Source organism: Brienomyrus brachyistius, chromosome 13, assembly GCF_023856365.1.
Source record: "Brienomyrus brachyistius isolate T26 chromosome 13, BBRACH_0.4, whole genome shotgun sequence".
In the NCBI taxonomy this organism is placed as follows: Eukaryota; Metazoa; Chordata; class Actinopteri; order Osteoglossiformes; family Mormyridae; genus Brienomyrus; species Brienomyrus brachyistius.
The window spans coordinates 23,197,070-23,426,748 of record NC_064545.1 but is presented as its reverse complement, the minus strand read 5'-3'; the positions used below and the strand labels follow the sequence as shown (position 1 = coordinate 23,426,748).

The following is a 229,679-nucleotide window of genomic DNA, read 5'->3' as shown; positions in this document are numbered from 1 at the left end:
AGAGAGACAATCACAGACAGAGCTGTACTACAGCCACCCCCCATTACTGACAGCATTATCTTCCTTGTCACCTTGTGTAAAAAGAGTATGATTCAAAGCCCATCACAAATGCATGACTCCAGAGCTTAACAAAGGTACTCTGCTGAGTCTGGGGGGATTTAGACCGATCCTGAAAGAAGGGGGGTGGTCGACAATATCGGAACGGGAACACGCACCTAGCCACGCCTTGCTAACAGAGCATGCCGGAAACCGTTCTGACGGTTCCCCGCGTGAAGCCGAAGCGTGACGCCACGCAGCCAGTCACCGGCGGTGCGGTTGCTAGGCACCCGGTGGTCAAATAAACTCACGGGTATCGGAGCGGCGGCCTCAGCAGCACTCTGAAGCGGCACATAAGAAACGCGGAAGACAACCACCGACCCAAATGGACTCGTCAGTCACAGGAAAAGCATTTCGGAAGGTGAGGGCCGGCTGAAAGGCATCACCCAAAAAGCCTAGGGCCCGGCGGTTTTGGGGACAGATAACAGATTGTGTCCCACCTCTTACTGATAATGCATGAGGGACTGCCTTCTGAAGAAAAAAAAAATCAATGACTGTAGCTATTAAATCACACAGAACACTATCACTACCACTACTGGTATTGCTGCTGTTATTATCATTATTATCATTATTAATCATCATCACTGTGAGATGGCGGGGTGGGAGGGGCATAGCCTACATGGGAGCTACAGCGTCCTGGTGAGATTTCCAGCCCTCACACTAATAAATGATCTCCCAACCCCCTGCCTTCCAAACACAATGGCCTCTTGTGGTGTGTCAAGGGGCTCTTTTCAGTTCCACTCACTCCTGCACTTCTGTTCTGACTATTTGTGGCTATTTCTGTTATGACCGTTATCACTAAACTCATCTGAAGGGGGGTTATTTACTTTAAAAAAACATTTATCTGCTGGTCCTCTTAAAAAAAAAAGAAAAAAAACATTCATTTGCAAGGGCAGGAACAATTTCCATTCCTCTGGATCAACCCCCATGCCAGTGAGACAGGATGACCGACGGAACCAAAAGTAACTGGTGGACTACTGCCCTCTGCTGGCCACCTTAAAGTGACGTTACTGATGCTTCGTCTTTGCACATAGAACACGTAAGAACGTAAGAACACATAGATAAACACTAATTTGTTTGACAAATTGTTCTATTTAATTTATGTTCACTTGGCATACTATGCATTTTCCAAACCCCATTTAAGGTCCTTCTCAAGACAGAGAAATCTGAGATGTTATTCTGAGCATATGCAGGTCTTAGGATACTGAATCACCACACTGTGAGCACCAGTGAGCAAAAGCAGAAGTGAAATATATGATTTTGATTGCTCTGCCATGGGCCTTATTTCCAAATGAAAAAGGGCAATTTACTACAGTGGCTGGTCACACACAGGCAGGAGTCATGGCTAAAGGAGACTGAAGCCGAACAGCTCATGCATCTGCATTTTTCTGTCGTGTGCTACGCCCAGTGCCCACGGCAGCTCAGGAAATGAACAAGGCGGGAACAGCGCGCAGCCATGTCTTGAGGGGAGACAGTTTCTGGGGAGATGTGCGCAGATAAAAGTGCTAATTCAGCCACCCACCAACCACCTCCATGCCTAGGACTGCAGGCAGGTGACAGGTGACCTCCATGCTTCACAACATGGGACTAACAAAGGGATCTATGAGCAGCTGAGAGAGCCAAGTGTTTGCAGATTTTAAATAACTACAGGGCTCAAGGGGCCGCTAGTAACATCACTCCGTCAATCATCGGATTTGAACCTTCTAATCACAGAGTCACGGTGCCCTTGAATCACAACAATCAGGTTGGAAAGTTCCTGGGCTGGTGTATTCAATAAATATTTACTTTAACTACACAGCCTACGAGGAAATGGTTAGCACTGAACTTTGAACAGTATCATCATTTCTGATAGGAAGTTCTTGATATTCATCGCAGTGAACATCAAACAACTTTTCACATGTAACCACGCATGACTAAAAAATGAGATAACCTCCTGAGATTATTTTTTGTCCTCTGTAGAGAACAACATGTTTTTGCTCACACCTCTCATGCTATACATGCCACTTTTTTAAGTCCTGTTGCTTTTTAACGAGGATAGTTAGTGCTCACATATGTGAGTGTGCTTTTTTTTTACCATTCTTACACTTAATTTATATAACAAGAAATCTAAATGAAGAACTTTCCCTGGATCTCAGGAGGATAAACATCAAAATAAATGTTAACCGCTTATCCTGGAAAGGGGGCCTGGAACCTACCCCAGGCAACATACAAGGCTTGCAGGGCAATAATAAAAATGTAAGAAGTGGAAAAAAGTAAAAAGTGAGATCTCTATTATGTGGTATAGATGTTGTTATTTATATGATTGTATACGTGATGTTATGAAACGGGGATACAAATCCTATTTGCCTTTGAGCAAAAATACTGTAATGACCTCCTCTGTCACTGGTTTGATTTCGAGAGTGATGTCGCTCACATAGCCCAGCTGCTCTCCTGCAACATGGTTCGTCAGCTTTGCTGCTGCTGTGCGCATTTGTTAATTTGATGCCTAGCATGTTGTATGGGTGGAGTCCCTGGGAGAGCAATATTGGGAAACTTTGTATTTGGTCTGGGAGTCGAGGGATTGAGGGCCAGCGGCGTGGGCTCTGACCGCTAACTGAGACCCGTGTTAGGTTGTCATGGTGCTCAAGTTAATGCTGGACCAAGTGACAATAAAGTGCTATGTGGGACATCACCCAAGTCTTGGTCATCATTCTGATAGGAACGTTAAAATACTTTACAGTCACTAAAAATAAGAGTGAAATTAAAGTCAGATTATTATGGAAAATACCAGAAAAATAATTTTAAAAAAGTAAAAAAAAAAAATGAACGGGAAATAACATACATTTTGGGTCAAGCTTACAAAGGGAGCATAAATCGGACTATTCCTCCACACAATCACTGGATCGTGGGACTAGATTTGTGTCTAGCTCATTTAATCGGTGGTCAGTGAAGCAGGTCGTACCGTTACTGGCCGACATAACTTCTCTGTCGCTACTTACTACCTCTGACGCCTGAACCCCAGTAAGTTTAACATGTAATATACAATTATATATGTATATAATCAGAGGCGGAGATTTCAGGTCCATAAAGTAAATATTCAAACCAGGATTTTGTTTCAACCAACCAGTTGAGTACTCTGTCACCGTGACTCAACACCGTGAACCGTGAAACAAAACCCTGGTGTGGAGTTTTACTTTATGGACCTGCAATGTCCGCCTCTGTATGTAATATGTATAACATATATAATGTTTGTGATGATAAAATAAATGTGTGTAGTCAATTTAAGTAACATAAAATAGAAATATAATATATACACTTAATAAAATAAAATCTTAATTAAACATAAAAGAGACTCCACCCACCTACCCCCAGGAGGAAATTTTTTTACAGGTCTACGTGTGAGAATTAAATGTCTTCAAGACAACGAAGGCATATAGCAGAATAAAGATTACCATCTCTACTCACGACGCGGTATGCAGCCGGATATGACGCGGCCGTTTGCCCGCCTCGTCCCGTGAATTTCTCACACATCCTATTAAACGCTTCCGTTGATCTCCGCTTGCCATGTATAAAGCATCACTTCCAACGTAAAAATTAAGTTTACCCATATGAAATAGCCACACTTGCCATTATATGTGATATGTTGTCTGGGTAATTACAGACACTCCCCTTATTCCCTGGAGTGTCATCCCGTCCTGAACGCCCGCTTAGTCGCGCGGCCAGCTTCCGCGCGCCGGCTATATTCACCAACGACAGTTGCGCATCGGTTGCGGTCGCCTGGCCGACGGGAGGGTGTGCTTTGCGCTGTCGGCGTAGCAACACTTCGGAAATCCGAATACGCCGCAAAACCACGCAGTCTTCGTGGCAAGGAGCCCCTCGGAAGCCGACGCAGTAGGAGGTGGCCGTGCGCCCCGCTCTCGGTGCACTTTTACGGAAACCGACCCGCTTCTAGGCGAGCTCGAACCCGGCCGAGGCCCCAGATAAGGTTCCCAGGACGTCTCTCCTTTGGTAAGTACTCAAAGCTTTTCCCCGGTCCCCAATGTCCGGGTACCTGCTTACCGGCGCCGTTTATTTTAACTACCTGGTTGGCGTCGGTCCGTGTTAGCCAAATAGCTGGCTGTCGTTATGCGGAAACTCTGCTGTGTAATACTTGGGTAAATCCAGTTAATGAAGCTGTTTAGCTGAACCGAGCATCCCTGGTTTGCGGTTATTAAATATTAAATGATTTATCGGGATAGGTAACATTTATTCAATGAAAGTAGAGTTTCTATAGAGGTAACTAACCCCCAAAATGGAAATAACTGTATATGGTAGATGGACACGTCTACTGTACAGTTTGCAGGTTACATTGCCAAACTGGTGAATGGTGTGTGTAACAGGTCATATGTAACTGTGCCGTGCATCTCCATGCTATATATCGGAGTGGTTCCTCTTTTTCTTTAAAAACGCCACTTATAGGAGGAAACGGTGCATTTCAGCATTTGTGCACTCAGGTCTCCACATGTGCCTCCCCTGTTCTGACAAGCGGCAAGGAAGTCATAGAGTACTTGACCCACTTAGTCTGAATGGCTGTGGGTGGGGCTGGCCGTCTCCCTGTCTGGGTGTGACTCTACATATGTGTCTAGGTTTCCCAGAAGCCCACGGGGCGGCAGGCATGTGGAAGAAGGCTCTGGTGGCCGCCTTGCTGGCACTGGTAGTGGGATTCGTGTACCACACTGACCCCACGCTGCCAGAGCGCCTGCTGGAGGTACTGTCCCACTCCCTGGCTACCCTGCAGGAGGCCCCCTCTGTGGAGGAGACCATCGCCGAGGCCTGGGAGGCCCTGATCACTGCCCCAGGACAGCAGTGGAGCCGAGTAGCTGTGGGGTGCGTGTGCTGCACGGGGAACATTGTGCCTTTAACACCTAATTGTGTATCAATACAAACAAGGTGGTTCTCCCCCCCCCCCAGGGTCAATGCCTGTGTGGATGTGGTCGTCTCTGGCGTGGGTCTGCTCCAGGCATTGGCGACTGATCCACGGCCCGGCCAGGACCACGATGTGCTTCACTCCAAGGAGGACCTGAATGAGGCCTTCACGTACTTCCTAGGGCGGGGCGCGGCCGCTGAGCGCTTCTACGCGAACCATGAGGGCTTTCAAAGGATCGCGCAGGCTGCTGCTGAATACCCCGGGGCACAGGTACCTAGCACCCTGACACACATCTCTGTCTCACTGCGCCACGCTGGTAATTATACTGTGGGCTTTCACAATAGGAGCATTGCTAAATTAACGCAGTGTCTGCTGAGAGCACAGTTTCTGTGTCAGATGTAATTCCACTTGTCTGACAGTAATTATGCACACCGGCCCCGGGCCCAGATCTGATCAGCTAATCCAAGATCTCCTGAGGAAATCCTCAATGGCTGTGTGCCATTCAAACCAGACACACTGGACTACAAGGCCTAAAGGCTGGTTCATACTTCTCCGCACGCGTACTAGCGGGACGAGTCCATTTGAACGTTTATGACGCATTTGGCGTCATGTACCTCTGTGGACGAACGCCGGCTGCACTCCAAATTTGTTTCCATGCAGCGGTGTACGAGCAGCTCTGGGTACACTGCGCCTGATCGATTCACTAGCTTCCACTTTAAACACCAACATGGATGCCTTTGATGAGTGTTGGGGTCGTTTGCAAACCCTGCAGACTATTTAAAAGGTAATAAAACTGTTGCATACATGTAAATGCTTGTGCATGTGTGCAGACTTGTCTCGAATTGAAAATCTCGCACTAGCCAGCTGACCAAAGTTGGCAACCCTGTGAGCTGGCTCTCTGAATTTGTAAAGCACAGAGACACAAACCTCAGTGCTGTGGTACGTGTGCAGGGAGTATCAGAATAATAATGTATTATTAATATACAGCACATTGTGTGCATGTGCAAAGTACGTGGCTTGACGGGACAACTATGAAAGTTTCAGTGTACGCATACGCAGAGTGGATACACTAGTGTTGCACTTGTGCAGAGAAGTATGAACGAGCCTTAAGGATTTACACTCGGGGTGTAAAGATTTTTACCTGTGCTAGAGTGTCTTTTGTAAAGGTGTTTTCCCTGCATGTAGCCTGTCATTAACTATGTGGATTTTTTACTAACTACAGTCTTTCTCTCTCCAGTTTTATGTCGGTGGGAACGCTGCTCTGATTGGTCAGAAATTGGCTACTTACCCTCAACTAACGGTACGTTGGGATCCTTCACCAATTAGTGGAAGTTCCTATTGAACGTTCACTGTTTGGACAGAAATATTGGGACACCTGGCCATTACACCTGCAGGAACGTTTATGACATACCATTTGAAATTCATAGGCACCAGTATGGAGTTGGTTCCCACCATTGCAGCTATAACAGCTACCATTCTTCTTTGAAGGCTTTCCACAAAATTTTTCACTGTGTTTGGGGGAATTTTTAGCCTACCCATCCAGAAGAGCATTTGTGAGGTCAGGCAGTGATGGTGGACATGAAGGTCTGGCCTACAGTCTTCGTTCTAGTTCATCTCAAAGGTGTTTATGGGGTTGAAGTCAGGGCTTTGTGGAAGCCAGTCAACGTCTTCCACACCAAGCTCACCAAATCGTGTCTTTAGGTGCTTTCACACCACAGGAACCTTAGACTTTTTATGTCCTGCATTCGTCAATGACGATTCGTCAGTTTTTCACTTAAAAGTGAACATTATTTTCGTTTTACATTTCCATCATCACAAAATCAGTCGGGTGAATTGTTCAAAACATTGCTGTCTCTTTTCATATAAAATTTTATTTTGCATTTCGATAATCACATTATGATCTATAATAGTGACAACAAAACAATGTTGTTGCAGTTTGCAACTAAAGAACGTTTATATACAGTACATATGAGAACATAATGCAGTGTCAGTTCTGTTCTTTTCTCTCAAATAAAACGCACCGATAAGAATATTGTTAAAGTACCGGATCGATAAGCAGTATCGTAAGAGCAGTAGTACTGTTAGTCTTAAGGATATCCATCCCTAACGCTGATCTTAGGCCTTTGGCTCACCACATGCATTCAGAGAGAACATTTTAAACTCACCTATTCTGCTGGCATGGAGCCGTCAGCTTGGCCAGTGCAGGTGGCTTTTATGAGTGACCCCTGTCCCCGTGTGGCCCAGGTGCTGCTGTGTGGCCCCATCGGGCCAAAGCTCCATGAGCTCCTGGACGAGCAGATCGTGGTCCCGCCCGCCTCCCTGCAGGAGACAGACGAGTACCACCTCATCCTGGAGTACAAGGCAGGTAGGAGCCCATGGGGACGCCATCATGGGACAATCATGTGAGGAGGGGGACTCTACCTGAGGGGGGGGGGATGCTGTTGAGGTCTGGGCTGGGTGAGCAGGCTCCCGTCTTCGCACCCTGCAGGTGAGCAATGGGGGCCGGCGCAAGCTCCCCAGGCCAACCGCTTCATCTTCTCCCACGACGTGGCCAACAGCGAGATGAGCCTGCTGGAGACCTTCGTGGCCAGCCTGGACGAGTTCCAGCCCGACCTGGTGGTGCTGTCCGGCCTGCACATGATGGAGGGCCAGGGCCGCGAGCTGTGGGAGGAACGGCTGAAGGAGGTGGGCGGCTCCCACCCGTGTGTCCGCTAGTGACGCTAGCATTAGCATCGCGTCAGTGCGAGCAAACCTGGGCCCTGATACTAGAACATACCTCACTGACCCGGGAGAGGTTACAGTATACAGCGCCGCCCTCTAGAAACAGGGTTGAAATGCCTGACCGTTAGCCCCCACTGTGTCTTGCAGGCCGTGGTGGCGATTTCTAACATCCGTAACGAGGTCCCCATCCACCTGGAGCTGGCTAGCATGACGGACCGGGAGTACATGAATAGTATCATGCAGGAGGTAAATGTGTATGTTTACCAGAAGGAGTGCCTGTGGCTGACAGAGGGAAACCCCGATTCTTGCTTCATATGGGAAAGCTTGTGTTCCGGTTCCTCTAACCCTGATCTGTTGTAGGGCAGCCTGTACTGTGTGGTGTTTTCATTCGCAAATTCATGTGTTGATGGTGGGGTGGATGATTAAGTTAAACCCTTAGAACCCGACAAACACAAAAATGCGTTGATTTTCGCAGCCATTAATCCTAGGCTCATAACTTTGGATGGGTGTAACGCACCTGAATCGCATATCCTTGTAACAAAGAGAACTTACTCGATCTGCTCGTCCAAGTTGCAATGTTGTGCGCTAAGAGAAATCCTGTGTGCAATGACGCATATGTTTTAAACATTTTCCACCAAAATGCACCCCCAATAATCCATAAAACATCGATCTTATTCACATTGGACAGAAAACAAGACACATATTCACTTGTGCAAGGAAATAAATTGCAGCATTCTATTAGGAAGACAATCACTTCATATTTTCCTAATGTTTATTCACAATACTTTGTATTTGTACGTCTGATGTCAAGCTTCATCAATACCGTTGAAATATAACACACCCATCGTGTAATTGTAACAGCACCTACATGTAAACACAATGACATGCTACATAGTTGGTCTGTTATTTGAGGCTAAAATGCCGACTTATCGTTTCATTCTCAAATTTCACTTTACCAAGCGTAGCATATGCAGACAGAACAATAGCGATAAACATTTAGCATTAGTCTCAAACTCTGTGTTTTTATGCATTGAATCATAAGCTAGCCAATGCTTTTCTATTTCAATTTCTTTCAGATGTTATAAAGTAATATGTATAATATTTGTGTGTGTATATATATATATACATATATATATATATATATAATATATAACACACACACACATTATATATTATTATTATTATTACTTTATAACATACCATGCAGTAAGCCTAAAATCAAAGGTATAGAAAACGCTCAAAAATCGATTGGGTTGAAAGGGTTAAGTGGGGCTCATGTACCTGAGGAATTTTCTAATGTAATGGTATTTGTGGGACCGCCTGTAAGACTAACCGACTACCTGAACCAATATAGACTTAAGTTCTCTCTCACTTGTAATTTGTACTGTAAGGTCCTGAGTTCTAATGGTAGATTAGTCTTTCTTTAATAATCACTCCTGGATGGATGGTGTCTTAAGCACTGTTTGGCACTGAGACATCTGACAGTAGGGGGACATCTTTCTGTAATGAGCACTGTACAGTGCTGTATTCTGACGGATGGGGGGGTGTCCTTTTGTAATGACCACTGAACGGTGCTGTGTTCTGTTAGCAGGTCATGCCCATCGTGAACTCCATCGGACTGAACGAGCAGGAGCTCCTCTTCCTTTCTCAGGCGGGTTCCGGGCCCCATTCCCAGGTGGCATCCTGGGACAGCGTTCCCAACGTGGGCCAGGTCAGCGACATCCTGCTTTGGCTCCTGGAGACACACGGACGCACGGATCCCGAGTCGGAGGCCGACCTCACCCGGGTGCACTTCCACACGCTGGCCTACCACATCCTGGCCACGGTGGACGGCCACTGGAGCAATCAGGAGGCGGCGGTGGCAGCGGGGGCTCGCGTGGCCAGTGCGCAGGCCTGCGGGGTGCAGCAAGTCGACGCCTCCCGGGTGCGGCTGCGAGCGCCGCTGCGCTTCCATGGCTCCCACGCTGAGCCAGGTGAGAGCCTGGCACTGGACCCCCGGCGGCCAGTCACTGTGTGGCACCGGCGGAACGTCACCTTCCACCTCAGCCCCGTGCTGGTATGTCAGCAGCCACTGCGGACCGTGGGCCTGGGCGATGCTATCTCTGCGGAGGGGCTCCTGTACTCTGTCATGCTCCAGCGGCAGTAGTGGCCTGGGAACCCCCGCCCCCCACCTTCTTCAGGACTGTCGTCTGGGAGACACAGTTCTGTTAGGCATAGGGCTTATAGGCCAGACCCCCCCCCCCCCAAAAAAAAAAAAACTCGATGCAGTAGGTTTGTTTACTTCTAACGACTGATCCTGTTGACCTCGTTTGAAGAGTACTTGAGAAGTGTCGTAATAACCTGCAGGAATTCACCACTCCAGCTGCTACTGAGGTCTCGCGTCCAACGGCCATGAGCGTGCCGTTTAAACCTGCAGGCACAGACCATCCATCTGATGGTCTTGTTATCAATTGGCCGCACCTGCCAGGCATTAGGGAGAGCCCTGACCCAGCCAGCGCTCACATTAGCGTCCGATGGTAAAGGGTGGCTGCAGAAAGTCCGCGTGAGGAATACAGCGCTAGTGGCCCGTTAGCGAGATGGGCGTGAGCATGCTCCTGATGTAACCGGACACAGCCGGCCAGAGCGGCAGTGCGTGACACTGAGACCCAGGTCTTAAATTACAGTGAACCTGCAGTAACAAAACACAACTGTGCATCCCGTACTTGAAAAGAATGTGCCCCCACCCAAGTCTTATGCTTGCTGTCATTTAATATGATCGGCAGGTAATTCGTTTCCTTAAGCTTGTGACATTTTTATCCCCAATTTATTTCATTATTCAGGGACTTTTGATTTTGATTGTTGCTTTTCTGTGTGTTTGTTACTGAATGTGTGATTTAGTTTCCATACCTTTTTCTTTTTACAAGATATGCTAAAATAGGTTTACATGCATTGGTCTAATCACAACCAGTTTTTGAAATGTAGAGTTACTTTTATGATATTAAGTATGGCAGTTACTACAGTCCTCCACTGGTAGAGGGCAGCACCTAGATTGCTGGTGTGAAATGGCAGGTTTGCTGAGCAGTGGAGCCTGAGCCAGTGGGAGGAAACCTTCACACTCCATAGCTTCTGATAGGCTACAGAGAATCATGATATATTTTTTTTTTTTGTAAATATCAATATTTACAAAAATTTAGGTGTTGAATAGCTTCAGACATATACTTTTAGAACTCAGATTGAAGTTATTTTCATCATTTAACATTTTGACTTCAAAGTACATGTCTTAATTTTTGGGAAACATCAGCAAAGTGCTTTCCTATTTGAATGAGACGTTGAATGAGTTGCTAAGATAGAAAGTGATTCCACCGTTATTTTATCTTTCTTTTTGGATACTCATTTCTGTACATAGCAGCACAGTTGTGGGATATGTGGGGTTAGGGTTATAACTACACAGCCACTTTTAAGAATTAACTGATAATCAACACAAATAGCTGCAGGAAGATCCATATTAAACTGCAGAGCTGAAAGAGATTATGTGATAACCATACGGCCGTTTTTAAAAGAATTAACGAATCAATGCAAATAGCTGCAGATCCAGATTAAAACTTTTGATATAGCATCTTATAGAATGACACACAAATCCACTGAAAGTAAGGGACAGCTCATGTAATCGATGAATATGATTATAAGAAGGCATAAGGGACAACTGGTTTTGAGATTAGAAGACAAGTTCTTAAAGGAATGTGTCATCACTTACTAACACATAGCGCTGGCTGCCACAGCGACAGGATAAATATGGCCAGTCTTGTATTCCTCTCAGTCCTTGTTAACTCGATTTATCCAGTTACTTCTGTGAAGGCTGTTATCCATAGATGCCTAGATGAGATCGGCACATGAAGATGTGTTCCGCTCTAATCAGTAACTAGGGTCAACACGTTGTTCTGCAAGTAGTTATTTTATTGTGAGCAGAGTTAACAGCATCAGCAGGATGTTAATAAACAAGAGCCAAGTCTAGATTCACAGACCAATGTTTCACAGTATGCAGCACGTCTCAAAACAGACGCGTATCATGATGCTAGACTGAGTGATAAGAGTCAGGAATCTTCTATGTCAACTGCCTTAGTCTGCTGTCTTTTTATATGAATAACCAAGCTTATGTTTCTCAATAAACCAGCTTCGTTTTCAATTTAAAGCTGTTCTCTTGCCTGATGTTATTGTGTCACGTTGCGCGACATCTGCATCCACACAGCTGTGTTTGCGTCACATGATCGTATGCAGTTAAGGTTTAGCACTATGGAACACATCATAACCTGCTGTACTGCCTACACAACAAACATTTCGTAATGTGTAAAATATCTCGATTTTAAAGGGTTTACTCTGAAAGCGATAATTTAATGTATTTACCTTATAAGGGAAATAGTTTACGCTTATGTACAAAAGCGATAAATCTATATTTCTGTCTCTGATTAGCATGTATCAAAACACTTTACATTCCTGAATTCAAATTGCTTGGAGGAGTAAAGCTGCACATTCAGACTTCACGACAGTTAATCGTAGTTATCTGAATGTTAATTAAGTTCTCTGTTCAGGACCTCATGGTCCTGCTCGTGAGACTGGATTTAGCAAATTAGCATTCTCACTCTAAGCTTTTGCTCCTAAAATGCGATTTAAATAACCGAAGCAAAACAAGCTGAGCAGTTTGGCTGGAACTACAATAACTCATTAATCAGTGTCACAAACACTCACACTGACGCCAGCTTACAGCTTTTCACGCTGAACACGACTGAATACCAAACAGCACAAGCATGATAAAGCTGTAGTTATACACAAGCAGCACTCAATCCAGGCCAGGGTCTGCCTCACGCTATCTACACAAGTCTCCTGTCCTGTCTGCATGTGGGTACGTAACTACGGGCCCCTAAAGTGCTGTGTGCCATGCCCAGCCCAGCCAGGGGTGGGTGGGCCTGAGCCAGAACCTACAGGATGCTGTTTTCCAGTAAGACTCCAACACGGATTCCCAAAAGCTCGACATAATACAGCTCATAACACAGTGCTTAAGCATGGTCGATGTATGAAATAGGTTACCTGGCCTCTGTGGGCACCCTGTGTAAATAAGTTGCTACTGACAGTGAAAACACATCTGTAGTGTCGAGCACATGCTGCCAGTAGGGGGCAGTGGTGGTGAGGATGGGGGGTTACTCGGCCACCGCCTTGGGCTTGCTCACCGGCTTCTTCTCCTTCAGCTTGGGGTCCTCAGGGGAGCCAGGGGGCTCCGAGGGTGGAGGCGGGGCGCCCTCTATGTCTGGCTCCCGGTCCTCAGGCTCACTTGGGGAGGCGCCTGAGAGGGAATGGAGGTACCATGTGGTCACCCAGCCCCCGCGCTCTATCGCCATGACCCAGATGTCTCACACCCCCATACCCCCACGCCGCCACCAAATTGTACCTACCTGCAGAGAGCTGCATGCTCTTGCTGTAACTGGCGGCTGAGGACATGGCCTGACCCAGGGCTTGGTTGGTGCCCAGAGGCTGCTGGGATGTCCCCGCCTTGGCAGAGACTGCAGGCCGCTGTCTGGGCTTTCTGTCCTTGGACGGCCTTGTCCATGAGACCCCTTCGCCTACCTGCAGTGCTGCCCCCATCCTCTGGGCCATGTCCACCAGCTGGCAGAAAATAGGGTGGCGATGGGCATTGGGGAACATGCTAGCACACCCACAGGAAGGGACACAGGTGATCCTACCTCCGGGTCAAACTCCGGGTTGGCGCTACTCTCCTGCAAGCTGTTGACCTTCCTCTCCATCTCCTGGTACTGCTGAAGAGCACCTGCTTTGTCTCCCTGGTTGTACAGCAGGATGGCAAAGTTCAGATTCACCAGGGGGTTGGACCTGCAGGCAAGGAAAATAATACATGGTGCAAAATTAACGGATGGAAAGGTCCAGAAGACCCACCCTGAGCTTTCCCTCGCCAGACACCTACTTATCCAAGGCCACGGCCTGCTCGTATGATCGCTTGGCGTTCTCCACGTCATCGAGATTGGTCAGTGCCACTGTTTCACGGGCAAAAATACGCACGGTCAGGATTTCATGCTAGATGCACATGGTTTCTTCAAATCAAACCCATATATTTCAGGAAGAAAAGCAACTGCTGTATCAGGTAGCGGCAGCAAAGCCTTCCGACATTGGTACAATGGAGAGTGTGAGAGTGTATGAAGTACAGCAGAGTGTATAATAATAACAATCCATACTTGGGCCGTGGGGAAATTGTCTTTACGCATCCCTCAACTTGCTCTTTTTTTTTTGTAGAGTAAATTGTCTATGAAGGGCAGCCACCCGTAGCGGTGCCCAGGGAACTGGGGGTTAAGGGCCTTACTCAAAGACCGGCAGACATGCTGAGGCTGGGTTTGAACCGACGACCTTCTGATTACAGGCACACAGCCGCACGCTGCCCCCTATAAACATTTAGCGGAACATGTTACCGGCCAGCAGCATGTAGAGCTCGCCCATGCGGGGCTGCAGGCTCACAGCGCCGCTCAGGAACTGGAACGCTGAGGCGTACTGCTGCATGGTCAGGTGCACCAGGCCCAGGTTGTACAGGATCTTCCAATCAAACGGCGCCAGGTAGTTAGCCCTCTTCAGGCAGCTGATGGCCTGTGTGGGGAAAACAGGGGTTTTTTGGTTCTTCACCTCCATGGGGTGTGGACAGCGCCCTCCCCAGGCCGGGCAGCACTTACCGCCACATATTTCTTCTTGCCAAAGAAGCACATGCCAATGTTGTTCCAGAGTGGCGGGCTCTCGCGCATGGCGCAGGCTGCCACGCGATACTTATTTAAGGCCACGTCAAAGTCACCGTGTGTCTGCATCATGCTTCCAGCGGCCAGGATGGCCTGGGAAGGAATGGGAACATCACCATTAGCCCCCGTCACCCCAAGGGACAGGAACACACTGGCATCCGCTCACCTTGTAGTTGTTGGGGTCGTAGGTCAGGGCGTTCCCCAAGTGCTCAAAAGCCTTCTGGTAGGTTCCATTCTGCAGAAAAAAGGAGTGGCATTAGCTTACTCGATCACCATCCACGTCTATGTTATTATGCCAAATTAGAAAACAGCATGAAGAATAATGCTTCCCCCAGGGCTACATCCTAGAATGTCAGGTGACAGATCCAGGTCTTTAGTTACTGCGCCACCTGCTGGAATTCAGCTGTTCTGCCTGGACCTGGCAGACTTGCCTGCATATAGAGCAGTCCAAGAGTTGTCAGAAGCTCCGTATTCTCCGGGGAAAACCTACACAGGGGTGACACGGGTGGGATTCAGCTTCCAAGTCTCATTCACGCATATGCAGCGTAACAACAAACTGCCTGACAGCACAAATTTACAAACGGGATAATAAAGTAGTTTAGCTTTTAATTATTCTGATATTAGTAATTAATGATAACTCAAGGGGGATGATCAACCTAAAAATTTCTGTTACCGAAGTGTGAGATGGCAGTGTTTAAACACAGCAGGGTGTCTCATTAAAAAACCCATCACTGCTGGGCAACCTTATTAATTTATCTTCACCATGGGAGGCCGGTGGTAATGAGGGCTTCAAGATAGGCATTAAACAGCTTCTCCTATACAAAACCCTCTTATGAAGGCCTAAAATGAGCCTTTTCAAGGCCCCTGTAAGTAACCTTTTGCTGCGTTAAACAGGAAGAGAAAAGAAGGCGAGGATATTGCAACCTATATTTAGGACCATGAAAAACTGCTTTGCAGTCAGAAAATATTTCCTCATTGGCCATCTAAAAATGACTGACAGATGCTCCATCCAATGGCACACCATCCTGACTGAGCTGTGTGGAGAGTCCTAAAGACACACTTACTCTACAGCCTTTCTGTACACCTCAATGGCCTTCTCCATCTCTCCCTGCTGGAGGAATATCTTCCCCAGCATAATGAAGGTCAGGTCATGCTTGTTTAAGTCCAAGGCAATATTCAGCTGCTTCTCAGCCTGGTTAGATAGCCAATGAATGGAGATATCATTCAGATATCAAGAATGAAGTCAAGTGGCATGAAGAGTCCCACAGCACACTGTACTAGATACAACATGCGCACTTACACTTCTGAAGTCTTTGGTATACATGTAGCACACTGCCAGATTGTGGCTGATCTCCTGCAAGGAGAGGAACATCAGGAAGGACATATGGATGGATCTCAGCACAGGAAAACCAACATGGAAGGATTGGCAAAACTCAGATTAACCCCCCTCCCTGACTAAGTCAGCACTGTCCACTGTCACTAAGGCAACAGGTGCGCACACAGAGAGTCAACTCTAAATCGAAACCCTGAACACAAAACACTGCCTCCAGTGTGTTGACAGCACCCGAGGTCTTACCCAGTCCTTCTGGTTGAGTCGGGCTGCTTCGTTGTACACCTCAATGGAGGCCTTGTGCTTCCCCAGCAAGAAGCTGCCAGAAAATAACAGGGCAGGGTGGGGCAGGGCAGGATGCAGTCAGGCGTTTTTGAGGCGGGAGAGACATACGTGTCCATCTCGCGTCCACACTGACCTCATTTCCCAGACTCACACATGCAGGCTGATCTACATGCATAGAGCGGGGGCCAACCGTGTCCTGACCACGGGGCCGGGGCTACTCACAGCGAGCGAGCGACCTGTTTCAGGTTGTCGGCGCTGTGGGGGTTCAGCACGGCGCAGCTCTGAAACAGCTCCAGGGATTGCTGGATCTTCCCCTCCAGGCGCAGGATGAGAGCTGTGCCAGCATAAGGAAGGAGGGGAAACTGAACACCCCCTTTACACCTGGGGGGGGGGGGAGGGTCTCACAGGCTGCGGAACTCAAAGAACCAGCAGCTGACTCACATAACTGTATGAATTATGTTGCTTTGAAGGTAGAATTTAGAATTAGAATTTAGAGATCAGTGGTCATTGTTGACACACCGCAGCACACAGTGCACAACAATGACGTGTGTCCTCTGCATTTAACCCATATGTGACAATGTGACATAGCAGGGGGCAGCTAATTCAGCTCCCGCAGCAATGCTAGGGGGGGGCGGTACCTTGCTCAGGGTACCTCAGTGGTGCTTTGCTGGTCGGGGATTCGAACCAGCAACCTTTCAATTACAAGTGTGCTTCCCTAACCATTAAGCCGCCACTGCCCACCAGCTGCACTGCTCTGAGAGCCCAGCCTCCAGAGGTGGGGGGCACTGGTCCCCCTCAGAACACACGGAAGGCACATACCTTGAACATAAATAGCATATTCACACATTCCCTGCGTCTCCTGCAGCTGCTCTTTGATGATCGTCTGTGTGGAGGGGAGAACATCTTGTGAGGTGGAGGGGTTGGCTGTGGCACCTTGGAGGTGCTCTCCTACACGGTCGGGGGGGGGGGGGGGGGGGGTGGCCGCTGCCAGGAGCTCACCTTGCAGGTCTCGTAGTCTTTGCGGATGTAATGCAGGTGGATGAGCCAGTTCCTGCGTTCCAGGATGGGCAGCTCTGGAGCTGGGGTGAGGTCAAAGGGCAAAGGTCACATCAAACCAAAGACAGCAAGTCAGCATCTGGGGGCTTATCAGGTGAAGGTGGGTCGAGCTAAATGTCCATACCAGCCCCCCCCCCAGCCAACAGGGCCATTCTTCTACTGAGTACCCATATTTAGATTTAATTTTTCTGCAACACAATTTTATCCAAAGCGATATAAATTTTTGATAAAGTGGGGTTAGACAGCCCTTGGAGCAACTGGGGGTTAAGGCCCTATAAGGGTGAAATCACTGGCCATGGGATTTAAACCAGCAAGTTATCGATCATACTAACTTGCTGACCCACATACGGCCCATATACCATCTGAACTGAGAGTGACGACTAAATAATCCTGAAAATCAGCAGCAGGGAGCCAGTCACAGCCCACTGGCTGGAGGGGGAGAGGGATCAAGCTTTGATGATAACATTTATTAACATGGGCAACAACAGCCAGTCTGGGTAAGATGTTCTTCTGGTTGTCAAGGCAACCAGAAGGGTTCAACGCAGAGTGTTTGTAAGAGCAACTGCAGACGGGCTGGATGACAGATCAAGGAAATGCACACATGACAGCATCATCGCTAGCAGCACAGCGCAGAAACGAGATCAGCAAAGTCTTCCTCCCCATGAAAAGGGGAGTCTGGCCTCCACTCCCCCAAACAAATCGGCTTTTGCACCCTCGCATGGCACGGTTGGCAAGTCGCAGATCCGCTTTCTCACAGCAGGGGGCGAGGCAGAGTTGCCTTTCATCCCCGACCAAAGCTGTCTCAGCGACAGATCTTACGGCTTCTTTTGTGTTCTTCGGATCAGACTTAAAGCTGCTCTATTTCTGGCAGGGTTCCATACACACCCTCTCGCCTTGCCTGCTTCGATCTCCGCCCTCAAAAGAAAATGGCAGAACCATAAATCCCACACAAGACCCCATCCTTCATAAAACAGTACTCCCATCAACCACCAGGTATGTGCACCCGAGCGCAGCCGGGCAGGACGTATCAGTCACATGCTGTGAACATCTAATTCAGTGTGCACTCAAAACCAAAAAGGAGAGATCACACAAACTCTGGCACAGCACACTGATCCAGCACACAATCCAGTCTCAACAAAGTTTAATAATAAATAAAAGGGATAATGCAATAAAGATGTGAAGCCAAAGCTTCATAAGGATTCAGGCTCATTATTTTTTTGCAAAATCAGAGACTAAGGGCGCCACCTTCAGGAAGATGTCATATTTCTGATAATCCCACAAATTTCTATTCTGCAATTGTACACTGAAAAATAATTATTAGAAAATAACTAAATAAATAAATGGAGTCTCAGGTACTGCAGACTGCATACTGGAAGACGTATTTTAAGTGTAAAAATCTGATACAGGTGAAATTTATAGCACAATCCCATCTCAAATTACCTTTAGTTTGAATTCAATAAAAAATACAGTGGATCTTAAGTTCTAAAATACACAGTCGCGCTGTCAGAACACAGTGATGCAGAGAGCCCTTCCTGCAGATGCTCACCACATGCTTGGGGCACACTCACCTTTCTTTGGGCGGGTCTTCTTGCTGTCCATAGCCAGAGAGGATACACAATCCTGGAAAAGATCAGCAGATGCGTTTGAAACCTTAAAGTTTATAAAGTCCATTAGTGTACCACAGGTTGGTTCCATTCAGGTAAATCACTGTGAATAACGCGGGACCACGTTAACTGTATTACTGCATTGAAGTGTGTGTGCTGTGTTTGAGCTGACAAAAATGTGCCTGGACTAGACAATGTCCTAATACACATAAACACGTCCGGAGCCTGTGCTCGAGTGCAGTAGGTTATACGGTGGAGAAGACACTGTACCTATATTTCAATACTGAGACTAAAGTCTTTCATTCAAACAGACACAAATAGACGGAGCGTAGATTAGTACAATCCTGTTAACCTGGAAAGCCAGAACGTAATCTTTTTTTTTTTTTTTAAGAGACAAGGAGAATCATTTTTCTGGACGCCATATAGAACCAACGTGGGAATCAGTAATTAAATTTTGTAAATATCATTAATTAAAGTGTCCAAATTGTCAGCTTTTTACTGAAAGATCGATCACACTGTATGGTGCTTATTTTGATGGGGGAAAAAACAGCTAAAGACACAATAAAGCTGAAAAATCAGTGCACCTAAAACACGCAGTCTAGGAAGGCAGCAGCCTTCATATTCCGACCTGGCTGAACATGTGCAACTTACTAACCTAAAAACAATACAATTTCATCTGTTTTAAGGTACACGTTCAAACAGCCCTGAAGAAGCTAATACTAGGTATATAAAAGCTTACTAGCTTTAGCCTGTGGGCTTAATAAAATATAAAGTACATATGAGTGAGTGTGTATCGGGGGCACCTTGAGACTGGCGGGCAAGCTACGCATGAAAACGCTAAATATTTATTTATGCAGGATTTTACAGCCGCATACTGGACGCGGCGCTTTTCCGAGTCTTACCGTTCGAGGTTTCTCCTCCGCCATTTTCCAGATGAAAACAGGAAGTTGTCAGCGCGTTCCCAAGGCAACCTGCACTACGGCCCGCGAGTTCCGGTAAAGGTTGTCCCAATGTGTACTTGGCGAAGGGCTCGAACGTAATCGTACTATACAAGTTGAGTCTTGCGTTTTCTAACTCTGAAATACGGATTCCAGTTAAAGTAACTGCGTTATACATTTGGTGGCATATCCATCTAGGAACTGTGATAATCATTCCTCCAAAAAAATATATATTAATAGGGCACTTAAGCATTTTAGTATAGGCAATCACATTATAAAATACACAACTTTCACAATTCCACTAAAATGTGCTATTTTAAACTATTTAGACATATTATATAGTATATTTAACATTCCTTTAATGAAACCACATAAAAACACCAACAGCAAATGAAGCCCATTATGAAGATTACTCCAAAAACAATTGGTTTACATGGTTATAGTTTCACAGGATGGGAACATAATTAGGTACCAAAATGCTAACCTTACCTTAAAACTAAACATAATGAAACACAAACTAATCTGTGTTAATTGGTCTGTTGCTTAAGCGAGAATATTTAAAATGACCATTTGTTAACCATAACAAGGAAAACCAAACCAGAAACATGTATCCCATTCAATTGGATTAGTCAAATTAAGTTATACATCACATTCATGTGGCCATGAAAACGTTTTTGTAGATTTCCTCAGCAGACAAGAACAAGGATAAGTTTTTCCCATTTATTAAAGGATAACTTTTTACCAATACATACCATTTTAGTTGGTACTCGCCAACTAAAATATGCAAAAAGCATAAATACCTTTTCACAACACTATTTCAATTACCGGATGCTTTTGTCCAAACTCACATACAAGTGAGGCAAATGGCATATCAGGTACATGACACAGCTCTCATAAGAGACAAAGAAATGTTTGTAAAGCCATCAAGGTTCTCAAGCAAGTGGTCTTCCACACAATAAACACACATCCCATGAAGACAGTTTTATATTTTCTTTATTAAGACAAACGTCACAGTCTTACACCCCTCGTGGTGTCTTGAAGTTCATTCCGACTGTGGGTTGGGTGACCTGCAGGTTGGACAGACTGCCAAAGTCCTGAAGAAACCAAATGGAAAATGAGTGACGCCACAGCCACATAGCCAGCACCTTCAGACTGTCTGCACTAGTCAGCTAGACGAACATCAAGTATCAGATTCACACAAGGGTGTAATCAACTTTAGTTGGGACCGACATTTAGACTGCTATTCCATAAATAGCAAAAAAGACCAGATATGTAGAATTTCTTAAAAGGAAGGCCTAGACCAGTTAATATATACATGTCTGAAAGATACAGGGTTTGAAAGGAACACAGCTCCCAAACAAACACGGGAAAGACTTTCAATACACTCTTCCTGCATTATCAATGACCTGGCAACAGTCATACCACAGTCACTTTCGATACAGGATTTTAAGGTGGTAAATGTCACGTACATCCATTCCGCGACCATAAAAATCATTTACGGATTCATTCAAGAAACTCACCAGCAGCTTCAGCATTTCCTTAGTGTCAGGATCCACCTCGATGAGCTCCTGGTCCAAGGCAGAGACCTACAACCATTGACAATAAAGATTAAACGTCCTGAAAAGTAGTAGATGGCAACACCAAGGGATAATATAAAATTCTAAGGGATAGATGAGCCACAAAGAAAAATGTTTGACAGATACAGGGTTTGACAGGGATGTAGCTCCCAACAAACACGGGAAAGACTTTCAATTCACTCTTCCTGCATTATCAATGACCTGGCAACAATCATACCACAGTCACTTTCGATACAGGAACAAGGCACTTTGCGTAACAGTAAGAAAACTTTTCAATGAAAAACAATGGGTGGATTTTATTGGAAAAATTCACTACACCCATAGCATCATACAAGCAAAATATATACTTATGCCAACGAAAGCACTTATGGTTTAGAACAAAGATGGTGGAGTATCAGAGAGGAAAGCAGATAAAAACAGCCCCCAGTTAAATGGTGTGCAGGCGTGAGGGAGCTGAGTGTGACCCGACAGGACACTAACCTCTGGGACATAATTGTCCCTCCTCTCCCTCTCTTCCTCCTGCAGCTTAATGGAGATGCCTCTCACAGGACCCCTCTGGATCCGCTTCATCAGATGAGTGACATACCTGGGCCGGGTGAGATCATGTTACCTTCCCACGTCGACACAGCACATTCTGCCTAACCCCCAGGTCTCGTCCTCCATTACCCCACGGTGGTCCACCCTCCCCCTCATCCAGCAGCCCAGAACTAGCTGAACTCACCCAGCGATCTTGTTGCGTAGCTTCTTGCTGGGGATGATGGCGATCTCCTCGCACACCCGCTTGTTGGTGTGAAAGTCATTGCCCAGGCGGGTGTAGTACTTCTCAATGATGACCCGGCTGGCCTTTTTCACCGTCTTGGTCCTGACTCGTCCCTGCAGAGAAAGCGACACAAGGTTCGGTCAGGCCAAAAATACGACCGCACGTGTGAAAGACATACGGTTTGACAGAGACGGGACTCCAGTCAAGCACGAGAAAGGCTTTCATCTCGCTCTTCCTACATTAGCAATGACATGGCAACCATAACACCAGTCACGTTCGATACAGAATATTTGCTTTGGTCAATTTTTTAGCACAGCATCCCCTTACAGATAACTAACGGCAATCACCATCTCAACCAGGACCCCAAAAACTTAATTCAGGGTGCCAGCTGTGTGATTAATGTATAACATATATACTAAAGAGGACTGTAAAAAACAATAAAAAAATCCACCATCACACCAACTACTCGTAAAAATAATAGGAGACGCTACTTTAGACAAATAACACATGCAAAAAACAAACGAAAAGTAATCGCCAAAGCCTTAACATTTTCTACCAAACTTTAGTCAATTCGAAGTTAAAAACCAACGTATATTAAAAAATCTAAATTAAGTCCCAATAAGACGCGTCCGTCATCGACAAAAATATCAGCAAATCATCATTACAAACGGAATTTACTAAATCAAGTCACAGCGCGACATAACAACGTTATAACTTGCTTAAACTGCTATTTAAACATATATCGGGCAAATATAAGCCAAGGATTACGACGGATTTAGATCGGGACACCGTTCTGGGGATACCCACCATGTTGGATCAGGTTAGTAGAAGAGGCCGGAAAAGCGCCGACGCGGAAGTTTAACGAGCAGCCCGGAAGCGAATGCTGGAAAAAAATATATGCATATTAATTTATCCTGCCACCCTCGCGGCAGGGCTGACTCATGAATCCCTAGGTCAAGTAATGCGCTTTATGTCTTTACCAAGAGACACAAATTGACCCTAGACAGTCGGCATTTTTGTTCCCTCCAAGAGGTGGGTAATTCAGGTATAGAGAGTAAAAGTCCGCACCAAGATTTTGCTTCAACCAACTAGCTGAGTATAAACAGTCACAGAGTACTCAATTGGTTGGTTGAAATTTACTCTTAGTCTGGACTTTTGCCCTCTGGACCTGATCTATCTAACTCTGATTAAAAGCAGTACTATGTCTCACAGTGCACAACTCTACCTTGACTGCAAAATGGATATCTATCTGGGTTCCGTGTGCGGGGAACCCAGAATTTTCCTTACTTGTATGTAATTCCATCATATATCAGGAAGAGGCACTGCGAATTCTCTATATCGAAGATGGTACAAACACGTTTCCTACTATACACACACAATATAGTTTAAGGAAAATTATAAATCATACTGCTATTGCCTATTGAAAAGCATATAGAATATGTGCATTGTTAATGCCTATCTCAGTCAGCATGAAGTCAGGGCTGCCAGCTTTGCTCAGCTGGCTGGAGTGGGATTTTCAACTCGAGACTATAGTCCGTAGACACATTAACATTCAGGTAAGAGGTTTATTACCTTGTAAATAGTCTGTAGGGGTTGCACACTGCCATAACGGTTTTGATGTAGCTAATTTTAGGTTTATAATGGAATTATACAGATTTGCCGTTAGATTTCTTGCGAGAGTCAGAAAAAGTGATTGGCACGTCAGATGCGTGAAAGTTGGCAACCCTGATGAAGTACAAAGTAAGGCTGTCTGTTTCATGGATTCGTAGAAGTGCCATAAAAAACAATAAACCTGTAAAAGAATAAGAAACTAAATGCTTTTCTATACTGCCTTTTCCCTATTACTTTTGTTTTCTTCCCCGAAAAACCGAGCTGTCAATCAGTTGGCTCTGGTTACGCCCACTGAGTGGCAAAAGGCTGCAGTAGCATTAACTTTCAGCTTGAGTGCCGCGAAAACTCTTCTAAAATGGGAAAGAGCTGTGGAGATAACGATTCATTGCATAAAGCAATTTAAACAAAAAATCGGAGCTTCTTTTTACAGACTGCTGAAAAAAAGTAGCTAGTGGATCGCTGTAATACGCAGCTACAACTGGAAACCAAGTTCCGAAACGTGGATTTGTGATTGTCATTGTTCTGTTGGATTTTCGGGTCACATCATATATTATATACTGACTACTCATCAGTGAAATATCTACCATCATTCCTTTACGAAGTGGTTGGATATTGTTGGCTAACCTTCCGCCCCAGGTCCCAGTGTTCCATGTTAAAAACTCAGTCAAGCTACTTTTCGGTGCATGTAGAAAAATATTTTGTTTGACGATAGAGGTCGCTATATACTAAATAATCAATATAACTCACGGTGGTAAATCTCCAAGCCGTTATTTTCACACATCAACATAAAACGTCCCACATCCTCTGCTGCGATTCAATGGTTGCATTTACTTTTTGCTTCACAAACAGAACTTTGAAATGTTAAAGTATCCTGACGGAAAGAAATACAATCACCTGGCTGGACAAACGAGTTTTTTTTTTGTAAAAAGATATTGAAACAGAGATATATTAAACATTTGCTCTGAATGCCATGTCCAGTCTGGTAATTCTATATCTGTGGCTGGGCTTGTGTTTCTGGCTAAGTGCACATGACCCAGGTGAAAGCCAGACAGATACCCGATATCACATTGTGGTTCAGTGCGCAAGATCAGCCACGGGAGACGGGAGAATTATTGCGGCAGTATGAAAATCGTTTCACTTAAATGCTTCGTTACAGAGAGGCTGTGAACAGCCATTTAATAAAATCTGGAAACAAATCAAGGATCTGCTTAGTAGCTTGTAGACAAAAGACACATTATGGTGTGGTTCAATGAAAGTCCATTTGTGTGGTTTGCAGTAGAGGCAAATGAGTGTGTATCTCATTGGACCTGATCCTCTTAGACTGGCGAGACTATCTGTCCTGGTCTGAACCTCAACTCTGTCGTGTGTTTTTTTTAAAGAGGGAGGGGGAATAGTGCTATTGAAACAATACATCCAATCATCTGTGTCACCCCCCCCCCCCCCCCCCCCTTTATGAATTACATATATGCATAGGGGCAGAGGACAAAAAAGCAGCCCAGAAATTTGTCAAACTAATTTGATATGGGTGGTGGTGGTGGTGGTGGTGGTGGGGGGGGGTTCCCCCTTGGTACATTTTGCCGCAGACTGGGGAGTCTCTGGTTTGTTTCTCCCAGGGGAGGAGGGCGAGGATAGGCAGCGTGATTTCACCACTACCCCCCCATCAGCAAATTTTACCTACAGCATTCCTGCCCCCCACCCTGATCAATAGGTTTCACCACATGTATCACACACTTTAATTAGTATATTATTGAGGTTCCATTGATTTTAATTAATCTTCTTTCTGTCTGCTCCTAAAGTATCTCCTATGGTCCACTAGGGGCAGGGACGGATTACGGACCGGGCCAGCGGGGCCGCTGCCCAGGGGCCCTTGGGGTGCAGGGGGCCCGTGGGGCCCCTAGCCCAAAACAATTTTCAACGCTTCTCAGAAATGTATTTTTGTTTGTCTATTTAGAAGGCCTACCTTCTTTGATACTCTGCCTGGTGGTGGTGGGGGGGGGGCCCTCGCGAACGTTTTGCCCTGGGGCCCACACAACCCATAATCCGTCCCTGACTAGGGGGCCTCCTACCCATATCAGCCTAGGGCCACCAGAGAAGTTAATGCACCCCTGGATTCCCAGGCCACCGGCCCTCATTAGACCAACTCAACCTGAAATATCTAGAACTTCAACCTGGCCAAGTCAGTGTCTCTATATGCATATGCAATTATTTTTCATATGCTTTGTGATGGACTGATATTCCATTCGGGGGGGTCTCTCTGCTTCCTGCTTAGGTTCCTGGCTGTGCTAGGTAAGTGGTTGTGGGAGATACATGGAAGATGAGTAGATGGATTTTTTTTTTTCAAGTTTATTGTCGTTAATCTTATAGCTAGAAATTATGGGTATCCAGGCAAAATGTCACTTTGGGCCCCCCAGGTACAATGTTAAATTTCACACCTGTGTGTCTACTATGATGCCACGTCTCCACAAAGACCATCATCACTTTGCCCAAGGCACGTTTACCGTAACAAATGTGTACACAAGCAACGTACGTCATTACCAGGCATCATGAAAGACCGCTATACCACAGGGCTAGGAAACACTTCCCGTCCCACCAGGACAAAAACCCCTTATTGGCTGGCTTTGTTTTTTCACCATTCGGGGCCACAGTAATCCCGTACTTTTGAGGTCCGATAAATTGCGCCTCATATTGTCGGTAGGGGGCGCACTCCTTCACTCCTCCTCACTTTTGCGCGGAGGATGAGCAGATCAGCGAAGTTCTCGCAAACCCCCAAAGTCCTTCGCTTCGTACGGATCTCCTCCCCGTTCAGGTGAACTGAACCCCAATGCTACGAGTTTCTGTCGAGCATGAACATACAAGTTTATGTATATGCGTGACATGTTTCGCATCACCTTCACGCAATCCACTACATTTTTATCCTAATAAAAACACATTAAGATAAAAACATTTAAAATATTTTCTATCGCCTGCACGTTCGGGTGAGATTAAAGTATTAACCTGACATTCCTTTCCGTGGTGGGTGGCTTCATAGCTAAAATCTGACTTTATACCAAAAGTGCAGTTAAGTACCTTATGATTCGGGACGTTGAAAGCATCTTCGTGAATTATAGATTAAAATAATAATAATAATAATAATTATTATTATTATTATTATTGTTGTTATTATAAATCAGTGAAAAATAAATACATTAACGCATCAGGAAAATGCTGATCTTTACCGACTGACCCAAACATCAATTTTAATTTATTATACTTTACCAAGCAATGATGCTTCAAAAGCTTCCCGTATTTTTTATGCTTATGATTATCCTACATGGAGGATAAAGTAGGGTGGAGAACACGTGATGACGTAAAGTTAGGTCTCAGTGAGGAGACGGCAGTGCTGTGCCGGTTCAGCACTGTCATGTGATCGTTAGGATCGGGGCGGACGTAGCCTGACAGCCTCGGGTAGTGATCAGGGCTGTGATCTCAAAGCGGAGGTGGACAGGGGATTTTGCCCCCACACCCCCTCGTAATGTCTGCTTTGTGGACGGCTGCCGAAAACTTTACGGTGAAGACGGATCGCGCTTGGGATGTGCGGAGACCGTAAATACTTCAGCCGGGCAGCCTGCCTCCTAATGAAAGACTGACAGAAAACTTTACCGCACCGGCGGTGGAGAGAAAGTAAAAAAAGTACGGCGCTCAGTGGCTGTAGGTCTCCGGTTAATGCCGGGAGATGGAGGAATGCAAAATATCCGTGTGGGTCTGCAGAGAGGAGAAGTTGATATCCGGGCTGACCCGGCGAACTACCTGCGCCGATGTTGTCAAAGTGCTGCTGGACGATCAGAGCTTGAAACGGGGCGCTGCTGCGTCCATGCTCTCCGGCTCAGCCCTCTCCTACTGCATCGTGGAAAAGTGGAGAGGCTTCGAGAGGATTCTGCCCAACAAGACAAAAATCCTACGCCTGTGGACCGCATGGGGAGACGAGCAGGAGAACGTGAGGTTTGTCCTGGTGAAGAATGAGGCGTCCCTTGCCAGCAGCGGACCCCGGAGCGCCGAGGCGCGGGTGGTCCCCAGCAAGGAGAGCCAATGCGTCTGCAAGGGAGAGGCTAAATGCACGGCGACTTCCATCCAGGAGAAACAGCGTCGGATCGTCAGGAAGGCGTTCAGAAAGCTGGACAAGATTAATAAAAAGAAAGAAGAAACACTTTCAAAGGATGCTTCTTCTGTAGAGAAAATGGAAACTTTGGTGCATCTCGTTATATCACAGGATCACACTATCCGACAGCAGATCCAGAGGATCAAAGACCTGGATAAGGAGATCGACAGATACGAGGGGAAAGTTCACTTGGATAGGATGAAGAGGCACGGCATCAACTACGTGCAGGACACGTACTTGGTCGAGCCAAGGCCTGGAGTGACCCGAGCCGGAGACGGGCGGGAGCCGTGCTCCGCTGAGGCTCTCTCGCGGTTTGAGGAGTATGCCAGCAGGTGCGAGCAAGTAGTAGAGCTTCAGGAGGTGCTGGCAGAGCATGAGGCGCTGATGGAGAGCATTACAGCGGAGATCCAGGAGGAGCTCAACAAAAGGTGGATGAAACGACGGAAAGAGGAGATGTCCGGTAAGGACCAGGACAGCCGCGGGGAAGAGGCTACCATGAAGGTGACAAGCGTCTCCTCCGAGACAGAGGACCAGGAAACCCCCCAAGGGATAGAGACAGAAAACGAGTTGCTGTTGGACGAAGACAGGATCAAAACTCAGCTGGACACCTGCTTGTACATCGGACTGCGACTGAACGCGGACTTGGAGGCTATCAGGAGTGATCTGGACATGAGCCAGGAGTTGTGGGAAGCGAAAGAGAAAGAATTCACGAATCTGCTAGAGAGAGTGCGCTCCATGGATGCTGGGGGTGGCAAGGAGGTTGGCGACTCCGGCGAGAGAGCCTCGGTCGGAGCGCAGAACCAACTGCCGCCTTCGCTGAAGCCGAGCGGATGGACTGAGGAGGCGACCTGCGGAGGGGATGGCGAGGACTCGGACACGGGGCTGAGCTCCCTGCACAGCCAGGACTCAGACAGCGCGGCTGTGTGCGAGTCCCTGGTATAAACCCGAGACTCCGCGAAACAAGACGAAGGATCCCGGTCATAAGGGGTTCGGAGGTATAATAACAACAGTTTGTCTAAAACATTCGCCAGTGCAATCACACGACATTGCACGGCGACTTGTTATTCATGCACAAGTCGGGGAATGGAATGTAATTTCGTTATTCTGCAAATGCGAACCACAGGTGTTATTTATGACAAACGTGCAGAGTTATGGGGTAATAAACGACTGCATTGTATCTGCAGGAAATCGAAGTTTTACAATCTGGAGCAACCTGTTCTTAAACAGAAAAAAAGGTTGTTCTGGGATTAAGGGGACTGGCAGTACGCTTCTCAGCATTTTGTGGCAGCATTATAAACGTCTTTATAAACACAGTTTCAGATCGCAGCGTCTGTGTCCTGGGCCGTCATAACTTAATTGAAGCATATCTTATCTGAAAAATAAAGGTAATCCGCAATGCAAACAGGTAAATCTTGCAGTAAAGAGTGTTTCCTTAAAGTTAACTGACGTTTGTGTCAGTGTAATGGAGGATGGGATCTGCCATGCTGCATCTTTTCCTGATTAATCAAACCCCAAAATCCTGGTGCCAGATGTCATACTCTTTAGACAGCTGGACCTGTGGTGTTCGTGTCGGTGTCCATTACTCAACTGCTTGCTATAGAGTTTAGCTTTCTGTTCAAATGGAAAATATCACCACTACACACTCTAACACTCTCAAAAACACTTACACCCAGCCTACATTTACTGAAAGAAAAATGGACTAAGTCTTATTCTGTCCCATTTATTCTTTGTGGGAATTTGTTGTACAAGAAGTAGACCCATTCATCTTCGCGAGCCTGGAGCCTATTCTTGGATGCGTAGGAAATGATGCAGGGGGCACCGACTATAAAAGCTTCCCGGCTTGGGGCTACATCAGCATTTTATGTATTTGTGTCTGAACCACAATGTACTTTAGCATCTTGGGCTGAGTCACCTCTGGTCACTGTTCTGTTACTTTGGTTTAACTTTTAGTGTCATGGGCTGAGTCACCTCCAGTCACCATCCTGTGATTTTGGCTTAGCGCCACCCGTAGGTAAAGCCTGCCCCAGGGCGCTGGCTAATTGCTTTTGGTCACTTCGATCCCTCCGGGCCCTTGGTGGCTGAAGCCTCCTCTTGCTGACCAGCAGCTAGTTGAGGGTTTTACACTGTTTGTTGTTTTTTGGTTTGTCCTCAGCAGAAGTTTAAAAAGTCCCTGCCGGCCCTGGACTGGCACGGATAGGGGAGAAGCCAGAAAGGCTGACATACCTGCGGGGGGAAAAAGACTGAAAAACAAATGAAAGATGAATAAATAAGGATTAGGGAGGAGATGAAAGAAGGGGGACAAGCAGGTGATGTGATGAGAAGGAGCTGACTGGGCGAACAGTGCCGGGGAGGTATGGGAGGAAGGGAAGAACGTGCAGACACAACGCTGTGTAACGCAGAGGCAAGCAGACGCGCAGACACAACGCTGTGTAACGCAGAGGCAAGTAGATGCGCAGACAACTCTGTGTAACGCAGAGGCAAGCAGACGCGCAGACAGAACGCTGTGTAACGCAGAGGCATGTAGGTATGCAGTCACAAAGTTGTGTTATGCCGAGGCAAGTAGATGCGCAGACACAACACTGTGTAACGCAGAGGCATGTAGGTATGCAGTCACAAAGTTGTGTTATGCAGAGGCAAGTAGATGCGCAGACAACGCTGTGTAACGCAGAGGCATGTAGACGCGCAGACACAACACTGTGTAACGCAGAGGCAAGTAGGTATGCAGACACAACGCTGTGTAACGCAGAGGCATGCAGACGCACAGATACACAGCTGTGTAACGCAGAGGCATGCAGACGCACAGATACACAGCTGTGTAACGCAGAGGCACATTGACATGCAGACACAGAGACACACGCAAAGCTGTGGAAAACGGGCACAGCTTCCATAATGCAGTATAATTATCTTACAGGGAAGACAGAGAGCGACTGGGGGGTAAAATATCTAGCTTACGGGGGGCAGGGGTGCAGTTTCAGCTGGTAACCAAGCTCATTATCAGGCACTAAAACAGTCTAGACCCCTTTTAAAAGCATCATGACTTATTTTAAAGTGCTGCGGAAAGCTTCTTTGTGGGGACCCCAGAGGTGTGAGGCCACAGCGCCACCTACCTGCCATGCTTTATATGTAAATACAAAGCAGCGTGGTGAGTCGTGGGAATGTGGAGCGATCATCTGGGAGCTGCTACGTGGACCTGCGGGGGCAGGAAAGCTTAATCAGGCCCAGACTCACCACTGACAGATGTGCAGGGAATCAGCCTGGGGGGATCATCACGAGCGCAGTTAAAGCACCTGACAGCTGGAGGAATTTATTAGAAAGTGGATGTGTGTGTGTTTCTGGGGGGGGGGGGGGGGGGGGGTTAAATGAGGTAGAGCTGTCCAGTTCCCCTCAGGCTGTCCTGGTTTGTGGTCCAAAGTTTACTGGAGATGAGAAGAATTACCAGGTAAACATCTCACACAGCTTGGAAATTCAAATATTTTTCTCTTTTCACTCAGTGGGACCAACTAATGGGTTTGGAGTTAAAATATCACTTCCTACTCTTATGGGCCATGGTCTGATGACCACAGCATGGGTGATGTGTTTTCAGGTTCAAGTGCCGGTTCTATCCAGATGATGGAGTGTCGTAAACAGGCAGACAGAGCGGCCCCACCTTGTCGTGTTTGCTCTGGGCCTAAACATCAGTCAGCCAGACACCTTTCAGGAGCCAAATGTTTGCCGATGCAGTGAGTTACGGGTCAGCGACTCCAAAAGCTGACTGAGGAGTGCGTGGGGGGCAGGAATGGCCGTGCCGTGAGAGAGCGGGGGTGAGAGAGCGGGGGTGAGAGAGCGAGGGTGAGAGAGCGGGGGTGAGAGAGCGAGGGTGAGAGAGCGGGGGTGAGAGAGCGAGGGTGAGAGAGCGGGGGTGAGAGAGCGGGGGTGAGAGAGCGAGGGTGAGAGAGCGGGGGTGAGAGAGCGAGGGTGAGAGAGCGGGGGTGAGAGAGCGGGGGTGAGAGAGCGAGGGTGAGAGAGCGGGGGTGAGAGAGCGGGGGTGAGAGAGCGAGGGTGAGAGAGCGGGGGTGAGAGAGCGAGGGTGAGAGAGCGGGGGTGAGAGAGCGAGGGTGAGAGAGCGGGGGTGAGAGAGCGGGGGTGAGAGAGCGGGGGTGAGAGAGCGGGGGTGAGAGAGCGAGGGTGAGAGAGCGGGGGTGAGAGAGCGGGGGTGAGAGAGCGGGGGTGAGAGAGCGGGGGTGAGAGAGCGAGGGTGAGAGAGCGGGGGTGAGAGAGCGAGGGTGAGAGAGCTACCATACATGTGCTGCAGGAAATGGGAGGGAAATCCTGTGTGAGACGGGACAGCAATGTGTCCTAATCCAGCCGCTGTACTCATGAGTCAGAGACAGTGACAGTAAAAGCCCATTAGACTGATATACTTATTAATTACGCCAATGCAGACTCATTACACACTGATGCTTGTTGTACTGCTGGACCTATTACACAACATTTCCATGGCAACCAGACACTTGAGCACAATGGCGTTCCTATACTTCAGACAAAATCCACGGGATCGAAGTAGCTTTGGCAATACGATCACTGTAGCGATCACCGTTTCAGCGTAGCACTTGTGCAGCTTCCCCCAGCTTAACTTCTTCATTCGTTCTGATCCCACCCACTGTCCACGATTGGCTGACATAATGTGGCGCTCAGCGGTTGGTCAGCAGGACTAATTTTGCAGCTGCCCACATGCTTTGCACCGCGCTGCACTTTAAATAGCGTAAATTAATGTGTGCATTCCGGAATTTATGTTGCAAATAATAAATACCTTAATCGTGTAATGTTTGCCATCGAATGTGTGTGTTTCGTTAGCATGTAGCCGTCAGTGTCGTTTAAATTGTTGGCTTTCTCTCTTTATGTCACTGCTAGTATTAAACAAATACTGGCTGTCAATAAAGAGAGCAACTTCCATTTTAAAACAGCTATCATCTCCTTTAATAAAAAGACTCACGCACTCGCCACAATATGTATATTTGCCTTCTGTATTTGGGTCTGCTGCATGAAAAACATTCTGCGTCCTCTCGGGTTGTAGCATGACAAGGTGACAGCATTGTTTTAAGTGTGAAATAGATTATTCCCAACTGCGTCTTCGATTTTGTTTTGTCTGGATGTTGTTCGAAGTATACGGCCACCTTTAGGATCCCACTGGAAGCTCTCAGTTCAAACAACTCCTAGATCTGGACATTAATGGGGGGAGGGTGTTTGGGGGTGATCCAACCTAGCAGGTACATACCAGAGAGGTTAAACATTCACCCTGGTAAATGTGTCTCCAGCTCCCTTCAAAGCCAAACCACTGTTCCGGTACATTCCATGACTTCTTTCAACCTAATAGCACACACATACGCACGCTCACCCTTAAACGGGTTCCTTAAAATGAATATTTAGTAGACAGTCAGAACAACAGCTGGATGTGTGTGGACAACTGGAGCTCAATGTCTGCTTTCTGGTACTGGAGTGTGGCTCAGAGGTTCGGAATGCCATGCTGAGGATCAGAAGGTTGTTGGGTCAAATCTCAGGGGTCAGCATAGCGATTTTACTGTTGAGCAAACTCTATAACTCCTGTTTGCTCCAATAACTGGCTGACCCTGCCTTCTCAAATGCATCTCGCTTTAGATACAGTGTCTACTGGATTAATAAAAAAAGGAATATATATATATATTTTATATATATATATATATATAAAATAATGGACACACCTAGCTGGCTTCATCCTACAACCATGGGTTCAATCAGTGGCTGCAAGTCCTGCTGGAGAGCAGAAGAATACATGACACAGGCTACAGTTTCCAAAATATTTGCAGGAGAACTAGATGCAGGTTGCAGGTCACAGGAAACATTCAACATATCCTTAACAGCTCTGCCGAGATCCTCTGGGTTTGGTCACAGCACTGTAGCCATAGACGCTGTTTGTCTTTGTAAGCTTTCAGGTCATAGCTCTCAGGAGGACTGAATGGCATTGAAGATTTCTGTGTTCTGTGTACTTTCTGTGTTCCAGGATAATGTGTAACAGTAATAGTTTGTCTATAATCTTGAAAAGCAGGGAATGTCTGATCTCAGAAGTATTTGGAAGGCCAGCTTTATGTAACATCAACAGGGTGCCCAGTGCTACTGTTAAGTGTTTGGCTCTGAGACAGGCTAAATGTCACACTAACAGGCCATCCTGAGTGTATGGGATGTGAGTTAGCGGTAGCATTAGCAGGCTTACTGCTGCGCTAACGGTGCGGCCTCACTGTGTGGGAGGGAGGGCAAGGGCAACCAAGCGACCTCCTGGGATCTCATACAGATAAGGGGGTGCAGATGCAACAGGCGCCCAACACCGGGGGAGTGACCATGCTAGGGCAATAAATAATGGAGGTCATTCTCCAGAGGCTTGCAAACACGGAGAGGCAAAACCCAAACAAGGAAAAGAGACAGAGTTATGCTAGAGACAGTCCTGTACGCCGCACTCAACGTCAACACTGGCCTTGACTTGAATTACACACTGTCTGTTATTTTACCTCAAATTCTTACCCACGGGCCAATTTAAATGACCTTGTTTTACAGGCTTTTCCTTGGCTTTCCAACACAGAGGCCCAGCAAAAACTTCACGCAAATTTTCCCTCCATTAAACATCGCTCATGTTAGTAGGATATCAGAGTGAGTACCCAACTCAAAACAACACTGGGATGCTTTTGTAGCAGATCCCAATCAGCACTTAGTGTCTCCAACCTTGAGTGTCTTTGAAATATGACATTTTAAGTTCGTTAAGACGTTCCTTGGAGCTTGCTATTGAATCAGTACGACTTGAGAAGGTGAGATGCCTTCCGTGTTGGGGGGGTCGTCCTGGTTGTGGACATGCCTGCACTTGTCCGTGTTTGTTTCAGGAGAACCAGGATAATGGTGGGGTGTGGTAGCAGTTCTCCTTGCCTGCCGCTTGTAGGGAAATGAGGGTTTGGAGATAGGAACATGACATTGGGGAAAGTCTACCTGCTTCTTCCCCATAGGGATATCGTGTTGCCAGGAAGGTGGAGCGTAAAGATATGACACCAACCTTCAAAGGTTGTGGAACGTTACGTAGGATCCAGAGCACAATCCGGGATGGAAGAATGTCAGGAAGCTGGTGTTGAGTCTCCCCATCCAGCAAATCTTTCTTTCAGGATCAAGCGAGGAGAGTGAGGAGCAGACATATCATTTCTAGAGCATTCTGTATCAGGAACATCATGTCCCAGGAAGGGTTAGTGGGCTGGGAAATACCACAAGAGAAGCTTTGAGGATTAAACATATACTGCCGCTGCCCACAGGAATCTAGCCCACACTATGGATTCGTCTGACGGCATGATAACACTGGACAAGGTCACTGATTCAGTGCTGGGCCGGTTACTCTTGGAGCAGACCACTGTGAGCTGACAATGGGCATGCAGTGTCTCCAAATTTGTCCATTTCGACACCAAAAACATAACCGGGACCTGCTCATTTCCAAAGGCCAGGTGAGAGAGGAGCAGAGGGGAGGTGAGGGAGTTTACCTGCTGTCCCGAATTCCAGAACACTCCGGAAGTGGCCCCTGCACAATTACAGTTTAAACCAAGCTGGAAGTCAGAGTTAATGTTCAAGCCATCTACCCAGATTCCCCCAGAGTGGCTATTTGCTTTTAAAGTGTGTGGAGTGAAAATCACTTCTGGACTCCTTTCACCTTTCGGTTCTCTGGGAAACTCTTAGAGAGTCCAGGCTTAAACCAGTTTACCTGAACTTCATAAATTCTCCCAGATCATTTCCACACGAGCACGTCAGTTTTCTTCCCTTTATTGCTTCCTGGAGATCCAGACCAAACTTCACAGGCTCCGCGGGAAACAGGAAGTCCTGGCCACTTCTGTCATGTGACCCGCGGAGTCCATCATCTGTAAACAGCACATCTACGTTCCTCCAAATGAGAATACAGAGTGACAAATACACCTTAATTCACCACTCAAATCTCTGTGGTCAGTCCCTCGATTCTTCCAGTGTGGATGAGTATAGATCTCTCAGAGGTTCACTCCTCAACTGAAAGTCACGGGCTCCCACTGTTATGATGAAATTTTGAAATACGCTCCTATTTTAGCATGGAGAAGCACGCTGCAGATGACCCTGACAACCTGACGATTCAAAGTCTTCAAGTGTCTGGAGGTTCTGAGAACGGGAAACACAAGGCAGTGTTGTTTCCACGGCTACCGGATTTTGCCCAGAAGACAGGTAACGGTACCAACCTTCATAAAGTCTTATTGGAAGGAAGAAATGCGGACATGTCATCTGAAAGCAAGTCGGCTAAATGTGAAAATTAATGACGAAGCGCTTTTAGCAGGTGGATTTAGCTAAGCTGATAACCTTTACCAGTGGCGGTTCTCATTCGCCGATGTTTTGCAATTCGTCTCAGTGTGTACACAGGCTTTAATCTGGCTCTAACACTCATTTCCTAACACCATTACACGTGTGGTTTTAGGAAGCGACTGGAAGCCGAGGAGCAGAAGACTCCACATCTCCATCTCCTACCTCATTCGTTTCCCTTCCTTGTCATAAAAACAATATTCTATCTGGGGCAGCCAGTTACTCGAAGCACCGTGGGGTCTTTCCCACGGCCTTGAGGCAGGGTCCAGGGTCGGCCGTCTCTGTTTGTTCTGAAAAACCCTCCCATTAGAGGTCAATGGTGTAGCGAGTTGAGAAAAATCATTCAGGGGTTATGCAGCAATATCCAGTTTAAAGAAAAACCTGAACTGTACTTTTGTGCAGAAGGTGGCGACATGAAAAGCATAGAAATATGTCACTGTAGAAGCCAAGGATTGAGCACTAGCAGTATCTCCTGCCAACGGTGTACAGTAACCCAGTGACATGGTTATTTTCAACACGAACACGGATTTTACTAACGGATATAATGACTGATTAACATATTAGGATCATGGGCACCAGACACAATGGTGTTACTGTGTCTGAAAAGCCCATCCTGGATGATCAACAAATCTACATGCTCTGGCAGCAAACGCCATTTCGATAAAGGATGAATGATTGATGAGTAACAACTGATTAGATTATATTAGATTGGGAAATAAATATTTAATTTCAGACCTTTTAGACATACAGTAAAACACAGGCTCATGATTACTGAATACAGACATTAACGATCCTGGGAAGTCTGAAGATGTATGTGCACCTCAATGCACTAAAGTTCCCTGTAGGATCTAGTGGAAAGGTGCATGTACTGTATTTGAGAGTGGAGAAGAGGAGCAATTGGTGTGTTTTCCTTCTGCAGAAACCCTCAGGGTCGATTGCGTAACAATTGCAGATAAAATTGTAAAACCACCAAAGAAGCACCAGAGAACTTAAGCTGAAGCATTTTCCACAAAACACTTATGGTTCACAAATCTTGCTGCACCACGACGAGCCTTTCGGATCCAGCCAACCGCTGGCACCTGTGCAAGAATGATGGTTCCAAGCGGTGTCACACAAGCACAGAAAACATGATGGCTGAGGCCCCGTCAAACCAAACCTGCCCTCTGGGTTTTGGATCAGGGAGAGCTCATCAAAAGCTGGCAGTAACCAGGTCTGGAAGGTGGTTTGTGTTCAGGCGTCTGTGCCAAGCTCAGATTCTCTGCAACTCCGAAACTGACACAGTATGTGACGTTTGGGACAACGACCCCCTTCAAAGAAATGAATGGAGAGAGAAACGAGGGTTAAAAGCCAAAAGAAGATAAGAACATAAGAAATTTACAAATGAAACAACTTGTGTTGCCATGCTTTGGGACGGACCATTCAGAAGTGGGGGAGGGGTTCGACCCAGGCTCCATAATCAGAGTGAAACACACATAGATGCATTATTTTGGGAGGAATAAACCCCTTTAAAATATTTAGCTATGCAGGTTGTGTTTTCAATGTGAGTAAAACAGTACATAAGCCAGCATAGCAACATTTACCTTTAGTGACTCCTTATCTGCGACCCGTGACAGTCTGTTAATGGACAAGGCCGCAGCACCACAAACAAAGCAGTGAGATCGAAGCTGTGGCAGCATTTGTAGCTCGGGGGGTATCTCCTGTGAAATGCTGGATACCAAGAGTCCTTAACACACTCCACTGTCAGAAAGAGAAGCACCAATTTGTACATTTGAAGGTACAATTACTTGTCACTAGAACTGTACCCTTAAGGGTCTGCTAGTTGTACCCTTAGCTGCAGGTAAAGGAACCTTTAAGATGCAGAAATGGACTCTGAGAAACATTTTTGTACCATTAGGGTTACATTACTGTTGTATGTACCTTGGGGAACAAACCTGTACCAGGGCTTTACCCTTCGTTCTGGCAGTATTTAAGAAGCTTTAATCAACTTTAGTTACTCCAGCACTGCACTGCTGTAGGCCTGCAAAACAGGAAATTTAAATGAATACCAAAGCTGCAGTGAAAAAAACAGGCCAGAGGAACACCTGTGTGAGATCTTTGGAGTGTGGAGCCTGTGGGGCTCTGATCTAGCAAGTAATACTCAAGGAGGAGGCTCATCATTCTCCATCACCAAGACCAAGGTCAGCTTCACTCTGTCACCAGGCACAACCATTACTGACCCCTGATATGGATCTAAAGCATCTTAAACTGAATGGGATGGAGTTTGGAGGGAGCAAACCATGGACTGTCAGGGGAACACCGAGGAGCGAATTGGGAAACACTGATCTAAAGCCTCACTTAAGGGTGCACACAAAGCTCACAGCCCCTCCTAGGGGTCCTGGAACTCTTTTACGGCTCCACTCCTTCTCAGTCTCCCACTTGCGGCGAAAGGTCTAGTGTGGCTGATAAGATGGGATTTAGGGTATGTCAAGTTGTCTGCACAGACAGAACCAGTGTGAAAGACAGCTAGGATACCAGGCATAGATCAAATAAAGTTAATGGTACTTTATTAACTTTCGCGCACATACACATACACCCCTCTGCTGGAGGAGATGCTACAATTCTCCAGGGTTAGCAGCTCTCCTGACCAAGGTGGCCACACACACACACCTGGATTCTGCAGGTGGTAGAAGCAGAACTGATGTGGGACTGTGATGACACGTTAAGTAGCCCCTACTCCAGTTTAGGGTGATGCAATCCTCTGTAGCCAAGATGAGACACGCACAGCACACATTTTACTGGATGCTCAAACAGGCTTTGAACCACAACATACATAAGATAATATAAGATTTACTTCATTAATCCCAGAGGGACATTTTTGAACTAGAGGGAAGCAGAACAACTGCCATGCAAAGTGTGGTCTGTCAGAACAGAGATACTGCTTATCTGAAATCTACTGATATGTACTTTGATATTGTGCCCAGTCGCCTTAGCAATAGACCCCCCAGCTTCACCAAGATATGGATACACATAACTCAGGAAGGCTCCCACCCCTGCTTGACTGAGAGGGGAACCCCATCAGTAACCCAGGGGGAAGGTGGGGTTTTGTGTGCAACAACTCCTGCTCCAATAAACCATCCCCCAACTGCTGCGTGGCTCAAGGTCACGGTTTGCAGCCAGGGGTTTCACAGAGCTTTCAGGTGGGGCCAGAAACTATTAGCAAAACATGACAAAATGTGGGGGACCACACTACCCAGAATTCACTGAGGGAGACCATACTACCCAGAATTCACTGAGGGAGACCATACCCAAAATGCACTGCGGGAGACCATACTACCCAAAATGTTCTTTACCAAACGTTACAATTAAGGTATGGAACCATTCAAAGTGTCCAATTTTCCTGATGCTCCCAGAATATTTTCCCACTACTACAACAACTACTACATCTAAGAATAATAACATCACTCCAACTAAAGGGCCTGGCTGTGCAGCAGGTAACACTGTTGCTTTACATCTCTGAGGTCATGGGTTCCAGACTTGATGGTGTATTTGTGGTGAACACATTTCATATTTTTATAATGTGGCCCTGATGAGCCACACCTGTTGCTTGTTGCCCCTTGTTAGTCTTTGAATTTAAGTGCCTGTTTGTCTCATCAGCCCCTGTCCGGTCATTGATGTCGCCCCTCCTGCCTGCCCATGTCCTTCCCTGCATCTGCTTTCTTGTTATGATCCCTTGCGGCCTCGTTTGTTTCCCTGCTCCTGTTCAGTTAATAAAACCCCTTTTTGCCTAACGCCTGCCTTCAAGTCCTTCGTCCTGCATGTTGTGAGAGACGAAACCTTTGTTAAAATGTAAAATGTGGAAATAATGTTACAAAAGTTGCCGACTTTAAATAAGACCTTTGTTAGCTAAACTTCTGGGAACATTCCCTGTTACCTGGGAGACTCATAGCTAACCGATATCAGCTCGGGGTGAGTAGGAACCTGCACACACACACACACACCCACACAGGGAAACGAGCCATTAGCAAACCATGTAAGAAAACCAGAAATGCAGCGTGTTTGTGTTGAGGGACATATAAGTCTGAGAGCAGCCGTGTGCACAGTACCCCATAATTACGGCAGCGCTGAGAGGGGCACTCCTGCCGGCCGGGACAAGCGCGTCCCATCTCACAGGAGGTAACGAGGGACTGTGGGTGGTAGGGGCTCTCGTGACACCACCGACTCCCCAAACCCCGGCCCCAGTAAATAGGCAAACAAGTAAATACATACTAGCGAACTGTGAGTACCAGCTCGACCGGTTTTGGCCCCGTATAGCCGGTTGTGGGCGGAGCCTTGGCCCCGATCGCGGACATGGTGTGAATCCTTAACACATAATCACACGTTTCACATGAACTGACTCTGACAGAACATCCCATAATACCTGTCACGCACAGATACGCTTGCAAACAACTTTAATAGGTTATAAAATTACAGGTCTTTTTTTATTGTCCCCAACTGGTTTTCTCCTCAGTTGAGTTGGATGACATGTGTCACTCCCCATGGCTGGGACACAACCATAATCCCAACCCCCCCACCCCACCACCCCACCAGCAGCATGCTGCTAACGTTTATCCCCCCCGTGGCCTGCTGTTAATGTGTGCACCTCTAACAACTTGCTGCTAACGTGTGTCCCCCCCCCCCACCGTGGCCTGCCGATAACGTTTGTTCCCCCACATCCTGCTGCTGACATGTGTTCCCCCCCACGGCCTACTTCTAATGTGTGTGCCCCCCCCAGCGGCCTGCTGCTAACATGTGTTCCTCCTAGCAGCCTGCTGCTAATGTGTGGCCCCCCAGCGGCCTGCTGTTAATATGTCTCCCCCCCACACCAGCGGCCTGCTGCTAACGTGTCCCCCAAATGGCCTGCTGATAATGTGTGCCCCCCTCCCCACAGGAGGTTAGTGACAACCAGTGAAACAGTAAACGCCCCCCACCCTTGGCCATGTCACAGCTTTCTTATGCACTGGGCTGCAGTTCCCACAATACCGCTGAGGTTAATCACACACACCACATGGTCCTGATTCCACTCAAAAAGGGGGGCAGGTGGGTTCCTGGGGGTGGGGGCTGGGTTCAGCATTGATCTGAATCCCAGGTAGGAAACTCATCACAGCCTGATGAAATATCCACCTGTACCCCCCCCCCCCCCCACCCGCATCACCAGCTCAATCTTTCATTAAGCAAAGTAAACTAATTAAAAGAAAGAGAAACACCCACACAGTCTTTTCCAAACCATTAAATTACCCCTGAATCTTCATCAGACCCCCCCCCCATCAGACCCCTCCCTTACCATCATGGAGAAGTGGTACAGAGAATCACATCATCATAAATCTGTACAGCAAGTTCAGGCTGCTGCCCGATTGGTCAATTTGACACTGCAGCCCGACTGGTCATGTTGATGCTGCAACTTGATTGGTTGGCTGTAGTTCCTTTCTGGTTCGGTCCTGACATTTGAGGCAGGATCATGGCTGAACGAGGATCTTTCATCTCCAATTAGCATGAAGATAAATCTTTCATTAAGCGCGATTAGAAGCCAAATGGCTGAATGACAGGCAAATCCGATCTCAGCAACTTATTAAAATAAAAGAAACCGAAGCAGCATACAGCCCCCATGTAAACAAACTCCATCATGCCCCAGATCCTTAAGGCTTCACGCAAATATGTTACTACAGGCGACTGAGCTGAGCTGCTCACCCCCGTGCAAATTTAAAGGGAGGTCTGAAGTATAGGGGGGGGGGGGGGGGGTGGGCAAGGGGGCAGTGTCTGAGAGGCAAGAAAACCAGCAGGATCACCGGGCATGGGGTTGGGGAGCAGTGATGGCCTGTCGAGGACCTAGTGTAGCGTGACAGTATGGGGGGGGGGGGAATCGGTGTGGAGCATGTTCATGCTGGCCAGGACCAGATTCAAAACAGGGAGTGAAGGCAAACCAGATGACAAGCAGCCATGTAATTAATTAATTGTAGAACTACTGATGTATGCAGACGTGAGCGTACACCCAGAGTGACACGTCGCAAGGCTGGGCAAAATCCTTCTTTCAAAGGTCATCTTCAGCTTGGGTGTCACTGGCTCTTCTTCAGCCCCATTGCCTAGCTGCCCTTAGATGCCCCCTGCTGGTGGGGGTAACAGGGGCCCCTAAGACCAGGGCTTAGCTGCAAACTCCCATCAAAGGTGTCAGCTACATTAATGATTTCTCCCAGAAATGATTTGCCACCAAAATTATTTATCATTAAAATGATTTGTGGGTGCGTGTGTGTGTGTTGATCACAAGGTGTCACTTAATTTTTTCGTTATTATGATGATTTAAGCTTTAATTATTATGACTCAATAATGAAAAACCACTGTTTCATATTCTTGGAACTTGGGAACTTTGTCTCCTGCGGGGGGGTTATTAATGACAGCCAGCTGATTTATCGCAGAACTTTGTTCAAACTCCCAGCCTGTGATGGCAGGAACAGGGAGTGGCCTTGCCTGGAGAGATCACAAGCCAGTGGATTTCGCCTTATAGACATACATTCACACACACTCTTTGGGCCAATTAGCCAGACTGGCCACACACACAGAGCAGAGGTAGATTTGTACTATCAAACTAAAGATTAAACTATGCTACTCAGTGCTACTGTGAGAGAACACTGAGACTATGCAGGAGAGGCAGGATGCAGGAGAGCCACTGAAATTACGCAGGAGAGGCAGGATGCAGGAGAGGCACTGAGACTACGCAGAAGAGGCAGGATGCAAGACAGGCACTGAGACTACGCAGGAGAGGCAGGATGCAGCAGAGGCACTGAGACTACGCAGAAGAGGCAGGATGCAGGAGAGGCACTGAGACTACGCAGGAGAGGCAGGATGCAGGAGAGGCACTGAGACTATGCAGGAGAGGCAGGATGCAGGAGAGGCACTGAGACTATGCAGGAGAGGCAGGATGCAGCAGAGGCACTGAGACTATGCAGGAGAGGCAGGATGCAGGAGAGGCACTGAGACTATGCAGGAGAGGCAGGATGCAGGAGAGGCACTGCGACTACGCAGGAGAGGCAGAATGCAGGAGAGGCACTGAGACTATGCAAGAGAGGCAGGATGCAGGAGAGGTACTGAGACTACGCAGGAGAGGCAGGATGCAGGAGAGGCACTGAGACTATGCAGGAGAGGCAGGATGCAGCAGAGGCACTGAGACTACGCAGGAGAGGCAGGATGCAGGAGAGGCACTGAGACTATGCAGGAGAGGCAGGATGCAGGAGAAGCACTGAGACTATGCAGGAGAGGCAGGATGCAGGAGAGGCACTGAGACTATGCAGGAGAGGCAGGATGCAGCAGATGCACTGAGACTATGCAAGAGAGGCAGGATGCAGGAGAGGCACTGAGACTACGCAGGAGAGGCAGGATGCAGGAGAGGCACTGAGACTACGCAGGAGAGGCAGGATGCAGCAGAGGCACTGAGACTATGCAGGAGAGGCAGGATGCAGGAGAGGCACTAAGACTACGCAGGAGAGGTAGGATGCAGGAGAGGCACTGAGACTATGCAAGAGAGGCAGGATGCAGCAGATGCACTGAGACTATGCAGGAGAGGCAGGATGCAGGATAGGCACTTATGTAGGAGAGAGCATTGGTCTGCAGTTGAACACACAAACAGAGCACATGAGATTTACTGTAATCCATTCCAATCAATGACACCTAATTTCACATTTGCTTCTGCGTTCCACAGCTGCCCATCTTCAGTGTTCCTGGCCTGTCACCACTCCTCCTTCCACGCTGTGACGGCTGATTACTCAATCTTCCTCGTTTAGCTGCGGATGATTGCGCTAATTCCGCTGAAATGGCATTAAAGGAAAGCAGAACGCAGAGGGCTCCCCGGGTGTGTTCAACCATAAGGAATTTTAATCAGTCGGGAGGCACCACCATGCAGAACTGTGTCATTTTACAACCTTGCATTTCCTGTACGTCCTCCTGCTTAATACAAACAACGAGCATCACTCACACACACACACACACACACACACACACACACACACACACACACACACACAGATAAAGTATCTATATCTATATGGGGATTCTCCATTCATTTCTATGGACATAACCCTAACCTTAACTGTGACAACCTTAATTGCTACCAGGCCCTAACCTTAACCATAATGAACCAATACATAATGAACCAATTTCAATACAAGGCTCTTGGCATTTTTAGTTTTTTGATTGCAGTCGCTGATTTTTGAGTTTCCCCTTGTGGATGCTGCCAAAATGTCCCCACAAGGTCGAAATATCAGGTTTTTATCACATTGTGGGGACACTTGGTCCTCACAATGTAATACATACAGGACCACACACACACACACACACAAACATACACACACAAACATGCACACCCCATAACGGCTGGTACATTTTTATTACCTCACAGCAGCTTCCCAGGGTGCAAGGAAGCAGGTTTGATGAGATATCAGTTACTGAGATCAGCCCAGTCCTCGGGAACAAAGGAGGGACCCAATAAATCATAACTAATAACTTTAAAAACAATAACTGCATGTGCTTTAATTTACAACTCTGTTTCTGTCTTTTAGCCAATAGGGAGGCTGCCTTTAGGGTTTCTGGGTTGAGGTGTGAGCCACTTCTGAAGCTCCACCCTGGGTTCATAGCACTGCAGTAAGCTAGGGCAGGCAGAGGTGGCCCTTCTTATAGCTTGCAGTCAGAATGGGGAACCAATCAGCACGCAACACCTGACAGTTTGCATTTCCCCACTGTGTATCTGAGCAGAAGGTGAAACTGTCTGGGTCTGTGAGTGACGATGGCCCCAGCAGCACATACAGCCCCAGCAAGGGGTAAAGCTGATGGCAAACGAAGGTGAACAGAGATCCCCCCCCCCCATGACTTGCTAATACAGATCACAGTACCACCACTCAAACCACACATCTGTGAGGGGCCCCCTGAGGTTTGGGTTTGGCCCCCTATTGGTCACTAGCACTAACTACACTAAGTATTAAATAAACGCATTCTATATTTAGGAGATGCTGAAGCAGCGTGTTCTGCTAACCAGCTAGCTAGCTGTGATATTATGACTCTACTCACTAGCTATTTAGTTAGCTATTGAGTAACTCAGGAGTACATCTGAGAGGCTATCACCATGTTTGCCTTCAGACTCACTTGCTACATTGTGCTAGCCTCTAATTGGTGGGGGGAGGGGCTGGGGTTTTGGGCCATGTTTGTGGAGAGTGGGGGGGAGTTATAGGACAGCTAACCACTGAACTGAATCCTGCGTCATATCAGGGTCTCCCCAGTGGGTGGAGATGGGTGGAGCAGAGGGTGGCGGTGGTGGTACCTGAAGAAACCCCAGGATTTTAGCACGCAGGGAGAACATCTGGCTCTGATGTCAGAAGGTCGCAGCTAACCAGAGGTAACTGCTGCTACCCAGCGCCCCCCCACCCCCCCCCCTGACGGCAGTGCCGGCCCTCCCCTGACAGATTCCCACCATGCCAGTATGCTCTGCCCCAGGCCATTCTCAGCGCATGCAGGACAGTGCCACCTGGCTGCTACACCGGGGGTGGGAACATTAGGCAGTTCGTTGACTGAACACAGGCATTACTGTGTGCAGTGGAACAAAATGTTAAGCTAAAACAGGGGAATATCTGCCTACTATGTGATCTCCCCACTGTTATTTACATGGCAGAATAGGGGCTGTGTGCTTTAAGGTGGGTGGGACTAGTGCGCGGAACCAGAGTCCGATTGTTAGTCACTAACAACACCCCCCCCCAATCGATTGCCAGCCAAAGAGAACGTTAGGTCTTCCTCCTCATACCCCATTTTAAAGGTGGAGGGGGCTTCTTATAATTAAAAGGCTCTGCGCACACAATAATCTTCACCGACATAGAAGTGGCCCATCAGACGGCGCCGCCCCTGTGGCCTGCTGCAGATCTGCACACTCCCGCCCTTCCATCCTCCTCAGCTTTCTCCCCACCTCTTCCGCTCAGCATACACATAGCTGGCTCCACTGCCTTTGGAACTGGAAATAGCACATTTTGCACGTTATTTACCCCTACAAGAACTGACAACCTTAAGGTGGTCAACTTCATCAAAGTGCACTGAAGGGCTGGGTTTGATGACCACATGACTGCTACTGTAACACTGCAAAAATTTCACATTCTGGTTTGGTGGCTCATACTTGGGTGGGGGGGGCTGATAAATTGATTAGCAGAGCAGATTTAATAAGTCACACAGATCCCCTAGTGTTCTGTGGCCCAGTGGAATATTGGTCACAGACCAGCAATGGGGGGTTGGGAACTTCAAATCTCCGCTTGGGAAGGACCCAGAACCAACAATGGGCTGGTGCTGGAGCAGACAGATGTCCTGGTATAGCAGAATCCAGACTTTTCATGTCGGAGCTCCGATCTGACATCCAGAACCCCCCCCCCCCTCCCCCGCTTAGCACCTCCCTTGACGCTGCCATTCCTACCCACATACATAAACAGGGTTCCCGCTTTACTGATGTTCTGTTCCTTATGGCACTGTGAATTTAGATTGGTGACCAAAGAACAGCTCGTGGCATAAACCCTGCATAACCCGTGCGTGGGACCACCAGGGGTGGACTGAAGATCTGAAGAGCCCTGGCAGATACAAGCCCCTGAAAGCACCAGCAGTGCATCTGCACTCTGGACGGACTTGGAGCTCAGACAGTCTGCTTTGGGTTTTTCCTGCAGACAGGTTTGGGCTTTGTGAGGGGATGTGCTTTTGTAGTTCATGTAATTAGCTCCAGAGATCTACGGTAATGGGGCGGAACACTGCAGACAAACCTGCAGCTGCCACTGATCGTCACAAGTCCAGCCAACTCAGATGGATGTTTACACTGGCGTCCAAACAGATCTGAGGTCAGTGTAGGAGATTTGCGTGGGACAAAGAAAAAAATACCTGCCACTGCCTCCCCAACACAATGGAAGCTATTACAAGGTTAGCATGCTGTCTAGACTGAGGGCGGAAGACCACCCGTGTTTAACAGATCACAGGCATATCAAAAGGCAGATAAGATAAGATAAGATAAGATAAGATAAGATAAGATAAGATAAGATAAGATAGGATAAGATAAGATAAGATAAGATAAGATAAGATGAGATAAGGGGTGAATCTCAGTGCCAAGAACGCAAAGACCATACTTGTGGTCTTGGCAAGACTGGTCTTGCTAACTTGCCTTCCAAGAATGAACTTGGGGTGCAATGAATCATGGGATTGATCTCATTCAGGGAGGATGCAACAAATGTATCCTTTGTACTTGTGTTCTTGAGTATTGGAACTGGTGTTCAACAATGGAAGATGACATAAAACGGGTACATAAGAAAACACGTACGGTCAAGTACGCATACTGAGATTCCCCCAAGGTAAGATAAGACAAGAAAAACTTTATTGATCCTGTCAATGCCATGGTGATGTTGCCAAGATCAGAATGCAATTGAGAAACCTTTGGTGAAACTTCCTGTGCAGCTACAACCCAGATTATCAGGGACCAACAACCCTCCTTTTCCTCTCAACTTCCAAGACAGTCGTGGGAAAACCAGCAGAGCTTGCAAGCTCTCCAGACGTCTGTCTTCAGCGGCGAATCGCAACTTTACCGGCAAGGCTTCCGTTCTCCATCACGACGGGGCAGGAAAACAGGCTCTGAATTCGGTATCACGAGTCAGCATGGAGCCAAGTGCCTCCAGGACTGTGAGGCAAGACCAGGCAGGTCCTTCAAAGGGGAGCAGCGAAACGGGTCAGGAGGTGAACGCCCGACATCATTGGCTGACAACGGTCTGGGTCTGGCCAATGAAACGAAGCTCAGCCCTGAGGGGTTGGGGGACAGAAGCAGGAGGTTTTGAGGTGTCTAGGCCTAATCCACAGAGTCTGGGGTCCAGGGTTCAGCTTGACGGGGAGCCTTGAGGGCGTTCCCCACTAATTAGGGAGTGAACGTCTTCAGTGCCAGCTGGCTGGTCCACAGACGGAAGACAGCAACTCGCTACTAATCTCTGGAAAACCTCGTACTGCACCAATGGGATGAAACTGCATGTGAAAGGGGAATTCCTCCCAAAAACTTCCCTCCAGCTGAAATGTGTAGGAACCGTTTTTTTCTTTTCTCGTGGATTATGGGAAGGGCAGCCGAATATAATTCATCATCATGGGACCGTGGCAAAGGAAGTGGGAGGACTAAGCAGAGAGGCGGGGGGACGTTGGGTTAGGGTTAGACCTTCTTGATATTAGGATTTAAAGAGCAGGGGTACAGAAGTATCTCCAACAACTGGTACAAACCTTCTGGTGACATCAGAAGCTGAAAAAAATGCATTTATCAAAGTCTGCTTTGGAGGGGACACATTTCTGGAGCAGAATTTTAGGCAAAATGAATCTTTAATGAAACAGACAAAGCTTTCAGGATGAAGCACTGGATGAAGTTACCTCCAAGCCTGTGGAGGAGTTTGGTCAAGGCGTAAAGGAGTCAACCGGTTACATCCCAGGACAGAAGTGCTTTGTGTTACGAGAAGTAAACATCTCCAAATGAGCTTTTTTGTTTTACTGAGGCATTCAACCAACACCTGGAGGGGGGCAACGATTCAGGAACTGACACATGACCTTTTTTCATTTGCAATGTTAACAGGCTGGTAGAACATTCCAAAGAACACCGTGTGAACGTTGTCAGCTGGCTGGAAGTTCACCAGGAGGTCAGGAGAGTCTGAAACGGGGCCAGGCCCAGCGAGGCCGAGGCCCCGTGAGTCAGCTCTGTGAATTTAACACATGACACCGTGCAGACGCACCTCGTCCTCAGAGAAAACCGCACGGAAACACCCGGAAAAGCTAAATGGGTCGCAGGCATCTGAACCTTCTTGACATCTTGCGAGTAAGACATGCAAGTCATTAAAAAAAAACCCTGAAAACACAATTAAGAACTTTCAGCCATAGCCGGCAAAGACACTGATGTTGCTCGTCTTCACTGAGGAAAAGCTGCTGTTGGGCTGGAGGAAAGATGGAGACGCCTGCATGTGAATCGGAAGGTGAAGAGAGGCGGCTGTCACGTCAGCACCTGACCCATGGGGGTAGGGACTCCCCTTCGCACCTGTCCAAATGGCAAATAAAGTTTAATTTAATCTTTCTGAGCAGCAGCAGAGTCGCCCCGTGTCCATCCCAGAAAGCAGAGGAACACGCAGGTCCCTCACAGCGGTCGGGTTTAACCACACAGCCCAGTGATTCAGAGATGCTGATTCACTTAACCACATGTTTTATGATTATAGGCGGAAACCAACTCAAACAGAGAGAGAGAGAAAACACACACACACACACACACACACACACAGGTTTGTAATTATATCTTTGTGGGGACTCTCCATTCATTTCTATGGAGAAAACACTAATCCCAACATGATGACCTTAACCCCTACCCAGCCCTAACCTTAACCATAAGCAACCAAACAAAATACAAGACTTCTGGCATTTTCAGTTTTTTGATTGTATCATACACACACTCATGAGGATGAACAAGCACCCAGGGCTGGATTTGTTGTTTCTCAAAAAGTGTCTTCAGGACCCCCAGCCCCCTAGACTACTGACCATTTGTGGCCAATAGGGAGCCCCCTGACCTGTGGGGGCCCCATGCAAATGCTAGCTTTAAGTGATGGTAAACACTGCCTCTGCACGCACCTCCCACTCGAACAACGTCGAGCAGAACGAGGCGTCAGTCAGCACGCCTCCGCCTGGCCGCTCAGGAAAGAAAAACGCTTTCGACAGAACAACAAAGCGCTCTCTCTGCACCGCCGTGCCAACGATGCATTCTGAGCCCAGAATTCCCCCTGGTGCTGAGGCGCCGGCAAGGACGGATGGAACCGGGTTGTGACCCAAAACCATGCAGCTGCATCGAACTCATGACTCTGAGACTGAAAGGCGAGCAGCTGTGCTGAAATGCGCCCCCCGGAGGCCGGTTGCCGCAATATAAGACAGCCTGCCATTCCCAGGGGACGCAAAACCAGGTAGGGGGCGCTACTATAGAGCCACATGCCGGACCGGGTCGCTGCTTCATCCGGACCGGACTCTGACCGACCGCACGACGCCCTATTGCTCCCTGTGTATGCTAACTGGCTGTTCTCTACAGGCAGGAAAAAGAATGAGTGAAATAACCCCCCACCCCATCATTTTCATTTTAAAGCGTTATTGAAACTGTCAGCTGCGCTGGGGCACTAAGCAGCCCCTCGCTGCTAAGAAACAAAAGCCTGCCCTGCCTGTGCCCCCCCCCCCTGTAACCACTGGTGCCAACGATGTAAACTCATCCAGAGGGTAGAGTGGGGGCCTTGTGTGAGGACTTACCCCAGGGGTCAAGTACCCTCCCCCCAACATCTACTTTGCATGGCAACTTCTGGAGCCAGAGTCTTTGGCAGAGTCAGAGACATGTGCATTTTGAGCAACAGAGAGTGCTTTGAAATACAAGGGCCCTGCAGAGTACTGGCTACCCATTATCCACAGAATAGATCTCCAGTGGGCTCTAGAGCAAGATCCTTATCCCCCGAAAAGGGCTCCAGGGGCACTGGGTGGACCCTGCGCTCAGACCCCAAGCTTCACTCTCACCCATGTATATGTGTGTGTGTCTTAAAAAGCAGAGCATGATGGGATACATGAAAACTAACACATACCAGTGTACCTGTACTCATACTTGTACAATTGGCAGATGAAGTATCATTTCATTTCCATTTCAAATCAGTGGAAGATCACTCTTCACCCGGCTCTGTCAGGACCAAGGATGAGTCACAGCGGTCTCTGTTTCAGTGTCGTTTGGCTTTAAGAGGTGGGTTTCTGACAGAGGTGGTAACTGGGATGGAGCAGATTCCACTCTTTTGAGGACATCCCGAACGACATCATCATCAAGGGGCGAGACCGTCCAATCATGACGAAGATGACATCATAAGATGAAAGGGCAGGAGAGATCTTGTTCTGGAAGTGGGCCATGATTATGCCTCCATAGTGGTTTGTGATGTCAGAGAATCGTACTTGGGGATGAGACGCAGATCCAGCTTCACGCTCGTGTCAGGAGCACGCTCAGACAGGCTCGTGCCGTCATCCTCAGGCAAACAGGTGGATGCTGGGAGTGCGTGAAGGTTCTGCATAGATATGAGCGCATACTCCGGCACCAGCGCTTGGCTTTACGCTTTGTCTGAGGCTGAACCCTCCCCGAGGCCCGTTCAGGGCTCACAAACAAAACAGGGCTACTCGTCTACCCTGGAATCTGGATCAGGACTCCGGCGTTCCCCCTGCCGACTGGGAGAAGAATGGACGAGGCGGCTGCATTTCCTGGCGTCTTATGCTCATGTCAAATGGGCCCTTTCACGGTTTCTTCAGCTGGCATTTGTTTCCCGTTGGCATAAACAGAAAGGTCTTCATGTCTACAAACAGCCTCCAGATTTGGAGATAAATAGCCTGACGGAGCTTCCAAGCGATCAGGCCCCCATTCAGAAGTTGCCAAACCCGGATCCTTCGAAAGGGCCTCAATATCCTGGCCCCGCATGCATCCTGCTCCGGGGCATATTGACCCTGCTAACTGACCAGGACACTGGGGTGACGAGGGAGAGAGTCCCACTGGCTCCTGCGAATCAGACGGATGAATTCTCCATGTGGTGCCTGTCACACGTTTTCCCATCAGCTGGACAGACCCCAGGCTTTAGTCCTGGACTACCCAACTCACACCACAATCTATTGCTTCAGTTGTGTAACCATCTCTCCTGGTGTGTAGGACCGAGGGACAAAGTCTATCGAAACAGCGGCCTTCTCAAAAACCAGGCAGCAAATGTGCCAAATCAAGAGCCCTCTTCCTGTCCTCTGCCTGACTCCAACCAGACAGATAGCCCCCTCCCCCCCCCATCTCACACAGTGAGATCTGAGGGGGCCGGTTCCACCAGTGTCAGATCAAGGTGCACACTCCACTTCTTCCTTCACTAAGCTGCTGCTTACTGCGGTTTCCCAGAATGCCATGCTCCGAGACCCAGCATAACTCACCCTAATTTATCAGCAGAATACTCTTACGTTAATCCTTTATCAAGTAGGCTCATGTTATTTACTTGTTCTCCAGAACCAAGCCAATCCAAAAAAAAGCCTACTTTACCCCAACCTTGGAGAAGAATAATTCCAGTCAACGGAACCACATCAGACAAAACATTTTGAAAAAATATCAGTGTTCCCTTAGAGGTCAGGTTCTTCGTCATTATCAACAGAAAGGCGTCATGCTGGCAAAGTGTATCAGATTGTTTTTCCTTTGGGTTGGGTTGTTCTCCACTGGATGGCGCATTCCTACACAGCACCCATGTGACATCTAACATCCCATAATAATCCATCATGAGCACTGGCTCCCACACAGCCGTGACTGTAGCATCAGCATGGAACATTATCACACCAGTTAGACTTTACCAAACACTGATGTTTTCAAAGATCTTCAGAGGGTTGAACACATTCCTTTTACATCTATGCCCCAGAACAGAAGCAGAGAAGTCAAGAGGATCCCAAGTCCTGGGCTCTAAGGTCTTCAGGGTCTATCAACCTTGATGGACGAGCAGAACGATCTAGTTACGTTCACATAAAATATGTGCACGCAGATCATGCTAATGGCAAGGAATAATTCCAAAGTCAAATTAGGTCCCTGCCGAAAGAAATGATATAGTACTCTCACTAAATATATGGTTTACAAGCTAGCTGACGTGTCTGGCACAAATCATTATCAGCAACATTCACTTAATGGTCTGCATTGCCATACGGCACACATTACATGCTGCAGCCAGTTAAACGCATTTAATCTTACTTATTTCTAATAGCCTGGTCTCATTACAACTGCATGTGTCCCTGCCCCTGTCAGGCTCGGTCCTTCTCTGTCTTTCACAGGGCACTGGTAAGGTCGCCGAAAGATACAGTTTGTTTATTTCCCTATTACACCCAGCAAAACTTCCACCTCATTCTCTGAGAAGTTCAATTTTTTTCCCCCTTCATCTTTTTATTTTGTTTTTTTTTTTGTTTTTGTTTTTTTACTTTATTTCTGAATCGCAAAATACAGTGACAAAGCAAGCATATAGTGCAAAATAGATGACAAACATGAATAAGGATGCACGGATATATATGTCTTCACAGATTCCATTTCTCCTATTGTGTGGTTTGACACGTGTCATTCGGTTGTTCCCAGGAAAAAATGCACTGTGAAATTTCATAGTAAAACCGTAAACTCTGTTCAGCAGGTTAACTATGTACTTTCACGGTTCGGCAATCAGTTTTTACAGTGAATTGGCACATTTTTTCCTGAAAACTACAGTACAGTTGAACTGTAAACTTCACTGTCAGAATTATGAAACACCAGAAGAGGTGAAAGTAAAAGAAGCGTTCGCACTTCTACTATGAAAGGTTCATGGTTGAACTGTAAACTTTGTAGTAGGACTATGAAAAATTAAGACTTAACTGTAAACATAACAGTTTCACTGGGTAATTTAACAGTGCATTTTTTCCTGGGTTATATGCCCATATATGGCTGATTGAGGGCTTGTCTCATTTAAATAAGTCTTGCCATGCATGAACAGTCACATTTACAATGTGTGAAATTAATCACCATTCATCTCATATGGCTGTTTGGACGCAATAAATATCAATTTGCCTGCGAATAGCAGCAATTCGTACGCACACATTTGGGACTTGTTCTATACGCACTTTGCTAAATTAAACTCTTGGAGAATTACATTGGATCTTAATAAAGCCAGACAGAGCAATGATAGAAGGACAGCTGTATCCTCTCCATGTTCATTTATGGATATTGGAAATGACATTTAAAAATAACACAGTTCTTGTCGGCTCGAAGCTGACCATCATCCAGCTGCTCTGAGAAACGCCTCACCAATGTCAAGCTCATTCGAGGCTTTTAATCTGCATCACTGTGCAAGTCCATGCATTTAAAGAAAACTTAGTAACCTACCCATGATTATATGGGGAAGGGAGAGGCCTTAACAGGGAATGGTCTGGTGAAATGGTGTTTTTTAATTGTCATTAGCATTACTTGTATATGTTTCCTAAAAACAGTACGAACTGGTGTACAGTGTCTTGTTTCAACTGCATTTTAACCTCAACTTCCACTGTTCCTCTGTGATATTTTGGACCCAAGTTTTCCACCAGAGTTTCTGCTTTTTTCTTATTCTACCCAGGTTTTCTTAGGAAAAGAAGCCAGCCACTCCCACCCTCTTCCCTAAGGCTCAGCAATTTCCTGTCCAATGCCCAGGTCACATGATCTTGCTCACGCTTCTGAATGAATCGATACTGAAACATGTAAATTTCAATGGGCAAAGGTGTTGCCTGTAAGAAATGCATAGTGGCCAAACAGTGTCAATAAACTCACACCTCTCTTAAAAAAAGATGTGAAAAATACAGTTAGAAATGTCTGGCCAGCTTCCTCAGATTAAGCAATCTGCCCTCAGTGGAGCCAGATGGAGCTTCTCAACACCAACCACATCTTCAAGGCTCATCAAAACCCTCATCCCGTTATCCTGTTATTTATTCGACACTCCATCCAGCCCACGGACGTGGAACGGATCCGTTAACAGCAGCGATCCCAACCCCGGATTCTGTGACGCCGTTACCCTCCGAGGCGCCACCGCATTCCTGCGTGACTGAACAGTCCGAACGTGACACCCCTGGCTGCTGTTCAAAGCCTGCTTGGCGGTGTGCGCCGCGGTAACCTGGGAGGGGAGTTGGCAGCGGTTGTCATGGCGATAAGGAGGGTCGCAATGTCAGCTCCACAGTCAACAAGAGGGGCCCCTTGTGCTGAGCTCTTTGATAGCATTGGGTCACCGAGAGGAATGCGACTGGGCTGGGCTACGGTACCTGAACACCGTAGTGCTCAGGCTATCGTGCTCGGGGTGGGTCTGTAATGTTGGCGTCCTGTCACACAGAGCCGTAGTCTGTAGTTGAAGGACGAGTTGAAGTTGAAGCTGCCGCTGCTCAGTGCCACGGAAAGCTGTTCCCGCTCCCACGGGCTGCTCCGCATCCTTCCCAGGAGGCGCTGGGAGGTAGCAGGATTTGGGAGCGTGGAGCTGAGTCACAGCAGAAGAAGGAGGAGAGAGACTGACACCTTTGCTGACTGTGCTGCACTCAGCACCGTGACCACGCTGATGCAGCAACCCGTCAGGACGACGCAGATCGCAGGAGTGCACGGGCGAGCACAACCCAATCCCCGAAAATGCCGGGCCGCCCCCGCGGGCGTCCCAATGCAACCAGACACCGCACGCACAAGCGGAACACCTCAGCTTCACAGCACCATGGTTCCGCTGAAGGAAACAGAGCAGGAAGAACGCGTCTGACATTGGCGAGGAGAGAGATGGGATTTCACTGCGAAAAAACAGCTGCAGTTCTGCCCCGCTCCGGATGTCCCAGAGAACCTTGGCTGCTCAAACCGTCCCTCAGGGGGCTGCTTACCTGTGCAGAACCCTAGCTGACATGGGCTGTGCTGTAGAATGGTCAACATGTCCTCTACCAGAGAGGACGAGAATGCAGAGATACCACATTCATATTGTCCTCAACCTCACAACCCAGACATCCAACCTGGGGCTGGTACAATACACCCATCCTGACCTACTGTGAAACTCATTGCACAATTTGGGGTTCCCCCAACTACAAAACAAAACCGGCCTATTTTTTTCCCCATTACAATCAAGGCTTTCATGGGAAGGTTTAAATTAATTACGGTAAAATTAATTACGGCAAAATTAATTACGGTAAAACAGCAGTTTCCCTCCAAGGATTTTGGTGGACAAAACCCTGAGTTGCTGTCACCTACTGAGAAGACACCTTCAGGGCTTGCAACCAGACACCAGGGAAAGGACTCCTGACGGATGGTGACTCACTCACGTCTCTTCCCAGGCGTCACAGAGAACAATGCAAGAGTGAAAACAGTGGAGAAAAATGCCAAAGCAGACATACCCATCCCCTTCCCCGCCCCCTGAACACCCCAACCCCGCCCCTTGCCCCGAGCTTGCATTGGGATAGTCCATACATTGCAGTTGAGCACAGTGCAGGCTAAGTCATATGACTCAACCCTGCAAAGATTGTATGATGGGGGAGTAAAGAGGGAAGCTAACCATTGAATAATATTTATTTGAGAGCTATGCATGAGTCTCCAGGGGTCTGGCTACACTAACCCAACTCTCATTCAGCCGTCACGTCCCTCGTCTCACTGGTAATAGTCATAGTAAAATGACATCTCATACCTCCCCCAGCCAGCAGAGGGGGCCCTTTCCACTGTAACACCCCCTGGGTCTGTGAAGCAGTGTGATGAATACTGATGCCGCACCTTAACCCCGCTCTGTGACACTAAGATACAAGCTACACCTTCGTCCCCCGATGGCCAGGCCCTCCAAAGACCCTCCTGTGACTGAGGAGAAGAGACTGAGCGAATGCAAGCAGACGATGGTATCTCAGCCAACCTGTGAAGGGACAGCATGTAAGAAAGGCCTCATTGTGCATAGTGTACAGCGTACGGCCTCTGGACCACAGCAGCCTGAAACATGATCCACTGGAAACGCCAAAGGGTCGCCTACTTATCACCTGCCAAAATGGCTTCCTGGCTTCCGCAGAGTAAATATGCCAGTTAGCTGGGAGGTAAGGAGGGTACCTCTCAAAATGCATCCCAGGCAGGCTTTCAATAGGCTAGGGACCGACTAACCAGCATGGCTGGGGTGAGAAGGGGATTCTGTACCATACCTGGGGGAACAGGGCCTTCGTCGGCTTCATCCAGGACCTGATGGCTCATGCAGCTCGCCTCCCACTCCTGGACGTCTGTGCTCCACAGAGCTGGGATAAGACCACAAGGCCAGGTGCCAAGGCAACAGGAAAAACAGAGGGGTATGAGTGTTTGCATTTAGCAGCGGCTTTGATAGGGAGCGGCGAAGGGGTATTAGCATTAGCATTTTGTTAGCATTTAGCAGCTGTGTGATAAGGAGTGGAGAAGGGGTACGAGCATTAGCATTTAGCATGTGTGTGATAAGGAGTGGAGAAGGGATAGGAGCGTTAGCATTTAGCATTTAGCAGCTGTGTGATAGAGAACAGAGAAGGGGTACAAATATTAACTTTTAGCAGCTATGTGATAAGGAGTGGAGTAGGGGTACAAACATTAGCATTTAACAGCTATGTGATGGGGAGCAGGGACGGAGCACCAGCATTAGGATTCAGTAGCTGTGTGATAAAGAGAGGAGAAGGCATGTCAAGAAAGAGATGAAAAGAACGAACTGGAGTAACAGCAAGAGCGATGGAAGCGGACAGGACAGACGGAGAAGGCATCCCGCTAATCGGCTTAATGCTCCACAGCGCTTGACTTCCCCAGTTTATGCCCCCAAATATTGGATTAGAGGAAATGGAAACCAGTCGCTGGAGAGGAGATGAGTGGGCCAATCTGGCCAGGGCTACATGATATGGCCTCTCAGACTTCACTTCACAGATCACACTATAATTACAGCAAGGGGTGCGAAGAGCCAACAAAGCCTGATCTTAGGAAGCTCAGTGAGCTGTCGTGTTAGAAAAACTGTTATGGGAAATTATCCGTGTGTCTCTCAACCAATCAATCAATCAGTCTGTCTGTCTGTCGGTCAATCTGTCTATCTATTGCGTTAGGACTATTATAGGAATTATTATTTTTTTGTTTGCCATGTGCCTCTAGGCCCCATCTGAGACCAGAATCATCACACCATCTGCATACAGGTTGCACATCTGTCTCCTTAACCACGCCCACAGCGGTAAACCTGTGTGTGTGTGTGTGTGTGTGGACAGGTCAGATCACTTCAAAGTCCATCAGGGCTGCCAGAGGGTCGTGCCGTCGCGTCCCAGACGTGGTGGCCCTTCTCTTTCATGCTGGCAGCAGGGACTGTATCACTTTACAGCATCGTCGGGCTCTGGGACACTCTGGTGTCGCTGAACATCTGGTGAAGCTGGAGAGCTCAGCAATTAGGGCGCCTGGACACGTCCTCCTCACCCATTCCAGGTGGGGGGGGGGGGTGGGAGGGGGTCATTTTTCAGTTAGATGAGAAAGATGCATCAAACTGTCAAACGTGTCAGAAGGACGAGAACCTAACCCCATCTTTAGTTCCTAGGCATAGAGAGTTGGGTGTCGTGCAGTTTTGCCATGTTGAAGCCCTGTCATTCAGCCTGTGGGATTGTGGGTAAATTTCAGTCATCTTTTATTCATATAATCTCCTTGATAATTTTCACGCTGATTCTTCTTCAGGAAATAGGGGGAAAGGCTCCAAAGTTATCAAACTTATCCTGGTTTGTAAAGTAGCCTCAGCGGTGAGGTAACAGATGAGAGGTGAACTGGTCTACTGGCGTCACGAGTGGGCGAAGTAAAGGGACCAATTAAAAAGGCATAATTAAACATGCAAATACATTACAAAAGGGTCCTGCCATCGCTTGGGATTCTAGGGGAAATCCATTGGAAATCTAGCCGTGAATTAAGCGATAACAGGAGGGATCATTTTGCTAACATTCCTGGAATGCATTCTGTCAGACAGACATCATAGGTCACAGTGCAAACTCTCGTCCTGGGAAAGCCGTTTAAATATTTCCCTGGTCACACGATTGGTGAAATAAGCATCATCATGATGGAATAGGTGAACTGGGGAGGGCGGGGACAGCCATGGACAGCAGTGGTGGGAACTGGGGGCATAGTGTGTGTGGTTTAATAAACAAACTGAAGGAAGGGCCCAGAAAGTGGGCGGAGCAACTCTGTTGGCATGGCAACGGCAAAGCTATGAACACAGAAAGGACAGGTGGTGAAAGGTCTGACATGTGCTGCTGTTTTTCGAAACTTATTTGCTTGTTTTAACCATTTGTATCCACATACAGACACTCCTCACTTAACAACTGAGTTCTGTTCCTAGGACGAGGTCGTTAAACGAATTGGCCGATAAGCGAGGAGCCGCCCCTTACTGATATTTCAAACATACTGTACTGGTGAGTGGGGGTGTGTCAACCATCTTTAGATATTGTTTTAATGTCACCTTTACACCAATTATATCATTTTGTGTATTTATAAATAATGCACGATGAGATGCTTAGCACTCAGATGCCATGCTGCCATTTCCATGCCCAAAGTTCTCCTACAGCGTATAAATCGAGCTGGTCGGAGAGCTGGTCGTCAGTCCAGGAGGTCGTTAAGTGAGGAGTATCTCCGAATTGTTCCCGTTCTATCACTTTGTACTTTCTTCATTTCCTGTCTTCATGTGAGCACTATACCGCAGCGTCCTGTGAGATTACATGAGTGAGTAGGGGTTAATTACATAATCACCAGGATAACTAACAGACAGATGTTGTACTGGATTCACATGTTAGGCCTGTTTTGTTGAGAAAAAAGAAGGGTTTTAAATACCAGGGTATTTACTGACTAAGAAAGCCGTTGTTCTCTCAAACTGGGCCAAAGAGTCCTTCAAACATCTCGTTTATCACGTAAACTGTCCCACAAAAATGCTGTGCTAAGATGAAGGTTACCAACAACACCACTGGCTTCACGGTGAAGGTCTCAGATTTGCCTTGAAGAATGTCATCAATTTCTGACCTTAATCATTCAAAATAAGGTTAAAAACAGAAGCATAAAACAAGCGTCAGGTTTGAAGGAGCTTTCTAAGATGTGGTCCAGTTCTGGGGTGAACTGCTCAAGGTCAGTATGATAAATGAGATGAATTGGTCTATTTGCCTTCCATAGCCAGAGACCTACAAACATTAAAGGTTTCAGAATGATTAGAGCTCAGTGTGATACAGCTGGGAATTTCCTTACTAGAGCCAGTGTATGGACTGGGGGTGTGGCCTTTGTTTGTGGGGGTGGAGGCAGGGGTGTGGCTTAGATATGAGGGCGGTGCTTACACTTACACAAGCAATAGCGTGGGCAGCACCTGGTTCCTCACGCTTAGTGGGCACAACTCCAGCAGCTGCATGATGACCGAATTTAGGTGTGACCCCCTGCAGCAGGACGAGGAGAGCGAGAGGGACAGAAGGACGGCAAAACCTGCACGGGGCACAGTGACACACGGCAGCACGGAGTGGGAAAAGGCTACTTCAGCAGAATAATAAACACAAAATATAAATAATCACAAAAGAACATGGAAGAAATGTAGCACTTAGATCCCCAGGGAGAAACTCAGCTGCAGAAAGTTACAGCTGCGGAGTGTAAAAGCTCATCAGATAAGTGCTGAGCTCGTCCCTGTCAGGGAGCTGCTGACGATCACGCAGCAAGGGGCCCGACTCATGGAAGCTTCTGGTCAGTCGATAACACTGGCTTGCTACATCGTTATTGGGGTTGGGGGTATAAAATGTACTATGGGAGGGACCCCAATGTCCAGGCCGAAGGCTAGAGGTTGGGGCCTCTCTCAAAACAACCCTGATTCTCCAGAAGCCTGTAGTGTGAGCGGGAGATGATGCCCCCAAATATTGGATTAGAGAAAAGGGTGTTGGAGGACCGGCTGGGTGGAGCTGTCTCTCCAGGATGGGCCTGATGGTACAGCCCAGGGGTTCCCTTCGAGCATGATGAGATCCCGAGCGGCACGGACAGAGTCCCAACAAGGTATCAAAGTGCAAAGGGCCAGGAACCGACTTACAAATCCGGTCCTAGCTCATTCCTCATTTGGAAATTGTGCTTGTATTACTCATAAAGTGAGTGATCAGACAACCCAGTAAGAGATTTGGGGATTTAGGGTTAGGGGAGAGAAACCAGGCCCCAAAATGCCTCTTACTCCATTGTGTCCACCAGGAGCATGGCACCAAAGTGAGACATTCCTGGAAAAAGTGGACAACCACAGTGGGTCAGGCATGCATTGCTAAAAGATCTCCATCTGGGATGTGACATTTAGATTTTGTAAGAAACCTGTTAGGAAACCCAATACAGAACCAGTAAGTGAGATGACAAAATGTACATTTTGGGGTATTTTTGAAAAATTATCAGTCAGTAATAAACAGGTCTACACAGCACCAATTTTGTGTTGTAGGAACTGTGGAACAATTTTGTGCTCTGCTGCTCTCTAGTGGGCAGAATTTATACTTCATTACCAGTTTAATGCAAGTTTCAAGATTTATTCGAAAAATTCATTAAATCAACGTAACCAGTTGAATATTGGAACAGGCAAATTTTACATCCAATTTTGACATATTTCACAAACTAAGCAACCATCTACTTAAGTGCCCATCTTGACTGTATCCTGTCTGAGGGCTCTATCTAGAAAAAGCTTGGCTTGTCTTGCAATGGCTTCAGCTGAGTTGCCCATCAAGGACCAATGAGTTGGGAATGACCCTCCTGTGAGGAGACCCTGAGAGGCCAAAGGCGACCTGCTTATGAACACTGGGGAAAAGTTCCAGTATAGCAGTGTACTGAAGGAATGGCAGGTCAGAGGGGAATCCCTGGGAAGAGTATCAGACCATCCAACCCACATAAACATCAGAGGGATGTGTGTAACAAAACTAAAATGATCATTTTCAGGGTGGATATTTCTACCTCGGTTTTCACAATGTTATAAAAGCAGACCATTCTGTTTATATTAGCATCCCCAGGGGGGCTGACAGCAAGGGGTCCTTAGACCCCCAGAGGTTTTTTTTTACCCTATTTGGGAGTTTTATTGTTCTCCTCCCTTTCCCTCTTGCTTGAAAGTTTGTCACCCTATAGAATTGTCTACATTTCTGCATAAATATGACCTGAAACATCATCAAATTTTCACACAAGTCCTCAAAGTACATAAAGAAAACCCAGTTAAATAAATGAGACAAAAATATTTCACTTGATCAATTATTTATTGAGGGAAATGATCCAATATTACGTATCTGTAGTATTTAGCTCAGATCATGTCAGAGTGTGAAGACCTTAAATATCTGACAGACCACACTCGTTCTTTTCTAACTTTCAATTATGAGGGGTGGGGGGCTCATTACACTCAGGACAGGATGCCATACACTTAATCATCAGTGCTCTGGGTCCTCTGCATATGGACGTCCTTTGCTATAACAAAGAAAAGAGGAATTTGTTCAAATCAACCTCGGGAAAAAGCCCCAGGCGATTCCAGTTGTCTCTCTATAGTTAATGATAATTACTCTATTGTTGACTTTGGTGAGCCTGCCAAGGATTATGTCATGAGCTCGGAAGAGCCGCCTCTATTATTAGTAGTAGTAGTATGATTATTATTATTATTATTATTGCATAATACAAATAGCTGACAAAGACGAATTCACAATGTGTCCACGTCTGCAAGAAAGTAAAAACTGAGCCCTTAATTTTAACAGTATCTGATGTGTTAATGCGCTCAGTGAGAGGGCCTGGCAAAGGGATGCTAACTGTATGGATGCTAACTTTATGGATGCTAACTTTATGGAAGCTAACTGTATGGATGCTAACTTTATGGAAGCTAACTGTATGGATGCTAACTTTATGGATGCTAACGTTATGGATGCTAACTTTAGCAGAAAGTCCTCAGCTGCTCTGCTTACAGGATAGGTGCTGCAAAACAATGCAAAGTGGAAAAAAATCAGAAGCTTTGCTGGAGCTACTATAAGACGACATTGGCAGGCGTCAGAAGCAAGATGCCTCCAGCTCATCTGCACCTGCAATATATGTCTGTATTCATTTTTCCGTCGACATATATGCTTATAACATTTAACATTTTAGTCCCCTCAGACTACTCCACTACATCATTGCGGCATCCCATAATGCTATAAATTAAAATGTTCATGGCTCTGTTTTAGTTAACCCGTCTCTAAGCCATGCCAAAATAAATGGAGGGAAACTTAACTCTTTCTCATTTCCAGTAGAACCATTAGATTTCAATAGGCTGGCATTCTGTCTGAGCTGTTTCCCTTGTGTGGCCTAGTTTAGTCCCACCGGCACCCTTGATAAGTACATTTTTGGGGCACCTTTGTAAAATTCCAACGTAAGCATTATTCTAGTACATGAGTAAAGAACAGGACTACACGGCCCAGTTTTGCCTTGTAGTAACTGTGGAACAAAGTAACGCTCAGCTGCACCCTGGTGGTCAGAATGTGAACTTCATCAGACGTTGTTCTTGTTGGAGCTACTTGTGTGAAAAAGTCAGTAGGTGTAACTGCAGCGACATCTGCTGGCCAAACTGGAGCAGAAGGGTCCGATTGTGACAGAAGGTAGAATGATAAGAAGACTGAAGGGAAAGTGATTAGTTGTCATTGCTGGCATACTGTACCGGGACTCAACAACAAAATGCATCTTCAGCATTTGACTCATATGTGATGCACACAGGGGTGGCATGGTGGTGCAGTGGTTAGCACTGTTGCCTCACACCTCTGGGACCCAGGTTCGAGTCTCTGCCTGGGTCACATGTGTGTGGAGTTTGCATGTTCCCCGCGACCCAGTAGGATAAGAGGTTTGGAAAATGGATGGATGGGCAGTACTTGGGGGGGTGGGAGTACCATGGGAGAACCTCACTGTTCAGGGATTCAAACCAACAATCTTTCAAGTGCACTTCCCCAACCATGAGGCCACCACTACCCGAAAAGTGAGTGCAATGTACGTTAATAAAATAAGTACAGATAAAAATATCAACTTACATAAATAGCATATAAAAAGAAAAGATAGGATCTTACAAAAAAAATAAAATGTTTTTTTTTTAATTCATGCAGCGTTGTCTAGTTTGAGATTACAAAATAGCGGTTTATGTCTCTGGAACTGCTCAAGTGAAACAAATGGCTGTTTTATGCCATATTTAAGATATGTTTGGGGAAACAGCACCGTTCAAGCACGCAATGCTTATGGTGTGAGCATAGGAGGATAAACATAGTGTTGTTTTCCTCAGCGTATGAATTTATAGTCTAGCTTTAAAACTACTGTATCAACTCTGACCCACTCCACAGCTGCAGTAGCGTAGAATCACCACACGAGGGTTTCTTTCACATTATTAAAACAAGGGAACCTATTTACTCGTGCTGTTATGTGTATGGGGATGAAATGGTTACCGGTTTCATGGTAAACCACTCAATGAAATGAAAGGTCAATGAAAACACTCTGGAAGGCAGTGGTAGTGCTCTGGATATTTTTATTGCTGATGCACATTTGACATGACCTGAGACATTGGCCATGTTATTAATATAAGGTTTATGTAAACAAAAATTGTACAGCGATGATAATTTTATTTGTGATTTTCAATATAAAATTTGTTGAAACGATTTCAAGGGGGCACTATGAGCTACTTCAGGTTTTAGAAACTACTTTAAACCTTAAAGGCTCCTGTGCTTGGATAATTAGTTAAATTCCTCTTGTGCTTTGACTGTCCATCCATCCATTTTCCAAACTGCTGATCCTACTGGGTCGCCTGGAGCCTATCCTGGAAGCAATGGACATGAGGTAGGGAACAACCCAGGACAGGGAACACTCACACACCAGTCACTCACACATGCACACCTACGGGCAATTTAGCAACTCCAATTAGCCTCAGCATGTTTGTGGAGTGTGGGGGGAAACCGGAGTACCTGGAGGAAACCCCACGACGACATGGGGAAAACATGCAAACTCCACACACATGTAACCCAGGCGGCGACTCGAACCCGGGTCCCAGAGGTGTGAGGCAATAGTGCGAACCACTGCACCACCATGCCACCCCCATCCTTTGTCTCTTTTTTCCCTAAATTGAAAGACTAATTGAAATGGTAGTTTACAAATCCTGTCCTAGCTCAAAGTGTTGTCCCTGACATAGATTATCTGGTCACCCTCATTTTAACAATACCATGAGAATATGCACCCCTGCATCTTATCATAGCACACTTGTACCTTATTGCAGCACTCCTGTGCCTTACTACAACACGCCTGTGCCATATTACAGCATCCTGTGCCTTACTACAACACGCCTGTGCCATATTACAGCATCCTGTGCCTTACTACAACACGCCTGTGCCATATTACAGCATCCTGTGCCTTACTACAACACACTTGCACCTTATTTCAGCACTCCTATGCCTACTACAACACTCCTGTACCTTATTTCAGCACTCCTGTGCCTTACTACAAAATTCCTGTACCTTACTACGGCACTCCTGTGCCTTACTACAGCACTCCTGTGCCTACTACAATACTCCTGTACCTTATTTCAGCACTCCTGTGCCTTACTACAACATTCCTGTACCTTACTACAGCACTCCTGTGCCTTACTACAACATTCCTGTACTTTACTTCAGCACTCCTGTGCCTTACTACAACATTCCTGTACCTTACTACAGCCCTCCTGTGCCTTATTGCAGTGGTCCTGTGCCTGGTTACAGTGCAGAAGAACACAAAGTCACAAGCATCCCTCACCTCCAGCTCCACTGACACAGTTGCCAAGGAAACCCATCCTTTAAACAGTCTTTGGCTTCGTGTGCAGCATCAAGCACGCTCGACGTCCATGAGAGTTAGGCAGACGGGAAAAACTACTCAAACTTCACTGGTGAGAGCATGCTCACATTAACTGTGTACTGAAATAAAGCATCACGGTCAGCTAACAAGAGCCCATGTTCTCATTAACCTAAACAGCTTTGCATAGTGAAACTGCTGCAGTTAAGCCCTGCTTGCAAATCATTAATTATAACTGAGTCAGGTTTAGGGAGAACTGCCATGGGTCATACATGCAGTGTGTGTGGGGTGGAGGGACCTCTCTGCTGAAATCAAGTCAACATACTTACCCCCAACCCCCAGGCCCTATGAGCATGTGTGGAGAACACGTCACCTCCTGCCTGTCACTCCTCATCTGGTCTCCTATAAATGGGAGCCCTCCTGGGTGTCTCAAACCAAACAAGGCTAATCACACCAATATTCTGTTTGTAGATTTAGTAGTGCGGCCATATTCCATTCATTACCTCTAGCTGTGGTATCGCTGCTTTATGTAGCGTGGAGCTTACAGCTCCAGAGGTGGTTCCCCCCCCTCCGGCATGGAAGCACCCGGAAACGGGTAGAAGAAACAAAGTGTGGGTCAGTGTTGATGATGAGGAACACAGGCGTTAATGAAGACTGAGCAGAGCAGCAGAGGGCTTACTTAAGGCAAATTGGACTAAGTTAGAGTGAGCTTGGATAAAATATTCTGAAATAAAACGCTCTTAAGATAAAAAAAGGCCTTCAGCCCAGATTTAACTGCAGAGACCAAGGATGCTTCCCTTTGTTAGTTTGCGGACTGCCTCTCAGCAAAGAGCTCTGTAATTGAAAGCTTTCCTGCCGTCGGCCATTATGCCTGTCTGAGTCATTAGAAGGCGACCTGCCTCCTGCAATTTGAGAGCGCGATCTTGATGATACCCAACAGCCAGCTGACGGAGGATACAGGAGACTGAGCTTTCGGACGTCACCCGCTTTCAACGAACAGCACCTCTGCGTGGAAGAGTGGGACCACATTCCTCTGAGGCGCTGAGAAGAACTGATCAGAAACTGCAGGAAATTCCATCCTACTAATACCTGGAATAATAATAATACTCAGTAATATGCAATAATACTCTTTATTGGGATTAAAATTAGTTCGGTTTATTGTTTGATGCTGGTTATTTGCCACCTGGCTGCTGATTGGGTGTTGACCGAGGTGCTGAGTGAGGAATCTCACCCCTTCACCACCATGAAAGGCTATAGGTCTCCGTTTCTTCTCAGAAGTTCTAGTGCAGACCCGCCATGCTGATGTCGGCCCTGTCAAAGTCTTTTTACTCACCCAAGCCACCTCATGAGCCCCTATCACTGGGCATGCTCAGTGCGGCTGGAGAATTTTCTAGTCACCCATCACTTAGCAAACATTTGACGTAGCGACGCATGGGTCTGACCCATCACCCATCAAGCTCTGGAGGATCAGAGACTCTGCTGGTCTCTCTCGGCATGGGGATCGGGAAGGCAGATGATTGCCGCTGTAAAGAAAGTGGAATTCAAAGGTGCTGAGGAGATGGTCTGACGCTGGTTTCAGCTCGAGGTTAAGGCAGCGTCCCGGGTAACAGCAGCCGAAAGAGGATGTGCCTGTGTTCTGTGCAGCAAGCAGTCTGTCAGCTGCCACCCCATACAGGAATGTAAAGTGGTGTTATGGCAACAGGGAGGCTCTCAGTAAGGAATAGCCAACACCTGCTACTCTGCTCCACCTCCCCCCCCCCCCCCGCACCCCGGCTCTCAATGCCAGTGACTGTGTTACTCCCTGACTGTCGCTGGGGTGACACATTAACACACTGACACTGTGCTGCTGTGTATGGTGGGGTGGGTGGCTATAGTGGGGGTAGGACTTCTGTGTGCCGTCAAGCCTCAGGAAATTCGGAAAGCTGAGTCACTTCAGGACCTCGCCGTGGAGGGAGAGAGAGAGAGAGAGAGAGAGAGAGAGAGAGGAAGAGACAGGGAAAGAGACAGAGAGCAAGTGTGGGAGAGAGAGAGAGAGAGAGAGAGAGAGAAGGGGGGGGTGAGTGTGGTGGAGCCAGTGAGCTGTGCTGCCTTTGTGGAGCAAGAAGGCAGATAGGGAACCTACCAGTCAGCAGCCGGGGGAGTCAGAGGCGCAGGTGGACTCAGAAAAACCTCACCCCCCCCCCCAAAAGACTGGGGAGCTGGGAGCCAGGACAGCCCCCTCCCCTCCCTGCAGCCAGCCATCAGGCAGATTCCGGTGCATTCCTGCTGGTTTCTCCGCTCTGGGCTGAAAGCTGCTGTTTCGGCATCCATCCTGCTGGATTCTGTCACCTCTCTCCAGGAGTTGTACCACACTGGCGTCTAACCCTCTGTGGCTGCCAGAGGGCAGTCAAGAGCACTTCAGACGGACAGGCTGCTGACTTCTCATGACTGAAGGGTTTCATCCTCCTACTTTTCAGGTGGGAACAACAGCTGGTGGTGACAATCATTACTCTCCTCTCTTCATTTGAGGACTCGTACTGATTATCTTTGGACTTCTGCAAACATCTGTGAAGAACTTTGGCAAGGGGTGATTGAACCCGCACACTTCATTCTATCCTTTTCTCCAGTTGGGACTTTCACTGGCGGTGATCATCAGCTCAACCAGCTCTCTTGTGAGTACGATCTTTTGACTGCTGGAGATCCTCGCTGCCGTAAAGCCCAGCCATGACTCCGATGCAGCGTCTGCTCCAGCTGCCGGTCAGCGCCGTCAACATGGTGAAGACGGTACAGGGGCCCCCAGAGGAGGCCAAGAGCCCCGTGCTGACGCCGGACAACAACCAGGCCACATGGTACAGCGCTGTGCAGCCCGACGAGCTCCGTCACCTGCGGCCCACCGGGGAAGGCGAGGAACCACCACCCCAGTCAGAGGATGGGACGGCTGGGCCCTTGGCCCAGTCGCAGCCACTGCGGTAGGGGCACCTGGCGCTCGTTAGCCTGCTGCATCACCATTTCCAAAACCAACTTAGAATCACATAATCTCCAAGAGCACTAACCTAAAAGTCAAAATGGGTAGGAGCAGATCCCAGTGGGAGAGTGCAGGTCTTTGAATCATCTCCTTGTTCTTTAAGTGCATGAGAAATGGTAGCTGCATGACAATAGCTGGGAGCTGTGTGGCTCAGTGGTTTAAGGTTCTACGCCCCCGAATGTAAGGTTGCTAGTTCAAATCCACGGGTCAGCAAAGCTGTTTTAGCAGTAGGTCCTCGAACAAAGCCGTTAACCCCCGGTTGCTCCAGGGACTGATCTGGAAATTCTACATTGCTTTTGATAAACGTGTCTGCTGCAATACAATAAAAACATAATACAATAAAAAGTTTGTCTACACAGTCCCTGTAGAGTGCAGTGTGTATCTGTCCAAGCTATTCTTCAGTGCAGGATGCTGCTAGATCATCCTCATGTCTGCTATCTTCTCACATGGACCTAATGGATCGGATAAAGACAGTAGTAGAGAAGCCAATGGTGCATTGTGTTCAGCCCTCAGAAAAGTCCTTTACTTATTTAGTTTTACTTTCCGTCGTGTGAGGAACCTTTCAAAGTAGAACAGCCATTCTACTGGATCTGTGTGATGGACAGATTCTAGATGTGGGCATCTCATAGAACACTTTCCGGTTACTATTTTCCCTGGAATTGTTGAAGCTGTTGCCATGCAAGTGATGTCAACGTGTGATGTCAGAAGATCAGGAGACAAAGGGACAGTGATCTTACCACACTGATGTTAAGAACATAGCTTTTCACATGATTCACCTGGTTCTTCAGCCCATTAATATTAATGGACATTAACGCAGCCTTCAGAACTGGTGGTGTGTTTGTGTCTTGTGGTATTGTAGCTGAGGGAAGGTGGCAGTATTGCAGGGTGAAGTAACACCACGTAAAAAGCTTCAGGACGTGCTATGAATGTCCTGCTCTGAGCTCTGCGTGCTGCTCTCATCTCACATTCATTCTCGACGTCTGCTGAGTAAAAGGCCGATTTTCTTTCAGTTCTCCTGCTCTGTGGCCTGGAAACGAGAAGTCAGCTCCGGTTACCTGTCCCGCAGTGACACACACGCCACACTGGCTCGAGACAGACATCTGGGGGGGGGGGGGGGGGGGGGTTCTGTGACACGGGAAGCGTTTATTTATTCATGGCCCAGGATGAATGGAACCAGTAACTCTTTAGAAGCTGGATTCCCGGATCTTAGATCTTGGGGATCTTTCAGATGATCGTGTAGATGACCGCTGCCCCAGTTGTCCTTACGTCTCCGTTAAACCTTTGCAGTGAATAAACACATGCGCTACTTTGTGACACTTTTGAAAACATTGTTCAGGCTCAACAGTTTGTCATGGTACAATACAGTGACGTATGCAGTTACTTTGATTATTGTTGTGTCATTGTGTCTCTGTGGGCTCCCTCGCATATTGCATGCAAAAGTTTTCTCTCGTCTTCTTAGTCACCTTCACTTCTGATTCCTGCATTTGCTGAAACCTTCAGTAGCTGCCTGGGCACGTTGTAAATGGCAGGGCTGTGGGGTCATATTTCTATGAATGAAGATGTCCGTGTTACAGCGTGTAACAAGCAAGGAGGTCCTTTGCTCTCTAATATGGCTCAAAACAGCTACAACTGGATTAATTCAGGATATCAGAGATTGGAGACGGTCTCAGATCAGCTTCTGTTGTGCTCATTCAGGTTTTATAGTGCTGCATCAGCAAAATCCCCAAGCAAAGCAACCAGGTCCTCACTCCCCTTCTGGAGGCCTTGTGCTTAAGAAGCACTGAAGGCTTCTGGACCCAGTAATTCAGCTCACCTTCATCTTTTTGGCCGAAGTCTGATTCTTGTTTCGGGTCGACTGTGTTGCTCCTAATTACCCTCCTAGGACATTTGGATTTTAGCTTGTATTCCTAATCGACATGGTTCCACATGTAAGCCAGTCATTACGGACAGCAAATTATAAAGTCTATTGCCAGTAGTCTAATTCTGACAAACTTGGGCTTTAGGTGCAAGGCACCAGGGATGTGGTGCCGTTACATGCCTGCACAGTGAGCATTACATGTGACCCAGGGAAATATTAATCTCCATTAATCTGCATCCCTGGGGACTCACAGACGGTCCACATCTTTGCTCCCTCCCAGCTTCCTGCCAGACAGCAAAGAGAGCAGGAACGCGGACCCTCTGTGGGTCCCTGAGGGCCAGATTAGGAAGCGCTGGCATAAACAAATAATTTGGGTCCTATGTTGATAACCTCTGACTTAGAGGCTGTTTTCAGACTCTCCATGTTCAGTGCAAACACAGTTATTTCACCCCAGGCCAGATACGACGCTCTCCACTTCTAACACTATGGAGTTTCTTCCTGCTTTTCACACAAACTTGACACCCATTTCTGAGTATTCCGTGTACTGGGGGTGTTTTTAAATGACAGCTTCTTACGGTTTTGTTCCAACAAACTGAGACCAGGTGGAATGTATAAGAATCCTATTATCAAAGACTCTCCCCAGCATGACAAGTATGTGCTAAGATCTTACGGAAGCTACTTTATTTAATAGGACAGATCCTAGAGGAGGTACAGGCAGCGCTATAGAGGAAGATGTAAATGCGATATACTGAGCACCGCCTGACTGCACTGTGCTCATTTCTGCTGTGCATTCACAGCGAAAAATGTGCCCTGAACATATAAGTTCTGCCAAAATCTTTGAAAAGGAGGAGTAACCCGGGAATGATGAAGTTTTGCACAGTTCCGCATACCTCAGTGAGGGAAGCAATAGAACGATGGAACAGGTTTTTATTTTTAACTTTACAATTTTCAAGGCAGGGACAGAACAAACACTGCACTTTAGGGGAAAATTGACAAAAATAAGTGGCTATTTCAGGGGGAAGAAACAAGCAACAGGTTTCTTTCTGCCAACACAAATAAAACTCTGGGATTAATAGCATAGGTATGCCTGATATTCTCCAAACCAAGTTCAAGTCAAGTCTATTGCGTTTTATTGTCATACCATCCATATATAGGTAAACAGCGGCATGTAATAACCTTCCCAAAGGTTCACAAAACATGACCGATCACACCGATATATAGGAATTATCTGAGATGAGGGATAGATAGAACATATCAGTGTAAACTGCCAGGGTCACGGTCTTTTTCTCTTAGGAAATCATTGTCGCCGAGATGAAGGGTATAGTGTTCTGCATTGAATGAGCACCCATGTGTTTAAATCTAGGCGCTAAAATTAAAAGAATTAGAGGTGCCAGATGACCTCGTCCAATCAGTGAGCTGCAATGTAGCATTAAGAGGCTTGTTGGGTACCAGCAGTGTCATTCCCTACCGCTGCTGCTTTGGGGGAGCGATGCTAGTGAGGTGGCCGAGGAGGTGACAGTCACCCGATTCACTTTATTGCATTCTCGGTCGCCGTGGAAACCATGGAAATGCCCTCCAGTTCCAGCCACACATCATAGGCAGCTAATTCCTGGGCGGACGATTTTGAAGTTGGATTTTTGAACAGCTGTTTCTTAAGTGCTGCACGATGAAGGACCCTCATGTTTTTTTTTTTTAAGGTGTGAGCTCTCCTTGTCCTGCTGACTTGGTGGGGAGCCCCTTCCGTTGCGAAAATCCTCCTGAACTGGCCCCCCTTCTCACTGCCACCGAGACACCCATAGTAAACTGTGGGACCACTTCACAAAACAGCCCCACCCAGTTCTGACGTCCTGAGGCCCCCCCCCACTGCTGTCCAGTGCTGCTTCTGATATTCTAGTTCCAGGTGGACCGTCTTCTTCCCGGCACAGATGTTCTATGGTGCCCACCGCCCTGCCCCCCTCACCCCACCCAGAGCCCTCATGGCTAACTGCAGTCCTATGGTTCACCCTGTCCTATTTTTAAACACATAAAGGGAAATTTCGTGAGTCAGTGTCAGCGACGTTTGAGGAGGAGGTGTGAAATCCTCGCTGGTGTATCCCAGGCAGAAATACGCCATTCCTCCTGCATGACTCACGCAGCAAGGAAGACGTCCGCTTTCATCAGAAGGCGGAAACTAAACCATTCTGAAGACTCACTGCACCTGCTGCAGTGAGTCTTTAAGGGAACAATAGTGTGAATGAATAATGAATAAGAGCCAGAAGACAATGGAGGAGAGGAAACAAAACCTCATTGTTTGATGGAGGAAAACATACCTCTGGGGGTCCAAGATCAACTGACTGCCCAAACTCTTGACCATGCTCACAATAAATGGGTCAGTGGAGTCTGTGCTTGGGTAGTAATTTCTACTGTCCATTCCAGGTCCAGGGGATTCAGCTGTCAGTACGGAGGGTCAGTACAGAAACTACAAGAGCAACAGCAAAAAGAAAATGGCAGCATGGGCAGTTAGACAGGGTTGTCAACTGTCACGCATCTGGTGTGATACTCACGCTTTCAGACTCTCACGCTCCCACAAAAAATCTGTACTACTTCATTGCAAACCTAAAATTAGTTACAGCGAAAGCGTTGGGGTCGTTTACAAACCCTACAGACTATTTACAAGGTTACAAACTGCTACACACCTGCAGATGCGTGCGCAGACTTGTCTTGAATTGAAAACCTCACGCCAGCCAGCTGACCAAAGTTGGCAACACTGAGTTAGAGCCTTCTTTGCGCTAGGCTAAAGGGCATCAGGTCTTCAGCCTGGAATTGAACGGCTGCTCTCCTGCTCATCTAACATGCTTACAAGGCATGAGATGAGAAAAACAAGATCAAGACAGAGGTGAGAGAATGAGAACAAGTGAGTCCCGTGACTCCTGCACTGCTAGCGCCAGGTGACGAGTTCTTTCACCCATCTTAGTTTTGCACATACTGCAAAGAACAAAGCAAAGAAGATCATTAATCCTGCAGGATTATTAATTGATTTAAGTCTTTCGTTTACATGTCTCTAACTATCTTAGAGATACATTGAATGTTATCAATGCCAGGCTATCGTTAATGGAGCCCCACCATAGACTTCAACACCCACTTCCTTAATAGACGCATAAAAGGCCGATTAGCTGGACACAAATGACAGGAAAGGTTCACCTTGAGACCTCCCAAGCAGCTGCATCTGATCATTATTTGAGTCTGGGCTGTTACTGGGAGTAGAATGTAACCATTCTGTATTTATATAGGCTATTATACTGGGTACTAAACAATCAGGGGAGGAGAAGTTGAAGCCTTATATGTCTGTGCAGACATTTGCCATGAAATCACAATGGCATTTTCACATCCGTGTATCCCGGCTCTTTCCGCAGTCTGCAATCTGCTCCACACGCAGAGGGTTGGCAGAGACACGCCTTGACATAAATGCTGACAGTCACAGGTCATTTCACGGCCTGCTGACTTCGCATGCTAATGTCTTTTAGTAAACCGGGCAGCCATTGTTCACAGACGTGATGTTTTTGGAGGTGACACTACAAATTATTTTAAGACGGCTTAAAGCGATGATCTACCTGTGTGGCCGATGCGTCATCCTCTGTCATTAAATGGAATCATTCCGCGAGCAGCCAGTGTTAGGTCAGGAAGCATGCGTGCTGTGGTGAATTCATAAAGACAATCCCAGACTGTGTAAACATGCATTATCTAGCCGAATGACAGCTCGTGGAAATCTCTGCATTGTGAAAGGTGTTTGGGGGCATTTTGTGAAAATCGCAGAGTGGAATGCGGACCGGGTGATTGGACTGCCGCTGCTTGAGCTTCCAGAATTATCTCGCTTATTATCACTGGGTGTCCCTGTGTCATGACCGCTGTGCCATCTGCCAGCGTTTGACATGTCATTTACTTGCCATCTGATTCACCCCTGGAATACGAGTTGAACTGATCCTGATACAGGCAGTCTGCAACCCACAGAAGTAATCCATTCCTCGAACCCTTTCATAAGTGAGGTATCCATAAATCAGATTTAATGATATTTTATTGATCCCTGTGGGGAAATTCTCTCTATTCCTCCCCCGCTTGCACTTTGTAGGTAAGAGCAATGCATGCCTGTGAAGGACAGCCACCCATAGCAGCACCCAGGGAGCTGGGGGGGGGGGGCTTGACGCAGTGACCTTCGGATTACAGGCATAGAGGCTTAGCTCACTGACCCACTGCCCCCCCCCGATTAAGCCCCCATACCATTCAAGACACATTATAGCAATTAAAGGCATAAGCCCCTAGAGAGCCCCTTCCCCATCACTCATTGATTCAAAACATATCATTGGCTAATGATAAGGTCGGCCCCTCTTAGTCTCCCCCACCTTCATAGATCCTAGAATATAAAACTCAATATGTAGGATGGAGGGGCCGAGGGTGTCTGTATCCTTAAACAGGCTAAGTCTTTGAGAGGATTATAACCTTCTCTACCTTCCACTCAGCACTTTTGCATTTTAGTTAGATCTTTGCTGGATTTAAAGATGGCAGGGTGATGCATTGTTTTTATGACATGAAGACATGAGCTGACCTTGGTGTAAATCTTTATGCAGCAGAGTTTCAGAACATGTGGGGTTATGAACTTGCAAGCTGATATCTTTGGAAGCTCATTGTTCACTCGAGGGTCTTAAAGGAGGCTGTGCACTTCAAACATCGTCCAGACAAAATGACCGAATGCCGGCGAGATTAATCTATTTGGGAGTACATTTTAAACTGAATTTGAGGAAACACTTCTTTACCCAGTCTGTAATTACAGTATGGAATAGTCTCCCTGTTCATGTAGTACAAGCTAAAACCCTGGGTTCCTTTGAATCAAAGCTAGATAAGATTTTAGCAACTCTGAGCTATTAGTTAAGTTCTCCCCAAACGAGCTTGAAGGGCTAAATGGCCTCCTCTCCTTTGTAAATTTATTTTCTTATATTATATGTTCTATCGCATGTTAAAAATGACACCGCAACCATGTTCATTCTATGCTACATTACAACTATAGACAGCCGGAGACCCACATACTGAAGGCAAATAAACATATTATTATGTATTATATATTATTAACAGCCGCTATTGCTTTAATACTAGCAGCGGCACAGACAGAGAAGCCAACAATTTACACCCTTGTGCAAATTAATTGAAACAAGTTGCATCTATATGCAAGTGGCCTGACCACAGTTAAGATGGACATCACAGTCACATTTATTCACACGTATTGCCTTGTGTCCGGATTTAGGATCTGGTGGATTGATAAAAATTCTATGGGAATAACCCAGGATGGGGAGCCAATCCATCACTGGGCACACACACCATTCACGCCTACGGGGAACCCCTTTGGAACCCTGCCTATGGGGAACCCCTATGGAACCCTGCCTATGGGGAACCCCTTTGGAACCCTGCCTCCTCTGTCCATCCACTCAGTTTGATCTTGCCTGTTGGTTGCACAAACCAGCAAGTCCCAGATCGCTGCAGGCATGTCTGTGTGACAACTTGTTTCAATTAATTTGTACAAGGGTGCACACAACTCTCACAGTTACACACTAATGAAACACACAAATTCCACGGCAAACATTACACCATCATGACATATACTACCAACACGAATACACTAATACACATATTAATTTACTCTGGTACTCTATTTAAAGTTACACGCCATGTGGTAACTTCACAATTAGTCCTGCTGACCAATCCCATGGCATCACATTGTATCAGCCAATCGTGGACAGAATCTTGGGCACACTGCACAGCCAGTGTGCAGGAAAGAGTGATCACTGCAGCGATTACAGTTTATAAGGCGTCTAATTGCTAAAATGACATTGATTCTGTCTATTTAGTCCGAAGCGCGGTCATCCTTAAGGGTCAAACTATTGTCATTTTAGAAATGTTTACATAAAACTTAAGCACATGGAACACAGATAACGTGTGTCTGGCATTGCTGCAGAACCACAAATAGTTCACGTTTGAATCTGGAGATTGGGGTGAGAAGGCAATGAAAGCTGTAAGGTCACACATGTAGTCTTTACTGCCAGGAAAGCTAAGACAACAACCTATCAAACAAAGAGCACGGTCCATGGCTGCCTGATTAAGTTACGCTCATTTTCAGGATCATTTAAGACTGCGTCAGTGATTAATTAATAAAGCTGCATATCGGGTTGCCATTAAGCTATGGAAAGGTGAGCTTGCTTGCTTTTTTGCAGTAGGTAAATGAACATTGCATTGATGTTACTTCTAATGATTTATTGACAGCACATGGTGTTATTCAGATCTATGTACATATCTATAGTAGCAAAACAATTAAATGCTTTCAGTGTCTTGCCAAAGGACATTGGATACGGGAGAAAAAAAGTTGGATGTCCTGTTGGATGGTCAGCTGATCTGTGATGTGGTGGACACGTTGGACTTAGACATGGCTACATCCTATGAAGGATGCTGCTCCACATAGCTCTGTAGGATGGGTCCCTGCCACATATAAAAAAACATGCACCCACCATCTGGACTTTCAGATAAAGATACTTAGAAGATACTTCTGTTCAAAGCATCCTATAGACTTTACAAGTTTTTGCAATAACTTTGATAGTTAAAAGATTATGATGATGATGACGAAGATGACAATGATGACAATGATGATTGCAGGATTAAGCGTCCAGGGCTGAAAATTCTTCTACAAAAAGAATGATTTTTCCTAGAACATAATTTCTCAGACCCCTTGCCAGTTCTGCCTCACGTGTAATATCAGGTCAAACTCCAATCAGAATAGCTTACCAATGACTATGAATCTTGAAACCAGCACATTGTAGCCTGAGAATGATGGTAATTTCTCTTCTAGGGTCACAGATTAATGTCTTGATGAGTCATAACTCAGTTTCTCTGGTGGAAAAACTTGTAGAATAATGGGACCTTAGTGCGCAATGTGGAAAATGGTACATCTTACAGGCGATGTTTTAATTTTGAGATGCCTGCTCCCCAGAAACGACGACTTGAAGGTGATGCTGGACAGTAATAAGGATGCCATGAAGCTGGAGGCCATGAAGCGCATCATCACGGTGAGTTGGGTTCCATCTCCATCGTGGAATCACCCTGGAGAACATTGATGAACTGGTCATTGAGTAACAGTCAATTAGAGATCGCATGTATGTTAGCTGCAACTGGAGACAAGGAGTGTCTCCATATGAGCATATATGGTGTTTTCCCCAAGTTCAGTGTCTTCTCTGTGCTGCTTAGTCACGTTGCCATGGATGGGCTTCATGTTTAGTTATTGTGGACTTACTCACAACCAGTGACATTCAACTAAAAGGCATTTTAGATGCGAAAACCCAAAGAGACAATGTGTTATCAAGATTAAGATGCACTTTCTCAATAAGATCTTCACAACTTATTTTTCTCCTATATCAAGATAACTAACATGTTGATATCAGCAGTGCCCAGCCCATCCTACACGACAAAGCGCATTACGGATTTATAAACAGATCTGTCAGATCTAGTTCACCATTACTTGCAGAGTGTGGCAGAGATGCTGTCTAAACTGTAGCCATTAAATACCCGGAGCTGTGTGTGTTGAGAGCCGTCAGCTTATGTTAATCTGTGTCCTGTCTTATTTCTTTGTTATCTTGGGAAAACAATTCTGTTGCCTCGAGATCACAGAAAATGTGTTCCTTGAGATAACAGGCCGGAAAACATAATGCACAGCATCTCCACGTATCCTAATTTGAGTAATGTTGATACAATCCTTTGTGCCACTCAACAATGAGAAAATAATTCATTAGCTATTAGAGAAATCTAAATCTTTTTATTCCCCAGAGCTGTGGAGTGTAAATGTCTAATGAGCATTTCATGGCAAGAAAGTCACAAAAGCAACAATGAAGCTAATCAGTCAGGCTTTTTGACCGTATTTGTACAAACACAAAAATCTAAATGTTTCACTGATTTCACTTTTACTTTCTTTTTAAAAGAAGGCTGTGTTTTTTATTTTCAAGGACAGTTTCAGCCAGGGAAATGCCTGGGTATTTCCAGCTAAAAGGACATTTATTGGTTTCTGCAGCTTCTGCTCTAGCACAGTGAGAAAGGATTGATTTGAGCTTTTTGATGTTCCTGGTTCCTTGGGATGAATCATACCTTATCCATTTTCTCTCAGGCTTATTAGCTTTTCTTCACATAGCTCTGCCTTTTATTTTGTTAGTTTTCTCCTGGAGCTTCAGTTCAGGGTTGATTTGAAAAGAAATGAACCTCAGCATGTCTCCCGCTCATTTAAAATGACCACAGACCTCGTACTTCAGGGACAGGGTCTCTGCTCTGCTGACCAAGACATTCACAACTGGCCACGGGCATCTCAAAGTAAACCCACAACAAGAAGATATGTGGTGTAGTACAATGTACCTGAAGGGGCGGGGCTCTGCGGCAGCCAATCAAAAAGGAGCGATGTAAGCGAAAGAAAGGGTGCGGCAGGGGTGCTAAATATTCATCAGCAGTGTCAGTTTCAGAGTTTGGCTGTAAGATTCTTGGGTCTAAATTATTCACAAGATAGAGGGAGATAGGTGGAAAGAACATACCACTGCAAGCCTTTTTCCATCCGCACATCATCGAGGTGGAGGAGACCATTTTTTGTCAAAGGGAGGGGGTCCCATTTATCCCCCAATGGGATGTGTTTCTTTCATTGTATTAATATCACGCAAAGCCTCCACTTTTTAATCCACTTGAACCATCTCTGATAAATAATATTAATAATTAATAGTTGTTCATTTTATTATTAAACCTCACATACTTTTTTGACCATGATCTACCTGTCAATTAAAGGATGGGCAACTCTGACGATATCCACACATAAACATGCTCATTCGTCTTAGATGATGGTGTGGGCTGAGGTCATTTTCGCAGCTGGATTCCGGTTTGTTGCCTGGGACCGTTGGCCTGTGTTGCAGTTCATTTTTAAGCCTGCAGGTGTCATAGTGCTTAAAAAACAATTTTCATGCACGAAGGATCACGAGGATTAGAGAAGCGTGAGAATGAGCCATGTTGTAAAAACCTCCAAGAAATCTTTCAGAAAAATATGCAGCCATATCAATAGACGAGGTGATGACTCGGCGATGATGTCGTGTCACAGATGATGTCCAGGGGCAAGAACGCCTCCGACCTGTTCCCTGCAGTGGTGAAGAACGTGGCCTGCAAGAACATCGAGGTGAGCTTCCATTCCAAAGGGACGCATTTCTCCGTGGTCATGCGCATAATGCAATCAGGTTACTGTTACGTGGCACCTTTCACAACTCTGTTGCCCCAAGGCACTTGACAATGGCGTGTGGCAATCCATTACTATATCATTTATACAAAATGACACATGAAAAAGCCAGTAGACAACGGAAGAGAAGAACCAAATACTCCAGAGTAAGGAGGAAAAAAACCTCTGGGGGTCCCATTTGCCCCAGGCATGGGTGTAAGCTGTGGACAGGGTCAGATCTATCAGGGCATCTTGGGAGTCCAAGCAGGTCTGGGTTAGCCAGCAGATCGTAGACCACACCCACAATGTTACGGTTCATACACAGACACAGTGTCATACATTTATCACAGTAGTGCTTCTGCATATACTTGCATGTCGCTAAAATACCTTTACCCTGCAGGTGAAGAAACTGGTGTACGTGTACCTTGTTCGCTACGCTGAGGAGAAGCAGGACCTGGCTCTGCTATCCATCTCTACCTTCCAGAGGGGATTAAAGGTCAGGTTCAGGACCTCTGCACCAAACCTCTCTTGCCAGTGCTGTGTACCTAATATCAAAGTCGTATCATAAGGGATACTAAGTTCCTGCTTTGATTCCAACAACACTCGCAAAGAATTGTGGGAAAAGGTCACTGGTTCTGGAACCTTGCATATCATCTCTATGTAAATGTAAGGAGCAGATGCCACTCAGCATTCTGGCACGGCATCCTTCACCTTCACTGCCCCATAGATCCTGCTAGCACTTCTACAGCTGTCCCCTCTGTGCTGTGACCTCCCGATACCCTCGGTGCCTGGAAATCGGACCAGTGACGCCCAGCTAGCTCTCTGTGGTCCCTGGCAGCTCAGTTATGGACAGGGAGGAGATGATAGGTCAGCCAACTAAGGGTAGGGAGCCGAATTCCCCACCTTGCTGAGCAGATGGGTACAGAAGGTGAATCAGTTGGGCTTGGGGATGTCCAGGAGGTAACCCAGGGCTTCGCTCCTGCTCCATACAGGTTTGGCTGGTCACAGGCAACACCAAGCATCCATGATTCAAATTAGTGAAACACACGGCAAAAAATAGTGATTTCAGTCACTTGTGTCTGAAAGGGTGACAGGGTGGTGCAGTGCTTAGCATTGTTGTCTTACACCTGTGGGATCTGGGTTCGAGCCTCAACGTGGGGTCTGTGTGAGGAGTTTGCAGGCTCTCCCTGTGTCGTTGACTGATGTCCTCCAGGCACTCCACTTTCCCCCACGTTCCAAAATCAGGCTGAGGCTGACTGGCGTTGTCATATTGTCCATAGGTGTGGATGGTGAATGTGTGTCCCCTGTGATGGGGTTGATGTCCCATCCTGGGTTGTTCCCTTCCTTGGGCCCATAGGCTTGGGACCCCCTGCAGCCTTGAATAGGGCATTTTCTGGCTCCAGAAAATGGATGGATGTATCTGAAATAGTGGATCATCCAGAAACCAGATGGCTGAAGTTGCTCAGCAAAATGGAAAAGCAAAACAGTGGAGAAATGAATGATACCTCAGAGGAAGCTATCAGGAGACCCTGGTGTCTGTAGATAATTGCCTCTTACTGCTCAGCCGGAATTTGTAGATGCAGCTCTGTACTCAGATTTTACAGATTCTGAGGAAATTAAACAATTTTCCTCTCCTATTGCCTTAGATTATCCAATTCAGTTGATCTTATTCAGTCCTCCAAAGGATTTAATGGATGATTCTGGCTGAAACTCCTGGTTGTGAGAAGCAAAGTCTCTCTCGTGGTTTGTGTATTCCTCCCACCACCATATTTTTGTGTTTTTTAAACACTAAGTGTAAATGTGTGCAAAATAACACACCACACAAACAGACCAGTGTACGAGGAACAGGTTAGCATGCTGACAGCGCCATCTCTGGACACCATATGACACTGCTGGTTGCAAAGGCTGTGATGTATTACAATTCAGTACCGCTAATTACAAATCATCTTATTGGCTGATGGACATGAAGCACAATATCTTTCTAGGTCTGCAGATTAGTGCCTCCTGTATATGTTTATCCTTCTGACTGTTGTACTGTTGAACCATCAGATCAACCAAATACTGGAAACCTGTGGGCATTAGTGTTCAGATCCAGCAGTGCGTCACACAGTCCACAATCATAATGTTCAGTAGTGTCATTGGCTCTCCTAGGACCCCAACCAGCTGATCCGGGCCAGCGCCCTGCGAGTCCTCTCCAGTGTCCGGGTCACCATCATCGTTCCCATCATGATGCTGGCCATCAAGGAGGCCGCGTCTGACATGTCGCCCTACGTGCGCAAGACGGCTGCCCACGCTATCCCCAAGCTTTATAGGTATGGCCCCTACAGGGGGGTGTATACAGGGACAGGGCCACATGGCTACAGACGCCAGCTGAAAGCTGATTGGTCCTCGGAACGCCTTCTCGCCTGTCACTCACTGGTTCAAAGTATGTCATTGGCTAATGATCAGGTTTACCCATCTGTATGAATTACGGCCCCTCATATGCCTCCCAGTTCAAAAGTTCCTAGAATGATCCGAGGTCCTGCATGGTTTTACTCCCCAGATATACAATACACGTAATATACATGTTGAGAAAGCAGGATCAGGCAGTTCCTGGAGCAACTGGAAGTTAAGGGCATTCCTCAAGGGCATAGTGGTCACCTAACACCCCCCAACCCAGGAATTTGAACCGGCAGCCTTCTAATCCCAGACACAGCAGCCCCCCCTTCCCTGCCAGAGCCCTACTTCCCATAAGGATTGAGCTCTGGAATAATAGCCTTCACATCCACAGTGCTTTGCTATCACCCCATGAATCCACAGGCTTGAGATAAATGTTAAAGATTCCCAGCCAGGACTCCTAACACAGTCCCAATGCAGATAATCTGCCCACTATAAGGTGCTACCCAAGAAAATTACAGCAGAGAGTCCCTTCAGAGAGTCCTTTCAGAGAGTCCTTTCAGAGAGTCCCTTTACATGCTGTCTCACCACAGATAGTCCTAGAGTCGCAGAAGTAAGATTCCTTGTGAAGTCCAGCCACATCACACACAAAGCATAGCCGTTTGTATGATGGAACATTAGCACCTCACATCTGCATCTCTGGTTTTGCCCGCAGCTTGGACCCGGACCTGAAGGAGCAGTTGATCGAGGTCATCGAGAAGCTGCTCGCTGACAAAACGACAGTGAGTGCTGCACCCGACAGTGCTGTTTATTACTCCGGTCTCTCATCGCTTCATTACTCTCATGGAGCGGCTGCCTCAGCTCACTGCCAACGTAATTATTCCATATCTGCATCCCGAGGAAGCCAAGTCTCTAATTAAATTGCTAATATGTCTAATTGCACTCTGGCTCAGTGGGCAGGATGCTCTCGCACCTCTGGAGTTGGACGTTCATATCCTGTCTCTGCTCTGTGTGTGCAGTTCTCCTCATATTTTGGGGTTCTCCTACCACTGACAAACTCGAAGTGGTAGGCAAATTAGTGCATTCAAATTTCCTGCACTGTATTACTGCATCTACCCTGTAATGGCATCCCATCTAAGGTGTACTTGGTCTCACGACCTTAATGGGCTGGCATCCCTTCCTGGTTGCCCCCAGCCTAATCCCTGTGATGGACTGGCATCCCATTCAGGGTGTACCCAGCCTCGTGCCCCCTGATGCCTGGGACAGCAGTGAAATGTTTCTTCGGCCAGCTCCAAGACTGTGAAACTGCATATAAGCACGAAGAGAGAAAATATTTAACAATAAACATTAAACAATAATCATAAATATCCATAAATAAATAGTGTGCCATAAAGTCACAGTGCCATGAGACACAGACATAAAGTAGTGCAGTGAGTCTATGGAATGCATTTGTTAGAATTTACATGTGTAAGCACTACATGTATATGTTGAATAGGCCATTGGGACATTGTTCACGCAGGTCCTGTGTCTCTGTGTTCCAAACCATACCTCTCGGTATCTGTAATCTCCAATAAAACACGGACTTTCAAGCAGATCCTTCCGCATCTGGCCTGAGAGCACCCCCCCTCCCTTCCCTCCTACCCCCCCACAGCTGGTGGCGGGTAGCGTGGTGATGGCCTTCGAGGAGGTCTGCCCCGACCGCATCGACCTCATCCACAAGAACTTTCGCAAGCTGTGCAACCTGCTGGTCGACGTGGAGGAGTGGGGCCAAGTGGTCATCATCAACATGCTCACCCGCTACTCCCGCACGCAATTCCTCAACCCCAATGCCAACGTGAGTCTCCACTGTCCGCTTCATTCTAATGGCTCCTTTCCAAATCCTTTGTGAGACGCTGTGGATCTCCTCTCCCCCACCATGTCCCTGCAGGACACCCTGATGGAGGAGACTGATGAGAAGGTATTCTATGCCTCCGATGAGGAGGACGGCAAAGATAATAAGGGAGAGAATGAAGAATCTGACCAGAAGGCCCATGTGATGGACCCCGACCACAGGCTGCTTCTGCGCAACACCAAACCCTTACTGCAGAGCCGTAATGCAGCTGTGAGTGCCAGGACATATAAATCAGGACCAGTGTTGGCCATGTCTTAGGGTCATAAACGACATTGAGTTTGTTTAAGCTTGTTTCAGTAGCTAAGGGCAAGAAATCAGTCTCCATCTACCCCTAGGTGGTGATGTCTGTGGCCCAGCTGTACTTCCACCTGGCTCCCAAAGCCGAGGTGGTCGTCATTGCCAAGGCCCTGGTGCGTCTCCTGAGGAGTCACAGGTCAGCCCACATGGACTGTAGAATCATGGTCTCATGAAGGGTAGGAGTACTCCCAGGTCAGCCCAGTGGAATAAGAGAGTCATGGTTATATAAAGGCTCAGAGGTCAATCCACAGGGACTGGAGAGTCATGATCTCACGAGTGGGAGGGAGGACTCTCAAGTCAGTCCACGGGGACTGGAGAGTCATGGACTCATAAGGGGTAGGAGGACTCCCAGGTCAGCCCAGTGGAATAGGAGAGTCATGGACTCATAAGGGGTAGGAGGACTCACGGGTCAGTCCACGGGGACTGGAGAGTCATGGACTCATAAGGGGTAGGAGGACTCACAGGTCAATCCATGGGGATAGAGAGTCATGGACTCATAAGGGGTAGGAGGACTCTCAGGTCAGTCCACGGGGACTGGAGAGTCATGGACTCATAAGGGGTAGGAGGACTCACAGGTCAATCCATGGGGATAGAGTCATGGACTCATAAGGTGTAGGAGGACTCTCAGGTCAGCCCACAGGGATAGAGAGTTATGGTCTCATAAGGGGTAGGAGGACTCCTATAACGGTATCATTGATATAATGCATTCTAAGAATATTAAATGTATTTTAATTACATTTATTTAATGTATCTATAGTATTGTAGTAATTCCTCCAATGCCTCCACCCTTTGTAATGGCATGTTGAGGTACTTATCAGAGCAGCATTTCCACGTGAACAGAATGAGCAGAATGACTGCATTCACCATGCTTCCCTGTCCCACAGCGAAGTGCAGTTTGTAGTGCTGCAGAACGTGGCGACCATGACCATCAAGCGAAAGGTGAGTGGCCAGATGGGTATCTTCAGGAGGAAGCACTGTTGAGATAATAAAGCTGTTTAAGCTCAGAGGGCTAAATCATCTGCTGTCAGCTAACGTGTTTCTGGAAAATAAGTCTGGCTTTAACCCCTCTAGCAGCTAGCATCCTTGCCTGGTCTCTCTGTAAGGTTATGTGAATGACCTTTGGGTATGAAAATGTGCTATGCAAATAAACTCGACTTTGACTTTGACATGCTAAGCGTGTGCCACTGAAGTTGCTAAGAGGAGCAGAATGGAATGTTCTGGACAGTGATTTCCCCTCCGCTCAGTTTTGTTCAGAATTGTTTCTTTTGCAGGGGATGTTTGAACCTTATCTCAAGAGCTTCTACATCCGGTCAACGGATCCCACTCAGATCAAAATCTTGAAGGTCACCATCAAAGCAGTTTTATAATGATGATTAGCTTTTAAAGTCTTTTATTTCATTGCATATATATTAGTTGTATATCTATTTACAATCCAGATTTAAATTCTCTTTTGTGAATTCTGAATATTCCAGTCCCGGGTATGACTGTCCTACAATATTTTTGCCACATTCCAATAACTACATTTGTTAAAAACAACAAGCATGATACAATTTATATAAAGAAGTAAAGACACTGCTATCATTGGCAAAAAAGGCTGTAAATTTAATCCAACATGAGTGATCATACAAACGGGACCCAAGAGAATGCAAAGTGCCACATCACAGGAGAGATGTTCAAACAGGATTAATCGCTGGTGGGTTGGAAAATCATTGTATCTGCATTTCAGCTGAAGCCTCTTTTGGTCTCTCTGCAGCTGGAAGTGTTGACTAATTTGGCGAATGAGACAAACATCTCGGTAATCCTGAGGGAATTTCAGGTAACGCAGAAACACCTGCCCCTTCCTTTACGAACGCCTGTCCCACGAAGCAATGCATGGGAGTTAATATGCCTCGTCTGGATTCCTAGGCATACATCACAAGCATGGACAAGGACTTTGTGGCCGCCAGCATCCAGGCGATCGGCCGCTGTGCCACCAACATCGGCGAGGTCCGGGAACCCTGTCTGAATGGCCTGGTGCAGCTGATGTCCAACCGTGATGGTGAGCCCCGTGCCCCCAGCTGGAAGCTGTGAAGCTGTGAAGCTGTTTCTGCCTCATTGTGTAACACACTCGCCACTGGTGTATCTGCTGTAGAGCTGGTGGTGGCCGAGTCAGTGGTGGTCATCAAGAAGCTGCTTCAGATGCAGCCGGAGCATCACAATGACATCATCAAGCATATGGCGAAGCTCACAGACAACATCCAGGTCAAGCCCTCCTCTCCCCATAATGCCTTGTCCTGGGTAATAAAGGTGTGACGAGGGACAGCATGTGCCTCTCTGGGTTTGCAGGCTGTGTCAATAATCAGGAGGTTATTGGTTCATATCCCAGAGTCAGCAGTGTAATTTTAGCATTGGGTCTTGACCCTGCTTTCTCAAAAAAAAAATGTGTATGTTGCTAAATAAATAAAATGTAAAACTACTGATTTATCGCTTGGTTATATGTTTGGTTTTAGTTTAATTTTATCACAGTTTTTATGGTTTATATTTTTACTCATTTGCATGGCTTGATGTTGCTCTAGTATGTACTTCAAAATGTCACAGGCATCCCCCAACTCCCCCCCCCCACATGCCCCACCCCCATGGTTCATGTCCGCCAAACTATCTCCTAGTCGGAGTCATTCTCCTCCTCACCATGTCCCTCCCACAGCCCTTCCTGTGACAGCCCCGCCCCTTCCTGTGACAGCCCCGCCCCTTCCTGTGACAGCCCCGCCCCTTCCTGTCTACCCAGGTGCCCATGGCGCGGGCCAGCATCCTGTGGCTCATCGGCGAGTACTGCGAGCACGTGCCCAAGATTGCCCCGGATGTGCTGAGAAAGACGGCCAAGACCTTCACCAGCGAGGACGACATCGTCAAGCTGCAGATCCTCAATTTGGCCGCTAAGCTCTACGTGACCAACTCCAAGCAGGTGACCAGGCTGCAGTCACCGTGGAAGCACTGGGAAGGTGTCCCCCTTACAACAGCTGCCATTTTTAAAATAAAGTAAAATGCATATATAGCTATTATTATAGTAAATTATCTCATTATAAATTCCTTTATCATAACAGTAAATTAAATAGTATATAATTGACAGAAAACTTCATAGAAAACTTTGTTTACATAGACAGCACATAACAGGAAGTAGAAAACACGGCAAACCAAAGACAACATGCTAAGTATCTTCCCTGAGTATTGTCCTTATGCCTTCGCGATCTGACCTGTGCTTTTGAAGATTTTTGACAACAATGGGACCCTCTCGATCAGTTATCAGGAAAAGTTGTGTCAGGGATATCCCTCAGAACGACGAAAGGTGTCACTTTTGAGTTTTACCTCATTGCGATGGTAGCTAATGCACCACATGATTACGGTCGCTGCCATACCTGATCATTAAAGCTGACGAACACATACTTTGTACATCTGCTGCTGATATATCCATATTCCAGGAGTTTTCCCATTTTTTCACATCCCATGGCATTTTGTTTGATGTGTTTCATATAGCAATTTGTTACAAACGTTCATCCATCCATCCATCCATTTTCCAAACCGCTTATCCTACTGGGTCGCGGGGGGTCCGGAGCCTATCCCGGAAGCAATGGGCCCGAGGCAGGGAACAACCCAGGATGGGGGGCCAGCCCATCGCAGGGCACACTCACACACCATTCACTCACACATGCACACCTATGGGCAATTTAGTAACTCCAATTAGCCTCAGCATGTTTTTGGACTGTGGGGGGAAACCGGAGTACCCGGAGGAAACCCCACGACGACATGGGGAGAACATGCAAACTCTGCACACATGTAACCCAGGCGGAGACTCGAACCCGGGTCCCAGAGGTGTGAGGCAACAGTGCTAACCACTGCACCACCATGCCGCCCCCACAAACGTTCATTACGGATTATTTTCACATATCTAGCAGATGCTTTTCTCCAAAGCAGTGTACATCTAAGATAAATAGCACATCACAAACATACATGCTGTCAAAGAGTTGTCTAGGCATAAGTGCAGCTAGGTTGAGCTTCCAGTGAATTCCCAGGTATGAGTGTAAGCAGGACCGGGGCAGAAGCTACACAACAACTTCTAACAAAGCAAGAAGACTATCCAAGACTAATGAAGAATACTCAATGACCTGATAGTGTAACGACAGAATGTTCAGGGAACGTAAAAAGGAATCAGGCTTGCAGAGGATGTGTTCACACACTGGCTGTAAAAGTCCATCCATCTAATTTTTGAGGGCAGGAAAGTTAGCCACGGATCTCAGAGGGTTGTGCCACCAGCTGAGAGTCAGTGGTATGGTGTGTCAGGATGAATACTGCTAAGCCTCCACAAACTTGGCGGTCCAGCCTTGCTAGCTGTCGTGTCGGCCACTGTCCATGGTGCTGAACCCAGATTGTGCCGCCATTGGGGAAACTCTTCGAACTCTTTTGATAGACGGTTTGGACTCATAAATCAGAGGAGGTTCTGCAAGGGGCTATTGTTGGTTATTTTTGGGAGGAGTTGTGGGGAGCAGAACAAACCGAAGGCTTGTCTTGTTGTGTTATTGTCTTCGGAATGCTCCCTAAGAGGTGCTGGGTTGTCTAGTCCGTACATTATATAATTTGTATTCATGGGGAAAAGTACACAGGAAATGACATCACAGATTTTACCAGTCAGTCTAAGAAAAACATTCTGAAGCTTTTTTTTTTGGGGGGGGGGGGGGGGGATTTTCTTTGGTATTTTGCATAATATAAAATTTTATTACAATAAACAAAGTGTCAGTAAAACTACATTAAAAACACTGAGTCAATCACTGACAGGGGTGATTCAAGGATTTATTAAGATGATGATGGGGGGCATATGAGGGATGATGATTCACAAAAGGGGTCCAGCATTGTCATTAGCCAGTGATGTGCTTTGAATCGGTGAGTGATGGGGAGGGGGCACTCTGGGGACCAGTCAGCTTCCAGCTGAGGCCAGCTGTGGTCCCGCCCCTGTATATGCTCCATCTATATTTTTGGCACAATAGAATGAATGGATGAATGGATGAATGAATCCCAAGCGCAGGTCTTAGCCTATCCAATGCTCCCCTACGTTCATGACGGGGGCCCGATCCTGTGCTATCAGCTCTTCTGAACCAGGCTGCTAATCTAGCTGCGTAGCACTTTAACACGAGGGAGGGGGGCGAGGGTCCCGTTTTATCAATTTGTATTTCTTACATAAGTGTCTCTGTAGTCCCGCCCCTTGCTAATTGATACTGTATGTTGGTGGAACAAACCCTCTGGTGCAGACTCCTGATACCCTTGTTATTTCCTCCCGACCCCCCAGACGAAACTCCTCACGCAATATGTACTGAACCTGGCCAAGTACGACCAGAACTACGACATCCGCGACCGCGCCCGCTTCATTCGCCAGCTCGTCGTGCCCACCGAGAATTGCGGTGCCCTCAGCAAGTATGCCAAGAAGCTCTTCCTGGCTCTGAAGCCTGCTCCCGTCTTCAGTTCTCCATTCAAAGGTACCAGCAGACCAAGCCGGGCACACCTGGGCACACCTGGGCACACCTGGGCACACCTGGGCACACCTGGCTCTGGAACATTCTGATGTATCGCTTTCACTACTTGCGATGAAAGTGGCTGTTCGGGCAGCAGTGCAGGTCAAAGCCCATGTTAAGCACAAAACAAGCTTCACCAGATCATTTCACTTTGACTCGGACGGTGAGCTCAACTTGGGGGGGGGGGGGGGGGCACACAGAAGCCCACCAGAAGAGCCAGCAGTCAGCTAAGTCAGCGCCTCTTGAGAATATGCTGCTAATGTTAGGACTATTAACATTTTATTATACAAATTGAAACCACATCTTTAATGGCTGTACTGCCCACTGTGTTGTGTTTGGTTTTTTTTTTGTACCTGGTCACACAATATCTCACATCCTCCTCAGCGGCTGGCTACTCGCTCCTGACAGGATTCCGTCCACACGCTGTCAGTCCACCGTGATGAAAATACACCGGCCAACCAAAACAAAACAAAAAAAAGTCGCCATTCGAATTTAAATCAACAAATACTTAAAAAGCCAATGACTGGATCATTATTACAGCTCAGCAACATAATGCAGCAATAAAGTGAAGTTGTCACGGATCCGGGCGGGTTTGGCACTGGGACAAGGCACGGTGCAGGCAGGAACCGAAATGCGGACGACCCACTTGTGTCTCACGGGAACAGACGGGGTTTATTACCGAAAACAGAAAACACTAAGAACGCTACAAAATAAAAGGACCACGAGGGGTCAAAAGTAAATGAAGATAAACAAAGACTAACTATAAAATGGGTCTAGGCAGGTAGGCAGGAAACAAGCATACAACCAAAACAATGAACCACTGAGGAACTGAACAGAGGGGTAACAAGACTAACACAGGGCAGGTGAGACTAACTAACAAGGGTTGGGAAAACAAGCCTTTATCTTTCCTGATGTCATGGGCATATTCCATGGCAAGAAAGCCAAGATTCACCAGGCTGGAATTCTCAAAGAGGGGTTCAGTAGCATTAGGGATCATTTTCACACATGAATTTTCCACCACAGGGTCTTGACCTTAGCCTCATTGAAAGTCTTTGATCTCAGTGAGAAATGGATGCAAATATGGATGAAACTAAATGCAGAGATGTTGCATAAACTTGTGGAAACAATGCTATGAAAAATGTATGCCATAGTCAAAACTAAATGCAGTCCTACACAAAATTCAAATGGCAACTTTTTTTTTAACCGGGCAATGTATGTTTATCCAGGATTATCTGTGACAGGCTGCGAGATGTCACTTGTGCTGTTCCGACGTGAGCTGATTGGCTCTGTCCCCATGTATTCTGCAGATAGAGATCAGTACCAGCTAGGCTCTCTCTCCCACCTGCTCAACACCAAAGCTTTCGGCTACCAGGAGCTCCCCGAGTGGCCGGAGGAGGCCCCAGACCCAACCGTGCGCAACGTAGAGGTGAGGGACCCTCTGCATTGTTGCCAATTATTATCGAACGGAGGGGGTGATAGACGGGTCAGAGACATTTATTCTTGAGGGGTGTTTGATGAGCTTCAAGCTATGCGCACCATCTGCCCTGTGTCTTCACAGTCTGCTGTAGGAATGTGGACGTGTTTCTCTTTCTGGGTGTATATCTGGCCTGTTTGCTGGTGGAAGATATGAATACACAGATCAACCTCTCACCTGTGGAGAGACACTATTCTGTGGAGATGAATTCCACCCTGAACTGTCCCCTTACACAAATTCCAACCTAACCTGATCTCATTTTTCAACGATGCATCTGGTAGCCAATCAAAGTTGTGCACCAATTATTTTAAAACAGTTTTTCATACAGTACAATTCACTGAACACACTAGAGTTAGTTTATTACATTTCTCCCTCTCGTTAAAGGAACCGGCGTAATGTTTTTGGTCGCCTTGGTAACCCCATCATTACGCAGCATCTTGCTGAGGGGTGGGGGCGGGGTCTCACAGACCCCGCCCACTCCCTCTATTGATACTGTTTTTTGTTTACCCTGCTCTACAGCTAGAGGAAACCATTTCGAACACCGAGGGGCGGATCGGCCTGCTAGGAGAATGGCGAGAGGTGCCACCCCCTTTCTGGAGTGCAGTGTGTTTGCCCAAGTCTTTTCTTTCCCAAGAATGTGCCCAAATAGTGAGGTTGTTCATTAGCTGATGTTTGGGTCTCTTTTAATCTCCACACCCAAGTCCACAATTATGGCTTTTAGAGAAAAACAGGAAAATAACCTGCCTGAACCCCTAAAAATGAAAGCTGCAGGTGAAATTCGGTTATCTGAGCAATATGAAAAGATACAACCTGAATATATATTTATTTAGTAGATGCTTTTATTCAAAGCTGCACACATTTTGACAAACCAGGGTTAACTAGTCCCAGCAGTAAGGGCCTTACTCAGAGGTGTAATGATGAAATCACTCTACTGACCCCAGGATTTGAACCAACAACCTCCTGTTGTTAGGCACAGCATGCTAACAGCCTGAACCACACCCCACTCCCGAAACTAGTTCAGTCTACCTGATACGGTTTCTAGTAGAACATACTATAATTCAATGTTGCAATTTATGGAAAGTATATATTTTTGTTATTAGTACAAATAGCAGCTTTTAGATTAATAAAAATATCTAAAACTTTCTTTCATGCTCCTCATTGGAATAAGTGTGTGTAATGTCCGTATCACTGCAGGTGCACATTAAAAAGTTTATTTTAAGGTGTGAAACCTTGAGAAATTTGGCCATTAGTCTGTTCCAGGCTTGGGGGTAGCAGTAGCTGTGACAGGTGTCTGACCTTCTGTGTGCAGTGGAGTGTGATGGCTTGGTAATTACACTGAAACTTCCACCTTTGTAGAATCCCTTGAGCTTTGGATCCCCTTTCCCCCCCCAAGGCTCGGACCTCTCCCTCGCCACATTGCCGGGTCACTGTCGGTTCACTGTCAGTTCCTTTGTTGTGTTGGGTCAGCTATTGAGTGGCCATTCGTATGCTGACCATGTTCTGTGGTCATGCTCCCAGCAGCTTCTGGGCCCCATATCAGTGCTGACAGCCCTACTCTTGTCATCCTTGTGCTGGGTATCTAATTAACAATATGACCCCGAACCAGATGTTTCTTTTACCAGTTTTATCAGTTGTCTCCCTCCTGTTTGCCAGCCTATTGCACTGCTAGAATGGCTCACAATCGAAGTCACACTCAGCTGGTGGTGTAGAGCTCGCCTCTTGTGTTTCTGTTGGCCCAGTGTAGCACCAGTGCCGTGCTCCACAGGAAGTCAGCAAACCATAGTGTCCGTTTTCATTTCATGCATCCAAGAGGCAAGCCAAACTTATAGCAATACATATATTCTGGAATCAACTATTTGAAGTCACATGGGAGTTTTACTTACACAAGAATGTTTTGAGGGCAGAATGAAAAATGATTGGTTCAGAGAGATATCCAGTCAGATTGTACAGGAGGTGGGCCCAACCAATCAGATGTCTTGGCCCCACCTCCTCTAGTTGCTTGGACCCACTTCCTCTACAATCTGACTGGTTTTCTCTCTGAACCAATCATTTTTCATTCTGGCCTCAGAACATTTTTGTATAAGTAAAACTGCACACCGCAAACTCCACAAGTAATCTGAAGTCGACAAAGTTTTCTGAATGGTTTAGTAATTCCTAGCTCCAGTCTACTTATCATGCTTACAGTTGTAGGTATCTTAAGGGCAACTCTTTGACAGAACACATCTCTGTAAGTTGTTACACTTTCAGCAAAGATGGCATCCCCTTTTTCCCATGATGCACCTGCCACCTAGCTATTTTGGAGAGCATTATCATGTTCTGCGGTGGGTCCAGGACTTCTTGGACCAGTCCACCTTCTGTATCCATTCCATCTCCCCATGTTTGCCACAGAGGCCTCATGTGACTGACTGTCTTGTCACAATTTTGGTAGGCCCCAGACTGGAGTAAGACTTCAGAAAAGAAAAAGAAGAAGGAGAAAAAGGCAGAGAGAGCGTTCTACTCGGACTCCGAGGGAGAATATGGGCCCACAGAGTCAGCCAACAGCGGTAACTGATATTGACCGTGTTGCCATGACACCCTGGCGGATTTCATTATCCTTCCTGCAGTCATGGGACAGCAGGCGCTTATGAATATAATTTAACGGCATGTTAGTGCAACTTTGACCTTAACGACCGTTTGTATTTATTTAATTCATCCCAAAGTTGCTATACTAGGTTCAGAAGGATGTTGTGTACTTGACACTGAATGTTCTGGTGGTTCCTATTTCCCATTATCCTGCTTTAAATCGCAAAACATTTGCTCAGATAATCTATGCAGAAATACCTACCTTGGCGTTCTCAGAAGACAAGTCCCTCACCCAACACTCCTGCCTCGTATCCCCCCCCCCCCCCCCGGATCCAGGATCCAGCAAGGGATCTGGGTCAGAGTCCGCCAGCAGGAGTGGTAGTGACAGTGAGGACAGTGGTTCTGGATCTGAGAGTGAGGAGAGCGAGAGGGAATCAGGGTCTGAGGAAGAAGAAAAGAAGGTGGAGGAGAAGTCCAAAAGAAAACCGGAGAAGGTGAAATCCAAGAAGGCTGCCCCAGAGAGCGCTGAGAGGTGAGGAATTATCACCAAGTGCTAGCAAGTTCAAGTCCCAGAAAAGGTCTTGCAGTTGTATCCTAGGTTACACAGCTGCTGCTTCTGGAAGTGTTTTGGTCACAGATCCTGTTTAATCATGGTGAGGTGCTGCTCTCTCCTCCACCCCCATAACCTCCTACAGCGAACAGAGCGACAGAGAGGAGAGGAAGACCGCTAAGAAGAAGAGTAAGGAGCCAAAGAGCGAGTCCGAGTCCGAGTTAGAGGAGAGCTCGTCGGAGAGCAGCGGGTCGGACTCTGACAAGGAGTCAGACACAGAGGCCAAGAGCAAGAAGACCGTGAAGGTGGGAGCCGTTGTACGGACACCCTCACACGACGCACACGTACGGGCTCATGTACTGCACAGTATAATGCATGTGCTGGCACACAGTTTACACACTAAACACACAGACAGAACACTCAGAAGGACAGCGCGGCTACAAAGTGCTTATGTTACCTGTAACCAGGTGGCTGTGGGACCAAACTCTGGAGAAATGTTCAACTAGCGTAAGCAATCCGTTCCACAAACCTTCATGTAAATCAAATTTTCCACAAGATGGATTTACCTTCTCATACCATTAAATACGCCTTATGCCAAAAAATATATAAGCCAAAAATATATTAGTAATACATACTAAAGAACATATATTGAATAAACGAACGGACAGAGTATAAATTTACTTACAGATGTATGTTGCCTTTTGCATTGGCGCTTCTGTAAATCTTCTTTTTGCATCAGTCCAGACTTACTTACGTTGCTTTTACATACGTCAAGAGCTGGCCAAGTGGATGAATTGCACTTTTCTTCAAATCTGGCGCCCCCTGGGGCATTTTGGGGGCTAAGGGCCTTGCTCAAAGACCCAACAGAGACGCGACTATTTTGGCAAGCGTGGGATGTGCAAAACTGTGTTCAAGCCAGAAAGAAACAAATCTATGAATTACATTTAAATGAATACATCCACACATTTGAATTAGACCTTGGGTCTGTGTTGCGGGACACCTCACTGAGAGCAGGTACTCATGATGTTAGCGGTGAAGCAAGTTTTGCGTCGAATTCACCTCCCAGTTCAGTGTCTTATTTTCTAGCCACGTTCTGCTCTGATGTAAACGCCAAGGACAGGGAATGTCGCCCGTGGATGGTTTCCAAGCGAGATCACAGGATCGAAATTTGTTTGTCACTCTGAGTGCCTCTTCTCAGAAACCCGGCATTAAGTCCTTGAAGAAGTTCTTCACCCGGCATGTAATTACAGTCAGGGTCTGTCTTCATTCAAGTAGCTTCCAGTCTTTTCTACTTCTACTAATTTCTTTTCTTTTTACCAGCCCACCTCCTCCAAAGTATCAGAACACCCTAAGCAAGAAGAGAAACAAGTGTCTCTGCTCGATCTGGATGATTGTGAGTAAGACCTAACGGGAATAGATCAAACACCCGCTGCTTCACCCGGAATGAGAGTGCAAGTCCTACTAAGAAGAGTGGGTCTGATTAGCTTTACATTTCCCGGACATTTATTCACTTATGGCAGTTTATAACCACCCTGTACATGAGCTACAGATACGACACATCAAAACCTACAGGATTGAATAATTATGCTGCAGCTTGAATAGGTGAATTCTGTACATTTTATATAAAAACAGCATCAATAACAAGAACAACAACAGCAGCGATAATAATAATAACAACCTTGGGTAACTCTCTTCCCTCTTTTCCCTACAGTTGCCCCAAAACCATCCAATCAGTCCAGCCCTGTCCACAGCTATAAGTCCAATAGCCTCGTAGCAGATCTAGAAGGTCTCTCCTTGAGTGACTCTGCGCTGCCCCCTCCTGTAAGTGACTGGAAAATATCCATCTGGAAAACACTGAAAATGGAAATGACTGGATCTACATTTACATTTACATTTACAGGATTTGGCAGACGCCCTTAGCCAGAGCGACTTACATAAGTGCTTTGAGAATGGATCTAAAGATACATTACTCCTAATATGGCAGAAAAGACTAGAATAAATTGACATTTTTGTATCCCTGTATCATATATATGTGTAACGGTGGGGTGGTCTGTAATTTGTGGTCTAGGTATTGGCTACGATGTCCTAGGATCTGTGGGGAGGTTGAGGGTTATGACAGACAGATCTTGGCATATGGGGATAAGTTCATGAACATAACAAAGGCCACGTGTAACGCCCCTCTCCCTACCCACAGACCATAAGCCTCACACTGGACTCACTGAAGACCCACGTCCTGCTGCACCGGCTCTCGGGCGAGGGCCTGGCCGTGGACTACTGCTTCAGCCGGCAGCCGTTCGGGACAGACCCCCACATGATCACTGTGCAGCTGCAGCTCACCAACAACATGGACGTGGAGGCCCAGTGTCTACACATCGAGGAGCCCCGGCTGCAGTCCGGCATGAGGATCAAGGAGTTCCTCGAGATCGGTCAGCCAGCCTCATTCGCCTTCAGCATCCATACTGCATCACATTTCATCTATTTAGCAGATGCTTTTATCCAAAATTATGTACAATTGGAAAAGCAGGTCAGGTAGCTTCTGGAACAATTGGGAATTAAGGGTCTTGCTCACAGGCCCAATGGTGACATCACTCTACTAGCCCTGGGATTTAAACCAGCAACCTCTTAATTACAGGCCCAACGTCCTAACCCACAATCTCCTCTGTGCTGGTTTGAGTTATGTGCCCATTTACAGCATCTGTTTAGATTCATGGAAGGGTCTGTTTATGGGTCTTTTCCAGCTGTAACGATACAGGTATTGCACCAGTGGAACAGAGGTCTGAGTTGTAAGGCTTTACTGGCTATTTTACAGTGTAGTGGTAACAGAAAGCTCACTGTGAGGGATATACTGTTTCAAGTATAAATACACAACAAAGTGAAACCCAAGCTTCCAGACAGCGAATTAGAAAAGAAAAAAAAGCAAAGTTCCCATTTCGTCCCAGTGGTGACAAAAGCCCTGATAAGTGAGACGCTTTTCCAGTGCACAGTATAGCCATCGCTTTGTTGCTTCTCCGCATATTTCGTTGCTATGGTGACAGATTCTTCCTTTTGTCCAATGCTGACGTCCTCAGACGTGCTGCAGCCCGGAAAGACGGTCACCGTGGTGATGGGCATCGATTTCTGCGACTCCACCCAGGCAGCGAACTTCCTGCTCTGGTGAGTGCACGCCTACTCCAGCTGGTCCAAGCAACTGGTAGGAGACTGGACCAAGACATCTGATTGGTTTGTGCCACCTCCTGTAGTCCTACACAATCTGATTGGTTATCTCTCGGAACAAATTAATTTTCCTTTCGCCCGCAGAATATTTTTGCGTAAGTAAAACTCCCATGAGCTTGTACATTATCACTGTCATAAAGGCATAAAGCTGAAACATTTATTTGGAACCATGGTGCGTTATAGTAAAATACAAACCATCAGAATTTGGACGGTTTGGACCCAATGTCCATTGTTTTGAAGCATTTTACCAATCGTTGAAGCCTGGGAACTCAACAGGGCCAAATTACTAACAGACAATGGGATGTTCTAGATCACATATGTTGTACCATGTGACCAGCAGTCTCTAAAGAAGCCAATCGTCATATAAGTAATTGTATGCCAGTAGCACATATGGGGCATTTGGCTGGATACTTAAAAACAGTTCAACTGTAAGTAACAATCAGGGGAAAAAAAATCATGCTTCCTTCTCACCTCAGTTCACCTGCAGTGCATCGTGGGGTCTCGGGAGGTCCTCGCAGCTACGGCTAGTTTCACAATGGTTTTCCACCCTATCCGCTCCCTCCTCCAGCTCCAACACGAGGAAGTTCTCCGTGTCAATCCAGCCCCCTGTAGGAGAGCTGCTGATGCCGTCCTTCATTACAGAGCACGACTTCAAGAAAAGGCAAGGTGAGGCAGGTGGCCGCAGCGGACAGATCCGCTGCCGAACTGGCTCCGGCCTGCAACCTAACTGGGACATCGCTAGGACGGTTCCAAAAATTCGGAACTTAATTAGAATGGTTTGGGTTGGGAGCCCAATACAACATGCATTCCCGGAGCCCAAAATCACTAACAGTGCCATGCCTCAAGAATCCTTCTGTGCATAATGGCTTAAAAGCAATTCTTTCATTCATTCCCTTTTATGCTACAAAGTCTGTTCAAAAATCTATTTGAAAACTGGATGATGTTTTCTAGCAGTTGGTTCACCTTGACCCAATACTTCAGTGATGTCAGAAATGCTATGAATGGGTATGTTATATTGTTAACGGCACGGCCGAGAGCCCTAATTACCCTCTCTCTGCTGTAGCATAGCAACCTGTTGAGTGGAGGCAGCGTTCCTTGTTATATGCTTGGTTTTATTTCCTATATAAACACTATCCAACAATGATAGAGAAGCGTCTAAGGATCACCTGACGAATACCACACAGATTCACCTCACCTGGTCCTCTGCTCCCAGTCTCCACCACCAATCCCCCCACATCCCATAACAACTTACAGCCCCATACTTTTACCTGAACCAGTACCCTGAAAGTCAACTTGTGCATCTTGTGCATCCAGAATGCAAGGCTTCACTGAAATTTAACTGGAATGTATTAACTGGATGACCCAAAGTGAAAAATACTGCACTGAAGACTACCATGGCCTTTAATGCAGCTGAAACCTTAAGACCCACTACAGAGACTGGAATGGGGTCAAAATGCTTTGGGAGTCCAAATCCTAGTATTCATTTTGCACTACATTTTAAACATAATTTGGTTATGTATAAGGCTCACAGATGAAGCAGCCTGCACAGCGAGTACGGTGATCTAAAATGTGTAACTTCAATGTAAGATTCGGCTGTAATTACGACCTGAGAACTCAAATATCAAGAGAAGCGAAATTTCGAAATATGCAGACATGCAATGCAATGCAAAATAGTGTCTATCCGAAACAAATGGCTTTACACAGAACAAGACAGGTCAGGCACGTAAGAACTGAAACTGCAACTCAAAGCCGTATATAGTCAAAGAATAAGAAGTGGCTTTCATGTTTGGGATCTTACTGAGGCACAGTTCTGGATGCCTCGTCTGGGGCTCACTAACAGTGTTATTCACACAAGTAATGGGGCAGCGTGTGGCTCAGTGGGTTAAGCCTGTGTGCCTGTAATCAGAAGGTCGCAGGTTCAAACCCAGCCTCAGCCTGTGGGTCCTTGAGCAAGGCCCTTAACCCCCAGCTCCCTGGGTGCTGCTACAGGTGGCAGCCCTTCGCAGACAACTTCTTCTATGAAAAAAGAGCAAGTTCTGGTGAATGCATTACATTCAGAGGTGGAAAGTTCAGGTCCAGAAAGTACTAATCCAGATCAAAGTTTTGTTTCAACCAACCACTTGAGTATAAGGAGTCACAGTTACACAGTACTCAGCTGGTTGGCTAAAACAAAACATTGGTCTGGATTTGTACTTTCTGGACCTGAAAGTTGGAGCGCAGAATGAGTACTGGTACTTTGCTGTCACTCAGTGTCCAGCTGATCTGGAAGGGCCATCCGGCTGTGGGGTGGCCATCACCAGCGGGCCATAGCGGGTCTCAGGAGTCTTGATGTCATTCTCACTTTCTGTCCCCCTTTCTTGAGCAGGTCAGCTGGCGGGCATGAATGAGATTAAGGAGAGTCTGACGCTGAGCAAGAGCTGCAAGGGCGACCTCACCATCATGCAGAGGGTCACTTCCGTCGCCAACCTGGGTCGGGTGTCCACTGCGTCCGACAAGGGATCCAGGTGAGCTGGCCCTACACAGACCCCACCCCAAATCGGGGACAAACTGGACATCTTATTCTACAATGAAATGATACATTATTTTCCATATGCACAAGTGAGTACAGGTACATTGGAAGGTTTCATCTTGCATATCCCATCACAAGGTCAACCATTTATCCTTTAAGGGGGGGTTAAGGGCCTTGCTCAAGGGCCCAGCAGAGATGTAACTATTCTATCAAGCATGGGATTCAAACCAGTGACCTTCTGGTCACAGACACAGAGGCCTAACCTGCTGAGCCACAAACTGCCAAAAAGCTCTAGTATGTCTCTGTCCAGTAAGTTTCAATTTCATTTCCTCTATCCAAAGCCCTGTTCTACCCAGATGTGTCTCACCTATCTCAAAGCAACCAGGGGCTCTTCATGAAAGCGCACATCACTGGCTAGCTACTGGTTTGAGTGAAATGAGACAGTTTGGTCTCTTTGTATTCTGTTGGAACAAAGAACAATGGTTCCACAAAAAGAACAGATTAACTTAATTCTTATGTTTAATTTTGTTTAATTAATAATTGTATAATTATTTCACAAAATGTCAGTCTGAAAAAAATGCATGAATTACATTTAAATTAACACATGCACACCTATCCTTCACATTTCTTCACTTCCAATTTTGACCTTTGAACCCCCCCCCCCCCCCCCAACCTCCATTCCCTAACTCAGCCCTCCTTCTCCTCCTACTCCTGGCTCACCGCTGGCCTTTAGGTTCGCAGGGAAGACAGTGTCCAGTGGCAGTCTGGTCCTGGTAACTGTGGAAACAAAAGACTACCCGGGGTGCCCAGCTGACAATCAACAGTGAGAAGATGGTGATTGGTGCCATGCTGGTGAAGGACGTTCTCCAAGCCCTATCACAGTGAAGGACTGCTTGATAGCTGCCCTACCTCCTTCACATTCCATCCACAATCTCCTCAAACCACTGTCACAATCATGTCACAATATGAACCCACTTCCCACACAATAATAAATGATTGACATTTTCAACAACCAATCAGAACCTCTAAAAAGCTTGATAAACGACTGTGTTTAAACAAAAGGCCCGGGTGACGTGGAGCGTGTGGGTATAACAATGCATTTATGACAATGCATAGACTCATTGAGATTTGACCAAAGTTTACTGTCATCAGGGGGAGCATATCATTTTGGGCCCCCAACCCAGACCAATCTAATTACCGGTATGTTCTAAATTTATTAGGATCCCTTTCAATCAGGGGCCCTTGGAATCGTCCCAACCCCCCCCCCCCCCCCCCACCTTACAAAGCCCCTGACTGTCACACTTCATTTAATTATTGTTACAGTAATCATACATGTACATGGAAACAATATGGCAATATCAGTTTTGTCCACAACTAAGGAACATAGTGCACTGGGTGCCATTACTATGTACTAAAGGATTGATTATCCTTATTCACACATGTCACTGTACAAAATTCAGAACGACACAGTATGTCACCAGTACTCAGAATGATAGTGCATAGTATAATACTATACCTGAATCTCATAAGTGCATAGGTTGTTTTAAATAGAATAGACAGTATGATATTTTACAAAATGTCTGGATCCTGAGCCCAGCCCCACCCACTCCATTCTGCAGCACACATGCTAATCAGTTGTACCTTTAAAAAGCTGAATAATCTGGAACAATGATAAACACATTCATCTTGCAGACATTTAAAATGCAAGAGTTGTATTACATTTAAAGACACTCAAAAACAATATAATTTCCTTGACCCTTAAATACCTGGTTAATTGTAATTATTAAAGGGGTTGGAATATTCTGAGTCCTCACTCATTACGTGATCTTCACTGCATCCTTTGACATCTGCATCTTCTCTTCCTTCTGGCCTGAAAGAATCGGGGCATAAGAGGTGTATAGTCATTCCAGTTATAGGAGGGCTAGTTCACAGGAACGTCTGACCACGCCCATCCGGCTTGAAGTGCGTCTGCCTTTATGTTGCACGGTTTGGTTGCCCTTTGCTTGCCGAGCGTAAATTCAGTCCAGTCTGTTTTTCTCTGTCCCATCTTTTTCCCAGTCTGGTGACCTAGTGCGCACCGTTGCAGTGACATCGATAAGTGTGTGGAGCGTGCATTGTTAATTGCTATTTATTTTGCAAAACATTGTGTTAGTATGAAACGAATGGGTTTGAAAAACACAAATAAAGAGTTAGTCTCACCAAAAGACGTTTGCAATTAAAACCTGTTTGGTATTAAACCCTCTATAACCCATCTGAAGTGTAAAACTCTCGTTAATGAAATGTAACTACATCGGGACTTCACTGTCTATAAAGGTTTGGAAAAACTGCAAAGAAAATCTAATGTATGATGTATTCGGATTCTAAATGAAATGGTGTACGACTGGCGAACAAAATGGAATGACTGTGACAAGCCATTTAATCGTCTCATAAGTAATTTAATGCCTTCTCCATATTTGAAGTTTGGTTCATAACACATTAACACTGATACTAAATTAGTACTTATCCGATAAAAGTATTAACATTTAGGCCTATTGTGTACTGAATCTCCCACATTGATATTCAAAATTAAAATATGCATCGTTTGGTCTTATTCAGTCACTATGAGCATTATATATATTGGTCATGCAAAGTTTATTATACTATAATAATTCTAAAGCTTTCAGCCAGCACATGAACCACACATGCAAATAGGGGAATTGGATAAATACTGGAAGCACTGGAAAATGACAAACGAAACCATAATTTAAACGTTTATTCTTTCATGATTGACTTATTTATTAACAGCATGTTCTCTATTGTACCCCCTTCATTTTTTTGTGCATTTCTGAGAAAATGGAGAGATAGATGTCAAATTATTGAGCAAATAAATGCCAAATCTGGAAAGATACGCACGAACAGAAGACAGCTCCATATTTTTCGATATCTATACAATGTATCAACAAGTAATTGACGTTTATCACATGGACCAGAGGTGGCCTCGGACTACTTTTCCCCAAGCAGGAGAATACGGGCAAGACAAAACAGGATAAAACCGGCTGGAGAGACGCATCTCAAAGTCAGGCACCCCAAAGTGAGCCCTCCCCTGTGCTTTGCTGCTTGCGCCGCCCCACCTTTCCCTGGTTAATTGCAGCTGCCACCCCTCCCTCCTGGACCCGAGTTTTTCCAATCACGAGCGCCGCCCCCGAGGCGCGCCTCCTTAAGTAGCTTGGCTCGCCTCACACGCGCGTCCCCGCTGCCCGAAGCGCTGCTCTGCTCTTTGCCCTTCATTAGTACCATGGCTTTTTCTCTGGTAAGTGTGCAGAAACATGGCAGCGCTGCCCTCCAAGAATTCCCCCGTTAATCTCTTTGCAGGCGACGCCGTTTTAAATAATAAATACGGCACGACTCTTCCACACACATCACTTTAATCGTTAGCTGCGTTTATTGGTGTGTAAGAAATATGTTTGGACTTAATTTTGCACAATTGGTGGTTTTGGGTGGCCTGTTTGGTCGCCAAATGAATTTGAATTTCAGCTTAATAATTGTAGTTTTTTGACGGTGCGCACTGCGTATCGCTGTTAAGGCCCCTTTCCTCGCATCGCTAATGGCGCTGGTTGTTTGCGGCGTGGCTTCATTGACTGGGAGCTCGGTCGTAAACCAAAGTTAAGATAACAAAATAAGATGGAGGCGGAAAGCCTTCTCTAACCTTTGATAATTGTAATTTTAGCATTCGAAATATTACGAAATAACTTCGCCATGAGCGAAGGTAAAGGCCTTGGCCGCCTGACTGCACTAAGCGTCTTTGACGTGCAGTGGGACCATGTCCGAAATATTGGTTCCTTTTTCCGATACGTTTCTCTAATAATCTGAGACACTCGAGTGAATTTACCTGCCGTCTAAAGAAGTCCTACCACACGTCACTGTCAGCCGTGCTCACGTGACCCTTTCCTGGCGGCTATTTGCCACGGGCCGCCCGGTCTGGTTATCTTATGTGGCTTTCTGTGTACTTTCATTAGCAAAAAGATGATCTTGGAATCCAAGATCGCTGGGACACGGAGTCCCCGGCCCTGTCCTCTTGCAGCAATGCGGACGTCTTCCGCAGAATGAACACGATGTTGGGGAACTCCTTGGATTTCACGGGGGTGTGCACCACACCAGTCACAAAGGCCAAGCGTGACCACATGTCAGGTAAGGTTTGTACATGGCTGTCAAGGCATAAAGATGTATGACTTGTGGTTAGTTTCTTTACTTATTCCTCCCCCTATGTTGAAAATAATTGCTTATTTCTGCTTATTGGGCATTTTCATATGCTAGTAATTTAATGACATGCTTATTGTCACACAATTGTATAGTAGGCCAAGCTGCTCGTTTGCTCTTGAATGACAGTAGTGATGTGCTTTGAGGGTATAACTGTGTTCCTTCTTCAAAATGCGCTTTAATAAAACCTCGTAGTGGTTCAGTACCTTCAAATGGCCTGTTGCTGTGGTGGCTGCAGTATTGGCTCCCTTGGATTGGACCCTGGGGCCTTTTTGACTCCTGCCGCATTGTCTTCTGTGCTGCCCGGACACCAAGCCAGTATCTTGTGTGTGGAAATTAAATGTGAACATTTATAATTGTGTGTGTGTGTGTGTGTGTGTGTGTGTGTGTGTGTCTGTGTGGGGGGGGGGATTTTTAAATCAATATCTCTTGGTGGCATATGAGTGTGTGGGGCTTAGTTTATTTGCATCAAAGTGGTTTGTATAAATGGGTGTCATGCTGTCACTATGGGGATTGTGTCATGGGGTTCTGGGCTCTGGAATTTTTATGCGCCCGCTCTGCCATCTTCTATCAACTTGATGCGCAAAAGAGGCTGGTATTTAGGTTGGTACCCCCCTTAAAATTTAATTTTTGTTATTCAGAGGTTGGGGTCTCGTTTCCTGTACAGATCAACCGCTAGGTGTGGTTGTTACCTCATGCTACAGCCCCATGGTATCTTAATAGGTCCTGACTTAAGAATTGTCTGGCTGTCCCAGACCCTGGTCATCTGGGTGTGGTGATGCATAGTGTTTGCTTGTAAATGACTGACTGGTGATATCCAGACTGTCCGATAGTGAGCTACCCCCCCCCCCCCCCCCCCCCCAAAAAAAATAAAATCACCGCAGCCCAGGGTACGGCTTTCCTGCTCGCACAAGTGCTGCTGAGTCAGGACTGGTTGTTGGATTCTCTCCAGTTCTGGAGTTTTTGGGGGTGGGACAGTGCTGCATTTGGTTTGTTCTGTGTGTTTGCATGCACGATGGCTGCAGGTGGCACTGCCCCCCCCCAGCAGGTGTGGTCACCAGGCTGCTTCCAAACTCACTGGCACACCCCAGGGGCCGAAGGAGATGGCTGGCCCTCTCATCAGTGCCAGGAGGATTTTAAAAATAAAGCTCCCCCCCCCCTGGCTGGTGCAGCCTGCCTGCTTGACGCTCCCTCTCCACCCCCCCTCCCCCCACCCACACAGAGCTGCAGGACTCGGACTCGGCTGCTGTGAGAAGCAGGATGCTCTTCCCCAGCACTGGCCCGGACCCATCACGGGTGCTGCCTGATATCCACGACCTAGGCCTGGGCCTGCACTCCCTCAGCCTGTCAGGGTGGGACCGCCCCTGGAGCAGCCAGGACCCCGACCCCAACACCCATTCAAGCACCCCCTCTGGTGAGTACCCAATGTGAAAACCCCCTTCTGAAAGGGGCTGTTTTGAGCACAAACTAGTATTTGGACTAATTGTGTAAGGGTGGTTTCTGAAGTTCGTGTGAGCTAGCATGCATTCCTGAACAAGCCTTCTGCACTGTCCTTTTTACTGGACTTGCTTGCATCTGGTTTGGGTTCCTGTTCTAGAAGGATCTACTGGATATGTGGCTTTTTCTCAGCCCAGATCTGAATGTCTGAAATTAGCAGATGGTACTCTTGCATGAAAGTCTGTATCATGCTGCTAGGGGCAGGAAGATCGTGTTGCTGTTAGCTAGCTGCTGTCCCCGTCTGAAAGGAGGTCTTAATTTCCTTCCCTGGACTAACTATGGTGTCCTGTCTGGCTATCAGGTGCTGGGGAGTGTTCAGATCTTCCATGCTATGCTCTACACACATGTAGTCTTGGGGTTTCTGCTCTGTGCTGATTTAATCCATCTGGGATGGCATGACCTACTTACGAAGTTGTCGCTATGCTAATATGTTGTGAAATGAAGTAATCTTGCTGAACTTCAGTCTGAAGGTGTTTTTGAATCGGAGCTCCCTGTACCTTTTAACTACAGATTTCAGCACACCGTGCCTTTACTTAAATGTGCCGTGACACTGGCAGCCAGTTTGCCAAGCAGTTCAGATCTGTTGCCATGACCTTGCCTCTGTTACGGTGTCGCCGCATGGCTTCCCGTGTGCCCTCTAGGTGTTGGGATGCTGAGTAGCCCTCTAAGCCACATTTTAGGCAAGCCCCTGGGCTTCCCCTCCCATGAGCCTCTGGGCACAGCGGACTTCTTGGACAAGTTCCCCAGCATGGCACGGCTGAACAGCCGCCTGGACTCGCGCTCCCTGCTGGATTCTCGCTCCAGCAGTCCTGCCGACTCGGAGACCAGCGGCTTCAGCTCCAGCTCTGATCACCTGTGTGACCTGCTTGTAAGTGACCCTACCCAGGCCTAGTTGGTTTTTATTCTCAACTGCTTGTAGCTGAAACTAATGGTGTTGGTGACCAATAAACCACATGCTGCAGGGCAATGTAGGTGCTGCTCTAGCTCAACAAGTAGAGCCTTGTGCTAATAATGCAAAGGTTGTGGATTTGAATCCCAAGGAGTGTGTATCACTTCCCTCTTCTCAGTTGCTTTAGATAACGTTGTTCCATTTGCCTCAGTCGGAAGTCTGAGCTTGAAATGGCGTCACGCCCAAGTTAACCACGTCCAGTACAGCAAGTCGGAAAGCCATTTTGCAGTACAAGTAACCTGTTTTCAAAACAACATTTCTTGCTTAGCCGTATAACCTGTCAGATTTAAGGTACCCCAGTTTAAATAGCCTTTATCTTCGTTCACTTGCATTTAGCCCGGACTACCTTAAATCTGGCTAAGCAAGAAATCCTGCTTTCTGAAACGGGCCTCAATTCTAGCCTGGTTATTTGTCAGCCGTATCCATGAATAACAGCACATGACACTGCATAAAAACACCGTAGCACCATGTCCACGATAGAGCTTGGATAGTACTGTGTGTACGACTGATTTTAAAGAGTCACAAATAAGACGCAAGTGCTAATAAACAGCATAAAACTGCCGTAACTTCTGTTGGGCACGGCCATCTTGAATTCAGAGCTTGGATTGTGTAGAATCCTGGAATTTTGAGTAGGAATTTCAACTTGATGGGGTGTTGCAATTGTAATTTCTGACTTCAAATGGAATTTAGCCTAAGTGCGGGGCCTGTGGTGCGTCTTGCATTGATTCACTTAATATTAGTGAATCATCCGCTTTCACCTTGTGAATACGTTGTCTTGTGTCCTAAAGTCACCCATCCTGGAGTGGCTGTGCCCCCCCCCCCCTTCACTGTTGAATGGCTCTTCTGCCCTGGCAGTCTTCCCTCAGGATCTCCCCGCCGCTGCCCCTGCTGTCTGGCCTGCAGAAGGATGCCTTGAAGCTGGGCCTGGGCTCCCATCTGGAGCAGGACGGCTCACCCATGGTCACCTCCCCTGGTGCTGGTGCTGCAGGCACACTGGCCAAGCGCTGGCCCGGCGCCTCCATGTGGCCTAACTGGGACCTGCTGGAGTCGGCAGATGGCCCCTTTAGCATTGAGAGGGAGGCAAGGCTGCATCGGCAGGCTGCTGGTAACTGGGGGGGGCACTTCTGATTAATGACTTGGCCCTTTTGTTCATTTTCTCCTTTTAACTGGAATAATTCAGATTACTGCAGCAGTTGTAGCTAGCAGTGGTGTTTACCTTTTATTCAAACTATGCTTCCTGTTGGCCATAAATGTCACTGGGACCTTCCTGTTTGCATCCCTCTTGATAAGACTTGTCAAACTGAAGTTCCCAAGCTCCATTCCAGGTAATACTAAGGTTTTTGAAGCATAGTCCTGGACGTCTACATAAAAAAAATGTATAATCATGGACAATCTAAACCTGAATGACACACTGAATCAATCCCTTGTATCTAACATTTGATTATCAACAGGGGGGGAAAAAAGAGTAACTGTAAATGGGTATACAGATACCCTGTCGGGTGCTGAACAGCAGTGGAATGCATGTGTGGCCCCTGTCGCGCTCTGCCCTGTCACTGGCTCTCTGCTCTGCCTGCAGCTGTGAATGAGGCCACCTTCACCTGGAGTGGACAGTTGCCTCCCCGCAACTACAAAAACCCTCTGTACTCCTGCAAGGTCTTCTTGGGCGGCGTGCCCTGGGATATCACTGAAGGTGGGTGCTTGCCGAGTCTTAATGGTAACACCTGCTGTCAAGGTATCTGCATAAAATGGAAATTTACCCATTCACACCCCCCCCCCCCAAGATAAAACCTAAATTTTTCCAAGAGATGCACTAATTGCAACTCAAATTTGTCATGTTAAACTTCAAACAATTTCGCTCAAACTGATGTACGTTGCAGGATTTATTCTCACTTAAACAAATCTGGAGAGGTACAGATAATTAACTGGAAATGAGTTGTGTGCCAGACTTTATCTGACTTCTTACTTCACCAAACAAGATCAGGTGCAGCATGTTTAAATGACATCGTCAGTTTCCTTTTCCAGTAATGTGTTTAAATTCACCAGGTTAGACTTTTTTTTTATTTTTTTTAATTTTTTTTTTCCCTTTAGCCTTTGTCTTAAAGGCCGTAGGTTACAAACCTCAATCAAACTTAAATGTACTATACTGCTCCAAATAGGTGTGGGGTAATATTAATACCGACATCACATGTTGTGCACCTTCAGATCTTGCCTGATCTTAGTCCAGCTTACCAGCAACACTTCTCCATACGTCATACTGTGCAGACATTTATAGTGCATGGAGTTTGTTGCTAAAACGTTTTTACTGTCCTAATCAAACCTTTAATTATTCCTTTACAAGATTAAACTGATTATTAAACATAGTATATAAAGTTTTAACTCCTTTTCACTGCATTTATTTCTGGTGGCTCCCCCACGGTTTACTTAAATCTGTGTATTGAATATTGTAAGCTTTGTCATCTTCACTCCCAGTGAAGAACTTCCGTGCTAACATGTTAGCATGTAACCTAGCATGCCTGTGGCTGTGCTGCAGTGCGTATGATGTGTGGCGTGAGCGTGAAACGGACAATTTTCAGACTCCACCTACTCCCCCCCCCCCCCCCCCCCCCCCCCAGCCGGGCTGATCCACACGTTCCACACCTATGGGCCGCTGAGCGTGGAGTGGCCTGGTAAGGACGGCAAGCATCCCCGCTGCCCTCCCAAAGGTAATATGCCCAAAGGTACTGCAGTGGGTAGGCCTTCTCCTTTATTTACCCCCCCAGGGCACTCGGTGGCACAGTGGCGCGCCAGCTGATCAGTTTAGGCACAGGGCTGCACTGGGGTCCCAGGTGTGGGTATGAAGGTGGTCCCTCCACTGAATGGGGTTTGTCTGGTGTTGGTGATTCCTGTCTGACTTTCAGCAGTGGCCCATAGCTCTAGTTAGGAGTGGGTGGTGAGACTGACATTTTGTGGCTTGGTGCAGTAGTGCCTACAGTTAGCATTTCAGAGCTATCAGAATATTGATGCAGCAATAAGGAGCGCTATTATAAAGGACAAAGCCATAGGCACCCAGCAATGCTGCTTCCAAAAAACGCAGGCAACAAAGCAACCTGAACGGACTGAATAACAGCTCAGTGCTATCTGTCTCGCACTAAGATGCATGCTGAAGAGTAGTATCACAACTTGCTGACTAGATCTCAAACGTAGACATTTGTTTGCGAAACTTCATCAGGCACTTGCATAACTGATACACATTTGCCATCTAAAGCTATGCATGTGACAATCTCTGATCATTGTAAATATCTATTAGCCTTTGCACTATTCTGATAAATGACCACGCATTTTAACCTTTATACAGTGACTGTACACTTCATTCCTAGTATAAAGGGTAAAAAGTCACTTGTCTTAGTACAAATGCATGCAGTTAATCATGTAATGCATACTTGTGTACCAGTTGTCAGTCCCTGACTCAATGCTACTAGCAGAATTCCTGGTTAAATTAACATTCTAATTTTTGGTTAGATTTACAAACTATCGTGGATGGTAATTCTAACCAAAAATGCTCCCACTTCTGCCATTTCACCCACTCCTAACTGTAAGTGGACATGTGGACAGGTTCTGTGGGCGTGCCTGTTGATGTCTGACTCTTCCTGTAGGCTATGTGTACCTGGTGTTCGAGTCCGAGAGCTCTGTGCGTGGGCTGCTGCAGGCCTGCACTCAAGACATGCTGCACCCTGAAGACTACGGCGAGTATTACTTCAAGATGTCCAGCCGGAGGATGCGCTGTAAAGATGTAAGTGTTTAATCCCCAGGTCACACACCCCCCCAATACCCCAGTATTGTCTCCATCCTGGTCTCACTAAAATTGCTAACCTTTCTAAACTGTTTGCTATGACGATGTTTTAGTGTGGCTTGGTCTGGTAGGTTCATTTCAAAGAATATCGGCATCCTTACAATATGGCAGTCCCATGTGCATGAAATTGTTTAACTTTTTTGCATATTGGGCAAGCCTAGCATTGAGAGGGGCAGTGTTACAGTGGGTAGTGCTGTCACTGCACACTGCTACTTTATGCACACGTTCTCACTGCATGCGCGTGGCTTTTCAGCAGATCCTCCAATGGCTTCATTCCACTGCCCAAAAACATCTCAATCAGCTGGGGTGCCCAAACTGCACCTAGCAGTATGTCTTTGGTTCCTGCCGCATGTGAATTCATACTTTTTATAATGTATACACGCCCACTCTTAATCTACCAATTAATTGGATGATTGTTTCTCATATCAATAACATCCCTCATAATAAAACGCACACTGTATAGGTCTGTATAAATTGTGTAGGAGGGGGGAAAATTTACACCCCCCCCCCATACAGCTTGGTAGCAATGATATGCTAACACTGTTAGCATTTGAACATGAGATTTCTTTGGTCCTGCTACCTTTTTCCAAGTACCAGTCTAGTTACTGGTCCCATTCAAGCTTTCTAGCAGCCATAAACTGTAAATGAACGTCACTCATACTGGCTTCTGATTTGGCAGAACCATTCCTGGATCTTGCGGGCTGGAAGTAAACGGTTTCTCTCTGACCCCTGTCACAGGTACAGGTGATCCCCTGGGTCATCTCCGACAGCAACTACGTGCGCTGTCCTTCCCAGCGCCTGGACCCCAGCAAGACTGTGTTTGTGGGAGCCTTGCACGGCATGCTCAACGCAGAAGCTCTGGCCAGCATCATGAACGACCTCTTTGGGGGCGTCATGTATGCGGGCATTGACACGGACAAGCACAAGTATCCAATCGGCAAGTATTTCTCTTGGCTGGCTTTTGTTTACGCTTGCTGCTGCTTGGCACTGTTTCTGAATGGGCTGCTCTGACAGGATCTGGCCGTGTGACCTTCAACAACCAGCGCAGTTATCTGAAGGCAGTCAGCGCAGCCTTTGTGGAGATAAAGACTCCCAAGTTCACTAAAAAGGTAACTGCCGTCACCCCCCCCCCCACCCACCCACCTAAAACATTCCAACATCCTCATCTGGGCATGACCCACTCTTCTCCTCCCAGGTGCAGATAGATCCCTACTTGGAGGACTCGACGTGCCAGGTATGCAACCGGCAGCCTGGTCCATTCTTCTGCAGAGATCAGGTGAGTGGAACTTGCTTTGCTCCTGTCCCACTCTCCAGGTGGTAGTGAAGGGGGGACATGCACTATAGGATGGGGGATTGTGGGGTCATTTGAGCTCGGCAGCGTTGGGGGTGGGTGTGTGTGCTCATGTCTAGAAGATCATGGGTTTGAATCCCATGGCCAGTAAAGTAATTGCATAACAATTAGGACCCGTGAGCAAGGCTGATGGCTGCTGCTATTCCCTGAAGTTTTTCCTTGTCCTGAAGTCCAGTGCAGTGATGTAAGAGCTGTTCTTTGAAATCCCCCCCCCCCCCCAGGCCTGCTTTAAATACTACTGCCGCTCCTGCTGGCACTGGCAGCACTCCATGGATATCCTGAGCAACCACCGGCCCCTCATGCGCAACCAGAAGAATCGCGAGTCCAGCTAAGCAGCCGGCTGTGCGTCCACTGCGGCTCCCCCGCTCGGCCTCCGGCCGCTGGCTCTCCCACCCCCCATGGAGTGAGGCTCAAGTGCAGGCCCCTCCTCACTCCCCCACCCATGGGAACGGAACACCACTTGGGCTCGCGGAGGGGCAAGAAACACTGTAGAAAGTTCACGATTTGCACTTGCTATTTTTGCTGTTTACTCGTTCACGATGGCACTATGCACAGTGAGGCCTTGGGAAGGACCTCGTATTGGCTAAATACTCAGACTAGCTGGCTGCAGTTAGATGATTCCAGCCAGTGCTTTGAAGATGTTGATTGTGGGGGAAATGCCTTTTTTCTTTTTTTAAGAGCAGTCTTTTTGTTTTACATGCATGTTGGCGGATGATCATGCAGGCCTCGTTGCCTTTTCACATTGCCCAATCCAGTACAGTGCCTTCAATTTTTCCCCCATCCCTTGCACCGGCAGGTCGGCCCGTTTCATTGGCGACCTGCTTGGTTTTTTTACTTTGGGAGATGAGTTGGGCCTCATTTATTAACCAGTCGCATTTCATAAATTTTTATGCAGTTTTTTACTAATTTTTTTACACACTTTTAGTCGAGACGTGGGAAATTTTGACTCAACCTGGCGGCTTTTTAATTTCCCCCATTTTTTCTTTTTTTCTTTTTCCATTGCTACCCCCCTCCCCATGTGACACTGGGGATTTTTCTTTTTTCCCTTCCAGATGTACTGGGGCACGACGGTAAAACATTGCCCTGTGCAGGTTCTCCAGTTGATTTGCACCATGCTGGATGCTGCCACAAGTCAGGTTGCCGTGTTTTCAAACCCCAATCTGGATTCATGGATGCCAACCCGGAACAGACTTAAACCTTAGATGTGTACATAGTTTTAAAGTAGTTGCACTTTTTAATTTGCACTTCGGAGAAGGGGAAAAATGGTGGTTTTAAACACTAGTCAGCAGAAGGGCAGGGTCCTTGGCAGCTGTCGTGGGCGATTGCTGCTTGTGACGCTGTTTTGGATGAGGAAGTGACTTCCTGTACGAGGAAGGAGTGTTGAACCATGCTGGTCTGCCTTTCCTGGCTCCTCTGTCAGCCTCGAATATATTAAGCTATGTGCAGATGAACCAGTTTGAGTTGTGCTCGTGCTGAGCTTGTTGCCTAGCTCAGCTTTTTTTTTTTTTTTTTTTTTTTTTTTTCTTTTCTCTCCCCTCATACCCCCCTCCCTTTTTTTAAATCCAACCTCATTGAGGGCTTTTTTTTTTTTCCTTTTTGCTGTGTTTACCTGCAGATGTGGAGTATGTTCTGACTGGGCACAAATAAAGGTGTTGAAGCATTACTTTGGCTCCTTGTTTGTTTGGCTTTGCCCATGTTCGTTGGGTTCCTGCATTTAGGCCAGTGACACATGCCGTTACTTGGTAATGGAAGTATTACCGCTAGCACTTTTTCACCCATTCCTACCGGCAGCTACTTTAACTGTCCCTAGATATGCCCATATGAGAGCTTTCTGTGATTTCAGGTGATGGCATTTGATCCTATGGCTTGTACAGGCAGATCCGTTCAAGTCTGCCTTTGTCTAATTTGTAGGAAAGTCTGAGATCCGGCGTATAGACGGTAACATAACTACGTTCTGTATCTTGAGCCGACAGACTGCTGAAACCATGCAATGCTTTCATGAGTCAAAGTAGCATGTCAATTCATTACTGCCAGCCATTGTGAACTTAGGTTATGTAATTCAAGCTTTATGGCAGCTCGTAAGTTCGTGCCATCCATGAATTGGATTTATATTTTTTTCTCTCCCCTAGAGATTGCCTGTGTACTGGTGGGTCTGTACTTGTCCTTGTGGTACAGGCCTCACTTAATGCTGGGAATTGTCAGTTGGTTGTGACACCCAAACATTCTCTCTATCAAAGTTAATCTACCACAAGTCTGGTTATCTATAGAGAGAGGGAGCGCTCTGACAGGATTGCCGTTAAGCTGGTACATGTAGGGGGTGGAGCTACACTTCAGGTACAGGGTGCTTCCTGATGGTCTGGGATCACTGCACTGGTGAGTGATATATGTTCCGTCAGGGAAATCCTTCAGCAAATGATGGAGGTTGAAAATTTTGCCTTCATAATACTTAAGGGTATCTGCATTGTAACTGATTTTTGTTAGAGCAACACAAATAAGTGTGGGAGTTGGAATTGGGGACATCAGCTGACCGAAGTGGATCCTGAAAGGGGGGGGCTAAAACCAAGAACCTGTCATTTAAAAGGCTGTGACTCATTGTGATATTTCAGTTCACACATCAGCCCCCTAGGCTGCCACCCAATGCAGACTCTGAAGATAGAAGAGTTATGGACAGAACCAGACCATTCTGCATCACTTGCTAGGCACTGATATCACGCGTCATCTGTGGAGGAAATGGATATTAAATGATGGTGACTAACGAAGCATGTCTACAGTGTTGCGCATAAATCAATTCTGTAAAATGCGGCGTCTGTACCTGAACATTGCTGCTGTAGACTAATTTCCTGTCTCCATACTCAGCCTCATGTAACCCCAGGGCTTTTTTTAATTGCTATATGCGTGCAGTCGATTGCATCTATCACTCTGGGGAATCCTCCGCAAGACAGATGCGATTGCAAATCGCATCAATGAATATGTAGTATGCAAATGTGGCAACAGAACACAGGCTTACTCGCTGTTCCATAGTAGCCCCCATTGACGGTGCATGGGGGAAAACAACAGAAGTATTCAGGCGATTGTGAATCTCCCAGTATTCTGTTCTTACTGAGATTTCCACACATCTGATAGCATACAGGTAAGCATCCATTGCAGACAAAGGCAAGGCTATGTGTGCGGTCTGGGGTTGTCAGTGTTCATCGCTGGCAGGTAATGGCATAGGGTTCTGATAGCTTGCACAAATGTTTCATGCCGTCAGAGACCTTCGTGGGTTTTGCCTGGTTCTAAACATCTGGCTAATTTGTAAGAGAGCCACACCCAGAGCATCCTTGACAAAGGCTGCGGTCACATTTGCTAGGGATGTGAAGGGGCAGAAGGCAGGTTCTTGTGAATATTTCTGAGTCTCTCAAAAGATCTGCTCCGGAACAGGTGTGCCATGTAAAATGTCACCATGACGACATGCCCAGCTAAAGCAAATGCTTTAGTGGTATAACTAACACTGACTTAAAATCTAAAATAACTGCCTAAGCCCATTAATTCGGCTTAGTGGTACAAGTACGTCAATGTTGGCACAACTGCTGTTTGGCTTGACCGAAGAATAATCAATTTGCAAAATAGTTTATTTTTAAGCATTTTAGCATGCATTGCCTTTTGAAGTCTACAGTCAAACAACCGGCATCGTGTTCAGCATCTACTGCATTACCTCATGTTGCCTCTAGGGGGAAGCATGAACCCTTCAAAATATTATAAGCAGATTGGATGTTTCGCCAACCATAATGGTTGCGTCAGTTTTGGTTCCCCTAGCATCCTGTCATGGCATTTGCTCCTTTACTTGGAAGAGAATTGTTCATACACCAGAGATTGTGACTGTATCATTGTCCCAACAGGGAGGAGGAGTTTTTAAGATAAGTGGATATGGGGTGTGCTCCAGTCAGGCACCACCCCCCCCCCTCTAAAAAAAACACAGCAAAAGTAATCATTTTGAGCCATATGCTAACTGCCTATAGAAATCCAAAAGTAAAGTAAAAAGTAAGTCATTAGTAAGAAATACCCCACAGAGATTGAAATAGTTTATATTTAAATGGTTTACAACTCCATTAAGTGTTTCTTGAACGCGCAGGTCAGCGCGCCGGGAATGATGCATGGGTGGGTGGGTGCATTTCCAGCCTTATCAGACCAAAGCAACACACTGTGCACAGGAGCAGCCCTGATAAACCTGTTTCATACAGGAGGTGAAAGAAAACGTTAAAGGAGCTCCAGGAACACTTGAATCTAACCCGCCATCTGCCTTTCAATGTCATATTTCGTCCTTTAAAAACAACACGGTTTTGGATGCTTGCTTATCAATTTAGCTTAAACAATTTTTTGTGCAACTTAATCTATTTTAGACATGCTTCAGCAAATTTATTTAAAATATTTGCTTGACTATAGTCTCTTTTTGCAACAGAAAAAAAAGTTAATATTAATATTGACGTTGCTGTGGCGTGTGCCATTCTGGTAACCACTGCTCGGTTATCTACCTGGGATCGTTTTCTAACGTACCACAAACCGGGGTTTTTAGTGGGTGGATGAGGAATGATATATTTTTTATGCCAGATGTCGAATTACATACGAAACGCATATTTGATAAGCAAAATCCAGTGCTGTTTACATATAAACCGACATACCCTGCATAAAATCCGATCACTATCTGCACGGTATTAATACACGATACACCGCATTTACTTAGGCGGAACAAATGATCTTTCTTACTTCCGCAAGTCTAGTTATTGATTATAACATGACATTATAATACTAGTTACATACATCTAATCAATGTAAACAGTGTATCCACTCATATGTTAATTTATAAACAGTAGTGAATACAGTTACTGAAGAAGTGCCCATTACAAGCTATGTGTTTCGTCGGTTTCGATTGGCGTCCTGCCGTATGAGAGCTGCAGCCGCCCACTTGTTAAACTTGAAACGGTGCCCTTTCTGTACATGCACGGACAACAGTCTCCGCTATCTGTAATAATGAAAGTTATTGAGAGGCAGTTTCTCCATAAAACTCGTCAAATTGTTTCTGTGTGAACGTTCGTCCGTTTTCCGAATATGTATTAATATATATTTGATTTTCATAGCATAAGGTTTTTGAAAAATTATATTTTTCAAAAATAAAAATGTATATTTTTTTAGATAGCTGCTGATATTCCAATATACTCCTTAATGCACGTCGCTTTGAACAAAAGAAATAAATGTAATATGGAATTTCTTATATACTACGAAACTTCGTTTCGACGTGGCGTGTTATTCACCCAGCGACCAACAGATGTCGCCACGGCACCCATTCCCTTTAAGAGGTGCCTTTTCTGCCCTCCGTCCGCAGTGAAGTTTTATGATGCTGCCGCCGCCGCCTGCTCGCGCAGTCTAAAGATGGCGACCAGCTCGGAGCGAAGTCCCCCTCCCTTCCCCGAATCCGAGGACCAGGAGCCCGAGCTCGACGCGGCTGATGGGGACAGCGACGAGGGAGAGGACATCTTCACCGGGAACGTAAGTAAGCCACACTTTTTGCGTTTTTTTTTTCCTTTTATACTTGCCGTGGTGGGAAGTAGGCTGTAAGGGGGGGCTGCTTCTAGTGTCGAATTCAGGGCAGCCCGAAAAGTTCCGCTTCTCCGGCTAAGCTAACGGCTAAGCCAGCCGATGGGTGAAGCTTTCGCCTAAGATGTTGAGCTGCTTTACGGGTCGCGGCGGAAGCACGGGCGGGACGCGGAGTGGGACACGGACAGTGCTGGGCAAAGGCCTTTCGGTCCCGCTGTCGTCCGCGGTGCGCTGGAATGCAACAGGACACAGCTAACGGGCAGAGACCCTGGTCAGGTTCGGGTTGATTACCGGTGACGGGTCGGCGCGCCGCTTAGCCTTGGTGACCCCCTTCCCCTCCGCCCTGACTTGTTTACTTCGCTGAAACGGATTTGTGGGTGTGTGTTGTTTGTTTGGGTGACTAATTGATTTTGGCTGAGTACCCGGTCGTCCGTAGCCAGCCGATTTACGCCGCCAGCAGCTGGATGATGTTACCGGACCCACCGTCACGAGTTTTCGCGAGTCGCCCGGCCGGGTGTCACTCGGGACGCGGCCGCGAAGCGCGTTTGGGTTAGCGCACTACCGCCTGTGTGGCATGCCGCCCACTCACTGTGGACTGCTAGCATGGATCTGTAGAGCTGCTCTTTTAATCAAGTCAATACATCCATCCATCTTCTAACCGCTTATCCCGATCGGTGACAGAGTGTGTGTGTGTGTGTGTGTGTGTGTGTGTGTGTGTGTGTGTGTGTGTGTGTGTGTGGTGGGGGGACAGCATAGGACAAGAAGCTAGGGTCCACCCTGAATGAGATGCCATTCTATTGCAGATGTGGGAATGCCACTGAGCTCTGCTCAATATAGCATTTCTTCTTTTTCTTTCTCATAATTATTGTTATTTGTAGTTAGAGGAGTTACTTTGAACAGAGCAATTGAAATGTCATCAGTATTTAATTTCACCAGTCCACCGCTTCCTGGTTCTCTGCTCCCTTGAAAACGAGGATGTGGTGATTGGGCAGTTTTTCCCACAGTATCTTTTTAAAAAAAATCTGTTTTTTTACATGGTACTGAGTTCTGCTTTTGTTTTGCGGATTTTTTTTTTTGTGTGTGTTCATTTTAATCTGACTCTTCAATACACGGTAATACATGCAAGCTGTCCTTGAATGTTTGCGATAAAAGGCACCGATACCCGAGCCTCAGCCAAAGGGAAATTCTGCTCTCTGAATATACCTCTGTGGGCTCTAAGGAAACCTTAAGTTAGTGAAGTCTCTCACTGTCAGACTGGTCAGCCCTGACTGGCCCTGTCTCCAGGCTTGTCCTGTAAACATCAATCCACTGGATTAACCTTAGGTCACACAAGCTCAGTCCCCTCTTGCGAGATCAGGCCCTTCCCTCAAACAACCAAAGAGATCCTCTCTGCTGTGGAGTACTTGCATGGAGTACCTACCCAGGTATCGGTCTGTGGGTGCTAAGGTACATGACCTCCATTTTGTGGGTGTGTTTGCCGTGTTACCTGAGCAGCTGAAGTAGAAAATACTGTACAGGTGTCAGCAGCCAGGGTCTTGCCTCATGCAGGATCTGAACTGAAGTACAATGATTTCTTCCCCTTTTTGACAGACAGTCCGAGGCAGAAACTGCACTGTCTTGCAGAAGCATGAAAGTCATTGCCCTTTAGTTATGTCAAATATCAGGGCTGTTGTGTAATTCTATAGTGATCTAGTTAAGCTACCCTCTCTGCCCATTCTCCCCCCCCCCCCCCATGCTATGTTTACCCGATCAAAGCACAGTCCTTGTTAACTGATCCCCGTGCTCCTTATAGGATACAACAGGAAGCAGCTTCTGAAAACTTGCAGTATAAGGCATTCTTTATGATGTTTCATATCCTGTGCATCAAGCCCGTGTTTCCTTGCTGTCTGGCGAGCAGCTTTTCGTCTGCCGTTGCGTAATGTGTGCACGTGGTGCGTGGTTTGCAAAAAAGCGTTTCGATTTTTTTAAGTTCAAACTTCAGCTCGCGTTGTTTTCTTTTGGGTTAAAAGTCTCTTGGGTTGTTTGGCTCTGGGGTGATTCTTGAATTTTTTTAAGGTGCTGCTAATTCATACAGACGGACCAGCCTTATAATTCCACCTGAGCTCAAACCTGTGTTGAAATGTGTAATGAGAGTGTGGAATGGGACAGTTGCACTAATAAGAAACTCCCCTGTTACAAATGGTGCAGGTCAGTCTTGAAACTCTGTGGTACCAGGTAATTTATATGGGGTGTCTTACTGGGCATATTTGGGCTGAACCATCTGCATGTAAAGCTTCTTTGACTATTAAGCATGTTTTGTTGTATTGACCTTCTTTTAACTCCCTTTGGAGTTTTTATCATTTTATTATAGCCATGGTTGCTGGCATGGTATTAAAAGATAAAATAAGTAACTAAGCAACCTTATTAGCCAATGATGTGTTTTCAATCAGTGATTGACAGGGGAAGGGGGCACTCTGGTGGCCAATCAGCTTTCAGCTGGACTCAGTGCCCCTGTGGCCCCACCCCTGTATACACCCCTGCCAAATGCTCAGGTGCCGTGAAACACTTGCTTCCCTGCCGGGCAGTCAAAGGCCTCGTTTCTGTGTTTGCTCACTTTCTCACCATCGTTGTTTGCAGAGCAAGCCAGCAGAGACAAGAGCGGAGCGGCACCAGCCCCCCGTCGACGTAACCGCGAAGTTGCAGCGCGACATCCCCAGCAGTGACCCCCTGGGCGACCCGGACGCCAGCGGCGGCGACAAGAAGCCCGCACGAGACGGCAGACAGGACTTCTTCACCGAGCCGCCGTCGGACATCTTCAGTGAGGAGGCTGCCGCGAGACCTGCCAGGCCCGGACCTGCTTCCGGCCCCAACTCCAGCTCCAAGTCCAACGGCATTCACTCAGATGAAGAGCAGGATATCTTCGCAGGTATGCAATCTGGCCCAATGCTGGCCTGTTGACGTATTAAAGCCATGGGTCACCAAGGACAGTTTCAGAGGATAGATCTCATTGAAAAGCTTGTGCGGGTTTGTTTGGCTGTTGGTGTCTGTGACCAATACAGCCTGCAACTATGCATGGACCTTGTTTGCTCACAGTGGTTCTTCCGCTCCATTGGTCATGTTCAGTGGTTTATGGGAGTGTGGTCTGTCACTTTCTATTTGAGCTCCCTGTGGCTTAACTGTGGCTTAACTGTGGCCTCTTCCCGGGTCAGACGTGCTTTGTGGGAATGTTTTGGTAGCTTCATATGTATAGGGCTGTGTTTCTCAGTACAGTCTTTGGGGACCTACAGATGGTGTACAGTTTTGCACCTTCCCGGCTCCCTAGCCGAGCACCGGATTGAGAAACGTACTCGCCATGTGGTCTGATGGCTTGTTGTCATTTTTCCTTTGTTTGTTTGTTTATTTTTTTTAACCCATCATGTTTTTCTGCTGTATTCTCATAAATATAAATACAATTGGAATATAACTGAGACGTATGTAATTTAGAATCATGCACAGAAAACTGTGCGTGAGTGTCTCCACTGCCCCCTACTCTGGAGAAACCCAGCCTTGTCCGGTCTCAGCAGAGGCTCGTTGCCCGTGCCTTGGCTCATAGCCATGGTTCCTGGACTGCTCTGTAATTAGCAAGCACCTTGGCGTCTTCCCACCGGTGACTGAGATCTTTAGCTCAATCAGCTGACCCCTCTCTCGGATAGCTCAGGTTGGGCTTGTGACGTGAGTGATCTCTGAACCCGTCCAATCTGTACTATTGGGACACTTTTGCTCTTTCCCTTTAAAGAATTAATCTTTTACGTAATTCTAATGCCCAGTCCTTTAGGTCATCCCGAGTTTCCTGAGCTCTTGTTGTTGACGGCAGCTGATGCCTGGATGGCCTCCAAGCCCCTCAGTCACATGCTTGCTCTGGGAGGGGTCCCGGGCATTAAGATCAAAAGAGGTGCAGAGGTCTTTGCTTTGCATGTCCAGGAAGCGTAGCGCAGGAGTGACACTAATGACACAGGAAGGCTGCCTGACTGCATCAGTGCTTGGGGGGGGTTCAGACCCCATTGGTAGACACAGACCCACAAGCAGACTGGTAGCTGTTTTGTGAACAGTGGGCCAGTTCTGCTCAAAGTGGGTATTTGCTGATTTCACTGCTGTCAGGAGTCTAGTTTGTTATCATCCCAACGGACAGTGTACAGCTTGTTTCTGGGGGTGAGTGATAATAAACGAAATGTTGCCTATTAATATTTTTTTTTTTTTACAATTTGGCGGAAGTGAGTGTTAGGGTTATCTTCTTCTAAAGATACGCTGGAAACCAAACAGTCTCTGAACACAGAACAACACAGACAGCTGTGATGACTTTTTAACTTGCTGCAAGGGAAGCCAGGTCCTGACTTCGTGGTGTCAGCCTCTCAGTCGAACTCAACCAACTTCAAAGGAGGAACTCCCCTCGCAGCATCTTTTATTGAGGTACACAAACAGGATATGCAAATAACATTCAACATTGTTTATCGCCATGTATGGGGTGTAAATATTCAAGCGACAATTCTTAAGAAGACTTATTGCTAAATTAAGATCAAGCTGCTGCAGGGCGTTATTTCTAAGAAATGGCATCTAGCAAAATGACAATAAAAAAAGTACCTATTTCTCTAATAGTGAGCATCGGGTTAATGGCTTGTGATTGATTCCTATGTCTGGTGTCTCTCTGTTCTTTCTGTGTCTAAATGAGATTCTACACAGAACCCAAATACACACCAGTTAGATGTATTGGTGCTTCTGAATGGGCTTTCCTGCTGCTCATGGAATGAATGGAGGCTTCTGCACACTGGTGATGCGTTACCCAAAGGAGTCCTGTAACAAGCACGGACTAGCACTGTTGAGTCGTGCAGGCAGCTTCTTTCAGTAGAACATTTTTAATGAGGTGTATAGTAGGCGTTCTGTAAATACCCTGGTTTCTCTTGACTTTAGTGTTAACTTAAATGCTGCTGATTTAAGTGGAGCTGGTGAGAAAAATAAACCGCGAATCATTATTGCTTATTTTACACATTTGTGTTTAATCCACAGAAGCCACTGTCGAGCTTTCACTGGACAGCCCCCATAGCGAAAGGCGAAAGGAGACCCCCAAACCAGCAGCGAGCACCGAGTCGTCTGTCGCCGTCCAGCCAAGCGCACCGAAAACGGTGCTTAAAACGATGGCAGAGGTATGGCGCCCCCTAGTGCTCGTCCTGTTGTTGCCTCCCAGAGATGTCTGCAAACATTGGGTTAATGATTGCACACAGGCAAGAACCCAGATTTAACATTGAAAGTCAGGACACCTTGGACCTTTGGGGTCACGGTGCCGCACACACATGCAGCTGCTGACAGCCTGATTCCCGGCAGTGTTGTTCCTGCCAGCCTGGCTGACATGTATGATGTCGTTACTCTGTCAGCGACTGAGCAGCCTTGTCACTACTCTGAGCTCTGCTGGCCTTCCTGACACTTTTGGTTTGGTTTTTTTTTTTTTATTTCAGCTGGAGGAGGAGGAGAGTGAGGACAAGTTTGAGCTGAATATTTCCATCACCAACCCCGAGAAAGTCGGTAAGCTCTTCAGTGTGTGGCCACCCAGGTGATAAAATAATTTTGCGTACTGGCAGATGGAAAGCAGAAGTGGGAGTGTAGCATACTGGCAGTGCTCCACCCCATTGATGGGGAGCCCATTTTGCTGGGCGCTCAGGATCTACCTGCACTTCACTCTTTCATATATAGGAGTCAAAATTATCACTAGGCAATGATATGCTTTGAATTGGTAAGTGACAGAGGATGGGGCACTCTGGGGACCAGTCGGCTTTCAGCTTGGGACAGTGGACTCTCGTCTGTGTTTGTGGGAGGCAGACGTTAAACACCGCTCATGAACCTCACTCTGTCCCGCAGGAGACGGCATGAATGCCTACATGGCCTACCAGGTGTCCACACAGGTATGTCTGGGGCCTCGAGCTGTCAGGAGGCTTCTCTGGGAACCGGGAGGGGGTGGGGTTTCCTAGAAATGGCATCCGTATCGTGGGGCCTGCTCCTCAGCCCTCAGGGTTTAAGTCCCAGACGAGGCCTCTCCTGTGTTGTCTCTCCTTCCAGACGTCGCTGCCCATGTTCAGGAGCAAGTCGTTCACAGTGAAACGGCGCTTCAGTGATTTCCTGGGTCTCTACGAGAAGCTGTCGGAGAAGCATGCACAGAACGGCTACATCGTGCCCCCGCCCCCAGAGAAGAGCATTCTGGGTAAGCAGAGATGCTGGTCATCATGGTAATGTGATTGCGAGCCAGTTTTAAACTGCTGGATTGTGAATTTTTGGAGACGGATGGTTTTTTTGTCCCACAGTTTGCCACGGATCTTGGTTCACAGTAAACCTCAATGTGGCATAATGTTACATTCGTGTTGAGTATCGAAGTCTTCATATCAAGAAAATGAAATCCAATTTTAAGCTTATGACATGTGACATCAAATTTTGTAGTGTGATTTGAAGGAAACCAAATTATCCATCCATCCATCCATCCATTAGCTTCCGCTTGTCTGGGGTTCGGGTCACGGGGGTAGCAGCTTCAGGAGAGAAACACAGACCTCCCTCTCCCCAGCTACCTCTACCAGCTACCATGTGAAACCGAGTTGTGTTAACCTTTAACATTTTTACAGTAATTAACTTCAGCTTCCAATTTGATATTGAGGTATAGATATTTTGTTAGACTTTAGGAACTCTTAACGATAGAAAATATGTTTTGGATAGACCCAGAATGCTGTAAAATGTTGAAATGACGTAGCTGCCTTTGAAACCACAGGGAAATAAATCTTGGTAAATATTATATCAGAATAATAAATATTTTGACCACGTTGTCCGGCTCAAAAGACTGTGTCTGTTAGTCCCTGCCGCAGATTGAGGGGGCTATGATCATCAACTGTTTACCAGGTAGATGGGGGGCTGTAGATGTTATAACTCTCTGCCTGTGATCAGAATGTTACAGGTTCATATCCCATGTTTGGCAGAGTGATGTCACTCTTGGGCCCTTGAGCGAGGCTATTAACTCTCAATTACTCCTATCTCAATTGTGTGTTGCTTTCTATTTGCTAGGTCAATAAATATTTGCTGCTTTCACTGATATTGGCTATTATAAGTGTGGGTGAGGCTTTATATATTTAGTAGTGTTGTTAATTTATTTTAAGCATGAGGAAAGGATGGTTGTTGCATGAACTCAAATGTTCAGAACCCTTCGTGTTAATTTCTAAAGCTAAACTTCTGATATCTGAATTCTTAAGGTCTATCATTTTTCGTCCATCAACTCAGTTCACAAACTATCACATTTCCCAAGCTCTGTTGAATTTCATTTTCCTTTTCTATTTATAAAACCTTGGGTCACGGGTGCCACATTTGAGTTTTGTGTCTTTGACGTTTCGGATTATGAAAAAGGTTTAACGTATAGAAGGGCAGCAGGTGACTGAAACTGGTGTGCTGTGAACTTGAACACAATCGCAGTGACTGTATTTCTGTGCCGCAGGGATGACCAAAGTGAAAGTGGGCAAGGAAGACCCATCCTCCGCTGAGTTTGTGGAGAGAAGGAGGGCAGCTTTAGAAAGGTGAGTCCCACTGACTCATGACTGGGATAGGACTTGCGCTCGTGGGAGTTTTACTTGCACAAAAATGTTCTGAGGGCAGAATGAAAAATGATTGGTACAGAGAGATTCGGATTGTAGAGGCGGTGCATGCTAACAACTGGCAGGATGAAAACATCTGATTGGTTGGTCCTGCCTCCGTTAGTTGTTTGGACCCACCTCCTCTACAGTCTGATTGGTTATCTGATTGGGAATCATTTTTCTTCTGCCCTCAGAACATATTTGTGTAAGTAAAATTCCCATGAGCTGAAATGGCTGAAATATCGCCCTCAGAGGTCCTGGTGTTTTAGCTCCATCCATCCATAATTCAAGCATTCAAAAAAAAAAAGAAGCATTATTGTCATATGTACAAGTACAGTGAAATACTTGCTTGAAGAACATTAAATAGCAGATAACAGAATAGTGAAAACAATAAACTATATATAATATAAATACAGCATTCATTCACATTATATGCAGGTTACATATGATGTACTATAAAGTAGGTTAAAGTGGTAGTGGTTAATAAATGACAACGGTGAACTGGGATCATACTGCAAGTTATAATTGCGTATTTAATCCACTGTTAGTACACTGTGTGGGCAAAAGTATCGAGACGCCTGGCCATTACACGCACAGGTACTTTTATGACAGGTCGTACGTCTTGTCCAGTAGTCTGTGCTGGAGTTTTTCTTGTTGGTGTCTTAGTTTTAGCAGCGTCTGCCGGCGATAGAGATGGGCATCAGCTGTTCTGATACGTGTGAGCAGGCATGTGGCGTGAAGGTCGACCGAAACAGCTGAAAAGATCATTGGGTTTGTGGTCTCCCCTCGGTGGCAGACATGTACACGTCGCGCTGCATCCGCAAAGCCGCCGGCATCGCGGACGACCCCACAGCAACCCCTCCCACACCCTCCCCTCGCCCCCTTCCGTCTGGCAAAAGGTGGCGTAGCATACGGGCCTTCACTGCCAGGATGGGAGACGGTTTCCTCCCTCAGGACATCAGACTTCTGAATCAGAACTGAATCATAAACTGTACCCACACACCCATGCACGCTCTCACGCACATGCGCTCACACATACACGATGACAAACACATGGGGGCACGCACACACACACACACACACACACACACACACACACACACACACTGTATATCCCCTTCATTTATCACATACTGCACATTTTCTGTCCTTCTGCTGCTATTGTCTGCACATTTCTTTATTGCTATCTTGTTTTTTTTTGCACACATCTGCTATTAGAACACAGTACCTGTCATAATACTGTATTCATCCAAACTAGTACTGTTACTGCTTTTTCCAACTGCATTATACGCTGCTGTATTGTTGCTCTTGTCTTTGTCTTGCATTCTCTCTCTTTTTGCTCTCCCTGCACTCTATATTGTTCTCTCCTGCCTGCACTTGTGTAGTCTTGTGTTGTTTCTGTTTTCGGTCTTCGTGTCGCGCCATGGTCCTGGAGGATCAGCGTTTCCGCGTCTGCGTTCTAGTTCATCCCAGTGGTGTTCGATGGGGTTGAGGTCAGGGCTCTGTGCGGGACAATCGAGTTCTTCAACACCAGACTCACCCAATCATGTTTTTACGGACCTTGCTTTGTGCACTAAGGCGCAGTCATACTCAAACAGAAAAGGGCCCCGGACTGTCCACACAAAGCTGGAAGCATTGAATTGTCCAAAATGTCTTTGCTTGCATATCTAGACAATTCTGAGCTTCTAACATGTTGTAGAAGTTCCTGTGAATGTAACAGCCTGGTGTCCCAATACTTGTATGTATATGGTGTAAGTGTACTGCATGTATACACTGTGTATATTGCATATCCTTATCTATTACTATTGGGAAGATGCTGTTTCTGAGTCTTCATATCAGTGTGTCTTTTAAAGTTATCCTCACGTGGATGTTGCCACGGCATCCGTTCCTTTCAGCCGTCGGCAGGAAGCTCTGATTTAATCCGGACATGCTGCTGTGTGGAGGAGCTGTCTGATCTTGCCCAGCTAGGCCCCGGTCTCACGCTGTGACACGTCTGACTGGACCCCTCATTTTAATTCTCAAAAAGTCAGAATCGCTCATGTGAATGAGCGCGATACCACTGGTTGCTTTTAGTATAAATATTCACCAGTGCTGAAGGGAGAAACGGTCTTCAGGCACGTTCTTATCAAACCCGTGTGTCACTGAATCTTCAGGTGCAGCAGCTTGGCCTCTCCTGGGATATGAAAATGAAACTTGGAATCAGAAATCTGGCTTTAAAATCTGAGCCGTTTGTTGGTTCTTCCCTGCATGTAGATCAGTAGCTAATCCAATGAGCATCTTTGTCCCCTCCTCTCCCCCCCCCCCCCCCCCCCCCCCCCAGGTATCTCCAAAGAGTTGTTGTTCACCCCTCCCTCCTGCAGGACCCGGATGTGCGTGAGTTTTTGGAAAGAGACGAGGTAGGAGCTCTGTGGTGGGGTGCCTGGCCTCCCGTCTCCGGTGGGGGTGGGGGGGGGGGGGGCAGTGGCTTTCCCTTGCATGCAGAGGTTGGGTTTCACAGTGCAGGGAAGGTGTTGTCGTATCTGTGATAGAAAGTGTCTAAGAGTCTTTGGCAGTGGGCAGTGGCGCTCTCTCTGCAGGGGTGCCTCGTCTCCCAGTGTGCGTGTCTCGGGAAAGGTGGCACTCAAAATGTGTCGATGGAGTCTGAGTCATATACAGTATTCTGAGAAACAGAAGGTAATCGGAAAAGATTCCTGTGCCTAACGCCTATGAGGTAACGCTGGCGTGAAAGAGGGCGAAACGTATTTGGCTGCTTATCGTTTTGTGTGGGTTGGATGCTGAATACCCCTTTTAAAAAGGTGATGGTTACAGTTTTTCAGACTGTGATTTGAGGAGTGTGGTTACTGTGTATCACAGTGTTTCGCTTCACTTTGTGTGTGGTTCTGCATGGCAGTTGCCCAGGGCCGTGAACACACAGGCGCTGAGCGGTGCTGGGTTCTTGAAGATGATCAATCGGGCCACCGATGCCGTCAGCAAGATGACCATCAAGATGAACGAGTCGGACATTGTGAGTGTGACCTGCTCTGCTCGTTGGCCACGCGCCTGTGTGAGCCCAAGGTGCAGTGAGTTGTCATCAGGCTGAATCCAAGATCAGCACTGGTGAACGCCAGTGTGCACAGCGTATTTCGAAATAAAGACCTGTCACTGCCTGCCATTCAGCTGTCCGGCTATTGCTGTTGCAGTGGTTTGAGGAGAAACTCCAGGAGGTGGAGAGCGAGGACCAGCAACTCAGGAAGCTCCACGGCGTGGTGGAATCACTGGTGAACCACAGGAAGGGTAAGGCTGCCGGCGTTGCTATGGCGATGCCCACGACCCGATGAGAGCTGTCTGTATGTCACGTGTGGGCACTTTGTCTCGGAATGGAGTCTTTGTAGTGAATCTGCTGGGGAGGGGCATACCAAGTGTCAGGCCAGTGGGCTGGCCCCCCACTGACACGCCGGCTGTTGGAATCATCGCGTGTGGGTTATGGATTGGAGTGGGGGGCCCTGTCATGGGAATTAGCATGACACATTTCGGCCTTATTGTAGTATATTAAACTGTGTCAAGTGCTGTAACGGAGTGGAACTTTATGATCCGAGCGCTGACCCCTCTGCGAATGTACGTGAGCCTCGGTGTGATCCAGCCCCCATCACTGCCCCCCCCCCCCCCCCCCCCGGTGCAGACCTGTCCATCAACACGGCTGTGTTCGCCAAGAGCGTGGCCATGTTGGGAAGCTCGGAGGACAACACGGCGCTGTCGCGAGCGCTGTCCCAGCTGGCTGAGGTGGAGGACAGGATGGAGCAGCTGCACCAGGAGCAGGCTGCCAGCGACTTCTTCGTGTTCGCCGAGCTGCTGGCCGACTACATCCGGCTGCTGGGCGCCGTGCGGGTAAGCGGACCGCCTTTGTGTCTCCCTCCGTGGTCACAGTCGCTATACAAGGCTTCGACACAGCAGCCTGCTAATATTTTCCATGCCCATGTGCCTGTTTTTACTGAAGTTGTAGTGTGAATATGAAAGAGATGCGCAAATCAGCTTGGTTTGGGTCACTTTCTGTTGCCATTTTAAGATTCAAAATTCGTTATTGCCCTTTTGGGCATCAGAATTCTAACTCGCAACATTCAGTCGGTAAAATGTACTGTAACAGTACTAGATCGGAGGAGACATGACTAGGTGCTGCAGAGGTATGTGTTCATAGAATAAATATCGAATAAACAGACAAAATGACTGAGATGCTAGATGTGGGTAAATAATTTATGAATTACTATAAGATAAATGAAAGATGACTGGAATATGGTGAAGTAATGTACAGTGTGTGTAAAGCCTTGGTGAGTGTTCTCCAGTAGGCCTGCCCGATGTGAGTGCAGATCTGCAGTGTGTGTAAAGCCTTGGTCAGTGTTCTCCAGTAGGCCTGCCCGATGTGAGTGCAGATCTGCAGTGTGTGTAAAGCCTTGGTCAGTGTTCTCCAGTAGGCCTGCCCGATGTGAGTGCAGATCTGCAGTGTGTGTAAAGCCTTGGTGAGTGTTCTCCAGTAGGCCTGCCCGATGTGAGTGCAGATCTGCAGTGTGTGTAAAGCCTTGGTGAGTGTTCTCCAGTAGGCCTGCCCGATGTGAGTGCAGATCTGCAGTGTGTGTAAAGCCTTGGTGAGTGTTCTCCAGTAGGCCTGCCCGATGTGAGTGCAGATCTGCAGTGTGTGTAAAGCCTTGGTCAGTGTTCTCCAGTAGGCCTGCCCGATGTGAGTGCAGATCTGCAGTGTGTGTAAAGCCTTGGTGAGTGTTCTCCAGTAGGCCTGCCCGATGTGAGTGCAGATCTGCAGTGTGTGTAAAGCCTTGGTGAGTGTTCTCCAGTAGGCCTGCCCGATGTGAGTGCAGATCTGCAGTGTGTGTAAAGCCTTGGTCAGTGTTCTCCAGTAGGCCTGCCCGATGTGAGTGCAGATCTGCAGTGTGTGTAAAGCCTTGGTGAGTGTTCTCCAGTAGGCCTGCCCGATGTGAGTGCAGATCTGCAGTGTGTGTAAAGCCTTGGTGAGTGTTCTCCAGTAGGCCTGCCCTATGTGAGTGCAGATCTGCAGTGTGTGTAAAGCCTTGGTCAGTGTTCTCCAGTAGGACTGCCCGATGTGAGTGCAGATTTGCAGTGTGTGTAAAGCCTTGGTGAGTGTTCTCCAGTAGGCCTGCCCGATGTGAGTGCAGATCTGCAGTGTGTGATAACATTGTACGATAAATCAAAAAATATTGAAGCATGCATATTAGCTATATAGTGTCGATGTCTTTCTGCTTAATTGGGTACACTGCTGCACTGAACTAAATATACATTAAAAATCTATAAAAAAAACGTGTCGGTTATACTATCAAGCTAAATGTAAACATTTTCTTAATACCCTCCTTTTAATACATTTGTGAACATTTTCATATGCTAATTATCAGTAAAACATGTTGCCGTCAAGCTAAATATACATTATTAATAAAACAACAAGAATTCTTATTAAGTTATGTGGTTAATATCAATAAAACAATAAATATACATGAGCGATCTAACAAAACACATTAAACCATAATAAATGTCAGTTATGCTATCACGATAAATGATTCGTAATAATACAAACACCTTTTTGAAAACATCTGTGAACGTGTTTTATTGACATAACGTTTGCTGCCGCAGTGAAGTCGAACTTGGAACTTGCAGGGTAAATCGAAACTTACGATTTGCGTCATCGGCCAGACAGCTGGTCGTCACATCACAGAAGGATGGAATTTGCACGGTGGCAGAGAAGTCGCATGACAGCTCTGATGGGTCAAATATTCGCATGCTGAGTGACTGCATGGTGCATGTGCATAAAATGATTTTTCTTATCGCGTCACTGGCAATTTTTTGCGAGGTGTTTATCGTACATGTTCATATTGCGACGGTGACGAAAAATCGGCATAATTCCTCAGTGAAGCCTGGCCTGCTCTTGCGAACTTAAATAGCTAGTTGGGGGCCCTGTGTGGTGGCCGAGTCCCTCCAGGTTTGGTAGTTAACTCCGTGTTTGAGGTACTTCTGGCTTGTTGATCGTGCACATTCCTCCTACCCCCCCCCCCCCCACCACCACCACCTCCAGGGTTGCTTCGATCAGCGCATGAAGATGTGGCAGCGGTGGCAGGATGCACAGGTCACGCTGCAGAAGAAGCGGGAAAACGAGGCCCGGCTGCTGTGGGCCAACAAGCCGGACAAGCTGCAGCAGGCCAAGGAGGAGATTGCAGAGGTAAGGGGGGGACCACACGCCCAGCGGCTGTCAGTAGGGAGGGGCGTGCCCAAAGGCCTGCTGTTGCTATAACCCTGGTAAAAAAAAAATCCAATTTCACTTGCCAGCTTTTTGTCCAAAAGCGGCTGCCGTAGTTTAAACACAGTTACGTTGAGGTAACCTTGGTGTCTGCAGTCTGCCATCAGCGCTGCCTCCTCTGAACCCGTCCCGCTTTTGTTCTCTTTGCGTTCATCTCAGTGGGAGACCAAGGTCACTCAGTACGAGGCTGACTTTGAGCGCATCTCCACCACGGTCCGCAAGGAGGTGCTTCGGTTCGAGGTACGCTGCTCTGTCTGGCGCCGGACGCCGGGTGGTGGGGGGGGGGAGAGAGAGTGAGTGGGACAGGATGGATGGGGGGGGGGGCGGCGGCTCATGAATAAACAAACCTCTTCTGTCTTCAACAGAAGGACAAGGCCAGGGACTTCAAAAACCAGATTATGAAATACCTGGAGTCTCTGCTACATTCACAGCAGCAGGTAATAGTGCGAGGACGCCCAGTGCTCGTGAACTGGCTGTGACTGTACAGGAACAGGATGGTGACCCCTCCTCCCCCCCCCCCCTCCTTTATTTCAGCTTATCAAGTATTGGGAGGCTTTCCTACCCGAGGCCAAGGCGATTGCGTGACGTGGAGGGAAGGGGCAGCCTTTCAATACTTTACCTCTCGCCTATAAACCAAGGAAAGAGCCTACGATGCCAGAAGGGGAAAGAGTACAATCTATTACATTTTTATTCATCATAAACCTATAGCTCTTCATCTTAACTGTATTAATAATTGTATATTTTTCAGTTAACTTCCACATATTTTCTTAATAACAAACTATCTTGTTATTGTCGACTGCTTGCTGGTGAGGTTGGGTGGAGCTGGGTGGAGCTGGTTTTCATACTGGAGTTGTTTTTTTTTTTCCTCTTTTTTTTACCCTTTTCTTTCCCACTGTGACTGAAATCACTGCGGAAGCTGCTGGCATCACTCTGCTGATGCGTAGCAGGTGAGTGGATGTGTTTGACAGCAGATGGCGCTCTCTGCCAGTTGTTTACAGTGGATACCGGGGTTTTTTTCTCGCGCCTAGCAGGTAGCGATGAGCACCTGTTTTCCCTTAAGTGCAAATATAGTAGTTTTGACTCAGCACATGTTCATTTCTTGGATATTGACTTATTTTCCTTAGTATTCTTGAACGTTGAAAATCTCTGAATCATGACTTTTGATTTGGTAATATGAGACGTTACTTTGCAGCGTCTCTGTCAACAGCTCAGGCTCGATCTAGTATCTTCCCATACATCTTTAACTTAGTCACCACCTCGCGGTGGCTTTTCTGTGGAAGTGGCGTGTGCTACATCTACCCATAATCCTCTTGGGTTGAAGAGTTAATGTGTGCAGCTTGCCAACCAGCTGAGATCTGGCGTTATCTGTGGCTGAGGCCTAGACTTCTAAGTCAGGACAGCATAAAAACACCTTCCTGTGTGTACTAAGTGTCTGTATGTCAAAGGGTTACTTTTAAATTGGGGGCAAAACACATGCTATCTGGGGACGGGGGCAAGCCATGGTCCCGTGAACCTGTATTTGACAGCCACTGCGGGTTTCAGTTTGACACTGGGGCTGAGGTGAGACCGTTGCCCTGGTATAACAGCACTTAATGCCCCGTTTGCAGTGGAGTGCAGGTGTCCTGCCGCGAAGCATGTTTCCACACTGGCCTCTCGTCAGCCTCACTCAAGCCCCTGTTACCCCAGAACCAACCGCCTTTCAGACACGAGACAATCTGCCCCTGATGTCAAAGCTGATGACTGTTCAGTGATATGAAGTTAATATTCTCGCGAGGTAACTGAACATTTTAGCCATATGCCAATATATAAATGTACAGTTCCTTATTTTAAACAGGTAAAGGTCCGTCAGATATATCAAACTCTTTTGTACTGATTTAACTCTATTAACTGACAGAATTCGTAGTTTGGGTTTACGCTGCAGTCCTGCCTGGGTAAATTTGCACGGTTGACGACATGTTGACCCTTGCTCCCCCCTCCCTCGGGTGGCAAGGTCTCCGTAGGGGTGGGCAGTGTGCCAGTGCGGATGCAGTACATGGATGTTTACTGCAGACGTCATCACCGCTGTTTGGTCAGGTCAGACGTGACAGTCGCTTTAACTGCCAAAAAAAAAAAAATGTGGAAATAAAGCTCGTTTCATAAAAGCACTGTGGTCTTTCTTGAAATAGTACAGAGAGCGTTTAGTAATATTCTATGTGGTTTATTGTTTGACTGGGTGAATCACATGTCACAATTTTGCTTATCTGTGAAATGAGACATCCTCTTTTTTTAAAAAAAACCTTGTGAATTTTTTTTTTTTTTTTTTGCTTGTTCTGATTTTCACTGCCTTGTACACAGAAATTAACCAGATTGTCTCCAAGTCATTTAAAATATCTGTCACCTCCACTTGTAACATGGATTGGTCGTTTAGCATATTCAGAGCTATTGTATACTGCCTAGAAAAACAAAACTTCCATGGTTACTTGGCAACAGGGGTTTCTGTTGGTCTAAGTAGGGCTTTGTATCCTAAACAAGTTGAAACACTTTATTAAAAGTACTCTTCCATCTTCACCTATATTGTGGAGGGCCCACGGGGCCCTCCAAGTCACTTTTCCTGGTTAACTGGGGGCCCCTAAACCTCATGCCCCGAAATGGATGTTTGTGGTGGTGGTGAAATACCAGCGTATGGGGCTAGCAGAAGCAATCCCCTGTCTAAATGGATAAAATTAGTGTGAGCCGTACAACGGAGCCTTGCTGGTGACAGCGGTTTTGTTGCATTCCTCTTCTCATTTTGTTTCACCTGATCACGTGGTTCTGTATATCTCGTCATGTTTGGCGCCCATGTGGAAGGAACGGCGTTGTGACTGCTTCTGCGTCAGGCCCCGAACTCTGCTTTGAGGAACAGAGCAATCCTTGTATGACTGCTGTTCTTTGAACTGTTCCCAGAATCGATGCCTTTTCTGCAGCAGCGTCCTGGGGGGGGGGGTGGTGACAGTAGGCTTCCCCCAAAGTCACCGTTCTGTGCATTCAGTGCAGCCCATAAGCACCGATCGTGAACTCCAAAACACGGGGACCGGAGTTGTCTCATCTTCCCAGGTGTGGTTGCTCTTGCTGTGGAATCTGGCCCTGAAGGAGAAAGCGGCGAATGACCTGATGCATGAGTTCTGTCTCCATGACATTAGTGGTTATCCTTCTTCAGAGAAGCGGTCGTGTCAGAACAAGGTTCTGGCAGTTGGAAGGTGTGTTGTGTTTCGCAATCCTTACACAACACAGGTTGTACGGTGCAGGAATGTCTGTCAAGGCCCGCATCCAATAAATATGTCGTTCGCTGGAGATTTATCCTTCATGTGTCTGGGCAACATGAGTAACCTTCAGGACTGCAACTTGTTTAGGCATCGTTCTGATTTATCATTAATGGACGTAACTAAAAAGATCTCCCAGCCGCCTAATCAAAAGCTAGGAAGAGGTCTCCGTCTCAGTGAAGATCCATCAGGGGCAGTTAGGAAGTCTGAGCCTCTATACCTGTGCTGTATATCCCCTGCGATTATCAGTGATCCAAGTGTCTGCTGATGGTAGAAACTGAGATGAGCTAGAAGCTCTCTATCCTCCAAGCTCTTTAAGGTGTCACCAGTGCAGAGGCATATTTCACCAGTTTGGCATCATGCGGCCTCCGTCCTCAGATGGTGCATATGACAGCCAGGTGGCGCCAGGCTGGTTATTATTCTGATCTAGTTATATCTTCAGTTGCCCACACCTGATCCTCACAATAGACTCTCTCACTGTGAGAGAGAGTATCAAATGATAATGGGGAGGAGTCAAACGCTTGTGGTGAAAAATGTGTTTTTATTTACATTTACGTGTTAAAATATGTACACTAATGTCCATGTCGTCTGCTTCTCATGTTTATCGATAATTTTTGTTAAGGCTGTTGTAGGACATAAGTACGGTGGGACGATACGCAATAGGATGTGAGTTGCTGGTTGACTGCACTTCAGCTTCATTGAAATACAGTCAGATAACCAGCGAAACGCCTAAAAACATCAAACTACAGGTAAGAAGTCGCTAAGTTTTTAAGAGGCACTTGGGAATGAACACTGTTGGTCCTGCTTGATCCAGCAGACTTCCCACTTACGCAGGCTTTTAATGGAGTCTGAGAATCGGACCAACTGGGTCAGTGCGGTAGGGGAGTCTAGGGCGGTATCCAGTGGGTCTGCTGTAACTCTGCCACCTCCCAGCTTTATATGAGGAAGCTTCTATCCAGAATGATCCAGTAGTGATGCAGATTTTCTCCATCCATCCATATTTTAAGTGAGATTCTGATGCTGGTGTGATTTTTACACATGAGCAGCCAGTTCTCAGTACGAAACTGGTTCCTCTATATCTTCTTGCCAGAGGGCTGGTTAAAAGACAATCCACTTACCGCTGCCGATCCGCTGGCTGCCTTCTGGAGGCAGATGCCACCACTCAGGCATTACAGACAGACCAAGCCTGTCCTGGCTGAGACCTGGCAGTGAGACCTGACGTGAGCATACAGGTCATGTGATTGTCTGCAATCCTCCCGCCCCACCCCGTTCTGTTTCACAGATGAGAGGAGATACTGCGATTTCTAGGAAAACTGTTAGTATGTTCCTTATTGAAATGCTCAGTATATGGGATCATCTGTCATTGTTCGTTTTGGCCGCTTAATTTCACGGCTATGAGATGCTATTTTTAAACCCAGCTGTCAGCCTGCCTGGTATGTCAGATCCTCAGAGTCATGCTGTCACACAGCCCAGAGGGGCAGAGACTGGTGCCACCTCACCCACCCCGGGTTTGACAGGACCGGGGCAGCTGTTGTTTGTCCAGGCCGAACCCAATGGCTTCTAGAGAACAAATAATCGACCCCTACCTAAGCGTGGTCTGCAGCAGTGTTTCTCCTGAGGTATGGAAGGCTTGAAAAACGCTGAAGGGAGGTTGGCTCACATTTCTTTATCATGGTTCCCCTTATAACAGGTAGCCCAGTGACACAGGGAGAGGGTCATAGCCAAAAGCGGCTGCACCAAAAGGTTTATCCTGAATTTAGTTTTCGCCAATATACCCAGCTGTATAAATTGGCCGCAGTGAAATATTTACCTAAATCCTCCCCAATGACCAGCTGACCCGAGTTGCTCATACTGCATACAAAAGTCCTATGGTCATTCATTAATCTGGTAGGTTGTCCTTTTCATTGGGTTCAACAGGTCATGTAGGCAAGTACATCCACCAACAGGGTGTTTTCTAACTTTTTTATTTACACATATGATATCTCATCTTTGTTTCATTATATTTCTCAAAATATTAGCTCTGCCATTTCCGAGATTATGATCAACCTAACCTACCTGTCTCCGTCCGATTTACAAATCCTATAGTGTTTCTGTTGCTTTTTAAGCGTTTTGTTATTTCCATAATTGTGTCCCGGCTCTTGACAACTTGAACTCGGCTTCTAAAGCAAACGAAGGAAGTTTATTGTGCTGTTTTTCCCCCCCCTTGATCGTAACCGGCGGCGCGGACGCAGGATTGCGTGAGGATGCAGCGGGCGATCTGGGGCGTGCCTCGGGCAGGACCGTCCTTCTCCAGGCGTAACATGTGAAGCCTGGGAGGAGAAACCCTTAGAAAGCTGCCGCGTCCTTTCTCCTGGCTGGATATATTTGTAACGTTTTTGCGCAACAAGAGGAAAGTTTCAAAGAGGAACCGTGCCGAGGCACCGAGCTACAAAGGGTGCGGGGGGGCAATATCGGGCAGACAGGGAGGTGAAGCGTCGATCATCAAAGCGGCTCTGATCCAAGTTCAGCCGAGCGCAGCCCGGTCCCACAGGCGAAGCGGTCCCCGGCTGCCACCATGATCGAGGTGTGCATCCCGGCGCTGGAGAGGAAAGCGGACGATTCGGGAAAGTTACAGAAGGTGAGCTGAGCCGCCGGCGCTCGGTCCATGTGCGAATCTTCTTTCAGATCCTTGGCAGATAAAGGGACGGTGTAGCTCCGGAAAACTGCGCAAAAGTGCGATCGCCAGCATAAGCATGGTGACAAAGACGCCGGGACCTGCTTCCTACCTAAAGGTCGCCGGTTTTAACCAGGTGACCTGTCTTTGTCATTCATTTATGCGACTTTACATGGCGCCTTCCTATTCTGTTTCTTTATATGTCAGTGATACCGTTCGGTTATAGTTTAATGTACACGAAGAAAGTTTCACTTAATAATTCGGTACCTATTCCGGGTATGATTTTGTGTTAAATGTAAATGATCGTGATTTTTAAAGAGTTCATTACTGCGCTCGACAAAGACCGATTAGTTTGTTGTGGATAGTTGTAAATATGCTGGAAATATTGGGACTATTATTTGAATTGGCACATGTAAAGCAGGAATGGTCACGGATTGCGGAGCTGGTGAAGACTCTCTATAAGTCTCTTTAGCGCATCCCGTCCAATCTGGTAGTTCATTATCCCTTTTCGCCTGGTAGTGCATTATCACTTTATGCATGACACCTGAAGGAAAGAAACCAGGAAAAGGGGGGTAACATGAAGGAATAGGGTAAATGGTCCTATGTGTTTCATTTGAGAAATCAACTAGCTTTTTAAGCATCCAAAAAGGGGGAGACTTCAGTTACCATTACTGAACAGCTTCACAGATGCTCGGTGACTTATGCCACCAACTTTCAAAGCAATACCCCACCCCCCCCCCCACCCACCAAATCTCCAGAGGGCCCACTTCCAAGCACCTGCACTTTCATTCTACCCTTCCCCCATTCATCGCACCCGACGCCCCCCGTCCCCTTCATAATTTCTCTCCATCTCAAACTGTTCTCCACACTCACTAGGGTGGGGGGGGGGGTCTGCTATAGGTGCCAATTGTTGCTGATTAGTAGGAGGGCTCATGCCATGGTGAAGGAGGGGGCTGCAATGTCCCTCACTTCCTGTAACTAAGCCTGCCCCCCCCATCTCCAGGCCTGTTGCTGAAACTGGACCACACTAGTTTTGATTTTGGAATCTTGGACAATCCTTCTAAAGCTTGTAGTTGTCAGCATGTGTGTGTGTGTGTGTGTGTGTGTGTGTGTGTGTGTGTGTGTGTGCATCTGCTTCAGCATGTGTGTGTCTCATGCAAATATCAATCCCTGCACTGGGTGGGACCCCCTCGGACAGCTGGGGCAGGAATGCGACTCCGGTGGGTCCTGCTCCGTAGTTTTGCACAGACAGAATCCAAAAGCCATACTTTTGCTTCGGATGGCCTCGTTTCCTCTTTTGTTTCTGGTCTTTTTGTGTTCAGTTTTGTTTTGCTTCCTCACAGACAAAATGCAGTTCCTCCCGCTTAAATCATGCAGGGGGGACCCTGGGTAATTATAGCAAAGTCACTGACGCTCTGGCATCTCCGACCCTGGGACAGTAACTCCGCTGCAGCTCAAAGTGCACAGAGATGTTTTTGTGTGCACAGGGTCAGAGATCACTGGTTGTATCCTGCGGAGGCTTAAAGCACATTTTCTTAATGCAGAAAATGCACCTTTACCTTTAATTCTCCCAGGCGTACAGTTCTGATCAGTCAGCCAGCATCTTCTTAAGGGAGAGGTTTGGCACGCTGATGCATTGACTAGGTTGAGGGTGCCCAAGGCATTTCCTTTTGCAACGGAGATGCCAGAGATGCACTTTGCATGTGTGGACTGCACGGGACCAGGGCTTGCTGCATATGTGCACTGCATGCTAAATGAAACCAGCATTAGATTGCTGTCAATTGGAGTCTGGGTGTTATTTACTGTAATAGTAGTGGGTGTTAAATGGAGCCTTGTGTGTTCACCGTTGGGGGGGCTTATTTACTTCACATGGAGACTGGGAAGGGGGGTGGGGTTCAGAGTTTCAAAATGAGGAGTCTGCTTCTTTTCTCACACAATGGTGTGTGTGTGTGTGTGTGGGTGTGTGTGTGTGTGTGTGTGCGCGTGCGCGCATGTGGATGGGTGGAGTGGGGGGGTAGTGTATTCATGAATGCCCCCCTGACTCCCAACTTTGGCCCATGCCCCCCCCCCCCATCCAGCCAAGAACAAAGAGGCGATGGTCTCAAACATGACTCTGCTCCAAGTGCTGTGTCTTGAATGGGGATCACTGATGCTTCTACCCAGTCTTAGACCCAACCACAGACTGGGTGGGGGGGGGGGGGGATTTGAACATTAAGTCCACCTATTGGCTCCTAGATGCATTGATCACATGCCCTTCGTTGCATGGTGTCACCCGAAGGAGCTTAATGAAAAGCAGATGATGCTCCGTCTGTAAACAAGCATGGCATCCTGCCATTGTAAGTCTTCATTTCAGGTGTCAGCATTTGAAATATTTCTCTCCGGTTCCTGGACTCCCTACCCCTGTATCTCAGCAGGATTTCGATTGGATTGACAAGGAGAGATTTGTCTTCCCTGGCACCATTCAGAGAACAGCTAATTGAATTCCAGTTAATTTAATCTTTTGACAGATATTCTTTATGCAAAGTGACTTGAGTGAACTGAAAGCTTAGTGTTCAGTGCGTCCAAGGTGGCAGAAGTACTAGCTGTTAGTGGCTGTAGTTGTTTTCCTTTCAAAATTCCCGAAGAAACGTCTCCTTCAACTAGCAGGAAAAGCTAACTAGCTGACGAGGGACTTACGGAGGAACCCAGGAGGAGACGCATCAAATTCACATTTCATTCACACACGGCCATGTCCTGGAGATGTAAAAATAGGAAAGGACCTGTGTGGGTTGTTTTCAGCTTCTTTGCAAATTTCCTGAGCACAGTCCGCTCTGTCCCTGGGAGGATCTGGACCCCTCTGCCCCCCCCCCCCACCCTCCAGTTAATGAAATGTCATGACCTTGCTCTGTTACGAACCTGGTAAACGATCAGGAAGACGGATTCGGGTTGTTGGGGTCATGCGGAACTGTTTTTTTGCCCTTGGAAACAACACGGCCTGTTTGTGAGTTTGTTTGAAAGGAGAATTCTGCTGCGAATGTGAATATCTGTGTATAATCGACACTTAACTTCTTCCCAGATAGATCAGTGAGGCAGATAGCAAACCCCCTGTCTTTGTTTAACCTTTTCAGATTCCTGTTTTTTGTGGAGGTAATAGCGCTTTCGGGTTTCAGTTTCCAAAAAATTCCAGCCCATATTTTCAGGTTCCGTTGTAACTGTTCCCATAAAACGGTCTTTATTTTTTTTTTTTCCAAATTCTGCCTGACAGCTAAGGTAAAGGTAAAGTGGGCTGTCCCACAAAAACAAAGTTTTGAGAAAATGAGCTCCAAAGTAAGAAAAGAATTTTTTTTCAAAAAATCAGTGTGCCTATACCCTACAATTGATATATATCATAGGTAGCACAGATCTCGGTATATTTAAGACAGATAGACCCTCGATAATTAATATTGGACACTAAACTCATTTTTGACTGACATGTGGGATAGCCCACTTTACCTCTCAAGGGCACAAATATTTCTCAAGCACGTTTTGGTAAATGAAAATACACGCTCAGAAAATTGAACTAATTTTGGAAACCCGTAGTAAAGGCAGGCTGATGTTTGGGAATCTCACGTCTTGTAGGCATAGTACCCCCCCCCCCACCGCCCCCAGTGGCCAGCCAGTCCTATGTGTTGTGGTCCTGTGGCTGGCAGAATCGAGAAAGCCAGCCACTTCCTCAGGTCAGGGGGGGGTTGACGACATACCAGAGGGATGTGAGTGGTTTCGCAATGATGGACACAAAGAGGCTCAGTCTGGACACAGGACCTGGCTGGGGAGAGAGAGTGCAGCGCTGCTGACACTTGCTGGGTACCGTGTATCTCAGGGTGCGGACAGGGGGAGGTGAGGTGCCCCGGCACACGGAAGCCGCCAAGAAGCTGCTGAATACCGGAACTGAAGAGATAAAACCAGCGCCGTCGTTCGCCTGCTTTAGGCTGATCTGCATTCATGCATTATCTAAGGGCCACTTCTTCTTGAGCACGGTTGCTACCAGCTTGCAGACTGTCCTTCAGGGCCACACACTCAGTCATGCTCAGACCCGCCAATGCAAACACCTCAGCAATGTAAACACTGGGAGAGTGTGCCACAGAGCCAAGGAGGGAATGGGCCCATGATCCCAGAGGTGCGAGGTCACAATTCTGTTTAACATTATAATCGGTATCTCTGATAATTAAGGATGAGGCTAAATGATCTGGGTGAAACATACTGAGGGAGTAAATGGTAATAATATATGTTTTTTGCATTTGCATCACCAATGTCCCTGACCTGAAGCTGAGCTTCGATAGCTAACGGATGAGAGGGTTCGAAATATTATGGCTGCGCCTCTGCCGCCCCAGATCTCCTGTGAAGGTTAAAGCCTCGACGGAGGGTCCAACCCAAAGGCCACACCCACCTTTTCTCCACTATCTGCGTGAAGCTTGATCCCAAAGTGCAATTGTAATAGGTCATTGTGGCTTCAATAGCTCAGCAGGGTGTACTCGTCCTGTTCAAACAGGACGGGGTGGGGTTTACTGAAAGCTATTTGGACTGCCCCAATATTATATCTGCCGCAGTCATTCAGCTGAATCTTATGTCAGATAAGCAGAAAAATCGGCTCATGTCCCGTTAATCACAAATGGTTTGTACTTGCATGTCTACTGTTTGCGGTCTTTGTCAAAATTCAAAAGACCAATAGCATGGAATCTGATTTTCTGCTTGCACATTGGAGGAAAAATTAAACAAAGAGAATAGGATTCGGTTTGAACACTTGTAGGGACCAAATCAGCCCCTAAATCCCCATCCCCCTAAACACAGACGGTACCCCCCCACCTTATTTGGTAGGGACATGTTACTATTGCTATACCCAAATGTATACCCTTGGATTAAACTCAAGGGTGAAACGCCATCTGACTGGAGAGCATGGTAGTAAGTCAGCGGCAGCCGCTGGTTACACAGTCTGACCAGCAGAGGTCATTCTGACAGCACAGACCCCTCAGTCTCTCTGCTGCTTATGCGATTCGACCGAACACCAGCAGGTGGCAGCAGAGACCTATTTGAAAGCAGATTAATGTAAGTGCAAATGCCTCGAACGTTTAAATATAATAACTTATTGAATTTTATTACGTGTATTAAGTGTTTTTCTAAGCGTGATATATAAATCCATTACATTTAAATATTCTTGAGAAAAGTACATTTTAAATAAATGTGCTGTGTATTGTACCTAGATGAACACTAGATGGAGCTGAAAACGCTTTTTGTGTGTCTTAAGACGCTAGGGTTTGCTGTGCTTCGTGTTTCCCGGGTTACTCAAACAAAGTTGACGCTCTCCTGCAGATCGGCGTTTATCTCTTGTGATTAATCCACATACGTTACTCTGCTATAGTTTTTCAGAGTGGAGATACTGTTCAATGGAAGGAAACATTTTGTGCTTAAGCGTCATAGAGAATTCCTGAACCTCCACAAGAAGGTGAGATTACTTCAACTACTGCCCCACAACACTATTTCTTGTATATAAATTTTTATCCTGATACCTACTTTTAATCTGATTATACAGATAAAATGTTAGCTGCATTTTTGGATGAGAGACAATGATTGCATAGCTTATATATCACTATAGCTACCCGATATACTGTTATACTCAGATATTTAACATAAATAGATGCTGGTCTCTTTAATGAATTAATATCTGAGGCACTGCATGTATGCATGGTCGCGTTTATGGTTCTGCTGTCCATTGTACTGCTGTGAAAACCACTTAGCCTCTTTATGGGGACCTTCAACACAGGCTTCCTCTTCCTCTTTCAGCTGAAGAAGATCCTCCAGACTCCAGAGTTTCCCAACAAACGCAGCCCTCACTTCCGTCAGAAGCCCCTGGAGCAGAGGAGGCAGGAGCTCGAGGAATATGTGAAGGTGTGACCTTGGAATGGAGCAATTAACTCCTCGGGAAACTCGACGGCATTGCAGATGCTGAAGTCGTCCCTCAGAAAACCATTTGAAACTCTGTACTGTGTTCACCGAGGCCTTTGACTCAGGAGCTAAAAATAATTCTGAAATTTTAACTTGGTCTGCCTGCTTTTCAGATGGTTCTCTCTGAGAATGAAGAGGTTCCCCAGGAGATGCTTGACTTTCTGCAGCTCAAACATTTCCATTCTGTGAACAAGATGTCTAGTTCTGAGTATGTATTTATACAGTTTAACCTCAAACACGCATCAAGTCTTATTTACATTTTAAAATTATTCTACTTTATACCAGGCACATAGTCTATCTAATTAACATTTGTTGGCCCAAGTACATTTTTGTCACTCATCTTCACAACCACTCATGAACTAATTACAATACTTAGTGCTCAGGTTATGATTTCTGTCAAGTTGGTACTTTACTTAGTGGTTGAATGCCATTAACTGCTGTAGGATGAGGAACTGATGTAATTAATTATTGTCATTCTATATTTTAGGTGTCTGGATGCCTCCCATCCTGAATCTTATAAGTAAGTCTATATCCTTGTATTAATTTCTTCTCTAATTTAATCTTTGCACCTGTGAGATTTTGTCTGTCATACGGTCATCGTATCAAACCCTGATATTTGTAACAATGGATGGGCTGAAAATTACAAACCTATGTTTATGGGTCACGTAACCCTGAATGGGGTGACGTGAGATTTTCTTAGTTATTGGTCACTGAAACGAATCACGTAGGGTCACACACAGACGTCTGACTTTGATGCTGATGGGATTGATTCTGAGACTGAGGCATCATGGGAATCTTGTGTCATGTCTGACCTTGGTGTGCTATAGTGTAATACTGTTTGACATTGTGATGTTTCGCCCCTATTTTTTTTTTCACTCCCCAAAGATACTACCTTACGGACATTCTGCCTCTCTCTCTCTCTCTCTCTCTCTCTCTCTCAGCTGTCAGCTGTTGCATCAGCGTGTCCTGGGCTTCTTTAAGGACCCCTACATGCTGGAATCCACGTCAGGTAGGCTTCCTGCGAGTTTACCCTGGCTGGCCTTGTGTCCCGTCACTCTACAGATATGTGGAGTGGAGAAAATTATTAATACGCAGCCTTGCGTTTCTCTACATTTACCGGAAAATTGTTCTGCACGAAAACTAATCAAAATTGTAATCTAATTTCCAAGTTCTGTGTCGCATTGAGTATAAGTGAATAGGTGTGAATGACACTCAATATGAGCTTTTGGGGAATGACGGAGAACTGTGGTTTTCAGATCTCCCTGATGTCGTCGTGGATGGCGTCCTGCAGGGACTGTATCCCAGGGACGTCCGTGTGAGCTTCATGCCTCCTCCCGAACCACATCTCGCAAAGCCATGGAGCCCCAGCAAGGGAGGTCTAGCCAAAAGCTCGAGGTCCGCAGGACTTGAAGTGGGTCATGGAAGCATCCGGAATGCAGCACGTGGTCCTGCAGAGCTCATGACCACCTTGGACTCGCATTGAGGATGCCACCTGTGGTGTATTTGCATAGCTACATGGAGCTGACCCAGAAAAGTCACACGGTAATAGGAGGTGTGATATTTTACAAGGATAGGATCAGTTTCCAGAAGCTGAGGAACTATAACCAGTGTGCAGGTTTTTAAGAGTGCGTTTGTGTTTGCAGATGCATGCGTGCAGCTGCAGAATCTGCATTTTACGTCAGTTGAACCCCCTGGGCTTTTAACAGGCTTAAGTTACAAGGAACGTAAGGTTGCATTAAAATTTTCCACTTAGTCATTTCAAGGAGACATTCATCCTGACAGCTATCATGGTAACCTAAGGGTGCACTTTCAACTACACTTAAATGAAGTTATAGTGTAACATTGAGGGGGTTCTGTAAGGCCTACTTGTCTCGATTTTCATGGTACCGTCAAAGTTTGTGTGATGTAGTGTGACTTGGCAGTAGTTTGTGACGATATTTCCTGGAGTGAAATAGTATAAACAAACCAATGCATAGGAATTTCAGTGCCCCATTTAAATATTGGCTGTTCTCCCCCCCCCCCTTTCATAAATCTTATGTAAATACCAATATTCCTTAATCCTCCATGGGACATTGCAAGAAAAAGTAATGAAAATGCACATTAAGAAGATCTTTCCTGTACTGTTTCCAGATATCTGATCAACAATAACACTACGGCAACAAGCTCCCTCACTTTAGGCCTGTTTTCCTTCGTCATCACGAAAGGCAGCGTAGATTTTCCAGTTTGTTCAAAGACAGACATGCACAGATCTTTAAAAATTTAATCCTTTTATTGAAGGTACATCTTTACAAAAAACAGGCAGGTGACTGCTGAACATCCATCTGGAACGTCTTTCCTTAAGTGAGGCAAGGTGTTAGCTGAGGGTCAGGAAGGTCAGTGATGCTATGAAAGAGCAACAGGCACCACTGCTGGTCAGCAAACCTCAGGATGAACCTCACAGGACCAGCCCACTGGGAAACACCTGCATCCTCCAAACAGCTGACCTGGTACAACCCCAATATATCCCACCCCCTAAGAGAAACCCCTTAATTTACTCCTTAGCAATCGCGAACGGCTTCTCTACATCAATTTTGCCACAGTCGTGGATGATGACATCTTTTAGAGGCTTATCTCTGCCGTCCGTCTTCGTGCCTTCGATTTTCCTCACGACATCCTGTGGGCAGAACATGCAGATTTGTCATGTGGGACCGTGTGAGCTGAGCAGTCTGAGATTCAGCTGCTCCCCCAGCGAGCAGAGTCTCACCATGCCCTCCAGGACTTTGCCGAAGACCACGTGCTTCCCGTCCAGCCAGGGCGTCTGGACGGTGGTGATGAAGAACTGGGAGCCGTTGGTGTCCTTGCCTGCGTTGGCCATGCTCAGCCAGCCTGGACCATAGTGCTTCAGCTTGAAGTTCTCATCAGGGAACCGGTCCCCATAGATGCTCTTTCCTTTGGAGGCAGATCAGATGGAATCCTAAAGATCAGCTTAATCTAGGTCCAGAAAACATGTCTAATGATCATTTTTCCACAATAAATGGTATTTGGTGCTGTAAATATGACTATATTGCTTTAAAGGCCGGTATAATGACACAAAGGAGCAAATAAAATACCAGATGTGATCTGAACCAGCTGCCAGAGCATTTAAACAAACCTCCGGTGCCATCTCCACGGGTGAAGTCTCCTCCCTGAATCATGAAATCCTTTATGACACGGTGGAATTTGCTGTCTTTGTAGCCGAATCCTTTCTATTTCAGTCGGGGGGGGGGGGGGAGAATCAGTTGGTTATGCAATGATCCAGACGGCCAGGTTCAACAGCGGGACAGCCATTCTTCGGGGGACATTGTCTTACCTCTCCGGTGGCCAATGCGACCAAAGTTATCTACAGTCTTCGGGACAGTTTTGCCGAATACTCCGATTACAATCCGACCTACATCCTCATCCCCGATTCGCATATCAAAGTACACCTAAAGTGACAAAAAAAAGAAGAATGAGAAACTACGGAGTTAGAGATCCCAGTTTCCATAGCCGCTTAAATGACCAGTAACGCACACACCAGATCCAGCACTGGGCCGGGTTCATTCTCATCACTGCAAATGAGATGCCGGTGTATTGAAATAAAAGGCCCCAATAACAATCAAGGCCTTATAATTTACATTTTAACCCGTCGGGAACTGTACGCCATCCTGCAAAAAAAAAAAAAAGAAATGCAGGGAGAAAGACGGAGGCCATCGGAAACCCATCCCCTTACAAACCCTTCCCAAGAATCATTTTTATATAACAGATGGAAAAGATTTATGATAAGGACGCGGAGTTCGTACGGACGAAGGCCTTTGCAGTGAAGAAAAGACCATCTTAGGGCCGCATCTGGCGGATCAAAATGGTTAAACGGCAGGTAACAAGGGGCGCATTGACACTAACTACACTAACTTTAAGTCATCGGAAATTTTCCGTTTATTCGACGTAGGAAGATAGATAATGCATATGTATAGGGGCCATGGTGGGGAGTAATAATGCAAAAATGCAAAGACGATAACCAATCATCACTTATTCCGTAGAAATAAAATCCCTTGTGTTTTTTTGGCATGGTTAATATAGCGGCACATCTGTACACTGGGCCCCGCAGTCTTACCTTGGCCGTGACTTTGGGTCCTTTCTTCTTCTCATCAGCATGCGAGCCGCTGACGGAAAGCAACAAAACTAGGGATCCCACAATGACCGTGACGGCGACAAGGAACTTCATTTTTCTTTCGGTACCGCGGAGCATTCAGCGGAATGAAGTGCAGGCGTGGCGTGCAGACGTAGCTTTAACTACGAGAGTCCCGGAAAAAAGCAGTGAATATCCGGGGAGGAGACAGCAGCCGGCCCACGGGGCGCTATAGCAGGCGTGGATATAACAGGCTGGATCCGCAGCGAGCTGCAGTACCGAACCACCGCATGAGCCACGTGACCCAGCTGAAGCCGTGCGTGATTTCCTCTAACAAACTAGCATGTTTGGATGTAGGGACCCGTTTACGGCAATACTTGTGTGAATACTGCCTTAATCTCCAATCTGTAAAAACGTTCTCACTCGGTAATTCCTCACTTTTATCATGCTGAAAAGCAGATATTTGGAAGAGCAACATTAGTGTATTTGGATTAACTTTGTTTTATTTCATTCACATTTAATTCCAGGCGAAAAGAGGAAATAAGTTATTTAACGTAATACGCGCACTGGTCCCTGATTGGTCCTTACGCGTCACATCCACGCGACGTGCGTATCGGGAGACCAATGGCGGCCGTAAATTAGGTGACACATTCCAAAATCTGATAGGATAACATAGAATCCAATGGGGTTTCGGAATGTGTCAGGCTTACGTTGATTGCTATCGCTTCATGTTTAGTTTTTTGCCGAAACAAATAAGTATATTATAAACCGGCACGGATACGCGTATTACTACATATACTGTTATCCTTTACTTGGTGTTGAGTCAGCAAATGATCTCTTGCGTTGCTTATGTATTGCAAACTGTGCTGTTTTAATTACACGTCACAACACAATTTAAAATCGATCATAACACTTAAAACAATCATTAACGTTTCGGATCTCCTTCCTGGAACTCGTGATTGTGTGTCACAATGGGAGGGAGTTAATAGCTAACAGCTTTTAAACTAACATTAAGTGCGGACGTTTTACACTGCAACCATTAGTTACATTATTAAACTTAATATCTTCATAGGAGGAGTTTGTGGGGGCAGTGCCCCTCCTAGTTGCTTGATTCTAAACTGCAATTAATTGGTAAGACCAGCATTGCATATTTTCTGTTCTGGCACTTTGCACCTTTGCATAAGCACAGGGCCATCGTTAAAGCCCCCCCCCCCCCCCCCCCCCCAAAAAAATGTTTTTTCGCCCCCACAAATAAACGTGTATTTATTGGCTTTTGTCATGAAAAGTTTGCTGTCACCCCCCCAACGAAGATTCAACTCCCCTACCCATTCATCTCTAACTACACCTCTGCATGAGTGGATTGTTGGTACCCTATAGATCAGAGGTGTGCAGTCTCATCCGCAAAGGGCCCTTTGCGGATAAGATTGCTAGAGGTGGACAAAATAATAGGTTATGTGTACATCAGATACGTGCATCAACACGTAAGGTAAGCAAGACGCAGTGCACCCCTCCCCCCCAATCAAATTCAGCTTATGTCATCCACCACTTACAGGGATAACACTTCCAGGCAAAGCAAATTAAAAAAAATTTAAATCAAAAGACTTGGTACATACCCACCTCTCAAAAATGGATTTTCCGTACACCCACTAAAAATTGTCAAAGATGCTTATCAGTCAGAGGAGAGGTGTATATAAACACAATTACACGGTAAGACAGTATGCTAACCTACTAAGACACCACTACACTACTGTTCGACCATTAAATTGTGTTTTTTATTTTGAGTAAATATACACATACTATCTAGATCAGGGGTCACCAACCTCTTTGAAACTGAGAGCTACTTCACGGGTACTGAACCATATGAAGGGCTATCAGTCTAAAACACCCTCCTAAACCTATCTAAACTTCATGTATAATTAAAATGTTTTAAATACCTTTTTAAGATATCGTCATTTTCAAATCTATATAAATGCAAATGTGATTAAAGAAGAATAGCAAATGCTTTGTACACTGGTTTTATTCTTTGAAACTGAAAGACTGTGGCGGAACCAGAAATTTGTCAGTGGGGTGGCCAGGGTGGGACCAGGGGTCATTTTTGGGTTGAACATAAATCTAATAACCACATGCATTATGCTGGTAAACAACTATGCTGTTTTTTTCAGCAAGGATATGTTATTTTATAGTTTTGATGTCTTTATAATGATCGTAAATTTTAGAGAATAGTACAAATAAACGGTTCTATGGATAGGTGCCTCCAAACTTTTGACTGTTACATGTACATGTTATAATATAATATCAAAGTAGTGCTTTTTTATGCCGGCATCCCCTCCATTTACCATAAATATCAATTAAAACAACGAACTAGACACTGCTTGGTCAGGTGGGATAGACAGCAAGGTTCGTCTCCCTGTCGTTGCTCTACAGCGACATCTACTGTTGGTTGAGTGCTTACAAGATGAAATTGAGCAAATGCGTGTTGCATGGTTTGATGAAGTTCGCGGACGTACTGCAAGGAAAATGGACACTTCCAGGTTCACACATCAGAGAAGATATGCGGTGGTCTTCATTTCTCGTGAGTCTGCAGAGCTATGATGGAACTAACAATAAATCATAGCGCTTCACACTGCTCTTGTTAGCTATCAATCAAGAAGAGTCGAAGTACCACCTAAAATCAGACTGGCGTTTAATTCCTCATCCATTTTATGAACACTACACTGCGTGATACTAAAACGTAACCATTTTTTAAAGCCTGAGTGGTAATAAATATGGGTGCTAAATGGAAGATTCTGCGAAACACAAACAGAGTGATTAGGTTAACTTGGTGAGAGTCAGCTCTAGGCCAGGCCGTGTGTGTCTCAGCAGGTTTGTTGGGCTGTGTCCATTTCTGGGAGGTCATGGGTTCAAATCCAATTGCAGGCACAGTGATCATATCACAGTCGGGCCCTTGAGTGTACCCCAGGCCCTCTAGGGATTCTGGCTGACCTTTCTCTGTTCCTCATTTGTGTGCTAGTTTGAACAAATCTGTTACAGCAGTAAACATAATGTGAATTAAGTCCCTCACCCCCAACTAGGGTTATGGTTCAAGGTAAAAAGGCTGGGTGTTAACCAGTGTTACTGGTTTGAATGACCTGTACACTCAGTGCTGTCTCTCTTTCTTCACATGCTCATGTAATTTTTCCCCTCCCCTTCTGGGATGAACCTCCCTCGATGGGCTGGATACGTGGGGGCCCCCTGCCTGTACCACGCCTCCTACTAACTGACTCCCTATGCATTCTTACCTGCCCATCTGCCTGCCTAATGCCTAGCAGGCCGTTCCACAATCTGTGCCTATCTGTGCTGTCCCACCATCTGCCTAAATTTACCAGTTTGAATATAGGACTGGCTTTCCCCTTAAGTCCGCTCATTGGGAAGGTATTTTCCTCAAGCTTACTCTCTGGTGATTTGGGGTGGTGGGTTCTCGGTAAATTTAAAATGCTCCACCTTAAATTGACTTCCTTGATATGTACTGTTAGGAGGCATGTAACATACACTGTGTTATGACGAAGAAGAATTTTGTAAATACCTTTGTAAATAGTGACTACTGAGGTACAAATTATGAACAAATCATGAGCAAATATAGATGCTGCTTGAGATAAAAGATGCTTCATTAACGACGAACAAACATGAGATCAGTATTCACTTGTATTGTTCATGACTTGTTCCTTCAGTAGTTTGTTCAGTAAATGTAGTAACTGCATGAGATAAAACATGCGGCACGATTAATTAATGATGAATTAACATGAGGTCAATATGTAACTAAGACTTGGTTTGTGGCTAATTAATACATAAGTAATAATATAATATTATATTATTTGTGCGGCGGCATGGTGGTGCAGTGGTCAGCACTGTTGCCTCACACCTCTGGGACCTGGGTTTGAGTCTCCACCTGGGTCACATGTGTGCGGAGTTTGCATGTTCTCCCCATGTCGTCGTGGGGTTTCCTCCGGGTACTCCGGTTTCCCCCCACAGTGCCAAAACATGCTGAGGCTAATTGGAGTTGCTAAATTGCCCATAGGTGTGCATGCGTGAGTGAATGATGTGTGAGTGTGCCCTGTGATGGGCTGGCCCCCCCATCCTGGGTTGTTCCCTGCCTCATGCCCATTGATTCCAGGATAGGCTCCGGACCCCCCGCGACCCAGTAGGATAAGCGGTTTGGAAAATGGATGGATGGATGGATATTATTTGTGCCCCGCCAAGTAAAGTACAAACGAACGTGTACAACCAAAGACATTTAGGTTTTTATATAACGATATACAAACTGCCAAACCACTGCTGCAGATTGTTAAATAGAAATATAATGGAATATCTATAAATTTTCTCACAAAAGATCAATTTTCTTGCAAAAGAAAAAACTCATTTTGAAAACAGATTTCTTATATTTAATTTTAATACATGTACGTTGTTCGTCATTGTAAATACGTGTAAATATGTGTTAGTCTTTATGTTCCTTTTATAACTGTACTGTATATGGTTAAAAATGTCATTAATGATCTACTTGACTTGATGTTTGCCATCCCCCAGCTGCCGGGGGCCGGCCTCAGCAGTGACGTCACGCCGACGCGTCGCTGACGTGGGTTCACATTTAAACACGAGCGGGAAAGCCCAAAAGTACTTGCTTTAAGAGACCCAGGAGGGTTGAGTCACATATATCCCAATCCGGAGCGAAGTTGTTTTAAACAGAAACCATGGTGAGGACGAAAGCGGACAGCGTGCCTGGAGCCTACAGGAAAGGTAGGGGATGTATGCAAGAACTGCGCTGTTTGTGCGAATCCGCCTGCCCAGCTGCAAGACGGGCGATCCGACTAACCTGAACCATAAGGTCGACATACATTAATGCGTTTTATTTAGACACCCCGTGAGCTTTATTCACCGCCGTTCATATATGTTACAGGGCTCCGTCAAACTGACCCGAGTTTTAGGGCTAATTTGCCTTGCAAAGAATAAATCCGTCTTTGGGTTGTTTTCTCACCACGCCGGCGGGAGCGCTGGGGCAGCGGTAATACCACCTCCCGCCAAATTTCAGGTGCATGTTTTGTGAATATGCATGGAGGTCTGCAAGCCGTGCATGTAGATGCATTAAAACGGCGAGTTGTAACTTTAATAATCGGCGCTTCCCGACTGCTTGCTGTTTTAATGTGCAGTTTGATGTCCCCGATCTGGCGCCACTTCCTGCTCCGCATCCGCAGCCTTTTGGCGCCAGGTTCAAATAATGGGGCCGTGTAGCCGCTTCATAATCTGTTTAATAATAGCTGTGGTAACTATTTAAGATTATAAAATCTGTGCTTTGCTTATCCAAGATACTGTTCGGTCCCTAATGGATCGTCAAGCATATGTGCCACATTTTCCCCGCAATTTCAACTTTCTAATCATTTATTATCACGTAAATGGAGACAAATTTTAATCTGAGGACCCATTATCTAACGTGTTTGACAGGGAAAATGCGCGCATTTTGTTACAAGCACGCTAGTTAAGCTGCAATTAACGCCCGTCCGTAGTGATAGACCCCTTCCCCATCTCCAGGGATGAGATCGGGGTCTCTGCGCATATTAGGCGTAAATATGACAAGGACACCTCCTCTATCTCGTGATATTTATTTAGGATTTAACGCTTTTCCCCACTTTCAGCTGTTGCTGCTTCTGCACCGAGGAAGTCCCTCGGTGCCTCCAGTTCCCCCAACGCTGGGAGCAGTTCCCAATCGGGAACCCCAGGTTAGTCCTATTCGTGGTCTGCTAGTTCAGTCATGGTCGCGGTGATAGATACTCGTGGTGACGCATGGCTGTGTCCGACTCCTTCAGCTAAGAATAAGTATGCTGGTGGCAACCCGGTCTGCCCTCGTCCTACTCCGACCTGGCAGAAGGGAATTGGCGATTTCTTCGGTGGGCCAGGCAGGAAGCCGGAGAAGGAGAATCAGCTTCCTGAGCTGGATGATGAAGAGGCTGGGGGCAGTGGTGTCTCTAAAGTGCCCAGAAGGTGGGGCTCTTGCCGCTGTTCGGTATTCATGGGTTGTCTAGCCCTGGTTGTAATATTGACATGTTGCGTGCAGTTACCATTCCAGGTTTATACACTTAACATGCTGTTTAGAACATCTGTACATAGCTTGTTATACTGGAATTTTACCTGTTATCGATTGCCATGCAACCAGGCAGTTACATCTTTTAACGTCGGATTTTTGCCTTAAACAACATCCTCTGCACAACTTAGTCGTTGTTCAATCACAGCTGTAAATGTGGCCCTGTCACTGCAGCTGCAGTGAATATTAATTACAGTTGTGTCCTCTGGTTTAATTGAATTGGTCTATTACTGTATAGCTGGTCGTGCTTTGAAGTTTGGCTTTGATTAGCCTTCAAAGCTTAGTGTGTGTAGACTGTCCAAATGGGTCTAGGAGAGGAATCTATTCCTTTGGGCCCCTTAATCCATCCAACCAAATGGCACTTTGAAACCCCTTGGTCACACGAAGACGCAAACTTTCTCTTCTCCTTTCAGATCCCGGCCTTTACAGGATGATGAAGAAGACGATGACTGATGTGTTTTTATGATTAACAAAAGCCATGGTGATCAATACTTGAAAGGTAGATTTTTAGTTGTGTACATCTTTGTATATAATTGTTTTTTGTACAGAAGTTTTTTTTTAAATAAAGGTACTTTGTTATCTCATTCTCGCCGTCTACAAAATGTTTGACTGGTGATTGTCTTATAGAACATAATGCCTTTGCTTCCTGTGGTTCCTAATACTATTTAACCAGTATAAGGAATGAATGGTGCTGGACATTTTAAGGTTATCACTGAACATATGCACACACCTGCAGCTTGGATGGAACCGTGACTGTATGCATCAGAGTCTTGTAGAAAGTCTGTGTCAATCAGTGTGATGCAAATGGACTCTCCCCGGGTTACGGTGGGGTTCCGTTCTGATAAATCTTAAGGGCAGAATCATTAACACAAAGCCCGTTTTGTAATGGTGTTAAATCTCATGTAATTCATTGAATAATGAACTGAAAGTGGAAAATCAGTGGAATTTGGCTACCCACGGTAAAGTCGAAATATCGTGATGTGGCCCGGCAGTGTCTGTACACCCCACGCCCGTTCTCATGCCATATTGGTTCTTATAAGGCTTCTCAGTGTGTATCACTAAAGCTGAGCTGGGAAACTTGCATATATGGATTATTGCATGATGTGAGGCAGCTATGGTTATAGGCGCTGAATTTGTCTGGGGGGGGGTGGTACACTGGTACACCTTTTGTCCTGTGGTGTCTGGCATGACATTTCACTGCTACGCAAGCCTTTAAGGTGAGTCTTGTGCTTTGAGTTTACAGATACACCTTTTCTGATAGGATGACAAAGTTTTAGTGAGGAATGGTTATATAAGAGTGCATTGGTCGAAGTTCTATGTGTGGTTAACCCACATACGGTGTACAATGGAACTGTGTAAAATAAAGTTACTGACCTTACTAGGTACTGTTTAGAGGTGTTTCCGATTTGATGATGGTTGAAGGTGAACATAAATTGTATAATGCATTTTCAATAAATCCAAATGTATGTTGCCTAGCATCAGCAGGGTTGGGCCGGTTAAGATCCCACCACCGACATACTGGTTTTCTCCAGGGAGTCTAGCTTCTGCCTGTGGTCCAGAGGTGTCTAAATTGTCCATGGATCCGGGAACAGACTGGCATCCCATCTAGGCTGCACCCCATCATGTGCCCTGTGCTGGTGGGGATACGATCCATGTCCCTCCACAACCCTGGCCAGGATAAATGGATAGAAGATGGATGATCGAATGTGAATGGAGGCAACCTCATTTACATTTTGTTGCTATAGTGGCTGCTCTAGTGGTTCAATTTCAATTACTTAAAAGTGCATAATTACTTTCTAAACAATCTGCATGGTACTGTTCATGTGTCGTATGCCTTTGTCCTGGTGATATAAATGTTTTGCAGTCTTACTAATGGTTGCTGACAAAATGTTGCTCAGAGAATCCAAATTATTTTCCTCCTGGAGTATAGTTTCCACAGAAGAATGGCATTACATTTTGAATTATATATCTCTTTCCCAATGCATTGCGTATCGCTGCCAGATGGCAGTCCCCAAATATTCGATCCAGTTTTATAAAACGTCCTTCCCAAATACTCAACATAGTTCCCCGGACTATGCATGAAATTTTAGCTCTTCGTTTGATCGACTTAATCTCGCTCGGCTTTACAGATTAAGCAAGTTTTACGCTAAAGCAAATAAACATTCATATACACACATATGACAATAGCAGTAATATTTCTGAATGCTGTTTTAATTCGAAATATCCCACAAAGTAAATGATTGTGAACCGGGTGTTTAGCATTACCCGGCCACTTGGGGGCGCCAGGCAGCCCGCGTGTTACCCGGAAGCGCTCTCTGTCTCGGGCGGGCGGTGCGGGTTCGGCACTTCCGGGACTGCGGGGACCTTTCACGGCACAGAGGGACGGCAACGAGAAAAAGGCACATCGGTCCCTAATATCAAAATTTCCCAGGCCGCCGTCTTCTCCGCTGCCTGGTCGCGGCTACCGAAGGGAGGTCCTGAGGTGTATATACCCGAAACTGAGGGAATCCGCCGCAGACACCGCGCTAGTCAACGTAAGACAGGCTTTAATTAATGCTCTTTCTTATGCTTTCCCGTTTCCTCCTTCCCATCCAGTAGCACTGGCTGCCATCCTGCTCCCAGCGCTCAGCGTAGCATCAAATTTAGATAATCTGAATAATCACGTCGCTGTCCCTATGGGTGCTGTCCGTGGATTTTTAACATTCACATGGTAGCAGGGTTTTGGAAAACAATCGGAATTCATATTCAAGAAAATAATATTTAATAATCGTTTTAGCTGGTCGTTTTGACAGTCGGGATAATTTCGTTTTTATTAAAATAGACAGTTGTCTATGTCAATTTCTGTGCATGATGATCATTTGCTTGTGTCGCTTTTTGTCCTCGGGATAAAGTGTCCGGATGGACTGATGGGCTCCCTGCAAGAGGGAAGGGAGGGGGCTCGATGTTATCCACCTTGTTTATCAGCTGCCCCTGTATTTTTTATACCATTTTCTTTAAAGCAACTTTTCCAAACAGTTGCGTATTGATGTGCTATTCAGAAGCGATATAACAAGCAACCCATAATTATTAGTTCGCAATGAATTATACCCGGTGAGTATCTGGGTAGCAAACGGTAGGGTCAGGCAATCAAAGTGAACCGTGCCGTGTCTGTTTAGGGACATCTTTAGGAATATGGGTAACTTTAGGCTTACACAAGTCCATTGTTAACCATGTCAGCGTCTATACGAGTAGAACTGTTTTGTTTTTCGCCACGATTCACTTTGAGTTGGACAGACAGTACCGACCGAGCAAGAGGGTCTTTGCCTTTATCGCTTGGTTTTATAGTCTTTGTTTCACTCGAAAACTTTATCAGATTTTTTTCCGCCCATAATTGTATAAATGTGTCCTTATCAGCTGGTAGACATTGTGAAGCGCAGGTCGGGACTCGCGTTCCCTAGTTCCAGCGCTCATGGTTTAAGCAGAGCATTTAACGGAAGGAATTCAGAATCGCGACTACATTCTGACGTCACTGTTCCTTGTATTACCATGACGTAGTCACTTCAGATGCCGTCAGTCTGACGGAAACACATTTTTCTTATTTTGAACCATTTTATTATGTGTAGTTTCAGCCTAAATGCGCCTGGTGTGAAATATAAGCAGCAGTCATAATTTTGAATGAATGAATTAATAATTTTTATAAATACATGCAAGTTATTGAGGTCTCCTCTAGACTATAACATGTAAATCAGAAATGATGCTAAATGTCAGTATGTTATCTAGCTGGTGACACTTTCCTCTGCCATGATCATGCCAGCTTTCCATTTTGACATGTTATGTATGTTATTTGTAATCCTACACATTGCAATAGCAATTTTATTCTCAGTGAATCTCTTGTCACTGCTGAATATTGGTTCCCTTTAGAGGCAGTTATTTAATCTTTTCCTCTATTGTTAGGATCTGGAGTATTTTAAACTTATGTATTGTATTAGTTGTGTCTAGATATTACCTGATAGGATTCTGCCCAACATGCTTTAAATGCTATTTTTCACATCATGCACGTCATGTTGGTCTGGAGGGGGGGGGGGTGCCAGCTGGCCTGGGAATTAGCACTCTCCGGTCACCCTGGCAGTGGGAGCCTGTTCTCTGGAAATGTGCACAGCGCAGGCTTACACTGAGGCGCTCGTAACACAAGCCTCCCTCAGTCCTCCTGGGGCCTGCCACTCCTGCACCGCGGCGTACAAACAACGCTGGCGATTGTCTCATCTAGAGAGCTCAGGAGAGGCGGCAGGGAAACCGGGATGCACGTCCCTCCCCCCGTGCCGCCGCTTCCTGTGCGATCACGGTCCCTGCGCCCTACTGACGTTTGTCATCCCCGCGAGCGAGGCAGTCAAGCGAGCGCCGTGCTCACAGGCATTGTTCGGAGCTGCGTGTCTGTCCGTCTGCAACCTGGCCAGGAGTAGGCTTGCAGTTTAAATCGTGCACCTTCCAGCGGCGGAGAAGTCTGCCTATGTCTTGCCCTCAGACTTGGGAACCTCACTTTTCCTGCTTTCACTGAGAGTAAAGTTTAGCAGCTTATAGGAAAATGATCCTGATTGGCATGTGCGCCCTCCTCTCCTGTTGTACTCCGTGCGATTGCCAGAATATTCCGTGTATTGGAGCTGTGCGTGTGCCCATGGCAGAAGTGACCGCTGTACAGTGGGACAGCCTTGTCTATCTGGTGGCAGGGTGGGGGGAGGGGGGGGTGATATAATTTCAGCCTTTCTGGAATGAGAAGTCTCCAAGACCTGGCCATTAGCTGAAATCGCGTGCTGGTTCGGAGAGCCGGGCTTCAATGAACAAGTGGCGTAGGTGTGTGTATGCGCCTGGACACGCGTGGGCCACTGCACAGAGACGGCCTTTGAGGGAACTGAAGTCGGCTACGGGGGGGGATCCAGGAAACCGGACTCATTGAAGCACCAGAAGATCTCTATTGCAGCTAGCGTGGTCACTACGGACATAGATCAAAGGCTAACCCTCAGTTTCAAGTGGGAACCTTCTGTTGTACCCTTAAAGGGGCTTGGCTTAGAAGGCTCACGTTAAATATGCAGGTCCATAAGTGGATCTAATGGTCAGCAGTTTGAGCTACAAACATCTAAGTGGCAAAAAGTTCAGTTGTCTGGCTGAAATGGTGCAGTAAGTTATGTTCAGTCTTCAGCTTATGCTTTCATCTAATGTTGTTTACTAGTAGTATAAAAAGACATAAAAATGTATCATAACTCAAAACAGCTTGTCTTTGTGTACAGCAACAGGATCTCAAACCTGGCTGCTTCTCTGGTCCGTTTGTCAAGTTGACAGTGTTGTTTTTTTTTTTCCTTAAACAAGTCCCTCACCCCATCCTGTACTGTAATACGGTGTGTCGTGTGATATTCACTGCGTCCTGTGTGGGAGGCGACCATTCTGATAGTTTCATTTTGAGATTGCCTTCTTTACTGCAGCAGTAAAACCAGACTCTAGCTGACTGGTGTGCTTCAGTAATCATCCATCCAGGCTGAGCTAAACCGCTTCTTTAAAAATCCTGCTTTGGGGAGCTTTGCCTGCTAAATTTAATATATTTGTTTGCTCTGAAATACTCAAAGGACAGGTTGTTTAAGGGCATATCTGTTTGACATTGAGAGGCCCTGCTTTTGAACTTAGAATTTCATATCCATTAAAAAAAACAACATTGCACTTTACAAGATAGTGATCAACTGATATAAATACATAGTGCTTTTTATGCAGGGTTACCACACAAATGCATTTGTTAATAAGGGCTGGTCTGTAGAGCATTAGAGAGAATATGGTTCAGTTGCCATGGAGCCTGTACCACATTTGGAACTTGGGGCAAACTCGTGAAGATCTGCCCTCCACCGACCCCCCCCCCCCCCCCCTCACCTGTACAGCCAGGTGTTAACCCCCCGCCCTGCCCCCCCCCCAATCACCTGTGGATCCTCTTGCATGATGCTAGCTCTCTTGCACTACCTTCACCCAGGAAACTGACATTTTATCATTTTGACAACAGCAGCATTCTGATGACAAAACAAGATGAAATTTATTCCTCGGTTAAAAAAAAAAAAACAAAAAAAAACTGTGCAGTCCGTTCCATCGATAATCCTACACGATCCAAAATAATGCATTTACATTTACGGACTTTCTTCCTACTGAAACAGTCCTGATAAATCATGTTTAAGGCATCAAGCATTCTGACACACAATAGAGGTAGATGTTACATTGCATGACTGTGTGTACATTTTATTGTTGACCTTTTAAGAATGAAGTTATGATTGTTTTTATTCCTGAACACAAAATAGCAGTACGTTTGATCCAGGGCTTTTCCGATAAAGAAAGCAGTTTGAATTTTAGTGTTTGTTCACCATCGCAAAAGTTTTACGTCACTTGTATGCGTTGGGGGAAAATCGCTGTTGCCTGTCGGTGCCACGGCCGCCACCATTCTCAGCCTCTCTGACAGTTTGGCCGTGTTGTAATTTCTTGCCACGTCGCCATAGAAACTATACCCAGATCTTGCATCTGAGCGAAGCGGCGACCAGACTCCCCCCCCCCCCCCCCCCGCCACGGGGCTTGTGTGCATGCATGGAGCATGCACGTGCGACGGTCTCTGTCCTGGTGCCTGTCGCTTTAATTAACAGCTACCCTCGCGCGTGGTAAATGTTAACGCTCTTGCGGATTGCACCCGGTTCCCAAACTATAAATTTCTGCTGCTGGGTCACACTTCTTGCTTCCATTGATTCGCCTGAGAGGAGTTATTTTCCCTCTTCGATTCACGAATCTACACGTAAAACTAGTCGGTACATTTCGAAGGTGGCCCGAATTTGCAAAGAGGTGTACTACTCGTAGATCCATGGACTGGGCAGCCTAGTAGTAGAGTATCTTGTGATCCCCAGTGTTGTGGGTTCAGTTCCCAGTACTGCTGGGCATCGATGTTTCTGTGTGGGTTTCCAGCTACATTTCAAAGAACAGTTCCGGCAGATCGGTATCTCTAGATTTGTCCTCAGTGTGTGATTGCTTGAACGTGTTCCCTGTGATTGACAGTCCACACTGCCTTATGTTTCCTGCTGATTGGAAGTTAGGTGGCTAAGCACTTGGGTTAAAAGAAAAATCGGGCCATTTTCTTTATCTACACGCCAGGTGTAGTTTAGCTTACATTTTCTTCTTAGTTTTACTTATTTATCTAAAACGACATACATTTTTTGATAAAGCAGGGTCAGCCAGCGTCTGGAGCAATTGGGGTTAAGGGTCTTTCTCAAGGGCCCAGCAGTGACATCACTCTGCTGACCATGGGATTTGAATCAGCGACCTTCTGATCACAGGTGCAGCATCCCAACCTGCTGAGCCCCACATCAGCTGCATTTTATTGATTCATTGGTTAGAGGTGAAGATGCTTGTCTCGTAGCAGACAGGTAAGGACAATGAAGATATCATTATTTTTCCCAAACAAAGACTCTCTGTCAGTAAACTTCTGTGGCAGATGCCGAGACTCCTTAGCAGACCAGGGCGTCTGTTAGCAAATAGCTTGAGCCCCCCCATCCGTGCATGTAGTGAGAGCAGGGAGGTGGGCAGCTTTTGCTACTCCCCTGACGACAGCCCAACGGCATTACTCTGATGGTCGCTCTGATGGTCCACATCAAGGCCCCCAGTGTCTTCTGACTCTGTTTTCCATAGGGTGGATGGGGGTGTTGGAATTCTGCCTTGTGGAGGGTCCCGCGTGCCTGACGTGTTTCGGAGCTGGGGTGTGGTTCAGGGCTGGGAGATCTTAGTCATTGGCCACATTGAGGAAAGTGGAGGCTGATGTTGGGACTGTGAGGAAACGCCTGGGTGGGGTTATGTGGCCGTAGGATGCCTCCATGGTCAGAAGGAAGCAGTGCTCAGGAAGCCAGTATAGGTCAGCTTTGATGAAACTGGTTTTCTGCCCTACCGCCCCTCCTCCACCCTGAACTGGCTTTTCCTCTCTGCCGTCTTACTTCCTGCTTAGGACCAGTAGCTCGGACATATAGCACCTGTCAGTGAAAGGGCTCCAACCAGACTTCCAGTCAGGTCTGTGGGAAAACGAAATCGGACGCCTCATCCCATGTTAAATTAGGAGGAGATGCAGTCTGTTTGAAATTGAGTATTGCTGATTTTCTTTCCAGTTTAAACGTCACGTTTTGTAAATTGTGGTATAATCATTTAAGTGTTCATTGCTCACCTTTGTGTCTATTGGCACTAAAAATTAGACCAGGTGCTTAATTAGATTTTTTTTATTTACCAAGACAGCACCCCAAATATAAGTGGGAGTGGGTGGACAGGACAGACGTCTCGATCGTGCCATTTATCACTTTGTTTACACCAACTACTCAACTTGCCTTCCAGCTTGTATGATGGAGCTTGGACAGCTGGTTAGGTTACTAGTACATCAACTAGTAACAACTGTGGGGGCAGGAGGGTTTTTGGGAGCCCAAATTCAGCCTTGTACCACAGGTAATAACCACGGGATTCCCTGGAATTGTCCTAGACAGCTGAGGTTATTGCCAACCTTAAAGTCATCCCAGTGCCCCAAATTGGCTCACTCAGTGTCCGCTTACCTCTCTCCCCACATGCATCTCCATGTGTCCAGCGGCCACTTCCTGCCCCTATTAGGACGGTACGGACACTTCTGTCCCTTCATGCTTCCTGTCTGTTTTAGCCACATCTACCGTTCTGTGCCGGACAGTGTAATTGCACGCCGGTCACCCGAGTCAAGTGCCACGCGTCACCTCCCACTTTCCTCCACGCCGTGAGCGAGTGGGATAATGAGTTCATTTGGAAGCGTGGAGGATAACCTGGGAGGCAAGCAGCATGATGGGGGATGGGCCGAGTCAGTAACCCGTAGCGTGCTGCGGCCAACTGGCTCTGTGAAACGCGTCACGAGTTGAGGTTTGCGTTGAAGGTTCGGTCTTGTTTGTTGAATGTGATGCCTTTGGTTCTGTTCGACAGCTGGCTATTTTAAAGCCCTTTATATACAGCTGAACACTTCTGGATAGGAACTAGTTCAGCGCCTGGTTCACAGGTCCACGAGCAGCTTTTACTCATCAGATCCGATCTGCATGAGAAAGCCCTTGGTCATCCGGCTTGGAAACCCTACAACCTATTGCCTTGACGTCATCGGCGTTAGCCGCCATTAGCCACTCCTGTATCTCTGCTGTGCTCTCGGACTAGGGAAGCTGATGATGAAGAGCTAGTGGGTGCCAGGCTAAGCTACCTGGGGCGCAGCTGCTGGGACCAACTGTTCAATTTAGGGGTGAATGCGTGTAAAAATAGAGCATGCCTGATGGCTCGGTTGCTTGGGCAAGAAGCGGTTTCACTGGCCGTCTGTTGCGAGGATATGGCAGAAGCATCACAATGACAAACTTTGGGAGATTAATTATTAGTTTGTGGGGGGGGGGGCGTATCTTCATTGGCTTGATTGGAATCGGTTCCCCTTGTTCTCAGCTTGTGAACTTTGCTTTAATTGTGGTAGGCGGGTGACAGCCAGATTTAAAGGGTTCCTGAGAAAATTGGAGCTGTTGGCCTGAATGAACCTGAAGAAGTCATTAAAGCCTCCTTCTGGCCTTTTAATGACTTGGGTTTGTATTGGGCAGTGAGGTTCCCAGCAGGGTGGGGGGGCATACAGAAAGCAGTAAGACATTGAAGAGCTCAAGATGACACTGAACCCCATGAGATTTCTTACTTCTGCTTTCAAATTGTTGGTGTTTCCATCTACTGAGATGCTGTAGCGGTACAGAGATCAGCTGTGATCCTGGGGGGTGAAAAAGTGTTTTTTTTTTCCCAGTTATACGCTTCCTGTTGTTTAAACCTCCTTGGCTTAGGGGTACAAAGGTTACCATAATGAGTGCCACCGTGGGCAGTGGTGGCTTAGGGAAGTGCCCTTGTAATTGAAAGATTGTTGGTTTGAATCCCCGACCAGCAAGGCACCACTGAGGTACCCTGAGCAAGATACCGCCCCCAAGCACTGCTCCCCGGGTCCTGAATTAGCTTCCCCCTGCTGTGTCATGATGTCACCTATGGGTTAAATGCAGAGGACACATTTCATGGTTGTGCACTGTGTGCTGTGGTGTGTCAACCATAACCACTGATCAGCAAATTAGAAGTGGTGCCGGGGGTTTGTCAGCTCCTATATATGTCGCTACCTGTCTTCAAACGTCAATTGTCGTCTTCCGTTCCTTCTATTTCACTCTCTGTGAATCTAGCTGCGTTGGTCAGCATCCAGTTCAAACCGGTTTAGGATGACGGCTCTTTCCAGCTCACACCGTTGCCTTAATCGACCACTTATCCATTACACTTATCACTCATAATAGCGGGTCTCCTCTTTTCAACCACTCCGACGTGTGAGTTTTTTTCAGTTTATGGGACTTTTAGGGTTAACAGACAAGCGGACCAGGACCTGCTGTTTTTGCTTGTACTTCAGAGCTGGTTCTTAAGGATTCTTTAAGTACATATGGATGGATGGAATATTTCATGGCTTCTGAAGTTTAGTTTCTAGACAGGGCTGTTGTTGCAAACCAGAGGACATTGGCTGCAGTTTAATTTTGCTCACAACCTGTGATGATGCGGGAATTATTTCAGCATTAATCGGCATTCAAATTTAATTAATGCAGCAGTAGATGGAATATTTTTCACATTGCATGTTAAAATCATAGCAATGTTTCTATGTAAATTTCTATTTTATTTTTTTTTTGCCACCCACGGAGGGAAATGGAACAAACCACCGTGGAATACGGAGGAGTGGTCATTGGGTAAGACCATTTAAGGAATGAGTGAGGGGGTGACAATTCAAAGCTTAGTCTTGCATGAGTTATTAATGAAATGCTCACTGTTAGGTACAATGCTAGTAGCTGAGTGGTGGCTGACGATTCTGCTCCTGTAAAGTGCCCCCTGACCGTCTTTCATAAACTTGTTTGGAGATGGATTAAAAAAAAAAAAAAAAAAAGATTATCGTGTGTGATTTTTTTTTTCTCCATTTTTTATGGAACTATTGGCGATCCTCACTGTCGCATCACTAGACAAAGTTCCATGGTACCATTGCAAGGTCAACGATGGCTATATTTAGAGCTGGATTCATGGGTTGCAGTTACACCTTGAATGGCCACACTAGGCACTGTCTCATGAATAGATACAGCTTCCGTTAGCTGCTTCATGAATACCGATCCAAGTTAGCGCCTTGATCTGTTGCTGCCCTCTATCACACACACACACAGACACACACGAGTACAGTTATTTTTTAAGTGACTGTTTTTCTAAAGCAGTCAGTCTAATAGTAGTTTTAGTTTGGCTTCTGTTTTTGTTTATACATATTATTTATTCTGCTCAGCAGCAAAACCGTACCTTTTCCCATCCTCTGTAATCATATTAATGTATCATTCATAATTTATAGATGATTAAAAGACCCTCACCCACCCCAGACGAAATGCGGAGTGTAACCAAATGCGTTGCCGTCCTTACCCTTCGAGATCGTTTCGTCCATCACCCTCCACATCTCTGACTAGGATCATTTTGAGCTGGGTTCTCAAAAGTCAAGAATAAAGGTATATATCTGAAGCCTAAGGCTTCTTTGTCGCCATTAGCATCCTCATCATCATCAGTTTAGAGATGGGCAGCCATGTATATATTACTTGCCGGTGATTAATCTGAACTAATAGGCTGGATAATCAGCCCTCACAGGGCAGCTTGTTTGGGGTAAAGACATTGGCCAGTCCGGGCTAAATGTGGAGCCCGTCCCCACCGAGGTCTGGTCGACCCCTGACTGCCCCCCAGGAAGGAAACGGGAATCTGGTGCCGTGATCTCACGCCCCTGCATGACCTCGGCAGGAAGCCAGTTTGGGGGAAGGAGGCTGGGTTTGCACTCGCCTTCAGTCAATGCCCCTCCCTGATTTTGACACCGAGGAGCAAATGCACCAGGGAAAATGCCCCACTTTGGGTTGGGGGTAGGGGGTGGGGGGTGGTTGCTTGGGGGCTCTTCCCTGTCGCATAACCTGTCATCTCGATGATGTGCTGACAGATCGCTTCCTTGCTGGTTTCTCACCCTCTGGGGTGGAAAGAGGAGAAAGGAGAGGGGGAGTGGGCGGGCATCACGTGGCAGGAAGACGGGGGAGGTGCTAAGCAAGTGGGAGGAGGAGGAGGGACAGGTGAAGAGGCAGTGTGAGCTGTGTCCCGAAGAAAGGCCTGTCTGACCCAGTAAGGTCCAGGGTGGGGGGGATTCTCTGGGTGATGACACGTGTCCCTGCTGGAGTCCTGCTGGCCGTACCACTTAGGGGTGCATATCAGGGGTCAAAGGTCAGTGTTAGAGGCTCGGAAAAGAAGGTGCAGCCTTAGAGGCTGGCAGTCCTGTTACATAAATGCTCTTACATAATCACCATCAGCCCACGTCCTCGAGCCTGGTGGGTGGCGTGATCCTCTCAGTCTTTGATTTGATCTCCGCCGCCTTTATTGGGAGATTTTTAAACACCAACCCCCCCATTCTTACCCAGTGTAAAAACCAGGTGTGCAGGACCGGCGAGAGGTGTGACATGCGACTAGGCGCATGTCACCATAATGCATTTCTCTGCTCTGTTGTCCGAGCCGCAGTCATGGAATTGCTGCGTGTGTGCATGTATGCATGCGTGCGCAGTTGCACGTGTTACTGCACATCCATGTATGTATATGTGTGTACACGTGTGTGTTTTTCTCTCCACGTAATTTTGGGTGGCTGAAAGGTCTCACACCCCCGCCCCCACACCGCCTACCAGTGCAGCCCCCTGGGGGTGCAGGCTGAGAGCTCCGCGTGTCAGAGTACGTGGCGTTCCTTAACACAGGCAGCATGCCACAGCTGTAGAGCCGCACTGCTGTGCTGTACTTCTCTTTTTGGCAGGGGGTTGGGGGAGTCAGGTGACCCTGGGTTGTCCGTATTGATCCCCGTTCCCAGCCGTGTGTGTGTGTGATATATTTATATATAGCGCTGTGTTCGGAGCCTGCCTTAGGAGCAGCTCGGCGGCTCAGCGTGTGGCGCTGTGGGGGTTTCTGTCCCACCTCCGTCTGTATGTTCACTCTGTGCTGTGCAGGTTTCCTCCCACAGTCCAAAGACACAGACGCCAATTAGCCTGGCTTCAGACTGACAGTAATCTCTGCCTGTGCGGGTGTGTGTGCCCAGTGATGGATTGGCATCCCGTCCAGGGTGCACCCCAGTCTGTGTCCTTTGCTGCCTCGGTTGGGCTCTGGGCCCTGATCAGGTAAAGTGAGGTGAAGATAGATCGTTTTCTTTCATCCTCATTATCTCAAGTTGAAGTAGGCATTTCTCTTATTTTCTGAAGAATCCCCGCTTCCCAACACCAGTCAGACAGTTTGTGTCCTGTCAGGTCTGTCCTCACCTCTTCCTCGCCATTCGTAATAAACCTGCTCTTTTCCATCTGACTGTTTCTGCCAGAGATTTTTTTTTGTATTATAAATCATTTAGTCTGTATGTTTTCTAGTCTCACAGTTTTTTTTTCACAAGAAATTGCTATGGAAAATCGCTTTATACGGCAAATGTGTACCAGTCCTGGCGAATGAAGTCATTAAAAATGTTTTGCTAATATTGGTAGCATGTTTTTTTAAAAAGTTAAATGCTGGTGGTTTCTTTATTGTTCCTGTGTCCATCTGTGGTCTTTTTTGGATAAACGGTTAAATGCTGCCTTTTTTTCCTACTCCAGGCCTTCAGAAACCCCAATGTGGACGGCTGCAGCGGCCAATCCCCCGGCCCGGTTGCAGTGACGGGCAGCAGCAGCGCCCGCCCTCATCCCATAAGCGTGGGGACCAGCTGAGTGGCTGCGGTGCGCACTGTCCGGGTTGTCCCTCCAACCCCCCCCTCCCCCACTGCAAGCTATGGAACACCCCCGGGAGAAGGAGCCGGAGCGGGCGGGCCGCAGCAGCAAGGGGGCGGCGCAGGGGCGGAGCAGCCACACCCGTCCATCGGGTTTCTCCAGCTCATCGGGGGTCCTCATGGTGGGGCCCAACTTCCGCGTGGGCAAGAAGATCGGCTGTGGGAACTTTGGCGAACTGAAGCTGGGTAAGAGCCTGGCATTTGGGTTTAAGCCTGAAACACCCTCCATTCCTAAGTACAGACAGACACCCTGTTATTTTTAAGCCCATCTGGCTGGTAATTGGCCAGCAGAGCAGAGCTGAGATTCACTACAGTGTCAACATGCTGAGTGAAGTTTCTCTTCCTCTAGTTTTTAAATGAGGGAGAGACCCGGGGTCTTCTGCTCCTGGCTCCATGCTCTTTATGTGCTGGTTTGACCTCCCTTGGTAATGGAAGGGAAAAGAATGGGGTGCGGGTTGACATCCAGTGGGTCCTGTGAGCGTTTCCGAGTTTCCCAGGGATATTCCTCATGCTCTGATTAGCCTTCAGTTTCTTGGAAACTGTGTTAGGTTGTGTGAGCACATTAGCCAGTTCATTTAATATATCATTTAAAAAGTACTTTCCTTTAAAGATTGTGCCATACCAATATGAAATTTATCAGTTAATACTATAATACAGCTCTGGAAAAAATTAAGAGACCACAGCAAAATTTTCACTCATGAATGAGTTCCACTCATTTCCCAATTTCTGGGTATGCGTCTGGGTAAAATATCATTTTTTTTTGCAAACTGCAGCCTGGCTCTTCCCTGCTTCTCATTGATGAAGGGCTCCTTCCTTGCTTTTTGGGTCTTCAGTCCTGCTTCTTGGAGCCTGAAATGAACTGTCCTATCAGTGCACTTCACACCTTCACTTAATGTTTCCCATTCCTTTTGAAGGTCACTTGATGTCATTCTACAATTCATTTGGCACTGCCAGATAAGTTAATGGTCATCTCTGCCATTAGAAAATTGCTTCCACCCTCTACCCGGCTGGTTTTCGGAGATTCCCAGTGTCTTCTGCTTCACCTTGTTCTTGTGTCCTGCTGCCTTCGATATTTGCAGCCTGCCACTCAGCGTAGCCTTCTGCCGGCAGAACCAGCATTAAACTAGGATTAAAAAATGCAAAATTTGCAGAAAAATGCAGAAAATTTGGAGTGGTCTCCAGAGCTGTTGTCTCTTCAGTTTTTCCAGAACTGTGTTTTTGTAAGTGTTCTGTTGCTTGATTCGGTGTCTTAATAAGTTTGGCATCATTTACTCTGTGAACTCGATAAACTTTAATGTTGGTTAACTGGCCATAAGGAATCCTGGATGATTTGGATGTTGGCTGCTCACTCTCTGCCTATATCGTTGCAAACGGCCTTTTCGCAGCGCATCTGCCCCGCTCAAATGCCGGGAACCTTCAAGCCGCTCTCCAGCCCCGTGCCGTTACTCTGAGGCGTGCGGCTGTGCACAAACTGCGGCGTCATCGCTGGCCGCTCGGTGCGTCTCGCTTTCAAAGTCACCCAGAGCCAATGGGCTGTGAAACGTGCAAGTTGAACTCCTGGGACACAGTTGGTTTGCCCGGGCCTTCCGGCCAAAATATGCTCACTTGACTTTGTGTATGATGCATGGATTGTCCAAGGTATTGGCTCTGTTTCATTAGCTAGTTTCTCACAAGCGAAAAAATAAGCTTCTAAATGGTCGTAGCCAGAGGGTTTGTAGCTGTGTGCACAGCTCCTTACAACGGATGCCAAGGGCCTTAAATCCAGAGCTTTAATATAGTCTCCTACTTTGAGACATTCCTTGAAGCTAGTAGACCTATGTTTCTCAACCCAGTCCTCGGGGTTCCCCAGACAGTTGGCATTTTTGCTCCTACCCGGCTCCCAGCGCACCTGTACCAGATATTCAGTGTTCCTGATTGTTTGGTTCAGGTGTGCTGGGGGCTGGGAGGGAGCAAAAATGGGGGTCTGGGGGTCCCTGAGGACTGAGTTGAGAAACACTGTAGTAAACTGTATGGAAGATGAGCATCTCAAAATGCTAGCTGGTGAGCACACTCTGGAAGCTCTGACTTGGAAGTTAACAGGCAAACGTACTGTCAGAAGATCTTCAGCTGTCATTGCCTTAGGTTGAGACCAGTTCATGAGTAGCCATGCCAAGTGTTTAGGGTGGGGCCATGGGCACATGGGTGCATCACATCATGCTTGTGTCAGTCAACTGGTCACTTCCTCTCAATTTTGGCCCCAGGCACAGTTTGTAGAGTAAATGCTGAGAGTGCTGGACCTTCTCAAACGGTTCTGTCAGGGTCTCTCTGAGTAAAATGTTAGGGTTAGCCCGTAGTGTATGAGCTGTGGCAGTGTAAATGGTTGGTGCATGATACCATTTGCCAGCAACATATTGAGTTCATACCCAGCACTGGAATGAGAAGAAAAGATTAAAGAACACTAGCAGTGATTTTTCACTGGCAAACAGAAATCAGGTCATACTTGACCTATACCGCGAAGAGACACTAGTTACAGTGTGGTTTCAGCTCACTTCGATTTTCCACTGCAAAAGGGTCGGCTCGGTAGAGGTGGTTTGGAGAGAGACAGTGACGTAAAACCGAAGCATCAATACATCGCAATATGTGATACTACTAATAATGAATAATATATAGATTGTGCTGTTTTTTTCCATAAATAATCCATAAATATTAATCACCGGTATCTCTGTGCATTTTGCCCAGTCAGATGGTAAGCTGGTCAAACCAGCTCAGTTTAGTCATGATTTCAGCCCTGCTAGTAAGCTGGATCACGTCAGTGAAGGTACAGCTCAGGTACAGCTCAGTTCTTGGTGGCACTGGAAAAGCGTCATAGGTGGACATAATGACCTGCAAATGTCAAACATGACTCTAAATCAGTTTTTAGTTTTAGTTTGCTTATGAGGATGTCATTACAAGCCATTTGATTCCGCTGACACCTGCACGAGTAAGATATATAAATATTTAATCTGCAGATGGATCACCGGCGAATTATCGGAGACGGTGACCTTGAACATCTCACTTGCACTTTCCTTGGAATATCTCCCCCCCTCTTTTGCTCAGTGGACCTTGGCAGGGAGGGAGAAAAGGTCAGGTTTCTTGCTGTGCCGAGTGGTTTTGTTTATCTGTACACATGCCGATGACCTTCTTGCATGTGCCGTTGAAGGTGCTTCCATCTTAGTTGTCCTGCCTGATTTTCCCTTCCCCCCCCAGCACTATAGCCTCAGAACCACATCCTGCAAAGGCACGGGATGGGTCCGGTTACAGGCCATGCAGGAAGTCTACATGTTTGCTCGCACCTTGCTTCGAGTACCGTCTCAGACTCATATCCGGGGGGGGATTCCCATGGTAGTGTGTCGTTAAGACCCTTATTTTGACTTTTGCACTTTAAAATGCAGACCTGTGCATGTCCGTGGATCTGGGACTATGAGGGGCGGTGGGGGAGGGGTTATATTTGCGAGTGGGCGTGGCTTGCGGGCGACAGCCCCCGGAACGGCGTGCAGGATTTTTCTTACAAACACACCACACCGTTTTCTGCTTCGTCAGATCCTTGGGTCATGGCTGCCAATTGCTGCTGTTCTGTAAATAGCAGCCTCCCTTGGTGAAGCATCACGCCGACCCAGAGAGGTGGGGGCTCGCTGGCTCACCTCACATGGCCTTCTGGCTGAAGGGCACCGCAGTCTACATTCACTGCCACCACCATGCCCGAGCATGATTGTCTCTGTGGTGTTTGCAGGCACTGCTGCATTTGTCCTCCCTGCGGAGTGGCTGTGTGTGGCTCGAGAGGTTAGAGATGTGTGTCACATCCAGAAAGTTGTGGGTTCAAATCACTCTGACCCCAAGGCACTCCTCACTTCTATTAAATGGATACATCTAAAGCATTCCTGTAGGAGATTCGGATGGGGACCAGTGCTGCACAGATACCTTTGGCAACTCAGTAAGATTATTAGTTTTATCATTCGGTTTTAATTATTAAATGAGTTTTAATTCCCAGAATGTCAGCCTTTTCTTTGATATCTGGAACCTCCTCACTTGCTCTTATCGCTTTCTGATAACGTGACTGTAATCTTTAAATGCAGCTTCGTCTTTTGTATAAGAAGTAATTGTCTGTTGATTTCAAATCTCGTACCTGTTGACGTGTCTTTATAACGCATGAAAATTCCCTCCAGTGCCCTGCGGGAAATCAGTGCCTGAAATAAGTTCTCGATGTGCTAAGTCATGGCGCTTCAGGGGCCTAAAATGATTAGGAAGACGGTGTTTGCAGTATATGGTATAAGTTCCTTGCCTGTATTCACCGTTGTTCTCTTTGTCTTCCACTCCAGGCAAAAATCTCTACACCAACGAGTACGTGGCTATCAAACTGGTAAGTCCTGACTCCCCCCCCTCATTCATTTCCTTTCCTGGGTGCGCCTTGTCTGTGCACAGGGTGAGTTTGAATTTGACCTTTTAAAATGGTTGTTTTGCACGTCAGGTGGGACGAGCTGGAGTGTTTGATCGGGCAGATTCTGCGGCTCGCATGGTTTCGGTCACTGTGGCAAAGCGACACTGGAGCAGAGTAACGTCGCGTGTTAAACCATGGGAGTGCCTCAAGCTGCCTGCCAGCCTTTGTGAGACTCTGCGCATCATTAAACCCAGATTATTGGGGCCTTTTGTTATACGCTTTCAGCTTCTCGTTTATGGACTCTCTGGTCCAACGAAAAAGAATAGTAGTGTAACGTGCCTGGAATCTTAATCCCTGAATATGATTCCAAAGTCCGGATTTAAAATGTAATTTCATTATTTGATATGGTTGTAACGTACAAGTAAATTTCAAGTGACAGCCTGGTATCACAGATGCTGTGGACTCGAAGCCTTTAATTTCCCTCATGTTGGGGGTGGGGGGTGCGCTCAATGCCCCCCCTCTGATCAAAGCGCCCACAGACAGGTGCAGAGATGATTTCCATTCCAGTTGCTCTGCTGGCGTCCTGGGGAGGAGCCGGATACAAGGTGCCAGCCCCGTTCTGGTTTAGCGTTGTGTGTTTACTCTGCTAACGGCCCCAACGCAACACCGTTTGTTTACTTTGGGGGGGGCATTGGCAGAGTGGGCATCTGCATTGGCATGTTAGTCCGCGTCTGCCGCTGGGTGTTTAAACCCTTGAGGTGTCTGGATCTGCCAGCCTCTCAGTCACGAATTCCGTTCTTCAGCTGTCGCTCCACGGGAGAACCCAGCTGGGTAGTCGAGAATGGCTAGAGGATGAGTCATGGCTTCTCAGTGGGCCTCGGTGCAGCTGTAAAGCACCAAAATGGTGCCATCTGGGCAGCTGGCTGACTAGGTTAGCAAGTGGGATGCAGCTTGAAGCAAAGTAGCACCGCATGGGCAGACGGTGATTAGGATAGCAAGTAAGATGCAACGTGAGCCGAGACAGTGCTGCATGGGCAGCTGGATGATTGGGTCAGAAAGTAATGCTGCATTCTACTTGAACTCGTAACTCATACATTCCAAGTTCCTCGTTGGAAAATTCAACCGGAAAGCCCGCTGAAGTCAAAATTCCGACTTGTGATTACAGAGGGATCGACACAACCCCGAGCTCAGATTTCAAGATGGCTGCACCCTTTATCAACAGAAGTTGAAGCTGTAGTTTTATACTCTTTATTAGCACTTTTTTTATGCGTGTTTTTATGTGCAGAATACAGTGTAATGACTTATTTTCCACTGATATTGCTAACAATGGCTAATAATTAACCAGAATAGAACTGGGGCTCGTGCATGGCACTGCATGGGCAGCTAGATGATTGGGTGAGCAAGTGGGGTGCAACTTGACCTCACATGGCACCGCCTGTGCAGCTGGCTGACTAGGTTAGCTAGTAGCACACAACTTGAGCCAAAATGGTGGCACTTGGCAAGTCAGTTTCCTTAGTTAACATATGGGTAGTTCTTGGACCTAAAATGCGTCATCAGGGAAGCCAGGTGACTCGGTTTTCTGCCAGCTCCACTGCTGTCTTCTGTGATCAGTCTCTTCTAGTACTCATTCACTTGCCTAAATCTTGTCCTTATATTAATTTGTATATTAATACATTTTTTCTGCTCTGTCTCCAACTGGTGTATATTTTTTATTTCAGGAACCAATAAAATCGAGGGCACCACAGCTACATTTGGAGTACCGTTTCTACAAAACATTGGGAAGTACAGGTAAGAGCTTGTGACCCTATCCCCCAACCCCCTGTCCCATCTACTTACTCAAATAAAAACCTCTTCCCCTCCACAGTTCCTCCCTGGTATGATATTATGATTAAGTATTACTCTCTCTTAAGGTTAGCATTAGCACTATGCTGTTTTACCCTACAAGCAAAGCAACAAGATTTGCCAGAGACATAACAGTAGATGTCCAGGCTGCTTCACACTGGGTGTCGGCTTGGTGAATATGCCTACCGGGCTGCTTCATGTTGAGGGAGGGATTGGTAAATGAGCCATCCAAGCTGCCTCACGTTGAGGGCGGGTTTGGTTGAATGAGCCGGCCAGACTGCCTCGCATTGGGTGCCGGATTGGTGAATGAGCCATCCAAGCTGCCTCACGTTGAGGGCGGGTTTGGTTGAATGAGCTGGCCAGACTGCCTCACATTGAGTGCCGGATTGGTGAATGAACCATCCAGACTGCCTCATGTTGGGGGTGGGTTTGGTGAATGTGCCGGCCAGGCTGCCTCTCGTTGGGGGTGAGTTTGGTGAATGAGCCGGCCAGGCTGCCTCATGTTGGGGGTGGATTTGGTGAATGAGCCGACCAAACTGCTTCATGTTGGGGGTGGATTTGGTGAATGAGCCGGCCAGGCTGCCTCATGTTGGGGGTGGATTTGGTAAATGAGCCGGCCAGGCTGCCTCTCGTTGGGGGTGGGTTTGGCGAATGAGCCGGCCAGGCTGCCTCTCGTTGGGGGTGGGTTTGGCGAATGAGCCGGCCAGGCTGCCTCTCGTTGGGGGCGAGTTTGGTGAATGAGCCGACCAAACTGCTTCATGTTGGGGGCGGGTTTGGTGAATGAGTCGGCCAGGGTGCCTCTCGATGGGGGTGGGTTTGGTGAATGAGTCGGCCAGGCTGCCTCTCGTTGGGGGTGGGTTTGGTGAATGAGCCGGCCAGGCTGCCTCTCGTTGGGGGTGGGTTTGGTGAATGAGCCGGCCAGGCTGCCTCTCGTTGGGGGTGGGTTTGGTGAATGAGCCGGCCAGGCTGCCTCTCGTTGGGGGTGGGTTTGGTGAATGAGCCGGCCAGGCTGCCTCTCGTTGGGGGTGGGTTTGGTGAATGAGCCGGCCAGGCTGCCTCTCGTTGGGGGTGAGTTTGGTGAATGAGCCGGCCAGGCTGCCTCTCATTGGGGGTGAGTTTGGTGAATGAGCCGGCCAGGCTGCCTCTCGTTGGGGGATGAGTTTGGTGAATGAGCCGGCCAGGCTGCCTCTCGTTGGGGGATGAGTTTGGTGAATGAGCCGGCCAGGCTGCCTCTCATTGGGGGTGAGTTTGGTGAATGAGCCGGCCAGGCTGCCTCTCGTTGGGGGATGAGTTTGGTGAATGAGCCGGCCAGGCTGCCTCTCGTTGGGGGTGGGTTTGGTGAATGAGCCGGCCAGGCTGCCTCTCGTTGGGGGTGAGTTTGGTGAATGAGCCGGCCAGGCTGCCTCTCATTGGGGGTGAGTTTGGTGAATGAGCCGGCCAGGCTGCCTCTCGTTGGGGGATGAGTTTGGTGAATGAGCCGGCCAGGCTGCCTCTCGTTGGGGGCGAGTTTGGTGAATGAGCCGACCAAACTGCTTCATGTTGGGGGTGGGTTTGGCGAATGAGCCGGCCAGGCTGCCTCTCGTTGGGGGATGAGTTTGGTGAATGAGCCGGCCAGGCTGCCTCTCGTTGGGGGCGAGTTTGGTGAATGAGCCGACCAAACTGCTTCATGTTGGGGGCGGGTTTGGTGAATGAGCCGGCCAGGCTGCCTCTCGTTGGGGGTGGGTTTGGTGAATGAGCCGGCCAGGCTGCCTCTCGTTGGGGGTGAGTTTGGTGAATGAGCCGGCCAGGCTGCCTCTCATTGGGGGTGAGTTTGGTGAATGAACCGACCAAACTGCTTTATGTTGGGGGTGGGTTTGGTGAATGAGTCGGCCAGGGTGCCTCTCGATGGGGGTGGGTTTGGTGAATGAGTCGGCCAGGCTGCCTCTCGTTGGGGGTGGGTTTGGTGAATGAGCCGGCCAGGCTGCCTCTCGTTGGGGGTGGGTTTGGTGAATGAGCCGGCCAGGCTGCCTCTCGTTGGGGGTGGGTTTGGTGAATGAGCCGGCCAGGCTGCCTCTCGTTGGGGGTGGGTTTGGTGAATGAGCCGGCCAGGCTGCCTCTCGTTGGGGGTGAGTTTGGTGAATGAGCCGGCCAGGCTGCCTCTCATTGGGGGTGAGTTTGGTGAATGAACCGACCAAACTGCTTTATGTTGGGGGTGGGTTTGGTGAATGAGTCGGCCAGGGTGCCTCTCGATGGGGGTGGGTTTGGTGAATGAGCCGGCCAGGCTGCTTCATGTTGGGGGTGGATTTGGTGAATGAGCCGACCAAACTGCTTCATGTTGTGGGTGGATTTGGTGAATGAGCCGGCCAGGCTGCCTCTCGTTGGGGGTGGGTTTGGTGAATGAGCCGGCCAGGCTGCCTCTCGTTGGGGGTGGGTTTGGTGAATGAGCCGGCCAGGCTGCCTCTCGTTGGGGGTGGGTTTGGTGAATGAGCCGGCCAGGCTGCCTCTCGTTCAGCCAGCACATACACGTGAGCTGGGCTGGCTTGGGCCAGACATTCCCAAAGGAATGTCAGAGTAACCATGGAGATGACATGTGAGCCCATCGCTCCTGGTTAGGACATGGTTTGCATGCCTCAGAAAGGCCCTGATTGAGAAATGCAGGAGTTCCATTATGATTTCTGTAATTCTGTAAGTATTTACATGTGTAAAATTATTAATTGGAGTTTTTTTTTTAGGTTGTTTTAAAATTAAGTCGTAAATTAATATTAATATTTAATTAATTAACATTGCTGTTGTACATAATTCATACATGATGCAAGTAGACATTTATGTGGCTAATTAATAAATATTAATAAATATGTGGGGTGGGTTCATGCCTCGGAAGAAGCTGATTGGCAAAAGGCCATGTGTCTCCGGCTCTTGGAGGAGGTGTCTAAGAGCCCCCTTATTGGTGGGGTGATTGGCAGGGACTGGGCTTGTGTGTGTGAAAGGTCATGCTTTTGTGCCTTTGGGTGTGGGTTCTCCTCATTGGAGAAAGATACTTAACCTCTTTGGTAGATAATCACATTGTGTATTTGCGTAACTGCTGTTAACGTGTAGCAAGCAACTTGATAAACATGACCTAAATGATGTAATCAGCTTGTCTTCAACATCTGGCTCCTTCTTACGAATGCCAGGGTTGGGGGTTGGGGGGTGGGGTTTCCTGTCCCAGTTTGACACCTGTGTTTGGGGTTTGGGGGGTGTAAGTCTGCATAAAGGAAAGACCACAGAAAACGGAAAGGAAAGGGTTTGTTTGTAGGTAGACCTCGAGGTTGCTGGTGCTGCTGTGTCCTGTAGGGCGAGATCCCACCTGCCCTTTTATCTCTCACTGTCTCGCCAGTGTTACGCTTGTCCTCCATGTCACGGCTGCTTTTCCCGAGTGGAGCATTTCCCATGGCTCCTGATGGAGCTGTAATCCCCTCCCCTGGCTGGCAGCAAGGGCCTCGTTTTGCTGTCACGCACTGCGAACCATTCAGTGAAATGTGTCTGTCAGGGTCATTAACTGAACAGGCACGTTAAAATGGAAGCAGCCTCTTCTGTCATATGTGGGAGTCAATTACAGTTAAGAGGCTGCGGGCTCCATTTCACATCACTGCCGGAGATTTGATTACACTGTCTGCGTCTCCCGTTGTCTGGGTTTCATGCTTCATGGGTGAAATACACCATAAATGACACGTATGTGTATTTGTAAATAAAAGCATGATGCTTTTGCAGTGGACCCTCGCCAGGGACGCTCCTGGCCGCGATAGCTATTCGCGCCATGGGGTGAATTCACAGCAGTCCATTTCCTGTTTGTCTTTGAAGTGTGTGATTTTGCAAGTGAATGCATGGCGGGGATGGGGAGGGGGGGGATCTGCCCCCTGGTGGAATTCTCCGGACCTCGCTCTGGTGCCGCCGCTTCTCATTGCCCACGGGTCTCTCTCCCAGCCCGGTCGCTCCTGACTCACTGCGGCCTACTGACCCAAAGTTCATTTCTCGCAAACCTCAAAGCTTTTAGCTACTGATCCTTTTACAGCCGGCGATCTTTTGTTCTGTGCTGAATGTTCCCCATCTTTGAAGCTTCTTTGTGTTAATATGATTATATCTAGTTTATCCAGCTTGTTAAAATGCTCTCACTTGGATGAGATAAATGCATTGAGTCTTATTTAAAAATCGTTTCATTATATGCAAATCCTATTACATTTTGTTCAGTAGGATTTCTCAGGAGCGAATTTTCAGATATATGCAATCAAAAACATTACTGCGCTTGATTCTTCTCCCTCTTAGAAGATCTGAGTCTTATTTTCCATAGACACACTGCCTGAAATCTCGAGTTCCTGCTAGTGGGTGCTGCGTTCGAAGAATTAAGTTGAAGCGTCATCTGGCCCTGTGTTTAAATAAGATGATCTTTAAAGACTACAATGTACATCACAATCAGAAAAGGTGCAGCATGGAGTGTGATTCATTTTACCGTAGTGCTTAAATAGGGGTGTCGGCGATGCATTTTGTTGGCTGACAGCTGAAGCTCGATGCTGTCGGTTATGGAGAGAGATGACCCTACTGCTTCATTAACACTAATTGGTAAATTAGGTTGACAGGCTGATGGTTGAGACGTGCTGTCTTGTCATTTAATAAAACTTGTCAGTTTTATAATGTAAAATTTATATATGATAGAAATGTATGTAGGGCTTCAGTCTGCCATTTTCTTTGCAGTGAGAGAAGGTGCAGTCGGATTGCTGCAAAATGTCATCGTGGACTGGAATTTTCAGTAGCTGCATATTTATAAACCTTTGGAGTGAAATCTGCACCTCCCAGTACAGAAACATTCCTCCATTTCTTTAATCTGTCTGTGTTGGCATGACGGCACAGGTTTGAAGCTGCAGGTGAACTCCACATTAGCTCATTTCGCTGAGTAAGAATGTCTTCGTGAGCAGTGCTCTTGGCTTCACAGAGCCTTGTGTTGTAAAGGACTCGCCACATAAGGCGTAGTGTAAATCGGCCCCCTTCCCGCCGGGCCATCTCTGTGATAAGTGATAATTGCTTGATTATCTTACTAGGTTCTGTAAATCCCAGATTCACATCCTCTCTTGGGTCTAGAAAACTGGTTCCCACCCGGGGGAGGGGTGGGGGGGTGGGGGGGCATGTCCAAGGTCAGCCGCAAGCCTCCGTGTTGGCGTTGAGTTTATTGGCTCATTGAAATTCTACACGTCGCCCCTCGTTTTTATGTATTTTTGGACCTTATGGATTTCTGCTACTCAAGGGATTTGGAGAGCTGCTCGTATGGAGTGATGGTGGAGGGGGGTGCTCTGTTCAGCGTTGGCCTCCTTTGGTTCACTGGAGCTGCGTTTTCAGACATTGGCTCTGATGGGCTCTGCCGATTTTTTTTTTTTTCCCTCCTGCCGCACCATACGCTGCGTTACCTGCCCACCCACTGGCAGTACATGTCTAGCCTGTCAACTTCGGAAAATCGGCCCAAGGCATCCGTGAACAAAATCTGAGATCAATAGATGCGGAAGGTGCTCTTGGACGACTCCGGTCAGAGAAGACAACACCCTAAAACAACGATAAGATGCTTCGGAAGTAGCAGCCAGTACTTGTAACACGGCATGCATGCGACTGGCTTCGTAGCTTGGGTGCAGTTACACAGCCCAAGTATTACTAGATAACTAACTTCTACATTAATGAATTACTTAATTACTCAGCAGATGCCCTGTTTAGTGTGATTTTCTAGTGTGCAGTGATTTCTGTGTTTACAGATATGCAGAGTGTTAAAGTATTGACAGTTGAGCCTCCGGAATACAATTCCCATAAACTTAATTCCTGTTACGTTTAGCCTGCGTTACTTTCTCGGCTGCTTCTAGCTCTGACATGCCTTCTAAAGTCTGCTTTGTGTGGTTCTTCAACTGCTTTGTCTTTGACATGAAAGGGCAACATTAACCTGTCTCCAGGTACAGGTTTTTCATTTGCTTGCCCACATGGGCCTCCATGCTCGAAGGAGCTGCCGCAGTGTGTATAGAGAGCTGTTGAATTTATGGGGTGTTCCATGCACTGTGTTAGGTAGGGGTGATGAGGAAGAATGCAAATATTGCAGAAAGACCTTCAGTAAGAACAACCCCCCCCCCCCCCCCGCCACCTCACTGCAAACTTGCAATTGTGGATTTGTGGGTGTTAGACTGGAAAGCACCGCCACTGAAACGAGCTTCCAGCTAACGTCGCAAGAGATATTGACTGACTTCAATTTTGGTGGCACTGAGAATGATTTGCAGCATTGAATGAGGTAAACTTGAACAGAAGATTGGATGGTAATGCTTACAGTGAGATTTGTTGCATTAGCCCTGAGACGGGGCTTTAGACAAGAGCCATTAAACAATTTGTGCAAGTCAGAGGCAACAACACCTAATCCAGGAAGCCTAGGTTAAGCCTGAGGTGTTGCTTTGGATGAGAGTCATTGGTTGTGGTTATTGCCCTTGTTTGGTAGTCGTCTCGGATCCCTGCTTATCTTGGTGTACTTTGGGCGTTTCTGGTTGGCTAACCCCATCCTGCTGTCTTTGGGGGTGTGTCCAGCTGTGCACATGGGCCCATAGCACGGCCGAGATGCAGCAGGATCACTGTTTGGAGACACGGCTTGTTGGCATGTTGAGTGGTAAATGCCCAAAGCTCACACAGCACAGCTTCTGTGACTTGGTCAGAATTTCTTTGGACTAGCATCTATTACAGTTTAACAAACCTTCTGGCAGATTCAGCTAAATCATCTTATTGTCACAGTTTGACCTTCGGTCATGGTTGATAGCTCATGATCCAGTTACTGAATCTCTAAACCGGGACCCAGCCACCCCAGGAGTCAAAGCTGGCAGATGGTCCATCCCAGTAACAGGGGTCACTTTCGTGAGCCTGACGATATGTCCGTGACAGAGGCCTGTAGTGATCACTGGACATGGAGGAGGGGTGGCCAAAGGATGGTGGCTACGGTCGTGCTTAAACGGCATGTCGTGACGATTCCATTAACTCCCCAAGCTGCCTCTGCTACCTGTCGTGAAAATCCACCACTGTGCTGCTTAGGGACAGACTCCGGACGATGCCGGACACATCATGTATGTGCAACTGTCATGCCTCAAGCACTGCGATAGTCTGCTGGGTTCAGTCCTCAATAAGTTATGCTAAAACTTTTTTACTCAGTCACTGGAAACGCAACTTATTTTAACGATGGATCTTTTTCAGCATTATCTAGTATATGTTTTTTAAAAAAAACAAAACCATTAAAGCATTGGCTGGCCAATCTTATCCAGAATGGGCCGCTGTGTGTGCAGGTTTTCGCTGCAACTCCCTAATCAGATAACTAATTAGAGGCCCGATTGGCTGAATAGTCCTCACACCTGAGTTAAAGGTTATGCCAAAAACCCGCATACACACCGGCCCTTTGCAGATAAGATTAGCAGCCCCTAGTCTAAAGTTGACGTCCTCTGCTTTTGCATGGGCTCTGCATGCGCTCTCCGAGACAATCATGATGGTTCTTGTCCTTGCTGTCGGACTCGCTCGTCAAACCTGTGGCGCATTTGTGAGAAATAAAACAAAAATGAGTGAATATTGAGCAAAAGTCATTGGTTTGTCGGCAGCGCTTTGTGTCTGCTGACGGAAGCACCACCAACCTATTCGACGAACTCTGGTAGATCATTTTTATTTGGCTACATAGCTAATTTTCATGCTGTACGTCATTGTCTTGGCAAGCAGCCTCACTGATGTGCTAGTTGTCTTTGTGCTCATGGAATCCCATGTTTCTCGCCATAACTTTTTAACTTTTCAATGTCGTTAATTATTATTATTTGCAAATTTTCCGATTCGTAGGGATTTTCTGCCCCTAGCCCTCACGATTGCGAAGGACTGACTGTAATCGCATTTAACAGGGATATTCTCCCTAATGCAATTCCAAACCGACCGGCATACCTGGGTTACAGTGAGCCTATGTTTCAGGGCCTTTGAGATTTGAGCTGGGGCTTCATCTGTTGGGGGGAGGGGCAGCATCTGTTGTTGAACCTGTTAATTATACCAGACTCCTCTCCTTCAAATGGGATGGTGCACTGTGGTCAGTTTATGAGGTACACCTGGTTATTAACTCAACATCCTGCTCCCCAATACAGCGAACCATGTGCGTGCAACTCAATACATAAAGCATGCAGACATGGTGAACAGGTTGATACTCTGCGGCTAGTGCATTAGAACGGCTGCGCAACCTGATCTAAGTCAGTTTGGAGGTGGTGGGATTGTTGACCAGACATGGTGGGTTTAGCATCTCGGGAAACGGCCACCTTCCTGGGACGTTACAGCGTCTACAGTTCAGAGAAAATGGTTCGATGAACAAAAACCAGCCAGTCGGCAGCAGGTCTGGCTGAAAACACCTTATTAATGAGAGTGTCAGAGGAGAATGCCCAGACTCGTTAAAGCTAACAGGAAGGCGGCAAGTGCAAAAAATAACAGCTTGGTACAGCAGTGTTGTGCAAAACAGCTCCTGCAAATAAAAGCCCCTCCACTGTCGGGGGGCTTCTGCGGGTAAAAGTGCGTCCTATTTTGTGCTAGCTGCGTGAACCTGATATAGCCTCTGGTGCATGATGCTGATCATTTCAGTAAACATAGATTTAATTGTTCGAACCTTCGAGTGTCATTTGGTAGTTTTCCCTCCTCTTTTTTGGAAGAGGTCCGGCTCTTCCTTGGTTGCCCAGTTCCACCCACACGGACGGTCGATCCGATCGAAAGGATGCGCTTTTCCGTGCTCCGTATCGAGCTTCCCGACGCTGCGCGGAAACCTGAGCAGGCGCCCTGCTCAGCACGCTGCAGCCTGTAATCCCCTATCCTCCTCCACACCTTAATCTCTTTAGCTGCTCATTCTCCTTTCAGCTAAAGGGCTCAGTGTTGGGAACCTGCCCATTCTTGGTCACTCGTCCCATCTTCTGGCCTTTTAATGACACCCTAAACGCCCCGTTCTTCATGTCAAAAGCATTTGAGGACATGGGCTCTTAACAAAGGATGCTGATTTCAGGATCGGTCCTATGATGATGCATCAATGCGGTAATCTTGGCCGCTAACGATAAACGGTATATTTTTTGTTTAATATCACAGATACCGATGACCAGCAAACCTCTGAGCTCCACCAGTCTGTACTCAAGATCCTATGAATGTATGTAGCAGCCACATCGTATGATGCAGACAGTGAGATGTCAGTGAAGCAGCGATGACTTGGGAGATTTTAGCAAGGTCTTAAGTTGCCAATGAGCTGACAAAATCCCTCGTCCTCCAGTACGGAACGCAGCTGATCGGCCAGTGCAGTCATCTCAGTTATTTTAGAAGTGATGTCTTTTGCTAATGTTGAATATTGACTAAACTAAAGTTTAAATATTGGCTGGTAATATTGACCAAGATTCACATACTGGACCGATGCAAGTGTCTAAATTTTCTATGAATATCAACCAGTACCGATTTGATAACCGATATATTTTGTATCTGTAGGTCCCACTGTTGGATCTGAGCTACACTAGTAAAAAGCCTCCCTGTATAAATAGATGGGCTTTGCATTAGGAAGCCTGAAACCCCAGCCAAGAGGCGAGACATTCAGGAGAAATGCTCTCTCAACGGTTGCCAGGAATCAGTATAAACCTAATAATAGTAAATGGATGAAGCAGATTTAGATGAAAACATGAGCTAAGCAACTGCATGCAAGTAATGCCAAATGTCCACATTTTCCAGCCCGCTCACAGTCAGTTTGGCCCCTTGTGTCCTGGGCTCTGTGTGTAAAGGCTGTACGTTTGGAGTTTGGCTGTATTTTCCCTCTATCTTTGCATTAATTCTCTTGAAATGGGGGTATTTGCTGCAGTCAGCTGCTTTGTGTTTTTCTAGTTCTGTCTAAACGCTACAGCAGGTGACCCTTGTGATGGTTCAGTCCACCTAGCAGGCATTCGGAGTTGGTATGATCCGGACAGGCCGTGCGTACCATTGTTTGAAGGGGGGAGGGGTGGACATCGGTGTGGTCTACCTAAACTAATGGAGCATAGGGGTCATTGTATAGAATTGAATAACGGAACAGAAATAAACCAGGTTTATTTCTCTTATAATAAAAAAAAAAAACCAAAACGACTTCAGCAATGTTATTCTGGAGGACCGTTAATTTAATGTCAGAACGGGAGTGTTACCTATGTTATTATTCCAGATACATTTTCCACCAAGCAGGCTGAATGCTCTAGTGGCCTGGTTGGTTATAAGGTGACATGAGAGCGCAGCAGGAGTACAGCTCTGTTTATGCAATCCCAGCATGCCATGCTCAGCGGAGACGATTGTGTAGAAATTCCTCTCGGGGTAGAATGATCAATACAGCTTTCGTTGAGGGGGAGGGGGGTGTTCAATAAAAGCTCAGTACAGAGGAAGAAACTCTGTCCATTTTCAATACCCATTCATTTAGTCAGAATACACTCCCTATACTCGGAAGCCCCGGGTGCGTGGCGGAGGGCATGGTGGATGGGAGCTGCAGAAACGAAAAATGGTGGCTCTTTTCCAAACAAGAAAACAATCCCGGACGTAGATACTCAAGGTGGAGTTGAGGGATGCCGAAGCTGTGGTCTTGCGAAGGGGAATCCCCGTTAATCGCTGTCCTGATGAGCCTTGGAGGGACCCAGAGGTACCGGAACATCAGCTACATAATGATGGTATTTGCCAAAGCCTTGCCCAAGTCTAGCTGAACTCCAAGGTGGGCTTTTCACAGGCCTGGTTCGTGGTTTTCTGCCCCCAGCACTCGTAGAAACCTTGGCCCCAACACGGCCGCCGACGTCACGACACCCTACCCCCGAGGGTCCTTGGAGTGAGCCTCGTTTTCGCTCCGGCTGCCCGCGCAGCACGCGCCAGGCACCAGATGGCGTTTTACAGTCGCTGTCTGCGGCAGCCCACCAGGGCGTGGGGGATTTAATTGCCGGGCCGCGTCGGCGAGCTGCTCTTTGAGGAATGATTAAATGCACATCGCCGAAGCAGCGGGGAGGGTGGCCGCACGGCTCGCCCCTCATGATGTCATGCGACCCAAAGGCGGCAGTTGTGATTGGTCAGGGGTGGAATGTCATTTGAGATGGAATGTAGGAGGCCACCAATCAGCTCTCAGGCAGTGGGAGAACAAGGAGCCTGGTTCTGTTTTCCTTCACACGCAAATTAACCAAGATTACACACTCGACAGATAAACAATATCGAGTCTAGTTTCAAAGACAGCATCGCTACTTCTGGTTCCCGTGTTTTTTTGGGTAGCAAATGAATTAACAGTAGGAGACTGACCCTCAGAAAATTGTCCCTGTAGGACTTGGCATCTCTGTGGAGGGTTCAGGGGTAGGGGGTCTAATTTCTGCTGCTACTGACACCTAATGGTAGTAAATGGAATCTATCTTTTTTTTATTTTTTACATTTGAATTTTGGTTGATTGAATGTATTTTAGTATGTCAGCATCTGGTGTGATTGTACCCATGGGCATAAATAATGGGGGTGGGGGTGGGGGGGTTGTAACCCCTCCCCCCCACATAAGCAAAACCAGCTAATACAATTCCCTGGACCCCCATAAATGGGTGGAGACCTCAACCCCCACCCCCCCAAGTGCTCAAAGTTATGGCCTTTCTTGTACCAGTGTCCTAACCTCCTCACTGCTCTACCCCCCCCCCAGCTGAAGGACTACCCCAAGTGTTCTACTTTGGCCCGTGTGGAAAGTACAATGCCATGGTGCTGGAGCTGCTGGGGCCGAGCCTGGAGGACCTGTTCGACCTGTGTGACCGCACTTTCTCCCTTAAGACCGTCCTCATGATTGCCATCCAGCTGGTGAGTGGCTGCAGAGGCATCGTGACACAGCGCACCCACTGAGCGCTTATGAAACGCCTCTTGTGGCACGTCAAACAGGAAGCCGCCCGGTTCTCAAGTGGTTACTAGGTAACCCCATCATGGCTTGTTTTGAGCAGTGTAGGACGCATACTAGCCACATGGCGACCCCTCCAATAACAGTACGGTAATGAAATCCATCAGCCATTGTTACATCGTGTGTGTGGGCTCCTCTCAGATCTCACGCATGGAGTATGTGCACTCCAAGAACCTCATCTACCGGGACGTGAAGCCAGAGAACTTCCTCATCGGTCGGCAGGGCAACAAGAAGGAACACATCATCCACATCATCGACTTCGGCCTGGCCAAGGAGTACATCGACCCTGAGACCAAAAAACACATCCCCTACCGGGAGCACAAGAGCCTGACCGGGACGGCGAGATACATGTCCATCAATACGCACCTGGGGAAAGGTTTGCTTCCTACTTTCTGTCCGATCCAGTCTTATCAATGACCACTGACGGATTGGTTGGTTGCAATTTGAAACCATTATCCTTCTAGGGGGAGTTACTGGCTCACTGGGTTAGGTCACCGTGATCGGAAGGTTGCTGGTTTGAATCCCAGACTCAGCAGAGTAATTTCACCCTTTAGCCCCTGAGCAAGACCCTTAACTCTCATTTGCTTCAGGGACTGCTACCGTGCTTTCTCAAAAAAAAAAACTGTCAATTTAGCTTGTGCTAAATAAATAAAATCTAATGTATTGTATATAACAACTGTTAACTTTAGAAGATTGAACTAACATGGCTAATCTGGTCAGTATATAAATAGGGGATGTGCAGTAATATATTCAGTTTGCAGACTCAGTAGGGGGTCAATCGAAGCTGTATTCATTTAGTTCTTTTTGGGAATTTTGCGGATATCATTAGCTGTATATAATCACCTCCTGAGAAGGTGGGGGGGGGGGGGGGATTAGCTGTGACATCGGGTTTGATCGCTCACCAGCGGCGCTTTCTGTTCCTCTGTTCCAGAGCAAAGCCGACGAGATGACCTGGAGGCACTGGGTCACATGTTCATGTACTTCCTGCGGGGGAGCCTACCCTGGCAAGGGCTCAAGGTGCCTGAGCAGTGAGGGTGGGGCGGGCCCTGAGAGCCATGTGTGGTAGAACACATGTACTTTATTTGTTACAAAAAGATTATTAAGATTTGTTTGAGTTCCTAGTGAAACTGGATAATGACAAAAGATTTAAAATGGACTTATTTTTTTGTGGATATGAATAAATTCTCCATATTTACGTTAATGCTAGAACCTGGTAGTAAAACTTTATGATCAACTGTGTTATGGGATACATTTTGAAATGCCGACATTTATTTGAGGTGGATATATTGAAGTTCTTATTTTTGTATGCACATGCAAATTAATGTCATCCAATCGCTGCCCTGAAGCTCAAGCATTAATTGTAGGGCTGAACTGGTCTTATCCAATCAGAACCCCCAAGCACATGCATTCATTGTAGGTCTGATGTGAGCTTATCCAATCAGAACCCTCAAGCACAGGTATTAATTATAGGCTTGAGCTGATCTTACCCAATAAGAACCCTCAAGCAGAGGTATTAATTATAGGCACGAGCTGGTCTCATCCAAACAGAAATCTGGAGACGTCATTGAAAGGTGGTAAATCTTACTCTACTTCCTCTACAGGCGGACACTCTGAAGGAGCGATACCAGAAAATTGGAGATACTAAACGCAACACTCCCATTGAGGTCCTCTGCGAGAACTTCCCAGGTATGGTCGCCAGTGACCTGAGGCATTCATGTCGCCCCAGCCCCCAGAGCATTGCCAGGCCCCTCACCGCCATCTACGTGCTGTTGTCATGCTCCCCTTCTTGCTGCTTGCAGAGGAGATGGCCACCTACCTGCGCTATGTAAGGCGGCTCGACTTCTTTGAGAAGCCCGACTACGATTACCTGAGGACCTTGTTCATGGAGCTGTTTGAGAGGAAGGGATACACCTTCGACTACACTTACGATTGGGTCGGCAGGCAGATTGTGAGTGACGGACAGCCTAGACAGCCAATCACAACTCCCCCTTCTCTGATGGCTTGGTTATATGGAGCAGTTGTGTGAAGTCTTAGTGTGATGATGCACAGGGCAACTTTTTTTTAACAACGTTTCCAGACAACGGGCAATCAAGTGAGATAGGGCAACTATTCAAGGCTATGGGCAGTTGGCAACAACCAATCAGAGAAATGCGAATATATTCCACAAGTAGTCGTGCTCTGTACATGCATAAGGACAGACAATACGAGACGGTGAAGTTCAGCTAATGTTCAGGTAGCTAACTATGTATCCCATCAGAAGCCTGTGTAGTGGTGACAGCAGTTAGCAATTTGTTAAAAACAAAATTTGATGTCTAAATTATAGCCTGAGTGTTTAAAATTGCATGTCTTTTGCCATTTTTAGCATTAAATGAGGCAAGTTTCCTGTTATGCGTTTACACATGACAAATTACTGGCATAAGAAGATATAAGTTATTTTCACTCTATTGCTGCTGAGAGACATTTTTGTTGAATTTTTCTGAAGCTCCAAGTTGGTCACATGATCGGTTGCTAGCATTCTGATTGGACGATCACAGAAAGTTTCCAGATAGAAATTTGTTGCCCATGTCACCTGGAAAAATTGCTCAAAAAGTTGCACTGTGTATCTTCACCCCTTAGAGGCTGTAAGAGGTTATGTAGAAGGACATTTGCCCCTCTTTCAGAATGTGATTGCCAGTCATCTCTATATGCTATGTCTACTGCTAGAAGCCTGGGTGGGGGTCATTGAGAGGGGATTGTTTCAGAATTCCATGCTGTGTCAGTTATCCCCCCTATGTGTCTGTTCTCCCCACCACTAGCCTACACCGGTGGGGTCCTCCCACATGGACTCTGGGGCGTCTGCCATTACGAGGGAAAGTCACACCCACAGAGAGCGACCCTCTCAGCACCAACCTCAGCGGCATCAGGTAGGCAGCTCTGTGGGTGAGGTCGGGGAGGGCCCTTTATGACCTATACAATGATGGTACGATCTATAGGAGCTCCTTTCTATACTGACTGTAGTGTATGCAGAGCACAGACAGGTGTAAAGATGGGAATGGCGATAGGAGAACAGGTCAACAATCATTTGTACAATGACAGCCATTTATTGTTTACTGGCTGTGCAAAGGTATGTTCCTCTTTAATAATGGATCCCCACCCGCTCCGGCAATGCGGGTAAATGTGATTCTGTGTATTTAGAGCAGAGAGGAAGGAGCTAGTTCCTTCTGAGTTTCTCTGCTCTGTGGGAGTTTGGGGGACATTTAAGTTCTCGGAGGACACTGTCACCCACTCCAGCCAATGAGGCCGGGTCATTCTCATGAACCTGAGTATTTAAAAACAAAATTACAATGAAACACAGTATTTGTTTTTTTTGTGTATAGCAATTGACATCATCTTAACTTTTTAGTTAAGTCAAGTAAGTTTCTATGATTGATTTTTTTTAAAACTATTTTCCCCAAATAGGGAGCCAGAAATCTCATTACTGTAACACTTTTAAGGTGAAATAAACAATTAGTTTGTATGATAAGATGTATTTATTTTGTTAGTTTCATTCTTCTCATCTACGTAGCTCTTGCCCTGGATTTGGTGAAATATTTTTGTCAACAGAAATAGATGGTAAAATCATGAAACTGGTATCATGGTCGTCTTCAAACTAATTTTAAAAATGAGAGAAAATTGATATGTTACGGTAATAAGTTTGTGAGGGAAAGTCCTGGTCCCTCTCCTTAAATGACGTTTAAGGTGCTTCAACTTCATTTTCTTTAGCTTTGTCCTCATCACAAGTCAGTATGCAGGGTCCCCGACCTCCTGTCCCCCTCCTGGCTCTCATCCACAGACCGTGTCTTTAGGTGTCTCACGAACTTCTCAAGATGAGCAGTCGTTACCCGCAAAGCCGCTCTTACGGTTAGGTAGCGATTAGACGAGACTCCCAGCACATGGCCACGATGCTTCAGCTTCCTCGCAGTGGTGCCATACCAGCACCGTGCAATCTGCTTAATCCCTCACGTCGCAGTCTGCTTAAATTCAGCTAGTTTCTGTCCCATTATGCTGGAAAAAAAAAACAGGTTGCAGTCCTACCTCTATTCAGGAGGTTGGAGAAATGAAACTCACTGTCAAAACAAATGGACCATGACACAGGAAATGAACCTTTTATTTTCTATTTAGTCTCCTTTTTATGAATATTATGAATGCTTCCAGCAGAATGGAGTCCATCTGCCTCCTTATCAGGAGCGGAGACCCGGCCCGTGAGTCCCCGTGGACGTAGATGGAGAACAAGAGGAATTTCATGAACGTCACTCTGTCGGACGTTACATGATCGCTCCAGTCGTGTTGGGCTCGTGCCTTGCCCTGTTAGCATGACCCTAGCTAGTACTGGCTAGCACTGTGTCCGCAGTCCTGTTTGTGCTGGTGATTTTTTTTTTTTCGTTTCTGTTCCTGGTTCAGTTTGACTGATTTGCTTTGCTGGAGGCTAACTACTTTTGGTTTGTCGGTTCACCTTGAGATACTGATGCTCTTTCCCCCCCCCCCACTTTGTTTTCGGCCCTCTTTCCCCCATTTGTCTGTACTGCATGACTCTGGGTTTGCACAACCCCAACCTCGCCCCACCCCTGCTTGTGACTCACCCCCTTCCGCGCGCCTCCCCCTCCCCCCCAAGCAGACGACTGCTTCTGACCGCAGAGGAGCTTGGGAAGCGCAACCAAATCGCCAGACAAACTCATCCTATCTGAGCCACTTGGCAGCAGACAGGCACGGTGGATCAGTGCAGGTATAGCGTGGCTCCGTCTCCTCAGGTTGGCTCAGGGAATGATGGGTCTCACACGCAAGGCTTTATGGGTAAAAGCGCCATGTTGTTTGGTTGCTAATCAGTGGCCAGCAGAGCCCTTTCAGAGAGTTCAGGCAGCCAGAAGATGTAGCTCCTGGTGTGAAGGGTGGGGATTGTTGAGGTTTTCATAAAGCTCAGTTTTTAAGGGGAGGTGGGTTACCCTCTAAGTATTTGTAGCCCAGTAGTCTTAGGATAACTGCCTTAATGTATCTAAACCTTCCCTTTCTCCCAGGTGGTCAGCTCAACCAATGGGGAGCTGAATGCAGATGACCCACTGGCAGCCCACTCTAACGCACCAATCACAGCCCAGGCCGAAGTAGAAGTGGTGGATGAGGCCAAGTATGTTTCCAGAACCACCCCTGCTCTGCAGCCTGAAAGCGTCCTTTTGTGTTCCTTTCCTCAGCCCTCTTTCACTTATTTTATCTGTCTGTGCGTGGTGGCGTTGCCCATCTCGCCATCCAACCCCAGTACTTTATGCCTACGTGCAGTTTGTCCCTGTGTGCCATCCATTCTGCTCCACCATAAGGTTTAGATGCTCTGTGGGTGGTTAACTGTTTGGCCATTCTGACTTCATCCAGTCACCTTACCATAACTGATCACAGATGTGCTCTCCTTGGTGTCACCTTAGTGGACGCGAGGTCTTAGGCGGCCCGAATTTTTCAGTCTAGGTCCTTCATTTTGTGGGGTAATTAGTTCATGAACTGGGATGAGCTGAAGGCCGCCATCTTCTGACCCCTCCTCTTTTTCCCCTTTTTTTCCCCAGCAAGTTCATCTACTCCTCTGCCTTTGTTCACCTGGTTGGGTTTCCCAGTTTAGTTCTTCGTTTGTATATCAGAGGATCCCTTTTGTTCTCGGGTCCTTTGATTTCTTGGCTGTAGATCTGGAGCCATTTGACGGCGCTGAATAAAGGCCTTTCAGCGACAGAGGAATTGACTTACAGCGGCTCTGTCCGTGTTCAGCTCCATGATAATGGAGTTTAAATCTCAGAAAATCAGATCTGACTAGAGAGTAGGGGTCTGGTTTATTCTAGTCGGTCTCCTGCTAATGTGAGGGAACGCTAAGTTTCATAAGCCACCCATGGGTTAATTTTAACTTCAAAATGACGCTGTTGTTTTCGTTTTTAAAATGTTTTGGAAGGATCTGTTTACACCCACACAAGTGCAGGCAATATGTTTGTTGTTTTTCCTGGCATTAGATTTTATGGAGTTCGATTCGAAGGTTCTCTAGCTTGATAGCATGTGTACATAACGTTGTATTGTAACCTTGAGTTATTTCTGAAATGCCTTTGTCAGTCTGGAGTTATCATCCATAGGTTTGTCAGGTACGCTTTTGTGACTCACTGACCTCCATCAGGAGTCAGCATTTACTGTCATTGTTTGGGTTTAGATGTGGTGTACTCTCAAGGAAGAAATGTTCTCAGACCATGCCACGATGGTGCCAGAGTCATAATGGTATTCTGGGAGGTGGATCTTGGTCGTGTAGCGACTTGATCAGATTATTCGATCTTCACTAACGATCCATCAATCCATGACGATCCAGTCTTTGTTGTAAATCTTATGTTCTCCATATGTTTGTTAGGTGGTGAATTTTGACATGGGATGTGTCCAGATAATGCAGAAAGAGCTTCATTTGTAAATGAAAAATGCATAATATTTAATGGTGTTACCTTTTTTTATGCTTAGGGGAAAGTGAAGTGGTAGCGGTCAGTGCCATTTGTGTGGGTACATGGGCTCCCTCTGGTGGAGGCATGCTGGAATGACCGCTGGAGGTCATCATGTGGGCATACTCAGAATTTGTGGCTGGCCCACGGTCGCTTGCAAACTCCAATTACCTTATATCTAGAAATAGAAACAAATATCTTTAAAAGGTACATGCCCTTGGATATGGGAGGTACCAACACATGCAGTCTGGTGATTGGTTAAAAGACCCACTCCAGTGAAGATTGAAGGTGGATTTTTGCTTTTCCTGCATGCCTGACGGATAGAAATCAAGTGCTCTGCAGGCATGTTCTATGAGAGCGGGCCGAGGTTTGAGCACTGCCCCCCCGGAGGACCCCACATCCCCCCACCCCCTGGTGCATGTTCACCCAGCATGAAGTCCCTCCAGCACCTCCCACCCCACTGCACCCCCCATGCCCCCATCTCACCTCTGTGTATTAATCTCTGTCTTTTCTCTTTACACTCTCTGTAGCTGCGTGAAAATGCTGAACCTGTGGTGAGTGCCTCTTTCTCCAGTCCACATCGACCCGTAGGGACGTGGACCAGACTAGACGCAGGCTGACCCAACGGGTCCAGCCCCTTGGGTCAGAGGGACGGCAGCTGGGGGTGGACAGGGACTGCTGGGGACTGCTCCGCCGCTGGCCAGAGTAGAAGCCCGGCATCATGAGACCTTCATGCCCAAGGGCCTCGGGTTCGAATCTGGGTTTTCAGAGGTGATAAGTGCCAGCCGCATGTCATCTTTGAAAATCGTGGCAGAACCTGAAATGCATTTCAATCAAATTAAATTTTTTTTTATGACCAGTTTAACACACACTGTTCAATCTGTGTGATCGATGTACAGTATTATGCCTTTGAGATTTGCTAGCAGTATAGGAGTAACGGGTTCCCAGCAGTGCCAGTACACTCCCCACTGTCCCCAAAGAAGAGGCCCCTGTCTGACGAAGAAAAAATAATGAGGAGAAATAGTCATGGTGTTCAATGAGTGAACCGGCTGAAGCACATTAAGGGATTTACCTTTAAACTCTGAATGGGCAGATCCAGGCATCCGAACAGCAGTTTATCATAAGAGTGAATAGTTTTATTTATCACTCTATATGAATCGCAAACAGGAATGAATTAAAAAATATGTTTACGCATGTGTGTGCCTACCCTTAACTGATCCTACACCCTACTTAAATAACTATTCAGCTCAGAGGGTTAGGACACTGTGCCTATGATTGCAAGGTTGAATCCCTTAGTTTGCAGATTGGGCCCTTAGCCTCTAATTGCTCCAGGGACCATCTGACCCAATTTTCTCAAAAACAAATTATGGAAAAGTAAGTGAGATGTAAGTAAATCTTGCTCATATGTATATTTCCAAATATATTCCCCCGCAAAGTGCAAGCAAAAGTGTGATCCAAGTGCCCCCACCGACAGCTATCGGCCCATAAGAGGGTGAGGGGAGCGGAGTCACGTGCTTGGATGCCTGTGTGTCCTCATTGGAGCCTTCCAGAGAGCTCACCAACAGCTTCCGGTCCCTAAGCTCCTGAAATCGCCTAACCAACGCCACGCGTTTGCTGTGTATCACCGTCTGGGGCCACTCCCTACCCCGTGCACGCTGTCGATCCATCTGTCTGTCTACCCACCAGTCGTAACTGTCTTGCTGTTGTCACCTGCACCAACACTCTTTCCGCTGTCACGCCGTGTGCCGTGCTGGGAGATGGTTCAGGAAACGGCCATTTACCATAAATGGATGCTAGACAGTTGATTGCTGTTGTAGCTCACTTAAGAAAATGCACATCAGAGGTCGAGATTTCAGGTCCAGAGAGTACAAGTCCCAACCACGATTTTGTTTCAACCAACCAGTTGAGTATAAAGAGTCCCAGTCACAGAGTACTCAACTGGTTGTTTGAAACAAAATCTTAGTCAGGATTTGTACTCTCTGGACCTGAAATCTCGACCTCTGATGCACAAATAATGGTTGGGAACTTCGAGGGTTTCACTGGTAATATGGGATTGGCCGGCTTTTCCGGTGGGTTATGCTGTTTGGCATCTCGCCATAAGATGTTTGGCTTTAATCCCAGATGGGCCATTGCTGTTGTACCTTTAGTGAGGTACACTCTCTATTGCTTCATTGAATATCTAGTTACATAAATGGTTAGAGTGAGAATTCCCTGAGAATCTGTACAGTGTGTCACATGTATAATTACACTAAGCAGTCACTGTTCACTGTTTATGATTTGACTGGCATGGTTGGCTTTCTCATTAATTAGGATTTTTGATTCAACAGTAATCTGAATTGAGTATTATGAATTTTAATATGCCCAAATTAAGACTGTTACATCTTACAAACAAAGATCATTGAAAAATTAAGTATTATGATATAGATAAGTGACAAAGTACAAGGGAATACCTATTTGAATCTGGTTTAACTTGTCAGCTTCTTCCTTGGCTTCAGGAAGAGCGCTCTGCCGCGAGCTGGTTATTGTCATGTCACGTTGACAGGGCCTGCGTCTGTGTGGGAGTCCCAACCCTAAAAATACACTCTCTGTGCAGTTTACACGAGGTGCCTCACCTGCGAGGCCCAGCAAGCCAGGGCTGCATCCTCAGAGTAACGGCTCCCCGTTTCTCCCTCTCCCTCTCCCACCTCCCTAGGTGTTGCTGCTTCTTTAAGAGGAAACGGAAGAAGAATGCCCCAAGACACAAATGACCCCCGCCTCCCCACCCCAGCCGTTCCACAGGCTTCCCCTTGGTTGTTTTTGGTTTCCGAGGAGCTTGAATAATAGAACTGAGGCAGAGATGGAGAACATGGGAGAATGCTTCTGGCTGGTTGCTGCAGTAGGAGCAACCCCCCCCCTCCGCCCCCCACAATCCCAACCTGCTAAAATGGTGGTCCTCCAAGCCTTGGAACCAGACAACCATGTTGAGAGACGCAGCCCTCCAAGTGGAACAGAGAGGAGCTGGGAAGGTCCTCCAGCAGCAACGGGCTTCTCGACATTCCCTCCCCAACAATCCTACCCATGTGAAATGCGCAACATACTCTGCTAACTGGCCCTCTCCTTACCAGAAACCAGGGACGACAGCACAGTTCCTCCTTTTACTGGGGCAGGCCTCTTGGTCACCTTCCACTGCTGTAAAGCCAGTAACTAACGCAGCATTCAGCCTGAGCAGCCCTGGGTCTCTCAGAAGGGCTTCTCGCTCCTGCATCATTTCGGCTCTGCCTTCTGCTGCGCTGGTTCAGGACTCTCTCACTCACAGTGCCAAGGCACAGCCTGATCTGTCCTTTTGCCCTTCATGGCTGCCTTTTGTCCAGCAACATAAGATGGAAATGTCCACCTTTAGATGCTGCTGCTCACTCGTGCTTTGCTGTTGGCCTCGGGTGGCACCAAGGGGTGACGGCTTACCTGGACCGAGTCTCTCCTGCAGGACCAGCAGCGATGCTCTTTGCTTCTCCTGTTTGTCGCAACTAGCTTTGTGAGGACAGAATGATGCTCTGCCAAGGCCTATGTCAATGTCTTCAGTCTTGTGAAGACTGGAGCCATGGCTACAATTGAGGATTTGGAGAGTATCTACCCTGTTCTTGTTGCCTTTCACCAACAGCAGCCCTGACCTCTTAGTTCTAGCAAGAAGGCAGTAGAGGACCAATGCCATGGCAGGTGTGTCCTGTAGGGCGGGCGACACAGAATGAACAGCTGGAGACAAATGGAGAGCAAAGAAGGTACTCGCAGATTTTTTTAAAAAAACACCATCTTGTTCATTGTTGGCCTATTCCCATTGGGACACTATTCAGCTGCTTATTGACAAACACCTTTTTATGCTCCTGCCCTGACCTGCTGAATCCTGCATTTTGACAGATGTATCACTCCTAGGAACAGAACCACCCCTTTTTGTCCTGCATAGGACAGGACTGCGTGTCCTTGAATGTTGAGTGTTGTTGTGGCATTGTCAACCAGGTTCTAGAGGAGCCATTCCCCCCGCACAAACACCAGCAGCACGTTACGGCCTGCACTTAAAACAGAAATTCAACAGACGTTTGCCTAACTGAGTGCCCCAAGGCAGAAACTCCTTCAGTGAAGGACCAGCCCTCACTAGGAACGCTTACCTCCCTTTTTGACAGTTTATTGAGAATGTTGAAGGACGCTGCGTATGGTTTATCAAGGTCCATAGTATCAGTTTAAGGTGGTGTACATTGTAATAGGTCAGTTAAAATACTGGAGACCCATGGCATTGTTCTGTGGGAAAGTTTCTCATGGGAGATTGTTCTTCTCGGCTTTTGGGAAAATGGAATTTAGACTTCCAAACCCTTAAGGTAAGCTTGACTTCTCCAGTGCCATTCCTTGGCCTTATTGATGCTTTAGGCTGGTTCATTCGATGCTCTGGGTAGTCTGTTTAACAGGGATTGTTGGTGAGCGTGTTCTGGGCTCTCCTGATTTGTATCTGCTTATCGAATCGGTGATCTACACTCCTGAGAAGGCGTCATAAGCTGGCTGAGTGTTTGTGGTGACTGAGGGAGGTAAGGGGCAAAGGGACTGGGCTCTCTCCCAAAAACACAGGCCACATCCTGCAAACTCTACTGTCAGATGCCTTAACCCGACCATCCCTTTGCAAAATCCAGCAGGGGGCGCTGGCTCATGGCACCAGCCCCCGCCTGGACCTCCTCGGCTCTCAAACATTTAAAGCCACCAAATCTAGCGTGTCCCCAACATTAAAGGGGAAATTCCTTTTTTTTTTTGCAGAACTTTTTTGATCGATTCCTCCTTGTCTTCTTCTTCTAAGTTGCCTTTTATAATTTTTTTCCCCACGTTCTGTTGCCATGCTACAACTCTTCAAGGGGCTGTAGAAGAGCAAATATGGGAAAACCCTTTTTTTTTTATTTCGTATTTGTTCTCCCTCCGAAATAGGATTTGTTTTGGATGAAGGCGAAATTAGTTAAAAGTGATAATGTTGCCTTTTTCAGTCAATGCCTGCGTGCAGCATTAATTGGGGTTGTCATATTTCATTTAATTCTCTTTTACTAAATGTGAATTGAAAAATGTAAATACTTTTTTATGCCATGCTTTGATCTGGGAAGTGCAGGAAACAGCTGGTGGATCTGATTGCACTGTGTTCCCTGTTTACCTGCCGTGCGACCCAGGTCTTGTGCTACACTGTACCTGTACTCATGAAATGCGAGTCTCTCAGAGCAACAGAAGATGAAAAACAAAAGGCTAATGGACAATGGGTTTTCTATTATTTATGGAATTTTATCAATGTACCAAAATCCTTCTTTTTGTTTGCATTCCATCACAATCCTTAAGTGCGTGTGTGTGCATGTGTGTGACTTTTGTTTATACTTTTTATTATTTATACTTTAGCTGAATATACAAAAATCAACACTAGTCTATTAATTCACCTCCTGGTGGGGTGCTGGAATTGGTGTCCTGTTTTAGTTGTTGTCTACAACTACTGAACTACTGAATCTTGGCTACCACCAGCGACTTGGAACAACCCTGATTTCCCATAAGTCTTTGGGCAAGAGAACCACTTTTCTGTATGTACTTGCGTGTCGTCGTCTTTTTCTAGTTTGTCTCCGTTGCTCTATGCCACAGTGTAAATTATTATATCAAATGTACTTGAATCTTAAAGCCAGGGGATGTCTACTCCTCTCATATGCCATTATTTCTGAGACGCTTGTGGGGGGGCAGATGAATTTTCTATGTAAATAAGACGCTTTGTGGGTATATAGAAATATAGTGTTCCCCAGTGGAGATGCATGACTAGCCCCTAGCTACGTTTGTATACAAGGCTGACTTTCGCTTGGACCGTTGTCATGTTTTGTTGTCGTGGTCGTTTAGTTGGTTCCGGGTTTGCCGTCTGTGAGGGGCTGTGAATAGACCCAACACTTGTTCCCCCAGCTCCAGGTGCCTCAGAACGCAAAGATCTTCAGAGCTGCAGTTAACATGAATTTGCTTGTCTTCTCATGTTCCCCATGGTTGTATGTGTTGCTCGGGTTTTGTATCCTTGTTCGCGGGCTTCCTGGACGGGCGATCTACCCTTACCTGTTTTACTCCAGCTGAGCTCTGCTTGCTGTGTTTCGTAACGTGGCATCAAAGGGTGAGGTGACTATAGACTCCAGTGACCCCAAGATGATTTTATCATGAACTGCAAAGCTCTGATACCGATCGGACGTGTCATCCTGCCACTTCTGAAGGCAGACTAGGAAAGCAGCCCTACCACCAGAAAAACCCCCCTCTGTCCCCTGTGCCAAGGTACTGGGCTCTTGGCATGAACATTCCATTTTGCACTGTGTAGGTCAAACTCCATTTGGCATCCAGCTTGCACGAGGAATGATTTACTACAAACTGTTGTGCAGAGACGGTGTGTTTAAAATCTCACTTCTTTGCAAATTGACCCCCCCCCCCCCCCCCCCCCCGACATCAATTAAGGCGGCAAAGCTTTGTCGTAACTTGAATGACCAGAGTCTCAGGATAGATGTTGAAGCCAGACCGTCTTGTATTTTCCCCCTCGCTTCCTAAATTACACGTCCGACCTGCCATTTGAAACAATGTGGTTGTAGCTACCTGTGAGTATGATGTCAGAGTAGGGCGTGGCTTACGTTCCCGCTCTTTTTATATTGCGTCGCCGCGGCTACCCTAGCTTCCTCTGATTGTTTTGGCAGCATCTCCAGCACACTTTGCTTCCAAAGGTGGCACAGATTTCCGTTGCCTTTGTTCTGGTGATCAGAACCTGCTAAAATGCTATTAGATTTCTCCATCCTTGTTCTGCCCGCCAGGCTTACCTTGGCATGAAGATGACTTTTTGTTCCCCTGCGGTTGACTGATACTCTGTAGTTTCTGTACAGACCTGCTCTATTCATTAAACAGGCCTGTCAAATAAGCTTCGCCACATTCACACATCCACCTCATCAGACATCCCCACCGCAGCCTCTCCAGGTTCGTTTAGAATCTTCCTAGACCAGCATCCCAGTCGGCTCCCTTTGAACCAGACTGGACCCGCTGGCTGGTGTGTGTTGTGCTTGTCGCTTTCCTGCGGCTCAGTGGCACGCATTAAGACCTCAGCGATCTCAAGGCGATGGCGTTTGTTCCTCGTGCACTGTTTAAGTTGCTATGCTGTACAATTTGTGTTAGACAGGCAGGGAGAGGGGAACGAAATGACTGCAATATTAAAATTATTTTCAACTGTAAATTGTACAAAGGTGATTGTTATATTTTTTTGTTAAAGGTGGACTCAGAAAACCGTTTAATTTTTTTTTTTTTTCCTTTATCAAAGCTCTGGAAAGCAAACCTGTACAGTACCGAAAGAGTATTTCTCCTCTTATGGCAACGGTTTCGATGCTACGGCTAAAAGTTAAGTCTTAAAACTGTAATGAATATTATTGTGTTGAAATATGAATGTTACTTCAAATGTATATGAATGGTTTAACCTGGTTAAGGGCTTCAGATGTGAAGGAGCCGTTTTTTTTGTCTGATTTTATTTCAATATTATTCCTTCTATTACTGTTGAGTTGCAGAAAGAATAAGGTTGCAATACTTTGTCTTAAACACCCTGTTTTTTCCAAAGGCTTCATGTGAAACTTGCCACGTGACCTTTCAAGACTACACTTTTTATTCCTGCCACATGTAAAGGGAAACTCAAGTTTGCACCATTTTTTTAATGTAAAAATAAAAATCTCTTAACCTTTCACTTGTCTGGCTTTTTTTTTTCATTTTATATAGGACGACCGGACACTGTAAGTTTATATTAAATACGTAGCATAGAAAAATAGGCAGAGACTAGAAAACCAAGTAAACTAATGGCATGAAGTTCTTATGTTCCAGGTCTAATTTTAAATGTTACCGTGTGACAACGGATGAATGGATCCTAATTTGAATACAAAATGTTGTACATGTTATGCAGTCACTACTTCGATAATCATCATTGGAATGATATTAATGCTATAAAAATTTACAGGAGCAAAAAAAGAAACCTTGTCTTTTCAAAATGTTGGTTTGCAGTCATGTCCCTCGTTATTGGGCACTAGCACAAATGTGTTGTAACGCAAATAAAGATATAAATAGGAATATAGAGCAGGGTTTTCACAGGAAATCTGAGCAGCTTCCCTCTAGGATTCGTGAATCACTGAACGGGACTCGAAAAAGCAGGATCTTGCCACTAAGTGGTGCTGCTCCTGTTCAAAAATGCCAGGTAGACGGGAAGTCCGTAATGAAGCATGCATGACAGCTAAAATGACATAAATTCAGCCACAAAAGAAAAACAGCAAGCACTGAACATTCATATAAATCGTGTCTTATCAGGGTTAAAAACAGCAACGGTGTAGGATGATTCTCACTGTGATCAGCTCCCACACAGAAGGTCAGTCCAACTAGGTCTACTACACTAGTGACTCAGAATTAACAAGCAACATAATCCCTTGTCTCGTTCTGATTAATTCATTGTCACCTCTGTTTCATTGTCTGTGCTTAAACGAGATAAGATAAGTGTCTCCCTAGGCATCATAGTTATAATCACTGTCTCCTAGTTACTGGAGAGAGAGGAAAAAAAACAAAATTAAATTTCTGAGGTGTTTTCAAGCTTCTGTTGTGACAAGTAAGAGCATCAAGTCATCTGTGAATAACATGATCCACTAAAGGCACAGAGGATGGGTCTGCGAAAGCTGGACTTTCCCTAAAATTTTCTGGGGGTGACAGTATCAAGAGACTATTCCAACATTTCAGGGCTGTCCACTGAGTACACTATCTCATGCTCAGTTTATAAATTGCTGCAGTGCATTGGGGGTGTTGTAGATTGTTTCAGAGTGTTATATAACAGGATGGAACACCTGAGGGTTCTCAAATTGGCATGATGCCTCCTAGTGCTAAATAGAGAAAGAGAACATCGCAGCACCATCATGAGGCGGACCACAAGAAAACTAAACATCTTGGTCGGGAAGCTTGGTTCTGTTACATGGATAACCTTAAGTCACCTGTATGTAATCCCCGAAAAAAAGGGTGACGACAACGTGCCGATCATCATCACCACTGCAGGCCGTATCCAACGCGATGCCGTAATCATAAACACCTTCAGGATGGGGAGATGAGGAGATTTGCTTGCAGAGAAGAACACGCTCTTTGATTACAGTTTAAGGACAAATAAGGACTATAACAGGCACCCAACAAGCACCGGACTCAAATACAACAGCAGAAACGCAAGGTGGTCAGACGCTGAACTGGAAGCTACACACAGTGGGAGATTTATACAAAGCTAAGGACAAGCGAGGAATGGACAGGGTACACATAGGACATGGGCAAACATATACACACACTACAACAAGGGGGTATTTACAACTGGCAGCAAGCATGCTGGGAATGCTAATTCCTGCCAGTGCTACACTGCCCTCACCTCAAAGGTTGACCATCCCGGGGACCACCACCCTCAGTCCCCACCTCAACTTTGGGACAAGTCCTACAGGTCCGTTGGCAGCCGCTGGTGCATCTCAGAGGAAGGGGAGGGTGGGATGTCAACTCCCGATCTCACGGGTAATGGCAGGGTTCAGTTGCTGGCAGGCTCTGGCACAGCAGGTCCACCGGGGCACTGACCCTTCCCCTTTCATGCCTTAGGGAGACCAACTACCCTCTCCAGAGGGCCCTACTGACTGGGGAACACTACACCCAATGACTCCCACAGCTAGGGTCCTCTGTCCGGGGACAGCCACTGTACCAAAAAGTTGGGGAGTGCTGGCAGAGCCGGAATGTCATCAGGCCCTGGCAGCATGGGTCCCCTAGGCCTCGGCTCTTCTTGGCCACCAGGCTGGTTCTCCAGCAGGGCCTCCTGCTCACAGGGTTGGGGAGCCCTGCACAGCCACTTCCTGCTCTGAGTCCAGGGGGCTGGCAGGAACGGCTTCTGGGCACGTTGTGTGGGTCTGGTGCATCTTCGATGGAGCGGAGGGTGCCTTCCTTGCTCCGGAGTCCCCTGCTCATTTGCCAGCGGCGCTAGTGCAGGCTTCCGGGCAGTGGTGTGCCTGGTGCCCTTCTCTCCTGCAGCACCAGCAGACAAGCTAAGTCGTCCTTGTCTGAGAAGCACCACTGTTCCTCCAGCACCAGTGCTTAAGTGCCGCCTCAAACTCCGCCAGACTGGAGCAGGCTTGTCAGATGATGTCAAAGACCCTCTACTCCAGCAGCATCGGTGGGGTTGTTTCTGGGATCCTATTTCTGACACCAACGTGACACCAGACACACCAAACCACTGCAAGAGCGGCAAAAAACACACATTATTTTATTGCAGTCCTTATAAAGACTATAACAGTCGTCCAACGAACACTGAACCTACAGAAGTGGAAACACAAGCTGGACAGACGATTAACTGTAAGGTACACACGCCGTGGGAGAGTTATAAACACTAAGAACGCGCGACAATCGGGCAGGGTGCACACAGCACACAAGCCATAATCTTGAAATACAACTCCTACCCACGAGCATGCCGGGAATGCTAATCCCCGCCGGCGCTACAATATAGTAACCAGTAATCTTACTCATTCACTCATTTATTTACTTGTTTGTTGACGTCCGTTCCGTGCTATGCTCCCTTATACTGTTACCTTATTGTTGTGTTTCTGCTGCTCACTCAAGCCTACACATTAATTCGAAGTAGTAACTCGAGAGCACGAAATACTACAAGATAATATTTTTTTCTACCATGATACTTAGGGGGCTCCGGTAATAAACAATACTCTGTTACATTAAAATCATTTAATGCTACCATAAATAATTTTAAAGAAAAGTTACTCTACACCTAAACTCTACTAATGCTATTTTGCTGAGAATGATTTTTTTGTACCGTGACATCTAATGGTCTCCATAGTAAACTTAAGCTCCTGATAAATTACGTGCAACATTAACGTTCATGTAATACTACACCTGGTGGACAAGTGCATTAAGTTTATTTAAGGGGGCGTATGTACTGAGAGTTCTTATGTAAAGGGAAGTGTAGATACGTGTTGCTCTGGATGTTAGTGGGAAGTTAAGAAATGTCTAGGTAAATGGTGTTTAGGTCTGTAGATTAAGTAAACGTATATCTATTTCATTCGGTGCTTAGGTCAGCAGTGCAGTTACTGCTAAAGGGCTTTAACATGCGCCCCGGGACGGCTTACAGCAACGGACAGCCTATCTCGCGCTCGGAGGCGCAGCCGCGTGACTGGTCTGTCGCGAGCCGCCCAGTTGGAAGCGGCGTTCTGTTGTACCACTTTCCACATTTATCTCTCCTTTTTTCTTGTAAATAACATTCGGCAGCGTATGAAAAATTAGCGTGTATGTTTTTTTTTATGGGATTTTGCTTAAGTGACGCTCGCTTTGAAAAACGCCAGCACTTTTTGCGTTTAAGGTAAGTTAAGGGTTTAGTGGCATGTTAAGCGCTAACGTGGGTGACGCGGTAAGGGAAAAGTCCTTAAAATGTCACTTTGGGCTCTAAGCCGCTGCACTGAAATAGTTCAGTAATCAAGTTAAATATATTTACTGAATGAAATCCCATGTATTTCGGATGAACTTAAGCGTTTAAAAATGTACTCGATTAAAGCATGTATAAGCAACAGCCTTGCACTGTACGAAAGGACAATATTAAATAAGAAGTCTGCAAACTAGGCTTATAAAGGCGGCCGGTTTCAACCCCATAAAGATATTGTTACATTTTATCGAGCAGTTAACTGATTGATTTTAACTATAGGTAGAGGTAGGAAAAGTGGACACCTGTAGTTTCGATAATTATATTAATTATATTAAGCACTCTGGTGGTAATGGTATGTCATATATTAGAGTATCAGTTTCACATTTTAGTGTTAGTGTTTTTAAACAATTGGGCACAAACGAATCAGTGCACATTTTTGACCAAATCGCGTGATACAAAAAACGAGTTTCGTTGCAAAATTTTAATTGCTTATTAGGTTTGTTCGTGTCTGCCTCGCTTTGATGTTGGTTGCCTCTTGCTGAGGATGCGAGGGTGAAGTTATTTAGTATCTTGCTTTGGGATTGTGGTCGTTCTCTGCTATCTTCTTTCTGCCGGCAGAACACGGCATAGTTAAAGGTAGCAGCAGACTCGGACATACCGAACAGGTGAAAGCAGCGTGCTGGCTCTCAGCGTCACCTCGCACTCCAGTCAGGAAGAGCATGCTATAGTAATCTGAAGACAGGACAGGACAGTCAATTATGTAACCATTTATGTAAAGCATCCTTTATTAGGAGACAATCATCATTTGGCAGCCCGATGTTTGCATTTTGCCCAACGTTTGCATCTCCTTTATATGCAAACTGCAGCTGGATATATTGCTCTGAAGAAACTTTTAAAATTCCCATTCCGGGATCATTTTTATTTGAACAAAAGACAACGTTACTCTGACTCTGCAGTGTTATACACTGGAAAAAACAAAGCGAACTTAGAATGCCTACAGGCAAACTGCCACAGCAGTGTGGCCAGGTGTAGTGATGGAAACAAAACATATATAATGTTTGTGCAGAGTTCTAATAAATATTTAAGTCCGATGATGTATGTAATTTATCCTCTCACACTTCTCTACGACGACGCGATGTTGCTACGTTTTGAAATATCAGTGTGATTTTCTCTCAGTTAATACTGTGATATTTAAAAAGCAAGAAAAAAGGAGTTGAAATTTTACCCAAATAAACTATAGCTACATAGTTCTTGTTCTTAGCTACCGATAGAGTCTGTCAAGTAAGTTGGCTTTGTGCCTACAAATCACCTGCTTTTGCTCAAAATCGCCTCTCTGGAATCCAAAATACCGGAATCACGTTGCTTTTTAAAATACCGTCAAAATACTGTATACTTTGATATAATGTCTGTGGATTGTATGAAAAATTAGATACTGCCTAAACCTAATGTCAACCCAGGTGACTCGCAGTCGTCATGTGACAGTTGCCTGTGCATAACACAGTTGCCTGTGCATAACATACAGTGTCAATTGTAACATCCGCGTGGTACAGGCCGATTAGAGTCTGGATTTTGACAGCCTTCCTCCACTATGGCTTAATTGAATGGAATGCGGCTTGGTTTACAGATTTAGATAGAGGGAAGAATGGTTCTCAATGTGATTTCTGTATGTTCAGAAGACTTTTGGATTGGCTTAACACATTCAGAGCTGTCATTTTAACTTAAAATTAGTTCCTGGTCAACCTAGGTCACCCTCTCAGTCCCCCCGCCGTTCAGAGTTATGAAAAACGATCTCGCCTTGTTCTTCATGCAAAGTTTGCGTTTTCCCACATGGAAGTGGCTGATATTTGTATTAAGGTACCATGCATATAGTCTTAAACAAGTGCTGAATATTGAATTGGCTTGCATTAGATTTTATTTTATTTTTTTTAAATATTCACATTAGACTATCCTGGCTATGATGAATGTCTTGTTAGTGCTTGTGTCATGGTTCACAGATATCCATGCTGTAAAATCACTGATAATTCACCAGTTGCTTCTCAAGGCGTACATGTTAACTAAAATATTCACTCTCCTTCTTAAAACAGTGTTCGGCCGATGAGAAAAGCAACTATTGTTTTATTTTTGATTTTAAAATGGTGTATCCAAGTGGCAAATAATTCTAACATAGAAAACCAATCTGATCTTGCGAGTATGATGCGAAAAATAGTTTCTTGATGGCAAACTGCCATTACCAGCCGATTCGAACATGCACCAAGCCTCACTGAACGAGTTTTGGTGAAATTCTCCGTTAATAAATGTTTGGATCAAATCAAAATCAGAAATGAGCTAAATATTTGAGTAAGCACTTTCTTTCCCTCCCCTGCTCCAGGGCTTCTGTTTCCTGGTCCTCAAAGGAATGGGGGATATTGTTGGACTGAAGTCCTTTTTTCGGGGGAAGAATGAAAGCAGTCTGCCTGGTGTCCAGAAACAATGGCTGCCTCGTGGGAAGCCTTTCCTTCCTAGGATTCCAGCAAACTCGGTGATGGAATCCTAGTTAATTTCCATGCGTGTAGATGAGAAGAGTGCCACCGGAGTGGAGCGGTGTATTTTCTTAAATTTGCATCGCATCACAGCTGACCGAGGCTGAAGGACCTCCCTGTTCACATGACATCAGGGAACAAGCTGAGACCACAGACCCTTGTTTCCCCCGCAGCCATCAACATGTAAGTATTACACAGACTTGCCACTCGTGCAGATGTGCCATTTTGATGTGCATTTGTTGTACGAATTGATGATAATGATTCAGCGAAGTCGTCTGCTGTCCATTTCTGTAGATGATACACTTAAGGATGACTTTATTTTAGGAAAACAGACCTAAGTTCCTGTTGTGGTGGCTTGTTTCTGTGTCTGTGTATTTGTAGAGGGGACTTCTGTAACAGCCACTGTTCATTTTTAACACGAAACTCGTAGTCTGCATTCACTTTTATTAGAGAAGTGGCCATTTGTTGATTTGGGAACAACCCGGTTTTGTTTTCATTCAGAGCTAAGAAGTTAGTTAAACCTGAAAGTTATCATTAATATCTGAGTCAACATGGGGCCTGTCTTCAAAGGATAGTCCCCTTTAACAAAAACATGCTTGCGAGAGGAATACACTGTGAATGGTCTGCAAGACAACAGGAAGCTCCTCTGGTCTGTTGCTGCCTTTACCTGTATAACACTGACAAATGAACGTAACATTCTGCCAAGCTGCAGAACACAGACTGCTTTGATGCCTATAGGAGTTCTTAATAGTGGGTTTTAATAAACCATTAGTTGTGTATATTTATTTTGCCAATTTAAAGAGAAACATAGCTGGCATCTCGGACACTTCCATTACAAATTACAGCCAAAAAAAACCTTATCATATGCACATTACAGTAACGTATATTAGGGGGTCTAAAAGCTAATGTTTGGCAAAACCAGCAGTAGTCAGATACGAGACAATTTGTCATATTGTATTTCTAAGTTAAACATCACACAGTTTCATCATTCCAGGGTGAAGTATGTCCATGTAATACTTCATAAACCATAACTCAATGAGAGCAGAACAGCGGCATTTTGCAGGAGCAATTACAAGAACCTTAATTATAGAATTTCGTAGTGTAACTTGATAACTTGTTAAAATAAATAGAATGGACAACCTTGATGGTTTTAGTTATTTATTTTATTAATATAACTTAGATCAGTGTTGTCTTTACCCTCTGTGGTGGCTCTGCGTTTGTGAGATGATGTTTCCTGTGGAATCTGTGGGGCATTTTTAAGGTATAGGCATAACTTATTCGCAGACGATGAAGCTAGCTGCTGCCGTGTCAGATCACATACACGGATTCTGCGCCAGCCAACGCACTTACGCCGGGTTTGTTTATGACATTTAGCAAGAAAACAACATTTTGTTGTTTCCAAACAGGCCTCCAACCGAAGCCGGAGGTGTGGGTGTCTGGTGCCGATATGAAGCAGCCAGTGGCATTTGAATGAGAGGGGAGCAAAATAAAAGCCGTGGAACGTGACTAGGGTTTAATGAAGGTCTAGTGGTCATCAGGGCTGGGTTACTAAAATTACCTAAAAGGGTTTATAGTAGGCTTCTTGTGGTTTGAATATTATTTATGTTGGGTAAGGAGAAGGGAAGGTCTTTCAAAATAAGCTGTTTAAATACCCTTTTAACACTGCGATGAAATATAGAGAGTGTTCTTTAATAAGGGCTGTGAAATGAATCTGTTAAAAATACTGTAATGAGAAGTCTAGTGTATTTGGCATTACATAGTCAGGGGAGGAGAACTTTAAGTTAAAAGTCTTTAAGGTATGATTTAATGGGCAGGGGTCAGGTTCATGTGCTTTGAAAACCAAGAAACAATATGAAGATGATCCACGTCCATACAAAACCCAGACTTGGTTAATCCTGATTAAAGCTGAGTTCTGGAAAGCTTCATAGAACGGGGCTGACAAATATAAGAGCAGGCTTTTCAGACACTTCACGAGGTAAGGTGACTCCACAGTTTCCGTTCCCTTAATGCTTAGCCTAAGGACGAGAAAATGGATTTAAATCTTTGCATATTTGTGCTAATACATATTTTCTCATGTAACAATGATATGGGTTTGTCATATCTGTTAAGTATAGTATTTTGTATTGTGGAAAAAACAAATGTAAAACTGGTTGTTTTCCACATTTGTATAGCTAAACTACTCCCAGGAACTGATGTTACTACTGTGTGAGTATATTGATTTTTACGTAATCCTGCCTCCTCTAATCACCTGTTTGTTTACAACATTATGGTTTGTACATGTGTAATGTGGCTCATTGCAGAATTTTGACCAAACGATCAGCTTGTAGGGTTTTTTTCCTCCCAGGTACTTGGGATGTTTACCATTGGATTTTGATACTGTGTTTTCTTTTTAGCTCATAAATTTGGATATTTCACTAAAGCAACGTACTAAACTGTTTTTGTCTTCTAATGTCTATTTCAGCAAAATGGGACAGTACTTTTTTTAGGGGATTCAGGAGGGGCGTGAAATAAGCACAGGTTGCGGCTGCTAAGCTTCTCACATAATCCAATTTAGTGTTAATATAAAAAATAAAACGATCGTGCATTGGTTGTTAAAGCACACAGTTCATTTAATTAGCTTGGGGGTTGAGGAAGATCTGTTTCTGCACAACTGAATTCAGTACTTGACTGTAACTGCCAAAAGACATCAAACAATGCATTGCATTTGTTGTGTATTATAAACACTACCTTGGAACATTTTGTTACAATGCTGGCTTCCCTTTGTAGTGGGGCTCCAAGGTGTGTTGTCAAACTAGACGGCAGCCACACAGACAGCAAGGCCTGCATGTCCTGGGACTGACTTTCCTTTCCCAGGAGAAAGTTGCATTAATACTTTGTCACCTGTCTTTCCCTCAGAGTGTTGTAGGGCACTGGAAATTCCAGTTTTCTTTATGTGATATCCTCCACAGAATAAGATATTGCTTTTTTTTCCCTTCCTTTTTCCACCTTTTCTGCTCCATTCTCGGCAAAGAAAACTGCTTTTGTCATTGGCTGTTTCTGAGATTGGCTGCTTGCCCCAGCTTTTGTTAGTCATATGAGTTCTATGGCAACTTGACTCGGTTTGGTGATCTTAGAGAAACAAAATGTTGATGTTGTGTGTTTTTCCTCTTGCTGTGTGTGGCTGTCAATACAACAGTCCTCATCTCTGCGTATTGTGTAGAATATGCATCATGCCATCACGCACTGTCTCTCTGTGTTCTGTGACTGTAAAACCACGGTCTGTAACACTGTTCTGTTCCTGTATAACTCTGCACTCTCCCTCTAACCCTGTGCGCTATCACTCTTCGCTATGTCTGCGAAATATAAACGATATATCAGCTTAAAATCATGAAATTTGAATAAGAAAATGAGAAACTTCTATGAACAGTCAATAAGGAACATTGCTTGATAGCATGCACCAGTCTGTCAAATCACAGAATGCAATTCCAACCAATCATATGTTATCTTTTAAAAACGAATGCCTTATGCCAGCAAAATAACAGCAAATATTGCGTTAGTGGAACTTGCCGCATGCTGGTGTTATGGTAATATATAGATGATATCATTTTTTTCAGATCCAATTCCAATCCAACGTCAACAACTGAATAAGGTGCAGTAAAGTGAACAGAAATATTTGTTAAAGTGCAAATTGTGCAATCTGTTGCCAAATTAAGTATAATAAATAAAGTATTACTGTATACCCCAACTAAAAATTTTTATCAAAAAGTACAAAGTCTCAGTACAAAATGTACCGTGGAGCACTTAAGGATTTTAAGTAGTAATTAACTAAACTTTAGAAAGAATGTACGTCTTATACCTATTTTGTATACATTTTACTGTGTTCAGACTAGCGTTACATACATTGCACTCAGATTTGCTTTTTTTCTTCCCTCTGTCATTAAATACACCTTCACATTCACGAGGGATTGGAATGGAAGATCCCTGTGAATGTAAAAAATTTGATAATAATGCTTGTCTCCCTCCTCCCCCACCTTAACCCATAACAGTCTGCTAGTCTGAATAACACAATAAATCTATTAATGACCTATTTCTAAACAAACGGTACTGTACTCTACACTCGGATGATGTCTCGTTTTCAGCAACATACCCGAATTCGGTAAAACAGCTGGACAGTCTTGGTTTTATCAGCTGCTCTCTCCAGTGTTGGTGTAATTCATTAGAAAAGCAGAATGTCCATCACTGCTGATTATGATGGACTCTAACCAGGATTAACCATAGTAAACCCACAATTAACAATGTTTCGTTTTTCTTTCTGGAATGTTATTTACCACCGTAAAAGAAAGCATCCAGCACAACTTTGTTTAATATTTACAATAAAGTTTACCTCCAGGATTTTAAATGCCATTTTGAAAACAGTATTTTTACTGCAATATTTTATTTTAAATGGTGCTAATAGATCCTTAGACTTGTTCGAGTCTGGATATTTTTCACGGTATATTTTCAAAGTCAGGAAGAAAGGTCAGAATTCAGATCGTGGATTGCGATATTTTGTGGGAAGATCATCCACCCCTATGGAGGGATGCGAGCTAAATGATCGTGTGGAAAATATTTTGCCTCATCGCCCAGCCGTTCTTTACACTGAGAACATTGCTGTTGGCTGGAATATCTGTTTTTGGTGGCGATTGCATTTGTATTTCAAATTCTTATTATATCGCCGTTTAATTTATATTTGTCTGTCTAATCAAACACTAAGTTAGACAGTTTAATTCTCAAGGATTTTAACTGAAGTCCCAACATGTTGTACAGATTTGCTTACTATGATATCATTCAGTGCATTGTGAGCTTTAGTCCTACAATCAACAAAGTACATAAAGTTAACTTGATTGAGACTGATTTATAGCGTGATACTCTAACATGATAAAGGTTTTGCTATTAAGCTGTTACAATGTCACGTGCATTTAGCTTTCAGTCTTATCAAAGCTTTACCGTTTATATTTTTTTAATTATGCTAGTGTCTGTTTTTGTGATTATATGCGTTTGTATGTAAGTTTGTGACATGTTTGATATTACACATTTGTACTGTGTCACCACTGGCTCTGATTGTGTGTCTCAGTTGGACTCCTGCCCCCCACAACCCTGGTCAGGGCAAAAGGATGGATGGATAATTTTAAAAACATTGCAAAGGAATGGTTTTCTTTGTATTCTGTGTTAGCATGCTAAGAGGGGTGGGCAGCCGGTCAACCTTGGACTCCCACAGGTTTTTTTTTTTTGTCCCCTTAGTAAGGAGTTCTAGGTTCTTCTTCTCTATTGTCTTCCGGCATTTTTCTTTTTCCTTTTTTTTCCACTGTCCTGAACAATATCCATGAACTGATAATGTACACAGTCTTTTTAAATGCCTTGGGGCAACAATGTTGTGAAAGGCACTATGTAAAAATTAATGATCGTCCCTATTAGAATAACATCCTTACAGTGTCATTATGCAGCCGTCACGATATGTAATATACGGAGAGTAAAGGAAAACTTCATTGCTGACTGAAGCATGATCTTGTTGTGTGCTCTGCGAGGTGGAGTTTGTTGACCCTCTTAGTAGCTGGATCTTACTACTCCAACATGTGATGCTTTCCTATATAGCCTGCATCCTGACTCTGGCCTGATTTTAACTGCTTCGTTGCTCTGAATAAGATGTGGAGTTTCATAATTTACTGTCCAGTTTTTGCCTTCTATCCTTCTGTCCTTCAGTTCTGTCCTCCAAAGCAAAGACAGTCACCATTCGCACAACTCCCCCTTAATTAAGTGTTCTTTACGTTTGTGTTCCCTGCCCTGTTAACACACCCCTGGGCTGAACATATGCAAAAGCTGATTGTTGCTATTTGTGAACATCTTTGTAAGAAGGTTTATATTCACCAGAGACTGTCTTGCACTTCTCCCTTTTTTTCCATGTGTAAAGTAAATGGCTATGCGTGCTTTCCTTTTCACACACATGAAATTGGGTCATGTCCGTCTCTTCTCCCCCCACAGTAAGTTTTGTCAGTGGGAATCGGGGTTTAAAGGCTTAGCTAGGAAAAGACACAGCGAGAATTGCTGAGGATACAGCCGTGGGCTTTAAGCGAAGGCCAAAGGCTCCTCCTCTATTCTGACATGCTTGTTCCCATTATTAGTGTGGATAATACAGGGTATTTGTGCAGCTGGATTTGTGCTGATGTCAGGGTTTTTATTTGGCAGAGTGGATACTAGGAGTATCAATATATGACAGAGAAAACAGAAGGTTGCAAAATTAGGACAGTGGCACAGCATAAAACATACTATTGCTGCAGTGTTGACTGAATGCATTTTTTCTGCTTGTTGCTCTCCAACAGTCTGGGCAGGTGTTACTTGCATGCCAACCCTGTTTAATTTTTTTTCTCTGTGTGGCAAGGCCAAAGACAACCAACGATCACCAGGAGCAGAGCAACGACGTCAGCCCTCTGCCCCTACAAGAATTGACCGAACTACCCAAGGAGGAGGACAGTCCCGGCCCCCCCTCCTTCAGGCAAGGCGTGGTGCCCCCCCCATGGTTGCTAAACAAGGTTTTAAACCCTGGAGAACCTCATGTTGCTACAAGTCAGAGCTTTGCATCGCATAATGGCTAACATGGCTTAGGTGAAATATAGATACTCTAATTATACCTGTAATTATACCTCAATGCCAGGAGTCAAAGTGGCTTAAAAGACAGATTAGAGTTACACAGTGCTGTGTCTAAGACTCCCTGCTTATTCTAACAGGCAGACGGGTGAGCTCTAAAGCATAATTGCAGTTTTTCTCTTTAAACTGAACAAACTGGTTGTAAAGAGAAGGAAAGAAAATCAAACGCATGGAGAAGGGACACCGTAATTCTGAGTGTCTCATGGAATCTCTTAAGCGCTGATTTAAGACTACTGGCCAGCTTTAATAGGTAGTTTGAAAACTAGCATACATTCAGCCTCACAGGGGGTGGGTGAGTAGCTAGTTTTTGAGGAGCTCTGGTCCTTACCAAACTCACCCAATGAAAACTTAACTTAATGTCTTAATTTTTATTGGAGGAATAATAATCTCAACTGGTGCAAAATAATCAAGGAACTTGTCAAGGCATTTATCAGAATGCATATGTTACACGTATATTACAAACGACAAAATGTGCATCACATCTTTCTGTGGGAATGTCACCTTCAGGCTGACGTACACCATTGTTTATTTAGCCACGATAATTTTTGACAGCTTTCCTCAATGTATTGTTATTCATATGAAAGATCTTTTGGCACTCGCGCATTATGCCATTGTGCCAAGATCTTTCACTTTTCAGTTCAGATTCAAGTCTCTCAAGTCTCTGTTTTTTCCAAATAGCTACGTCCCACAGCATCGCTCTGGCACACACCGCTTTTTTAAAAGCGGTTCTCGTCCTGGGCCTTGAGAGCCTTTGTCGCTAGGTTGCTTTCAGTTATCCCCCCCCCTCACCTGGCAATATCTGTCTGAAAGGCAGTTCAGATTTCCAGGCTACTGTCTGCTCCTTCTAAAATGTAAATACACCGGTATGTAGGTAAATGTCTGCCGAAATGCAATGGCTGTAAGGAAACCCAGAGAACCTGTACTGTGACCTTGTGCCCAGGGCATTATCCTTCTGAGTTAACTGTTTTGTTAGCTTCATTATTTTCTTTCTTGAGTTTTCTGTTCAAGTTAATACCTGTTTTCTGCCCTGTTGCTAGGTTTCCATGGAGATGTGCAGTAGTCATGCTTATTCACTGAACCTGTTGATGACTATTATCTTTTACGCATGTTGATGAATTATTTTGCCTGAAGGTCACGATGAGTAAGTGAAGGAGCCTGGTTTGCTCTGGGTTTTCACCTCTCACACATTTATTATTCAGTTTTGTAGATGGAAAATAGCACACGTGATGTGATTATCAGGGTATCCCTTATGCATTTTGGGCCAAGAGATTGTGTAGGATTACCTGGTGATGGGCTCTTTTTTTTTTTTTCCCCCAGACATTTTCTGTGAATTTTTACCACAGTCACTCTCCTGATACTAACCCAGATTAGGTGCGGCCAGTTTTTTCCTGTGTTGCCAGAGAATTCCACACAGACGGCTCAATCCCTAACACTGATTTGCAAGTCTGGGGCCTGTATCACGAAGCCAGATTCCCCGCTTAACTGAATAGCTTGTCTGATTTAAGGTACACCAGTATAAAAGTTCTTTATCTTTGTTCACTTACATTTAACCCAGACTACCTTAAATCTGACAAATCATCCAACTAAGCGATATGGGCCACTTGTATCATAAAGCTTTGTTTCTAAATAAATAGTTACCCAAATATTGTTGCAGGGAAGACGCTTGGTAAGCATAAAGGAGAGGTCTGGGTACCCTCTGGGTGGGACAATGGCACTTGAAACATGCACACTTGTTCACTCGTGCATGCAAAGGGTGCTTTCTGGGTTGGTAACTTACCTGAACTGCATGTGTTTGAACTCTGGTTCCCGTAACTTTGAAGATTCACAATGGAAACATTCAGTGAATTTGTTATGACCATTTATTACATTCTTATTTAGTATAATTTTATGAATAATTATATGAATTAGCGTTTATGCCGTTCAGGGATGGTGGCAAACGTGGACACAGTCGGCAGCAGCCTAACATCTTCATTTTAAATGTGTGTCCTAGTAACAAGAAAAGAAAACATTGTTATTCCACAAGTCCTTTGTTTCTTTCCTTCTGAAAACAGACTTTTTTTCATGGCAGGAGATGAAAGAGTCACACAGCCCAGCTGGTGAAACAACACTGGGAAGTAGGGCCTGTTAGCCAAGCGAGCGCTGCCAGCTTAATTCCCTGCCCTCACAAAAAGCTTGTTTCTGTCTGCTTAATGGCCCCCACTCCCTCCCGTTCCCAGGAGCACTGGTGCTTCTTCACCACCGGGCAGGGTTGTCGCTCCAGAAGAAGATGAGAATGACAGGGGAGCGTTTGGATCCTCACTCCTTGAGGACAGGGCTGACCCCACTCTGTAGAGTCTATGGTCCATTGTTCCTCAGCTCTTGATTTGTTCTTATTATGAAAGAGCCCCTATTGTGTGAGCGTTGGCTGGAGCATGACCTCCAAGCACATTACACCACCTCCCTGTCCCATTCTCTTGCTAGACCCTCTGAGGCTGAGAGGATAGGCTTGGCTGTCCAGAACCAGCTCGACTTCACATTGCCATTTTATAATTGCATTTAATTCATTACACTAACTCTCTTTTCCCACGTGTGATCATAATTTTGGGGAACAATTTAGATTTGAATTGTGGTAGATGAAATCATTCACTATATTGCTAGAATTGTTGGCACTGCCTATGATAAACTCTCCCAGGCAAAAAAAAAAAAAAGACTGCTTAATTCCATTGACGACAGTTTTAATTAGGAGCTGTTCATTAAAGGGAGGAGTTGTAGGTTGGGAGTCCCCACAGAGCTGCAATACTTTCGTCAGCCCAGGCGGGAGCCGGGGGCCCTCTGCAACGTGGCCGGCTGCACAGAGACCTGTTTCTGCCAGCGCACTCACAGAAGAAAGAGGGAACTTCAAGGCAGATGTTTCCTCACAAAACAAAATAGGTGGAGAAGCCGTGATACCATGTCAGTGGATCTGTTACAACTTGCCTTGCGCTGAATGGACTTGAGTATTTCAGGAATGAGGAGTAATGAGAGTTTGTGTACGTTCAAGAGAACCATGACAGAGCTACTGTTCTTCTTGATTTAACTGCATTGTGTGTAAAAGCCACTGGGTGCAGTGATGCCTCTGTTAGTTTGGCGTGTCATGGAGCTTTTGGTCACCCCCCCCCCCCCAGTTGTAGCGATGACAAACGGGCCGACAGCACAACACCAAGCTTCCTTCGGCGTGTATGCGCATGTTCGCATGGCAGGGGCTCCATATGCAGGTATCCATCGATTTGAGTCCAGCTTACGTTCGGGAACTGAGGACATAAGTCAGTCTAGACAATTGAAGGGTGAAACATACATAACATGCAAAATCACACATGTTATACGGTACATGGGAAAAATATAGATTAACATAAGAGCACATTTCTGTTTATCATTGCTGTCAACTGCATACATTGTATAGTAGTAATAGTTAGGTATGTACAAACAGTCCCCAGATTAGATTACGAATTTGTAGGTATGTTGGAAAAATAATAGTATGTATATAACTACAGTAACAATAAAAGTAACTGCATACAGTACTGTACCTCGAGCCGACGAACCACTGAAGCTGCATGAGCATCACATACCTCGTCTGTTCGTTATCAGAAACCATTGTGTTTAACACTAATTTTTAATTTAATAGGCTTTAATGCAGTCCGATAGTACAAGCTGTTTGTAAGTGAGATGTTCTTAACTCTGGGACTGACTATATCGTTTACCGCAATGCGGCTGGCAGCGCTGTCAGTTCGCAATGGTTCCTGCCTCATGCTGCTAACGTCCTGTATGTCTGCTTCGGACGTCTCTTGGTAAATTTTATTTATGGACTTGGGTCCGATGGGATGTTACTCGCTTGGACGTAGGTTGATGGGTGACTGTATCGGGGCATTCATGCTCACTCAGTTCCCTCTATGTCACTCTGCCACCATGGCCTCTTCCTTTGTGCGTGACGAAGGTCCCAGTGCCCGGTGGGAAGTGATGCTTTTGTTTCTGAGTGCAGCCGGGCTCAGGGATGGAGCAGATCGCCTCACCCATCAGTCAGTGGGCTTTTTGGCATTTCGTGTATGTAGGTAATTAAAGTATGCTGTAGATATCAGCACCTGGTAGTTTGAGGCGTGTGCATATACCCTTTCGTATCTGTGGAAAATGACCGCACATGTAATATACATGCAACACATGCACAGCAGTGTAGTTTAAACTTATTACGTACTTTGTGGGAGATGTTGGAGTTTTGCTTTGAATGTCTATACAGTGTTTGTCTGTTGTGGACCGTTTGATAGGCTTATGCTGAGTGAGCGCACGTAAAAACGGTCGTTCTTGGATTTCTGGCTTGCTACTTCCCATTATGTCAGTAGCATTTTACTTTGGATATTATTTTAGAAGCTGTTATAAGGTGCATTTCCATTTTGGATCAAAGGCGGTTAGCACCTGAAAATGTTCGTATTTGGCGATGGAGGCCCCTCCAAGATCTGTCCTGCTCACTGGACATTTAATGGCCTCCTGCCAAGGCATTTTGGGAAAGAGAGAGGAGAGGGAGCTATATCAAAGAGGGAGAGAGTGAGAGAGAGGAGGGGTGCATTGGCTGGCCTCTCACCACACGATTGATGTCCTGATCAGAGGATGCAGTGCTGATTCAGTCATTAACCCCCCCCCCCCCCCCCAGCAAAGACTGGAAAGCCTTAAAGCTGTCTAGAACCTCACAACATGCTTTAATCCATCTGGAGCAGGTTAAGTACTGAGCTCAAGGGCAGAACAGCGGGATGCTTTCTGTACGTAGCACAAATTTTGTACCTTAAACAGCTGTTTGTTGACTAATGTTAGTGGTTCACTGTGATTACTTGGGTAGTTTTTTTTTTTTTTTTTTTTTTTAAAAAAAGCCAACAGGCTCTCAGGCAATGAAGTTTTGGCTCTACAAGCTACTTAATGTGATTGTCCCTCCATAACATTCGGCACCATAAAACCCACCATTCAAAGCAGATTAAATGATGTACATCTTGAGTTTATTCTGCTGCACAGCAATGTCCTCCAGTTCTTTTGTTGATGGGAGTGTACCTATGTGTTTGTATGTGTATGTCCATAAATTTATGCACATAGATATGTCACAAATGTTTTCCTTTTTCATGGGTTTCCAGCCAGTTGACTCGCCTCACTTCCTGTTCCAGATATCAGCTCATTGACGATCTTTCATACGAAGACTTGAAAAAATGTTACCGCGCATCAGTGAGTAGTAGCTGTTGTTTCATGTGATTCATGTTGACAGTTGGAGCATCCCACCATTTTGTAAGATTGTCCTCTTCAGTGCTTGGTGCACCCTGTTACACAATTGGATGTTAATGATCAATCTAGGGCTCATGCTAATGGACCGGTTCAGAATTATGGCTGAAATGAACATGCCATTGTCTGTCTGTGCTGAGACACCATCGGGTAGACCCCAAATAGGTGGCCGTGTAAGTCTCCTGTCACTCTTTGTCACTCATCTCGTGACACACCCCTCTTTCCCCCACCCAGACGGTGAGCAAATACAATTCTCAGTACCACAAGCTGTTCCAGACGGTGCCCAAGGAGGAGACCCTTATGAAAGGTACGAACAAATTCCAGGTTGTTTTCTGTGTACTGTTGGGCTTTATTCAAACAATTTTTCCCCACAAATATAATTTGTTGAGTATCATATCTAGGTAAAATGTATATAACTACAGCAAGCAGTCCCCCTCAGCTGTGCCCCTCCAATGTGACCTGGTGCACATCTTCTTCCCAGTGTACTCATGTGCCCTACTCAGGGACATCCTCCTCCAGGGCCGCCTCTACATCTCCAGGAACTGGCTCTGTTTCTATGCCAACCTCTTTGGCAAGGACATCAAGGTGAGTGGTGCTGTAGCAGTCCCCTGGGGCTCTCATGCTGGCTGACCCCAAGTTTACTACAGTCCCTTGTTGTTAATTCTGCTTCTAATTAACCTCCCAAGAAAGCACCCGGAGTCCTGGCGTTAACCGATAACCCTCAGCTCTCACGGGAGGGGCAGTCACGGTCGAGTAAATGTTGCTGTGTTTAATGGCCCTTTACAGTGACGTTAACATGTACAGACGCTCGGGTTTGGTGGTCTGCCGGAGACAGTGTGTCTAATATTTAATAAGCATGTGGGACTGGCCCTGGGCGAATGACTTCCATTCATGGATTTAATGCATGGCTTGTTCTTGCTGCTAGCTGTCAGGATGGCGCGTCCATAATGGCGGAATTGTGGCTCGGCTCAGACCCAGTGTAGCTACACACACAGAGAGCCGCTTGTCAGCCTGCTGGACGGCAGCCGCACCACGCTTGACATCCTGTCCTGGGAGCTGCCTGGAAGAGGCCATGCTGCTCTGAATGGAGTTCTGTGTCTTTTTGGTGTCCCCTCTGTCAGCAAACATGCTGCCGAGATGCACCTTCTCTAGGGGTCGTGCACACCAAGCGCGAGAACCTGAGCTGAACTGTCACTATCGCACCGAGCGTGTTTACAGTCCAGTTTGCTGTGCGGCGTGGCGCTTCGCTTTGCACGTGTGTTTGTGGTACTCGGCTGACCTCTCCCCTGGAATTCACGAGGCAGCCATTAGCCTTGGTTTCCATCTGGAAGCGTGCCCCATGTTGTGTGGAAGTGGCATGAGCACACCTCTCTCGTTTCCTCGCTCAGGTGGCCATCCCAATCGTCTCTGTGCACGTGGTGAAGAAGCACAAGACAGCTGGCCTGGTGCCCAACGGATTGGCCATCACCTCCGACACGGGTCAGAAGGTGCAGTCCCTCTTGTCTCGTCCGGCTTTTTTCGAGCCTAAAACGCAGAACGAGGCGATGTAGATGGGTCCCGAGGTCACTGCGTGGGCTTGGTGCCGTCGGTGCACCGTCTGCTCAAATCGCTCGTTCTTTATCCTGACATCATTTCACCTCCATGTTGTTGTGGCCACATTGTTGTTTCTTGTTTGTTTTAGGGATTCATCAGAATGGGTGAAGGTTGCGTTTCTTGCCAAGAACTGGACATTTATTAAATTATCTGATTTATTGTATTTTTTTTTTTGATTGGTTAAATTCTTTAGTGTCGTAAGAACAGTTTTGTCATGGTGCTTTTTATACATTTCTATGTAGTTATCTTCTAACTGCTTATTCTGCTCAGGGTTGCAGGGCCGGGGGGTGGAGGCCTAGGGCACTAGACTGTGGACGACCCTAGACGAGATTCCAGCCCGTAGCAATATGCACATACTCATGCTATAGACCAGTGTTTCTCAGTCCAGTCCTTAGGGACCCCAGACCCCAGTTTTTTTTTTTTTCCTTTCGCAGCTCACAACATACCACAGGTACCCATGGCTTCTTGATTGGCTGGCAGCTGGGAAGGAGCTAAACTCTGGACTGTCTGGGGGTCCCCGAGCAATGGGTTAGGAAACACTGCTGCAGACGATTTAGGGATCACTGCATTCCTTTGGACTGGGAGAGGAAGCCCACATAACACAGGGAGAACATGCAAACTTCACACACATATCCCTGTTCAAGACCAGTCTCTGTTTGTAGTCTACAGTAATATTTTTTTTTTTACCCTATTAGCTCACAGGGTTATATAACAGCAGTGCACTCATTTGTCTCCTTTACATTTAGCTCCTATTTTGGTTTTAATACTTATTTAGTGTTGGCACCTTTCCTTGTATTAAGACCGATAACTGAGATTAGTCAGCACCCCATACTGGCTTACTTAATGTAGTGGGAAACAAGCAAGGCTGGTGGAAAACAACCCTTCCTTCCAGACATGAGTATACATGCGGCGATACTACCGTTTAAAGCTAGGACAAATGCAGCATTCGATAACGGCAAATTTCCTGTATGTGTTAGAGCATGTGTGTATAGAAGTGTGTGTGTGTGTGTGTGTGTGTGTGTGTGTGTGTGTGTGTGTGTGTGTGTGTGTGTGTGTGTGTGTGTGTGTGTGTGTGTGTGTGTGTGTGTGTGTGTGTGTGTGTGTGTGTGTGTGTGTGTAAGCATGTAGATGATGGCCCTGAGATGATACCTCTGCTCCTTCCCTCAGTATGTGTTCGTGTCCCTAATGTCCCGGGACAGCGTGTATGATGTGCTTCAGAAAATCTGCACACACCTGCAGGTGAGTAACCCACACCCCCCTCTCCCTTGCTCAACCCCAGGCTGGCATGCCTCCCTCCCACTGTGATTTTTTCCACTATGTGCACACGCATATCAGTGTCACCCGCATGCTTGGCACGTCATGGGTGGAGTGTAATGGGCCTTTTAAATGACAGATAGTTATTTAAAATGGTGGGATTAACTTGGTTTTCTTGCTGTATGGGGTGCTTAAGGTAATGAACAATGCAGTGCACAATTCAGTAGAGTAACAGTGCATTGTGTTTACCACAGTGAATTTGGCAGCAAGATCCGTGTGTGTACAATAATAGCAGTTGCACAATGCAGTGCAACATGGTTTGATGTGCTGTAGTTAGTGCTACTTGGATTATGCTGGACTGCTTCCATGCTCAGAGCTGAGGCTGCTGGGAAACGATGTCCTCTCCTGACCTCTGACGTGTTACTCTTCCCCCCCCCCCCCCCCCCCCCGCCCTTTACTCTGCTTCATAGGTCAATAGCAAGAAAAGCCTTGGTGTGAAGCAGTATATGGAGGAACCCAGCTCATTGTCAATGGTGAGCCCATAGCAACACTGACTGTACACTAGTGTCGCTTTCACATAACATTAAGTGCTCATGCTAATACTCACATTACAGAACTGTATGATTGCCGGACAAGTGTAGCAGTTATGTTGTATTAATGATCTGGCAGTACTGTACCTCACCTTGCCCTACTGCTGTGGTAATTGATGGCAAGGGGGCATAGAGGGTGAGGCGCTGCACTGAATGAAAAGCTTAAACATACATTTCTTTGGATAATCATCGACACATCCTTTGAATGTACATGTTAAACTGTCATTAGGTTCATTATGTTAAATAATTACATGTATTTCCATCACAGATATGTTATATAATGATGGTCTCTTCCATTGTGGCTTAGGATGAATTTCCAACCCCGGATGAATTCCCAGCAACGGATTCGTTCCCATCGGTCCTCAAGTGGAGGCGTAAGGCATCAGTGGTGGCCACGTCGTCCTCACTGCCGGACCTCCTGGGAAGCTCTTCTAGCAACCTCAGTGCCGTGGACGCCTCCTTCCAGGCCGACACGCCACTGCAGGGTGAGCGCACGTTGCTCGTCAAATATGCCTCATCCTAATAGGATCCACAAAAAATCTGTAATATGCGTGTTTTTCCTGTTAATATGCTTCTTCGTGAGATTAGATACAGCTTCATTGAGCTTTGAATTGTTGTTGTCCAAGAGCTTAATAAAAATGACTCCCAGCAGAATAGCCACCCCTCTCCAGAAAAGAAATTATAGGTTGTACATGTAAGGTCAATGCTGCGTTATAAAGATGGAAGGTAGGTAATGTATGGGTTGAAGATCATGACTGACGAAGGACAGTTGGGTTAGTGTCCTCGGGAGTTGGGTGTGGTTCTGGACATGGAGACTGGAAGCATTGAACAGAGCAATGGCAGGAGGCTTAAAGGTTTGTCTGAATGGTTCAGTTGTGCATTTTTGGGAGATGAGACTATGCCTGGAGGTGATCCTTGATTGTACCAGCTCTCACAAAAGAGCTGTTTTTCTGAAGACAGCTTGGAAGCCTTTATTCCTGCTGCTACCATTTCCAATGAGTGCAGACTTGGCCATGTGACAAAGCAAGCTTTCCTATAAAGTTCATTCAGCCTTCTGGCCTCTTTTGTGTTCTTTCTAGATGTTACCCCAAGGAAACGGCAGTAAAGAACATGACACTGCCTATGTCATCTTGGTAAAATATTTTAGTGTCCTCAAGAAAAACCTCGTTCCGTGTTGTCATGCAAGTTCATCCTGTCATTGTAGTGATCCAGGTATCTGCGAAATCCTCAACAGGTATCACCTTGGAGCTTCTCCAGCCTTTCCTTCATCGCGAAAGCCTTCTTATTGCAGGCCGTGTTGATATTCTTTGTGAATTCACAGACGTGTTATTTTGGAAACAGCAGACTCTTTTATGGGTAATATTTCCATCTGCGCAAAAGTTGACTTGCAGTGTGAGAGCCCATTGATGTCTGCATGATACAGTCCACAAAACCAGCTCTAGTCTGTCACCTAGAACTCTTTCTGCTGAGCCTCTCATTTCTTATAACCTCACCCTTGCAGTGTTTATGGTGGAGTGCTGCCACTGATCAAGGAGTTGTATTTGGTGAGAAGGCGTTCAAAGTTGCGATCTGACTGGCCAGTGGGGTAAGAGGGCAACAAATCTCTGCATTCTTTTTGTTTGCATAAAACGAGTGTAAAGTCCTGTCTTGAGCTCACATGTTGAGCCTGCGTAAGCTGTTGGTGGACTGCAAACAACAATAGCAACCACATGTGAGGACTTGCAGCTCAGTGTGTGGGCAGCAGATTTGCTCTCTCACAGTCACATGCTGTGACTGGGATTACACCAGTGTGGCTTAACGGCAGCTATTGCACCCCTTCCACCTTTCCGCCACCTTCATTCCTGTCAGTGTCACATGAGCTGGAAGCTCCCCAGCGCGATGGCAGAGTGCAGCCAACCAAGATTCAGGGGAGGGCTTTACGCTGTATTCCTGTTCATCCGATTGGCTCTTCCTCAAGGTGGAGAGCCTGCCCATTTTCCTCTGAAGTGATCTAATTCTCACCAAAGTCACTGTAGGCAGGTTGTGCTTGCAGCTGTTTCTCTCCTCTCAGAGGACACCAACCCAGCACTCATTGACAGCTATGCTGTCTTGTTTTCTCTGCACTAAATTAGATACAAGCATGCGTCTCTCTCACTGTACCACCAGCATTGTACCGTAGGCTTTGTTTATGTATTATATATTTCTTTCCTTGAGGGGGTGCTGTTGGGCCGATTGCTTCAGCACCTGACTGCCAACTGTGATGGGATGCCCCTCTGTTTTGGGGCCAATGTCAGGGGCAGTGAGCTCCCATCTGTTAATTATGCTGTTGGAGTAAACTGAATGAAAATACCCTAAGTGTAGTTAAAACTAGAGAATTAAAGAATGAAGGAAAGTTGCAAAAGAAGCTAGAAAAAGGGAAAACAGCTGTTGGATATAACTATGAATTGTTGCAATGGTAAATTATGATTTGTGTGTAAATTTTAAATTGAGTTTTTGTTGTTTAAAATGTTACTTTATCTGTAATAGTTGCATATTTTGAACGATAGATGGAGTACTTTCTGATTATTTACAGCATATAGGCATTTAAGCAGGACAGAGGAGAGCTTTTCTGTTTTCTGGAAGGTTATCTAGTTCGACAGGTATAATTTAGGGCTGTAGTGGACCTTGTTCTGTATGCTAAAGAAAGGTGTTTCTCCTGAATGAACTCCTGCATAAATACAGAAACGGTCTTGGGTGATGATGATGATGATGATGATGGTGGTCTGTAAGTCAGTCGCTGTGGTGTGGTGTTGGTGTCATCCAGAATTTCCAAGAAGTGCTGTCGGGTGCCTTCATGAGAATTTCATCTCCCCTCACTACATCTCTGCAGAGAGAGGTCTCAACAAGGAGAAGCCGCTTCTGGCTGAGCCCATCCCAGAACTGGGTCAGATGGAGTACCAGCTGCTCAGGTTGTTCATCCTGCTGTAAGTGCTGCCAAGCCTGCCTGTTTGCCCAGCTTGAGCTGGACCCACTCGTGTTCAGATGATAGGCAGCTTGCCTGTGTCCTGCTCGTGACCTCAGCAGGGGAATGGTGACTGTCATTAATCTGGGAGTGTAGCTGCAGTTCTTATGGTCAGTCACCCGTGGTGCATTATGCAGGAGACTATTGATGTCATCATCGTTAGAATCAGTGCACTTGTGCATCTTTGCACAGGTGATGTGTTCCGTAAGTGTTTATGAAATATTACAAGCCAAACTGGCAACAGGGTACTTGCAAAGAAAGTAAGAAATCGCATTTTTTAATTAATACGTCATTTTTATCATCTATTGGTATAATCATGGCACTATAGCTAATGCCGAAACAGCGAATGTTGAGTAGCGTCTTGCCTCCATCTAGTGTACAAAGTGTGAACTTCATCCCCTGATTGAATGTACTTTTCCATACCTTTTATGGTGATTAAGTGTTTTCTTCCTATGTGAGCTTATTTTGCACTTGCTTGTGAAATCTTAGTGGGGATCGACAGAGAGGCTCGCATCATCACCTTCCCTCTCCTGCCCCTTCTGTCCCTCAGCATCATCCTGCTCGTCGTGTCTTCTTGCTACCTGGCCTTCCGCGTCTGCTGCCTGGAGCAGCAGCTCTCTTTCCTCAGTACGCACCCTAGCCTGCCTGTCAGAGAGAGGTGAGCAGTGTGTCTCTGCTAGTGTCCGGTTAGATATCCTCGCATCTGTCCCCTGATTTTTTGGATGCAAAACTCCACTCACAGCAGCTGGATTCCTCCTGTTATCCGGCAGTAACACTGGGGAAAAGAGCTGGATAGTTTATTTTATGAGGAAGAAGCTTTAAATGTTCCAGAACTTTCCTTGCCATTTTAACTGTGCTTTGAACAAAGCATTTGTTCATCTCTTCTGGAAAAATGGCCATATTTGAGTGCATTGAGGTATTTTATGGTTTAGAACTTTCCTGTATGCAGTGGTAAGGTAATCATAACAATGTTTCTGCTTTTTGTCACATTCCAGTATGTCCTGGGCTGATCGCAGATGCTGGGATCTGTGTTTGTTTCCCCTGTTAGGTAACTGCCAGTGTCCTGACTAGGGGGCAGGCCACGACCAACACAAGCCACTGCTTCCCCCCCTGCTGTCACCTCAAAACTCCATCAACTGACTTAATTTCTGTGTTGAGTTTGCACAAGACTGGAGCGAGCATGGAATAAAAACCATTGGCTGGTTTGTCCAGAACAAGTATTGGGGGTGATGGAGGAAATCGAAGGAAAATAAACACACTGCGCAGTGTGTTCGACGGCCGGCAGCAAGGCTGAGCTGCTCTAGCAGCCAAACACAGGGGTGGAATGTTAACGTGGCCTCTCTCCTCTTCACAAATCTTCAACCTCCAAATCTCCAGTGTCACAGAGCTGGCCAACCAAGCACCGGCTTTCATCCCTTCTTTCTGTTCCGCTTTTCTGAAGCACGTTATCAAGGGTTCTCAACCAACAGGCCAAACCTATTTTAATTCCTTATTTTCCATATGTAGCTCCATCGGTCTGGAGAAAATTCTTCTTTTTTTTATGAGGGCTTTCATAAAGCCAAACAACTGTCAGAGGAACACTCTCATCCTAACAGAAAGCATTGTAAGCTGCAGCTGTTCACCTGGTGGGTGTATGTTCTGAACCTTCGAAAGACCCTCCATATCTCTTTAGATTCCAGTGTAATCATAACTCCTCCCACCTAACCTTAACTACTGATTCTGCCGCTCACTTGCATGCAAGTGATTGGTCGCACAATCCTATGCATCCTGGCCAGACTGTCAATGGGCAGCACCTTGGTGGACATCAGCTGCCATGTCTTTGTGCTAGCTTTGTGGTTTTGATGACTAACTGCTTTTTTGGACTTTTCAGTGTTTGTCATTATATGTAACTTCAGACCAGGATAAAAAAAAAAAAACAAAGCACCTACTCTGATTACAGGTTTTCATCTACTCCTTTTCTGTGAATCATCTATGGGCCGTGAATCATACCTGTAACTTCAGGGGTTAAAGGCCCCTGTTAGCATTAAGAATATGTATTTCAAAAGCCCAATGTTTGCCCAGAATATCTGCGCATTTGGTAATGACGGGCATTATCTTATTACTGTATCTTTGCACAAATCCTCCACTTTATGGAAACAAAGGCATGGCATGTAGGTCCATTGTTGCAGAGAAGTCAGCTTTCTTATGTGGAGGGAACACAAGTGTAATTGACTGAATTATGTATATAACTGAGCAAATCCAAGGCGAATGGCTGGATTGTGATCAAGTTGAGTTTGTTAGCCCGCTGAGGGGACTACAGTGTAGCACACAAAGTTCACTTAAAGGTTACTTCTGTGTTAGATTTGTACTGGAGAAAATTAAAATGCATAGTGGAAGTACTTGAGTATGTTTCAAATTTCAGTTTGGAGCATTACGGTAAAGACAAGGGTTTCATTTTCAGTTGTCCAGTGGAAGTTCTGATTTTTGTAGAGGCACCTCTCCACTAGATGTGAAGTGCACGGTGGCCAGATAGAGCATTATTAACTATACTTTGTATTTATTAGTATCGCGATCTGAAAGTAGGGAGCGACATCTGTCACTTTGCTTTAATCAGCCCGCTGCGGAATGACCATCATACCAGTCCCAGTCTGCTTGACTTCAGGTTGATAGTTCTTAATAAACAACTTGTTCAGACCACACTGTGCTCGATTTTAAACTTTTATTACTCGTCTTCAACCTCTGGATTCTGCTTTTTCTCTTATCAGACCTTTATGTACTCAGTGGCCACTTTATTAGGTACACTTAGCTAGTACTGGACAGGACCCACTTTTCCAGAGTTGCTTCGAAGGTAGAGGTAAGGCATTGTACACACCTCTGATGTACCAAACTTATTTTTTTGCTCTTGTGGGCTTTGCCGTTAATAAGGTGTTTTTATAGCCACAGACCTGCTGCTGACTGGATGTGTTATGTTCATCACACCATCCTCTGTGAACCCTTCACACTGTAGTGGCTGCTTCTGGGATGCTAGAACCACCACGTCTGGCACAATCTGATCCTGTCTGTGCGCTTGCGAGTTGCAGACACGTAATTTACTCAGAAGTGTACCTACTAATGTGGCACTGGGTGCAGGTTGAAAGTGCGTACATATCTGGGTTTCTGACTGATGTTCCGAGGCAGAAAGACAAATGACATTGGCCTTGGAGGATTCCAACTTTGGAGAAAGAGGAGGAAGATGTAACTCAAGCAATCCAGAAGGTGATGGACAGCTGTGCTTGTTGTGCTTGTAGTACTTATATAATGAGATGAAGCTTTGAGTGGAAAAGCTGTACAAGATTTATCCATATTCCTACCTGGGCTGCCCACAAGTTACTCTCAGTGTCAGACTTCGTTCCACCACAGCTTTAAAGTCAGGTGTATTTCCACAGAAACTGAGGATGGATTTAGCATCAAGTAGCAGACCTGACAGTGCTTCTGGGAAATTTGACATTCGTATGGTGAAACTGGGGGGATTGTTTTTAAGACAAAGAAGATAATTTTAGATTGTATTAGAATTGGCACTTGTTTTTCTGTTGTTTTCAGAGCTACTGCCTGAAAACCTTCTGTATGTAAATACGAACATAACAGTAGTTGATATGCAAACCTTAACAATATACAGTCAGTCCTGCCACAATGCTTCATGTCACACCGCGAATCTGTTCCAACACGATTGATGTATTAGCACCCCAGTGCAATGTAAAGTGGAATCATGTTGGTATTTCTGATATTTTCAGTCGGAGCGAAAGCACTCTGCGAACTACAAATCGATGTGGATTTAACCGGAAACGCTACCTGCACCACGCAAAACGGCCTTCCAAGTCAACGATACATCCAATTCGTGAACGTATCAAGCAAATAGTTCTTTTCAGTGAATTTGTCGAACTCGTTATAAATAGAGAAATACCATTGTAAGTGGAAAGTAAAATACTAGCAAGCGAAAACTATTTTATTATGCATTAAGAAATTGTGGTTTAAATGAGTGTAAAGTACTTAAACGACAAACGTTTCTCCGTATAACATAATGGGTATGTTATGTCGATTTGTTTGCATAATTTGATCACGTCATGCTGGGGACGAGACTGCGGTCACGCCATTCGCACGTAGTGCATCTGTGCTGAATACTACGGTGGTATTTTTACTCGTTCAGATCTTTGCAATGAGGCGTAATGTCTCCCATTCCATCTCGAGAATGTTCTTCTATGCCCGACAAGTAGCCACACAAAGTTTCATCTAATTCTACAGTGGAGTTTAGCTGTCAATGTGCTCAAAACGACCTTGGTGTTTATTCTCTACCCCCTCTACACACAACTTGGTACCTACGCTGAACAGCTTTTGTTTGCACTGTTTGCTCGTTAGTTTGCACCAACTGCGTATTTTGCACATTGTATATCTTCTGTTTCCACTCGTATCATTGCATCTTGTAATATTTCCCAGCACAATCAGGCTGTACTTCCTCTCTGCACATTAAGCCACGGAATCATACTTCACACTTATATTCATATCTACAATTTATTATAATTTGTTTTTATGTTTCTAGGTTGCACCTGGGTAGTTAACTGCATTTCACTGGCTATGCACCTGTACTCGGCACTCTGACAATAAAGCTGAATCTTATGGTCTTTCAAACCTGTATACTGGAGTAGCAAATGCTTGTAAATACCCCTGAGTCATCATGAAAGGCTTTTCTCGCTATAACATGATGCTTATCTCCCCACATATGTCATTATGGGTTGAATGGACGCCTTGAACAGTGAGTACATATCACAGGGGGCAGTAAAGTTCCATGCGTGGCAGTGTATGGCCCAGCCAGTTAGAACACTGCCTGTGTTCGGATGGTCACAAGTTCAAATCCCCGGGTTGGCAGACTCTATCACCTTTGGGCCCCTGAGCAAGACCCTTGATTCCCAGTTACTCCAGGAACTGTCTGTCCCTGCCTTCTCAATTCTATTTCACTTTGGATGAAGGCAGCTGCTAAATAAATGAAGATATAAGTACGGACGGAGTTAGGCCGGCTGGGGAAGACGTTTCCCATGTGGTACAGTTCAGCTACAGCAGGGTGGAGGCCTGGTTTGTGCAAATTTGAATTATAATCTTGATCAAGTTTTGGTATTTTATTGTCTATGTCACACAGGGCACATTAATGCAAATGAAATATTGAGCACTTTTTGCAATAAAGAGCAGATTCAGCCGATGGATGTTTTAAACTCCTCATCTCCAGCTCATAATACTTCAAGTGGGGCTAAATGCTAACTGATGATCTATATCCTTTCAGTATTGTTTGTATTCACATACATACATCCATCTTGATCCACTTATCCTGCTCAGGGTTGCGGGGAGGCCCGGAGCCCATCTCACACACAAACACACACACACACTATGGGTAATTTAACCCATAATTTATGTCTTTGGACTGTGGGAAGAAACCAGAATATCTGATGGAAACAAGCGCAATGCAGGGAGATA

The 229,679-nt window shown here is 46.3% G+C and overlaps 12 protein-coding genes, 2 long non-coding RNA genes and 2 other non-coding genes across 29 annotated transcripts; 9 read left to right on the top strand and 7 right to left on the bottom strand.

Annotated features, from left to right (window-relative positions):
- The first annotated feature begins 3,605 nt into the window (after positions 1–3,605).
- Positions 3,606–11,870, top strand: adpgk (ADP-dependent glucokinase). Of its 2 annotated transcripts, none has more exons than XM_048972211.1 (8): positions 3,606–4,083; positions 4,701–4,941; positions 5,026–5,251; positions 6,219–6,281; positions 7,226–7,346; positions 7,470–7,666; positions 7,850–7,948; positions 9,294–11,870. In XM_048972211.1, the coding sequence occupies exons 2-8, from the start codon at positions 4,730–4,732 to the stop codon at positions 9,846–9,848; spliced, it is 1,473 nt and encodes a 490-aa protein (XP_048828168.1). In that variant the 5' UTR covers positions 3,606–4,083; positions 4,701–4,729; the 3' UTR covers positions 9,849–11,870. The 2 variants fall into 2 exon arrangements, with proteins under 2 accessions (XP_048828168.1, XP_048828167.1); XM_048972210.1 differs by having other exon boundaries at positions 9,291–11,870.
- On the bottom strand, positions 8,461–20,510 carry bbs4 (Bardet-Biedl syndrome 4). The gene is made up of 17 exons (XM_048972209.1): positions 19,641–20,510; positions 18,703–18,754; positions 17,078–17,157; positions 16,898–16,961; positions 16,301–16,412; positions 16,040–16,112; positions 15,764–15,817; positions 15,528–15,655; positions 14,895–14,949; positions 14,630–14,698; positions 14,404–14,556; positions 14,149–14,320; positions 13,650–13,719; positions 13,414–13,558; positions 13,126–13,336; positions 12,904–13,016; positions 8,461–11,554 (listed from the first exon to the last, which is right to left on the bottom strand). Exons 1-17 carry the CDS (start codon positions 19,662–19,664, stop codon positions 11,495–11,497), a joined length of 1,635 nt encoding a protein of 544 aa, XP_048828166.1. The 5' UTR covers positions 19,665–20,510; the 3' UTR covers positions 8,461–11,494.
- Positions 20,511–20,651: 141 nt separating this feature from the next.
- zgc:114188 (40S ribosomal protein S17-like) lies at positions 20,652–22,912 on the bottom strand. The gene is made up of 5 exons (XM_048972214.1): positions 22,821–22,912; positions 21,975–22,126; positions 21,734–21,839; positions 21,197–21,262; positions 20,652–20,770 (listed from the first exon to the last, which is right to left on the bottom strand). The coding sequence occupies exons 1-5, from the start codon at positions 22,821–22,823 to the stop codon at positions 20,693–20,695; spliced, it is 405 nt and encodes a 134-aa protein (XP_048828171.1). The 5' UTR covers positions 22,824–22,912; the 3' UTR covers positions 20,652–20,692.
- Positions 20,993–21,120, bottom strand: LOC125706924 (small nucleolar RNA SNORA71). The gene has a single exon (XR_007382102.1). It is a non-coding gene; the product is annotated as a small nucleolar RNA SNORA71 (small nucleolar RNA).
- Positions 21,366–21,492, bottom strand: LOC125706923 (small nucleolar RNA SNORA71). Its single transcript, XR_007382101.1, has one exon. It is a non-coding gene; the product is annotated as a small nucleolar RNA SNORA71 (small nucleolar RNA).
- Positions 22,913–26,982: 4,070 nt separating the features above from the next.
- On the top strand, positions 26,983–29,169 carry LOC125705883 (ras association domain-containing protein 10-like). Its single transcript, XM_048972213.1, has one exon. The coding sequence runs from the start codon at positions 27,337–27,339 to the stop codon at positions 28,699–28,701; it is 1,365 nt and encodes a 454-aa protein (XP_048828170.1). The 5' UTR covers positions 26,983–27,336; the 3' UTR covers positions 28,702–29,169.
- A 7,564-nt stretch (positions 29,170–36,733) lies between these two features.
- LOC125705885 (uncharacterized) lies at positions 36,734–41,787 on the bottom strand. Of its 2 annotated transcripts, none has more exons than XR_007381728.1 (3): positions 41,417–41,787; positions 38,035–38,134; positions 36,734–37,854 (listed from the first exon to the last, which is right to left on the bottom strand). It is a non-coding gene; the product is annotated as an uncharacterized LOC125705885 (long non-coding RNA). The 2 variants fall into 2 exon arrangements; XR_007381727.1 differs by having other exon boundaries at positions 36,734–37,424.
- Positions 41,788–67,545: 25,758 nt separating this feature from the next.
- LOC125706577 (AP-3 complex subunit beta-2-like) lies at positions 67,546–102,212 on the top strand. Its single transcript, XM_048973311.1, is given in 29 exon segments — positions 67,546–68,391; positions 77,312–77,387; positions 79,442–79,516; positions 79,953–80,048; positions 81,704–81,864; positions 82,644–82,710; positions 83,580–83,762; positions 83,856–84,029; positions 84,155–84,252; positions 85,001–85,055; positions 85,388–85,459; positions 85,870–85,932; positions 86,022–86,154; positions 86,248–86,357; positions 86,881–87,057; positions 89,431–89,617; positions 90,961–91,079; positions 91,647–91,706; positions 93,556–93,670; positions 94,026–94,221; positions 94,385–94,544; positions 95,560–95,632; positions 95,951–96,060; positions 96,434–96,665; positions 97,308–97,392; positions 98,021–98,118; positions 99,818–99,956; positions 100,695–100,749; positions 100,751–102,212. Coding segments are annotated over 29 exon segments (3,510 nt in total). The 5' UTR covers positions 67,546–68,146; the 3' UTR covers positions 100,847–102,212.
- On the bottom strand, positions 100,375–103,863 carry LOC125706579 (uncharacterized). The gene is made up of 4 exons (XR_007382021.1): positions 103,830–103,863; positions 101,728–101,831; positions 100,682–100,738; positions 100,375–100,422 (listed from the first exon to the last, which is right to left on the bottom strand). It is a non-coding gene; the product is annotated as an uncharacterized LOC125706579 (long non-coding RNA).
- On the top strand, positions 103,080–113,486 carry LOC125706578 (cytoplasmic polyadenylation element-binding protein 1-like). 2 transcript variants are annotated; one of them, XM_048973313.1, is made up of 12 exons: positions 103,080–103,250; positions 103,957–104,128; positions 105,420–105,611; positions 106,336–106,562; positions 107,499–107,748; positions 108,220–108,333; positions 109,256–109,345; positions 110,276–110,412; positions 111,211–111,409; positions 111,487–111,581; positions 111,668–111,748; positions 112,045–113,486. In XM_048973313.1, the coding sequence occupies exons 1-12, from the start codon at positions 103,236–103,238 to the stop codon at positions 112,153–112,155; spliced, it is 1,683 nt and encodes a 560-aa protein (XP_048829270.1). In that variant the 5' UTR covers positions 103,080–103,235; the 3' UTR covers positions 112,156–113,486. The 2 variants fall into 2 exon arrangements, with proteins under 2 accessions (XP_048829270.1, XP_048829269.1); XM_048973312.1 differs by having other exon boundaries at positions 109,256–109,360.
- Positions 113,487–117,187: 3,701 nt separating this feature from the next.
- On the top strand, positions 117,188–133,434 carry LOC125705876 (sorting nexin-1-like). 2 transcript variants are annotated; one of them, XM_048972204.1, is made up of 15 exons: positions 117,188–117,346; positions 120,011–120,299; positions 122,414–122,550; positions 122,860–122,926; positions 123,260–123,303; positions 123,458–123,599; positions 124,869–124,947; positions 127,325–127,400; positions 127,895–128,008; positions 128,184–128,277; positions 128,663–128,868; positions 131,072–131,215; positions 131,453–131,533; positions 131,659–131,730; positions 131,828–133,434. In XM_048972204.1, the coding sequence occupies exons 1-15, from the start codon at positions 117,230–117,232 to the stop codon at positions 131,876–131,878; spliced, it is 1,713 nt and encodes a 570-aa protein (XP_048828161.1). In that variant the 5' UTR covers positions 117,188–117,229; the 3' UTR covers positions 131,879–133,434. The 2 variants fall into 2 exon arrangements, with proteins under 2 accessions (XP_048828161.1, XP_048828162.1); XM_048972205.1 differs by lacking the exons at positions 117,188–117,346; positions 120,011–120,299 and adding an exon at positions 120,344–121,819.
- A 134-nt stretch (positions 133,435–133,568) lies between these two features.
- On the top strand, positions 133,569–145,346 carry snx22 (sorting nexin 22). Its single transcript, XM_048972206.1, has 7 exons — positions 133,569–137,188; positions 142,599–142,682; positions 143,021–143,125; positions 143,296–143,390; positions 143,670–143,702; positions 144,124–144,191; positions 144,439–145,346. Exons 1-7 carry the CDS (start codon positions 137,126–137,128, stop codon positions 144,663–144,665), a joined length of 675 nt encoding a protein of 224 aa, XP_048828163.1. The 5' UTR covers positions 133,569–137,125; the 3' UTR covers positions 144,666–145,346.
- An 86-nt stretch (positions 145,347–145,432) lies between these two features.
- Positions 145,433–147,552, bottom strand: LOC125705878 (peptidyl-prolyl cis-trans isomerase B-like). The gene is given in 6 exon segments (XM_048972207.1): positions 145,433–145,835; positions 145,926–146,110; positions 146,313–146,406; positions 146,511–146,531; positions 146,533–146,625; positions 147,291–147,552. Coding segments are annotated over 6 exon segments (651 nt in total). The 5' UTR covers positions 147,426–147,552; the 3' UTR covers positions 145,433–145,712.
- Positions 147,553–151,916: 4,364 nt separating this feature from the next.
- Positions 151,917–153,998, top strand: pclaf (PCNA clamp associated factor). Its single transcript, XM_048973695.1, has 4 exons — positions 151,917–152,075; positions 152,969–153,052; positions 153,140–153,314; positions 153,828–153,998. The coding sequence occupies exons 1-4, from the start codon at positions 152,030–152,032 to the stop codon at positions 153,865–153,867; spliced, it is 345 nt and encodes a 114-aa protein (XP_048829652.1). The 5' UTR covers positions 151,917–152,029; the 3' UTR covers positions 153,868–153,998.
- Positions 153,999–155,773: 1,775 nt separating this feature from the next.
- On the top strand, positions 155,774–199,605 carry LOC125706910 (casein kinase I). 7 transcript variants are annotated; one of them, XM_048973776.1, is made up of 14 exons: positions 155,774–155,948; positions 167,106–167,461; positions 171,610–171,650; positions 173,387–173,456; positions 185,182–185,333; positions 185,569–185,803; positions 186,359–186,444; positions 187,029–187,113; positions 187,227–187,375; positions 188,223–188,330; positions 190,061–190,168; positions 190,458–190,564; positions 192,416–192,439; positions 194,578–199,605. In XM_048973776.1, exons 2-14 carry the CDS (start codon positions 167,278–167,280, stop codon positions 194,630–194,632), a joined length of 1,404 nt encoding a protein of 467 aa, XP_048829733.1. In that variant the 5' UTR covers positions 155,774–155,948; positions 167,106–167,277; the 3' UTR covers positions 194,633–199,605. The 7 variants fall into 7 exon arrangements, with proteins under 7 accessions (XP_048829733.1, XP_048829732.1, XP_048829735.1 ...); XM_048973775.1 differs by having other exon boundaries at positions 190,058–190,168; XM_048973778.1 differs by lacking the exon at positions 192,416–192,439.
- Positions 199,606–202,745: 3,140 nt separating this feature from the next.
- On the top strand, positions 202,746–228,848 carry LOC125706911 (GRAM domain-containing protein 2A-like). Of its 4 annotated transcripts, none has more exons than XM_048973780.1 (13): positions 202,746–203,277; positions 205,706–206,039; positions 212,251–212,364; positions 217,643–217,730; positions 218,019–218,091; positions 218,266–218,369; positions 219,173–219,271; positions 220,545–220,616; positions 221,102–221,164; positions 221,529–221,706; positions 224,070–224,163; positions 224,691–224,859; positions 225,250–228,848. In XM_048973780.1, exons 2-12 carry the CDS (start codon positions 205,981–205,983, stop codon positions 224,839–224,841), a joined length of 1,095 nt encoding a protein of 364 aa, XP_048829737.1. In that variant the 5' UTR covers positions 202,746–203,277; positions 205,706–205,980; the 3' UTR covers positions 224,842–224,859; positions 225,250–228,848. The 4 variants fall into 4 exon arrangements, with proteins under 4 accessions (XP_048829737.1, XP_048829738.1, XP_048829739.1 ...); XM_048973781.1 differs by having other exon boundaries at positions 202,757–203,277; positions 217,673–217,730; XM_048973782.1 differs by having other exon boundaries at positions 202,765–203,277; positions 224,752–224,859.
- Positions 228,849–229,679: the final 831 nt, after the last annotated feature.

Excerpts from the sequence above, each read along its gene's own strand:
- adpgk (XM_048972210.1), top strand. The coding sequence starts at position 4,730 with ATGTGGAAGAAGGCTCTGGTGGCCGCCTTGCTGGCACTGGTAGTGGGA. Across the intron at positions 4,942-5,025 it reads TGGAGCCGAGTAGCTGTGGG|GGTCAATGCCTGTGTGGATG; the intron begins GTGCGTGTGCTG and ends CCCCCCCCCCAG. Across the intron at positions 7,347-7,469 it reads CATCCTGGAGTACAAGGCAG|GTGAGCAATGGGGGCCGGCG; the intron begins GTAGGAGCCCAT and ends CGCACCCTGCAG.
- bbs4 (XM_048972209.1), bottom strand. The coding sequence starts at position 19,664 with ATGGCGGAGGAGAAACCTCGAACG. Across the intron at positions 16,413-16,897 it reads ATATGCTATTTATGTTCAAG|CTCTCATCCTGCGCCTGGAG; the intron begins GTATGTGCCTTC and ends ATGCTGGCACAG. Across the intron at positions 14,699-14,894 it reads TTGGACTGCTCTATATGCAG|AATGGAACCTACCAGAAGGC; the intron begins GCAAGTCTGCCA and ends TTTTTTCTGCAG.
- zgc:114188 (XM_048972214.1), bottom strand. Across the intron at positions 21,840-21,974 it reads CTACGCAACAAGATCGCTGG|GTATGTCACTCATCTGATGA; the intron begins GTGAGTTCAGCT and ends CACCCGGCCCAG. Across the intron at positions 20,771-21,196 it reads AGGAAATGCTGAAGCTGCTG|GACTTTGGCAGTCTGTCCAA; the intron begins GTGAGTTTCTTG and ends TGGTTTCTTCAG.
- LOC125705883 (XM_048972213.1), top strand. The coding sequence starts at position 27,337 with ATGGAGGAATGCAAAATATCCGTGTGGGTCTGCAGAGAGGAGAAGTTG.
- LOC125706578 (XM_048973312.1), top strand. Across the intron at positions 105,612-106,335 it reads CCATTCAAGCACCCCCTCTG|GTGTTGGGATGCTGAGTAGC; the intron begins GTGAGTACCCAA and ends TGTGCCCTCTAG. Across the intron at positions 111,749-112,044 it reads CATTCTTCTGCAGAGATCAG|GCCTGCTTTAAATACTACTG; the intron begins GTGAGTGGAACT and ends CCCCCCCCCCAG.
- LOC125705876 (XM_048972204.1), top strand. The coding sequence starts at position 117,230 with ATGGCGACCAGCTCGGAGCGAAGTCCCCCTCCCTTCCCCGAATCCGAG. Across the intron at positions 123,304-123,457 it reads CCTACCAGGTGTCCACACAG|ACGTCGCTGCCCATGTTCAG; the intron begins GTATGTCTGGGG and ends CTCTCCTTCCAG. Across the intron at positions 127,401-127,894 it reads AGTTTTTGGAAAGAGACGAG|TTGCCCAGGGCCGTGAACAC; the intron begins GTAGGAGCTCTG and ends TCTGCATGGCAG.
- snx22 (XM_048972206.1), top strand. The coding sequence starts at position 137,126 with ATGATCGAGGTGTGCATCCCGGCGCTGGAGAGGAAAGCGGACGATTCG. Across the intron at positions 137,189-142,598 it reads ATTCGGGAAAGTTACAGAAG|TTTTTCAGAGTGGAGATACT; the intron begins GTGAGCTGAGCC and ends ACTCTGCTATAG. Across the intron at positions 142,683-143,020 it reads TCCTGAACCTCCACAAGAAG|CTGAAGAAGATCCTCCAGAC; the intron begins GTGAGATTACTT and ends TTCCTCTTTCAG.
- pclaf (XM_048973695.1), top strand. The coding sequence starts at position 152,030 with ATGGTGAGGACGAAAGCGGACAGCGTGCCTGGAGCCTACAGGAAAG. Across the intron at positions 153,053-153,139 it reads TTCCCAATCGGGAACCCCAG|CTAAGAATAAGTATGCTGGT; the intron begins GTTAGTCCTATT and ends CGACTCCTTCAG. Across the intron at positions 153,315-153,827 it reads GTCTCTAAAGTGCCCAGAAG|ATCCCGGCCTTTACAGGATG; the intron begins GTGGGGCTCTTG and ends TTCTCCTTTCAG.
- LOC125706910 (XM_048973773.1), top strand. The coding sequence starts at position 167,278 with ATGGAACACCCCCGGGAGAAGGAGCCGGAGCGGGCGGGCCGCAGCAGC. Across the intron at positions 187,114-187,226 it reads CCTCTGCGAGAACTTCCCAG|AGGAGATGGCCACCTACCTG; the intron begins GTATGGTCGCCA and ends TGCTGCTTGCAG. Across the intron at positions 190,169-190,457 it reads GGCACGGTGGATCAGTGCAG|GTGGTCAGCTCAACCAATGG; the intron begins GTATAGCGTGGC and ends CCTTTCTCCCAG.
- LOC125706911 (XM_048973780.1), top strand. The coding sequence starts at position 205,981 with ATGACATCAGGGAACAAGCTGAGACCACAGACCCTTGTTTCCCCCGCA. Across the intron at positions 218,370-219,172 it reads TCTTTGGCAAGGACATCAAG|GTGGCCATCCCAATCGTCTC; the intron begins GTGAGTGGTGCT and ends TTCCTCGCTCAG. Across the intron at positions 221,707-224,069 it reads GGCCGACACGCCACTGCAGG|AGAGAGGTCTCAACAAGGAG; the intron begins GTGAGCGCACGT and ends ACATCTCTGCAG.